The 276332-nt window shown below is 28.8% G+C and overlaps 4 protein-coding genes across 9 annotated transcripts in view; 3 read left to right on the top strand and 1 right to left on the bottom strand.

Annotated features, from left to right (window-relative positions):
- The window catches only part of LOC129906777 (uncharacterized), a 124751-nt gene extending 64146 nt beyond the window's left edge, over nt 1-60605 (top strand). For both annotated transcript variants that reach the window (XM_055982691.1, XM_055982692.1), the window contains exons 2-5: nt 32194-32329; nt 59128-59675; nt 59742-60107; nt 60174-60605. In XM_055982691.1, coding sequence (XP_055838666.1) covers nt 32194-32329; nt 59128-59675; nt 59742-60107; nt 60174-60549 — 1426 coding nt within the window. In that variant the 3' untranslated portion in view covers nt 60550-60605. The remainder of the gene's footprint in view (nt 1-32193; nt 32330-59127; nt 59676-59741; nt 60108-60173) is intronic.
- Nucleotides 60606-79203: 18598 nt separating this feature from the next.
- Nucleotides 79204-276013, bottom strand: LOC129906785 (G protein alpha o subunit). Of its 5 annotated transcripts, XM_055982706.1 has the most exons (10): nt 275677-276013; nt 275391-275604; nt 264910-265191; nt 169765-169807; nt 169461-169602; nt 165705-165865; nt 83423-83551; nt 83223-83352; nt 79670-79823; nt 79205-79580 (listed from the first exon to the last, which is right to left on the bottom strand). In XM_055982706.1, exons 3-10 carry the CDS (start codon nt 265025-265027, stop codon nt 79393-79395), a joined length of 1065 nt encoding a protein of 354 aa, XP_055838681.1. In that variant the 5' UTR covers nt 265028-265191; nt 275391-275604; nt 275677-276013; the 3' UTR covers nt 79205-79392. The 5 variants fall into 5 exon arrangements, with proteins under 5 accessions (XP_055838680.1, XP_055838683.1, XP_055838682.1 ...); XM_055982705.1 differs by lacking the exons at nt 264910-265191; nt 275391-275604; nt 275677-276013 and adding exons at nt 207499-208180; nt 209456-209850 and having other exon boundaries at nt 79204-79580; XM_055982708.1 differs by lacking the exons at nt 264910-265191; nt 275391-275604; nt 275677-276013 and adding exons at nt 207499-208180; nt 209505-209850 and having other exon boundaries at nt 79204-79580.
- LOC129906775 (probable cytochrome P450 49a1) lies at nt 112192-161334 on the top strand. Its single transcript, XM_055982688.1, has 13 exons — nt 112192-112334; nt 112470-112561; nt 128080-128245; nt 150535-150615; nt 150725-150841; nt 150974-151050; nt 151221-151422; nt 151528-151699; nt 151783-151952; nt 152085-152163; nt 160455-160557; nt 160715-160839; nt 160977-161334. Exons 1-13 carry the CDS (start codon nt 112198-112200, stop codon nt 161088-161090), a joined length of 1635 nt encoding a protein of 544 aa, XP_055838663.1. The 5' UTR covers nt 112192-112197; the 3' UTR covers nt 161091-161334.
- Nucleotides 200934-202761, top strand: LOC129906772 (pickpocket protein 28). The gene has a single exon (XM_055982684.1). The coding sequence runs from the start codon at nt 200942-200944 to the stop codon at nt 202685-202687; it is 1746 nt and encodes a 581-aa protein (XP_055838659.1). The 5' UTR covers nt 200934-200941; the 3' UTR covers nt 202688-202761.
- Nucleotides 276014-276332: the final 319 nt, after the last annotated feature.

Genomic DNA, 276332 nt, shown 5'->3' with positions numbered 1-276332 from the left:
AGCCATACCTACAATGACCTAGAAAGTGAAAAAGTGGGAAATTTACAAAATTAAATTTTTTTTATTTCTTTCTAGCGCTATTTGTTATTGAAAAAATTTTGTTTGAAACCAAAAAAAAAAGCTTTTTGCATCATTATTTTTAATTTTGTGGTCGTAAAAACTGTCACAAAATGAGTTTGAAATCTATCACTTTTTTACTTTTTGCAAAAAATGGCCGTTGTAGTTATACCTTTAAGGCTTTCAACTACATACACCACTTTTCTAAAAAGTACAAAAGTGAACATATTTTTTTTCTGGCTAGCGCAATTGTTTTGTGAAAAAGAGCATACAAATTGTTTATTAGACCAAAAAATAAGCTTTTTGCATCATTTGTTGCAAAACAAAAATGCGTTTGAAAAATTTCACTTTTGTACTTTTTCACTTTTTGAGCCAATGTAGTTAAGGCCTTAAAGTTTCGGGCTAGAAAATTAAAACAAAAAATGCGGAAAGCATATTTTTTGTGAAAATTTTCAAACTCATTTTTTGACAGTTTTCCTTACCTTAAAATCAAAAATAATGATGCAGAAAACTTATTTTTTGCTTTAATAAACAAAAACAAATAGGGCTAGAAAGAAATAAAAAAAAAAAATTAATTTTTATGTTATTGTAGATAATTAACAAAAAACACGTTTTTGTTAGTTTTCCCTGAACCTCATCAGAAAAACGCTTTGCCATGCGGCGATAAAATATTAGTGCCCTTTATGCAAAAATGTAAACGTCTAAAAGTGAAAACTTGTTAAAATGGTAAAGGAACTGTCAAATTCTAATGTTCTTTCAAGAGAGAAAAGGACGAAGATAGATTTCATTGGTATCAAAAGAGTGTTTACAAAAGATTGGACCTTAGTAATAGACTCGATTTTAATAGAATTCGATTTTAACAAAAAAAATTCATGGTTAGTTATTACTTTTTTTTTACCCGAAATACAAAAACAAAACAAAACAAAAACAACTGGAATATCTGTTGGAAAATTTCCAATCGACTGGAATAAAATGTCATTCATGACTGAATGAATGAATGAAAGCATTCAGCGAAAATCAAAAAAAACATTAAGGTGGTTTCACATTGGTGCGTTGTTTTAAGATCGCATGTTTACTATGGTTAACTTTCATTGTTTTAAATATCTAAGTTTAGAAGTAAGATTCTGAATTGGTTTATTCTCAATCGAACGATATATCTAATAAGTTCTGCCTCATCCTTAAGTTTTATTTTATTGTTCATTTTTGCTAACTTGGTACTTAAGTTTCTTGTTTGGGATGATTTCTGGAAGTATTTTAATAAAAAAAAAAAAAATAGTGATTCCTACAAAAGTTTAAGCAACCTATTTCTTATCGGGGTCCTTAACAACACTTAAAAATATTTCTATTTTCATTCGCATTATACATCTAAATTTTTCGTAAAATAAAGGTCTAAAGTTTGTTGTCAAAAAATCCTCATAGGCTACAATCACTCACTATAAATACATATTTACTTTACTTACTTTTTATTTTTCGTTAATTTTTATGACCCTGAACTTTGCAGACAATTTAACTGCTGGTCTTTGGACTTCTGCCACTGCCGTAAAACTCAACTGATTTTCAAAAACTCAACGGCAATCGCTTTGTCTGAATAAATACTCGATACGCCATTTTTTAGTTTTTTTTATTTACCGTTTTTTATGAAGTTTCGGCCAAAAGAGTCAGAAATGCTCAAAAAAAAAATGTCGTCTAAAACTTCAGACCTCTTAAACTGCCGTAAAACTCAACTGTTTTTCAAGAACTTAACGGCAATCGCTTCGTTTTTCGAGTTTTACGGCATTGGAAGAGGCCTGAAGTTTTAGACGACATTTTTTTTTGAGCATTTCTGACTCTTTTGGCCGAAACTTCATAAAAACGGTAAATACAAAAAAACTAAAAAATGGCGTAGGTATCGAGTATTTATTCAGACAAAACGATTGCCGTTAAGTTTTTGAAAATCAGTTGAGTTTTACGGCAGTGGCAGAAGTCCAAAGACCAGCAGTTAAATTGTCTGCAAAGTTCAGGGTCATTAATTTTTCAGTATTTATCTAATGTAACCATAAGCTAACCAATATTTTCTTTTCTTTTTTTTTTCCAGGTAAGTCTTCATATACATATGCTAAATACGTGAGTAAATTGTGTTGCTAGGTGGTCCTATACAAACCAACCTTATCTCTATCAAATGTTTGCTAATTTTTTTAGGTATTTCTTATTTACACAAAAAAATACAAACTTTTATAACCTTCAAACCTAGAAAATCAACAAATTATCTAGAAATAATCATCAGTTACAAAGTTACTGCTGCTGATCCGATATTTGTCTTTTTTAAATATTTGTCTTAATACTTATCATCTTATTGTCAAATTATTCAACTATTCACTGCTTGAATTCGCATCGCAATTGTTATGCTCGATTTGACTTAATAAACGTTTTTTACACAAAGTTCCGCTTATGGATGATTATACGAGTAAATATTTACTATTTTGTATTTTTAAAAGGTTTTGGTTCGTTTGAAAAATAAGTTTAAAATAAGTTCAACAAACCTCTAATGATAACGTCCTCATGCAACTCAAATCAAATTGCAATAGAAAAAAGTCTCACAATGCAACTTATCAATGTCAACTTATTTTTCTCAAAATCAGCTTCACGAGAATATCTATGAATTCATAGCTAGCTAACTAGATCATGACCTCACCAACGCTTTGCGAACTATTCAAGCTTTTTTTCTCACTTAAACTGTTTTGTGAGATGTGTGACTTACGTCATTTTCATGTGCGACAGCGAGACTCTATAATGCCCCACAGTAATCAATTTTGACCTGTTTCATTGTCATTATATTTTGATTTGTCAGAGTCAGAATGTTGCATGAATTTTCTGTTTACAACAATGTTTTGTATTTTAATTGGCTATTTAAATTTATCAATACAAAAATTATTGTTATTTTGTCAGTTTTATTTTTTTTATGATAAATGAAAAATGGAAAAAATGTATCCAATTCTATTTTCTCGTTAGTTGATTTTTTATGTTCAAACGAACCCAACTAAACAAACCAACCTTCACTCTGAGTCTATGTGCCACTTTTTTTTTAGTTGCCATTTATTGCCTTTCTTAACAATAATACCAAGAATCATGCTCCTTAATTGCATCTCCATGCTGCATCAATCCAATTATCGTCTACATACAAATCCTGAAAGCTATTGCCATTGCCATCGTATAGTCGTTGGCGGCGTCATCATCGTCATCACAAAACCGTTCCTCTTTTTCTTTGTGCATTGAAGTTCAGGAGTGTATTTGATTTGATTTGGCGATGAAGGCTCTTTGAACTTTTGACGCTTGAAGTAGGTTTGAAGTTCTTTTTGACGCATTGACACCGTTGATGTTTTTGACGCCTTCTGAATACCTTACATCTATTTAAGACTGTCGACACATTTGACGCATTGGATAACTTGATGCCCGAATGCGTTTGTCTTATTTAATGCGGTTGAAGTTTTAGAAGCGTTAGTCACAAGTTTGTTCTCCATTATGTTTTTAATATTTTTTGTACGCGTCTTTAACCTTGACAAGTTTTGAAAGCATTGATGAACTCTACCCAATTTTTGCTATCGACGCATTAAACTCATTTGTGGACCAAACCACGTTTGGGAACCACCCCTGACGCATTTGTTGTGCATAGTTTATTAGGACCGTATGAACGTTTGGTGTCTAAGTCGAAGCATTTGACGCAATTGAAAAAGTGCTAACGCATTTGACTTAACGTGCACTCTCGAAGGATTTGACAATTTGATGCAATTACGTGTTTGACTTCGCGGTACGCTTATCTCCCTCGAAGCGTTTGGAATTCTGAAGCACTTGAAGAAGTCCTTAAGCGTTTGATTTGCGGTGCGCTTATCTCACTCGAAACATTTGATATTTTGACGCATTTGGAGAAGCTTGACGTACTTGACGCATTTGTCGCTCTTGAAGAATTTGATGGTTTCTGACGCATTTGACGAAGTAAAAGGATAAGACGTTTTCGATGAGTTTGAAAACAGCGACGCGTTTAAATTCCTTTGTCCATTTGACACTTTTCATGCGTTTGATGAACTGACGCATTTGGCTTTCTTTGTGTGTTTTATGCGTATGACCAATTCTGACACAAACGATTCATTTTAAGACGAAGACGAACGCTGTAGACAAGTAAGACGTTCTACATGGATTTGACAACCTACGTCAATTTGACGCTCTTGACGCACTTAAAGCTATTAACACGTTTGTCGTCTTGAGAGTGATCTAGATACCTTTAAAGACTTGATGCTGCTTAATTCATTTATCTTTAAAACATTTTTGTTTCCACTTTTGAACTTAAATCCACCCCTTAACACTCTGAATGAGTATATTCTTTAGGAATCAGTCAAACAGCATAACTTCTTCATGACTCGTACTTGATTCCCCATGGAGTGTTCCATAATTGATTTATAATCCCTGAACCTCTTTTTTTTTTGGTGTGTGGTGCACTTCCTCTTTGTTGTCGTTTTTTTTCATTTCCTTCAATTTTGTGGGAGGTGAATCGACAGCGGCGGCGCGTCAAGTCCAAAAGGAAGTAAGCACTAGCACACAATATCCAAAAATGAAAAATCGCAGACTGCCAAATGGTTTTGTTAAATAAAATCTTCATGCATGCATACATGTTCCCTGATTGTCTGTCTGACAATAATTTTTTTTTTAAGCCAGCAAAACACACGTTGATAGCATGTTCGATAAAAATTAGTCATCCTCTTATATAGCTTGTGTCTGGGGAAACAAACTCTGGAATCGTTTGTTTGTTTCCTGGGTCCAATGAACTCTCTCTCTCGAAATTTAAAATTCAGGGAATGTCATTCCCTATCATTTCGGGACATCAAATCTTTAGACTGTTTTTTTCGTTTACCTATTGGTTTTTTGGTACCGAAAAATCTCAAGCAACATGTTGCCAAACGTTTTATTATACCTACCCTGCACCCAAATTGTTGCCGAATTGGTCATTCATTACGTTTTCCTTTAGTTTGGCTATTTTGTAAAAGAGTTATGGGAACTAAGCTTGTTAGGCAGTAAAATTCGCGCAATAAGACCAAATGATGACGAGCAAACAAACCAAATAGACAGACAATCAGGCAGACAGACCAGACATGCAAGAGTTGATGTGGGAAATCAAATTTCATTTCGATTGCAATGTTTTTTTATATTTTTATTTTTTTTTTTTTTTGTAATTTAAGTTAAAAACTCATTCATTTATTACGAGGGCAAACGTTTCAATTGAATTGTTATAAGCTCTATCACAGTACAATGCTCTTTTGGACTAGACTGTGAGTAAGATTGGCAAATGTTTTATTGTGAATTGTTATGAAATTAACGATCTGGCTACCAACTTCACCTGGTATTATTTTCAACCGGCTTTTGGCACAATTTTGTGTACAGAAACAGAGATAGCTTAATGGCCAAGGGCAGTAGTTATTGAGAAGAAGGAAATTGGATCGGTTTGCATTATTGCTTTAAAGTGAAAGACACAGTACAAAACAACTTAAAAGTGCGAATTGACAATAATATAATGTTTTGCAAGTTGGGTGGGAAATGTTATTACTTCAACAATTTTTATTGAATTTTATATAGTGTTTGCACAATGAGAGATTAAATTTTTAATTTGAATTACGGTGAAAAAGAAAATCAAGAAGTTACATAATTAATGAATTTTGTTATCGTTTTAGCTAGAAGAAAAATATTTCGAAATTGGGAGCGGGTCATAATTCTGCTTGTCAAAATTCTGTACGACAAAATTCTGTGGGGTCAAAATACTGTAATACCATAATTCTGTACGTCATTATACTGTAAATACAAAATTCTGTACGTCAAAATACTGTATCAACAAAATACTGACATGCAAAATTCTGTTTTGTAAAATTCTGTACGGCAAAATACTGTATATCAATATTCTGTAAAAATGCTGTAAAAAAATATCGTTTTGATAATGTAAAAAAGTGCGCGCGCACTTTTTTACATTATCAAAACGATATTTTTTTTACAGCATTCTTACAGAATTTTGATTTACAGAATTTTGATGTACAGAATTTTGAAATACAGTATTTTGACCAACCAGAATATTGCTATACAGAATTTTGACTTTCAGAATTTTGTTGCTACAGCATTTTGCACATACAGAATTTTGACATACAGTATTTTGGCATACAGTATTTTGAATACAGAATTTTGCAACATACAGAATTTCGACCCCAACCCTTCGACATTTTTATTCCAGGAACCAGGAAATGGAATGGACCAGTCTTTATTAATTAAATGAAACATCCTTAATTGTTAAGTTTTAAGTTTGGTTTTAATCACTGGTTTTAATCCTAATAACACTAATTCAATATTTAAGTACATAATGGATGGTGTGGTGCAGATATATATATAAAGAGAACTACCCACTTCTGGCCCAAATTTTACAGTATGAATTTTAAAAAAATGGTTGTGTTTCAAAAAAGGTTTCATATGCAAGTCAAAATTATATTTTTTAATCGATAAAAAAAACTGGAAATTCATAATAATACATATTTTAAAGAAGCTTCAAAAAGAATCAGGTTTAGCTTAGTTTATTTCATCAATTTGAGAAATTTCTCTTTTAGATTCGATTTGATGATTAGCATTATAAGATCAAGTTTTGAGAAAACTGCATTTAGAAATTAAATTACTGATTGCTGACTCCTCTTCAGCCTACTGTAATTTAAAAAACTATTTTGGATTCGCACTTGAAATCCGAGTATTTTATCCTTAAAAGCATATCGTGGGTGCAAAGCCAAAACCACTAATCTGCAAAATTGTAGTTTTGAGAAAAACGACTTTAAAGTTTTGAAAACTCATGCAATGTTATGGAAACTCGTGCAACGAAAATAATTAATAGCTTAGGCTTCAAGACAACAGATGAAGGATTGGGAATTTTTTGCAAATAAAAAATTGTTTGCATTAAAAAAATAAAATGCACGACTGGGTCGCACGTACTTGCTCTTGTAGTTCAAAGTATCGTTATCTTAAATATTTATTGGAAATTTAAGATTTCGTTTAGTGTCGAGAAAAAATCCAAAAAAAAAAATTATGAAATTAAAAAAAATTACATTTAAATTTATTTTTTTTCAAAAACCTTTTAAAAATTTTTTTTCAAAAACTTCTTTTTAATTTTTTTTTACATTCGCCAGTTCAAAATTATGTCTATAAATTTTGAATAAAACTGTCTTATGCTTTGATGAAATTTATGAACTTTAAAAATATGTCAATTTTTGAAAAACGGCAACGCCATATTTCAGTTTTCCGCATTTTCTGAAAAAAAAAGTAAAAACGCAGTTTTGTTAGAATCAGTAAGAGTATTACGTACACTAAATTTAATCTTTAGAGCCGTTTTCGAGAAATTTGCAATACCTCGAAAACGTTATATGGGAGGTATACGTTAAAATGGAGATATTAAAAAAATAAAAAAAATGAGTCTAGGGAATTACGTAAAAGTCATATGTACCAAGTTTCAAGCAAATCCATCCATCCGTTTAGGCCCTAGCTCGATGTACAGATGGACGTACAGACGCACAGACGCACAGACGCACAGACCGACGGACGGCATGACGAAAACCACTTTTTTGATCTTCTCCATTATCGTAATGTTGGTTTTGATTAAAACCTCAACTTTTTTTTCTACACGAAACCAATACTTGCCCTATAGAGCAAGTAATAAATGCAAAATGTGTTCCATTTAATATTTTTGTTTCAATATTGGTCGAATTTCTTACAATACTATTCAACCATACATTAAGGTTCAATGTTATAGTTGACATAGCTGATGTATGGTCAAATTGTAAGAAATTCGAAGAATATTAAAACAAAAATATTAAATGGACACAATGTGTCCATTTCCAATGGAAATGTCATTTCCATTGAATTTCAATGCAAAAAAAAAAAATTTATTTGCAAAACAATTTTTTTTTTCGTTGCAAAATACATATTTTTATTTGCAATATAAATCTTTTTTTCAATGCAAATATTTTTCAGTTACAATAACATTTTTTTTGAATGCAAAATATTTTTAGTTGCAGTAAATTTTTTTTGTTAATGCAAATATTTTGAGTTCATAAACATTTTTTTTAATAATAAATATTGTTTTATTTTTTTAATTTGTAATCATTAAAAAAAAAAAACAATTTTTTGTTTTTTTTTTTATCAGTTTTTGAAAACGTGTCGATGAATTTTTGGAATCGAATAAAAATATTTTTTTAAGAATGGCATACCCTTTTTCTAGGAAAAGGTTTGAAAATTTTAATTTGTACAACTACAAATTTAAAAAGAGAGACTTCAATAATTTTCAAAAAAAAAAATTGTTTTGTGTTTGTGTTTGTAAAGTACAAGAAATTAAATAACATAATTTGTTTTGAGATTAAATTTTGAAAATATTTTTTTCTTAACTTTAAATATATTTTTACATTTCTTATGAAAATAATAATAAATTTAAACTTAAATTATTATTAAAATGTTCAGAGAAACAACTTCTACCATAAGAGCAAGTTCATGTGACCCAGTCGTGCATTTGATTCTTTAAAAACTGACTTATTTTAAAAAATCTTGGGTCAAGGATGTGATAAATAAATTACTACCAAAAATGCCAAGCGAAATCTTTTTTTCTTTCAAAAATTTACATAGTAGTGGAGTAACTAAAGCTCAAAAATTGGCAATATTAGGGAACCCGGCCGAACAGCTTAGATTTTGATGATCTTTTTTTTTCAAACGTCGGTAATTAAAAATACTTTAAAGTCTATAGATTAAAAACTGCCGGTGTTGCCGTTTTGATTTTTTAAATTTAATTGAAGATTTTTGTGAACAAAAACAAATTTTTTTCAAAAATTTTTCTTAAATTTCATAAATTAATTGATGCCAAAAGATTGTCTAGGAAATTCAAGGAAAAAAAAATATATGGGAGTGAGGGACAGTCTTCCATAGTTCAAGCGATAGATGCAATTTTCTTATTAATTGACTTCAAACACAAAAAAAAATATTTGAACACAACGGCAACACCTACAATATTCAAATATACATTTTTTAAAAGCTAGAAGCTTAGTCATATATGTAAAATTAAAATTAAGTTAATTGAATGAACGGCTTTTGAAAGAATGGTAATTGAACTCAGATTTTTGAAAAAAAATTGTTGAAAAAATTTTAACATGTCGTTTTTTAAACTTGGTCGTAATATAAAATGCATTTATTTTCAAATTTTTTTGGCCGCATATATTATGATTTCAAATTATAAAAGGAAATGTCAATATGTATTACGGTTTATGAAAAAAATTAAAAAGTATTTCATTTTCGAAGAACTTTTTTTAATAAAAGTTTTGAAAAAAAATGTAACTTATTTTTTTTTTAAAGTTCAACATCTAAACATAAAATAATTTTTTATTCATTTAATAACACTTACTGTTGAAAATTAAATAGCAAACATTTAAAGTTCCTATTTACCACAGTCTTTGAGAAAATTAATTATTTCAATGCAAAAATTCAGTTTTAATAAAAAAAAACCATTGAAATTGAAGTAATTTTTCATTTTTTTTTCAAAAGTGTGATATATTTGACCTTTTTTGCTTCGAAATTCAACTGATAATATTTATGGCCAAAAATTTTTTTAAAAATAAATTCATATTTTATTAGAAAAAGTTTGGAAAAAAGTCATTTTAAATTTTTCTAATAACATTTTTTTTTTTAATTCTGAGTTTGAGGACCATTTTTTCAAAAAGTCTTGATTAAATTTAGTGGATTTAAATTTAAGAGATAAGAATGAGCTTCTGGCTTTTTAAAAATGTATTTTAAAATATTGTAGGTGTTGCCGTTGTTTTCAAAATATTTTTTTTGTGTTTGAGGTCAGAATGTTAGCAAATTGCATTTATCGCTTAAACGATGGAAGATTGTCCCTTATTGCCTTTTATATATTTTCCTTAAATTACCTAGAGAATCTTTTGCTATCATTTGTTTTATGAAATTTAAGCAAAAAAAAAATGGTTTTGTTAAAAAAAATTTAATTTTAATTTTAAAAAACAATACGGCAACACCGGCAATTTTTAATCTATAGACTTTAAAGTATTTTTAATTACCTACGTTTGAAAAAAAAAAATCGTCAAAATCAGAGCTGTTCGGCCGGGTTCCCTAATAATTTGCTTTAGTTACTCTACTATAGGTGTTTGTTAAAATTCATAATTTATGATTTAAGAAATTATGATTTTGTGAGAAATTTCTTTTGCTTCATTACACCACGATGTACAACTTTATAATAACGAAACCTCACACAGAATTTTTTTCATTTTTATACTATTTTCATCTCCATGTATATTTTCAATTCGACACCTATCAACTTAGATAAATCCCATTTAAGTACCCATAAAATGGGATTTTCCATATAATCAGATGAAAACATCAAAACCACACCTTTTAATTTGTAGTCATACAATGTCACTTTAATGCGCCAGTCAATTCTCTAAAATGCAAGCTTTTATTTTATCAATCTGAATAAATCAATCTTCTTTGACTCTTGACGACTCGAAATAATGATGTGTTGTATGCAAAAGTTCATGCAACTTTGAACGTGACTTAACATTGAATTCATTCAGCAAACAACAATTTCAAAACATGCCAACAAGAATAAAAATATATCTACCTACAACTGACAGATTCACAATTGAGATAATACCGTTGCTTTGGGTTGTTATTATAGTTTTGAAAGAAGAAAAAAAAAATTAAATAAAACTTATGGCGGCAAAATTCAAATAAGTTACAAGAACGTTTGTAAATTAGAAGTGTTTACATAATAAAGTGTCGTTGCTTTATTCGACAGTGGGGTAGGTTATATGAAAAAGTTGGAAAATTTTGTTTTGTAGAAAAATTGTCATAAAGCTGTGAACCGAGTCTCATAAAATATTATAAAGTGTTATAAAAAAATAATTAAAATCCCTACTTCGCCCCTTGCCAGGACCAATTCCTGGAAAAATTCCACTAATTGCACAACTTGATTCAAATCGTTGGAGTGAAGGTAAAGCTTTGAAGAATATTAGTTGAAAATTAAAAGTTTCCTGTTCTTATAGAAGACTTATAGAAGTTATTTTTAGCTATTTGGCCCCACTGTGCATCATCGTCGGTCGTGAGTTGGGATTTTTTGTGGATTAAATTTTTTTTAATGCGTCATTTTTATGACAAAAGACTTATCCAACAATCCTAGCCTAGCCAATGATCTACCTTACGACGAAGTGAATTGATTTCAAACCAAGCAAAAAAAAATGATCCAAGATTCAGATCGGAATCGCTTCATTAGCTCTAAAGTCTGAAGGTGTGTGTAGGTTGGTTGTAATTTACATGTAATTTGTATACAATACAAAGTTAATTTGAAGCGCCATTTAGTTTTTTTTTTTTCAAAGTCGGCAAAAAAGATTTCAAAAGAGATAGCACAAAGCGCAATTATTGTGGTGCAAATATCCCAAAATAGAAATGTCCCAACAATCACAAAAGTACAGTGACCACGAAAATCGTGCTTTGAAATTTAACATTAATTTAACATTTTTTTTTGGCAAAATGACGTAAATTGTCTACCGGTACTGTGTAATCGTTTGTAATTTCAGACAACAATTCTGTGAATGAAATAATAATTTTCGGTGGAATTTCGGTGTTTCCTTTTTTTGGCCATTTTTATGTTATGAATGGACATTGTATGTAGATATAAAGCAGTTTTGTTTTTTTTATTCTGATGTGTTTGCTGTTGAAGTGAGAAATGACTGACAGTTAACCTAATTTGCTAAATGTTTCGCGAGCTACCTGTTTTTTTTTTTTCTTTATAGTTTTATCTCTTACACATCTTATGAATGTCTAAATATGCTTTTGTATTTTTTTAACGACTTGTATAGCCAGCACCTTTAAATAAATTGAGTGTTGTGATAAAACTCCTTGGGGCATATTAAACTATACTCAATATAAAGAGGTGCTCTTTTGTTGTCAAAATTGGTAATAGAAGATTAATCAAAGATTGTTGATGTTGAAGCCACTTTGAATTGTATTACTAATTTGATTGGATTACTTACATATTTGGAAATAGTCTTTAATAAGATTAATATGATATATTGATTGTCATTAAGATGTTTTATTTGAAGATATATATAGATAAAAGCTTTTAAACAATATACGGCTTGAATAATTTATCCGAACTTGTGAAAAAATATCAACATTTCATTAAAATTTGTATGTAGGAAGTTAGTTGAAGAGTTTATTATTAAATTATATTATTGACGCACGGGGCCATTGAAACTTGCTTTATCGTGTTATAGTCACTGATGAGCGATTCCGTGTAAAAAACTGATGTTTACATTTTTTGTGTAAAAAACCGTAAAAAATGGTAAATAATGTGTAAAAAATGTAAAAAACCTAAAAAATAGTATGAAACGGTAAAAAACGGTAAATAACTTAAACAAAAAACGCACTCATTTTGACAGGTTGTCATTAGAAGTATAAAGATTTTGAATAGAACTCTTCATTTTGCGGTATTGAATTCTAATAAATTATAATTAATTAAAAAAAGTCACTAAGTGTCAGGAAAGTGGACAAATTTTAAAAGGTTTTTTAGACCACGGTGAAAAGAAACGCGGAAACCTTTCCAAATTAGCTTTAAGGTTATTAAATTTGCCCGCTTCGTCAACCCAAATTGCCCAATATTTTAATTTGGCACTAGTCCATTAATTTACATTTATTTTACGTTGAACAGCAAACGAAATCAAGCATTTCCTTTGAATTTAGTTGATGACCAAATTTTATGAAATTAACTAAGTAACTATCGTTAAAAAATTATAGTGTTTTTCTTCAAATAGTTTACAAAAAAATACAAGAATTCAATCATTTAATTTTTTGTTTTTGACTTTCTCAAGAAATTTCATTTTTTACCATTTTTTACATCAGTTAGTTTTTTTGCATTTAATTTTCAAATTTTTTACATCGAGTTTTGTACATGTAAAAAACTCGATGCAAAAAACCGGCACAACACTGGTTATTGTTCACACAAAAGTGTACAAAATAAACAATAATTTTTGAAACAAAATAATGTAAATCTTATAATGATACAGATTGAGTTTAAGGAAATGTAATGTTAACTCAACAAAATTTTTACCAAAATATGCTTTTTGACTTTTAAAATAAAATTATTAATTTAAAACTTAAAATTTTAATTAATGAAATACTAAAAAAAAAAACAAAACAATCTTGCTCGTGAAAAAGTGATAAGAAATACGTAGTTCAAGATTGCAACAAATTGGTTTTTAATTTCATCTCAAAAGTTAAAAACAATCTGTACAGAAAAACTGTTCCCTGAAAAAATATGAAAATTTCCAAATTTATTTAGAAAATTTAATTTTTTTTTTTTAATTTTGATTTAAGATGTTGATTAATATTTACTAAACAATGGCATAGAAAGTTCTATATTTGAATGATTAATTAATTGATTTCTTGTATAAAAAGGAATTGAAAAAAATTGTATTGCATACAATTAAATTAAATAAAAAAAATGAAATGGTTGGTACACCACTTAAGAAAATATTAATCAACACTTTAAAATGAAATTTATTCTGAAAATTGATTGATCCATTCAAGAAATGGATTGTTAAAAAAAAATTATATACATATATCTTATAAAAATTCAAAACTATGGAACATTTAAAAAAAATATTTTATGGTTACTTTAACGCTTCTGTTGAAAAATTTCCTAGAAATCGATTTTTTTGTTTACGTAAAAATTTCGGAAATAAAAAAAAAAAAAAAACGGTGCTACTACATGCAGGGCCCCTGTTCTGTAACATTATCACTGGCGATAAAGGTGTTTCTACGTCTATAAAATCCATTTTCTTCCACAAATAAAGCAAAATTTCTTTCAAATTCAGAATTTGTGAACTAAGAAATTAAGATTTTGAACGAAATTTCTTTTATTTTGATGAGATAAAATGGGTTTTAAAGTCATTGAAATATTTTATCGCCAGTGATAAAAGTTATAGAACAGGGGCCCAGGTACCGTACCTTATCCTACTCACACCCAAAAGTTTTAATCAAAACCGTTGGAGATATTTTTTAAAGTAATTTTATTAATAACCGTCTACCTAAGATCAAAATTTGGAAAAAAATCAGAAATAGTTTTAAAAATTTTTGAACACTTTTTTTACACAAAGAATGTATTGATTTTGATTGAGCCGATAAAGAGAAAATTCAAAATTGACATTTCTATTGGAGGTAATTACCGTTAGTAAAACAATTTTCTTCAAGAAATCTATTTTAAGATTAAAAGCATTTTTGAAAATCGATAGACTGATACAAAAGTTACTTAAGAACGCCCGAAAGATTGAAGAGGATTATTTTTGAAATTTAAAAGTCAGGTTACCCGATTTCTAAACCGTCTGATTGTAGCTTAAAAATTCGGTTTAAAACTAAAACATTAATTTTGCATTCAGTAGTTTGAAGTTATAAATTTGAATTTTAAAAATTTCAAAATTTCAAAACTCTTCTGGGTAACATTTGGTAAGTAAGAAAAATTGAAGCTATTATTCTATTCGTCAACGGTTAGAAAAAAATATTTAAAAAATAGCAGTTCAAAAGATAGTAATGTTAAAGTTAAACAAATCTTGCTATCTGATTCTGCATTTGTTGGAAAATCATTGACTTTAAAACACTAATGTTAACATTAATATAAACCTTTTTTGAAAAAAATAAAGTATTTTAATAATAGTAATATTGCAAGGTTCATTAAGCTTTGCTCCTTATAGAAACAATCAAATCTTTAAGTTAGAAAAAAAATCGTTTGAGGACCTAAGACTTTGCGTCCAGTGAGAGAGAAGGAAGATATTACAGGAACTACTTTTTTCACATTATCTATTATTAAATATTGGCCGATAATGGATTTTAAATTACTTTTTTTTCTAAGTTGAATCAATTTGGGAAAAACGAATGTGAAGAGTTCGGAACAACAAAATGGAAAAGAACGTGCAAAATGTTGAACCCTGTTTGAGGTAAAATAACAAATTGAAAATATATACACAATCAATTTGAATATAAAAGCGGCGCAAAAGTCTAGTTGTTATGCAATAATTCGTTGTTTTGGTACGCTTCTTACGTATGAATTTGAAATAAAATACTTCTAAATAACTTTTTTTGTGATTTAAGCTTAAATAACCCCAGAACTAGTCTGGTTGAAAGTTACCCCAGTGTGTGATGGCCCATTGTGTGGCTTAGTCGTGGATTAAAACTATTCAAATTTCTTCATTATTATAGTTCTTGATTTTAATAATATTATTTCAAATAACTTATTAAAACTTTAAATCAAAAACACTCTGTAGTTATAGGCATTTAGACCTATGTATGAGTTAAACATTCCATTAAAGATAAATAAGCCTCTCAAACGTTCATGAAACCCAAAAATATAATTGCCCTTGTCGAAACTTAAAACAAAAAACAATACAATACTTGCGCTCCAAAATCTTATCAGCTAGCACCTCTTAAGATAACATCACATATATATTTTTTGGCCCAAAACAAATATTTTATCAAAAATATTTCGCCATTTCATTTATATACAAACGAGTCTAAAGTGTTTTTCGTGTTAAATTTTGTTCTGCCAGCTATAGTCTATAGTTTTCAAACAATTTCTTTGTGTAAAGTGTTATTCAAAGTCTTACAAAAAACTGTTTCAATTTTGTTTCAAAAAAATGTTTTACCATAAATTTTAAATTATTTTCACAGTGAAATCAAAAACAACTACCGGTGTTGTTCGACTCTAGATTTTGGCCACATCAAAAGCCACAAAACCCAATAAAAAAAAAAAAAAAAAATAAACTCGCTTAAGTTAACAAAAGAAAAAAAAAAGATACAAATCAATGTTTACACCAACAAAATCCAATCAAAGCAACAATCACAAATGGCGTCCAGCAACGTCCGAGATGCTCTACGAAGAAATATTTGGGTAAATAGAAAAAATTCTTCTTCACCTTTCAGAATTCTTATAGAAGCTATAAAGATCGAAACTCTGGAAGCCAAGAAAATAAAGACCTCTGCTTTTATACATCTGCAATATTTCATATTTTTGTGTTTATTCGAGACCAGATACAAAAAGTAACAAAAATCTACTCCATTTCCTCAAAATGAAATCTTCATAATTAGACCATAAATAATTGAAGACTTTGTCCAAATTAGATGCACATTATTCATTCAGTACTGTCTTGGTCGGTGCGTGCCTCATTTTTTCGTCTGTCGAGACCCGACAGAGATGCTTTAAAGAAAGCCAACTGGGGAACAGTCGGGTCTCGGGTGTATCTGTCACCCTTAATTTGTATCTGAAGCGTTACGCCCAAATGAGATCTTTTTGAGATTTTCCTTCAATAAAAGGGGGAAGAGGGTTGGGAAGATATGCGTGAAGAATTTGTTCACAAGTGCACAAGTCTGATCTAGCTCATAAAAATGGGGGAAAAAAGAGGTTGGTAAATAAGCAAACGATGATCATCTTCATTTTTTCCAGAGAAGATGAGTTTTTGAGTTTTTTTTTTTTGAGAAAATTAAAAAAAAACCAAATTACAGTGAAGAGATTTTAATTAAAAACTGAACTCATACTGATTTTGAGTGTGTGCCTGCCTGCCTGCAGGCGTGTGATGATCGTGCAGAAAAACGATGCTACTGATCACGATGATGATGATAATGATTAATCATTTGATTTATGAATATTGCAAGTTAAATTGTATATTTATTGCAGTTACATTCAAGTCATTGTAAATCTTCATTTAAAATAAATAAAATAGAGTCTATCTCATAGAATTGCAGTCATACATTTGGGAATAGAAAATGCATCCAATTTAATCAAAATTAAGTGCGTAAAGTGACTGGCTGAATGTGGATAAATATAATATAAACGACTTTAAGGGGATTTCTTCTGTGTGTTTCGATAAATCTTTCATTCAAATTGGGGATAGATAAACAGCGGGTAAACTATGGAGAAATGAAAAAGAATTATTATAATTGCATTTTAGTGGCGTGAAATTCTTAACGGGGTTTTTGAATTATTATGGAATTTTAAATTTATGAACTTAGCGTACTGTTAGTTTTCTATGAAAATTTTGATAAATTAATTACGATGAATTATTATGCTAGCCAATTTCATCTAAAACGTCTTGGTTTAGGTAATTTTTCTTGCAGTTTTTCATATATACATCCCATTCCTCTTTGTGCATCCCAGCAATAATATATGAAAAAATTTCTTAAAACACCTTTAGTGGCTTCACATCTTCCTCGATCTCTAGCATTAAAACTTCAGTAGTATAAACTTGAGGATCACTCATTTGGTGTGGTAGAGTCCACGTGTATCAGCTTTTTAGACTAAACCTTCAACTTTCCATAAATTCATAGATTTGCGCCCAGGGGCGTACACTCCCTTGGGGCAAGCAGGGCGACGCCCCGGGGCCCCCGACCGACCTCAGGGCCCCCACTGAAGACAATGCAGAGAAGAAAACTGTTAGCATAAATTGAGTTACGAAGTAAATTAAAATGAGTTTGAATCACTTCGGATACAAGGGAGACAAATTATGTCATTCAGTGTAATGTATAATGTAGCCACATAATATATATTGATTTGATAAAAAGGCGCTCCAAAAGGAAATAAACTGCTTTTTTAAAAGAAAAATTATAATTTTATCTTAGGGCCCCAAAAAATATTACTTGAAAAATCTTTGCAACCACAAATAATACATTAGGGGCCCCAAAAAAGCAAAAAACAACTTCAAGCCAGGGCCCTGCAGGGACCCCAAATGCCTTTACTTCAGTACTTAAAAAAAAATTAAGTTAAAAAAAATTGTTTTTTTTTGCCCCAACATAAATTCATCAGGGCACAAAACTAAATGCACAAACGGAATGCCACCGAATATTACATCAGATTAGAGGCTTCAATACCTATTAATTCTTGGCTCCAAAAAAATTATATTATATTTTAGGGGCCTCTAAGCACTTAATTTTGATAATTTTGAGGCCCCAAAAATTATTTTTCAGGGGCCCCAAAAGAAATAAACTATGTTTGATGATGGAAAATCAAATGTGTACACATTACTTTAGAACAGAGACCCCAAGAACTATCAATTCCAAGCTAATAAAATTTTATTTTAGGGGTCTCTTAATATTTAATTTTAGTTTTTCAGGGGCCCAAAATAAAAAAAAATATGTCTGATGATGGAAACTCAAATATGTATTTATTACTTCAGAACAGAGACCCCAAGAACTATCAATTCTAAGCTAAAAAAATTTTATTTTAGGGGTCTCTTAATATTTAATTTTAGTTTTTCAGGGGCCCCAAAATAAAATAAAATAAGTCTGATGATGGAAACTCAAATATGTTTTTATTACTTCAGAACAGAGGCCTCAAGAAATATCAATTCTAAGCTTCAAAAATTTTTATTTTAGGGGCCGCTAAATATTTAATTTTGAGGGCCCCAAAATGAATTTTTCAGGGGCCCAACAATAAAAAAAAATTATGTTTGATGATGGAAAATCAAATATGTACATGTACATGTACATATTACTTCAGAACAGGGGCCCCAAGAACTATCAATTCTAAGCTAAAAAAAAATTTTTATAGGGGTCTCTAAATATATCATTTAAGGCAAAGTGCATTACGAACATATTAAAACATTAAAATAAACCTAAAAATGTATAAGCCATACAAAAAAATGTATGGCGTATACGTACTTTTTTTGTATCAAACGGGCCCCCAAATATGAAAGGGGCCCCAAAATTTAGTCTTGCCCCGGGGCCCCGACGACTCAAAGTACGCCACTGTTTGCGCCTATAACTTCTTCTCCGAACCAAATGTACCAATTATTATTTTTAAAGAATTCATTATTAATAAATTTTCCATTTATTTATGCTCCTTATCAATAATTCACGTCTTGAAAAATTAATGTAGAAGAGTTTTGAATCAAATACTTTTTGATTCACTTTTGAAGTGACGATTTCCAAAATCGCTAGATTCAGTGGTAATGCCTGTTGGAGTTTAAATCTACATTGATTTCATTGAAAAAAAAAAAATTGATAATACCAGCTATCAAATTAACATTTTTCAGTGACAAAAGTCGTCCAACAATTAAAATATCAATTTTGACTAGATTTTACATTTTAGTTTATTATAATAAAACCTATTTCTTTCCTTTTCTTTTTTATTATTTTAAGAATTTTCTTTCTTTTTTCACAACATTACTGAAAGGGAATATTCTTTACAAAATAGTGGTGATATTATTTTTTCAATTATAGGTGATATAATTGTTTTGTTATTTCCTCCCAAACTATGTGAAGTAAAATCTAAGTGCCGATCAAATTTTCTCAGTAAATCATAGATTTTACTTCGAAAAAACACAAAGCGCCTTTAAATTAGTACACATTAAGAATTTTTTATTTAATATTTTTCAATAATTTGGAATGAGAAATTGATATGAAAAAATGATAATATAATATAAAAAAAAATTTTCAAAATGTGAAATTTAAATATCATAATGATAATAAAAATGTTGTTTTAACATTTAAAATATCATAAAACACATTTTATAGAGCATTTTTGGCTGATATTTAAAAAATGTTAAATTGATATTAGTTTTTTTTTTTCGGTGTACCAGGATTAATTAACTTTGAACTAACACAGCACTGAAAAACTGCACATTAGATGTTGAAGTAATAAGTTAGAAAGCAAGGCTCTTAAGATGATGTTTATTGGAAATCAATAACCCTGCGAGTTGTCGAAAAAAATGAACTCTCTGAAAACTTGACTGCTTCTGGCATTTTTACTCTTTGACACTTTCATTTTAACGCGTAAAATTTCTTAAATTGCATAAACTCGCTCAGAATTTTTGAGCATAGCGGGCGTTAATGGTCCAGTCAGAATACTGAAATCCTCAGACCTTTTTATAAGTCTTTTAACCTCATAATTACTGGGCGGAAAAGATCATTTTAAATTTTATCTCTGGATAGATTAGGTAAAACTCTGTGAATTCTTTGAGCTTCCAGGACCAGCTACGTTACTTAAAATCACATACATTACATATTAAAAGGCCTGAAAGAACAGAAAGTAGTTCTTGACTATTACTTTGTAAATGTCATCCAGCTTTTGAAGCTCAATCAGTTTTTGTAAGTTTTCTTACATGATTGCCATAGGTTGCTATACCAAGTCCTGTGAGTCCGATGCTACCGAAAGAATTCTCTTTTCTTTTTGTTTGTTGATGTCATCGTGGCTGATGTCTGGTTTGGACTACTTGTTTTGGCTAAGTGAGCAAAGGAAGTTTCGTATTTCACTTCTAGCTTGGTTGTGTGTTTTTTCTGTCGAGTTGGCCAGTCCTTACGTCACTAACGAGAAAATCAGACATCATGAAAACGGTTCTATGGCAATTACCGTTAATATCTGTTCAAAAATACTTTTTTTTTTATGAAAACAGCAGGGTGCAGGTACTTATTTTCAATAGTACATTTAAAAAAAAAATCTTTAGATCCAATTTTGAGAAAAAGTATCGTATGGTAAGTACCGTTAAAATTGGTGTTGGAAATATTTCCTTCTGGAAAATCAACAAAGACTCTTAACTACGAAATTTGAATTAAATCGATTCAGTAGCTAAGGCTGCGCTTGAAAAAGATACAGACGGATAGACAGAATGCCACATCTAATTGTTATCACAAGTTAAAATTGTTTTAGCAATCTTAAACTTGCCATTTTTTTTTTGGTATCTAGTATTAAAATGATACGCATACGCCCGAGTGACCCCATGGTTAATACAATTGAGATAGGCAAGAAAATAAACAAAATTAATAACATTTAAGATTTTCGTAACTGTATAACAGCAAAGGTGGCATGTGATAACAAAGTAATTAAATTTGTAAATGTTAGTTAAATCGTTTAATAAAAGATCAAATTATTTGTTTAATCTAATGTTGGGAAACAGTTTAAAATGAAATAATATAATTCGCAACCTAGCAGTTTCTTTCAATCAAGGGTATTGCTAACAACTAATCGAATTCAGAAATTTATTTTTTTTTTTAAAGTAGACGTAAAAAGGAATTTACAAATATCGTCAAATCAGAAATTTCCCGACTTTTGTTTGTATTTGTTGATTTTAGTTTATAAAGATTAGTTTTTGGCTAAATTTATCGTGACCATAAAGCATAAAATGTCAAATAACTGGAAGACATTGGCTTTAAAATATCTTTTTTTCCATCCATATCGATTAATCTATTCAAATCTTTTTTAAGCACAAGTTGTCCAGTGAATGGGTAATTTTGTTCGTCAAAAAGTTAATTCGTTCCAATTGTTGTACTTTCGTATGTAGGTACATAAGACGAGAGACGACTGCCACTTTTGCAATATGTTAAGACGGTAGTCCGCTTTTCATTGAATTTAAGAAATTTTACCTTGAAAAGCACGTGTGTTGTGTTAGTTTACTCCAACACTAAGTTGTTCAACTCTGAGCTTTGAGATTTTATATTATTTGAGAAGTCAAGTTAGCAACGCAATAAAATTCACCGGTATCGTCAATATCAACTGTCATAACCCTAACTCTGTCTTTCTACCGAAATTGTCAAAGAAGTTGAACCTCACTTTCAAAAATCAAAATTTCTTCAACATTTTCTTCGTTAAAAAAAATTCTTCCAATTCTCATTCCTCTATTACATTTTACCAGTGTCACTGATATTTCTTCACGAGTTGCCAAATTTTGTTAATAGTATCTACTTTCGTTATTCTATCAAGCTACCTCATCGTTGCTATTTGTGACACTTTCTTGTGATTCTCAATTAACTCTCCCAAAACGTCAAAACGTCTGTAATTTGTAATTTGCATTTAAATTAAAAATAGAAAATCACCTCCCTTTTCTTGCAAAAAAACACAAATCAAAATTCCCAACACGATTTTTACATTACAACCTCATAACTTGCCTAAGTAACTTTCACATGTCAGTTGTTGTTCGCCAAAGACTGATGTCAGAGTCAATAAATTGGCATTGTTCGATAAAACGTGACTTAACTATACAATAACGCAAACAGAACTAAATTGAGACTAATTTTTACATCATGATGGTTCTCTCCTTCATACAATTTAAAAATAATAAAACAAAACAATAAACACCTGCCCGGTGTTCAACGAACGAGACGATCACCTTATCAAATTGAACAACCAAAGCTGTCAGAGACTCAACAACCTCAGCTGAAAAAATATAAAAAAATAATAATCAAACATGCACCTTGTCATAAATCAATTCATAATTTTTTATTTTGCGTTTTTGCTGATTTGAAATGCACATGACGACGTGTCCCGCAATGTTACCAATAATAATCTTTGATTGGCACTCGCATTGAATTTCAATTTTTGCTGCGAGGGGAATTATTTTGTTTTCCTTTCATTTTTTAGAGGAATCAGACATTTCAACGCTCAATTTAACTCTCCTTCTCTCTCGAAAGTATCAAATGTCAATTTCTTCCATGTATCACAATCATACACGTGTCTGGTGATAAATCGAAGTCGTGTTAAATTATCCAGCATCTTCAATCATCTCAGACCCCGACGAAAAAAAACGTGACAAATTTCTTCGAAATTCTTCGAAGAAGTCGCGACACTAAAATTCCTTCGTAAACACATTTTCGGAGTGCTCTCTCTCTCTGAACTCTCTGTCATTCTGCTGATGTACAATATTCTTAACAGCAAAGTGACATGTCATCATCATGGTCTGCTGTCATTTTGGGCGCTGTCATCTTGCGACATTTCTGTTAATGAAGAAATGTTTGAGCAAATTCCAAAATGTCAAATCAGGAAACCAACCGAACATAACTAAATACCATTTCTGCATCATCAAACGGCCGACTATCCGAGTCGAAAAATACACCCCGAAGCGAAGATCGGTGTATTCCTCGAGTACTTTCGTTCTTCTTGTTCTTCTTTCTTCGAACGAGAAACTATAAATATTCAGTAAGTAATGAGATGAGAGAGCGTGGAAACAATGACATGGTGCTATGCACGTGCCATAAGTCACAACATTTCGAATGTGAAATTATTCTGTCTACGAGGGGTTTTTTTCTGTTTTTTTTTTTGTTTCTTTTGGCTGTCGCTATGCCAATACTGATATTCTCTCTCTATCTATTGGATGATGTTTGTCCCGAAGTTGATGATGCGGTATTGCGATGCTGGTTATAGTGCTTAGTGCCAGCCCAGAGGCTGGATGTCAACGCTCCACATGCATCCGTCATCATTTTCATTTGAGCACCGACCGCACCATCAACAACGGTGGTTTGTGTCATTTCTGGATGATTATCTCGTGATTTTTTTTATTGTATTATTTCGTTTAATCTTTTGGCTTCTTGCTGGCTTGCATTCGTAAATGGGGAGAATGATGGGAAGAGTAGTGTGCTGCACAGTGGGATCAATTAGGCCATAAAAATGCCCAATTTTGATAGTAAGTTGAATGATTTATGTATGTAGAAATTGCAGGAACCGTGCTGGGTTTGAAATATTGAACTGAATGTTTTTAGATATTTTAAGGGTATCAGGAAGAACAGAATTGGGGAAGAAGCAGAAATAATTAAGCTAGAAATTTTATAAAAAATATAGGACTAAAGGGGCAACCTTGTATTAATTTGTTGATACTATCGACGATTATGTTGGTCTTAAGATACTATAAAATGACTAAAAAGTATGTCGATAACCCTAATGAAAAATGATTTAACAGATTTATTGTTTACACAATTTCAAAAGCCTTTTGTAATATTTGAACTTTGTAACATGCGTTTGTTTACACTTTTTGTATTGTAAGATTAGTTTGAAAGTGATTCATTGAACACCCCCTCCACTATGATAGTTACTTACGATACTATTGCAATAAAAGTCAAATCAACTCAGCGACAAAAAATGCTGACATGGACAAAATGTGCATTAAGCTGGAAATCGGCATAGACTTAATCTTTGGTAGTTGAATAACTTAAGCAAGTTTTTAAATTTTTATCGGACTTAAGCTGTATTTGCAGTTTATCTCACTTATTTTCAACAATAATGGTTAAGCACTCACCTAGTGACACAAGAGTTTTAAGATCGATGGCCAGTGGCTGGCAAGTTTTTCTTTTTTTTTACCGACTTCCAAAAAGGAGGAGGTATTCAATTCGCCTGTTTTTTTTTTTTTTTTATTATTTTTTATGTTTGTTACCTCATAACTTTGGACTGAGTGAACCAATTTTGATAATTCTTTTTGTATTGGAAAGCTGGTGGCTGCAATGTTATCTCATTTCAATTTCGTTCAGTTATAGCCATAGGAACTATTAGAAAAACCATAACCCATGGAAGTCGGTTTTGTTTTTTGATAAAAAAGATTATTAAATTAACATATCTTCATCTTATTATTTAATTAATACAAATAAATTCAAACGAGAATGGTTATTAATTAAAATTTAATTGAAAAATTATATTAAAAACATTTAAGTTTTCCCATCCATGAAAATTATTCCTATTTCCGTGACCCACTTAGAGGATCATAATGTTGAGTTTTTACTAATTTTTATAAAATTAAATTAAATGTGTTTAAAGTTTTCAAACATTACACGGAGAAAAAAGGCGAATGGAATAAAATATTTAATGTATTTATATTAAATGGATTTCAACATGGGTTTTTTATAAGAAAACTTCCATCTTCAAAAAAAGTGACGAATCTTCTGAATTTCTTGAATGTATTAATTTAATAGAATTCGTTTAGTTTAATAAAAAAATCATTTTATTTTTATACGGCAAAACAGGATAATTATGTAAATCGCATTAATTAGATGTGGGATCCTATAAAAATAAAATGTTCAAAACTTAAAAATTACTCGTCTAGGAACAAATACCTGAAAATCGTTTCCTTAACAGATTTCTGAAGGAAAAAATGTATAGGAGATAATTCTATAAAAATTAACCTGATCATTAAGGATCGGAATTGTTGATTTTATGAGAACATCTTGTTAATTTGTTTGTTTTGAGAAATTTATAAAAATGAGACTCACATAAGCACATCCACATAGAATGATTAAGAAATCTTTTTATGTTAATTCGAGTTTTTTTAAGAATAATGAATTAATGATAATGCACATAAAAACCTTCATGCTAAATTTGGTTCTTCTACCATAACTTTCAAGGGTTTTTCGGTAGTAAGATAGCAACTGTTATAATAATATGGGTTGGCAGATGAAAAACAGATATAACTTTTTTCAGAGACGTCAGTTTGCCTTGATTTTGGAATCAGCATTAAAAAATACGTTGAAATCATGTATCATATGTGTATATATTACCATCGTCTATTTTTGCTAATTTTGACCTTTGACCTTCAAAATCGCGACTTGCGGACATGAGATTGTTCTAGACTTTTGAGATATGTTATGGAATGCCAAAACGAAGGTATTGAACAAAAAAAATTTCTATTAGCATTCATTCCGAGGTTTATCCCTTTTTTCACCTTATTTGACTGTATTATAGTGTAAATGTTCAAAAAAAAATATGGGTCTAGAACGACCAATGTAAAAACGATAATTTAGCTGATGTTATTGATGTAGAAAGCTTTGAAATAGGTCCCTGAAGTTTTAACTGAACTTCTTGTGATGCAAATTATGATGCAAATAGATGGTAAACAAGCTTCAGTAAAAACAGTGGTTATATTTAGCTTTATTAAATTTGTAAATAACCCCACTGTAAATTGTTTTTTGCACAAATTGGTAATTATTTGTCTTCAAAGGGCCTCAGACCCAATAGATAGAAGATGTTTCGGTTGGAATTTGCATTAAGTTTTCACCTTTTGAAATTTGTTCCCTGTTTGTTCAGTTCTGTTCACAAAACTGACAAACGCAAACAAACACACACACAGACAGACACTTAATTGAGAATGCCATTCGGGAAGAGTTTTTCCATCAGGCGGCGAGTAGGTATACCTTTAGCATAAAATAAGTTCTCTGACTTTGAATTGGCAGCAGGGCACACTACCACCCGTTCCTTGACGTCTTCGTCTTCATCACCTCATCCATATGGATGCGTTTTGCAAATCTTAATTGCCTAATGCGTGCGATGGACTTGGGGAATTTCGCATTTTTCAGCTTCTGCATAGAAATTGTGGGGGTTACAGTATAACTCTTTGGCAATTTGGCAAATGGTCCAGTAAAAAAGGCAAAATTTATGTGAAGATGAGTGAGGAAAGATCCAGAAAATGATAAATGAGCTGCCAATTTGGTCGAACGACGACTGACAGCGAAGAAGAGCCGCCACATCCACCAGCATATTGCTGCTAATACTGCCTATAGGTATAGTTGGAAGCTGACAGGAAGAAGATGTTTGGTTAGTTTGTTGGTCGATGGTTGTTTTCGTTGTCGGTCTTTGTGTGGACTTTAGTTGATGTTGATGAAGAGCATTTTGTCATGGGTGGGATATGTTGGAGATATGCAAGGGTACACTCACTTATGTCAACAAAACTATCGCATAAACTCATCAACATGATGATAATTGTGATCATCAGCGATGATTGAGGATCTCTGTGTGTTTTTTGTTTGGTTTTTTCCTTGAACGATGTGCTGAAGGAGGAAGTTTTTGATTATTTTTTTTTTTATTATTTTTTTGATGGGTTGATAATTTCAGTGGGATTCAAATGAACCAAAACAGCGAATAGAAGGATCAACATCAAAGAAACCAATAATGTTGTTCGTTAAAGGTAAATTGCATGGTGAATAAGGAAGTTGCGGGTTTTATAGCACGGTTTTGTAGCCAAATTGGAAAATGAAATTTTAATATAATTGGCATATTAAAGTGTAGAAAATTTTGTTAGGGGAAATTGTTTTTCCAAGTCTTTGATGTTGATCGTGTGGAAGGTAAAATAGAGTTTTTGAAAAAGTTAACGATCGAAAATAATCTTAGGCAGGTGTTTTCTGTATTCGAGACTAGTTCTTATTGATCTCAAATATTGTTTTTTTTTTTTTTTGTATTTTAAAAACTTTTTATAGTGTTTTTTTTCTAGTCCTATTAAACAAAGTAAATGCAAGAAAAAAAGGAGTCTTGTGTAAAAATAAAAATTTTTTAAAAATATTTGTATTTTTCAAACTTTGAATATTACTGTTTTTGCATTTCCTGTAGGTACAGGAAAAAATTTGTAGTGAAATTTCTGTTATGAGAAAATATGCTAAGAATATTAAAGCTTATTACGTACCTATGCAAAAATTAATTAATCGATATTTTTAACTTAATCTTATGAGAAATTTAAAAAAAAACCTTGTGTTTAAAATAACGGTTTTCAAAAAATTTGATTTAAATTTTTAAAATGAAATTCTATTGAAAATCCAAAAATAGGTACATACTTCTTCGAAAAACGTTAACGTTTTTATTTAATTTCAAAAAATTGATGTATCTTATACGATGCGTTTCAAAAAAAAAAAAAACATCAAAATCGCTATAACCGTTTAAAAAAATATACTTTAGTAAATAATTGTTAAAAAAATTAAAATAAAGTTGTTATGTCATTTTGTAACAGTTCGTCGGCGTATAAAGCAAAATTGTTCTAAATCCACTTTTCACCGAAAATGAGTTAATGATGCAGTTTTACTAATTTTAAGGTGCTCTTTCCGAATTTGAAAACCGTTTTTGTCAAAAAAAATTTCATTCCACAGATAATATAGTTTAATGGGCCATAGAACAATAAAAACAGCAAAGAACCCTTTAGAAAATGAGCCCGAGTATACTTGATTGTTCTAAGTCCACTTTTTATTTAAGGAAAAAACGTACTTGTATAATAGGAATTGTTCTATGTCCAATTTTAGGTTTTTATTTTAAAAAATATTTAAAAATAGGTAAGGTAAGCACCTACTAATGAGGTAAACTTGTATATTTTAATCAAGAGAAAAGAACAAACTTTATAAAAAAAAAACAAAACTTGAATGGCAAACGAGCAGAAAAATGTCGCTTTAAACCAATTTGAAACCTAAAAATCGTCCCCTGTAAAATTTGCTTTTTGTGACTTAGAAAAATTTTGCTTTACGGCGACGAATTAATAAATGAATATCTTAAACCAAATTTTTAACAAATTTAATGCTTTGTTTTTTTATTTTTGTTTTATAAATAACTATACAAAAGCATTTTGCATAATCAAAATCGTTGCGATGAAATAAGTCGTTAAGGAGAAATTAAACAAAAAAAAAAAAAAAAAACAATTCAATGGAAGGAACCTCATAATGATAATTCTCAAAAAAAAACTGTTTTCATAAAAAAATAAAATATAAACCTTATTTAAAAGAGGGTAAATACATCATTCTATTTTTTTACAAAATCGTATGAGCCGTTTTTGAGCAATTTAAACTTTTCCAAAATTGATACATACATACATATATGTACAAGTACATGATCATATTTGGCAGATCAGATACCTTTATTTTTGGTCCTAAGAAATCAATTCCAGAGGCCATATATGTACAAAATCCAAAAACTCATTATGTAAATTTGAACTATCAACAATGGACTTGATTGACGTAAAAAAAACTTACGTCTTATGTTTTTGACAATTTTTGAAGTCAAGTACTGTGAGTACATGATTGATAAATAGTATAAGAATAATAAGGACCTAAGGGTAGCTACCTTCCCTTAGGTACATCATGGGATCGCGTCAAAATTCTGGCTTCAAAATTCTGCTTTTCAAAATTCTGCTTTTTTAACGAAAATTCTGTTTTTCAAAATTCTGCTTTTTAAAATTCTGCTTTTCGAAATTTTATATGCGCTGACTAAAGAAAAATTCACCTCATCAATAAAATTCAACATTAGTACTTTCCTAAATTTTTTTGTTTAAGTGTCGCAAATATTTTTTAAAATGCATACACTGACTTTCTTTCAAATAAAATCTATAACTTATTGGAACCGATGTTGTTTGATACAAAATATTCCTTTTCTTATTAAAATTTTTGAATATTCATCTTTGACAAATTAACAAAAATTTTAAATTATTTTTCGGAAATGTTTAGTATTAAAAACCTTTTCTTAATATTTTCTAATTTATTCATTTATAAAACAAAAATTAATATGCATTCAAAGAATGACAAATTATTTAAGTAAGTAATCAAATAAGCAGATAATTTTTCAAGAAGATGATTTTACTGAATTTTGCAAAAAATTAAAAAAGGGTTTGGAAAATGTTAAAAAGATCGCGCTTTTTAATATTTTCCAAACCCTTTTTTAATTTTTTGCAGAATTTTGAAAAACAGAATAATGAAAAGCAGAATTTTGAAAAACAGAATTTTGTAAAACAGAATTTTGAAAAGCAGAATTTTAAAAGCAGAATATTGTAAAGCAGAATTTTGAAAGCAGAATTTTGACAAAAGAATTTTGACCCCGGCAGAATTTTGACCCCAACCCCTTACAATATTGAATGCTTTTGACTATTTGGCCTTACATTCTTCAATATTATTTTTTAATGTTATAGTTCTAGACCAGTGCCGATGCCTTCAAAAACATTAAAAAGTACAAAAAAAATCATAGTAGGATGAAACTCATTGGAAAAGGAGGGGAACATGATAAGAATGAAAGGAAAAGTGGGTGGGTTGAGTTTTTAATGGTAAAAAATGGTATATCTCGATTTCCGGCAAAACTACAAATCCTATAAAAAAAAGTTGTATGGCAGAGCTGTAGGTAATAAAAAGATCTACAACTTTTGTATCAACAATTTTTTCACATAACCTCAAAATTTATGTGAAAAATTCAAAAAACCGAGTTTTTGGTTTTTTATTTTTATCTTTTTCAAAAACAAAAATTTTTCTACGAAATTTGTTGAAAACTTACCTTATTATGTCCCAAATACACTCTAATTTATTTGATTTAAAATATTAATTTGTTCACCTTATTTTGACTTAATACCAAAAAAACACCCTAATTTTCAATCGAAAATTCACGTGTCAAAATATCTGCTTTTTTCAAAAAGTCGGTGGGCATTTCGTTCGTTAAAATGTCTATTTTCTGATGGTGTAAAAAAAAATTACATTAGTATTCTATAGAACATGTTTTAGTAAAATTCAAAAAATGAAAAAAGCTTGAATTCGAAAAAAAAATGTGTATCATTGTTTACAATTTTGGTCTATTTATTTAAATTTACACTTTAATTACTCAAAAAACGTAAGATTTCATGTAACATTGATTAATCTTACGTTTTTTGAGTAATTAAAGTGTAAATTTAAATAAATACGTCAAAATTGTAAACAATGATACACATTTTTTTTTCGAATTCAAGCTTTTTGAAAAAAGCAGATATTTTGACACGTGAATTTTCGATTGAAAATTAGGGTGTTTTTTTGGTATTAAGTCAAAATAAGGTGAACAAATTAATATTTTAAATCAAATAAATTAGAGTGTATTTGGGACATAATAAGGTAAGTTTTCAACAAATTTCGTAGAAAAATTTTTGTTTTTGAAAAAAATAAAAATAAAAAACCAAAAACTCGGTTTTTTGAATTTTTCATATATTTTGAGGTTATGTGAAAAAATTGTTGATACAAAAGTTGTAGATCTTTTTATTACCTACAGGCTACAGCTCTGCCATACAACTTTTTTTTATAGGATTTGTAGTTTTGCCGGAAATCGAGATATACCATTTTTTACCATTAAAAACTCAACCCACCCACTTCCCGAACTCTGCTCGCCCGTAATTTATTTTTCCTTTAATTTTCATCATATTCACCTCCTTTTCCAATGGGTTTCATTCTACTATGATTTTTTTTGGTTTCAAAAATTATCGACCCTGGTCTATTCCTCCCAAACTAATTTTTTGCAATTTTTGCAGTTGGACAATTGCTTTATTCATCCTAATCCATTACACAGTTAAAGAATTTGAAGAATTTATTGTAATTTCTGTGCAAAAATTTAACGGAAACCAAATCAATACGTTCCGTATTTATAACCAAAACCAACCGTTTTTGATGTCTAATAAATGTCATTGTAAACTAATTCACATTTGACCTCTCCAATCATCCCTGATTTTTTTTTGTGAAGAGTCCTCACGGAACCGAACTTAAAAAAAAAAGTCAAATAGAGCAATAAGTCCCTCGTCGAGATATTTTCAAAAAAGGCTTTTTGTATGTCTTTTTCATAGTTGCTGTTATGCTGACTGTGTAATAAATTTATGTATAGAATACACTTGTGTATTTTACTACCAAGTTTAGCAAAATATACGGAAACAAACCCGATCATCCATTTAAGTGGTGTTATAGCTTCAATTAACTTGGTGATATTTTTCTTAAAAATACGATTTTTTTAAAATTTTTTTTGAAGTTAAAGTTAATTTCGATTACAAACATTCTCATTAAGTAGGTACTTTTATTTTATCTATAAAATTTGTTTTCCCTGTAATTAATTCTCATTATTGTTTGGATTTTTTACATGTCTAACGGTTAAAATTCTCGGAATTATATTCAATATGATAAACAAACAAAATAATCTAACCAAACAATTTTCTAACTATAGGCAACTCAATTACAACACACTTACTTACCTAATATCCCGCAATTAAAGAACTCAATTAAAAAAATCTCCTTCTAAGACACTTCACTAGGTTTTATCATACTTCTGAAACTATTGTTCTCAAAACGAAGACAGAAAAAAAAATAACTATAATTTTTCCCAAACAAAAGAATAGTAATTTTCATATTTTCATTTCATGTTTATCCACTTAGCAAGTCTTTTATCCATTTGAACCTTAACATCTCTCATACACAGGCTGAGACTCTGTTGTAAGACAGTAAAAAATAAAGCCACAGATAGTTAAGATAGACAGAAGACAGGTAAACTTGAGCCACCTCAATGGAAGCGTTAATTACATAAAAGTATTTTCTTACCGCTTTGAATTACCAGTACAAATAGCAGAGCACCAAACTCTCTTCGAGACTTGATGAAAAAAATGCCTTAAGATATTTTTTCTTCGCCGTCGTCGTCAGTGTAATAATTTTTAATAAGAGTCTCTAGCTATAGCGGAGTTGATAATTCGTTTTTAATTAAAATAATTTTATTTTTAATAAGAAAAATATCTTAAATTAAAATGTTTATTTAATTTTACTGTTTTTTTTTTTTATTATTATTATTTACAGGCCATCTCGACCGGTACTGATGGATGTATCGAGAATACCTGCGGTCAGTTCATCACATGACTGCGGTTCACTGTCAAGAGTCGTGATGGTCCGGAAAACTGATCAACGCCTGATTAACCATAAAAAACCTCATAGTGTGAGTATGAATTACAATTTTATTGTTATTATTATTTTTTTTCTATTATTTATTTGTTAGATATAAATTTAAACACAAATTTATTGTTCGTGACTAAGATATGTGATATTTTGCTGGAGAGCTTCAGTGTTACACATTTGAATTATTAATAAATCATCAATAGATGTATAATTGATATGGGTTTTATGGGTAATTGTCAGGGGAATTGAATTTATTTAATGGCCAATTACGATATGGAATTAAATTGAATATTAGTTTGCTTTTGTTTTTCTTATAGAGACAGTTTTATATGACAGTTAGCACAGGTAATAATAAATGAATGTTTTAATTGGAAAAATTCAATGGAAATAAATTTTATTAAGTTTCTTTGCGTATTTAGTGCAAATTATATTCAAATATTCAAGTTTAAAGGCAACTCCTTTATTGGTAACGCCCAAGTTTAAATAATAAAATCAAGGTTTGAATATGAAAAAAAAATATTTGTATGTTTTTCTGTGATATTTTTAGAGGGTTCTTCTGCACTAAGACAAAATAAACAAATTGAACATAATACAACTTAGCACCATTAAAAAAGAGTGATGATTGGGTTGGTCCCCGTGATATAGCTGTCTCAAATGCTAGCGACAAACTTGTTAGTTACACACAAATTTGTTGTTGTTCTTTCGAAATCTTTGATTGATTACACAGCAGAGGTAGCATAACTGCAAGTATGAAAAAATCATACAAAAACAATTTAAAAGATAACAAAATTAACTCAAAAGATCAATGTCTGAGATAATTTTTTTTTGCATACACAAAAATGTTACTCATACACCACAGTGACTCGTACATCTATTAACTTGTTACTATATAAAAACTATTGAAAAAAAATGCGATTGAAATTAAAAAAAAAATTAATATTTATTGCAAATTTAAAATTTATTCTGTATAAAAAATTATCATTTTAAAATAAACAAAATTAATTAAAATTCAAATAAAAACAAAAAAAAAAATTCTATAATAGAAAATGCATTTAAAAAATGGTATTGCAAATATAAATAAAAAAAATTGAAAATTATAAAAATAAAAATATTATTATGCGATTTCCCATTCCTCTTGAAAAACAACTTTACATTTCATTTTTTGTATGAACTCTTTTTACCGCATTTCACTGATGTTGGATTTCATCAAAGAATCTTCCGGTACCAGTACCAAATCCTCCCAAATCTCTCAAAAAAAAAAAAAACTTTCTTGATTCATTACTTGTATGTTAAATGGAACTACAGTGCTGACATTTTTTAAATGGTTTTTTACTACTTATATTTACATGTTGTATATTGTAAAAATGTTCATCTTTTTGATATTTTTATGATATTTTCTTTTTGATGGTAGTATCGAGAAACAAATAAGTTAAAGAGTCCAATCTTTTAATGGATTTGAAATAATTTTTTTTAAAATGCAATTTTGTTCACCTCGGTTTTATATTTTTTTTTTCGAAAATTTTAAAAAATAACTAAGAAATTTAAATAGTACCTGAAAAAAGAGATCTTCATTGCAAACTCATTTTCTTAAACCAAAAACTTGTTTCGAGACTTCTTTCCAAAAAAAAAAAAAACCATCAAAAAGCATCTTCGTACAAAAAAAAACCTGCAACCAAACCTAAAAGCAACTTTGAGTTTTAAATTGTTTTCGTTTAGATGATGGCAGCTAAGAAAAAAAAAACACATCTTTAACTTTTATATTGATAACTTCATGGGCTATAAAATAACTACTATTTTGAGCGCACTACCTTTCAATTGATAAGTGTTACTAAAGCATATCTTAAGCTTTTTTGTGGAAAACGTTATAGTTTTTGAAGCGAGTTAAAAAATACTTAAAAAACTCATATCTTAGAATCACATTTAGAAGTACAAAAATTCGCAATTTTTGAGTTTTGACCAAATACAATTTTTTTTTTTTGGACGACTGCTTTAACACAAAAACATAACACGTTTTTATATAGAGGAGCATCTTACCTTTAAGATAAAACTCATCGTTTAAGTGTAATATGCAAAAAACCGTTATTTTCGAAACTTGACACATTTTAAGATATTTTCTAAATATTTTCTAAGCCATCGCTCGTAGAATAAAAATTGTCATAACATTTTTTTTAGGAAATTACAAATCCTACAAGTCGTAGATATACTTTTTATAATAGCTTCTCCCGTTTCAAGGTTATGTGTGGAAAACCTAAATTTTCCACATTTAACTCTGAACAAATTTGTATGCACACATGGGACTTTTGGAGACTTTTGGAGACTTTTGACATTTTACTTTAATCCACATTTCTATACCAATTTTCAAAACCATACTTTTTTTGTGTTCATATTCAGCTTTTAAATACTAGCTACACGATGAGGCTTGTCGCTAGCATTTGAGTCATGCAGCTTAAAAAATAGAGTACGATTCGAACAGAATACTTTGTATACCTACACTATTATGTTGTTTGAAATAAGGGTCAACCTTGCATTTTTTCAACAGAAGTTTGATATTCAGTAATGATTTAAAAATTAATTACCTAACGCTGATTGAACAACACTTGAGATAATTTAGATTTAACATATTTGCTTACTTTCGAAATTTGGATGGATTTCACCATAAAATTTTATTCAGAAGTGAAATTATTTTTGGTAAAGTGTTGCCAGTACATAAAAATACCGCTTCTTATGTTTAAAAAATACAATGAAAGAATAGCTTTACAAAATGTCATTTCTTTCTAACTCTTCTTTGACTGTTTGATCTAAATAAACATTACCAATGTCAAAGCATCGTTTGCTTTGACATTCCCTTCTCCTCTTTTGGTAAACTAATGACAGTAAAGCCTTTAAAAAAGCATTCGTTTTGAAAAGTCAGAAAAAAAACATCCCTTTAATCTAAATTACAATAACTTTTTAATCTAAAATCCCATTTACGAGTTAATTCTTTCCAGAACTTCAATCCTCCCCAGGGTTTTAATAAAATCGAATAGCAAAATTCATTATCATCATCATTGTATAGTAAAAAAAAAAGTTATAACTACGAACAAAAAACCCATCAAAACAATAGTTGCAATTTAATTGCCTTTCGTTGGCCTTCACCTTGCATCGAAGTCAGTCATCGTACCGTTCGTCGTCGTCCGTCGGTCGCTTAACGATTTACTCACACATCATCACCATCATCATCATCAGCGTATGGTAAACAAAAACTAAAAAAAACTATAGAATATCTTTTTTTTAAACCATAGTCAAAGTCATTTAGTTAGGGCTAAAAACCAACTAACCCACAGACATTGGCCATTAACATTGAAAAAGGCAAAATGTTTATATTTCCATCTCTTTTACTCGTCGTCACAAGTGCATGATGGTGCCGAGTGCCGATACACACCGGCTGAATGAAATTAATTAGTCTCTGTCAAGGCCACAATCGAATGTAAACAATATACAATAACAAACACACATACAACACCCTATCGACCGCTAATTTATCAAAAACAAAAAAAAAAGTTATTCTATCTCAATAAGAGTCTGACAAAGTATCTAGATATATAGATAGATGTCTCTTGAGATGGTTTTTTGTTTGGCGGCAAGAACTTGAATTTGAGATGAACAACGAGCAAGGTGAATAAAGGTCAATTTAATATTTGTAACCCGGCTAAATGGTGGCGGTGGTGACACCACACCGAAACGACACGGCACTTGCACTTGAATCGATGAATGGCGGAGCGCGGTAGTTATACCATAATCAAAGATTATCACAGCTTTTTTGTGGTTGAACAAAAAAATATGAGACAATTTTTTATTTCAATGACTTGGCGCCAGCTGAGAGTGTTTATAGGGATATCAAATTCGGATAGAATAGAATATCTTTTCTCAACGTGTTATGATTTTGAGAACTTATTTAAGATGACTTAACACAGTGTGGTTTACAAGAAAACTTATAGAAATGATGTTACATCATTTCATCATCTTACGAAGTGACCAATCGATGACATGAGGATGACTGATTACTGAGAAAAAAACACGACTTAGGCACATGCATCTAGACCGCAAGACACTTATTATTTGTGACACGTTCAATGGTTGGAAAGTTTGTTGCAAAAAGTGACAATATCTCTTCCATCATCAGAGATGAGGTGTTATGACATCCTTATGCGTAATACTGACGCAAATAGAAGGTTCCGTGAAAAAAGAAACAAATTGAATAAAAAAATTTCTAGTTTTTTCACACAGCTTCCAATTGACTTCTTCGACCTGTTGATCAGTTGCAGACTCCCTTCTACCGACATGTTGACTGACTTCGTTGCAAGGCGAATGAAAACGTAGTTATAATTACTTTCTATACAAAATTTGTAAACACATTTGCCTCCCCAAAGAGGAAAAGGTAATATTTTAACCTGTTCCAAACCGGGTTATATTTTAGCCACTTATTTTAAAAGCTTTCTTTAAAGCTTTGAAAAATAATTGAAAACAATGTTTCGAGTATTCACACAGCTTCCAAAATCTTAGAGACCTTTGCCTTTTTAAAAAGCAAAAAGGTAAAATTTTAACCCTTTCCAACTCGAGTTATATTTTAGCCGCTTATTTCTAAAGTTTACTTAGATCTAAACCGTTGCAGAAAACAGTCATATAATAATTTTGCATGTGCAATAAGATTAGTACAATTAAAACCAGTTAAATATGCTATTAAAAAACCGATTTCCCATCCAAAATTAGATTAACTACAATATTACAAATAAAATAAGTTATTTTATAACCAGTTTTACATTTTTAATAAAAATTATTTATGTATTAGTCAACTAAATAAGATTTTTAACAACCAAAAAGTGATTTCTTTATAACCTTTATAAATAAATATGAAGTTTTTTTTTAAAACATGAAAATTGAAAAAATAGGTAAATGTAAAAATAAACTGGGTTTAATCCCAGGTAAAACAAAAGATTTTTTGTAGCCAAATTTTTGCAGGTTCTTTCAATAAACCACTTAAGTATGCCATTTGAAAACCGATTTCCCAACAAAAATTAAATGAGCTACATTATAACCAATTAAATAAGTTATTTTATAACCAGTTTTACATTTGTAATAAATATTATTAACTTTTTTTTTAGTCAACAAAATAACATTTTTAAAATCCAATTCCTAAGTGTTTTTTCATAACCTTAATCAGTATTTTTTATTTTATATTAGAAAAATTAGTCTTGAAGAAAATTGTTAATGGTAAGAATAAACTGTTATAAGACCCATGAAAAACAGAAGATTTTTTAAAGCCAAATTTTTGCAGGTTCTTAAAAAACCAAGAAGAAAAATTAGCAGCAATGAACTCTAGGCCTTAGTTATTATTACATATTAGGTTTGTTTTTACCGAAAAATTACCAGCAGTTACAAAGCAACTACTTTTTAACCATTTTATGACCGCGGTTAGTCCGAGTTATATTATTACCGTGGAAATCTAGTAAGTGCGGTAAAGAATTGTTGTCTGTCTTCTGTCTGTCTTCTGTCTGTCTTCTGTCTGTCTTCTGTCTGTCTTCTGTCTGTCTTCTGTCTGTCTTCTGTCTGTCTTCTGTCTGTCCTCTGTCTGTCTTCTGTCTGTCTTCTGTCTGTCTTCTGTCTGTCTTCTGTCTGTCTTCTGTCTGTCCTCTGTCTGTCTTCTGTCTGTCTTCTGTCTGTCTTCTATCTGTCTTCTGTCTGTCTTTTCGTTTGAAGGTATTTGGTTTGAAGGTTCCCGATGAAATTGAGTTTAAGATGGGGTCCCACAAGGCTGCCAGTGGTTACCTATTTTATTTAAACAAGCATCTTTAGGAAGAAAAGTCTCTTAATAGTATTGCGTATTACATTTGAATGAACTCACCCTCTTGACCTGAAACGACTGAAAATCAATTGATGACGCCATATATCTAATTCAGTATTCAGAAGCTTGTAGCTCTGATTTAATTTCTTGTGTAAGCGCCCAAGATAAAAAAAAAACTATCTTAAATCATGGTATCTGTAATATAATTTATGATGATTGATGGCTTTAAACGTTTTTTACATGATGAACGTCATCTTTGAGTAAGCATCGTTTATCTCGTGCTCCACTGATTCGTATATCACCTTCCATTTTTTTTTTTTCATTTTTACAGATGTTCGCTAAAATTATTGTTCGTGTAAGCTGTTTGTGCAATCAGTTTGCCGCAAAAAAAAAAAAACGAATACAAAAAACTAAATACAACAAGAAACTTAAAAAACAACAACAAGACAAAAAAAACACATGTTTAATGTTCCCGACAGCACAAACTTGTCTGGGAAAGAAGCAGCAATTTACCCCCGTCCTTTTTCGCTGTGCCGTGATGCATACAATTGCGAAGGAACGACAGAATCATAGTTGTTGTCGTCGTCATCGGGCGGGAGAGTCTTTGTGATCTTGATAAATTGATACTTTATGGCTAAATTGTTGATTGATGGATAAATGCGGTTGTTGTTGTTTTTATTTCTTTAATTGCTTTTGTAGACACTTTTGAGACGAATCTTTTGTTTGTTTCATCAAAATACAAGACCGGAAGATGGCCTAACGTTGGACTATTCATTATAGAAGTTTTGTTTTTATTTTGTTTTCCTAACGAGCAATGATGTTTGTTTATTAATGATGAACGGATGTATCTTGTATTTATTTGGTTAAAAGGGTCAAATATTGTGGTCATGTTTTGACTTTTTTGATAGTAAGAAAATTGTTCTGAAGTTTGGCTAGATATAACTTTGATCTTCACATTAGAATTTTTTTAGAACAGTCAAAAAGTGTGCTCTTTTTTTTCCTAAATGAAAAAGTCCTTAAAAGCTTTTTAATCAGGTTAGAGCAAATTCATGGGGTAATATACTTGCAAATCTTAATACCACCCACCGTTTTGACATACTATTTCCTCCACATCCAACGTATCACCCTGCAAATAATCGTGCAACCCCCTCTACATTAGACATCTTTTTGACTAACATGCCTGGTCTTTTTAATCAACCTATGGTTTTGAACGAATTAAGTTCCGATCACCTTCCTGTGTGTATAAGTACTTTTTCCCGCCCTAATGAAAACAGAAATGAAGTGTTGGATTTCAAAAAAGCAAATTGGGCTACATTTAGGAATCAAATCCGAGCAAGATTAAGAAATATTCCTCCATTAAACAAAAATACAATAAACAAGTCAGACATCGATTCTAATGTTTCTTCTTTTACTGAAGCTATTACCGAAAGTGTAGAACAATCCGTTCCTTTGAAAGAAATCAAAATTAACAGTACGAATGCTCTACCATCAAACTTAGTTCAGCTTATTAAAATAAGAAATAGTTATAGAACAAGGTGGATTAGAACAAGAAACAATTTCTATTTAGCTGAAATGAAAATTTTGACAAACGTAATTAAAGATAGAATCGCGAGTTTTAGGAACAATGAATGGAACAATAAATTAAAAGGGCTTGAAAAAGGTAGCAAGCCTTTTTGGAACATTGTCAAGGTCATAAAAAAACCTAAGTTTCATTTGCCTTCGCTAAAACTTGAAAATGGTTTAGTAACAATTTCAACTGTGGAAAAGGCAAATATCTTGGCAAAAACTTTCACCGATAATCATATTAATTGTAGAAGTTTAAGGCCCAATAGTAGCGTGGAAACTCAAGTATCTTGTTCTATAAATACAATTAATTCAAGTTTAGACTATGAAAATGACGATCGAGTTTATGTTACCATCGAAGATGTGGAAAATGCATTCTTTTGTTTAAAGACTCGAAAGTCAGCTGGATTTGACAACATCAAAAATCTTTATTTGAAAAACCTTCCGAGTTCCTACAAAACTTATTCAATTCTTGTTTTAAGTTAGGTTACTTTCCCGATGAATGGAAAAAGGCAAAAGTTATTCCGATTCTAAAACCAGGAAAATCTGCTATTCTACCTACTAGTTATAGGCCAATTAGTTTGCTAAGTTCCATAAGTAAATGCTTCGAAAAAATAATCAAATATAAACTCACGGAGCATATAAGCTCAAATAATATTTTGCCCTTGGAACAATTTGGCTTTCGTTCACATCACAGTACTGTGCAACAAATTCATCGCATTACTCAACACATTAAAAACAATTTTGTAGAAGGAAAAAGTACAGGTATGGTGTTGCTAGACGTTGAAAAGGCATTCGATACTGTCTGGCATGAAGGGCTTTTACACAAACTTCTAATGTTTAATTTTCCTATGTACTTGATTAAAATGGTGAAGTCTTTTTTGTCTGTGAGAAGTTTTGTCGTGTTTGTCAATGGTTGTTGTTCCGATGATTTTGTAAGTTCTGCGGGTGTTCCCCAGGGATCTGTTCTTGGCCCAATATTGTATTCAGTTTTTACGTCAGATTTTCCCCAATTGCAAAATTGCGAAAAAGCTATATTTGCTGATGATACGTGTATCTTTTCTTCGGATTCAATTGGTTCTACTATTGGAACCAATTTGCAATCTGCTTTAAATATCCTGGAAGTATATTTCAACAGTTGGAAAGTTAAAATAAATGCTTCTAAGACTCAGGCAATCTTTTTTACTCGAAAAAGAAAACCCTGTTTCTTACCTAGTAATTCGCTCATTATCAACAGCGTACCGACTGATTGGAAATCAAATGTAAAGTATCTTGGGGTTCATTTAGATAAAAAACTAACGTTTGGTCTTCATGTTCAAGAAATTATAAGAAAACTTAATATAACAATCAAAATACTCTATCCATTTATTAACAGGAAATCCAAGTTAAGTGAAGAAAACAAACTTATAATTTTCAAAGTTATATTTCAAGCGATCATGTTTTACGGATCACCTGCTTGGGGAAGTTGTGCTACAAGCCATATTAAAAGGCTCCAAATCATGCAAAATAAACTTTTAAAAATGATGCTAAACCTTCCTTGGTGTTTTTCAACTTCTGAACTGCACGCGTTAGTAAATGTTGAATATGTCTCCAACAGAATCTTAAATCTTAAAGAACGCTATAATTTGTCATGCGTTATGTCTGACAATGTTCTGATTTCAAATTTAACTTACTAAAATGATACTTTTTGTTTTTTGTTTACAATATGCATTTTCTTTTTTAAATTGCAAATTAATTCTTTAAATATTTATTTATTTACTTATCATATTCTTATTAATTACCATTTATCTACTGACTGATTTCTTTATTTATTTTTTAATCTAATTATTTAATCATTCATTTAATTATTTATTTATTTATTTATTATTTATTTATTTATTTATTTATTTATTCATTTATTTATTTATTTATTTATTTATTTATTTATTTATTTATTTATTTATTTATTTATTTATTTATTTATTTATTTATTTATTTATTTATTTATTCATTTATTTATTTATTTATTTATATATTTATTTACATATTCATATTTTTGTTTTTGTTTGTTCTTTAATTTATTTATTGATTTATTCATTGTTTTTTGTTTTGTTTTTCTATTTATTCGTTTGTTATCTATTATTTATTTATTTATTTATTCATGCGTTTGTTTATTTATTCATCTACGTTTAGTTATAACTCCTTTAAGACTGATAATCTTAGTTTATATACATGTAAAAGTTAATTTTGAAAACTCATTGTTGGTCTTGAAATTTAAGCCACCCCTTCTCCATCTTTAACAAATTTTCCTATCTTTAGTATCCATTTTTTTTGTATTACTATTTTAATTATAACTTCTTTTGTAATTATTATTATTTTTTTTTTTTTTTCTCTTTAATGAAGGTTTTTACAAGTAGCTTTTCCTTCAAACATAATTAAATAAATCACTAACTTGTTCAAATAAATTAAACTTGGCAGCAGTTAGGTAGCTTATATACCAATCTCTGTAAATTGTGCAATATAGTTTTAAGAAAAAAATAATGTAAATTTTGCTACAATAAAACAATATATAATAATAATAATAATAAAGGAAGTAGTTTAATTTATTTTAATTATAATTGTGCTTAAAAATAATAATAAAATAAAAATTGGTAACAAAAACACTACTCGAAGATGGGGAATTTTTTTCAACTCATTTATATTTTCAGTTTCCAAGAAAAAATTACGATATTAAGTAGAGCAAAATTTTATATTTTTCAAAATTGGGAAGACGACCAATGTAATATGAATTATACCAGTTTATAAAAACAATTATTTTGCAAAAAAATTATAAGAAAAACTTAAAGTGTTAATTTTTAATCAAAATTTCTAGCTGGATCTCTTACCATTTTTTTAGTTGTTATAAAGTGATTTTAATTAATTTTCCATGTTAAAAAACTAAAACATGAAATTAAATACTATACCTACAAAAAAATGCAAATTCATGGAACTTCAAAAGTACCCTTAAAACTTTGTCTGTTTATTTTATTTGAAAACCAATTTTAGCGAAACAATAATTATTACAACACAATTTTGTTGATTTGTTTGTTTTGTTTTGCTGTTTTGCTACTACAAGTTGTTTTGGAAAAAAAAATATATTGTGACACATTATTGTGAAGACGAAGTAACAGATTGAAAAAGAATAATCATTTATTTAGAATTTACTGGGAGCTGCCAAAGTGTTTGTTGTGCAAATGCACTTGACTTTATTTGTTGATAATAAAACTAAAGTGTTTAATGATTTTTAAATATTAAAGGTGATAAAAGCATTAAAGACGAATGTCATTTATGTATACAATTAACAAAATTGCTTATAGTTTTCTTAGTTGGAGTCTATAACGCTTCTATAACACTTCCGCTTGAAATTACAGATGTTTTACGAATAATAACTTAACTGATTTTAATGAAATTTCAGAGCCAATTTAAAAAAATATGGGTTTAACTTTGATTTCATAAAATTTCCGCCTATTGACACGCCCACTTTTTTTTTTTAAACAACTCACCTGATCATCAAAGTCAAACAATTATTTTAAAATACAATAGTTTCAGTAAAATTTCTTGTCGCACTTACAAAAATGTTTGTACAGTTGTAAAAAAATAATAATTTATGAACTTATGCAACATTGTTGTGGAAGACATTACCTGAAGCCATACATAATCCAATAATTAATTCGTCAATCACTTGTTCACAGGTGGTAATTTAACAATTCAGTGCTAATAATTCAAGTCAATAATCTTCCGCCTACAATTTAGAAACGACAGACACTTACCCACTATTAATTTATTTCTCATATATATTAACTATCTAAGCTAAGCTATTGTTTAAGTAGCTACATAACCTAAAACAACAAATCATCAACCCTCCATTTAAGTCTAACTACTATCTTTTATAATCTGCCACCCCTGCATGAGAGCAAAAAAAAATAATTCATTTCCCATGTTGTTGTCTGTTTTTTCATTATATTCTCTTAAAAGCTATTTGTTTTTTTTTTTCTTATTTTTGTTTTAACTACGTTTTAGACAAAATAATAGAAATTACTACTAAAAACCACCCATGTTAGATCTGTCTCTATACAACCATCATTTATCTACATCCTATCATACAAAATATGGGGTTCTTATGCAACCCTCTGAGCCCCCAACATCTCTATACTATAAACAGCAAAACACACACCCATCTTTTCATCCATCTCAATTCTCAACATCAAACCCTCGCACTAAATGAGTAGAAGTAGTAGTTTTTTTTTTTTTCTAAAAATTGTTTTGTGTATGAGTAGAATACTAAAGTTGAAGAATAATAAACGTTAATTAAAAAGTGTTTTAGCTGCAATTAAGAACAGTAATTAGCCCTGTCATAGTGACGAGTCACTATGTACCTACTCTGTTAGATGAAAGTAAAAAAATAACCAACCAGGTCATCAAATTGCATCATTCATTGAAATTGAATACAATTCAACATAATTGAAATGGGGACGAGTTTGTTACCAGCGATGAAAGTAGTTCGATTATCTATACCACCTTCACGGAACTTTCAATTTTCTTCATTTTTCAAGAGAATCGATTGATCTAGAGCCGCCCGCTTTTTGAACTATACTATTAACATTTCTGTTAGATGAGTACTGTGCATTGAAGATCGATATTGATGAAAAGTATTGCCAACATTGAAGAATGGAAAATTTAAATTCTCTGACTTTTATGTCAAAAATTGAAAAAAAAGAGGTTGTCTGTAAAGCCGGTTTACGGACGATGATTTTACGTGATAACGTCGTAAGAAAACAGGTTGTGTGCTTTTAAAATGAGTCAATTGAAGCATTTATTTATTTCAAACAATCATAATTTACAAGAAAAAGCTAAAAAAAAATTACCTTTTTTCTTTTATCATTATATTAACTTTTTATTTTTTAAATTAAAAAGCCAAATATTTCTTCTAAATAATAAAACCATTTTTAAATTTTTAAAATGAGCAAAAAGTATTAAAATAAATTATTAAAAACAATCATTTCTTTTGAAAAAAGTGAAAAAATCATTTCCATCACCCAAAAATTCATTTTTTTGATATAACAACCTATAATAAATTTTATACCACCTAAAAGCTTATTATTGCTTCAGCTCAAAATATATACATATATCGATCATGTCTATTAGGCATCTCCAAAAAGAGGTAGAAGTTTTTGAACTCGATGAAATTTCATCAAAAAAAGCAAACAAAAAAAAACATTTATTTTTATGTCCTCACGCTATGGAATCAATTTTTTTGTTTGATAACCTGTACAAAATTGTATACCATGTGAAAGCTTATTATTTTACCTTTCATATGACATATCAATCACATTTTAAAGATGCCTACAAGAGAAGTTAGAATTTTTTAAAGTCAACAATGTCGAATTTCCAGACTGAGATTACGGTACTTCCCACACTGGTGGCTGTTCGGGGGGCAACTCAGATCTCCACAGGTGTTTTAAGGTTTTTCGCAAGTTTCTTGAGTTAACATTGTGTAGCTTGTAGTTAGTCTATTGTTATGTGTGATATACCAAATGAAAGGTAATTGTATCAGGATGCTCATAAAAGTTTAATAAAATTTCTATCTGCTCTTGGTCAAAAGTTATAACCTGTTGAATTCTAAAATTTTATTTTACCGTTATCTCAAAATTGTGTTTATGAAAATGATTGAAACTTCGCACACATAAAGTCGTAGTCATGGTCTATCATTACTCTATATTTTTTATTTCTGTATCTATTAAAGAAAAAAAGATAAAAACAAAAAACGATACAAATCGGTTAAAAACGGTCAAAAAACGTGTTTTTTAAAAACTTGTTTCTTCCGTTATTCAGTCAAAACTCACTAAATGATTCCAAGTTTTTGCACATGTTTGTATAAGGGAAAAACATACATGTCCTATAAGTTTTTTAAACGCTCCAAAAAAAAGCTAAAAATCGAAAATTACACAAAAATACCCCTAAAAAACAAACTGTTTTTCAAAAATTCATATTTCGAAACGCTTAGTGTTGGAAAAAAATTCGTATTAGACGCCTAATTTTTGTTTCCCTCATTTTTCACCTGGCTTCTTTAGAATTGTCAAAAAAAATTTCCCCTACCCAAAATCATCATTTTGTCATAGCCCCAACACGTGTACAACGCTCAAACAAAACGTTATAGCTTAATTTCAAATTTTTTTAGAATTTTTTCTTAAATGCAGTTATTCTTAAATTAGTCTCATCTATCTATAGCAAAAAAAAAATCAACTCTCTGCGACTTCGCGTTTAGATTTTAGTCCAAATTTCATCTTTCCGTTTTACCCCTGTTTACCCTATTAAATGACGGAATTTTTAAAAATACTTCATTTAGATTAAGCTTTAGGTTATTATCTTTCAAATAAGCTAAAGAAGATTTTTGTATCTCTAATAGTTTATTTTTAATTTTTAATTGAAATGTTTTGCCGCACTGCGAAAGTGCGCGAGTGTAACGTTAGAAAATGGCGTGGTTCATCGATTTATATGACGTTATCGCGTCAAAAAAAAGGATGAGGTTGCAAAGTTAAAATAACATGTCCATTAGATAAAAGATAACATTCTAGCTAAAATTTGATTTGATAAAAAAATGATCATGTAGATCCTAAACATCGAAAGAGAGAATTATTTATTTTTCTAACAACACCTAATAAGCACATTCGAATAGTTTGAAAGGTTAAAGAGCAATCAGCAAAGATTATTTTAACCGATCAACTTGTTTATATTGATCGAGAAAACTCAGTTAAGCTTTGAGATTTTAGTACAATTTAACTGAGAAAGTCGGTACGATTAATTAAACAATTTTGAATAACCGAGTCGACTCGTTTAATTTTAACCGGGTTTAATCTACAGGTGCTATAATAGCAAACTCCCTCTATTAATTTAACATGAGTTTTACGTTGTTTTTAACCGATAATTTTTCTCCGTGTCTTATAAAACTCATACTGATGGATTCGGCCCTATATTTTTACCGACTTTAAAAAAAAGTCTGTATTTTTTTTGAAGTGAAAACTTCTTTAGTATCGTAGTGATTTGAAACACCATGAAATGAAAAAGCGACAGGAAAAATCAATTGATGATAACTTTTTTTGTTTTAATAGATAGATGAATGAAATTTATACTGTAGATAGGTAATTAAATAAATTATGATTGTACAAAATTTCAATTAATTTCATATTCAAAATTCCGAGATAACGGTGAAAAGATGTTCTTTTTCTAAACACAATACATCTTTTGATCTAGAGCACATATAAACATTTGATTTAACTCATGCTGATAATATTACCTTTCATTTGATATATCACACATAACGGTACGTGCTCTACAAGTTACATACCTTAAAAATACCAGCCACCAGTGTGTAGGAAGTACTGTAATCTCAGTTTGAAATTTCGACATGGTAGGCTTTAAAAATTCTTATTTTTTGTTATAGGCATCGTAGAAATATGATTGAAGCTTCATATAAAAGGTAAAATTACAATCTTTCAGGTGATATAAAATTTATTATAGGTTGTCATATCAAAAAATGGGTTTAAACGTAATATAAGATATAAAAGATAGATTCATTAAATTTTTTTTTCAAGAAAAATGAGTTTGTAAGGTTTCACTTCTACCAAGGGTGATTTTTTATTTTTTGTTTTTTTACGTTTGTTACCTCATAACTTTCGACTATCAAACCAATTTTGATAATAATTTTTTATTGGAAAATGGAAAGCTGGTGTCTGGCTATAGAATCTATAAGAAAACTATAAAACCATCCATGGAACTCGGTTTTTTTTTTTTTTTTTTTTTTTTTGATAAAAATGATTATTCCATTTTTTTGTATAATGCTAGAAATTTATGAAACGAAAATTGGTTAGGAAATTATTTTAAAAAGCCAAATCGAAATAGTTAATAAGGACTCGTTCTTTTGTCCGAATAAATCCTAAAATTTATTTTTTCTCAATGAGTGAAAATACCCATCAAAAAAACTTCTAGCAGAAACTTTTGATAGCCTAAGCTACAAAGTAACATAAAATAAAATTTTAACCTGGCAATACTTTTAATAACTCCAATTCAGTAGACTGGAAACAAATAAATCTCTCATAATAAGAAAGGAAGACATCGACAAGTCGACAAACACAATCCGATCGATTCGATATAAAATCAACGACGATAACGACAACTACGACGAATCGACCAAAAAGAAGGTGAAATTAATTTTCTTTCTCTCATTGATGGCACTCCCTTTTATTGTATGTCCGTTCGACTTAATTTTAACTGACTAGAGCTACGTTCCACGCTTCGTCTGCAACACCAACACCGCACACAGCAAACATTCACTCAAAATGAAATTAACGCGCAACGATCAAATTGCAACTTGCAAGCCAGCAGATAGATCGATTGAGTAATTGATTTGTGGGAAAAGATACAAAGATAAATATCGGTTTGGTTTTGTGCTGCGATGTCAGTTGGCGGTGGTTGATTGCTTTTGCTTCTGGAATAAAACATACAATTTTTTTTATTTCGTTTGACTTTGTCGAAGAATATAATTCGCAATCAATCGAAACATAAATTTATTCATTCATTTTGATATCTTCCCACTCGAACAAAAAAAAAAAACTATAAAAACGTAAAAAAAAGATAGAAATTTACTGCAAAGGAAAAATTGATTTTTGCGCAGTTGTTGTTATAGAGGCTCTAGCCATAGATCACTGATTGACGTAAACAAGAGAATTGTCAAGGCTAAAGGAATTTACAATTATTTATGCAGAATTTTAAGACTTACATAGGTTTTATACTCCTTCTATAATAATGCAAAATCGATAGAAAAAAATGTGTCTGTTTTTTTTTTTAAGTTCCTAGAAGTGCAGTTTTCTGTTGTTATTTTTAATGAGAACAAATCTTTGATTTTTTCCAGCGATATCGCTGATGGATATTCTTTTTGATTATTTGAAGGTGCCGCTATACATCAATGCCTTCATTGCAAAGCTGTGTCTCTGTTGTAGATGCGAGAAGCGAGATTTTTAGGTCAAGCCGTTAATTTTATCCGAATGATGGATGAATTTACAATTGGAGATAACCAGCCATAGCAAATATTGCATCACACTCTCGTTGTGGCTCACACTGAAACTCATTGGGAATCGTGTGTCATAACATAATTGATTAAATGACCTGGTTATAGAATGACTTGAGCTTTGGATATAATTTCGCTGTTGTCCACGACAATTGTTGGTTGGTCTTCCCAGATGCCATGCATTCGATGGTGATGATAATGATGATGACATACGAAATAATTTTGAATGTGGTCTTTTAAATTAATAGCTTTGACTTGACTTTGGGAGAAAGAAATTCAAGAAAAGATATTTTAGTATCAATTTGGAAAACTTTTGTCCAGTACGTTTTTGGGTTGATGGTAATTGTTGTTATACAGCTTTAATGGCTATTCATTTAGCCACAACCCTTGTGTTATTAAAGAACATTAAATTTCTACATCTACTCAGTTTTATACTTTAATCTTTTATTCAAAGAAAAAAAGATACATTTTTGATACATGTGGAAAACCTACACCAGTTTTATTTTGATAAGGTTTCAAAATTCTAAAAATAAAAAAACAAATTTTCATTTGTAATGCAGTTACAACAAATATTTAAAGTACCCTGAGTGATTTTAATTGAATGCAAGAGTCTGTTTTTTAATGCGAATTTAAATTGATGAGGAAAACAAACTTTCAAGGATAGAAGGAAGACATTTTTAACATGTTTCCAACCGGAGGATCCTCTTACTTTTTCTTTAAGGCATGTAAGAAATTAAAAAAAAACCTGAAAGAATGATACTCTCCAGAAATGATGAGGTTATTACACATTTATCTGGATGTAGATGATAGTTTTCTAGAAAGCTACAGCCTTATTTATTAGATTTTAGTAAACAGCTTTAAACGGCTGCATAGTTATTAGGGTGGGTCAAAAAAATCGAAATTCGTTTTTTTTTATTTGGTACTATGAAAAATCGATTGCTAGACACCTCTAGAATATACTCACCAAATATGAGCTCTTTATCTTAATGGGAAGGTCCTCCGCTTTTCAATTTTCCATTTTTACATCAAGCTTCTACCAAAAAAAAAATGATTTTTTTATTAATTGACTTTTTAGCCAATTTTTTTTTACATATTCTTGTAAACCTCTACAAAAAAAGGTTAAATACACTTTTTTGAATTATCTAACTGTTTAGTAGATATTTGAGGTCCAAAAATCGAGAAAATCTTAAAAAATTCGTTTTTTGTTCTTAATTTTGTAACAAATTGAAAAATTATTATAATCAAACGTGCATGACATATTCTTGTAGGAAACAGATTGCTCCACAAAAATGGTCTTATTAACTTTTTTTATTAATATTTATTAATAAGAAAACTATTGAAATCAGTAGGTATTGGTTTGAATGCTAATATCTTCTAAACGTTTAAAGCAACCAATTTGATGCTAAGGACTCGATTTTTGGACCTCAAATATCTACTAAACGGTTAGATAATTCAAAAAAGTGTATTTAACCTTTTTTGTAGAGCGCGCTCTACATGGGAGTATTTCAATCAAAAACCTGGACAAAATTATTTTTTGAAGTAAAACTAATTATTTTTGCTAAAAATTACAATTATTTATGCAAGGAAATAATTTTTTTCAGCTTGTAATAAGAAAAACTAAAAAAAAATAGTATGAAATTTAATACACCCAAAATGTGAAAAAATTAATTATCTAAAATATTAGACCTTCTAGAATGGAACCATTGTGATTTTTAGGCTTAGTGAATCCAAATGCATTAATATCAGTAAAAAAATTTCTGGAAAATGTTAACAACCAGTTAAAATTAAACGTAGGGCGTATGAGTGATTTTACTAAAAGTAAAAATTTCACTCGCAAATTATTTTGTTAATCGCAAAAAATCGCACCCAATTTTTTGATATTAAATTTAAAGAATAGTCAAAGTTATCATAAATCTATGTATCGAAGCAGAATAGGAGGGAATACTATAACAAAACACTTAGACTTTAAAAAAAGCAATAAAAATATCTATATGTGGCAGACTCTTTTCCCACTGTCATTTACTCAAACAAAAAAAAATTTAATATTTAAATAACTACTCTTTAATTTGTTATTCAATAACTGCAATTGTATTTCTCATATGAAAATTTAATGTTTAAAAGCACACTTGCTCACAATCAATCTCTAACTATAACTTCCAAATCAGCAAAAATTACAAAAAAAATTCCAGAAAATAAACAGCTGACTTTGAACTTGTTTTGACACACCAAAAACTTTACCAAAAAAAAAAAAGAAGTGCATCATATGATCCCATGTATATTTAGCATCCGCTTTGTAAAAACTTTAATTCAAAATTTTGATTTTTAGAAAATCGACTTTTGTCCAGCTTTTCGACCAGAATACTCCTATGTGGAGCGTTCAATTTTCTACAAGAATATGTAAAAAAAAAATTGGATAAAAAGTCAATTAATAAAGGCTCTAAAGGCTCTAAACAACCTTATAACGCGTTTACCTTATACAACCTCTATTAAACGTTGCATAAAGTTTATAAATAACAATTTTCTGTTTACAGACATTGTAAAGAGTACATAATGCTATGTACTGTCTATGATGAGTTTATAAATAGGGCTGTTAGTGTTTATTTATCTTGATTTGTATTACCTTTAGCTTTTCCACTGGTTGACTTGACAATGAAAAACATTATAAATGTTTTGTATATAGAAACAATTTTTACACAGAGAAAAATATGACCCGCTAAAAACTAACAGATTGCCATATTGTTTTACCGTCCATACATTTCATAAGGAAATCTTATTAAAATCAACGATTAATAAGGTTTTTTTAAGGAGATTTCTTATTATTTTTATAGAGAAAATCTTATTAAAATTTGACTGAAAAGTTGATTTTTTTTGCAACTTAGCGCTAGAACAAAAATCGCGATCAATATTTTCATGGCAGGTTGGTTCAGGTGGTAAGGTGGGCGACTAATGATTTGAAGTCTCCAGTTCGATTCCCAGCCTGGTCATCGTTTTTTTTATTTTTTTTGCAGATTTTAAAACAATAAGGAAAACCCGATTGTTTTAATAAGGTTTCCTTCTTGGATGAAAACCATAGAGAAATCTTATTGTTTTTGTTCTATTTTATGTGGTCTATTTTTCTCTGTGTAGAAATCGCCTCAAAAGTTATTTTTCAAAGCCTTGGAAATTTCCTACGAAATAGCATTGGGCTATATTCGTTTTAGTACAGGTAAAATAGTACATAAAATCAACAAATAAAAAAAAATTTTAACACTCATGAAACTTATGGCAAAAAGTTTGTTTTTGGGATAAGAACCAAGGATAAAAAAAGTTGGGTGGAAGGGTGTTTTTTTCGAAGAGACAGTAAAATCTGATTGGTCCCAAAAAGATAACGATTCATTTTATTTTTGATCTTGATGACAAATTAAACGTTTATACTTAAGTTCTTAGACGTTTTACACGAATCATTGGTTTTTTGTGACCAATTACAGATTTTACTGTCTCTTCGAAAAAAACACCCTTTCACCTAAATTTTTTTTACTTGCGATATAGGTACTATATATCAAGTAATGCATTCGTACAAAAAATAAAATGCACGACTGGGGTCGCACGTACTTGCTCTTGTAGTTCAAAGCACTTTTATCTTAGTCTACTTGTAGATTTTAAAAGCTGCCTCTAAATTAAAAAAAAAAAAATGATATTGGGGAAGAGCCGACATTTAGGGCAAAATTTTGTGAAATGAAAAAATTTTTTTTTTGTTATTTGACTTTTTTGAGAAAAAATAAAAATGCAGTTTTATTGCCACTGCTTTAAATATAACGTATACAAAGTTTAATCAAAATCGTTAGAGCCGTTTTCGAGAAATTTGCAATATCGTATTTTTTTGTATGGGAGGTATACGTTCTAAACGAGATAGAAAAAAACAAAAAAAAACCAACTTTCAGAATTCCATAAAAATCATCTGTACCAAATTTGAAGAAAATCCGTCCACCCGTTTAGGCTGTGGAAATGTGTACAGATGGACGCACAGACGCACAGACGCACAGACGCACAGACGCACAGACGCACGGACGGAATTGCGAGACCCACTTTTTCGGAATTCTCCATCATCGTAATGTTGGTTTTGATTAAAACCTCAATTTTTTTTTTCGACACGAAACCAATACTTGCCCTATAGAGCAAGTAAAAAAGTTGAGATAACATTTTTCCATGACATAACGATGGTAGACAATGATAAAAAAGTGGGTCCCGGAAGTCCGTCTGTCTGTCAGTCTGTCTGTCTGTCTGTCTGTATAAGGAGCTACAGCCTAAACGGATGGACCGATTAATGTCAAACTTGGTATGTAGCGTTATTTGGCGACTCTCCAGAGGGGTTTTTGGAATTAATTTTTTTTGACCAAAAATAACGGTACTTGTCATATACCGATTTTAGTAAAATTGAAATGTCTCAAAAACTGCTCCAACGATTTTGTTTAAAAAATTCAAATGTTAGTTTTAAGCTAAGGCCTATCTTTCAATGAAAAAATTTTTTTTTGAAAATCATTATTAACGGTACCTGCCATAGAACGGTTTTTTTCAAATCCGATTATCTCCGAAACTACTTTTTCGATTTCAACAAAACTTTTTGTGAAGAATCATTTATATCATTTAAATATAAACCAAAAATAAAATTTCCAAAAAAATAATTTTTGGATTTTTAAAAAAATTTTGAAAATTTGTTTTTGAAAAATCAAATTTTCGAAAACGGGACATTGAATTTTTTTGAAATTTTGTTTTTAGATGTTGATTAGTGATTTCTACAAAATGGCATACCAATTTTATTTTAAAACTTTTTTTCCAAAAAATTATTTATAAAAAATTAGTTTTTTTAAAAACGGCTCTAACGATTTTGAAAATTTTTTTCTAAAAATGTATGTTAATATATCAAACAAAACTGCATACTTGTTTTGGAGGGCAATTCAATTTTAGATTTTATTTTATTTTTTTAAAAAACGAATTTTATTTTTTTTTCCAAATTTCTATATAAAAAGTCTTAAAAAATTAAGCAACTTTAACTCTAAGAGCAAGTTCGTGCGACCCAGTCGTGCATTTTATTTTATCTTCGGTTCAAAGCAAACTTTTTGCCAAGTTTCATGAGTGTAACAATTTTTTTTTTTAAATGCCTATTTTACCCGTACTGTTTAGAATTTTATGATTTTTGCAAAGAAAAACAGTCAAAACGGGCCACAGACACATTATGCATTGATTTTTTTTTTATCGAAGACATTTTTTATTTACAACAAATTTTTTTTAATGCAAAATATTTTTATTTGGAATACTTAAAAAGTATTTTTTTCTTATTTCTAATGTATTTTTTTTTTCAAATTAATATTTTTAAAAGCCTGATACTAAAGCAAGTAATTTATATATAAATTAATGTAACTTCCTTAATTTTAAATAAAACTAATGGGTACAAAAAAAAAAAAAAAAACATTTTAATCTTTATTCAAAGCTTAGTTCGAACATGATTATGAATATCTTAACATATTTTGTACAATAAAATCTCGAAATTTAATAAGCATTTAAATATTTGAAAATTTATAACTATTGAGTCATATGTTATTAACAAAAAAAAAAAACCATAGGAAAAATACATAATATTTCACGTTCTGTCTACTAGAATATCTAGCTTTAATTTTACATTAAGGTTTGTCCATTTCTAATTTAATTTATTTATGAATTTAAACATCGCGCTTAGTGCTATTAACCTATTGTTAAAATTTTATTACCAATAAAAACAACTTGATATACGAGACAGGTATTTAATTTACTTTTATTTTTAGAAAATTTAATTCTAGATTTTTTGTTTTTGCAAAATTTTGCTATTAAATTAGTTTAACATTATTATTTTAGTTAAGAATAAAAATCACTTCATTAAAATACAAGAATCTATAAAAAAAAATAACTCGAATTAATAAATAAATTAAGCAATCAAAAACCAACCCAAAAATACCTATCAACTAACTTTTCTATAAAACCTGCTAAAATAACCTACCTCTACAACAGAGTCTACACTTAACAACAAAACTACCAATTTCCGTCAGCCATATCTCCACTCAAAGCCAAAAACTGAAAATGCACCGCTAATTCACTTTCGCTAAAAAAAAAAAAAAATGGTGATATGCCGGCCGAGTCCGTTATTGCTTTTGAATTATTTTACATGGCAAATGTTATTCTAATGCGGTTTCTATGCAAATTCGTTAATTTGTTGTTTCTTCTTTCTTTCTTTTTTTTTTTTGTTATTTTTGCATGAATTCGACTTTCAACAGGTTCTATTACAATTTGCATGTACCTAACCTACCTATCCTAGAGAGCTTCGGCTATGAGTTGAGGTAAGAAATTTACATAATTTTGTTAAATTGTTGTCGGTGGTTGTTTGAGAGAAAAGGGTGACAACAACGTCACTGACGGTGATATAGGCAAAATAAAAGGTCAGCTGTCATTGACAACCGGTGTTGCCACTTTGTAGTTAAAAAAGATAAACAATTGAAAGTAATTTTGTAATCGATTCTATTAGAATTTCGAAATAGATTTCGAACTTAGAAAACAGCTTATAAATAAGTGAAAAATTAACTAATCTGAAAGGAATCGGTTTATGACTGATGTGCAACTGATTTAAAACTAATTTTCAAATGGCTTCAAATTTTCTTGTAATTGTTTTGAAACTAGTTCTTAAATCATTTTAAATGAAGAGCTTTAAAACTTTTAACTTAGCTTAGAACTGAAGAATAATTCAATATGAACTTGTTTTCAAGTGATTTGCAACCGATTTGTTAAGTAAATGCATCCAAATCAGTCAGTTTGTTTTAAAACTGTGCATTAGATAAATTTTTAAATGTGGAACCTTCTGACAGTCTTAAACGGTTAAAGGTTCCCAAATTAAACTACGGCAACACTTTTGCAAACCTGCGATATAAAAATTCACATTCCTGGAATTTCATTTTCCAATCGGATTATAATGTGTCACTTGTTGTCACTGTTTCTTTTGTCTTCATAAAATGTGAATGTTTTTGACATTCTTTTGACAATTATCGAGATTACAAATTTTTGTCCTTGTCAAAGTGTTAGCCTTGTCCTTTGCCCTAAGAAAAAAAAAAATAATAATTTGTATTGTCGTCAGCGAAAAGAAAATGAATGAGTATTTTTAGTTTTGAGCTTTGACCGCTTTATGATGTTATCGATTTTTAATGGTAACATAAAGGGTGTATTACTAGCCGTTTGGAAGGGTGGACAAAAATGTATAAAAAAATGAAGTGACGTAAGAATTGTCAATCAAAAAGCAACAGGGCGCCATTTCATTTTTAAGCGGATGAATTTGAATTGTTATGAATCCTTTGAAATGCTTTGGAGAAAGTATACTAATAAAGTTTTAAGGTTGGTGTTGGCGCCTCAAGTGGTCAATAAAAAGGGCTTAAAATGTATTAAAACCGAAGGGGTTTAGGACAGTAACCCTATGAAATGTATATTATAAATATGGAAAAAAAAACGACATTTGTTAAGAGTGACACTGAGGAGAACACCTTTGACATAAAAATGACAATAGAACTAACTTTTAAGTTGAAAAACTTTGTAGTAATAGTTCGTGATGGTGATTTTTTCTTCATAGTATAATGAATATGTGCTAGTATAATAGGTAGAAACGTTACTTTTTAGAAGATTTAAAAAGTCTTTAAACTCCATTTAGAAAATGTTTGTTATTTTTAGGGTCCTTAACGAAGAATTTTCTGTTTCATAAAATCGCATTTTCAATGAGGTCTTTTCACTTCATAGAGTAAAGATATTTTCTTCATGGGGTATTAAAACAGTTATTAAAAATTTTCTGTTTCATAAAGTCGAATCCTCGAAGAGGTCTTTAAACTTCATAAAGTCATGATATTTTCTTCATAGGGCCCTTAAATATTATAAAGAATTATAATAATTTCATAAAATCATATCGTCAATGGGGTATTTTCACTTCATAAAGTCAAGATTTTCTCTTCTTGGGGTCCTCTTACATTATGAAGAATTTTTTGTTGCATAAAGTCGCATCCTCAATGAGATCTTCTCACTCCAGAAATTCAAGACTTTTTTTTGTGGTCCTAAGTATTATGAATATTTTTCTGTTTCATAAAGTCGCATCTTGAATAAGGTCTTTTCACCTCATTAAGTCAAGATTTTTTCTTCATGGGGTCCTAAAACATAATGAACAAATTTTTTGTTTCATAAAGTCACATCCTCAATGAGGTCTTCTCATTCCAGAAATTCAAGACATTTTTTTTGTGGTCCTAAATATTATGAATGTTTTTCTGATTTATAAAGTCGCATCTTGAATAAGTCAAGATTTTTTCTTCATGGGGTCCTAAAACATAATGAACAATTTTTTTGTTTCATGAAGTCGCATCCTCGACGAGGTCTTTTAACTTCATAAAGTCAAGAATTTTCTTCATGGGGTCCTCTTATATTATGAAGAATTTTCTGTTGCATAAAGTCGCATCCTCAATGAGGTTTTTTACTTCATAGAGTCAAGATATTTTCTTCATGTGGTCCTTAAACAGTTATGAAAATTTTTCTGTTTCATAAAGTCGCATCCTCGATGAGGTCTTTTCACTTCATAATGTCAAGACTTTTTCTTCATAGGGTCCTAAAACATAATGAACAAATTTTTTGTTTCATAAAGTCGCATCCTCAATGAGATCTTCTCACTCCAGAAATTCAAGACTTTTTTTTTGTGGTCCTAAGTATTATGAAGGTTTTTCTGTTTTATAAAGTCGCATCTTGAATAAGGTCTTTTCACTTCATAAAGTCAAGATTTTTTCTTCATGGGGTCCTAAAACATAATGAACAAATTTTTTGTTTCATGAAGTCGCGTCCTCAATGAGGTCTTTTAACTTCATAAAGTCAAAAATTTTCGTCATGGGGTCCTCTTATATTATGAAGAATTTTCTGTTGCATGAAGTCGCATCCTCAATGAGGTCTTTTCACTTCATAAAGTCAAGACTTTTTCTTCCTAATATATAATGAATAAATTTTCTTTTCATAAATTCGCATTCTCAATGAGGTCGTTATACTTCATAAAGTCAAAAATTTTTCTTCGTGGGGTCCTAAAATATTATGAAGAATTTTCTGTTTCATAAAGTCACATCCTCAATGAGGTCTTTGAAAATCAAAAAGTGAAGATTTTTCTTCGTGAGGTCCTTAAACGTTATGAAGAATTTTTTTGTTTCATAAATTCAACATTCGTGGGGTCCTTAAACATATTTTTAATAATGTACTTTGATTTAATTTTATTTTGATCTACAAAAATGAGAAATATTGATTCACCAATTTATAATGTGTCAATTTTTTAAAGAAGGCTTACTCACTTTCATCTCATGTCAATACAAAATAATAATAAGCTTCATGCAAAAACAAAAAAATTATAATGACTTTAATTTGAGCATCTTTCATGCTGAACGTCATAACCATTTAAATTCCAATCTTCATTATAACCACAAAAGGGCACTCACTCGTTGTTCATTCAACCAAAAATTTGGTCCAATATATAAAGTTAATGACAATGAATATTATTTTTTCCTCTTCAACCATAATAACCAATACAAGTTTATGTTTTGGCCTTAAGTTTCGGTTATATTAACGGTTAAATTGGAGTTGTTTATAAACAATAATGAGCTGGAACTGACCGCAATATTTTAAAATGCAGCAAAATGCGGAACACTGTATAAAAATTGATGTGCATTAAAAAGTCTATTAGCTGCTATGGAAGCTTTTGTGATGAAAAAATAAAACATTTGCATAAATTAAAAAAGAAGGCCAAAAATGTACTTAAACAAAAAAGAGGCAGTTCTGTGTATGGAAATAGATATTGTCTTTTGCAGCAAAATTTGGATGCAGTTTTGTAATTAATCCTTCTGCACTTGGCAATGATCCAAATGAGATAAAGATTAAAGAGGAAAGGTAAATTAAAAACAATAAATTGTCACCAGAAAAGCAGGTAGAAATAAAACGGATTTACTTCTTAGACTGAATTTAGCTTCCTGAGGAATGTATTTATAGGAAAAGACTTCTTATAACTTGCATTAAGGTAAAAAAAAAAAAGATTTCCTTCATTTAAGGGCGGTGTAGTTTGTAGCAATGAGGTAAATAGCTTTTATGTGAATTTTAAAATTAGTGTTTTTAAAGGCCAAGGGGTTATTGCCCATTTCTTGGAGAATTACGATGCTAAAACTCTGAAAGCACTTTTATAACATTCTCCTAATGGCATTCTTTTCATTATTGAAAACCCAATACAAATCCGTTAAGCCATTCCTTAGATAATCCAGAACAAACATATATAAAATAAAATTTTTTTTTAACTTATTTTTAATTTATATATTTTCAGGAACCACAATGTGAAATTGTTACATTCGAAACAATCCAAACCTACAAAGGCCATAAGCCCGATCGCACAGTAATAACCAAAGAGCGTCGTGACTTTAATTCCACCACAGATATCCGCAAATCGCCCAGTGTTGTGCGATTAATGCGGCGAAGTGTAACACCCCATAGCGAAGGTCAATCTTTAACAGTGTCAACGAATGATGTATGCTTTAATGAACGCCGATCAGTGTCCTTTAGCAATGGCACAAGTAAATCGCAACTTAGTTTGCGACAAAAATCCCCATCACCATTGCATATGAAACGTGGTTACGGCGAATTCGAATTGGACTGTCTGCGAGCACACAACGAATATCGGATAAAACATGGAGTGCCAGCTTTAAAGCTCAATACAAGGCTGTGTAAATTTGCCGAAGAATGGGCAATGAATTTGGCCAATAGGGCGAATCCAACACATCGAAGCAATTCGCCGTATGGTGAAAATATATTTTGCAGTTGGAGTTCGGCTCCGAATGGTGCAATTGTTGATGGGCGGGAACCAGTTGAACATTGGTAAGAAAAAAAAAATTAAAAAAAAAAAAAAAATGCAGCGAATTCAAAACTTTATTTCATTCATAGGTACCAAGAAGGCGAAAATCACATTTTTGGAAAGGAGCCGGCAACTCTTCGAACTGGTCACTTTACGCAGGTCGTTTGGAAGGACAGTCGGGAGTTGGGTGTTGGACAGGCCCGAAGCAAGTCTGGTCAGGTGGTAGTCGTATGTAACTATGATCCACCAGGAAACTTTATAGGAAGTTTCGCCGAGAATGTTTCTCCAATTGGAGGCTTTCCATTAACGCCGAAGATAATTGTTGAGAAAATCTCAGAATCTACAGATACCTCATTGTCCTCGAGTGGTTATAGTGATGAGATGAGTGACTTTGTAGTCAAAGTGCTAAGGTTTCACAATATCTATAGGAAGAGACATGGTGTTCCGATGTTAAAGTGAGTATCACACAGCGCCCTCTATCATCAAAAAAATATATTAAATTTTCTTTTTTTGTGTAATAGAATAAATCATGATCTGTGCCAACTTTCACAAGACTGGGCAGAGACCTTAGCACGTGAAGACCGCTTCGCCTATCGTCCCCACTGTACGCACGGCGAAAATATCTATTGCCTCTGGTCATCGGATCGCAATGCAAAAGCAAGTCCCAAGGATGTCTGTAGGTCGTGGTATGAAGAGCACAAGGATCATAATTACCTGGTCGAGCCCAAAGGGGTATTTCGTGCTGGACACTTTACCCAAATGGTCTGGAAGTCAACAACTGAATTGGGTGTTGGTGTGGCCAAGACTCGCAAAGGCAAAGTTGTTGTCGTTTGTAATTATAGTCCTCGCGGCAATATTGTTGGCGATTTTCTGGCAAATGTTTTGCGACCTCATTAGTTGATGAAGAAAATGAGTTTTTTTTTTTTTTTATTTTATATTTTTATTATTTTTGTGTAATCTAGGTTTAAGTGAACTGGCGTGCCTGGATAAAGAAAAAAAATTTAACCATTATTTTTTTTTAACGGGTATGCAAATGAAGGCTGAAAGTGTATATTGTTTTTTTTTTTTTAAGCTCGATTGTAATGAGCTTTAAGAAAAAAAGGAGGAGCTTTTTTTAAAAATTGGCTGATGGTAGAGAGAAATCAAAATTGTGGGATTGAAAAAAAAAAATATGAAGTTGTAAATCTGTTTGATTTTATTTTGAAAGGATATTTCATTAATTTTAAGAATAATTGAAATTGTTATAATTTAACTAAAATTAAAAAAAACAGCGAAATTTTAACTTTTTTTTTGTTTTAATTTTGTCCTTAAATTTGTTTAAAAATTTTTACTTTTTGACAAAAAAATATTCTGTCGTTTAATCTACCGTCCATCAAGTTTCATGCCTTATCTAATGTAGTTAGATTTTTATGAATAAAATTTTAATTTGCCAAATTTATTTGTGTTTTTAGTTTTTTTTTATAATTTTGCAAATCAAAGTTTGTTTGCAAATAACTCAGCTACCAGACATCAAAGAAACTTTTGATTTTCACTCATGAAAAGAGTTTAAAAGGACCTTTTATTTGATATATCATTCAATGGGTTTGGCACAAATTTTTGAAAATGGATTTTTTTTGGCAAGGGGTTAACCTTGATTTTTTCTAAAAAGTCTGAAAAAAAAAAAATTGTAATTTTTTTACCGGAATGCATAGGTATAATCACTATAAATTCATATCTTTAAACCAAAACTTTTTTCAAGGCTTTGGTCCGAAAATATCTGCTTTCAAATTTTTGAAAAAAAAACTAACTTTGTTTCCAAATAACTCAGCAACCAGACTTGACAGAAACTTTTGGTTTTCTTTCATGAATAGAGCTTAGAGAGACCTTTCATTTGATATATCATTCAATGGGTTTGGAACAAATTTTTGAAAATGGAAATTTTTTTGGCAAGGGGTTAACCTTGATTTTTTCTCAAAAATCTGAAAAAAATATATTTGTAATTTTTGAACCTACATCCATAGAACTTGTCACTGTGAACTTATATCTGTAAACCAAAACTTATTTCGAGACTTTGGTCCGAAGATATCTACATTCAAATTTTTGGAAAAAAAAACTAACTTTGTTTCAAAATAAATCAGCAACCAGACATCAAAGAAACTTTTGGTTTTCTCTCATGAAAAGAGTATAAAAAGACCTTTCATTTGATATATAATTCAATGGGTTAGAAACAAATTTTTGAAAATGGAAATTTTTTTGGCAAGGGGTTAACCTTGATTTTTTCTCAAAAATCTGAAAAAAAATATATTTGTAATTTTTGAACCTACATCCATAGAACTTGTCACTGTGAACTTATATCTGTAAGCCAAAACTTATTTCGAGACTTTGGTCCGAAGATATGTATCTGCTTTCGAATTTTTGGAAAAGCACCTAACTAACTTTGTTTCAAAATAACTCAGCAACCAGACATCAAAGAAACTTTTGGTTTTCTCTCATGAAAATAACTTAAAAAGACCTTTCATTTGATATATAATTTAATGGGTTAGAAACAAATTTTTGAAAATGGAAATTTTTTTTATCAAGGGGTTAACCTTGATTTTTTCTCAAAAATCTGAAAAAAATATATTTGTAATTTTTGAACCTACATCCATAGAACTTGTCACTGTGAACTTATATCTGTAAACCAAAACTTATTTCGAGACTTTGGTCCGAAGATATCTACATTCAAATTTTTGGAAAAAAAAACTAACTAACTTTGTTTCAAAATAACTCAGCAACGAGACATCAAAGAAACTTTTGGTTTTCTCTCATGAAAATAACTTAAAAAGACCTTTCATTTGATATATAATTCAATGGGTTAGAAACAAATTTTTGAAAATGGAAATTTTTTTTATCAAAGGGTTAACCTTGATTTTTTCTCAAAAATCTGAAAAAAATATATTTGTAATTTTTGAACCTACATCCATAGAACTGGTCACTGTGAACTCGTATTTGTAAACCAAAACTTATTTCGAGACTTTGGTCCGAAGATATCTACATTCAAATTTTTGGAAAAAAAACTAACTTTGTTTCAAAATAACTCAGCCACCAGACATCAAAGAAACTTTTGGTTTTCTCTCATGAAAATAACTTAAAAAGACCTTTTATTTGATATATGTATCATTGAATCGGTTTGGAACACATTTTTGAAAATGGATTTTTTCTCAAAAATCTGAAAAAAAAAATTAATTTGAAATTTTTTTTACCGGAATGCATAGGTCTAATCACTATAAATTCATATCTTTAAGCAAAACTTTTTTCAAGGCTTTGGGCCGAAAATATCTGTTTTCAAATTTTTGAAAAAAAAAAAACTAACTTTGTTTCTAAATAACTCAGCAACCAGACTTGACAGAAACTTTTGGTTTTCTTTCATGAATAGAGCTTAGAGAGACCTTTTATTTGATATATCATTCAATGGGTTTGGAACAAATTTTTGAAAATGGATTTTTTTTGGCAAGGGGTTACTTGATTTTTTCTCAAAAATCTGAAAAAAATTAAATTGTAATTTTTTTAACGGAATGCATAGGTCTTATCACTGTGAACTCATATCTGTAAACCAAAACTTATTTCGACACTTTGGTCCGAAGATATCTGCTTTCAAATTTTTGAAAAAAAACAACTAACTTTGTTTGTTAATACAGCTTTAATATTCCTTTTTTAAGCTTGTTTTTGAGCTTATTTTTAAGCTCTCTTTTACCATACGGGGTTGCTTGAGGTATCATTGCACTTGAGAACTTTTTATCATTATTTTATTGTTTACTTTGTATGGTCTTACAAAATTTATGAAAATAAATTATTTGCTCCACAGCTACACGACAGTTTGATAATTTTGCTAAATTTTACTAAATGTACTAAAAGAATGAAGTATTTGAAAAAAAAAATAAAATAAAATAAAAACGTTCAGAAAGAGAAAGAGAGATAAAAAAAGAGAAAAAGAAATTTTAAACTCGAGCCTGATTTTAAATTGCTGAAGAATATGATACCAAATCCAAAATAAGTATAATCATAACACAAAGTTTTAAATAAAAGTAATAAACTATTAAAAAATGAAATTGTACAATCAACTTCAAAAACTTTTAAATAAAACAAAAATTAATAAATTACATCAACTTAAAAAAAAACTAATTTTTGTAAACAATAAAAAATATAAAAAATGCAATTCTATACCTCCATTTAAAAGCTTAAATAAAACAAAAAAAAATATTTATTTACATATTTTTAATAATTAAAAAAAAAATAACTACAATTTATACTTTAAAGCAAGTTAAATGCAATGCGCACAAAAAACAATAAAACTAAAACAAACCTCAACCTAAAAAAATATATTGATTCAACAATAATGAAATGTTTGTTAAAATAATATTTCTATTTAAAAAAAAATTAAAGCATTTTATTCTCGATTTATTAAATAGAAACAAACAAATATAAATAAAAATTAAAAGAGAAAAACAAAATATTTAACCCAAGCGCCTTTGTATTTGTTAAAATGAAAAAGACGAACAAGAAAACTTTAAATTAATGATAAATCCTTTTGAACTATAATTAGAACTTAAAAAAAACAGGAAATATTGAATAAATTAAACTTCTAAAAAAATGTTGATAAAAAAGAACACATGGATAACTTATTCAAGTGACGGGCACTGTTAATAACTATTATACACTGTTTATAAAAATAAATAAAATAAAACTTAAAGATAATTCTTATAACTCCTTTTTTTTATTCATTCACTTGAAAGTATACTAAATATTTGCATAATTTTGTAAAATAATTTGTGTGTCAATTATTTAAAAAAAAACATATATATAAAATAAAATCAATGGTTTCATGTGGAATCCCTATAAGTTGCCATTGTCACTTGTTAATGAAAAAAACTGCAAAAATTTAATTCATCACAATTTTAATAAATTCGTATAGGTTTATAAAATTACCCCATAAGTTTATATAAAATCATTTTCAAGTTGTAAGAAACAAACATTTTAACTTTAATTCAATTATCTATTTCCTTAAAAAATTATAAGTTTAAAATCAAAACGTATAACAGTTTGAAAATTCTTTTTTCCATAAAAGAAATGGGAGATATTACGCTGTGCAATTTTGGTTTTGCAAGTAATCCCATATTAAGTGCAATCATAATAATTATAAATTCATAACTATTGTAATTAAAACAAAAAAAAAATTCAATAAAACAAAAGAAATATTTCTTATTTAAAACAAATACACGATTTTTAATTGGAACTTCAATTTGGATATGGAAACTTAAATATATAACAAAAAAAAAAAATAGTTGAAAAATATCAAAAACATCTGAAACGGTTTTAAGCTAAATAAAGGATTTGTAGTAGGAATGCCTTATTTAGAAAAAAAAAAATGCATTATCTGCGAATTAGGAGGAATTATACTAAACAATCACAATACACAATATAATATGGTTACTATTTTAAAAAATAAAATCAGTAATTTTCAAACGCAAATTTAAAAATGAAAACAAATTATTTGTGAAAAAGTACGTATACGCCCTAGTGAACATACACATGCTTTAAGCATATACAGGTTAGGGCCATTTAATACCTACTTAAACCACAAAAATTATTTCTCTAAGTTCGATCTAACTACACAACTTGTTTTTGAGATCGATGATATAGCTGATGTAGTCGCTCTGAAAAAATCACAGTAGCACCTTTGCTACAATTCGACCATTACTTCTTCAAAAAATTGCGATTATGGCACTTATTACGGGAAACCGACGAAGTTACGAATACCAGAGTTACGGGCGACAGAGTTACGAGTGTCAAAGTTACGCGAAACCGAAGTTACGAAAAACTAGAGTTACGAATTCTAAAGTTATGTTAAGCTATGACATGTGATTTTTGGGTTGGCAACAATTGCGAGGAACGATATGGAATTATGGAAATACAAACAAGAGATTAACATTTTTCTCATTGGTCAGAACTAAATGAGTAAAGCGAAAATGGGTGTTATTTAATCTTGTAAAATTTTGATCTGATAGGTATATGTAGATATACATAATATATGGTTTTGTTTTTGTGAGAAGATCGCAAAAACGTTGAAATAGAAAAAAAACATAAGTATACTTATGTAAGTTTGGGGGACATAATTGAATTTAACTTCTTATTTGTCCAACTAATATTGCAAATACGTATTTTTTTTCTATTAATTAATATAATTATTCATAGTATTTTGTAATACCCCTTTTTTTTCAGACGTTATTTTGGTGAGGTGAACTGTTGTTGCAATTGTTGCCAACCCAAAAATCATATGTCATAGCTTAACATAACTTTAGAATTCGTAACTCTAGTTTTTCGTAACTTCGGTTTCGCGTAGCTTTGACGGCCGTAACTCTGTCGCGCGTAACTCTGTTATTCGTAACTCCGTTACCATTTCACTTATTACGAGTGTCGTTCAACTTTCGATGCGTTAAAAGTCAATCGAATCGATAAATGTGCCCATGATTATGAAAGTGGACTAAGTCACTTTTTGCATTGTTTGAAGAAAAACTTACACAATAATTTTCTTATAACGATTTAATGATATTTCTTTTATGAAATCACTAGAGGAGCAATAAAGAAGTTTATTTACTGCAATTTCGCTTTCAAATAAACTTTACTCCTTAAATAATAATTATTTTTAGGCTAGATTTGATGCCATTTTTAGTAGTGACTTAGTCCACTTTCATAATCAAGGGCACAAATATCTGTTTTGGTATTGTTTATCTATTTAGAAAAAATATCTGCTATTGTGAATTATGAACTTAATTTGAGTCGATAGCAAAATTGTAAACGAAAAAGGTCGAACGATAGAACAAAGCATTTCGTTTCATAACAGAGATTCACAATACCAAAATTCATTTCGACGAACGACTATGAAAAATAATTTAATTTGTAATAACACTGGTCCAAAAATTTTAATTGATTAAATATGTTCCACGAGTGGACATTGGACACCTCATTTTCTTGTAAAGGAATTTTCAAGGGAACTAAGACTTTGCTTTAAAGAGTTTTATGCATACAAAATAGTAAAATATTTTTACTAGAAAAACTAAAATACACTTTTCTAGACTTTTTAAGGTGCTGAACTCGAATCTAAAGTCAGAAAATTTTGATTTGTTTGCATTTTTGAAATATTGACGTCATAAAATTCCAAAAAAAACGTAAGTTTTGCTCTTTCAGAGGTTATGTTATTGTGTGAGGTAATTCATTATAAATCAATTTGTAATGGTCCCTTTCCGATATCTCTTTTACTGCTCGTGATATTTTAATTTTAAGTAGGTAAGTCTTTGAGCTCAACACCAAAACATACTTTTTTAGGGTTACTGAATTCGAATCCGAAGTCAGAAAAACTCTAGCTTCCGTTCTTGAAATATTACCGTTATAAAATGCAAAAAAAAACAAAAATTTCTTTATAACGGACTTCGGATTCAAGTTTACGAACCTTCAGAAAAGTATAAATTTTGATTCATGTGACAAAAATGTTTTGGCTAGTGACTTAAACTTTAGATTAAGTTAAGTTTAAAGATATCTGGGGCAATAAAATAGATATCTTAAAGATTTAAACAGTTTTTGGAAGAAGAAAATCCACCGTTACAAATTTGTTTATAATGAATTATCATACATAAAAACATAACTTCAAACACAAAATGAATTTTTTTGCATTTTATAACGGTAATATTTCAAAAACGGAGGCCAACCAAATTTTTCTGACTTCGGATTCGAGTTCAGCATCCAGAAAACTTCTAGAAAAGAAAAAGTATATCTTGGTTCTTGTGGCAAAGAAAAAAGTTCAATTATAGGAATGTAAGAACAATATATAACAACTATCCTTTAAAGATATCGGGCCACTTAATATTTTACCTTGAAGGATGTAAATAAGAGTTATCCACAAATTTCAAACAAATTCATTTAATTTTCTTTTTGTGAAGACCGTTCCAGGTATAGTTTTAAGTGGCCCAATATGTCTAAAACTATATATTTATATAAGTAATTATTCTTATAATGTTTTTCTATGTGGTACGGAAGTCTTATTGAAAGTTGATAAAGTTTGTTTTACCTCCATTTTTTGACACTGCAATGGCTGTATACAGCAGTACAAAACAAATTTCAAATCCAACGGCTTTCGGATATGTTGTTATGAGAAAACGAGTTCATAATATCAAGCATCGTTGCATACCCAGAGGCGCATTCGAATATTTTTTGAAAATTTAACCGTAGATATTTGAAACATATCGGTTGAGGCACAAACAAGAGAAAATGTGGTTGAGGTTGGCATTGATATCTATGAAGAATTCTAAACTACCGTAATTGAGTGATACAAAAAAAAACTTCAAATGACTATTTCAAGTTAAAAAAAATCAGCTATAAGTTTGTTGAACATAATTTTCTTTTTTTGTCTAAAACATAATAATGTTTTGAAATATGAGTTTTTGTGACTGGAGGGTTTTTCAGGCTTTTCAGAAATTCTAAGAGACCAAATTTGCTTTGAATTCCGAAAAAGAAATAGTCACAAAATAAGTTCGTAATAGAAAACTTCATACAAAGGAGAATGGGCATTTTGGACGTTGAGCGGCCATTCATGAAATTGGTATCAAATGAAAGAGCTATATCTTAGGAAAAACTTTTATATTAAAAGTTTCGCGGTATTACTTTAAAAAATGCAAGATATTGCAATATTAGTATGCTGAATGCATCGTTTAATGTGTGAGGGAAAAATTGAATTACATATATTTTTATTTTAAATATATAATATGAAGCTCTGTCATTTTCCCTGACCCTGAAGACATTGATCTTGAAAATCCGACCAATAGAACTCTTAATACAAAATTTTTAAGCCAACCACTTTTGTTTTTGTTCGACAGTTTTTCAAACGATTCAAACTAACAAAAAATTGAACATGAAAACTCTCAAAATAGGCTTGAAATTGTTGTTTAAAAAAGCTAATAGTTTGGGTTCTAGTGGTTGGATATTCAAAATTAAGATCTTCAGAGTTAGGGAAAATGACAGAGTATCATAATATGCACTTAAAATAAAGATTAAAGTTACAACATAGAGACAATCTACATAAAGTGTTAAACCACCTAGAATTTATAAGCTGTCAAAGTTCAAAAATTAAATTTTTTTCGTCATTTACCCAACTTCGACATCATATTAAAGTACCTATATAATTATTTTCCCATCAACATGCTGTTTTAAAAATATATTCTAAAATAATATTTATTTTTAATCAAACGAGGTATTTTATATGAAAATCAGTTTAAAATTGGCTTAGAAAAAAAATTTTACGATTTCAACCCAGATACAGAAATTCGAACTTTTAGGTATAGAACAAAAATGTTGTTTTGGCACATAGTAGGGGTCTATCTCCCTCCGTTAAGGTGGGAAGGGCAGTTTTCTAAAAAAAAATTATCAAAATAAAAAAAAATTATTAAAAAACAACGGCAACACTTACAGTAATAAATGATACCATTTCCGAAAGGCAAAATTATACATTTAATTTTAATTTTTAAATCAATATATTATAACCAATAGTTTTTGAAATAATCGATTTCAAAGTTAAAAACAGGCGAAAAAAATTGTATACTACTCACACAGAAAACTGCCTCAATTGATTCTTTATCGAACAGTGAAAACTATATGATTCTATGTCTTCTAGTTTTTGAGAAAATCGAAAAATAAAAAAAAAAAAAATTTTTGAAGAAAGAAAAATCTGATAAAATTGAATTTTTGAACTTTGACAGTTTATAAATTCTAGGTGGTTTAACCGAGTTACATTTTTTATACATTGTTGAAAAGGTATATTCATCTCCTATCAGAAACTGTAAAAAAATCGAGAATGGGTAAAAATTTGACGAAGCTACATTTTTTTCAATGGGTGAAGGTCAAAAAAACCGTTTTTTGCCCCTAACTCCAGATTTTGGGGGTGTTAGGGACTTTTTAAATACCGTTTCGTAATCAGTGCGAATAGCTCTACAAAACGTGATGGATCTCCGCCCGCTTATATTTTAAGTGTTACACCGTGTTATCTAAATTATTAATTTATAGTTACTCACAAAGCAAAGGTTGTCGCTATATCATACGAAAAATAAAAACTATTAAAAATTTTTAGAAAAATCCCTTGCGTTACTTTGCAAATTTTTCCGATCCATAGAAATGAAAAACAAATTCAAGAAAAGTAATTTTTATACCTTTATTAAGATGATCTAACACATGTGATTTCCTTTTACATACAAACATGGTTTAAAATGTTATATAATTTTTTTTTGTTTATTACATATTATTTTTTTTTTGTTTTTGTTAAATTTATGCGAATTTTTTTTTTCTTTGGTTTTTTGTAATTTATTTTTTTTTTTTCTTGAAAAGTTTAGTTTTATTTTTTAAGTTTTTATTTTCTTTTTAATTTATTATTTTTTTTTTGTTTTTGTTTTATAAATAACATATAATTTCATTTATATTTCTTAAAAATTTGATATTTGGTATGTCCTTATTTTTATTTTTTTTGTTTTTAAATTAATTTTAAATATTTCATGTTTTTAATTTAATTTATTTTTTTTTCTTGCATAGATGGAATTCTTATTTTATTTTTTTTTGTAATGTTTAGTTTATTATTTTTTGTTGTTCTTTTTTTGAAATGATTTTTGTTTAATATTATGTCCGCGATTACGATTTTTGCTTGTTTTTTTTTTATGAAAAGGGAAAACAGATTTGTTTTGTTTTTTTTTTTTTTAAGAGAGAATGATGGTTTTAAATGTTTTTATTTGTTTACTTTTTTTATATTTCTTCGTGTTTTTTTGTGTACAAAAGTTTTTTTTTGTTTTCCTATTAAATTATTTAATTTTTTGTTTTTTGTTTTCGTACAATTTATAATAATTTTTATGTTGTTTTTATATAAGAAACTAAATTTGAAAAAAGAAATTAAAATAAAATATACATGTATAATTTTTTTTTTTTTTTTGGTAGACTAGACGATTGTATGCAATAATAATTTCAATAATATAATAATAATAATTATAGCAGTTTAAGCAATTACATACATAAATTACTTAATTTATTTTTTTTTTCATTTTTGTTTGCATCGTTTTCGAAGTTAAAGAAGAATTTTGCTTGGTGGATGTTTTTTTTTTCTCTTTGTTGTTGTTAAAAGTAAAATTCTATTTCATTGGAAAACTTATCCATCTCAATGAACACATGATTCTATATTTTTTTTTTATTTATATTTTTTTGTATTAAACAACTAAATGAAAGAAACTACACCCAATTTTTTTGTTGTATATTTTTAAAATTTATAAATGTGTACATATAATACAGTTAGCATTTATGTATAGCATTTTTTTTTTTTTTTGAAGAATTATATTTTGTCAGTTTTCTAATTAAGTTTTTTCTGTATATTTTTTTTTTTGTATTTTGTAAAAAGGTAAACGCCAAGCTATGCATACCTTACAACATCTCATTTTTATTAATTTTTTTTTTTCTTACATTCAAGTCCTTTTTTTCAATAATTTTTTCTTTTATATTTTTTTTTGTATTCGCAACGAAATTAAGAAACAAAATAAATTAATATACTTTTTCGTCTACCTAGTGTGTAATAATAATACCTATATAATATTTATAAATTTAAATAGTTTATGGTATTATTATTTTTATTTTTTTAATTAATTTATTTTTTGTTTTAGTTTGCTGTAATAATAATAATTTTTTTAATAAGTATTTATAATCAATTACAATTTTTACGCACTATTATAATATTTTTTTTTTTTTTGTTTTTGTTGAAATTTTAGTTTTACAGTTTACATTAGAATGGTTCTGGTTTTTTTGTTATTTATTTACTTATTTTTTTGTTTTTAAATTTAGTTATAAATTTTAAATTAATAATTATTAAAAATTGTTCACAAAGTGTGTGGTTTTTTGTTTTTTTTTTTTTTGTCAGGGGGAAAATTATTCTTAGAAAAATATTACGTTGGCATTTTAAAAATATTTTTTTTTGTTTTAATTTTTTTTATTTCTTACATTTTTTGTGTGTTTTGTGATTTTTTAAATTTAGGTATTTTTTTTTATTTGTTTTAAATTTAAAATTTAGTGAGATAGAATGAGAATGATTTTTTTTTATATGTTATTTTTATGAGATTAAGAGAGTTAGAGAGAGAGATAGAAAGTGTTGTTGGCGTTTTATTTTTGTGTTTTTTTTTATTTTTTGTTATGGTTTTTTGTTGGTTTTTTTTTTCAAGGTGTCAGTTTTGCAAAGTACAATTTAAAAAGACAAATCATTAAATTGAGCAAGGATAAAATCCAATGAAAAAGTCGAGCTAGCATTGAGTTGATTTTGAGATAAGTTCTAGATTTTAGGGCGATAGGTTGTCTTACATTAGCAAGGTTGGCCACGCTCCTCAATTTAAGTTTATTTGAGCTAGAAACATAAGTTGTGAAATTATTCTAAAAAAAATCCCTTAATTTCTCAAATGCTCATGCTCAATTTTTCATGAAATCTTCAAGAATTTCCTTCGTCAAAAATAATAAAAAAAGAAAATCATTTTTGAATGCACCTGTTTTGGCCCCAAAATTTTCCAATTTAGCTCCTTGCCTTTTGTTTTTTGGAAGTAGGAATGACTTATTTCCAATGAAATAAGATGCTGTCCATAAAATAAGAACTTCCTATGGGACATTCTTTGTAACCAGGTTTAAAAGATCTTTCTAATGCAACTTTGCTTATCGTTTTGTCTTAAAAGTTGGTTTAATACACTGCTTTCAAAGTTTAATAAAATCTATCTTTCCATTTTAGTGTACAACTAAAATCAAAAGAAATCAGAAACCAGAAAACTTTGGTTAGCACGTTTTTTGATACATGACATAGTGGAAGCCCGACCAAAATTGAGGATTGGTTCATTAGGATATACCTCCTTTTACCTTCCAAGGCAAAATGAACCAATATTTCAATAATAAGAAATCAAATACATTTACTTCGAGTTGAATCCAACAGAGTCCTTCAAAGATGGAGATACTTCACATACCCAATTATTTCGTTAGTCAATTCAACGACAAATTTGTGCCATCATTTTTTCTAGCATATTAGCTTTACTAAAACGGAAATTATAGCAAGTAGCAAGCCGTTTTTTATACCAATAAGAATAATTTAACACTATAAACTTTAAAATCTTTAGAGTATTAGATAATTATCTTAGTCCATTCTGAACTAGGGCTTCCAATGCCCGCAACCGATATTAGATCCCGGTACTTGCAGGACTTGGAATTTTTAGTCCCGCTGAATCCCAGTAGTTAAGGGAAGCATTTAGTGTGAAAATAAATTATCTTTTGGTGTAATTATCGTACATCCAAATAAGGGACTTACATGAATGTAAATGGAACCCCTAATCTGAACATACTTCGAAACATATGAATTAAACCACATTTTAAGGACACTGGCAGAATATGAAAAATAGTCTTTTTGGCCTTGTATAAGGATGCCATCAATAATATAGTATTTTGAGTCTTTTTTTTAAACTCACAAGAAAGATCTTAAAAGCCAAGCGAATGTGTCATATTTATTAATTTCCATTTCCATATTTTTAAAGGACAACACAAAATCAAGCTATTAAAAAAGGAAACTTAATTCGATGATATAATGTTCCTTCAATTGTGTCCATATTGAGTTTTAAACATTATAAAATAAAATTAAAAAGTATTTGTTGCTATACATATGTTCTTTTTTTTCTATTGATCATCTTCATACAAGTGTCATTTATTTTGTACTCTCTAACTCAGCTGCCTTGAAGTTATGTTTATTGTTTTTGTGTTGTTTGTATTGAATGCATTTTTGTTTGATAAAGAGTAGAAGAAACCATTAAAATAGTTTAGAAAGTTACAAAATAAATGCTTTAGTTTGTTTGTTCATATTATTTTTTCAAAAATCAAACAATAAAGTTCAAATGTTAAGTTTTGTTAAAGTTTATTAATTATAAATAATACCCTTTCAACACCAAATTAAATTCTAGGTTTCGAGCAAAAAACTCCAAATTTAATCGAAATCAAATAGAATTCTCATACACTTTCAGTTTTAATAATCTAGATTTGTAGATTATGAAGAAATCTCCTCAAAAACCAATTGGTTTTTAACAGAGACACATTTATAACACTTGTATAACAGTTTAACACTTCACCTGGTTGTTGTGTTTAACTGCAGTGTAATTTCAAAGCAAAAGCGTGGGATTTTACACTTTATGGAATTGGTTCTTTTATCGAATAGTTCGATGAGAATCGAGATTTGTAATCTTGTTCCGGAAATCCGAGATTTTTGTCTGGTGTAGAAAGGATATTTTTCTACTTTCCAATGCGTGTTATTCATCTGAGTTACGGAAGTTGTCTACCTCTGTAAAACCAACCAACACTATTGACATAAAAACGACTCGAATTACACATGAATGTTGAAATGATTCCAGAATTGAATAAACGAAAAGTAAGCATTTACTCAATGAAAGATCAACCCGTAGTTGTCGTCTTAAATTTTTGATGCTTCTCACTCACGCATTGATTAGACAAGAACCATTTGAACTTAATCGCAATCAAGGTTTCCATTTAGAAGAAAGTTTTCATACAAGTCAAAGACTATGTTTAGATTGAGACTCCTAAGGCTGGATTCTTTTCGAGTCCAACCTCAGAAATACCAATGTAAGATCGAAGTATTTAAACGACTTGGGTGTCATACAATATTATTCTTCGAAAGCTATAATTCTCATACGAAATCTAAATTTCGAAATTATTTTAATATCCTTCTTAAAATTCTTCTAAATGAATAGCACGATTGAGATATAAATTTTTATGATGTCAAAATTATAAAAGAATTATTTTTTTTTATCTTCAAATTCAAACACCATGTTTTCTCGAGATACCCAGGAAAAAACATTTCTTTTACCTGATTCGTAAGAAGAAAACGTAAAAAATGCTTTCATGTACACTTTTTACGTAACTTTGTACGTAATTTAAAAAAAAGTCTATAGATTTTGATCTGTGACTGCTTTTCGAGATCATTATAAAAATATATAACTTAAAAAAATATAAATTTTTGGGACAAACTTATTCCATTATTCGAATTTGAACAAAATGAATATGAGAAGAATTTTGTGAACTGACTTTGCAATCTATACCTAATTTAACAAAATTTAAAAATAAAGTTAAATCAAAACCAACAAGAAACTCTTATATAAAATTAGTGAATACATGAAAACAAAATTTTTGTTGTTTTTTTTTATATACATTTTTCTTAAGTTTAATATTATGAAAAATGGTGTGTGATAAATTTATTTGTTTTCGACCTTTCACAAATAAAAATTAGTTTTTTGGCAAAATTATTATTTTTTTTTTATGCAGCAGGTAATACATATGTATATAAAATAAATAACTTAATTCCAGAGACATTTTGAACGCGCATGTAATTAAATAAATTGATATATTGAAATATTAGAGCAAAATGAATTAAGAAAACAAATGAAAAGACAAAAATTAATCTATTTCATACCTAGGAATGTTTTAAATGCAAGGTTCATTCTTTTATGTTAATTATGTAAAAAAAAAAAACAAAATTTGACTTTCTCTTTTAAAGCGAAATAAAATTAAATATAAACTAAAATTTCAAACATATATGTTATTGAGATTTTTTAAATTATCATTATTTTTTTTTTAACTATTTAGTAAATTCGTCACAACAATATTCTTAAAAAAATATTTAACTATTGCAAATTAAAATAAATTAGGCAAAAATTGTGTACATTAAAGTCATACATATTAGTTATAAAAAAAAAAACAGTGCTTAGCAGGTGTTTTACCTTACGAAACTCGTTTTCCAGATTTATCTACCTTATAAAACCAACGTTTTCGTGGATGTAGCAAAACTTGTAATCTCAGAGGTACTTGAAACGTGAGAAACCTCAAAAGTCAAAACATATTTTGCCAAACAATACCAACACCTGCCTCACAGGAGTGTACTCAACACACATTTTTTTTATGTATTAACAAATTGCTATTATTAAGGAATCACAATTCATTCTTAACAGGGTCAATCAGAGCAAAAAATTGAAGAACATTTATTCTCTGCCAATAGCAGGAGAAATGTTTCTGGAATCATAACCGTCTTGTTTCGGAATTAGATTCAAATAAATCAGCCTTGAATTTAGTATTGAGTCTTTTACCTTTCTACTCGAAGCCCTTACTCTTATTCAATTATGCGATTCAAATAGAAAACTAACAACAAGCCAAAGTCTTTGAAAACCTTTCGCTACTCTAAAGATTTTAACGAAATATATGAAGCTACAGAAGACAACGCTAGGGTGGTAATGGCATCTCTGTTTCTGTTTAACTAGCTATTGTTTTTCAGAAAGTAATGTGTTTAAACCTGACCAAAACAACGAGCACTTTGTTTTAATAGATTAATAAGCTTTGTTTAAGATATTCTGAAGGTATCGACATAGTATTGCTTTTTCGACCTTGGAGTCAGAAATGAACCAAGTCGGTCTTGCCATAATCATATGAAAGTGAAGTACATGCTTCAATCAACTATAATTGAAAGCCATTTCTATGATTATAGGTCCAAACTTTTATTCGGTAAGAAGTTTATGAATTAGGCGAATATTATCACCATAATGAAGAACATATTTATAAAATACGTTCCTTTGAACTAAAAAAGCGTTTTTGGAATTAAACAGCATTGCACAAAAACAAAAGACTAAAAGTGAATAAATGTTGCTGTCTTACAAAGCATATTCATGAAACATACGAGGTGCATTTATATATCTTGCAGTCAGACAAGGCCTCGACGATTTTAAGCTAAATTGACCTTTCAACCACAGACAGACCTATCAAGAGAACGACACAAAAAAATAAAAAAGTTTTAATTTTAATCGCCCCGGTGTGCATATGAGCTGTGTCTATGGGCCGCTTTAAAACGCAGGTAGTGTGCGTTTAACACGGCCATTAACATATTTAAGCAGTTTTTTTTTTTTTAGTAAGTGATGGTTTTAAATATCATTCAATAAAAGATACGTGTGAAACTTAACTTATTTCATCGAAGGACCCGCTCTAGACATGGAAACACAATTTAACTCTACCTACTGCTTTAAATGTTATAATTTTTGAAGTGAAAACTTCTTTAGTATCGTAGTGATTTGAAACAAGACGAAACGAAAACGCGACACGACTTTAACTTGTTATAACTTTTTTGTTTTAATAGATAGATGAATGAAATTTGTACTGTAGATAGGTAATTAAATAAATTATAATTGTGCAAAATTTCAATTAATTTCATATTCAAAATTCGGAGATAACGGTAAAAAGATGTTCTTTTCCAACACACGTTATATCTAGTGCACATACAAATTTGATTTAACTTTAATACGCATGCTGATAACATAACCTTTTATTTGATATATCACACATAACGTTACTTGCTCTACAAGTTACACAATCTTAAATTGAAAAAAATTTAAAAATACCTCAAAACACCTGTGGAGATCTATTGGCGATGACCAGCTACTAGTGTAGGAATTACCGTAATCTCAGTCTGGAAATTCCACATGGTTGACTTTAAAAAATTCTAATTTCTCTTGCAGACATCTTTGAAATAAGATTTATACATCATTATACAAGGTGAAACAATAAGCTTTCACATGGTATAAAATTTTGTATAGGTTGTCAAACAAAAAAATTGATTTAATAGCATGAGAACATAAAAATAAATGTTTTTTTGCTTTTTGGATGAAATTTCATCGAGTTCAAAAAATTCTAGCTCTTTTTGTAGATGCCTCATAAGACCTGATCGATATATATGTTTTGAGCTAAGACAATAAGCTTTCAGATGATATAAAAGTTATCAAGTTTGTCATATAAAAAACATGGATTTGAAGGTGATATAATAAAAATAGGATTTTTTCTATTTTTTTTTTTTTGCAAGAAAAATGATTTTTTAAGGTTTCACTTCTACCACGTGTGAATTGCACACATGATTTTTTATTTTTTTTTTTTAATCTATTTCAATATCATTGAGAAACTCGAGCTTTCGAATATTAAATCCTATTTATTACCACTTTGAAGGTTTTTTTAGCCCTGTTATGATCATTTTGATGTTTTAAATGCCTTGTTTGAAGTTTGGCCCATAGGCTAACTTTGATTTCGTCTAGTCTGGTTCTGTGAATTATTAACTTTTCACAATTTTAATGAAGGTATACATTTATTATTGCAGTTTAGTTTTCGAAGTGTTTTAATACAAATGCATTAAAGACTTTTTTTTTGTTATATGTATAGATTTTAAGCTATTAGAATCCAAGAAAAGAATACAGATCCCGACTAATTACTTGGACAAAGTACAAATTGCTTTAGGAAGAGTTGGTAAAATGACTGTAAATGAAATTTTCGAAAACTATGATTCGTAAAACTGAGTTGTAAGAGGTATAAAAACCTGGAAAAGTTTTGACTAAGTTAGTGAAGACACCTGAAAGCACAGTTTTGTTTGTCATAGGCTTGGCATATATTCCGAAAGTATTCAAATCAATTTCAAACTACCTTCAGATTACAATTAATATTATTTTAAATTATGTTTACATTAATTTATTAAATATTACAAAAAAAATAACTTAAACACTAAATAAAAATGCAGTTTTTAAATTACATAAAGTTGTTGTAGAGATTGTAAAGAAGAAAAAAATAAAAATAAAACTATTTATATAAATGTATGTATTTTCTTATATAATTATTCGAAAAATTTAAATAAATACGTATTTATGCGTGATGTGTGTGCGTTTGTTGTAGTATATTTTTGTTTTTGTTAAGTTTTTTTTTTTGTTTATTATTTAAAAAATAAATAATTGAAAAATAAGAATAGTTGTGCTTTAATTGTTGTCATGTTTGAAAAATATTTTTAATTGGTTTTTGTATTTTTATTTTGTTTTATTTAACAAAATTTGTGCGCGATTTTGTTATGTTAGAAAATTGTTTAAGAAACTTAAATTTAAACAAAATAATAAATAGAATTCGTCGAGTTTTGTTTATTTGTTTACATATGGCAAGTTGTATGTTATATAGTGTGTGTGTGTGTGTTTTTATTTTTATTTTTTTTTGTATTGTTTTTTTGATTTTAAATAGCAACATGAAAATATATATATTTTTTTATATTCTTGTGTATTATATACGTATTTTTTTGTTTTGTTTCTAAATAAGTTAGTAAAATATTTGTTTGTCAATAAAATTATAATACAAAGAGAATACAAGTCGATAGTATAATAATTAAGATTATTTTGTTTCTTTTTTTGTTTATGTTTTGGGTGGTGTTTGGAAATTTAGTTTTTTGTTTTACTTTTGTTCATCTGTATGGCTTAGTTATTAATTTTTTTTTTATTTTAACAAATATTTGTTTTTATTTTTATCGTTCTTTCTGTTTTTTTTTTTAATTAAATAATAATAACTAGTTAAATATTATATTAAATCTTATAGTAATTTTTTTTTTGTTTTTTTGTTTAAATTAAATTAGAAATTTGTTTTCTGTAAAATGTTTTTCATTATCATATAATAATTATAATAATAATAATAATAATTAATAAACAATAACAACAATAATTTATTATTGTTATTAAATGAATTATTATAAATTTTTAATATTAATTTTTCTTGTTGTTGTTGTTCTTGTTTTTGGATTTTTTTAAATTTTGTTTTATTTTTTGTTTTTTGTGCCATTATTATCATCTAATAGAGACCACATCCTCGCAGGTTATTTGCAATAATTACATCGGTGACTGCATCGAATACAAATTGAATATTATTTGTATCTGTGGCGCACGTCATGTGGCAGTAAATTTCTTTTGAGGTTGATTTGTTTTTCGCTTCGAATTGAGCTTGAATGTAGGCGGCTGCTTCACCATATTCTTGTCCGCCTAGAAAATTTTTAAAAATATAATTAATATTTATATTTTTTTTTTTTTTTAATTAAAGATTTTTGAAGTTATAATTGATATTTAAATACCGGTGTATTCTGGGAAACAGATTGTCAATGGGCTCTTTCGGATCTTTTCTTCGAATAAATCCTTTTTGTTTAAGAATAAAATTATCGAGGTGTCTGTAAACCATTTATTGTTACAGATGGAATCGAAAAGTTTTAATGACTCTTGCATTCGGTTCTGGAATAGAATAAGAAAAAAATATTTTTAATATTAGGTAAGTTGTATAGAATAGATGTAATTTAGTATAAAAATATTCTCCAAACAGATTTTTTTTTACAAACTTTAAATTGTTGAGATAGAATAACATTTTGGAGTTTCTGAGCAAAGATAGAATTATGTACTTTTATGAATGTCTGTTTAAATACTATAAAATTTGGGAATGAAACAAAGAACAAGTCCGAAACTAAAAAGTTCAGCAACAAGCAGTGTGAAAAATGGGCGGAAAAGTCCAACTTGTTAAGAATGACAGAAGAGAAGAATGTTAAGAGTAAAAAGCAGTTTCATGCCCTAAATAACAAAAAAAATCAGCTTAATTTTTAAAATCTTAACTTTCAATTAAGAATATTTGACTTAGGAGGTCGTGTAGAGAGACTGATCAGTTTACCTAGAAGAGTTCATTCCAGTTAATTTAGAAAATAGAGATGGAGATATAATTTGTTTACACTACAAAATAATGGATTGGCATTGGTAAAGTTTACTGCATTACAGTTTTAAGATGGCTTACAGAATTTGTTTAAATACATTCAGCGTAAAGCGAAACCTATATAAAATTTTTGAAGGTCATTTCAATTTCGTTGAAAGTGAGAACGAAATGAAGATGACTTATGTGTCCAAATTGTAGAATAGCAGAAAACCAATACAAATTAAATTTTTAACCAACGATTTTAAGAAAAGTACCTACTAATTTTAAGAAGGCTCTGCTTCAGAACTTATAGAATACAGAATGATACATGTACGGAATTTTGTCAATGCTAAAGTTGTTTAAATAACAAAACTGATAGATAATCCAGTCTATCCCAGTCTATCCAGTTAACCTCGGAATGAATGCTAATAGACATTTCTTTTGTTCAATACCTTCGATTTGGCATTCTATAACATACATACCTGAAAAGTCTAGAAAAATCTCATGTCCGCAAGTCGCGATTTTTAAGGTCAAAGCGCGAAATCGAGATTTTCAAAATTAGCAAAAATAGACGATGATACATGATTGCAAGGTATTTTGTAATGCTGATTCCAAAAAATCTAAAATCAAGGCAATCTGACGTCTCTGAAAAAAGTTATACCTGTTTTATCGTCAACCCATATTATTATAACACTTGCTAACTTACTATCAAAAAACACTTAAAAGTTATGGTAGCGAAACCAAATTTTGCTTGAAGGTTTTTATGTCCAATATCATTAAGAATCAAAACAATGCAATGCGAAAACATTCATATCTATGACAAAATGGTAATTTTGGAAAAAAGGGGAAATTTTGGGATATGAACTAAAAAACATCTTGGTACAATCTTGGAATTAGTGCTAATAGGCTAATTTTTTGGTCAACTTAAGTCATGATATGATTCGTAATGATATATGATTCGTAATGATATACATATAATTTGCTAAATTATTAAGTTATTGGTCAATAGGTTATAGTCATTATTGCCTACTTAAAAAAAATTACAGAAAACTGAAATAGTACCGAAATCTATGCGAACAACTCATGATAAACCGATGAAGTTGGAGATGGGGGTTTAAGATGAACAAAAAATTCATAAGGTTGTGATGCCTCTTTTTCAGAGGCTGAATTAAGCTCACCGGATTCCAGAGTCTTCTCTAGAAAGCAAGGAAAACTCAAGTTTAGAAAAAAAAAAACGAAACGCAAATGAAAGATACATTTTTTTCTATTCAATTTCTTAAATAACTAAAATTAATAGGTAACAAAAGTGTAACGCTTTGTTACAAAGTTGCAAAAAATATTTTTGGTAAAAGGTTTATTTATTAAACTTATTGAAAAAAAGTTTGGTTTGTTATTCGAATTAAGAATTTAAAGAGTGAACATATTTATTTTGAAAAAAGGTGGTTTTCTTAAAGAAAAGAGGAATTTCACAATTATTAGTATAAAAAAAAATATGACGGTGGTACCGTAATGAAAACTGTTAAAAATGTTTCATTTTTCACAGATACGAAGGATCTAAGCTGTCTATAAAAATATTAATTTTATATTAAATGTTTTTTCTTTGGAAAACGGAAAATCCGCATTTTATAATGGTACATGTACGCAATTTATGAAAAATGTTGTTTTGTTTTCAAGAGAAGAGAAAATGTGAGATTTTTGCGCGAAATTTAGAAAGAAAAAATATACTCTATTGAAATCTGGCAATACCGATACCTTTGAGATTCAAAGAATTAAAGAAAAACAAAAACCAAAAATATTATGGATTTTTACCAAAAAACCTATGAGATTTTTGTTCGGGATGTCAAAAGCGAGAAGCAAAAATTGCAGCATTTGACTTAAACCACTTTTTCATACAAATAGTGCGGGGTCCTTTGGTAAAAATGTTACATTAGGAATAGGAACTAAGAATGAAGGGACTTTATACAATTATTTTGGAATAAAGGGTGTTGTTTTTTTTCGCGAAGCAACTATTTTCTGTACTAAGTTCCAAAAATCCAATGCTTCGTTGTCATATACATTTTATTTGCCAAGGGAAATGAAATAAGTTTTTGGGTGAAAGGGTGTTTTTTTACGTATTTATAATAGTGAATAGTTATTGTCAGAAAATAGATTCATTTTCAAAAAATGGTACCCGATAGAAATCTAATATTGAAGTTGGATTATTATAAGAACAAAGAATCTAAGGAGACCATACAATTATTTTGGGTGAAAGGGTGTTTTTTTTTTTTTTTGTAAACGGGAAATGAGGAGATTTTCAACGAAAATACAATTTCGAGTTATTTTTAGTGCATAATGTATGAGTTAAAAAAAAAATGTAGAGTTAAATATGTCAGATGAAAATCAGCACATATCATTTCTTCGAAAAAAAACACCCTATCACTAATTTAGCCTTTAAAAGGCTAAGGCTATATTTTGTTCAAAGTAAAAATAAACGTTTCTGTTTTTAACGAGTAAAATTATGACAATCTTTCAGGCAGGTTTTAAGGCGTTCCACAGTTGGGGGTAAAAATCATTTCCATGGGCATTTCTAAAAGAAAAGTGATACAATATCAGAAGAGTATTTGTAGGGAGAAAACGAAAAAGCTGGAAATTTTTTGTAATGGCGGCTAATATAAGCATCTAAACAGAATTTTCTTTCTAAAAACAGTTTAAGTTGGATTTTAGTTTAAGAATCTGCCAAAAAATGTGCCAAAATGGTAGAAGTCAAAATTCTATGTTTGAAGATAAACCATGTTTTGAAGTTGTTATATTATCACAATAACCTGACGTCATATATTAATTTTTACTCCGAATTCGAATTATTGGTTCAAATAAATTAAGTGAAATCTGCCTGGTTTGATTAATTGGAAAAGCTTAAATAAGTGTTTTTGAAAAATCAAGTTAAAAAAAGATTTGAGAAAAAAAATATTACTTACCGTAGTTTCGTCTTCGTGTAATACTTGATCGTATTCAGACATTGCTACACAGAAAATGATCGCGGTTACATCTTCGAAGCAATGGATCCATTTCTTTCGCTCAGAACGTTGCCCACCGACATCAAATAATCTTTTTTTTTTTTAATTTAAAATAAAAAACAAAATTATTAACGAACTTATTAGATATATCAATAACTTACTTAAAATTAAGGTTTTTGAAGGAGAAGTGCACTTCAACAATACCAGTTGTTTTGACACGAGTGCGCAATATATCCTGTTCGGTAGGTTGGTAATCTTTTGCACCTAACCGATCCAAATCGTCAAGGAAACTATAAAGATAGAAAAAAAAACACAAAATTAATAAACTATAGGAAATTGAAAATTTAAAACAAAGACCATGAGAGAGAGATTGTACATTATAATGTCCCTTTCTTAAAAAAAAAAAAACTGTGTCGACTTTATAACCTATTTCAGTAACGGTTTACCTCGACAACCCTAAAGCAATTAAAATCCTTCAACATACACATACATCGACCACTCCTGTCTATTTAAATTAGAATTTGTAATTTCCCCCGTAAATACTGAAAAAAAAAACAAACTCAACCAAGTAAAAACAAATCTCTTCCAACAACGACGATGAGAGGGTTAGTAGATAGGATACACTCCAAGGCATCATTATGAATCACAGAGGTTGAGTGAGAGACTGAAGATGCGACAACTTCCCTTGTAAGAAGCCTTCTCTTGTAAAATGTCACAAATCAATTTTGCTATATACTACCCCTTTTTTTCGATGAGATAAAAGCGACGACACTTTGTTTAATGTCAATGTTAAAGAAAATAATAATAAAAAAAAAAATACTCTCCATTTTAAGCAGAGAAGGCTATTACATATTAATGGGTCCTTCGGTTTTTTGCAGCACAATATCGCACAACAAACCGGAACCAACAACAACTTTCAATTTTAAATCTTTTATACGATTTTTTTTTATTGATAAAAAATACAACACAACAAAAATTCGGATTTTTTTTTGGAAGATATTTATTTTCATTTTTTTGAAATACTTTGTAATTTCCGGCCTCACAATAATGGAGGATTAAAGGATTTATGCTTTTACAGTGATGTGTTCACTTTTCTGATGTTTAATTTTCAGCTTTTTGAGGTTAACCTTAGTTTAACTTTAGTTTAACCTTAGTTTTTTAATGGAGGATTAAAGGTGTTATGCTTTTAAAGCGATGTGTTAAATTTTCTGATGTTTAATTCCATCTTTTTGAGGTTAACTTTGGTTTAACCTTAGTTTAACTGTAGTTTATAATTCCACAGGATTGTTTTCAAAAAAACAGTTTTAATTTTGGTTTCCTAATTTTTTTTTTCACACCACTGTCTTCGAAAATAAAATTGTTTACCATCCAGAATTCCTTTTTACATTAAACCTTAAAAATCTGTATCTTTTTTACATATACAAATTTTGCTCTCAATTTGGGAGCAAAAGGAGGTTTCCCCATCATTCGTTTCCTTGAAAATATAAGCAGCTGGTGCCAGGATATTACTCAATTTAAACTCCATGAATTATTATTTATTATTATTATAAGAAGCCCGAGACAGAGAATAGCAAATTTAAAGAATTTTATCGGTCACTTGAAGGTGTCCTTTAATGAGAAATTGTTCTTTTTGCATTTTTTAGAGAGAGTTTCTTTTCAAACAAAAAAGAAATAAGAATTATTGCTTTTTTTTTTCATTCAAGGACTTTCTTTGTTTTTCTACATTTTTATTGTTTTTAAGTAGAAAATTCCTTGTTGAATTTTCTTTATACCCAAGATGATCCTGTTTTTTTTTTTTTTTTTTTTTTTTTTTCATTTTTGGATCCCAAGTGGCATCGAATTCGAAGAAGAGATTTTAGGTTTGAGTTTTATGAAAATTGCGTTTTAAATTACAACGTTCTAACATTTCAATGACAGCCCAGCAGAAAAAACAAAGGAGGTTTATCTGATATATACTCGTGAGAATGCTTCTAAATTAAATAAAACGATACCTTTTTAATTAATTTTCAAGTAGCTACTCGTATATATTTTGGCGTGTATTTTAATATCAAAAAGTTGTAGGTGGCGGAAATATAGCAGACACAGTAGAAGCGAAGGTTTATCTTACAACAAAAAAAAAAATAAATAAAAAAAATTACATAAAATAAAAAGTTACTAATTGAAAAAATTTAATTACGTGTATAAAGACATTGTAATGGATTAGGCTCTTTATTAGTCTGGAAATTCTGGAGGAGGATTTGAAACTCTGGATGTCTTTATAAATACTTGTAGGTTTTTCTTTTTAATTTCTATATTTTTTTTATCCCAGAATATTTAAAAATAAAGGAAATAACAAAGAGCAAAGGTCAAAAAATGAAAAAATCGAATGGATAAATAAAGTTGGAAAAGGCATAAAGTTTTACTCTTAAATGACAATTTGTTTCATCTTTTTTTGTCATAAGAACTTTGTGTGGAAAAAAAAAAGTTTCTTTAAAAGAAAAAGGAAGGAAACTTTTCGATAATGATAACATTTTTAACTTGCATTTTTTTTTCTTTTTTTCCATTTTCACGCTTAGATCTCTTTCAATTATAATTGAACCAATAAGTTTCCAGATTATGAGTTTTAAATAAAGTTGGTTCATTCACTTGGAATGAATTCAGTGGAATGGAAGAATAATTGAAAGTTTATTGATGGGTGTTTTAAAGGGCATTTTGAATCCAAAAAGAAAATCATGTTTTTTGAAATATGTTAACTCAGGATAAAGCGCTATCCTGCGAACTAATATGACTCATATCGAATAGTTAAAAGTAAGCGATTGCTTATTTCCGAATAATTATTTTTTTTTTCAATTACTGCGACCAAAGTTTTAATTATTAAATTTTCATTTTTATTAAAGAAATATCATAGTTTGGAAATGGTCATATCGAGTTAAAAACAAAAACGTAATTTGACAAAGACGACAACAAAAACCAGTGTCCACTATGGCGTATACGTACTTTTTTTTTTTTAAATAATTTGCACGTATCAGGAGAAAAGTGAAAGATTTTAAAGCATATTTAACATTGACATACCTGGTTTTGATGCACCTACATGATTAAGCTCTTTTCGTTTTTTATATGGAAAAAAAAATCATATAATATTGTTCAAACATTTTTTTTTTAACTTAAAAATCGTATGATCTTCAAAATTATACAAAAAATTAACACTAGAACTATAAGCTTAAACTTGTATGATGGCAAAAAACTATATAACTTTTCAAGAAACTGAAAGAAATACCAAAAACTAAAAAAAAGAAATAAAATGAATAACCTCAAAAATAATGTTCTGCATCAACAACGTCAGCGACATCAAAAATCTGTTCTTGAGTCATATTGAACCCCGGAAAACACTTTTAATGGTGAAAATAGTGCAAATGGTCTAAAAAAAAAGACTTCTGGAAGTCAAATAGACCCCTTAACTGACAGTTATTCTGATGGTTATGATGGTTATCTAATCCAAAATCCAATTTAAACTTTTAAAACAAATTCTTATAATGAATTTGGGCTTCTGCGGGCCAATTGGCTTGAAATAACGGACTTTAAAAGTTTTATGATAGTTTATATTAACACTTATGATATGACTAAAAATTCCAAGCGCCAGCTAATACAACAGGACCAAGTTTTAATTTTTTGTAACATATCTTTTGGCTTAAATTAACAAGTTTTTGCTAACGGAGCAAAAAACCCATGCTTTTTCCATAAAAAAAAAACTTCAGTTCCCTAGAGCCACGGATTAGAAGCTTTTGGGAAGTTTCATTTCGAACCATTTTAGAATCTGGTGGAATACAAACTCCAAAATTAAAGACTTGAATTATCATTTTATATAATTTGGAATTAAAATTATAGCCCAGTCGGGATGTACAAAAAATTAAGCTGAACTGGAAATAATTAGATCGTGCAATTTTTTTTCATAGGATGATAGAGGGGATCACTGGGAGCTTAAAACCAGTTTTTCGGGAAAATCGACCTTGTGCTTAAGCCGCCATCTTGGATTAAAGGTAAAACACGTTTTAGTGAATAACTCGGCCATTTTTGATTTTTGACAAAAATTATATATGTAAAACTTGTAGAAAATTTTATTTTCTATAACTTTTGTCTTAATAAATTTTTCTATATGACCTATATTTATCGAGTTAATTTGAAAAAACTATACCCCTACTCAGCTTAAACTTTATACCCGCTTTGATTATAGATTTTAAGATCAACGCAATATGGGAGTGTTTTTATATGTTTTTGGGGATGATAAATCTAGCTGCAATGTTAGTTTTTGCAAATTCATGAAATTTTATAAACAAAAGGAACTATTTCAAAATCGGAAAGTGTCGTTTTAAACAAGATTAGTAAATATTATAATTGATGTCTAGCAAGACAAGCAAGTTAATTCTACTGGGCTATTATGACACATTAAAAAAAAAAACTTACTAAAGCTGCTACTTTGATTTTATTGTCAGATTTTCCTACAAAAATCTAATACGCTTTTTGTGGGCTAGAACGCTATTTTAGCTGGAATTAATTATAGAAATTCTCAAAATAGTCTTAAATTGCAATTAAAGGCATTAAAATGATGTCGAATGATATAATAATGATAATTTTATGGCACAACAGACACTAATGATAAGAAAAACAACAAAAATAGGCGAATTATTATATAAAATGAGGTTTTCAAATTTAAAACACATATTATTGGTCTAAAAAACAAAAATATGGGGTCTTTAAAGTTTGAACGCATCAAATTCGAAAATGGTATCATTGAAGCGAACAAAAGTTGTTTTTACTTAATATGGAATGTAAAATGTTAATGCAAATAAAAAAACCGTTATATGAAAACATTCTACTCGTTTTGTTTTAATCGTAAGTGGTTTTTCTGAATATTTTGCTCCCTATACTTTCGGAGTTACAGCGAAATAAGTTTGCTCTTGTAGGACATAGTTTTATATAAAACATAAAGCCATATAGGCTAGCTACTTTTTAAAATTATTTCTAGAGTGTGCCTACGCGTGGCTTTTTTTTTAAAGCTTAGGAACATTCGTTTTATATAAAATCGGTGCTAGTGACATACTTTACTTTAAAATTTATACACAAAAGTTCAATATAACAACAATTTACTAGCAAATACTATATTTGGACACATCACTCGTTGATAAACTAGCAAAATTTTCACAATCAATCCGTTAAAACAAACTCAGTAAACGAATATCTGGATAGAGGAAAAAGAGGCCTTTTTTGTTTTTTTCGAAAAATTGCTTTCGATTGTGTTTTTTTAAGTAGTCCATGAATGTTTTGACCTCAACTTTGAATGAGAAATTATAGCTAGTTCATTTATCTATCGAATGAGACCAAAATTATCAATTTTGGAAGAAGTTGACATTTTTAATTAATTCCAGCTAAAATAGCTTTCTAGCCCACAGTGCGGCCCTTAGGCTTAAAAAATAAAGATACGTATACGCCTACCTAGTGTTCACGAGTGTTCTGTTTTTCTTAATTTTGTTGTAACCATTTTTCAATCAAGTAGTAATAGTGTGGACATATGTATAGTGAGAACGTAAGAGTTTTACTTTAAAGTTTATTTGCAGGAAAATTTTCGAAAATTAAATTATTTCTTTTAATAAATGATGGTACAAAATTTATTTTGAATAAAAACATGATTTTTGGTTACAATAATAGAATTGGCATTATTCTAAAAAATAAAAATTGATCGTTTGACAGTTTAACATTATCTAACAACAAATCGTTCCTAAATGATTTTTAAAAAGAACACAACAAATTCTAACAATGCCACTTCAACTTGTTTTCACATACTAACCATATAGTTAAACATTCAAAAAAGTTAATTAATCCTAATTTCAAAATTTATTCTTAATGTTACATCACTCACGTAACTTTTATATTATACTCTTCATCTTCAAAAAGTCCTTCAAAGTGATTCATTTTAAATTATAATTTAATATACCCGAACTCTGCACAAGAAGTGGCCATCCGCAAATGAAATTTTGTCTTTGCATATTATTGCAAAACTTTGCAGAATTTGAAATGGAGAGTGCAAAGATTTTTTTGTTTGGTGCAACGAAATCAAAGAATTCTTTGTGAATTGGCAAAACTTTGCACTTTTCGGAAAAGTACTTTGTGCTTTGCAAATTTGTGGTTGGTGCAACAAAATTTGCAAAGAAGGAATTTTTGTTTTACTTTCCAAAAAAATAATTTCCTCTTTGCAAATTGGAGTTTGGTGCAATAGAATTTAGTTAAAGTGCAAAATTGCAAAATGCAAAGTGCAAAGTGGATCAAGTTCTAGGTAATTGACTTTAAAATCTGGTGTATCCAATTTGAAGCAAAGCATTAATTAGTATTTTCGACAAATAATTTGATAAATAGTTCTACGACGACGTCCTTTATGACTTGAAATTGAATTTAAAGATTGAGTTTTCTGCCTTCAATATATTTATTTTGTATTTTAAAATTTTAACACCATTTTCATTTAGGAATTAAAATGGAAATAGTACCGAAATTTCTTCACAGTCTAAATGTTGACATTGGTAGGAACAAATTATTATATCATTTCGCTTTCTTCAAGTTACTTCATAATTAACTTTAATAGCGTGACTAACTTAAATTACTCAACTAGCTAGTGTACTTAAAGTGTCATTTATGTAAAAGAAAGAAGAAAAAAAAAATATCAAAGCTAAAACTCTTTTAAAAAATTGAAGATATCCAACAAATATGACTGCGTAATATTTCTCATAATTAGTTATAAAAACCCATTAAAATGAAACCCAGAATTATATACAAACACCAAAAAAAAAAAAAAAGATTACATTACAAATTTGGTTTTTACCCACAAACCGAAAGTAAATATGAATTTGTGATGTAATTAGGACAAATTTTTTCTAGACAAGAAATGTCAACATGCGCCAAATTAATGTCATCATTATTAACATTATCAAAAAATATTGTAATAATGATTTACAAATGAAATGTGTGAAGGATCATCACATAGTAATGGTAATTTATTATATACTCTCTCACACATATTTAATACAAAAATATGGTTTCATCTGGGAATCATATATCTGATTAAATATGCTCCATCAGACACAAATTCATCGTTATAGTACTCAATAATTTGTGGCACACGCATAATTTCGTCAAACACTCTCTAAAATAAGGTGTTAATTTGGTGATTTCCTTAGATATTTGACTGTCAATAATACAAAAAAAAAAGTAGGTACTCATAATTTTTGTCAATTTCAATTTGAATGATGACTTTGATACTTTATTTATTTCATAATAATATGTGAAGGTTAATTTAAAGAGAATATAATTATATCGTTAATGTTATTAAATATTTAAAGGAACACTCAGGATTTTACACTTTTTTGAGTACCTATTAAATTAATTTATTAATTTTAACACCGTTGGTTTATTATAGGTTTTAGTATAGGCCTTGTTATACAATTTGAATTTATTCGCTATTGGTGACACTTAAAAAGTATATAAAGAAAAATATTCTTAAAAAATTAAAACAAAAGAAAAGTTCACAAAAATTGTAAAATAATTAACAATTCCTCAACAAATTGAAAAAGTAACAAATTGTATTTGGTGAAATAGGCCAAAGATTGTAAATTGTTAAATTTTGATCAAAAAATTTGGCATTTGAATAGGAATTGTACAAATATATTCTTTTGAAAATTTATGAGAAGAATGAGTGAAGTTAATTTAGCGTTCCATTGAAAAATAAATACAAAAAAAATTTCGAATTACACTAGGTTTAACTTCTTGTAGGGCTTGTTGCACTGATTACAAAATCGTATGTAAAAATTCAAGTACCTACAGGTAAAATAGGCATTTAAAAAAAATTGTTTCGTTCATGAAACTTGGCAAAAAGTTTTTTCTTGGGATAAGAAAGATCAAAAAAGTCTATAAAAAAAATTGGATGGAAGGGTGTTTTGTTCGCGGACAAGAGGGAGGGAGTGAAGGTTATAATATTGTGATAAAAATTGTGTGTGGAATATCATCATATGACACATGTTTTTAAGGTATTTTTTTGATGGTGAATCGAATGACATAAAAATCAAATCTAACAGATTGCTATAAGAAAAGTTATTGCAGATTAAAAACAAGGGTGCTTGTTTTTCGACTTGAACAGGTAAAATATAATCAAAACTCATGTGAAAGCATGATACACATATGAAATTTGAAATGAAAGTTTAGATTAACCAAGGAAAAAGGTTTCATAAAGAGCTTAAAAATATTTTTGGTGAAAAGGTGTTTTTTTTTTTTTTTTATGGGTTGAGTTATGTCTGAGTAAGGAATCATAACAACAAACATACATTTTGTTAATTTTTTAAACTTGGTGAAAAAGTTTTATTTGTTATAAGAACTAAGAATCTAAAGAGCCTACAAAATTATCTTGGGTGAAAGAGTGTTTTTTTTATGAAATGATGAAATTCGGAATTAGTACTGGGAAAAAAATTTTACACCAAAATTGGTAAATTGGTAAAAATGCTTTATTTATAACAGAAACCAAGAATCAAAGGGTGTTTTTTTTTGGGAAATAAGGAAAATCCGCGATAAGTCCGATAAAATCAATGGTATAAAAGGTACCCTTATGAAATTTATTAAAAATGTTGTCTTTCCCATGAAATTACGAATAAAATAAGTCTATACATTTTTTCATGTGAAAGGGTGTTTTTTTTAAAGCAAATAATAAAATCTTTTTTTCTTCAAATCTTATATTTTTTCAAACTACCTAATATTTTACTATATTCTATTCAACCGTGTTCAGTTTATAAAATATTTCACATCACATGGTGTGTCCTTTCATGCATATAACTGTGTCTATAGCTCATATTTTATGCCTTCAGCAACAGCAGTTGTTGCCGATGTGGAACAAGAGAGGGAGTATTTATATAGTAAAAGTAAAGTTTTGGTATGTCCTTTGGGAGGATATACAACAAGAGGAGACATATACAGAAACAAGACTAGAGAAACAAAAACTGTTGACATGTTCCTGTGGTCTCGCCATCATTTTTATTCATCCTCTCGTCCTTAGTCGGTCGTCCAGATTTATGATGATGAATAGGTTTTTTTTTTTTTTTGTATATCAATATATTATAAAAGAGGGTTGCCATACAGTTGTTTCGTCTAATGGACAAAAGCTTTACTTTCTACTCGGTTTTTTTTTTATGTTCAATTTATATCAATGTGATGAAAACTTCATTCGTCTGGAATGAAAACTACACATTGTCTTTTTCAAAAGCATACAAAAAAAAGACTAACATAGGGAAAAGGTAAAAAGAGAGTGAATCTCTCTAGTTTATAAATATAACATTTTCAAAATTATGTTATGCAATAAAAAAAAAAAACCTCAACGAAAGTCTAGTGCATATGAGGAAGTATGCACATTCATGTAGGTAATTGAAGGAATTTTTGTTGCAAAAATTATGACATCGAGTAAACACAAAGAGAAAGAGAGAAATATTTGTTATGTCATTTTATGGATAATTTAATATGTGTATCACAATCAATAATTTTTCAAAGTAAAATTTTCCAACATAAAATCAAAAACAAAAAAAAAACAAAAATTTAAAATGCCTCTTTCCATTCGTGGTTTTTGTTATAAGAGTGTACGTCAGTCAGGCGGAAAGGACTCTTCATACTTTGATGAGTACAAATATTTGGATAGGTAGGTTGTTACGATGCGTGTTTCGGTAAAACATTTTTCTATTATACACTGAAAAAAAAAATCATGAATAAGAATAAAGCCATATTTAAATTTTTATAAAAATAATTTATTCAAAACAATATTTTTTCATGAAAAAAGCAAAAAAAAAATCTTTTTTTTTCTTCTAACACCATTAAATCCATTTTTTGTATGACAACTTATAATAAATTTTATATCATCTGAAAGCTTATTGTTTCAGCTCAAAATAATTATATCGACCATGCCTAAAAAACATCTACAAAAATAGCTAGAATTTTTTGAACCCAATCAGTTTTCTTCTAAAAAAAAGCAAAAAAAAAACATTGTTTTTTTCTATTCTAACAACTTTAAATCCATTTTTTAAAATGACAACCTATAATAAATTGTAAATCATCTGAAAGCTGATTATTTCACCTTTTATATGACACTTCAATCATATTTCTACCATGCTTATAAAAAAAGTAAGAATTTTTCAAAGCCAACCATTTCGAAATTTCAAACTGAGATTACGGTACTTCCTACACTGGTGGCTGGTCATCGCCAACAGATCTCCACATGTGTTTTGAGGTATTTTTCAAGTTTCTCAATTTAAGATTGTGTAATTTTTAGAGCACGTACCGTTATGTGTGATATATCAAATGAAAGGTAATATTATCAGCATGCGTACTAAAGTTTAATCAAATTTGTATGTGGTCTAGATCAAAATATATAACGTGGTTAGAAAAGGAACATCTTTTCACCGTTATCTCAGGATTTTGAATATGAAATTAATTTAAATTTTGTACAATTATAAATTTCATTCATCTATTTGTTAAAAAAAAAAAAGTTATAATCAATTGATTTTTCCTGTCGCTTTTTCGTTTCATCGTGTTTCAAAGCACTACGATAATAAAGAAGTTTTCGCTTCAAAAATATTTCTCCCATTTTATTGAATATTTTCAAAATATCCTTTTTTTTCATTTTTTTTTCCAATATGCCAATTTGGTTTTGTCTTAAAAAAAAAGATTGACAACACACATGCACTTACCGGGTATAAAACTCGAAATTTGCTTTGGCAATAAGCCACAATGAGTAAGAGCTATAGAAAATGAAAGTAACTGATGAAACTTTATTTAATCTTGAAATTAATTGATAATAATTTTAATATCTATCAATTAATTTTTTTATGATTTTTGATCAATTTTATCATTTTTTTAAATGTACGAGTACTTTCAATTCGAACAAATATTCAAATTATTTAGAAAAATTCTATCAGTGTATAATTTAATATGAAAATGAGTTGCATGTTTAATTTGATGCTTGCATGATGGACTATATTTTATTTATTATTATCGTTTCCCAATAAAATTGCATAACGATTTTGTGAATATCATTTTTATATATATATATATGTACATATATCAATCATAATAATATTGAAGCAAATAATTGTCACATAATTTCGGAGGAAAATATAATTATAACTTTTTTTTATCGATAAAGGATTTTGCAGGATTGATTTTATATTTAAATTTTATTCTTTTCCAGGAAATTTAATTTTTTCTCAAAATGTAGGATATTAAAAATTATTTTTATATCGAAATTATAATTATAGGTGTCAGTGAAATGGTGTTTTAATAATTATGTAGAAATTTTGATGATACAAGATAAAATAATTGCCAATTATAAAATTCGTTAAATAAATATAAATTCTTTAAAATGTTAAAAAATACATCCTACAATAACAAAAAAAGAATACAGAGTCCATTTCAGGTCTTAACTTGTATTAGTTAACACAAAGAACAAAGTTTCTAAAAATATAAGAATAATTTATATGTATGTGTATCGCCGGGTACAAGGAGTTTAGGCCACAAAAGATATTTTGCCAGAAAATGCGTTTGAAGTTTGAATCAGCGCTGATTCGGGGGTATCTACATCTTACTGTTCGAGTACATATTTTCAAAACAACCAAACCTAAAAATTCGGTTTTGGTCGTTTTTGAAATGTCACTACGCGATTTGTTTGAATTTCCTGATTTTAGTGTTTTTTTTTTTCGGCCAATGACCTTCGGGGTATGACATTGAAATTGAAATTGAAATTGACATTGACATTGACATTGACATTGACATTGACATTGACATTGACATTGACATTGACATTGACATTGACATTGACATTGACATTGACATTGACATTGACATTGACATTGACATTGACATTGACATTGACATTGACATTGACATTGACATTGACATTGACATTGACATTGACATTGACATTGACATTGACATTGACATTGACATTGACATTGACATTGACATTGACATTGACATTGACATTGACATTGACATTGACATTGACATTGACATTGACATTGAAATTTATGCAAATGCACAGGTAGGTATGTATGTATGTAATAATTTTGAAATTATGGAAATTTTTAAAAATCTTATTCGTGCTACCAGCAATTTTTCTCGAAATAGAAAATATTATAGAAATATTCCAAAAATTCAAAAATATATTTCTAACAAAAAGTTGTTTCAAATTCTAAAGCAAAGTTTACTCGCTTTGTTTTTTTAGAAGGTTTAACAAAAACATTTTCAATTTCTAGATTGGTATTGTACCTACCATACCTACGGGAAGAACCGACCATAATTATCTTTTTTTTTTAGAAAAAAATTTAAATGTTGTTTTATTAATTCTAATATTTGAAAAGTTTAAGAAAAATCGTTAGTCATTTTTGAAAAAAATTGAAGTTCCTCCACAATTTTGTATATAGGCAAGACATTAAAAAAAAACTTTCAGAATTTCGAAAAAAATATGCATAGGCGGATCCAAAACTTAAAGTTCATACTTAAAGGAAATCAAACTTTAAGAGTTTTTAAAATATATGAATACTAACAGAAATAACTTGAGTGAAACTCTTGTCTATTTCTGGCTGAAAATGCGAATTTTATTGTTTGTTGCATCCCTTTCCCATGAAAAGCTTCACCTCAGAAATAAATAAATGGCTATTTGTTGGGTACACACGAATTTTTTTTTTCGATTTAAAAAAAAGTGAATTTTCAAAGTGATTTTGGTTGGACATTTTGATATGGACATCGAATGATATTCTAAAAAAAATTGAATGATATTCTAAAAAAAAAATAATTGTATATGCAACTCTATTTTTTCATACGGAGAGGTTAAAAAATTTGCACTTTTCTCGTTGTTTTTTTTTTTAACATTAGTTTTGTTTTAAATAGCGGAACACGCCACAACATTGCATAAACTATATATTATAGAACTGCTAGATATGTAGAACAAACTTGCATTTTAGAAGTTTGCCCAAGTTTGCAACCCGAAGATAAACCCCTTGAAAAAAACTCCTCAAAAGCGACCCTTATTTATAGATTTTTATAAATATTATTTTATTGAGAAAATTTCGCCAGGGATACCTTTAAAAATATGTAAAAAAAATAGTGTTTCAAATTTCAAAAGAATCGGTGCAGTAGTTTTGAAGTTATGAGGATCACCGGCATTGAAAATATTAGTTGTGGGGATAACAATTTAAAGTTTTGAACTCTGGACTAAAAGACTAAAACGTTCCTAAGGGAAGTATTAAAATACTCATAACTTGGTCAATTTGGCTCCAAGAGACCTACAATTTGAACACAATATTCTTGAGATATAAAACAATTTAACCCCTTATAGCCCCATGTGAAATTTCTGTAACAAACCGAAAAAGATTGCATAAAAGCTCTACGAACTATTTTTTTCTCTTTTGAAGCTTCTAATATAATCTTTAAGTATTGCTTTATCGAGATAGTACTTCAAATTTCTAATAAATAACACCAATAGTTTTTAATTGAGAGTTAATGTTGAAAGTTGGGCTTTTTTTGAAAATAAGCTAATTTGTGTAAAAACTACGAAATTCAGAAAAATGTTTTTATTAGTAAACCCACGGGGTTTTATTTTTTTTGCTTGAATTTTTGCATTTTTATATAAAAATAAATTATTTAAAATTTTTTTTACTCCATAAATATCGAAATAACTAAGTAAATAATGATTTTATTGAATTTAAAAAAAAAATCCGTGTTTTATTAAAGATAAAGGCCAATCGATTGACTTATTAATTTACGACCTTTGGTTACAAAAGTTTGATGCAAATAAAAAAAACAAAACTGGGTTTCCCAGCAAAAAAGTATGATTCAGTTTTTTTTGTTATTCTTAGGAACTTTAATATTTATTAGAATGAAGTCTTTAGTATTTGACTAAAAACTACTAGGTCATTAACTAATGGTATAATCATGTCCATAATATTGCAAAATTTTATACAAAATCAATAATTAGAAAACGTAAACATTTTTTTTTTCAAAATTTCATCTTTAAAACTTAATTTCTCAAAAACTATTTGATGAAACAACTTAAGTAAAAAAATTAAATAAAGAATAGATTACTTACTTAATATAGCACAGGAAAGTAAGTGCATGCTCTGATTTTTATATTTTCTTTCTCCCGGCTAATCCAGGGGTAAGTGGGTAAGCACTTAAGTGGCTTTTACTGTAACAAGAAAATGAAAATTTTTCCTTCCGAATAACTTTTTGGTCATTTGGTACCTATTTGATGTCGGAAATGTGCCTAAATATTTTTGGCCAGGTTTTAGACCACTGTGGGTCGTTAAAATTTTGTGCTTGTTAGTCAGTCGTATGGTACTTCACTTTATTTCTAACTGTTATTGCTGTTTTTTTGCCAATCCGTCCCTTGTGCCCCCCCCCAGAAAAAAATCCTGGATCCGCCCCTGAAAATATGTGTACCAAATTTAAAGAAAATCCGTCCATTCCTTTAGGGTTTAAGTAGTGGAAACGTGTACGTGTACAACAGCACAAATTTTGAACTTGGCTTAAATCGCCTTAACTTTTTTTAAATCAAAGCATTTTACAGCAAAAATCCACCAAAGAAGTGAATAAAAAACCAATTTGCCTACATTTTTCATTTGATTTTCATTTAAAATTTAATTTTACGCCTGTATAGTCTATTTAATAGACCCGAGCTCCAGAGCAAAAATAGAACAAATTCGTTCAAGACTTTTTATTGGCGATTATGGTTCCTTGGCATACAAGAATACTCCAGCCAAAAGTGCTACTAAATCCATTGGTGCATTTCTGAGAAAACGGCAACACTGGTCGGTTTTCAGTTTTTTTGATTTAACTCGAAAACCAAGCCTGACTTTGAAATTGTTCAAAGACACTTTTCATAGCAAATTAAATTTTCTGTCAAGTTAAGATGGTTAAAAAATTTTAAAAATTATTTTTGACTAAAATTCTAACCTAAAATCAAAGAAAAAAAAGTTAAAAAATTGACAATTTTATTTTTTTTTACTAAATCAAGGGGCATTTTGTGTCTGTAGCCGGGACGTCCAAACTTTGTACTAATGAAATAAAGTAGAGGTAAAATCCTTTGATAATACGTAATTTTTATTTTTTTTTGTCAAGAAACAACTTAAATGTACCTATTCAAAAACTAGCACTTTTTCTAAATTTTTGACTTTTTTAGTGAAAAGCAAGTTTTTAAAACTCGATAAAATCCTATTAATTGGTAACTTTTAGACTTTTAAAGTAAACATACTTCGAGGGATTGATTTAATATAAACTAAATATGACAAACAAAAAAATTTATTTGCATCCTTATGGCCTTTTGTGCAATTTTGTGTATGTGCATTTTTATAAATACGGGTCGAATGGATGGACGGAGAGCCATTAGCTTTGGTCTATTGCATAGAAGAACATTTAATACCAACTCATTTACTGTTTTCAATGGCCTGAAAAACAATTCTTGTAAAATCCGCGACCAACGAAAAGTTTCTCTTGAAAAACGAAAAAAATACTGTAATGAGTTTGAAACAAAATAGCTCAGGCAAATTAGTAAATCAAATTGCACTTTTCGCGGGACAAATTTTTTTCATGGAACGTGTTTAGGTGAATGTCCTTATCGTAAAAGTGAATTTTTTGGGATGATAAGATATCGGGAACAGCCGCCATCTTGGAAAAGAGGTTGGTGCCGTTTTTATTTTATAACTCCATTTTTACTCATTTAAACCAAAAATGTCCGAGGATAGACTTATTCACAATTAAATTATCTAAAAAATGATATACAAATGAATTCCGTGAGTTAGTTAAATTCAATTTTATAGTCGGTCAAAGTCCAAATTCTTCTCGCAAGGTTAAGACAATATGATATTTTTTCAAATATCTGAAGAACTTTTGATTTGTTTGGGATTTTCTTCAAGAATGAATTATAGCACTTTTGATTATCTATAAAATGAGCCCTTTATCTAAACTGTAACCAACATAATGTATAAGCCATCTAACGTCGAAGTTCACATTCTACTAGTCAAAAGTGAGAAAATAACAAGTTTTCTTCTATTAGACCGAGCAAATTTTTGAAGTGGAGGTATAACCAAAATATAAGTAAACAGTTTTTTAACTATATTCGTCTAAATATTGAATTCAAAGTTTGAAATCTTTAATGTTAACCTTTATATGGTTTTCGAGGTTTTAAATGAAGTGAATTTTCCAATTAACGTGAATAAGCTAAAGTGACACTATTTAAGATTCTAAATATAAGAACTGATGCCCTGTCATTTTTCCAAAACATGAACACCTCAATCTCAGCATTACGATAAGTATAACTCAAGATATGAGGTGTGTAAGCCGTTACCTTTTCGAGACTATTGTGTTTAATTTTTGATTGTTTATTTGAACTATTGAAATCCCAAATAAGTTCAGTTAAAAAATCGTATATCATGACCTCGACGTTTGGTTGCTTCTACAATGTGATGGTTACAAAAACAATAAAGGGTTCATTTCATAGATAATTAAAAGTGCTATAATTCATTCTTGAAGAAAATCCCAAACAAATCAAAAGTTCTTCAGATATTTGAAAAAATGTCATATTGTCTTAACCGAGCGAGAAGAACCCGGACTTTGACCGACTATAAAATTGAATTTAACTAACTCACGGAATTCATTTGTATATCATTTTTTAGATAATTTAATTGATAATAAGTTTATCCTCGGACATTTTTGGTTTAAATGAGTAAAAATGGAGTTATAAAATAAAAACGGCACCGACCTCTTTTCCAAGATGGCGGCTGTTCCCGATATCTTATCATCCCAAAAAATTCATTCAGGACATTCACCTAAACACGTTCCATGAAAAAAATTTGTCCCGCGAAAAGTGCAATTTGATTTACTAATTTGCCTGAGCTATTTTGTTTCAAACTCATTACAGTATTTTTTTCGTTTTTCAAGAGAAACTTTTCGTTGGTCGCGGATTTTACAAGAATTGTTTTTCAGGCCATTGAAAACAGTAAAAGAGTTGGTATTAAATGTTCTTCTATGCAATAGACCAAAGCTAATGGCTCTCCGTCCATCCATTCGACCCGAATTTATAAAAATGCACATACACAAAATTGCACAAAAGGCCATAAGGATGCAAATAAATTTTTTTGTTTGTCATATTTAGTTTATATTAAATCAATCCCTCGAAGTATGTTTACTTTAAAAGTCTAAAAGTTACCAATTAATAGGATTTTATCGAGTTTTAAAAACTTGCTTTTCACTAAAAAAGTCAAAAATTTAGAAAAAGTGCTAGTTTTTGAATAGGTACATTTAAGTTGTTTCTTGACAAAAAAAATTAAAAATTGCATATTATCAAAGGATTTTACCTCTACTTTATTTCATTAGTACAAAGTTTGGACGTCTCGGCTACATACACAAAATGCCCCTTGATTTAGTAAAAAAAAATAAAATTGTCAATTTTTTAACTTTTTTTTCTTTGATTTTAGGTTAGAATTTTAGTCAAAAATAATTTTTAAAATTTTTTAACCATCTTAACTTGACAGAAAATTTAATTTGCTATGAAAAGTGTCTTTGAACAATTTCAAAGTCAGGCTTGGTTTTCGAGTTAAATCAAAAAAACTGAAAACCGACCAGTGTTGCCGTTTTCTCAGAAATGCACCAATGGATTTAGTAGCACTTTTGGCTGGAGTATTCTTGTATGCCAAGGAATCATAATCAGCAATAAAAACTCTTGAACGAATTTGTTCCATCCAAAAGGGTCTATTCAATAGACTATGTAAATGAGCATGAAAACCCGAATATATAAGAAAAAAAAAATACTTGAAGTCTGATAAGCAAAAATTATTTGAAAATTGTTTGCGTTTTTTTTTTGGACGATTTTTGAAAGCGGCTGTTTTTTGCTCCAAGATTTTTCAAAATCGGCTCCTTGCCTCGAAAATATTCTGACAACACTGGGTTGACGAGAGAAAAACATTTTTGACGATACTATTAAGGTTACTTTAGTTTAGTAACCAACAATTTTGTAATATTTTTGCATACCTACTTGTAGTTTATTTGCAAAATAGAGGGTATACGATAGGATTATCTTTTAAACGGTTAAAGCAATCAATTTGATTCCAAGGAATTTTTTATAGAACGTTAAAGCCCCTACAAGAATATAGCTTGCTAATTTGAAAATAATGAATTTTCAGTGAATTAGAAAATTTTGAAAAGAAAAAATGTTTTTTTAATTTTTTTAATTTTGACCTCGAATATCTTTAGAATGGTTAGATTAATGAAAAAAGTTAATAAGGCATTTTATTTGGAGCAATCTATTTCCTACAAGAATATGTCTTGTCTTGCGCGTTTGATTATTATAATTTCTCAATTTGTTACAAAATTAAGAACAAAAAACGAATTTTTAAAGATTTTCTCGATTTTTGGACCTCAAATATCTATTAAACGGTTAGATAAACGAAAAAAGTGGACAAGGCCTTTTTTGTAGAACGTTCAATATCCCACAAGAATATGTAAAGACATTTGCTAAAAAGTTGATTAAAAAAAATGGTTTTTTTTTAGTAGAAGCTTGATGTAAAAATGGAAAATTGCGAAGCGGAGGACCTTCCCATTAATATAAAGAGTTCATATTTGACGTGTATATTCTAGAGGTGTCTAGCAACCGATTTTTCAAAAAAAAAAGAATTTCGATTTTTTTGACGCTATTGAGCATACATTAAACTTGTTTCGATAATCAATATAAAACATTAATTTCTACCAACTTGAGTTACGTAATAAATACAAACTTCTTTCGTCATCACAGAACAAATACGAGTAAGATGACCAAACTTTAAATTCAAATTAATACAATTTTCAATCTTTTTCTGTCAAATTTACGTTAATTTATAAATAATAGATCTGAATGCCTAAAGACATTAGGATGTGATTGTTACTTCCACTTTGCAAAATTTTCATTTCATTTCATTTCAGTTTTTTTTTTTTTTTTTTAATTTTTAACCGGAACATGTGTTTAAATATTTTTTTTTTTTTGTTGTGGATTCACCACCTGACGAAGATTAATTCAGCTCAACCAGTATACAACCATTACAATGAAAGACAGATAAAACAGACAAAATCCAAAAACCACATTTTGTGCAAAAGAGTAAAGTGCCCGTATTTTCCACCAGGTTTAAAGATATAACAATGGAAAACCTGAAAACCCGCCGCACTCAAGCTCCATTCATCAGGTAAAAAAAAAAAAAATCAAAGCAAAAGACAAAAAACAAACAAATAAATAAAACAGCGCAAAACCTAAAGCATACCATCGACTGAAATGAATCGGTTGGTTGGACGAACGAACGCACCCATCAGCCAGCAGAGCCCCCAACCAGTAAACCATCGAAGCTCCACAAAAAACAACAATAAAAAAAGACAAAAATCCAATTTGAATCTACTGAATTCATAAAAATTTAATATAAGTTGCCGGAAAATTCAAAGCCCAAGTTTAGTTTCAATTCGCATGCGGATGAGACTGATGTATCTTTCAGATTCGAGAGCTCATATAAATAAAAAAAAATCACAACTTTGTACGACTTTTGGAGGCTCGTCGAGCGTGTAAATTCGATCGCAGTTTTTTGGGAGCGCAGCTTGAAATTTAAATATTTGAATTGCATCGTAAAATTTTGCGTAAAATAATAAATCTCTTGTCGCTGTGACGTTGACGAAAAACGCGTGTAATCGCAGGTGTCGATACGGTTTTACATCAAATAAAATCGTCGCAATATCAAGGTGAGAGGACTTCGAATTGCTGTGTGATGTTTCGTTGAGTTTTTGCAGAGATGAATTGGAATTAATTGGATGAAAAATGAAAAATGCAAAAAGAAAAAAAACGCTTTTGGATCAATAATTTGGGTTTGCGAAAAAAGTGAATGTGTGTGGAAGTGGTCGTGAGTTCTGTGGATGATGATGATAGTGGGATTGGCGGCAGAGTAGGATACTGGCGGGTGTCATTTTTGTATCTGCGGGATCTCTCTGGGAAATTTTGCTGCAGTTTTTCGGTCCATTGACAAAACAAAGTGCACTTTGCAGAGTATTCCTTTTTTCTCTCCATTTTTTCGTTTGCTTGTTTTTTTTTTTTGCTGGTTGAAATATTTCAATGGCAGAGTTCGAAAATGTATTCAAGGTAAAGTGTGTGGGGGAGTGAATACCATTTTTGATGAGATGCATTTTTTTTTTTTTTTTTTTGTTAAATGCCATCAATTGAGTTGAGTTAAAAGAGCAAAAGAAAGTTTTTTTTTGCTCCTCAGTTTTGTTTGAACGATAAAATTTGAAAGGATTCTCAAACCATTTTTTTTTTTTTGGTTTCAATTAATGGTTGTTAGAGGAAAGTTGTTAAGAAAAAAAAATCAGAAGATTGACTTAAAATTGTCTTTAAAAGGATAAAGTGCAAGTTCAAAAGACTTTATTCAATTTTGTCTATTTTTTAAATTTATTAAAAATTTAAGTGAAAACAAAACATTGGATTATTTAGTGCTATTAAACAAAGGAAGTCTTTGAAGATACGCTTGGCTAAGCTGACGCTACCTACTTTTTAATGTTTTTTTTTTTTTTTTTTCATTTTTAATGCTTTAGTGACATAAAGTTTGAACAAACTTAGAAAACAAAAATTATGTGTTGATTGTTGCAGTTTATACTCGTTGTAGTTTACTCTCGGTCACGGTGGATTTAATACAATTAGTTCTGTTTGAATGGTTTTAACTCATAAATTTACTCGCATGTTATAACTCAAATGCATAAATGAAAGAAGACATTTGAATTCGAGATTTTGAGTTATTTTCTTTGAGTAAAAAAAACTCTTGATACATGCTTCGGATAGCGAGCACTCTTGGATAAAATATGGTAGTCCTTAAAGCGCCGGAAATAGGATACTTTTGCTTAACAGTTTTTAATTGTACTATGAACAACTTTTTTTTTAACTCATTATTCCTAAGTTAATGCTGTTAAAAAGGTACCTATATTGAATATTCAAAACTTTTAAAATACGAATGAGTGCCGAGTTAATTTTGGAATCCTCATGAAACAAAACTCATTATCATGAGAATTAAAAAAATATTTAAAAATATTTTTTGTTTAATATTCCGTGGACAAATAACGGTTTTACAAGTTTCAAGGTTCTATGTATTTGTACGTAAAAATTTAGAAAAATTATAAAATTTGAAAACAAAAATTTGAGCTAAAAAATTGTTTTGATCAAGATAATAACAAAGATTTAGAAGATTGATTCAAACAGTTTTAATTTGATTTTACGACATTAAATTTACATTTGTTTAAATAAATATTTACGATTTTGGTAGATAATAATTTGTCTTTTTTATTTTTCATCGAATAGAATAATTATTTATTAAATGAAATCAATTTTCTCAGTATCTTAACGACAAAATTCAATGTGAAACTGAACATTTTTTGCAATTAAAATCTACTACAGTTATATTAAATACATAAAATATATGAAATTTAATTTTTAAGATTTTTAAGATTTATGATAATTAAATTTCGTTAAATTAAATACATTTTTGTAATATACTCTAAAAACAAAACAGAACAAGACTGCATTAAGAGTTTGAATTTAATTTGATTGGTTAGTACATATAATCCTTATTTGATATGTTAAACCTTTCATGAATTGAATAACTTTTTTACACACAAAAAGAGGTTGTCTGTAAAGCCGGTTTACGGACGATGATTTTACGTGACAACGTCGTAAGAAAACAGGTTGTGTGCTTTTAAAATGAGTCAATTGAAGCGTTTATTTATTTCAAACAATCATAATTTACAAGAAAAAGCTAAAAAAAATTACCTCTTTTCTTTTCTCATTATATTATTTTTTTTTTATTTTAAAAGCTTACAAAAAAAATTACACCATTAAAAAGCCAAATATTTCTTCTTAATAATAAAACCATTTTTAATTTTTTACTATGCGCAAAAAGTATTAAAATAATTTATTAAAAACAATCGTTTCTTATGAAAAAAGTGAAAAAATCATTTCCAAAAATTAATTTTTTTGATATAACAACCTATAATAAACTTTATACCACCTGAAAGCTTATTGCTTCAGCTCAAAATATATAATATCGATCATGTCTATTAGGCATCTACAAAAAGAGGTAGAATTTTTTGAACTCAATCAATTTTCATCAAAAATAGCAAAAAAAAAAAAACATATAATTTTATGTTCTCACTCAATTGAATCAATTTTTTTAGACAACCTATAAAACATTTTATATCATGTAAAAGCTTATAATTTCACCTTTCATATGACGTTTCAATCCTATTTCTGCAATGCCTAGAAAAAAAGTTAGAATTTTTTAAAGCCAACCATGTCGAAATTCCAAACTGAGATTACGGTACTTCCCACATTGGTGGCTGTTAATGATCAACAGATCTTCACAGGTGTTTTGAGGTATTTCGCAAGTTTTTCAATTTAACATTGTGTAGCTTGTAGTGATTGTACAGTTATGTGTAATATATCAAATGAAAAGTAACAAAGTTTAATCAAATTTGTAGTTGCTTTAGATCAAAAGATAGAACCTGTTGAACAATAAAACTTTATTTTACCGTTATCTCAAAACTGTGACTACAAAATTGATTGAAATTTTGCACAGATATAGTCCTGTCTATTATCTATCTACAATATAAATTTCATTTTCATATTTATCTGTTGAAGAAAAAAAAGATAAAAATAAAAAACGGTTAAAAAAGGTCAAAAAAAACTTGGGACAAAAAAACTTGTTTTTCCCGTTATTCGGTCAAAAACCATTTTAAGATAAAAATTTTTTGCACATGTATGCGCACAGTCATAGACTACATGTTCTATAAGCTTGAGATTTTTTGAATGAACAAATAAAAACTCAAATAAATTTAAAATAAAAAAAAATTCTAAAATTCATATTTCGAAACGCAGAGACTTAAAAAAAAATCCGTATCAGACTCCTAACTTTTCTTTTATTACCTTTTTTTCCTTGTAGTAGGCGATTTTCGAAAAATCAAAGATACCTTAGAATTTCATAATCTGTGTTTGGCTAAGTATTAATAAGATCATTGAACTAAATATTTAGTACATATTAACTAAAAAATTTCAATATCACTTTACAAAAATTGTTCATCAAAACAATAACTTTACTTGATTTAAGAAAAAGTTATTGATGGTTTTTGCTTGAATTGGACTAATTTCTTTTACGCGCGTATTTTTAAAATTTTCAATTCAAAAAAAATTTGTTCAAAATTTGTAGTCAGATATTAATTGTCATCTTGAAGGATATTTTTTAACCAAAAACTAAAATTTGGAAATTAAAGAATACAAAGTAGGTGTTTTGCCTGTCAAGAGCAAGTTCATCCAATCCAATTGATAAATTAATAACTAATGAATAAATGTCAATCGACAGTGCAATAATTCTAATCTGAGAGTAAAGGTTCTATTTTAACCAAACCCATATGTTTAAATCATTTGAAGATGAGTACATATTCATTTTTTTCTATTGAGAAATGTCGATCACAAAAAAGTCACATTCTATATTCGAGTTTTTCAATTTTTTTGCAATTTCAGCTATTTTTTTGGACCAAAATGTACTTTCAAACAATAAAATTGTGATGAAATTTGACATGTATAGGTATTTAATTTGTACCGAAAATTAAGAATAAAAAGAGTTAGGATATTCATAAATAAAAAATCAAAATCAAAATCAACCGTATTAGACGGAAAGTTTTTCTCGACAATCAAAAACGTGAATAACCTTAACACAGCACATCAGTTTTGAATAGAATTACAAATTGTCCCTTCTTCTACAAATCGATACCTATACGTTAATATACACTAACTAATTTATTTATTTAATCGAAGAAAACAAAAAAATATCAAACAAAATATTGTAAATATGTACCAACGATAAAATATTATGAAAGTGATTTAATCAGTATTTACTGAACTGAAATGTAATCGACTAATGAGCCTTATCAAATTCATATACACAAAAATACAAATTGACATACTAACAACACAAAAAAAAAAAAAAAAAAATACAAACAAAATATTTCGAAGGAATACAATTTTTTGCTTAAAATGTCAAATGTGACATAAAAAATTGATGATTCGTAAAATCATGTGAAATCAATAAATAAACTCGTATTCATGTTCTCAGAAATTTGAGAGAACTACACACACTCACACTTTTCTGTTTTGGTGAAGTCCTGGAAAAAAGTCACGAAAAAAATTTGATTTAATCTTTTCTTTCAAAAAAAAAAAAAAAATCGAAGAAGACAGCAAAAATATACATATATTTACATTTAATTTATTTTTACAACCTTCCATTTCGGGAAGCTATAAATTATTATCCTTGGAAAATGATAAATGTATGACGAGTATATGTGAATTGGCAAAATGGTAAAACGAAAAAAAAAAAATATACCAAGAAAACGAACATTAAAAACCTTATGGTTAAGATAGAAAAAAAGGTCCTTTTAGGCTCTTCAAGGTTGCATTAAAATCATATGTGTTCTCTTGTTGTTGTTGTTGTGCTTTTATTCTTAAGAAAAGTGCTTATTATATTTTAGGTCATAAAAATGCGGTTATGATTCTCGTTAAAACCCAAAAATAAGCATTCTTTGACCTTGTTTGATTGTTAAACATCTCAAAATGAGAGAGAAAATAAAAAGCTTTCTCTACTATAATTCCAATAACACAACAATGTCCTTGTGGGGAAATTAAAAAAAAACAATAAAATGCAAGTAAACAACATAAAGTTAATACGTTTTTTTTTTTTCTTCCTAAAAGCATTTATAAGCCCACAGAAATAGTTTTTAAGCCAATCAAAGTCAATTTAAAAGCATGAATGAATGGATGAATAGATGAACAAATGAATGAATTCATGAATTGGTAAATGAATTATTGAGTGAATGAATCAATAAATCATTTTATGAATGAACATGTCAATGAAAATAAAATACACAAATAAGAAAATTAATGAATGGATAAATGAACGTTTCAATGGATGAATCAGTTTTTTTAAATGGATGAATATCAATGGATGAATGAAAGAATTAATGAATTAATTAATGAACCACTGAATAAACGAGCAAATGAAATGTATAAAACGAAAGTAACTAAGAATGAACTCATTGCTGAGTAAATGAATGAATGAATGAGTTAAACAAATCTATAATTGAACTAATGAATGAATGAATGAAGACATAAATGAATACAAAAATATGTGAACAAATAAAATAAATGATGAATTAATGTATGAATTCATGAGTAAATGAAGAATTAAACTATTTTTATGAACTAATGAATGAGAGAATCTGTGTATGGATAAATAAATGATTGAATGGATGAATTCGTTAATGGATGAAAGAATGAATAGGTATATGGATGGACGAATGTATGAATGAATGAATATACAAATGAATGAATGAATTTATTATTAAAATAATTTGTGAATGAACAGACGAATAAACTTTCAAGAATGAATGAATACTTAAATAGATAAAAAAAATGGATGAATCGGCGAAGACGAACCCATGTATTAAACGATGAATGACTAAATGAACAAGTGAATCAAATATGAAAAAAAATGAAAATAATGAAGAATGGAGTCATTACTGAATAAATGAATGAACTAAAGAAAATATTAGTTGAAGAAATGAATTCATGAAAGAATGGAGGAAATCTTAGAATTGGGCAAATGAATGATGAATTAAAAAGTGAATCAATGAACATGTAAACTTGGAATATGTGAATAAATGTATGAGTGGACGAAAAATGAATGAATTGAATATAAACAATCTAAAGTATGCAGGAGCATTTTCTTAGATAGACATGGACCGTACGTATAAACATAGAAAATTACCACCCTAATAGTTAATAGCAGTTTTGACAAATAACTTGATTTATTTTTAACGAAAAACTTTTGCAATAAACAAAACAAAACAGAACAGAATCTGCGTCTTTGTTTACGAATTTACACACAAAAAAAAAAAACGACTTAACAATCATTCTTGCTTAAACCTTAAACACAATCAGTGTAACTTGGTCCTTACAAGCGTCATCGTAGTCTTCGTCGTCGTCGGTCGTCCATAACAACAACTGTCAGCTTTATTCTATTTTGGTTTAAGATTTATTTTTCACTAAATTCATGTCCTTGTGCACGAAACAAACAACAAACTCGACCTTGACTGTGTGTGTGTTTGTGTGTGTCTATAAGCAAAGTTGTCTCGTTGTAACTTTGTATTTTGTTTTTGTTTAAAGTTTTATTTTTTTTTTTTATTATTATTTTTGTCAAGCTCACTCAAAAGGGTGAATTCTATAAAAGACGACGACAAAGGACCCATGGCTAAGAGATTACAGAACTTTGCTTCTATACTAAATTTTTTTTTCTTCTCTACAAAAAAAAAAAAACTTTGTTCTGTAATTCTAATTAAGAAAAAAGTAGACAAAATACTGTGAATTTGACTGAAAAGGATAACATAGTGAGAATAAGAGAAAGTTTCGTTGCAGAAAAAGTTTACTTTTTATGCAAGTTAGTATAATTCATGCAAGTTTAAAAAAGGACAGGGTCAGTAGCATCAACATCATCATCGTCATTTAAATAAAACGTTTCAACAAAGACGACGAATATAAACTTGCCAAACAAAGTTAAACTTTAATTTGATTTAAAAAAAAAAAAAAATCAAATAAATTTTCATTACTTTTCTGTTCTACTTTATACTCGCTAGGTAGAAAAAAATATAATTAAATATTTTTCTTGTTTTTGTATTTATTTATGTATTTTTTTTTTTTTTTTTTTTTTGTTCCTTGGGTTGATACTGATAATGTTTTTATTTTGCAAATTGGCAATACCTTATGAATAATTTATTGCTGTTTGGAAACTTTTCCAATTATGGTAGCAATTTTGAAGTTTAATTCAGTTTCTTTCTTTTTTTTTCATATTTTTTTTTCTGGTAAAAGTTCCCAATTACGGTTTTGTTTTTTTAACATATTTGTGACTTTTTTCTATTTGATAAACATACAATTACCTTTAATTTGTAGGCAATTTGAGAGTTTGGGTTCAAAGGAATTATATTCCCTCGACCAAGTTTGGGTAGAAAACGTGCGACAGAAGTGTTATTTAGAAGAAAAAAAAAGATAATTTAATTGGGAGAAAGAGAGTCTGAAAAATCAGAAAATGTGTAGGATAGAAAAGTTAGTTTAGATGTAAAAAAAGAGAGAATTTTAAAGCAGATGGTGTTGAAAAAAAAAATGTAAAATTAAATACATTTTTTTAATGAAAATCTTGAATTCGCAGATTTATTTTACATGATAATCAACTTAAATTGTTTAAATATTTTTACACATTACATTTTTTTTTTGTCAAAGCTGAAGCGAAAGCTTCGAATTTTGTAGGAAAACAAATATTAAATGGTTTTTACAGAAAAGTGAGTGAATGTTTGAAAAAAAGGTGAACTTTTTTTAGAGCCTAAAAAATTTGCATTAATAAATATTACTCATACGCCATAGTGACTATATTTTTAGATTCTATTTTTTTTTACAACATGTCTAATTATTGAAATCAGGGGTTGAATCACGGCATACGATTACGATCATAGGTTAACGTTTTGACTATTTCTGTCTCTATTTAATCAGTAGAAAAAGATAGGGACACATAGCGACCATACGTTAACGTACGTATGCCGTAATTCGACTACAGTTTATATATTTTGTGATCAGTTTTAGTACTTGAAATTTCAGTATTTTGGTATTGGGTTGAAATTGTTAAAAACTTTTTTATCAAAACACAAAAAGGCGCAATTTTATTAAATGAATTCTATTAATTTTAAGTCTTAAATATTATAGTCTGTAATTTTTAGCCTAAAAAAATATTTAAACAAAAAAATAAGCAGGTCAAAAACGCGTTTTTTTTTATATTTTTGACATGGAATTACAACGTTGCGTCACTCAAAAATATTGTTTTTTTTTTTTTTTTTCAAAACTGCCTACAAAATCTGAAGAGTCTTATTTTAGAAATATTTGTATTCAAAATTAATTTTGTTCTTAATGAATTTTGGATGTATGATATTTCAAAATATTGGCCAATGGTTTTTTTTGACGTGATAGGAATGCAAGAACCCAAAATGTTACGGAAAAGCGTATATTTACACAAAAAGGCGCAATTTTATTAAATGAATTCTATTAATTTCAAGTCTAAAATATTATAGTCTGTAATTTTTAGTTGTGGGAACTCTAAAAAAAAATATTTAAAAAAAAATAAACAGGTCAAAAACGGTTTTTTTTTTTTAATATTTTTAACATGGAATTACAAAATCACTCTAAAATATTGTTTTTTTTTTTTTACAAAACTGCCTACAAAATCTGAAGAGTCTTATTTTAGAAATATTTGTATTCAAAATAAATTCTGTTCTTAAAGAATTTTGGATGTATGATATTTCAAAATATTGGCCAATGGTTTTTGACTTTGGATAGGAATTCAAGAATCCAAAATGTTACGGAAAAGCGTATATTTTGGTTTTAATTTTATCGCAATCGACAAATTATTATCAGTATAAAATGAAAAGTGAATTTTGATTTTTCGGCTTTAAAATGTTAAAAAAAATTAATTCAAATTGAGCAGTGAGTCTACCAGTTTTGTTTTGTACCACGATAACCGATCCTCAAAAAGATCTGTTCTACAAATTATTCATTTATTTCACAAAAAAAAAATTTTTTTAAAATACACTGTTAGAATTTTTCTGATAAAATTATTTGAAGGAAAAATTATAATTTGATTTTTTTATGAGTTTTGTCTAGGCTTATTATTTTTGTTCAGAAAGAATCCATTTTTAAATGTATTTCTTTTGTTTTTTTTTAATTTATATTTACAGTTGAATCTTAAAAAAAATGTCTCGCTTAAAAAAAGCCACCTCCCTGCTCAAACGTACGTCATTTTCTGCTGCATCCGCAACCATTCAAATACCAACACAAATTGATACACATATTCCATCAACATTATCAAATGTCACAACAAAATCATCACGGTAAGTACTTATACAAATTTGCATCATAATCTTTAAACTCTTTGTTAACGAATGATAACAACAAATTAGTTAACATCTTGTTACAAAAAAAAAAATAAATAAATAATAATAAAAGGTGTGACTTTGACTTTGCAGAGATAACAGTCATGCAAAACCATATTGTGATATACCTGGTCCTTGGGAAATGCCAATCCTCGGTAATTCATGGAGATTTGCACCTTTGATTGGTGAGTATACACAAAACTCTTATATATATGTATTATTTTATAACCAAAAGAGTACACACACAGAATAGATAGTCTGCCTAAGTACTTGCAATATATATGTTAGATATGTTGACATGTTTGTTAAATTAAAACATTAAACATACTTACACGCCTCTTTTTTTGAGGGAGAAAAGATGAATTATGTGACATTATAGTTGTGTGTGATATGTAAACGCACCTTAAACAGTACAGTTTCGAAAAATAGATACACTCAGGAAATTAATACAAAAATAACTTTTTTGTTTGAAATGTTGGGACACTTTTTCAAACTTTGAAAAGCGAATATTTGTTTATTTGACAGTTTTGATGGAAAACGTCGAAATAAAAAAAAAGTTAAAGTGGGTTTAATTAAGGGTTGCAGAAATATTTATTGAAAATAAATTTTTATTGCAAATAAAAAATTTTTGCGTTAAAAAAATGTTATTGCAACTGAAAAATGAAACATGAAAAAAACATTTTAAAAAAAATCGATTTTTTAAAGGAAATTTTTACAAAAAAAAATTCATACTGAAAAGAAAAAATCAAAATCTTTCGAATCCTCATACTATAAAATGTTTTATGAGAAGTACACTCTCTGGCAAAAATAACAAGATAATTTTCTTCAAAATCTATGGATAAGTTATAAAGATGTGACCATTTTTGTAACGATCAAAATTTTCGACTGTTTTTGTTACTTTTTGATTTTTGCCTATAACTTGAAAAGCAAGCCGAATTCGAAAATTTTTATCAAGTAATTTTTTGAAGATAATTAAATTTCCTATCGATATGAATTTTTTTCAAAATTTTTAAAATTAAAATATTGTAAGAAACTTAATAAAAACTATTCAAAAAAGAGAAAAAACGAGATTTTTGATGTTTTTACTAAATAGTCTATTTTTACATATACTTTGAGCATTTATAGATATTGAACATGTAATGAAGAAAAGAAGATACTTTATCTTTTATCATAATGGTCTAAAAAAACTTAATACGGATAAAATTGAATAAAAAATGGACCTTCAAAATCTACTGTTTTCGGTCCTTTTAAACTATTTTTCTTTGAAAAATCATATCTCGAAAACGTATCCATCGTAATTTTTTTTTTTAAATTGATTTTCAAGTTTAAGTCAAAGTATGTAAGAAAAAAAAAAAGTGGGATTGAGTGTCCATTTTGGCTGTAAACCAGTGTAATTGTCGAATTTCTTAGAATTTTGGCTATTTGACCATACATAAGCTATTTGACGAATATTTTAAAAAAATATTGAATGCATTGATTTTTTTCCTTTTTTTTAATGCAGAAAATTTTATGACCCTGAACTTTGCAGACAATTTAACTGCTGGTCTTGGGACTTGTGCCACTGCACAGTGGTACCGGTTTCTAAGAAGGGCGGCCATAAGGGATTATGGTTAGGATAGCAACAAAATATACTTGAATATGTGTGAGAATATATTTTTTCAGCAATAAAAAATGAATTAATTTAATAACAATTGTTTTATAAAGAAATCTTGTATATATTTAATAACAAAATGTAAAAAGAAGCCTTGAATCTACATACAAACAAATGATAAGTTATTTTTTTAAATTATTTATTAGGTTTTTTTTTCAATTTCAGTCATAATTTTTATGTTACATTTCAGATTTAAAGCTTGCTTAATATCATATATTTTTATAAAAATATGTGCAAAAACTTAAGGAAAACATAAAAACTTAAAAAAAAAATTTTTTTTGAAAAAGTTTTAAATATGAGAAATATGGGTAAAATTGAAACAATGAGTGTGAAAGAGTCAGTCGTAGCCCGTCGCACTTATTCGCAGACAGATTCAATTGTTTAAGAAACTACACGTGCTAGAGAAAATTTATGTATATGAATCATGTATTAATATTGATGAAAACATAGTTAAAAGTTTCGGTAAAGTGAGAAGAAAAACAATAGTATGGAATTTGAACCTGTCCTTTTCTAGTCTGTTTTTTATTGAAAATTTTAAATAAAATAGAATTGTAAACTCTTTAAATAATGTACATACCTTCAACTTTAAGTTCCATAACAAAAAAAAAAAACTTTAAAAATAATTTTAACCGAAAAATACACTTAAAAGTTTAAGTTGATTTGGGACCAAAAATAAAGCATTGAAATCAGACTTTTTTCGACAACTTTTCATGGTCGATATGAAAAGTTCCGTTATTTTCTCAAAATGTCTGTTATGCTATCTTAAAGAATAGGCTTTTTATAGCAAATATAACGAAAAATGACGTCATTATATTGACATCGATATTTCGGCCTATGGCCTACTACGGAACCACTGTACACTGCTGTAAAACTCTTCGTCTGAATAAATACTCGATACGATATTCGATACTCGATATTTTTGTAGTAAATTGTTTTTTATGCGAAATATTTTTATTGGAATTAAATTTTTTTTATGCATATACAGGGTGTCCCAAAAGTAATGGATCAAACGAAGTATGCTGATAGGGGACCTTAAGGGGTCTCAGAATTTGGTAACTTGTTCATCCCAAATCCTTACGGTTTTCGATTTAATGCAATTCTTGTGAAATTTTGAAAAATCCCTACTTTGCAACAGTATTTTGCTTCCTGCTGCCATTATTGATTTTTGTTTTTTACAATTCTTTTACTAAAACATTGACAAATAATTAGGAACAATTAATTAATCAAAATATTTTTTATTCCATACACCATTTCGCTGCAAATTAACTAACAGTTTCAAGTTTTATAAAAAATCAATTTTTAACTTTTATTTGAGAGCAACACCGCAAACAAAATTTCTACGGTGTGAGAATGGTTTATTATTTTAAAAAATTGCCCTGTTATTGTAGTTTTCAAAAATGTATAAAAGTTTGCAAAGTTGAACTTAGATCGCATAATATTACAATTTGAATTCAACAAAACAGGGTTTTTCAGAACAAAAAACAAGCAAAAATAAACACATTTTCTCGAGCTGTTATTTGTTTATTTTTCTTTGAACAAAAGCCTCTATTTTTGTTTGTATTTTTGCTTTGAAAAACCCTGTTTTGTTGAATTCAAATTGTAATATTTTGCGATCTAACAGCACCTTTGGAAACTTTTATACATTTTTGAAAACTACAATAACTGGGCAACTTTTTGAAATAATAAACCATTCTCACACCGTAGAAATTTTGTTTGCGGTGTTGCTCTCAAATAAAAGTTAAAAATTGATTTTTTATAAAACTTGAAACTGTTAGTTAATTTGCAGCGAAATGGTGTATGGAATAAAAAATATTTTGATTAATTAATTGTTCCTAATTATTTGTCAATGTTTTAGTAAAAGAATTGTAAAAAACAAAAATCAATAATGGCAGCAGGAAGAAAAATACTGTTGCGAAGTAGGGATTTTTCAAAATTTCACAAGAATTGCATTAAATCGAAAACCGTAAGGATTTGGGATGAACAAGATACCAAATTCTGAGAGCCCTTAAGATCCCCTATCAGCATACTTCGTTTGATCCATTACTTTTGGGACACCCTGTATTTTCCAGTTGCATTTTTTTTTTTTGCATAAATATTTTTTTAATGCAATTTTTTTTATTTGTAATAAATAATTTTTTTATAACAGAAAACAACAGCCTTGGTTTGTTTCACTGTTTCGAGGTGGAAAACCCTAATATGATAAAAATAAACTGTGTTTAATTTAATGATCCCAACTGTATACTACGATTTTTTTGAATTTCTTTAATTTTTTTGCGTTATTTCTACTGAAAGTACTCTTTTTTTGCGTTTTTCCGCAAAGAAAAAACTTAAAAAACCACGAGACATAAATTAATTACCTCCATGTTTCTTCTATTTGTATCTTTCTGAGTTTCGTTTTGATGAAGGATTGAAATCTTTAAGTTTTATAATCATTCTCAAAGATTGCTTATTATATAGCCTGAGAAAAAAAGATGATGATTTGAATGGGTTTGGCATTGAATGTACATACGAGTGGTACGTGCGTGTCGGAACGGAGTGAAATAGATGCACAGAAAAATTAGGTTCGAGTGTAAACACTCGGTTTTCTTTTTCTTCTCATCATCAGTTTTGACTTTTCCATTAAAATAGAAAAAAAAAGTTAAAAAAAAGGGAAAAAAAATGTGTTTTTCTTTTTGATTAACATTTAACATTAGCACTTGCATGTGAATAACAAAAAGAAGAAAAAAAAAAAAGAAACTCATATTATCTTGCTACAAATTTAACACTTTTTGTATAAAGAAAACAAAAAAAAAAATCTAAGGTTTTTTGAAATTATCTAACTTTAAGTCTTAGAGGCCTCTTCTTCCGGCGGACACGCAACCATGATAGCAATAATTACCTACATTATTTGTTTGGATGTGTTGTTTTTTTCTTGCATAATACTGAGTATTTTTTTTTTATTCTTGTATTTATTTTTCACGCATGAAACTTCTTTATTTTTTTTTTTATTTTTTTTTTTTTTGCTAGAAACCAGAATAAAACTTAGTAAGTTTGGTATGTTTATAACGGAAATTCGTGTATAAAATAAACACATACAAATTTTTGGCATACAAAATTACAAGAAGAACATGAATATTGTTTTTTTTTTTTTTCTTGTTTCAAAGTAATTAGTGAATTGGATAGTAGAAACGTGAGTTGGGTTACGGGAATATTTTATTAAAATATGTATAAGCCTTCAGGAGATGTAGAATATTTAAGAAAAAAATAAGAGATAACCGGATACCTAATGTAATATTACATGGATGTAAACCTACTAGTTTACAACTTTTCGATGTTTTCTTTAGTGAGCCCTAAGGCTTGGTTATAAATAAGTTGTTTTTTTATTTTTTGCCAAAAATTTAAAATTTACAGACCAGTTTTATTTAAAACAAGTTAAGAGTTTAATGACTTTCTAAATATTGGCATTTAAGAACATTTATCACAGAAAATGCCAAATAAAAAAAAAACTTCACGTTTTTTAAACACTTAAATACAAACATTACAAAACAAAAAAAAAAAAATGTTGGAAATCCTAATTTCTTTTGAAATTAAAGTAAACTTTTAATTTCTTTCAAAAAAAAAATAATTTTAAAGAACGCTCTAACGATTTCGATTTTTTTAAAGCATCTTAGAAATGAAAGGGTAGGTTCAACACAATGATCTGTGAGCCCGTCAAAAATATAAAAAAAAAACTTTATTAAAAAAAAAAAAAATACATACGAGGAAAATTAAGACAAAGGTGAAGTTGAAACTGAAATTTTTTTTATTAGTAACATGACAAATTTTCTGTTTATTTTCGAAAAAAAAGTTGACTGTTTTGACTTCATATTGTTGACAGCTATGTTTTAAAGTAAAGATTTAAAAACAAAAAAAAAATTTACAATAACAACTCAGAATATTTAATTTTTTGTTGAACACAAATATCCGAAAACGCAAAACATTTGTGTTATCACGTTTAAAAGGCTACTCATCATTAAGTTCTAATAGCTTAAAAAAAATTTTTTTAGTAGGTACCTCCGCGAAATAATTATAAGGACAAATTTATTTGATTCGTCTTAAGATATGTAAAGGATATTATTTTTTATTTCTTTTATGAATAAGGAGATATGTATATGGGGGATTGTTTCCCACCATTTGTTTTAATTTAATTCATTAGAATACAATAATGCAGTTATTTTTTCCGGGTCTGGAGCGAAATAATTATAGGGACACATCTGATTTTTGCACTAAAAGTGAGGTTTAGCGAGATCAAATGTAAACAAAAGTATGCAAAACAGTTAGAAAATGAATTTAAACCCATTATGACCATTTCATAAGTAAAATTTTTCGGTTATTTTAAAATAAGGCGTGAAAAATCCTTGATCCAGGCAGAAATGGGCAAAATCGAGGCCTACCATGAATAGGGCTTGTGTAAATGGGAAAAACTGGAGGATTAGAAACGTCCGATTGTGTAATTGATAATTTAATTTACAAAGGTGACATGTATGTTTAACTAAAACGATCAGGGAGGAAGCCTTTGGTAGAAGAGAGAGCCAAAAGTGACAAAAAATTAAGTATTTTTCGTAAGAATTTGACAGTAAGAGAAATTTTCGAGAAAATGAAATTGGAAGTGAGAGTATGTTGAGTGCACTAAATAATGGAGGTGGACTAAGCCCATTCCTGTGAAGGTAAATGGTGAAAAACGGCGCTCTTGCCGAGACATAAACTTGCCCGCCTTCGCCTCGGCAAAAAGCATAGGTTCTGGGATGAAAAATGGAAAAACCGTTAGGTACACCATCTAGGCTATCCAAATTAAACTTTCTCTCATTGATGAACTTAAAAGTTTTTCCATTTTTCATCCCAGAACCTATGCTTTTTGCCGAGGCGAAGGCGGGCAAGTTTATGTCTCGGCAAGAGCGCCGTTTTTCACCATTTACCTTCACAGGAATGGGCTTAGTCCACCTCCATTATTTAGTGCACTCAACATACTCTCACTTCCAATTTCATTTTCTCGAAAATTTCTCTTACTGTCAAATTCTTACGAAAAATACTTAATTTTTTGTCACTTTTGGCTCTCTCTTCTACCAAAGGCTTCCTCCCTGATCGTTTTAGTTAAACATACATGTCACCTTTGTAAATTAAATTATCAATTACACAATCGGACGTTTCTAATCCTCCAGTTTTTCCCATTTACACAAGCCCTATTCATGGTAGGCCTCGATTTTGCCCATTTCTGCCTGGATCAAGGATTTTTCACGCCTTATTTTAAAATAACCGAAAAATTTTACTTATGAAATGGTCATAATGGGTTTAAATTCATTTTCTAACTGTTTTGCATACTTTTGTTTACATTTGATCTCGCTAAACCTCACTTTTAGTGCAAAAATCAGATGTGTCCCTATAATTATTTCGCTCCAGACCCGGAAAAAATAACTGCATTATTGTATTCTAATGAATTAAATTAAAACAAATGGTGGGAAACAATCCCCCATATACATATCTCCTTATTCATAAAAGAAATAAAAAATAATATCCTTTACATATCTTAAGACGAATCAAATAAATTTGTCCTTATAATTATTTCGCGGAGTGTATTTCATTTTTTTTTTATTATTATTTTATATGTAGTTGCAACAGTCAACTTTTTTAAGAAAATAAAAAATAAAAATTGCCAAAATTGTAACTTACAAAAAAATCCAAGAAAAAGCTTGATAAAAGGTCTAAAAATATGATTTTTTGGACTTTTTTTTACAATTTTTTTTTTTAATTTTTTTGCATTGACCATGAACAGCTTTATTCAAATTTAAGATCTTATAGTTTTTTAAGGTAAATTTCTAACTTATATGATATTTTTATAACGAATTCCTTAAAAACCGACCTCAAGACTTCGAAAAGAGAATATATGGCGTTGCCGTTTTTATCTAAAAAAGCCATATTATATTTCGTGAAAAACTGAACCAATTTTATTAATTTTCTTAAATCTTGAAAAATATTAAGAATTTAAGTTTTCAACAAAATAAAACAGTTTTTTTCCTTGATTTTTTTTTTTTCTTCTGATAACTAAACCAAAAAATTTAATTTTAAATGGATATAATGTTTTGAACTACGCTTGCAAGTATATCATTTTTTTACGGCAAGTAAGAGGATTCTAGATACTCAAGAAAATGGTTGTTTTTTTTTCAGTCTAGGTACATTTTTTTAAACTGAGGCAATTTTCGTTTTAGTTACTTATATTTGGTGCTCTAAAATATTGTCAATATTAAAGATGAACCTGATAAACACTTATAAATTTCTTTTTTTCTAAAGAATATCTTTGCAAATGAGGTCCTAAAAAATTTATATTTTATCAACAATTTCTCCCATATTGAATCGATTTCTTTTTATTTTTATTTATGATTTTCTTTTAGATGTTTAAATTTAAACTTGTATTAAAAATTTAGAAATCAATTCAAAATTTTAAATTTGTTTTAAAAAATGGTCGTATCAAAGAGGTTAACATAAAAAAAAAAAAGATTTTAAATAGAATGTTTTAATATTTTAACCATTTTTAATTATAACTTATAAAAGTTTGTAAAGTTTGACAAAAATATTACTTTCAATTTTTTACTTGTGATATAGGTACTATACAGGGTGTCCCACAAACGTAGTTTGGCAAAGATAAGGCCAGTTAAAGGACAAGAGAGCAAAAATCATAAAAACCGTCATAACTCGAAAACGGGACGAAAACGAAAAAAATACCCCTGAAGTTTTTCGACTTAAAATAACGTCAGGAATTCATGGTTTTCATTTGTGGCGGTAACTGTGGGACACCCTGTATATCAAGTTATGCATTCGTACAAAAAAAAAGTGGAGATAACATTTTTCCATGACATTACGATGGTAGACAATGCCAAAAAAGTGGGTCTCGGAAGTCCGTCTGTCTGTCTGTCTGTAAACGAAGCTACAGCCTAAACGGATAGACCGATTGATGTCAAACTTGGTATGTAGCGTTATTTGGTGACTCTCCAGAGGGGTTTTTGGAATTAATTTTTTTGGACCAAAAATAACGGTACTTGTTATATATCGATTTTAGTAAAATTGAAATTGCTCAAAAAGGGCTCCAACGATTTTGTTTAAAAAATTCAAATGTTAGTTTTAAGCTAAGTTCTATGTTTTTTTTTCAAATCCGATTATATCCGAAACCGCTTATTTGATTTCAACTTTTTGTGAAGAAGCATTTATATAATTTAAATATAAACCAAAAATAAATTTTTTTTGAAAAATAAAATTTTCGAAAACAGGACATTGATTTTTTTTGAAATTTTGTTTTTAGATGCTGTTTAGTGATTTCTACAAAATGGCATACCAATTTTATTTTAAAACTTTTTTTCCAAAAAATTATTTATAAAAAAATAGTTTTTTTAAAAAACGGCTCTAACGATTTTGAACATTTTTTTTCTAAAAATGCATCTTAATATATCAATCAAAACTGCATACTTGTTTTGGAGGGCAATTAGATTTCAGATTTTATTTTATTTTTTTAAAAAACGAATTTTATTTTTTTTTTTTTTCAAATTTCTATATAAAAAGTCTTAAAAATTTAAGCAACTTTAACTCTAAGAGCAAGTTCGTGCGACCCAGTCGTGCATTTTATTTTTCACGAATTCAGGGCTCGTCTATAAATTTTCTCCTAAAAGACTATAAAACTTTATACAAATTGTGTAAGTATGATATACGATGCACTTTTATGCATGTACAAGTCCAAATATTTGTATCCTTGAAACTTAAATCAGACTTTACGCTTCAACACTTTAGTTTTAAAATTTATTTCGAGGATATTTCATTCCGAGATAGATAGAAAAAAATAGTTTTATCGAAGTCAAAAACAGTTGAACAAATTCACACGCCTCCAACTACTTTTTTTTTTTTTTTTTTTTTATATAAAATATTTCTACGATGAAGTTTGATTTGATTTTATTTTTAAAAGTTTGTTAAAGCTTCAATCTGCAATGAAATTGAAGTGTGTGGAGCTGAACGAATGAAAAATGATAAAAGATTTATTCAGCCATTTTAATGTTATGCACTTCACAATAAAATCACATTCAGTACGGACAAATAATTCCTTTTTTATTTCTTTTTTAGTTTTCAAAATTGCTAAATTTATTCATATACCTACACACAAACGTACAATCGTATCGTTGGTATATTTTTTTATTGTTTGATAGTTTTTGAGCTACATATTTTCACAGTGTCTATTTTTTTTTGTATTTTGTAAAAACTATAAGCTTTATCCTACTTAAAAACATGTGAATGTCCATTTAGGAGATGAAATTCCGTTTTGAATTTTATTTTTATTGGACATTTTGTGTGCGGTAGTAAAGAAGTTGCTCTGTGGTTTATTTCTTTTATTTTTTATTTTATTGAAACAGGATACAACACAAAGTATTTGCGTCAGTCCACAATAGTTTTGTATATTTGAATTGCAAAACTAGGACAAGAGGAGTCATTTGAAGAACAATATAATTGAATCATGATTTTCTTTTTTGTTCTTTCTATTGAAAGTCATAAAATGAACAAGGACATCTTAACAACAAAAAAAAAAAAAACTAAACTAAACAATGTATGACGTAGACAAAACACAAAAAGACCCACACACACACACACAAAAGTAGTATGAAAGAATTATTATTGTCAAAGTGGGATTTGAATTTTAGAATTGTTGACAAGGACTTTTCCAGTTTAAATCAAAAATTTTGTGTGTGCAATATAAACACACAAAAAAATCAACATTTCTTGTGTAAAGTGGTTTATGTTGTCAAATGTTTTCTAGTGCATTATGACAAGTGGAAAATGTTTTGAAAATTGTAAAAGGGTTTAATATGAAACGTTTTTCAAAGTGACTTCTTATAAATTTCATAGAATTTGGAGATAATTGTACATGCAAATTTTACTAAAAGAACTGTAACTCAATAGCTTGAATACTTTCAGCTTAAATCCTTAGAAAATAAAAAACGGATTGCACAAAATTTATGCAACAAATACATATAAACTTATCTGTTGACTTAAATTTTAAAAAAATCTTACGTTTGAGTTATTTTTTGTTTATACATTGTTAATTTATGGTCATCTAGACCTACAAGTCAATCGAAGATCATATTAAAGATAACAGTTTTAGATGAAACAGGAACAAAGAATTCATTACGTCTTTAAAAATATTTTTCATGAAAGGGTGTTTTTTGAGGGGTTGAGTTATAGGACTTTAGGTATGTTAAAAGATATCAAAACAATTTAGGTACATACAAAATATGAAAATGTAGTTTTTTTAAACTAAGAATTTAAATTAATTTAAGATGAAGGGAAATGAAGACTTATTGCCAATATTAAATATACAGGGTGTCCCACAGTCACCGATCCAAATGAAAATCATGGAATGCTGAGGTCATTTTAAGTCGAAAAACTTAAGAAATAATTTTCTCTTCGTCCCGTTTTCGAGTTATGACGATTTTTATGATTTTTATTCTCTTTTCCTTTAACTGGCTTTATCGGCTCCTCAAAATTAGGCCCCAGGAAATAAGGCCCCAATAAAAAAATGAAATAAGCCCCCAAAAAAATACACACAAAACAACAACAACGAAATTTCTCAAATTTTGGGGTGTTATTTCATTTTTTGGGGCCTTTTTTCATTTTTTTTTTCATTACGAAAAAAGGCCCCCATGAAATTAGACCCCAACACTTATTTTCGGGCTTACTTCCATTTTATTTTAAAAACAATTTGGGGCTTTATTTCATATTTCATAATTTACATAAAAATGCTATACTAAATTATCTTTCGCTTATCAAGGACCCAGAATTGGCAAAGTACCGCATATTGTGGACTCCCTGTTGGTTTGCAGCACGATCTTAATATTGAAAAGCATTATTAAATAACAGAATAGCTGAAAAAATCGCGCGATTTTTTCAGCTATTCTGTTATTTAATAATGCTTTTCAATGTTAAGACCGTGCTGCAAACTAATGCCTTTCCATGTTAAGACCGTGTAGTAAACCATCAGGGAGTAACAGAATAGCTACAAGAAATCGCGCGATTTCTTGCAGCTATTCTGTTACTCCCTGATGGTTTGCAGTACGATGTTTACATTGGAAAGCATTAGTAACAGAATAGGTGAAAAATCGCGCGATTTTTTCAGCTATTTTGTTACTTTCTAATGCTTTTCAATGTAAACATCGTGCGTCACTGCAAACAAATGCCTTTCAATGTAAAAAACCATCAGGGATCATTGAAAAAAGCATTAATAAGTAACAGAATAACCGAAAAAAAACACAACAACAGTTTGAAACATCCTTGAGGAACAATTTTAAAAGTTCCGTCCATAAAGATGGTTCTGTTGGTTTGGTGTGATATTTCATTACCAAAAATAAATTAATTATGAAAAAGAAAAATTGGGGTCTTATTTAAATTTTCCAATTTGGGGCCTTATTTCATTTTTTCTTTTGGGGCCTTATTTCCTGGGGCCTAATTTCGCGGAGCCGCTTTATCTGATTTTTTTTACAACTAATCAAGAATTTATTACAATTTTAGTTTGTCCCAAAACCTTTTTTTTCTGCTAACAACCGTTTCTCCGCAATTTCGCATCAAACCCAATTTTCTTGGTTTTTTATGTTGTTTTTTGCACTTTCATATCATTTTATTCCAAAAAAAAACATGTAAAAATGAGTATTAATTATTTTCGCTTATTAAAGCCCAGTTGATATTCTTAAAGGCTTAACTACATTCACCACTTTCTGAAAAAGTACAAAAGTGAAAATATTTTTTTTCTCGCAAGCGCATTTTTTTTGTAAAATAGAGTAAACAAAATGTTTTTTGGACTAAAAAATAAGTTTTCTGCATCATTTGTTTTTATTTCCCAGCCCGAAAAACAATACAAAAATGCGTTTGAAAATTTTCACTTTTGTACTTTTTCACTTTTTGAGCCAATGTAGTTAAGGCTTAAGAAACTAAGTTTTTTTTCATAAAAAAGACTACTGAAAATAATTTAAAAAAAAAATAATTAAACTGAGTGAATTTAAAAAAAAAAAATAATTTTAAAAATTAAAAATTAATTTAAATGTAAAGTCACAAAAAGCCAATGATTCGTGTATTTCGTTCAAGAATTTTAGTAAAAACTTTTTATTTGTCATGAAACCCAAAAAATAAATTGAGCATTTGTGCGCTCAAAGGGTGTTTTTTTTTTGTGAATGACATTTAGGAAATTGTAACCAAAACTCGGACTCTTTTAAAAATATTCAAATTTTTGGTTAAAAATGTTAGTTCAAATGGAGCTTCTACCTAATATTAAAATTCCGAATTTTCTTTTTCAATTTTTTTAAACCGTTTTCCGTGGATTTCAAAAATATAATAATAATTTTATTATTTAATGCCGCTGATTTCAGTCTTATTAAGTGCAATACTGTTCTATGGCTATAAAAAAAAAGTTTTTGCAGTTTAAAAACATTTGAAAATCTTAAAATTCGGATGCCCGCCAAAACTAAATTTTTTTGATATTTTGAGAATTTGTCTTCCTATTTCAAAAATAAATTAAAATTAACAGTTCAAACTTACAATACAAGCTTATGCAGTACAAGCTCAGTAGGCCACTTTCAATGCGATTATTATAGAACGTTGCTTTAACCAAAAGTAAACTCCAATTTGGGTAATCAACTCAGATGATTCACAAAATGATGTTTGGAAAGTTGTAAAAATTGTTGTTTAACAATTTAAAATTTGGACATTTCGAAAACACTTCTTGCATCGAAAATGATAAAAAAAATTTGAACTTATTTTTTTTTATAAATCACATACCTACGAATTTTATAAGCAATCCCTTTTTTGAGTTACAGGCATTATACATATATATACATTTGACTTTGAATGGCGGAAAAAAAAATTAAAAAAAAAACAATAGCACATTATAATGTCCTATACCTTTTTGAAGTTGATTAAGTAAATAGTTTTTGAGAAATTTAATTTTAAAGTTATTATTTAAAAAAAAAAATATTTTTTTTTCATTTAGTTTATTTTATTCATTTGTTTTTAATAAAGGGTAAATTTTTTTACACAAATCAATGCTCTCATTGATTTTAAGTCAAAAACAAAAAACCGCATGTTTAAAAGTATCTTAGTTTTTAAGATTTAAGGAAAAATGTATCTCCAAATTTTTTTTAGCTATTTTAAAATTTTTTTTCAAATAAAAAAAAGAATTAGACTAAATCAATTGGAAAAAAGGTCACTGTAACACGCTGCTGATCAGGACGTCTTCTTTTTTTAAATTAACGCGAAAGGTCATTATGGATTCATGGAAAATGGCTCTTACGATGAAAATCGAGAAACGGTTTTGTGGTCCTGAGGACCTTAGCTGTCCTGAAATCTATGTTATGTGGGATATTTTTCTGATATACGTAATATATAACTCTTACATTTAAAAAATAGTCCTGAAATATTCAGAACGTTATTAAAATAATTTAAAAAAATATAAAAAAAAAATATAAAAATGGCAAAAAAAAATTAAAAAAAAACACCAAAAATGAACAAAAAACCTCAAAAAAGGAGCCAAAATATCACTACGTTCTTGGGGTTGATTCTGAGTCACACTAAGTGTGTTTAAAACTTACAAATCTGTTGATTTAATAACCATTATAAAATTTTTTCCTTAGGAACAAATAAAACAAATATAAAAGTGCCTATCTATTTTTTTCCATTTTTGAAAAACTAGAATAGTTTTTTGCATTTATTTTTAAGGATTTGACTAAAAACTAAATAGAACAGTCAATTTTGAAAAAAAAAACTTGCTACAAGGTTCAAATTAAAAAAAAAAAATTAACTTAAATACAAAAAATTATTTTCTTTTTTTAAATTTTGACTTTGAAATTAAATTTCTCAAAAACTATTTACTCAATTAACTTCAAATAAACATCAAATTCAAGGAGTATATTTTAGCTTTCCAAAAAGGTATGAGACACTATAATGTGCTTTTGTTTTTTGTTTAATTTTTTTTTACCCATTCTGAGTGAAATGTATCAAAAAAAAAAAAACTTCGAACAAATTATACCTACAACTAAAAAATCTATTCCGAAAACTAGAAGTCATCGAATTTTAAGGATTATTTTCAAAGAGTGTATTATGGTAGGTATCTGTAATTTGGTTCTTAGTTTCCAAAACGCTCTATAAGACAATTTTTTAAAATTCTTATTTCAATCTATTTTCGGAATTTGATTTTTTTTTTCGATTCATTAAGCTCTACAATTGGAAAGTTTGAAAAACATTAACCCTACAATATCATTGGACTTTAAAGATTAAGCACCACATCCTTTTCACCATTTATCTTTAACTAAAGAATTTGAACATACCCAAATCCTTTTTTATGTCTTTTAAAACAATGCATAACCATTATGCTATATAAAACTATTTTAAAGACAAACCTTTTTTCTGAGGGGAGTGTCGGATGAAGAAAAATAAGCTCCAACTTAATACCCAACAATAGGAAATTATATTCTTCCTCCTTTACTTTCTGGTTGGTCCGGGTTCCCCTCTGAAAATCTCTTGCTAATAAATAGTTTTCAAAATGAGATTTTGTTTCTCCCCATTTTTTTTTTTTTTTTTTGGAATCCTGCATAATTTTCTCATAACCCAAAGAACTAGAACAGCAGAGCGAGAGTTAGTTAACTAGAAAACACCGCCTCTTTTCTAACTAAATTTATTTGGCACATTTTCATAGACCAACATAAATATAGGAGTTTTTGTGTGGATTTCTTTTTTTTTAAAGTGGATTTAGTTTGCTTTGTTTTTACTACTTTAAGTTTGAAAACTTATATATTTCGCCCAAAAAAGTAGGTTTTTCATTTCTAAACTGAAAATGCAAAAAAAAAAATATAAAAAAGAAGAAATTTAATCGCGTGTTTCCTGGCAATGAAAAAAGGGGTACTACAAAGTAGTTTCCTTACAAAATCAACAAACACCATCGCCAGCCACCACGATTTGTTTTACATTTCCTTTGTTTTAATTTCAACAAAAAAAAACTAAAGACTCTTTTTTGTTCTCTAGGCCATTACAAGATCAACGAACTGGATAAAGTCATGAAAGAATTGCACCTAAACTATGGAAAAATGGCCAAAGTCGGAGGTCTAATCGGTCATCCGGACTTGCTTTTTGTATTTGATGGTGACGAGATCCGGAATGTGTTCAAAAAGGAGGAAATCTTACCACACAGGTAAGGTAAAATATAAAAAAAAAAAAAAAAATACCTATCCATCCATCTATCTATAACATGAGACACAAGAGTGATAAAAATAATTTATAAAAAAAAAAAACAAAAAAAAAAAACCTTGAAGTGGTCTTTTTTTTTTGTTTTTTTACTTTGAAAGAAAAAAAAAAACGCTTTAGATGGAAGGTTTATGGTGATATTTCGAAAGCTATAGTGTAGCCATTATGTCCCTTCTTCAGGCCTTCATGTAGGTACTTAAATCCTTCCTATCTCAAGGGTCCTTTACAAGGACTTTAGAGATGAGACAAAGGAGAAGGATTTATATTATACAAAGTAGAATAGTTTTTGTTGTTGTTGTTGTTGTTGTAAAGCATATAACACTTGAAAATAATACTTGAAAAAAGTATCTCAAGTGAGATAAATACCTATCTATTGCCCTAAACTTGTAGTTGTTGTATAAACGAGTACCTTACCTCCTACATATATGCTTTTGTATAATGTTTGTAAAAAAAAAACCTATCCAACGTTAAAGAGGCAATATAGAAGCCGAGAATCTAGATACAGATATTGTATATTCTTTGCAATTGATTTTGTTTTTTTTTTTAATTATTAATTTTTTTTTTCTTGTGTTATTGTTCAAAAGTGTATCTATATCGTTTGTATAATGCCTTAGGAGGAGGCGATGAAGCTGAAAACAGTCTAAACATTAGACAAAAAAAAATAATTACAAACAAAATATTGAACGAGGGTGGAAAATATTATTGTTTTGTATAGGTACTTCAAATACACTCGAGTCTAAAAATAAACCAACGCCCTTTGTAATTTTTTTTTAATATCAACAACTTTGAGTTTTTAAACTTGTTTATTGCAACTGCAATTCTATTTTTATACAAAATTTTAAAGAAAAATTTAATTGCAATGGAGGTGGATTTTTAAAGGAAATTTGTGGGTGTATTTCAGGCAACAAAGCGAACAAAATAAATATATTTTATGAAACAAACACCACCATCCACCAATCCTCTATTTATTATATATGTAGTTCCTTTAAAATTTTCTATTACGTCAAGTGATTAACATTAAAAAAGTTTTTTTTTTTATTTTTTTTATTTTACCTTTTTTTTATTTAAATTCTGATTCCACAGCATAATAGAGTTGCAGATTAAACGATTAATTGAATTTGGTTTCAACATATTTTCTTTTAAGTTGATAATTTACACTTTTCCATAACTCTTTGTAGGGCATATAACAACAACACTATTTTATTCATTAATAGGACCGAAACATATTTGAGGCATAAGCTCCTCCACGTTTTTACCCTTGACAATGAAAGTAGTATTTATCGAATAATAGCGAAGTTGCAAAATATAGCGAAATTACATCGAGAATATTTTTAACTGGCAAATGTTTTGGGGTGACCCTGTATAGGTATTATGTAACAATAAATAAATTAAAAAAAAAATATCATAACGTAAGAAACATACTGTTAAAGGAATGCATAAAAGACCACCTTAATATATGGGAAATATTTTCATCCTTTTGTGTTTTCAAAAAATATCATCATTTTTAATACGAAAAAAAATGCTATAGCATAAAACATAATAAAGTTTTAAGTAGAAAAAATACTTTCAGTTTCTTTTTTTATTGTCTTCGGAATATAATTCAAATCTAGAAAATATCAATGCTCAAAATTACCACTATGGTAAAAGCTCGAAATTAAAACTACCAATATAGTTTTTAGCTATTTACTATCTATCAACTTCGATGCTGTTAAAATAAAAAATTGACTAAGGGCCATTTGGTGAACCGAAACTTAAATAAATTTAAGTAGAACATAAACCATTCACAATTTTTTCCTCTGCGTAAACTGTCACATAAAGATTTATGTAGATTATAAATGCTTAAGTTTTGATTCAGCAAACGGCTCTAAATGTCAAAATTATTAAGCAAGTAACATTCAACTTATTAGGTTACCAAGTATGTATAACACGGTGGTCTTGAAAACGCGGCAGGTTTTATAAAAATGGATCTCAAAAGTAATGATGCAGATTTGTTCGAAATGATCTCAGGATTCCAAATTTGTAAGTTTCAAAATCGTACCAGATCCCTTTTTTTGAGTTACAGGCATTATACTATATATACATTTGACTTGCAATGGAAAAAAAAAAATTAAACAAAAAAACAAAAGCACATTATAATGTCCTATACCTTTTTGGAAAGCTAAAATATACTCCTTCAATTTGATGTTTATTTGAAGTTGATTGAGTAAATAGTTTTTGAGAAATTTAATTTCAAAGTCAAAACTAAAAAAAAAATAATAATTTTTGTATTTATGTTAATTTTTTTTACCTTTGAATTACAAGGTACAAGTTTTTTTCAAAATTGAATGTTCTATTTAGTTCTTAGTCAAATCCTTAAAAATAGATGCAAAAAACTATTCTAGTTTTTCAAAAATTGAAAGATTTTAAGACCACCGTGATAAGTTTTGTAAGCATTTCAGTTTTTTTTTTTACTCAATTTCAATGTTAATTTTTGAAAATAAATTTTGTTAATAATATAAATATTAAATAAAAATATAAAATAAAATGTTGAAAACAAAATAATATAGGTAAGAAGAATTTTAATTAAAAAAAAATAACCACTTGCAAAACAATTATTTCTTCAGAAAACAAAAATGTTGCGCATACGCCACAGTGACCCCCCGAAACTTGTTCGATAAGTCTCATTGAATTGTTCAGTCGAACCAATTAGATTTTTTGTTTTAAAACCGGTGACCAAAAAAAAAAATAAGTAAAGTTTCTCGGGATCTAGGACGTTTTGTCTTAGATGATTAAATGAATATTTTTGAAGTGAAAACTTCTTTAGTATCGTAGTGATTTGAAACAAGATGAAACGAAAAAGCGACACGAAAAATCAATTGATCATAACTTTTTTATTTTAATAGATAGATGAATGAAATTTATACAGTAGATAGGTAACACGGTGCGACACTGAAAATACACCCCACGAATTACATAGTGTAGGCTGTTCGTATGGTCGAATAATGCATAAAAATATTTTTGTTATATTTTTGGAACCCTCCATTTTGTTTATATTTACAAAAAACCATTTTTACAGACCTTACGATGTAATCTATCAATATCTCAGTCATTTTTCTAACAACTCTCAATATGTTATATGTTTTTGAAAAGGGGATTTCCAGACCTTTTGAATGATGTATATAAGTCTATTGTTTAAACAAATTAAGTGTAGGTTTTTATCCCATAAATCTTGAAAAAGTGATTTTTTCTCAATTTTTTCAACTTTACCTAATTTTTTTTCCAAAAACATATAACATATTGAGAGTTGTTAGAAAAATGACTGAGATATTGATAGATTACATCGTAAGGTCTGTAAAAATGATTTTTTGTAAATAAAAACAAAATGGAGGGTTCCAAAAATATAACAACAATATTTTTCTGCATTATTCGACCATACGAACAGCCTCCACTATGTAATTTCTCGGGTGTATTTTTTTTTTGTTTTGTAGCACAGTGTAATTAAATAAATTATAATTTTCAATTAATTTCATATTCAAAATTCTGAGTTAACGGTGAAAAGATGTTCTTTTTTTAAACACGTTATATCTTTTGATCTAGAGCACATAACAAATTTATTTAACTTTAATACGCATGCTGATAATATTACCTTTCTTTTGATATATCACAAATAATGGTACGTGCTCTACAAGTTATATAATCTTTAATTGAAAAACTTGAAAAAAAAACCTCAAAACACCTGTGAAGATTTGTTGCCGATGACCAGCCAGCAGTAGAGGAAGTACCGTAATCTCAGTTTGAAATTTCGACATGGTTGGCTTTAAAAATTTTTTATTTTTTTTTGTAGGCATGGTAGAAATATGATTGAAGCGTCATATAAAAGGTGAAATAATAATGATATAAAATTTATTAAAGGTTGTCTTTTAAAAAATTGATTTAATGGCGTTAGAAGAGAAAAGAGATTGATTGTTTTGCTTTTTTTATGAAATCTAATTGGGTAAAAAAAAATTCTAGCTCTTTTTGTAGATGTTGTATAGACATGGTCGATATAAATATTTTGAGCTGAAAAAATAAGCTTTCAGATGGTATAAAATGTATTGTAGGTTGTCATATAAAAAAGTGATGGAATAAAAAAAAGTTATATTTTTCGATTTTTTTTTTTGCAAGAAAACTGATTTTTAAGGTTTCACTTCAGTTTCACTTCAACCACGTGTGAATTGCAAACATGATTTTTTTTTTTACTTCTGACTATCTCTTAAACGTTTTTACTTTGGTGAAAAAAAAAATATTTAAAATATTTTGAAAATTTATTTTTTTGATGTATGTATGTAAATTTAACTTCATAAAAACTATTTAAAAAGATGATTTTCTGTAATTTTAATAACAAATTTTGTATTTTTTTTTTTTTAATTTGCACTAAATTTCTTATAGGATTAAAAAAGAAATATTCTAAATAGTTGAATAAATTCATAATTTGTTTATGTTTATTGAACTATATGAATTAATATCAATTTTAAAGTACTTGTGACGTTTTTGTTTAAATACGTTTTGCCCAGGTACAACGGTTGGACTCATCAGTTAGATGCTGTTTTACCCTTTCTAAGATGCAAAAAAGCTTTGAATATTCTCAGCTACATAAGAGTATGCTACTCAGTCGTGCATTTTTCTTTATTATAAAATCAAAACAAATTTGAAGAAAACAAATTGCAAAAAACCTACTGAAGTTAAAAATTAACAAAAAAAAATTTAATAAAACTAGTTTTTACCAAAAATTTCAATTTTAATGTTTAAATGGATCATTCAAAAAATATACAAGCAGTTTACGTACAAGTACAGAGAAATGATCAAGCAGACAAACAGGCAGACAATTTTTGTAAGCTTTCACTATCATCGTTATATCATCATGATGGATTTTATTACTTCATTTCATGAATTGCCTACAGTCTCACATCGTTTAGGGCATCAAGTAAAACTACACACCGAAAATAAATATAGGCTCACAATTTCTTAACCTTGATTACCACGAAAGTAACATAATTGTCGTATAACTTGTTCTTGTGAATATAAAAAAAAATCTGAGTTTTACCAAAACCAGGTTTTGACTTTCAACAAATCCAAAATTTTATTAATGAGGTAGTATTTCTTCATTGTGTGGGTTCCGAAAAGTGTCACGAAACAATGTCACAACTTTCATCATTTTTTTGTTTGTTCTTTTAAATTCTATGAACTATCTTTCAACTTTTTTTTTTTTTGTTAAAAAATTTCATGCACTAAAAAAAACTACTGCCACTATGTCACTCTTAATGGATTTATGTTTCCTCCCAAAAAAAAAAAAAAAAAAATTGAAGCTCAACATAATTACGAAGAATGTGTAAATTCGCCCTTAGAACTTGAAGCTCAAAAAGAAGAAGAAAAAAAAATTTTAACAAAAGCTTGAAGTATAAAAGTAAACTAATTTTTCAGCTTACACCAAATCCAACAATGGGATTCTTCTATTATTTCGAAATGAACAAAAAAAAAAAAAACGAAAGAAGCTACCGTGGTTATCTTTTGTTGCAAAAGAGGTTTTTTTTTTTGGAAAATTCTTTTTCTTCTCCTTCTTTGGTTCATTTTTTTTTTGTATCCTTGGTATTTATCCTTAGACTGAAAAGTTATTAAGGTACTATTTTTTCTTTCTTTTTTCTTCATTCTGACACATAATACAGAAGAAGCTAAGCTAAGTAAGCTGGTTAGTTTTTTTGTGCCGTATTTCGTTTTGGTTTGAAAACTTTTCTATCCAAAAGCCAACTATACTCTGGCTTCAAGGGTTAATGCAATTTTTTGTTTGTTATTGTTGTTTGCATTGTTTTTCCCAAAACAAAACAAAAAAGCAAACCAAGTTTTAACATCTTATTATAGGATGTAAAGTCAAGATAAGGTCCTTGAAAAATTGAATAAAAAAGAGCTTTTATTTCATTCAAAAAAAGAGAGGGATAAAAAAACTAAGTTTGACAGAAAATTACATTTTTCATTGTCTCTTGGAGAGATATTTTTGAAAAATGTGAATATTATGGATTATGTTTTTCAAACTTATCCTCACAGCATGTTACAAAAAAAAATTTTAATTGACGTCAGGATAAGTGAAAAGCTCTTGCGTTAAAAGTGTGTTAAATATATTTTTCAAAATTAAGCACACTCAAAAATAATAAAATAATAACAAAAAAACACTTTCTATCTTTTTGCTGACGCAATTAAAAATGTGGAGAACCTTAAGTAAATTACGTTAACACTGCGTGTAACTAAAAACTAAAAAATAAAAAAAAAGGATCTGTGGTTTGTAGAATCCTCTTAATTAAAACGAATAAGTACATTTTTTTTGGGGTTTGTTTGTTGGTTGCTTTTTATTTGTGTGCATTTGAAAAGTCAAGGGATTTATTTTATTTATTTTTTTTTTTTATTAATTAGACTTTGAGCCTAGGTAGATAAAGTGTTTTATTAATTGGAATCAGATTTTGAGACGAATTTAAGGGTTTTTATTTTGTTTTTTATCCTTGATTTCATCACTTGAAACATTCAATGGCTAATAAAAAAAAAAATCATCAACAACATCAGGTCAGCAACCGACCCATTTGCTTAATTAGTGGTTCTTTTTTTGGTAGGTACCTACATTTTCAATGATTCAATTTAAGGGCTCAAACTAGATTAAATGGAATCTCTGCAAAAGTGTATAGAATGTTGTTATATAGGGGTTTGCTATGGCGACTGATTTTGTATGCTACAAGAGAACTTGTAATTGGCCAATTTAATTTGGATTTGTAAACAAAATACCTACTCAACAGAAATTGTATTGAGACGAGCACATAGAAAAGAGAACTTTTCACTTCTGTTTTGGTTTTCCTACCTTAAGAATACAAATACGGTCAGATTGTATTTTTTTTTTTGGGAATTTGAACAAGTTTTTAACTAACAATGAACTTTCAAGTTATATGATTTCATGGGTAAGTCTATTTTAATTAGTCGATTTTTTGGGGAAATTTTGGGATTTGATTCAAAGTGAAAATTGAGTATTAGATTTTGGAAAAAAAATACTAAGAAATGATATTATAATTTTCTCTACTCTACTTATTTAAAAACTGAATATTTTTCAAAGAACTTTTTTAACAAACTTACAAAAAGTTGTCCGCCGTCGAATAGTGGTGTGATCCGTTTAGGTGTAATTAGGTTTGTATCCTTTAAAGAACCGCCCACTTTTAGCGGAATTTTAAAGGAGGGATTTTTTTCAGTTTAAACCTAAAGAAATCATTTTATTTGCCACGCTTATTTTAAATTGCGTTTCTGACTTCTTATTCCCCATGATTTATTTTTTACTTGCAATACAAGATTGTCATTCTTAATTTAAATTCATCCCGAGCAAACAATTAAACGCAACACTACTATGAAAGAGAATTCGGCCAACAAGTTGGTCCCGCAATTTTGTCTGCCTTTATCACTGGAGCAATTTTGGTACAAACGAGGTAATATTAGGATTTTGGAGATTCCTGTCATATGACCAATATAGAAACGCTTTATTATTTCAAAAACGGCTTTTGCGATTTAGATTTTAAAAAATCTGTGGATTTGAAAAATAATAATTACACAGCCACACAAAAAAATATAAAAGTTCTGACCTGGGGTTGCGACTAAGTTTTTCATATAGTTTTTGGGTCGCTGAAACCGAATCCGAAGTCTATTTTGGCGTATCACGTCAAGTTTTTGAAATATCCTCAAAAAATGTCTAAACTCAAAAAAAAATTCTTTTCTGACATTTTTTGAGGATACCTATCTCAAAAACCTGACGTGATACGGCAAAATAGACTTCAGATTCGGTTTTAGCAACCCAAAAACTATAAGAAATTTTGTTTTTTTGGTTTTGACATTTTTTTGAGGATATCTCGGAAATCTGACGTGATAGGGCAAATCCAAAAACTATACTATGATTAACATATTCGCACATCCAGATCAGAGAAAATTTTTTTTTGTTTTCGTGACATTTTTTGAGGTTATCTCAAAAACCTGACATGATGGGGCAAAACGGACTTCGGATTCGGTTTCAGCGACCCAAAAACTATATGATAAACTTAGTCGCAACCCCAGGTCAGAACGTTTATTTTTTTTTTGTGTGGCTGTGTAATTATTAAATATTTTTTAGTGGTTTTAAAGTGTCACTTAATTTTTTGAGCTTTTTAAAAATATGGACAGCTGGATGCATGGTAGTGTTTCATATATTTTCGTTCATAAACTTTACATTTTTTGAGTATTATTTATATGTTGAGCAATTTTAAGAGAAAAAAAAAATGAGTTTTTTTTTAATTGGAAATAAAAAAAAATGCCTATAACGTATTTTAATTTAAAATCATGTAGGAAGAAATATTCAAAAATGATGTTCATTAATTCAAAGTTAAGGGATGATTAATTCTGGTTCGAATTTTTTTTAATCGGTTGTTGTTTAACAAAAATATAAACGAGAAATTTACATCTAATTTTTCGACCTGGTATTAACTCAGGTATCTATGGTTTTTATCTTTGGCAGTGTACCAATTCCGAATTTTGATTCGAATAGAAAACATTAAAATTATTCGTAAAAGATAACTTCTTTCGTTTATTTGAAAAGCTTTTGAGAAAAAAAAAACGAAAATTTGTATGTGAAAAAAAAAAATAATTTCAATAAAAAAACAAAACAAAAATAGGTACCTATTAAAAAATATTTTTTATATTTAAATCGTCAAACGTGTTTGTGGAATTATTTATTTTTTTAGCAGTATATAAATATTTCAACCAAAAGAATTTGATACTTTGCAGTAAAAAAAAGGGCTTGTTCCCAGTTGTTCTTTAAACCTAGATTTACTGAACGGTATTTTTTTTATTTAATAACTTAATTGCCTAACAAACTTTGATTCCCTATCAACAGTTAATTTATGAATACACCTTTATTTCAGTTCTGAGCTTAGTTCGTTTCCCAGTTTTTTTTTTTTGTTTTGCTTTTTAGAACCTTTAATAAAATTAATGTAATCATAAAAAAAAACTAATAAAAACAAATTATGCTAATGCAAAGAAGTTATTTTGCAAAAGATTGAAAAATAAAAAGTTTTTTTTTTATTATAATAACATAATATTCTTGTTTTATTGAATTAATTTTCAAGAAATAATTTGACATTTGATAACTATGCCGATTAAATGTCAAAGAATTTTAATTTTTTAATGATAGATTTTAAATTCAACTTCAAATAAAATCAAATTTAGCTTTAAAATTATTTATCAACAAAAAAAAATCACTCAAATATATTTTTATAATAAAACGCACTTGTTTTAAACTAAAACATAAAGACCGATGTTGAAAGCACTTTAAAATATTAAAATTATATTGATAGACTCGTTCCTACGTCTAACACTTAATTTTTTTTTTTACAAGTGAGGAATATTTGGTAAAATAAATAAATGTATTCCATACAAAATGTGTGTGTAGGCTTCTGCCACTTATGGATAAATTTGTTGACAAATATATACCAAAACAACATTACTTAAAAGTACTTGAGTGTTTGTTTAAAGTCTTTTGCGAAAAGACATTAATATGGTTTTCTCAAGGGTTTGGCTACTGGAAAAAGAAAATTTAATAAAATAAAAATATGCTTTGAAGTGCGTTTAAAAATTTCCATATGTATTTTTTTATTTTAATAAATTAACATCGACATTTTTGATTTATTTGTCTTTTTATGTGCAATCTTATTTAAAAAGATGCAAACAAATCGCTTTATAAATTGTATGTAAAAAAAAAAAACATTGACAAAGAAAAAGAATTTTCATAATCAGTATGTACCAAAAAAAAAGTTACTCATACGCCACAGTGAACTCAGAGAATACAATTGTTTGAAAGGAAGTATATTGATATATTAATTTAAACATTTCTAATAACATCTTTAAACAAATAAACATGGATAACATGGTTATCTTATAACATTTCAACATTACTTCACACATTGTCATAATTGTCATTAGCAAACAACGCGGCCAAATTTTAAAGAACTGAAATTGCCATTTATGAAGAGAATTGATGATGAAATAGATAAATACAAAAAAAAAAAACACTTAACAATCCATTTCCTTAAACATCTTATTTATTATATTTCGGGTTTTTTTTTCTATTCCTTGTTTAGTTTTTAAAATCTCAAAAACAACAAAAAAAAAAATAACACCATCATTTGCATAAAATAAGATGTGTAAATAAAAAATCTAAACCTAAATTGTATTTGCTTAAAAATCAGACAAACTATGCAAATAGCAAATGGAATTAATTAATTTTTCACTCTCATATCAAAAGAAATCCACAAAGTAAAAGCATTTGTTCAAATTGTCGAAAAAAAAGTAAAAAAACTGAGGAAAAATTAACGAAAAGAAGAAATATTGAAGCAATCAACATTTTTTTTCTTGCAAATTTATTTTTCCGACTCAACATGACCTTGACTCAATTAACAGTTCTTAAGTAATCGAACAGATCTTCTCTCACATAAAAATACAAAAAAAAAAAAATCCAAAGAAAAAAAATTGTATTTATCTTATAAATCACCATCATCGAGAAAGATGTGAAATATTATTCAAACTCATAAACAGATGCTAATTCGCTTCATTCGTTCCGGCATCTATGAGGTTCGATGAATGAAACTTTGCGTCTTTGCCGGCAAAAAAAAAAAAAACAATTTGCAGATGGAGATTTTGTTGTATTACGTATTATACAATCTAATAGATTAAATTCGACCCACCTAAGACAGCTTTGTGACGAAGTTTTCATATCTCACACAAAAGTCGTTGACGACTGGCGGCGTTTGTGATAGTTCAGTGATGGAAAAGAAAAGAGTCAACGAGCATGAGTCAACAGCAGTCAACAGAAAGATACAATTTTAGATTTTTGGTGTATTTTTATACATTTTTGTGTGATTGTCAATAAAAAAAAAACACAGTAATGGCCATAATTATTCAGACAATGTTAATGGATTTTTTTTTATAGATTTGTTATTTTTGTCAAGATATTAAGATCCGAGAGACATTTTTATTTTCTATTTATTTTTTTAATAAAAATAACATAGGTAAAGTTGTAAAATTTATAGACTTGCTGATTTTTAATTTCGTATACTAATGCCTGAATTCACCAGGAATGGGTAATAAGTTATTTGTATTTTTTAGATAAAATTAAAAGTTAAACGAAGGTTTTTTTTTATGAATTTTACATTTACTAATATTGGATTCACAAGTAACTTTATTTACAGGAGCCAACTCTGACCAAATTCGATACATTTTAACATTTTTTTTGGGGTTTGTTTGTTGGTTGCTTTTTATTTGTGTGCATTTGAAAAGTCAAGGGATTTATTTTATTTATTTTTTTTTTTTATTAATTAGACTTTGAGCCTAGGTAGATAAAGTGTTTTATTAATTGGAATCAGATTTTGAGACGAATTTAAGGGTTTTTATTTTGTTTTTTATCCTTGATTTCATCACTTGAAACATTCAATGGCTAATAAAAAAAAAAATCATCAACAACATCAGGTCAGCAACCGACCCATTTGCTTAATTAGTGGTTCTTTTTTTGGTAGGTACCTACATTTTCAATGATTCAATTTAAGGGCTCAAACTAGATTAAATGGAATCTCTGCAAAAGTGTATAGAATGTTGTTATATAGGGGTTTGCTATGGCGACTGATTTTGTATGCTACAAGAGAACTTGTAATTGGCCAATTTAATTTGGATTTGTAAACAAAATACCTACTCAACAGAAATTGTATTGAGACGAGCACATAGAAAAGAGAACTTTTCACTTCTGTTTTGGTTTTCCTACCTTAAGAATACAAATACGGTCAGATTGTATTTTTTTTTTTGGGAATTTGAACAAGTTTTTAACTAACAATGAACTTTCAAGTTATATGATTTCATGGGTAAGTCTATTTTAATTAGTCGATTTTTTGGGGAAATTTTGGGATTTGATTCAAAGTGAAAATTGAGTATTAGATTTTGGAAAAAAAATACTAAGAAATGATATTATAATTTTCTCTACTCTACTTATTTAAAAACTGAATATTTTTCAAAGAACTTTTTTAACAAACTTACAAAAAGTTGTCCGCCGTCGAATAGTGGTGTGATCCGTTTAGGTGTAATTAGGTTTGTATCCTTTAAAGAACCGCCCACTTTTAGCGGAATTTTAAAGGAGGGATTTTTTTCAGTTTAAACCTAAAGAAATCATTTTATTTGCCACGCTTATTTTAAATTGCGTTTCTGACTTCTTATTCCCCATGATTTATTTTTTACTTGCAATACAAGATTGTCATTCTTAATTTAAATTCATCCCGAGCAAACAATTAAACGCAACACTACTATGAAAGAGAATTCGGCCAACAAGTTGGTCCCGCAATTTTGTCTGCCTTTATCACTGGAGCAATTTTGGTACAAACGAGGTAATATTAGGATTTTGGAGATTCCTGTCATATGACCAATATAGAAACGCTTTATTATTTCAAAAACGGCTTTTGCGATTTAGATTTTAAAAAATCTGTGGATTTGAAAAATAATAATTACACAGCCACACAAAAAAATATAAAAGTTCTGACCTGGGGTTGCGACTAAGTTTTTCATATAGTTTTTGGGTCGCTGAAACCGAATCCGAAGTCTATTTTGGCGTATCACGTCAAGTTTTTGAAATATCCTCAAAAAATGTCTAAACTCAAAAAAAAATTCTTTTCTGACATTTTTTGAGGATACCTATCTCAAAAACCTGACGTGATACGGCAAAATAGACTTCAGATTCGGTTTTAGCAACCCAAAAACTATAAGAAATTTTGTTTTTTTGGTTTTGACATTTTTTTGAGGATATCTCGGAAATCTGACGTGATAGGGCAAATCCAAAAACTATACTATGATTAACATATTCGCACATCCAGATCAGAGAAAATTTTTTTTTGTTTTCGTGACATTTTTTGAGGTTATCTCAAAAACCTGACATGATGGGGCAAAACGGACTTCGGATTCGGTTTCAGCGACCCAAAAACTATATGATAAACTTAGTCGCAACCCCAGGTCAGAACGTTTATTTTTTTTTTGTGTGGCTGTGTAATTATTAAATATTTTTTAGTGGTTTTAAAGTGTCACTTAATTTTTTGAGCTTTTTAAAAATATGGACAGCTGGATGCATGGTAGTGTTTCATATATTTTCGTTCATAAACTTTACATTTTTTGAGTATTATTTATATGTTGAGCAATTTTAAGAGAAAAAAAAAATGAGTTTTTTTTTAATTGGAAATAAAAAAAAATGCCTATAACGTATTTTAATTTAAAATCATGTAGGAAGAAATATTCAAAAATGATGTTCATTAATTCAAAGTTAAGGGATGATTAATTCTGGTTCGAATTTTTTTTAATCGGTTGTTGTTTAACAAAAATATAAACGAGAAATTTACATCTAATTTTTCGACCTGGTATTAACTCAGGTATCTATGGTTTTTATCTTTGGCAGTGTACCAATTCCGAATTTTGATTCGAATAGAAAACATTAAAATTATTCGTAAAAGATAACTTCTTTCGTTTATTTGAAAAGCTTTTGAGAAAAAAAAAACGAAAATTTGTATGTGAAAAAAAAAAATAATTTCAATAAAAAAACAAAACAAAAATAGGTACCTATTAAAAAATATTTTTTATATTTAAATCGTCAAACGTGTTTGTGGAATTATTTATTTTTTTAGCAGTATATAAATATTTCAACCAAAAGAATTTGATACTTTGCAGTAAAAAAAAGGGCTTGTTCCCAGTTGTTCTTTAAACCTAGATTTACTGAACGGTATTTTTTTTATTTAATAACTTAATTGCCTAACAAACTTTGATTCCCTATCAACAGTTAATTTATGAATACACCTTTATTTCAGTTCTGAGCTTAGTTCGTTTCCCAGTTTTTTTTTTTTGTTTTGCTTTTTAGAACCTTTAATAAAATTAATGTAATCATAAAAAAAAACTAATAAAAACAAATTATGCTAATGCAAAGAAGTTATTTTGCAAAAGATTGAAAAATAAAAAGTTTTTTTTTTATTATAATAACATAATATTCTTGTTTTATTGAATTAATTTTCAAGAAATAATTTGACATTTGATAACTATGCCGATTAAATGTCAAAGAATTTTAATTTTTTAATGATAGATTTTAAATTCAACTTCAAATAAAATCAAATTTAGCTTTAAAATTATTTATCAACAAAAAAAAATCACTCAAATATATTTTTATAATAAAACGCACTTGTTTTAAACTAAAACATAAAGACCGATGTTGAAAGCACTTTAAAATATTAAAATTATATTGATAGACTCGTTCCTACGTCTAACACTTAATTTTTTTTTTTACAAGTGAGGAATATTTGGTAAAATAAATAAATGTATTCCATACAAAATGTGTGTGTAGGCTTCTGCCACTTATGGATAAATTTGTTGACAAATATATACCAAAACAACATTACTTAAAAGTACTTGAGTGTTTGTTTAAAGTCTTTTGCGAAAAGACATTAATATGGTTTTCTCAAGGGTTTGGCTACTGGAAAAAGAAAATTTAATAAAATAAAAATATGCTTTGAAGTGCGTTTAAAAATTTCCATATGTATTTTTTTATTTTAATAAATTAACATCGACATTTTTGATTTATTTGTCTTTTTATGTGCAATCTTATTTAAAAAGATGCAAACAAATCGCTTTATAAATTGTATGTAAAAAAAAAAAACATTGACAAAGAAAAAGAATTTTCATAATCAGTATGTACCAAAAAAAAAGTTACTCATACGCCACAGTGAACTCAGAGAATACAATTGTTTGAAAGGAAGTATATTGATATATTAATTTAAACATTTCTAATAACATCTTTAAACAAATAAACATGGATAACATGGTTATCTTATAACATTTCAACATTACTTCACACATTGTCATAATTGTCATTAGCAAACAACGCGGCCAAATTTTAAAGAACTGAAATTGCCATTTATGAAGAGAATTGATGATGAAATAGATAAATACAAAAAAAAAAAACACTTAACAATCCATTTCCTTAAACATCTTATTTATTATATTTCGGGTTTTTTTTTCTATTCCTTGTTTAGTTTTTAAAATCTCAAAAACAACAAAAAAAAAAATAACACCATCATTTGCATAAAATAAGATGTGTAAATAAAAAATCTAAACCTAAATTGTATTTGCTTAAAAATCAGACAAACTATGCAAATAGCAAATGGAATTAATTAATTTTTCACTCTCATATCAAAAGAAATCCACAAAGTAAAAGCATTTGTTCAAATTGTCGAAAAAAAAGTAAAAAAACTGAGGAAAAATTAACGAAAAGAAGAAATATTGAAGCAATCAACATTTTTTTTCTTGCAAATTTATTTTTCCGACTCAACATGACCTTGACTCAATTAACAGTTCTTAAGTAATCGAACAGATCTTCTCTCACATAAAAATACAAAAAAAAAAAAATCCAAAGAAAAAAAATTGTATTTATCTTATAAATCACCATCATCGAGAAAGATGTGAAATATTATTCAAACTCATAAACAGATGCTAATTCGCTTCATTCGTTCCGGCATCTATGAGGTTCGATGAATGAAACTTTGCGTCTTTGCCGGCAAAAAAAAAAAAAACAATTTGCAGATGGAGATTTTGTTGTATTACGTATTATACAATCTAATAGATTAAATTCGACCCACCTAAGACAGCTTTGTGACGAAGTTTTCATATCTCACACAAAAGTCGTTGACGACTGGCGGCGTTTGTGATAGTTCAGTGATGGAAAAGAAAAGAGTCAACGAGCATGAGTCAACAGCAGTCAACAGAAAGATACAATTTTAGATTTTTGGTGTATTTTTATACATTTTTGTGTGATTGTCAATAAAAAAAAAACACAGTAATGGCCATAATTATTCAGACAATGTTAATGGATTTTTTTTTATAGATTTGTTATTTTTGTCAAGATATTAAGATCCGAGAGACATTTTTATTTTCTATTTATTTTTTTAATAAAAATAACATAGGTAAAGTTGTAAAATTTATAGACTTGCTGATTTTTAATTTCGTATACTAATGCCTGAATTCACCAGGAATGGGTAATAAGTTATTTGTATTTTTTAGATAAAATTAAAAGTTAAACGAAGGTTTTTTTTTATGAATTTTACATTTACTAATATTGGATTCACAAGTAACTTTATTTACAGGAGCCAACTCTGACCAAATTCGATACATTTTAACTTTTATACCAAAGTAGCTCAAATTCGTTTTAAAGAAGATCAAACTTTAACTTGATTTATTATGAAAACGATACTAAAAAGATTGGTTCAATTTTTACATAAAAAAAAATTAGTTAATTACTTTTGGCTCTAGAGGGCGCTATATTAAATTTAGTGTCACGTTTTTTAGCCTATAACTAGCAGAAGAGCAACAAGCTTAAAACGATACCACATTTGTGAAAGTACGATAAGTAGTTAAGAAGCTGTGAAGGAAAAGATGAACATTAGGGTGGGTCAAAAAAATCGAAATTCTTTTTTTTGATTTGGTACTCCGAAAAATCGATTGCTAGACACCTCTAGAATATACACACCAAATATGAGCTCACTGTTGCTCACTGATTTCAATAGTTTTCTTATGACCTGTATGCATTGCGATTTGGATACGAATATCTTCTAAACAGTTAAAGCAATCAATTTGATGCCAAGGAATTTTTTGTAGAACGTTTAAGCCCCTAAAAGAATATATCTTGCTAAATTGAAAATAATGAATTTTCAGAGAACTGGAAAATTTTTAAAAATATAAAATGTTTTTATAATTTTTTTTAACTTTGACCTCGAATATCTTTAGAATGGTTAGATTAATGAACAAAGTTAACAAGACCTTTTTTGTGGAACAATCTATTTCCTACAAGAATATGTCTTGCGCGTTTGATTATTATAATTTTTCAATTTGTTACAAAATTAAAAAAAAAACAATTTTAAAGATTTTCTCGATTTTTGGACCTCAAATATCTATTCAACGGTTAGATAAACGAAAAAAGTGTATAAGGCCTTTTTTGTAGAGCGTTCAATTTCCTAAAAGAATATGAAAAGAAATTTGGTAAAAAGTTAATTAATAAAAAAATTATTTTTTTTTAGTAGAAGCTTGATGTAAAAATGGAAAATTGCAAAGCGGAGAACCTTCCTATTAATATAAAGAGCTCATATTTGGTGTGTATATTCAAGAGGTGTCTAGCAATCGAGTATCAAATCTAAAAAAAAAATTTAATTTTTTTGACCCACCCTAATGAGCAACTTACTAGTAAAACACATAAAAGCTCTCATCTTATCTGTTTTATCTGTATCCTTTACAAAAACAAAAAAAACCATTAAACCTATTATTTCACTTTAACTGTGTTTCTGTGCGTCGTCGAATTCGAACGGATTATGATGACAATAGAAACATTCAAAGTTGTAAAAATAAATGGTGCCGACGCGCCGTTATATAGTTTATTTTTGTCATCGTGTTGTTCCCAGTGCCAGTCTGTCTACACGCAGCAAAAACCAAGACTCTTAACGTTTTCAAAGCAAAATATCAATTTTTTGTCTTCTCTTTTTTTTTTGTGAGTCAACCTGACAGGTAATAATTTATCAAATGTCAAAATAAAAATAAAAACGAAGATGTCGTGTGTCTCTCTCTTTAACTGTGTAGGGTCTTTTAATTAATTTGACATTGACATTGTCAGAAAATAGCAAGCTCAAAAAAACTTTGAATGAATTGTCAAAGTCAAACACATCGTTATGAAAAGACATTAACTACTTTGAAGTTGATATAGACAAACAGTTTTTAGGTCCATAGCATAATTTTATGTAACGGTTTCTTGTAACTGTGTAAAATTTTATAACAATAAACATTGATTATGTCAATAAAATGAATAATGGTTACAACTTTGCAAAACTAAGGTGGGACCTGTATATCTTTTGATGTAAATCTTGTTCGGTGTCTTTATTGTTTTAATAACTGTTATTACATTCATCAAAATGGGAATCATGTTATGATGTCGTTTATGCGTAACGCTTGTGGATATTATTTTGAGAGACTTATTTAGAAGGCATTAAAAGTATTTAAAAATCCATTACATGACAGAAAAAAAATTATAGCTAACAACAAAATAGGTATAATTGATGTAAAATTTTACATAATTTAACCATTCTTTGCAAGCTAAAAATGATTTATTGTCAACTGTTATTTTTTTTTTTTAAGTGAAAACTTCTTTAGTATCGCAGTGATTTGAAACAATTTCATATTCAAAATCCTGAGATAACAGTGTAAAGATGTAGGAAGTACCGCAATCTCAGTTTGAAATTTCGACATGGTTGGTTTTAAAAAATTCTTACTTTTTTTGTAGGCATGGTAGAAATATGATTGAAGCGTCATATAAAAGGTGAAATAATAAGCTTTCAGATAATATAAAATTTTGTATAGGTTGTCATATAAAAAATATGGATTTAAAGGTGATGGAATAAAAAAAAGGTAGATTTTTTCGATTTTTTTTTTTGTGCAAGAAAAATGTGTGAATTGCACACATGATTTTTTTTTTTTTTTTTTGAGACATCTACGTATATGAGCTAACATTTTTCTTTATCCAAAGAGCTATGTTTTCAAGACCTTGCATTAATGAGACTTACTCAATCTCCAATTAATCCGACATTATAACTTATTTGAAGTTGAGCTTCATCGGTGTAGATAAGGGTAACAGAACTAGTAGTCCGGTCAAATTAGACATTTGAGGTTACATAAATTCCCAGCAAGCTGAAAATTGGTAGGATTGTCATAAATAAAATTTAAAAAGTCCTCATCGATCCGAGTTGTGGAAAAAAATTTACGGGGGGTCAAAGGTCAAAAAAATGGGTTTTTCACGATTTTTAGCAAAACGAAAAGTCTTATCAAAAAATTTTCAATGCGAAAATTGTAGACCAGCTTATTATCTATAAAACGTGTCATGACACTTTTTTTCCTCAGACCCACCGTTTTTGAGATATAACGATTCAAAAAGTTGAAGTTGAGTTGTAATCGTCATAATCAGGCATATTTTGAAAAAAAAAACTCCCAACAGAAAAGTTCCTGAAATTTTACTATCTTTTAGCTTGAATTTCGTTCTTTAATGGTTAAGAATATGGAGAAAGCAAAAAAAAAAAGGAAATTTTCTCCATTTTTCCGATTGGGAGCCATTCTCCCGAAACAATTTCCCTGGGAATTTTTGTTTAGAATAGGTCTGAATATAAACAGGGTGTCCGATAGGGAATGGACAACCCTAAAATGGCTGATAGCTACAGTTATGACTGTTCCAAAAACAGATATAAAAAAGTGCTATCGCAACCAGTTCATAAAATATTGACTTTTTTTCGTTCAGTGTATTTTAAATTTTATCATCTTGTGTTTTCGTTCACTACAACCACAAATGAATGAATTTTATTTATTTCTTTTTTTTATAATTTTTTACAATAATTGGCTGAGTACATATTAAGTTTAAAAACTTCATAGCTATTGCACATTTTTCTTAAAAAAAATTTGAAGTCTGTTTTTCGAGCAAAATGAAAAAAAAGTATTTTATGAAAAATTTTAAACTACTGTGGTACAAAATAAATCAAAGGAACCTAGGTGGCCACCTTTTTTAAAAATACTCTCAACTAAGAGGAATTTCAAAATGGTAAAAGGTTTGTCATACCTAGAGTTATAAGGAAGTTATCGGTACCATGAGTCTGGTCAAATAAGACTCAAAAAAAGGGGTGAGGTTACACAAATTCCCAGCAAGCTGAAATTTGGTAGGATTGTTGGAAACACCATCATAAATAAAACCTTAAAAGTCCTCATCGATCCGAGACCTGGAAAAAAAATTACTCGGGGTCAAAGGTCAAAAAAACGATTTTTTTCTCGATTTTCACCAAAACGGTAAGTATTATCAAAAAATTTTCAATGCGAAAATTGTAGACCAGCTTATTATCTATAAAAAGTGTCATGACACTTTTTTTGCTCAGACCCACCGTTTTTGAGATATAACGATTCAAAAATTTTGAGTTGTAATCGTCATAATCAGGTCTATTCTAAACAAGAATCCGGGGGATATGTTTTCTGGAGAAGGGATCCTAACTGAAAACTTCCCGAGATCTCAGTCTCTTTAAGCTTGAATTTTGTTCCCCCATGGTTAAGATTGGGAGCACTTCTTCCGAAACTATTTCCCCGGGAATTTTTGTTTAGAATAGAAATGTATAAGTGCATCACGGTTTTACACCACTGAAGATGTAAGACAAGTAAAAATACACTAAGACCCCACATACGCGATTAGGCTCATACGCGATTAGGCTTATTCGCGATTAGGCTAATTCGCGATTAGGCTTATACGCCTATATTACCAAGTTCAGGTGTGGCTTGGTTATCAGCTAGACCCAAAAGACTGGGGTTGGAAGTTGGTCAACAATGCACTAGAACCTGTTCCAACATTATTCCCACCTGCACCGGAAAAAAGCTGAACACAATTTTTTGCAACTGTAAAAAGGGATGTAGTGCTAAATGTGGTTGCAAAAAAGTTGGAATGTTTTGTTCTGTAGCATGCACAAATTGTCAAGACCGGTCGTGCTCCAATGTTGAGGATTCATTTGACACCAACGAGGAGACAAGCGATGTGTCATTATTAACTTGCATCCAGGACCAAGAACAAGAAGAAGTTGAAGAGGAAGAGAACTATGACACAGATGGATAAATCTACCTATTTTTTTTTTTTTTTTTTGTATGAACCCCAATAAATCCGTGGAATAAGCCTACCGGGGAAACCACATTAAAAAAAACGCGCTAGGTACACTACCTCAAAGGTGGCGTGGAAACGTGTGCATAATTATGACGATTACAACTCAACTTCAACTTTTTGAATCGTTATATCTCAAAAACGGTGGGTCTGAGGAAAAAAAGTGTCATGACACTTTTTATAGATAATAAGCTGGTCTACAATTTTCGCATTGAAAATTTTTTGATAAGACTTTTCGTTTTGCTAAAAATCGTGAAAAACCCATTTTTTTGACCTTTGACCCCCCGTAAATTTTTTTCCACAACTCGGATCGATGAGGACTTTTTAAATTTTATTTATGATGGTATTTCCAACAATCCTACCAATTTTCAGCTTGCTGGGAATTTATGTAACCTCACCCCCTTATTTTAGTCTAATTTGACCGGACTATAGTACCTACAGATGGATTTTCTTTCATATTTTGGTAACGCAGTTGTTTTTCATACAAAATATGACCATCGCAGAGCTTCAGACTCATGATATAAAGAGAAATTTCGAAATAATATCTTTTATATAGTGTTGTACTTGAAAATGTAACGGGTTTTCAAGTATTTTCCAAACTCAGTAAATTTTTACTTTACATAATACAAAAATAAATACAAAATATTTATATCAAGGAAGAATATCTTAACTATCCTGCGTTACCATTTGGAAAAACTAACTGGTGTTTAATTTTAAGTACCTCATTGCGTTCGATTTGTTGTTGTTGTTGGTACTCTTAAAATAAATGATAGCCATTAGTCAGCGAGAACAAGTTAAACGAATAAGAAGCTTTAACGTCACGGGTCACTGAAAGAAGTGCGAGTGTTTATTGCGTTACCAATGAGTTACCGATTTGAGAGATATTGACGAAATTTCTATTATTTTGATACTTATAAAGAGTTTGTAAGGAAAACAGTTTTGACAAAGTGACAACTATGTTTATATTGACGTTAAAATTAGATATTTACAACTGCGTTACTATTCCACATCGTTATTTTTTGGGAATGTATTAATAGAATTTAAATACCTATACTTTTACTTTATTATGTTTAAATCAAGCCACTTAATTTTTTTTTTTTTTTCAATCTTATAACAACTTTTGAAAGTTAAGAATTAATTTTTAAGAATATTCAATTGAAATGAATAAATTTTTCATGAAACTTAATGGGAGATTAATGTTAGTACTAAAGTTTAAAATTTTCCAAATATGTATTATTTTTTCGTCTCAAATAACCTTCATATTGTTTTTGTCCTCTCCCAGGCAAGAAATATTTATTTTTACACAAAATAATAAATCAAATTATTACCTCAATTTTTATATGAAACAAAAAAAAAAAAAATAATAAATTGCAAGTTCAACAAGTAAAATCAAACATGATTTTCCCTTCATTTTTATTTTATTTATTTATTTTTTTTTTTTTTTGTAGACCCTCAATGCCATCCCTGAAGCACTACAAGGGTCAACTACGTCGTGAATTTTTTGGTGACGTTGCTGGTTTAATTGGAGTGTATGTTATTAAAAAAAACACACACAATTTAACAACAATAAAAAAAAAAGTTAATTAAACTCATTTTCATTTTCTTTTTTACAAAAAAAAAAAAAAAAAAAAAAAAAAGTCACGGAAAGACATGGGAAACATTCCGACAGGAAGTCCAACACATCCTGCTTCAACCCAATATAGCAAAGAAATACATTCCACCACTTAATGAAATTGCATCAGAATTTATGACAAGGTAAATTTTATTCACGAAAATGGGTACACACTACATTACTACACCCACAAAATCACAAAAAAAAAAAAAATGTTTATTTTTATAAAAAAAAAAAAACATAAAAATTTTAATATATTCCCCAAACATCTACAGAATCCATGAGATGCGCAATGAAAATGACGAACTACCCGGAAACTTCCTGCATGAACTCTACAAATGGGCACTTGAATGTAATCAAAAAAAAAAAAAAATTTTTTTTCTTATTATTTTTTTTTTTTTTTTTTCAAAAAAATCAAATAAAATTTGCAATCAAAACTGCAATTCATATTCTCAACCTCAAAAATCTCGCCTCTATTTGAAATATACAAAAATTTCTTTCAACTTTTTTTTTTTTTTTTAGCTGTCGGTCGAGTTTCATTGGACACCCGTCTCGGATGTTTATCTTCCGATGGAAATGAAAATTCAGATTCTCAAAAAATAATCAATGCAATCAATACGTTTTTCTGGGCAGTGCCCGAACTTGAATTGCGGATGCCAATTTGGCGTTTCTATCCGACCAAAGCGTATCGTGCCTTCGTTATGGCTCTTGACAGTTTTACAGAGTTGGTATTCATTTTTTTTTTTTTTTTTTTTTTTTGACAACAATATGAAATGTTTGGTCATATAATGACTCTCAATGATTTTGCTTCCTTCTCTCGCCCACCCAGAATCTGCATGAAGAACATTAGTTTGACAATGGACAAGGCCCAAAGTCAGTCGGATTTGGATTTTAGAGATGAGGCTGATATATCGATTGTTGAACGAATTGTTAATAAGACAGGAAATCGCAAATTGGCCGCCATTCTTGCACTCGATTTATTTTTAGTTGGAGTCGATACGGTGGGTTTTAGAGGTTTGCCTCTCTGCCGTTTGTTCAAAAATATGATTTTTTTTTCTCTTTATTTTTTTTTTTATAAAACCAGACGTCAGTAGCAGCTTCTTCAACAATCTATCAGCTGAGTAAAAATCCCGATAAACAAGAATTACTCTTTCAAGAGCTTAAGTCAATATTTCCACAGAGGGAGGCGGAAATAAATCAAAATGTCTTGGAACGGATGCCATATTTGCGGGCGTGCATTAAGGAGACTTTAAGGTTTGTATAGTGAAAGAGAGAGAGAGAGGAAAGAGAGGGAGTGTGATGAGAGCGAGGACAAAACAAATAATGATGAGATTTTTTTTCTTTTTTTTATTATTTTCTTGTGTGTCCTTTGTGGATTTTATATAGAATGTATCCTGTGGTTATTGCGAATGGTAGGAGTCTTCAATCGGATGCGGTCATTGGTGGATATCACGTTCCCAAGGGGGTGAGTTTAATCCTCGTATTTTTTTTTATTTTTTTTTTTTTGCTTCCATAAATAAATACACATACCATACACACACATATCAATCATTAAGGGGGGCTTAAAATCAGTCAAGGATTGCATTAAATCCCTTCGATTATGGCTTGCAATTCGTCGTCATGAGAGTTATTGTAAAAATCATATATTTTTTGATGGATTTATTGAAACAAACACAAAAAAAAAGGAAATCATATTTTATTTGGATTTTATTACTTTTTTTTTTTGGTTCCAATATTGGTTTGACATTTTAAGAATATCAGAGAGACAGAAATTAATTTCGTATTTTTTTTTTTTTCTGGGAAATGAAACAATTGGTGTGACATGACCTTTAAGAAAAAAAGTAATTTTATTTTTTTTAAGTAAGAATGTGAGATGTGATTGAAAAATGAGCATTGGAAATTTATTGCTTTTAGGTAGTTTAAGTATTGGCAAAGATTAAAAAAAAAAAAAATGTTGGTAACATAAAGAGAAAGAAAAGTTTCAAATTAATTTTCTCTCTCTGCTTGATATGGATTAAGTAGACGATCAAAATGAGAAATGATTTTGTGTGTTTCTTGAAGATTCATTTTAATTTAAAAGCAGATTAATTAGTTTAGTTTTTGGTTAGGTTTTAAATTTCTTGGAATTTTATTTAATTGAGGAACATAAAGAAAAAGGAAAAAAGAACTAAGTAAAAAACAAAATAATGAATGAATTGCATGTTAACTCAGATAAGCTTTGTGGACTTAAATACTGAAATACTAGATTTATCTTGTCTCATAAAGCATTGTTTTTTTTTTTAATGGGTGGTCAAAACACACTTTATTTCAAAAATATATAACTGACAATTTGGTTATTCGAAAAAGTTTTGACACGTCCAATTTTTTTATTCTTGAATAAATTTATAGGAAAACAAAACTGATTATCCACAATTAGATGCAAGGACATGAAAAATGTTTGGCACACGTCACAGTAGTGCCTGTCAAGCTATTTTGCATCAAAAATCATTTTCATGATCATTTATTGACGAAAAGTGATTAAATTTGATAAACTGAAGACGAATTTGAAGAATATGAAAAGGCTGGAAACTAATTTTTATGAAAAATGAGGGTTTCAAAATGGAAAACGGAAAAATTCTTAAAATGGAACATCCTTTCTTTAAAATACGTAGTTTGTAATTGAACTTAATTAGTATCATAATTTTAATTTGAGAGAAAATTAAAAACCTCTAATCTAGCGCGAAAGGTACCAAATTTTTAAAAATTAACTTTAAGAGCTATTAATAGGGCTTCACTTCATTGGCCACTTTTTACAAAATGACAAAAGTAATATTATTTGTTTTCTTGCAATTGCAATTGCGTATGCAGATTTTTTTAAATCAAATTTTAATTTTTCTACGCCATTTTTGTAAATCTAAAAAACTATTACAAAATATGTTTGAAAATTTTCACTTTTGTAAATTTTAATTTTTTAGACTAGTGTAATTAAGATCTTATGCTACTTTCTTACAATTTCTTGACAGGAAAACGTCGAGTTGACTTAATTGTTGGAGTCCATATTTAATACTTCTAGTTTAGCAATCGTGCACAGCGTTCACAAACTAGTACCTACCAAAGTAGTGGAATATTATTAACTTTAGATTATATCAAAAATGTTTTTTTGATGGTTTAAACAGCCTTTCTCTTACTCTTATTTGGCGACTTTTCGAATAAGCCGTAAAAAAATTGTTGGGCAGCTCATATTCTACTAAAATAATTTACACTAGAACTTTTTACTTGAAATCACAATTTGATTAGCAATAATAGTTCCTACATATGAAGATCAAACTCGTTATGTATTTTGTGAAATTTGACTGTGCAGGATATTCAAATGATAAATCAAAAGATTTAGAGGATACTGTGGTGTATACGTAATATTTATTTCTGTAAAAAAAACTTAAATCTCCTATCTAACCAATTGATAAATTTTAAATGAATCGGTGATTGTGAAAACAACATAAGTGACAAATTTTTTGAAACCACTTATGGGTAGACCTAGCGTTGAGAGCAAAACCAACATGATTTGATATTTGGATCATATAAAATTTCGAGGTTAAAATGCGCATTTAGTGCTAAAACAACATATCTCTTCTGCCAATTTTGAAATTGAGTGTTAAAACACCTTAAGTACTTCATATTAATTTGTTTTTTACGTTCAACGCTTGAGAAATGAAGTAAGTAAACTGTTGTTTCTTAAAGTTTTTCGATGATTTAGTGCCAGTAAGTTGTTCGCGGTCATTCGAATGGAATTGCATCTTTCAAAATGTTCTTGTTAATAAATTAAATTGGTATCAAATGAAAAAAAATATATCTTAGGAAAAAGTTTTACTATGAATTTTCACTGCATTTGGATTAAGAATGTAAGATATTGCAATATTAATATTGGTAATGCATCTTGCAATGTGTGAAGGACATATTGAATTTAATTTTTATTTTGAATATAAAATATGATGTTCTGTTATTTTCCCTAAACCATTAGTTTCGAAATTTTGTTCTACAGTTTTCAAGCTATTAATACCAGCAAAGAATTGAAAATGCAAACTAAAAAAAAAAATTCGTAAATCTTGTCTTAAAGACTTCTAGTTTGGGTTCTATTGGTTTGATATTCAAGATCAAGGTCTTTAAACTCAGGGAAAATTACAAACCATCATATTTTTCACTTCAAATAAACATTAAAATTACATCAATGAGACAATCAATAAAAAGTGTGAAATGCAAAAATGCATTATACTCTATTTTGAAGTACCTACGTCACAAGGATAAAACTTTTGCACAATATTAGTAAAACTTAACTACGTCAAAAAATAACAAATTCATTGCTGGCCGTGGAACGTCCACTTTCGCCTTTTTGTCTAATGTTCTTGTTTTTTAATGTATGTATTAATAAAATTGCTGAATTATAATGGTCTTTTATTCGTTTCCATTAAATTTGCTAATACTTTGGATGTAAAATGAGTGTCAAAACAACATTATTTCCAAGTAATTAAGCGGGTTTGACTCCCAACAAAACGTTGGGTGTTAAAACAACATATAAAAAATATTTATATTTTGTTAAATCTTCTTTGATAAAGATATTTTTTTAAAACTTTTAGTTAGTTTCAACTCTCAACAAGGCCTCTAAACCGAATTTAAAACTAAAATTGTCAATGCGGCCTCGTCGTCAAAAATACAAAGTTTTTTGTCTCTCCTGAAAAAAAAATAAAAATGTTCCTTATGTTGTTTTAACAATCACCGATTCAAATGGAAACCCAGCAAGAAGTTCAATGTTTTGCATGTATGGTGTACTAAGTTTGTTTGTGGTTATTAAACGTCACTAAGTGGTTCTCATTTATTGTGCAACATGGCAATAACCTTCAGAATTCAGATAAAAAATAACCTATATCGATGGCTTATGACTGTATTTAGCTCCTCATAAGATTTTTTTTTTAAAGTTTAAAAGTGGTTTTTATATTTTTCAAATTCTGTTTTTAGGAAAACTATGTGGTTTCTAAAATATCGCTTTTGTTTATCGCTAACTCACTTTAAGTTTAAAATAAAGATAGTATTTAATTTGAAAAAGGTTTTTGTTATAACTTTTGCAATAATAAATCACAGTATGAGATGAACGATTTTGAGAAAATGTCGTCTATATTCTATTAAATGTGCTTATAAATGAAAAATATAAAAGCTTTTAAGGCTTATGGACAAAAAAAAAATAGCTTAGCTTGGGCATTGAGCAAACGAACAATTTTAACTACATAGATACCGAAAATTCGAAAAATTGGTTGAAAAATCAATGTCGGTAATTTTGTACTTGTCATGCATTTTGTAAAAACGATACACAATTAAATACGAAGAAAAAACAATTGGTGAACTGGAAAAAAAATTAAGGAAGCTTGTGGTTAAAAAATGTTCCAAAGCCAGAAAGACTACCAACTTTAGTTTTCAAAATAAAAAATTACAACTGCTCATTTAAATGTATAAAGCAGTTTTTTTAAGTTGTTATCAACAAAGTAACATTACTTATAATTCCATACGAATTAATATAGGTAATTTACTTTTTACTTCCTTTTGACTTACTAAGCAACTAGAAGGGGTTTGTGTAAGGGCTTTTTTCATACTTTCAGTGATGCTGTGATATAACTTCTGTTGCTTATATTTATTCAATACCTGTTTTTTTATTCATAAATTTTTTTTTTCAATTTTTGAAAACAAAATGACCATGAAAAATCCTCTGTTTCCAATGGAACACAAATTGCATTAAATATATTTTGTTTTAATTAAAAAAAATATCAGATGCACATTGCATAACCATGAATCACAGGAAAAAGAAATTCTGTATCGATATCGGTGATATCTTGAAAAATTAAAATGAGTCCTTTTCTCTTGAGATGAATACATTTTTTTCTTTTCTTTCGATTTTCTTTTTTCTTTTTGTTTCACACAAAAAATACAAAAAAAAAAAACAAAGCAAAAATATTGCGAACTTTTTCTTCTTTATTTTCCTCATCAGGAGGTTTGAGTTGTGCAATTTCGAGGTTAAAATTTTATGATTGTTTCAACGACTTCCATCCACTTTTTTCTATAAATAAATAACAATCACCTGAAGAAGAATTTTTTCCAAAAACAAAAAAAAAAAAAAAAAAACGCAAAACAAAAAAAAGTTCAATGAAGGCCGCCGAAAAAAACACAACAACAACGAAAAAAAAAAGGTGAGGGTTGTTTTTCATTTTTGTTCGTGGGAAAAGCATTCCAACAGAATGAATAATAAATTTATTTATGTTCGTGGAGCGCTCTACGTTATCCAGCGCAAATTTGTCACACTCCTGCTGCTGGTTGGTAGCTGGTTGTGGAGCCATGAAAACTATGCATTTTCTAACATTTATCCCAAAACGCCATCACCATTTGGGCGTCGTTTTTGCCAGCAACACGACAAAAAAAAAGTCACTAAACTTTTTTATTGTTTGACTTTTTTTTGTTTTGTGTTGTATTTTTTTTTTTTTTTTTTTCAAATCATCATCAACGTCATAGCTATCGGCGTTTTTCTATGACCGACAACCCTGAGAACGGGGACATAGGGTGTTGGCATTTTAGTTAAGGCGCGAATTTATCGCATTTATAGGGGCTGGTGTTTATTATTTTTATTTTTTTTTTTTTGTGAGTAGATAATTCCATTAAAATAATTCTACGACGTTTTTTTTTTGTTTGTTATCTGATACGATTTTTTTGAAAATAGGCTTTGTTGGTAAATACGCATCAATCATTATGTGTTTCATGTAAATGTGACGCGACAGAAGGCATAAAACTACTACTGACCAATTCATCCTCTTCACTTTCTCGATTATATTTATTTATTTTTTTTTTTTTACAATTGACAGTTCTGATGATTTAATTAAGTATTGCAGAGTAAGAAAGATCTTCTGAAGAAGACAAAAGGACATTTTGTTACCTGTTTTTGTACGGAAATAATAATTTACGATGAAATTATGTAGATGCCTTTTAATGTAATGATAAAACGCAATTTCACAAAAATAATGAGTTTGTCGCTCTTATTATTGACATTATTGACAGACATCGTGGTGCGCGTTTAAGAGAATTTTTATTTGTCTTTTTCTTTTATTTAATAACGATTATTTTGTAAAAGCTGTTTTAAATCGTTCGATGAAAAAGATCAAAAAGATCATAATATATTTATTTTATTTTGAAGCTTATAACATTTTTTTGTTTTAATTTATCGAAATAGTGAGTCAAAGTATTCATAAATGATACTAAGTGCCGGTTTGTTCACAGTCGATTATCTTTTAATCAAGGATTATTCCATACAAAAATCCTTGATAAAAAGATAATCGAGTGTCAACAAATTGGCCCTAAATGTATTTAATTGGAAGTCAATGTTATTTTTTGAAAAAAAAAGGAAATTTGTGTGAAAACTAAAAAAAAAAAAATAGTTTTCCTCCCAAAACTAACAAAGTTTTATTTTTGGATTTAAAAAATTTATATCAACAAGTCACCGAACAACATTTAATATAAATCAAACTTTAATTTTATACATAAAATGCACAAAATGTTGAATGCTAATTTATGATAACCGTTTAAAAAATATGAAAATGATACTAAAAGTATCTATTTGTTAGATAGAATGTATAAGGTTTTTTTTACAAAAAAATGTTACGTATACACCACAGTGAACATTAAATCCTTTATATTTTTATTTGGGATTTGAATGGCATGCAGAGACAAATTTTTAAAAAATAAAACTTAATCCAATATGTTGTATGATATAAAAAATATCATGTGCGCTTTATATCATATTCACTTTTGTTGAATAGTGTTTCTTAAATTTTATCCAATATTTTATTTTTAGAATTTTTTAAAATGATCCATATTGATAGAAAATTGAACTTTCTATAAAAAGTTTCAAAAGTTAATTTTACATAGATTTAAAATTTAAAACAGAGGATTCAAAAGACTTTGAATTTTTCTTTAAAATGAAAAAAAAAAAACAGAAAACAGAAGCGTTTTCTATACATTTCTGAATAACTCGCAAACGATTCAATCGATTCCAATGCAAATATTTGTGCACCTTGTTTGAATAACCATAAATTCAAAATTAAAAAAATTTACGAAAACCATATTTTTGAATTAAAAAAAAAATCAACACTTATTCTGAAAAACCGAATTTTTTGAAAATGGTACGCTGAATTTTTTTTGGAACTTTGTTTCTTAGTGTTGATTTATGTTTTCTTTAAAGTGGCTAACCAAAATCTTGTGAATTACTCTTAAAAGGTTTAATATGCGCAACTCAGTCATGTATTTAAAACTTAAACTTATCACAACTAAAAATTTTAAGCAAATTAGTTGCATTAGAAACTAATTTCCCTGTCACTTAAATGCAGAACTTTGATGAACCTTTTTTTTAAAACAGAACTAATACTTCTATTAGACAAACTTTTTCCAAGCATCTTTCTTCATATTTCAAAATTTGACACTTGGCTATCATAGTTCTATGTTTCGAAAAAAGTTTAAGCAACTGTTCCAAGCAAACTTAAATTAGAAAAAAAGGAATCAATATATGAATAAAACATATATATGAATAAAACATTCAAAAATGCTTCCATAATTGCCGGTTTTGAAGACAAATTTAGAACTTTCCATCTTACTAAAGACTTTATCAAGTTAATCTTCATGTATTGAAACACCAACACGAGTTGTTTTGATTGAAAGTAAAATGTCAAGGCTCAATTAGACCTTACCTTTTCCATACCAAGAAAAGGAAACAAAAAAAGTTTTTGAAAATGAAGACTACGTATGTAGGTGTACTTCTAGCGAAGTTCATTTGATTTAAAAAAAAACTTTCACAAAAACGCAGTCTTTTGAAAAAGAAAGATTTTCAAACAAGATACGAGTATACTACACTCAAATTCACATCATTTGTGTGTTCATTTCTAAATCTAAAACCCTGATTCAAAATCATGCAACTTATGCAGAAGTCTGTCTCAAAGAATCTTGTAAAAGAACTGAAATTCAATACATTACACTGCAACTCGAGACAGTATTCATCAAATTACGGCCTTTTTTTTCTTTATATAAATTCGTTTAAGTAAGAGCTTTTTTTTCTAGACAATTTCATCATATTTTTGTCCCATTTGAGTTAGTACATATTCCTCTTCGAGGAGGACGAAAAAAGAAAAAAAAAATAGAAGTTAACCTCTTCAAACAAATTGCACTCTCAATTTTACCTTTGAAAAAAAAAAAAAAAAAAATTCCCTCATATGCTAAATTTTTTCCGTTTTCCAAATGCGCAAAAAAGTATACATCAAAAAAAAATATAAAAAGAGAAGAAACTTTATGTTGCCTTGGAGGCATTTTGTGTCTGTGGATGGCTTTTTTTTTCTATTATCAAGCCTCTTCGTTGGGTACTTGTTACTTTCACATGACTTGAAAAACAGTACCCATTTTTTTCTCTCTCTCTCTTTGGCCAATACCCTATAGAAAAAGGGCAAAAAAAAAAATAAAATTCAAGATTTCAATTTTATAAAAGGTAATTTACGATAAACTTCATGTCAAAAAGATGCCAACAAAAAAAATAACGAAAAAATGTATCAAGACTTTGTCTTAAAAAGCCATAACCCAGCAAAGTGAGGTTATTTTATTCTCTCTCTAATTTTTTTGTTAAATAAATATATTCTCATTTTCTCTTCATAAATACACTCTCATATTAAAGTTAATCCCTTAATTTAATTTTTTTTTGTCTTACAGACCCATGTGATATTTCCCCATTTGGTTGTGTCCAACGATACAGCATACTTTCCGGAGCCAAAACGTTTCATGCCCGAACGCTGGATGAAACAAATCGAGCCGAGTGAGTATATTTTTTATGAAGTTCTCTCTCCCATAGCAACCCTTCCATTTATGCCCAGCGCCATTGCTGTGAGTTAATTCCAATTTGCTTTTCAATTTCATAAGTTTTTTTTTTTTCTATGTGTGTGTCAATATTTTTGTATGTGTGTAACACTAAGGCGTCACTTGTCCACATGCTGGTCAAAAAATTCATCCCTTTGTGAGTTTGCCATTTGGATTTGGCCGGAGAATGTGCGTTGGCCGGAGATTTGCAGAAATTGAATTAAATACGATTCTGGCAAAGGTACGTGTTTTTTTTCTTTTGCCACCAGAGGGAGCTCTTTTTCACTCTCTCTCTCTCTCTGTCGTCTCTCCATTGGAGGGAGTAGGGTGGCCATGAGAAGAACTTAAATGAAAATGATGACTTTTTTGTTTTTGTAGATATTCCGGAAGTACAAAGTGGAATACAATTCCGGTGAATTGGTCTATAAAGTGAATTCAACGTACATCCCAGAGTCACCGTTGAATTTTAAATTGACACTAAGGGAGGAATAGTCGAGTCGAGGTACCTACAAAAGTGACACAAAAAATAACAAAAAAAAATTACCATGAAAAAAGGGTAACTTTCAACGACGTCGTTTTTAGCAAAACAACAACGACGACTTTATCGTCTCTAAATGGTTGAAATGAGTGACAGACATGTCGCCGCTTTATTTATTTGTATTACAATTAAGTATTGCTATGTACCTATGTATTTGTATTTTTTTGTATATATTTTATGTTTTGTGTAGATAAGATGCGATAAAAATATGGCGCTAAATGCGAGAGAAAAAACACTGTGCGTGGGTTGATATAAATTGAACAGTGTGTCCGCAAACTATTTTATACACATGAATTAGCTTAATTTGCTTGTTTTGTTAAGTTTTTTTTTTTATGTAGATGCAGGGTGGTTCTAATTACAATTGAAAATTTGCTAAAAATGGTATTTTTTAGTATGGAATCAACTCCTAGAGGCTTTTTTATGAAAATAATGAGGTTTGAGCGAGAGTCTATCAGTTAAATTTAATTATAATTAAATATAATTAATAATTATTAAGAAAAATCTTGTTTCAATAGAAGTGAAGTCTACTATTTTTTTAGGTATCTATTTTTTTTTTTATAAAAAGTCTTTAATAAATTAGTATAAGAACATAAAATTTTAAGTACGTTTGATTTAATAAAAATAAAAATATCAAAGAAATTCATCATTTTTTTAATTTACCGAAAGTTAGCTATACACTTAAGCAGCTTTATGGTATGGTAGAAGTAAGTAAGTAAGAAAATGATGGTATGTTATGGTATGGTATATAAAAAACAATTATACCTTTAATAAGCCTTATATTTCTTCTAAATAATTAAACCATAACTAAAGCCTATGTATGTATTTTGTAAAAAGTATAAAAATGATTCCTTGAAATCACACATTTTTCATGAAAAAAGCGAAAAAATTATCTTTAAAGATCGTATTATTACTAAGGATCATTGTTAGTATAATTGTGCAAAACTAGAACAAAATCGATCAAGTCGTAAGGGAGTTACATATATCCAAAAATCAGACGCAAAGTCCAAGTACAAGAATTTAACCTTGTTACAGGGCGAGTAAGGGGTATAGATAAAAATCTGAAAAAATAGAGGATTTTTTTTTATTTCTTTGGAGACGATAGAGCGGATGTGTTCATTAACTTTGCGTTAAGGACCACCCTAATACATATATACACTTTAAGCGAACCACCCCATTGAGTGGTGTTAGGTTTTTTCGTTACGAAATTTTTGATTCGGTCACCACGCTCAAAGCTATGCAATAGATTAGTTACAAAAAGATCTGAAAAATTGTCAAAAAAATTTCATTTTTTTATCCTTTCAAATGTTTCGTACTGTATTTAGAACAAAAAAAAATCTGTAAGTCGTTTACAGACGATAAATTTTCGTGTTAACGTCATACAAAAAACAGATTGTGTGTTTAAGATTAAAAAAAAATTAATTCAAATATTTGTGAGCAAACACAGATAAAAAAAAAATTGGGCTATCTTGGGATTCGAACCCCAGATTTCTGGTGCAAAAGACAAATTGTGCAACAATTTAACACTCTAGGATGTTGTCTCTTTAACGCATGGCTGTCTAAAGTTGGACTTGGTAAAGTTAATAGATAGTATAAAAAAAATGTTACACATACGCCACAGCGCCCTTAACCCTCTACTGCATGAATTAATATTAGCGGACGAAAAAATTAAAAAATGCTTTAGATGGGTTCTTTTGGTTGTTTCAAAACGGTTTACATTTAAAAAATTTGTTTAAATTAATTTGTTTAAAAAATTTGTTTATAAGCCAATTTGGCTTCGTATGCATTAGGTAAGGGGTAAGAAATTTTACTAATTTTATTTATTCAGATTATGTAAAGAATAAAATTAAAAAAATCAAAAGATAAATATTCATCATTTAAAAACAAAATAAAGTAAAATAAATACATTGCATTATAAAAGGTTAAGAATTAATTCAAATTTGGCTCATTTTAAGCCATGGAACCGAGAAAAGCAATTTGTTTTTTCCGTTATATATATTTTTTTCTGGTTCACATTTTTTCCACTGTCAACATTTTCACCCACTCCCAGATCTTAAAAAAACTAAAAAGTAATAAAATGATTGAAAAATATTATAGGTAAGCCTCCCTCCCCCTAAATTTTTTGTGGTTACGCCCCTGGAAATGGGGTTAACGTAAAAAAATGTCTCTAAAAGTGAAGGGGCTCCATTTCTGAAGCTTCCAAGCAAAAAAAAAATGAAAAGGAACAAAATTTTCCAACAAAAAAATTTAACAAATTGTGTAGATTTAAAACCCCTTAATGCATACGAAGCCAAATATGGCTTCCGTACTTTTTGCCCTCCCAAGACCAGGCCAATAATTTTTTTTCAATAAAAATTGGTTCATAGCGTACATAATAAGACAATCGACAATAATTCCACTTTTCTTTCCAAACAAACGCAGTAATTAACACTTAAAGTATGAATATATTCTACACTTTCGATTTCAATGCACACGACTGATCGACTCACCTGTGATCATAAAATACACCTTTATTTTGTGTAGGACACACGAAAAAACTATCCTTATGGGTTCTCAGAAACACAAAGAAGAGGATTGTATTGAATCTTTATAAATTTTTTGTGACAGAGAAGAGAAAAGTGCATACAAATAGACAAAACCATATTTGGCTTCGTATGCAGTAGAGGGTTAAAAATGTAAATGTAAATTCTTTAGAAAGGAAATGCAGTTGTATTTAGGAATCTTTGAAAATATCAGCGTTTATTAAAAGTTTGCTTAAACATAAGAAGTCATCTTATCGAAGCAAATTATTTCAAATATTACTCAAAAGGTTTTAAGTTAGTCTCAGCGCAGCGGATAGTTTGAACATTTTCCAAACCTTTTTCAATTTTTTGAAGAATTTTGTAAAACAGAACTATGGCAGACAATTTGAAGAGCAGAGTTTTGAAAAACAGAATTTTGAGAGAAGAATTTGGCAAATAGAATTTTAACCTCTACTGAATTAAGATCTCAACGCTTAACTCTAATACTTTTAGCGTGAATCGAAAATTCTATAATAAAATTATTGTATTATATGTATATTAAAATCCGGAAAAGTAGCTTGTAAAAGAAAAAAAAAATTTTAAAATATTTATTTTTCAAAAAACATGAAAGTTGTAATGTTTATGAAAATACTGTAAGGCAGCCTTTGAATGTATTTAACTTAATGAATTAAATTCACCTCTGAACGTTAGTAAATAATAGATATAGTAATAATATTAGAAAAAAATATCATACACACAGCCCTATTCTGCTATTCCCGTGAATCTCAGATCCTATTCACACATACGGTCACAGTTATCTAATACCAAATCAAACATAAGTAGATTAAAAATATTCATGTCAAATTTGTTTCGCAGTAAAAATATTTGCACTATTCTATTAATACATTACACTTCCAACTGCACAAATATTCATTTCCATCAATGTTCACATTACATTTGTATTTGTCTGCCTACAATAATTTGCATAAACCAATTTGTATGTGTTATTTTTGTTATATTATCAGAAATTCTCATCACAGTAGTATTAAATTTAAATGAAACTGAGAATTGAAACCTTTCGCATAAATCAATAGTTTATCTGAAAACAAATAAATACAAAATCCTTCAAAAAAAAATTCTAAACAATAAATCGATACTATAGAAATGAAAAAAAAAATGTCATTATTACGTTTCATTATTAAGATAAAATTTGGTTTAAAAAGATTGAGAATTTCTACAAAGTTTCTTCAAAATTCATTGCAAGGACACAACAATCTTTTCCTTTTTCATTGTCTTTTGTGTTGTCTTTTAATTTATTTCAAATTTCTAAATGAAACATTTATCCTCAAAGACACAAGAGATTTTCTTGATAAACTCGTTAAATTATAGAAACACAATAAATATCATCCCAAAATCATTATCATCATCATCATCTTCATCATCATTATGAACTTTTGTTAAGAGATTTGCCTTTGCAAAGAACCTTAAAGCACGTCTCAGATGTTTTGGCATATATTTGATGATTATTATCTTTCTCCATTCTCTGTCGTCTCATCTCATCTCATCTCGTCTCGTTTGAGACAAGGAACACAATAATTCACATCTCCTTCATGATAATTTCAAAGAATATATCCTGATACTTATTATATTCTCTTATACAAGTATATACTCTTACAACTTATATCAATAATAATCAAATTGACATTTCAATCATCTTTAGCTTATATAAGTACTTTGTACTTTGCCAAAGTACCTTATAATGTTGTTTTAATCTGTTTTTGCAAAATCTGTATACAGCACCGTACTTTTCTAATTTGATTATTTATCAATGTCAATCAATAAAATCTCTTTGATTTATAAAAAAAAAAAGTAAATTTGTTCAAATAATCTTAAAGGAAAAAAAATATTTTTATGTTATGTAAATTAATTAAAAAAAATGTCATCCATTTTGTTTTATTTTTGGATCCTTTGATTCCCATAAGTACATTATTGTACTCTTTCTCTCATACTTAAATTTAAAAAAAAAAAGAAAAAAAAAATAAATCCTTAAAAAAAAATACTAGCACTTACTATTTAGCGGAATCATTTAGTTGATATTCGTTGCTACGTGAGAAGCACTCCTGAACACCAGTGTCCTGCCATAATCGTTTCATAGCAGCCAATAATTCCTCTGAGAATGGTTCCGTGTCATGCATCCTTTGACACACATCGAAAACCATTTTTGCATCACTCTGCAAAATGGAAATGAAAAATAGAAATATAAAAAGTATCCTCACATGTATAGAGCAAAAAGGATATAAAAATAAATAGATTTGCAAAAACCAACAACAACAAAAAGAATGAGAAAAAAAAATAAAAAACTCAAAAACCCATTAGGAAATTGAGAATGTATGTCCTGTTAAGTGTTTTTGCTAGAGGGTGTTCTCAAAATTCTTTCTTTGTCGTGATGTGGTGGGGTGGAGCAATAATTTTTAATCTTGTTAGTTTTTCGAAAGTGTCTCGAATGTAAAAAAGGATATTTGGGAGACATTTAACACGACAAAAACAGTCGGTTAAAAGTGTTTACAGTTTTAGAAGACATAAAGTTTATTTTACGTTTGTGCAGCCAAACTAAGAACTTGACGATAATTCGAAGGAATTAAGCTTTTAAGGAGGAAATGAAACTATTTTGTTAGAGAAACTATTTATAGAAGCAAACCATGAAACATGAGGTTTATTTTGAGGTTGACTATTGTCTAACAATGATACCTACATACATTTTTGTTTCTTATTTTAGAACTTTTTTTTAATTTTTAAGATTAATTTTTAAAATATAAAGTCAACAATAAATAAGTTCCAAGGACTCGCTTCTTCTTATTACAAGTTTTTGAGAGATGAGATTAGATTTTTTTTTTTTGGTTATATTATTTTGTTCCTATTTTACATACAGAGATTTGATAAAGAATATCTTTCTATTGAAATATTTTAAATCCTAAACGGGATTTAGGTCAGTATTGAATGATCTTTAATCTTTGTCAACGTTTCAAACGTGTTTACATTCTTCGTCAGGAATTTAAAAATTGGAAAAATTTTTTAAAAAAATCTAATAAATACAAAAATCTAAGACTTATAACATACAATCTATTTAATTTTAAGAAGAACGTAAACACGTTTGAAACGTAGACGAAGATTAAAGATCATTCAATACTGACCTAAAGCCCGCTTAGAACTTAAAATACACTAGCCCAAAAAATTAAGGGAACAAAAAAAATCGTGATTTTTCTAGTGATTTTCGAAAGGCTGTACCTTAGTAAAAAATTATCGCATCATGACAAAATAAAAAGCATGTGAAAGCTTTATTCTTCTAGTTTTAGGAATAAATGTTTAAATATTTTCTTTCTAACGGTAAAATAGCTAAATTGTTTGAACTGTTCAAAAATCAAAATTTTCCAATTTTTTTTTTTTTTGTTTTTACTTTTCTCCTAAGAAAGTGGGAAAATTTTTTCTGATAAAATGATTATTATTTTTAGAAAGGTTATTTATCTGGCTTTAAGATTCATTTTGTTTCAAACTTCTACGATTTTTTTTAGACTGCAATATCAGTCATCAAACCAAAAACCATACTTTTAACTTTGACTATCAATATCTCAACAACGGATCATTGCACAAAATATTCCAGGACACATTTAAAAACTTCATTCAATTCTCTACAAAGAAATAAAGTTTGCATTGTTAAACAAAATGGTTTCTTATTTTTGAGTTTTATTTCGAAAAGCTATCAAAATAGGCATTTTTACGGTTTTTTAGAAAATTTACCGGTATTTTATTTCTATGGGTGATAAGATTAAACTGAGGCTTAATTATTGAAGCTCAATATACCTTGAATTAGTATGCAAAGTTTCAGATGTATTCATCAAGAAGTTTTTCTGTTGTGAGGGTTTGAACTTTTGAGATGAAATAAAACACCATATTTCTGCAGGTCTAAATGACTTACTTCTTGTAACTTTTTTATTAGTAAAATCAAATTCTTTTGAGTTTATTTGAACATTTTATTGATAAATATCGTTTAGATGTAAGATAAACCAAGGAAAAATTAAAAGTTAAAAAAAATTAAATTTTGAAAAAAAAGCTTTTTATATCATTTTTGGATACTTTTCCTAATTTTGAAAATTTTTTGTTTTTCCTTGGCTTTTCTTAAATTTAAACGATATTTTTCAATAAAATGTTCAAATAAACTCAAAAGAATTGGATTTTGCTCATAAAAAAGTTACAAGAAGTTAAACATTTAATCCTAAAACTAGAAGAATAGAGCTTTCACATACTTTTTATTTTGTCATGATGCGATCATTTTTTACTGAGATACAACCTATCGAAAATCACTAAAAAAATCACGATTTTTTTTGTTCCCTTAATTTTTTGGGCTAGTGTATTAAGAAATAAGGTAACGAAGATAGAAATAATTTCTATTGAGATATTATTTTTCATTTTTTAGTGCTTATTTTTTTACTTCCACAGGTAAACCAAAACAATGATGAAATTCGGGATGAAGATTTTAAATAAAGCAGGGGCAAATGATTTAAAAATTTCTTCAAAATATTTTTGGTGAAAGGGTGTTTTTTTTTTATGGGTTGAGTTATGTTTGAGAAAGGTATCATAACAGCTGAGATAAATTTTTTAAACTTGGTGAAAAAGTTATGTCTGTTATAAAAACTAAGAATAAACAGAGTCTACAAAAATATCTTGAGTGAAAGGGTGTTTTTTTTTTTAAGAAATGATAAAATTTTGGAACTAGTACCACAAAAACTGGGACAAAATTATATACCAATGAAAATTGGTAAAAATGTTTCATTTATAACAGAAACCAAGAATCTAGGTAGTCTTTAAAAATATTTAAGGTGAAAGGGTGTTTTTTTTTTTTTTTTACATAAGGAAAATCCGCGATAAGTCCGATAAAATCAAGGGTATAAAAGGTACCCTCTTACGATATTTATTAAATATGTTGTCTTTCTCATGGGAATTACGAATAAAACTAGTTTATACATTTTTTTCGTGTGAAAGGGTGTTTTTTTTTAGGTGTAGAGAAAATATGGGTATATTTGAAAGTGTTTAATACTAGAGTAATACTAGTGCCACCCTGTTGAAATTCAACAATTATGTTACTTTTGAGATTAGAAACAAGAATCTAAGGTGTCTATAAAAATATCATGGTTAAAAGGGTGTTTTTTTGAGTGAAAACAAAAATTTGGTAAAAACATTAAATTTGGGATAGAAAGCAAGAATAAAAAGTTTTCTTAAAAAAAAAAGTAAGTTAAAAGGGTGTTTTTTTTTTAAGAGACAGTAAAATCTGTAATTGGTCCCAAAAAGCCAATGATTCATTTTATTTTTGGTTTTGATGACAAATTGAAAGTTTATACTTAAGTTCTTAGACGTTTTACACGAATCATTTGCTTTTTGGGACCAATTACAGATTTTACTGTCTCTTCAAAAAAAAAAAAAAACACCCTTTTAACTTATTTTTTTTTTTTTAAGGTAAATCAAATCTTAGTTTAAACCTTAATCCCGTCATAATGAATTAGGTAAGAGAACACTGAAATAGAAATGTTATGAATACTTGTCTTGGGAATTTTCTCAAATTCAACGCTATTTGGGTCAAAAAGATAGGTTTCTGATATTTAACCGTTTTTGCGAAGTTTTACCTCTATTAAATCTTATAGAAGCTCTATTGTAATTTTTTTTTTTCATTTTGAAAACTATTGCAAAACATCCTGTTTATTTAGCAAAACACTTTAACACACTTATTTATGTCTTTTTTTTATAGTAATTTATTTATTTTTGCAAGAAACATACCTCTCTTTCATTATTGCTATATTGAATACTGAGATTTGGCATGGCTCTAAGTATTGCAACTAAGGATTGTATTGTATTGCTGTATACAACTGGTCGATATTGTTTGAAATCCTCCGAAGTGAACCCGCTTTCGTGAATGATTCTGTAAGGAAAACAAAACAAAAATATAAATTTAATTCAAACTCATTTTCTGATGCATACAAATAAACTAGAACAAAACTTTAAAGGAACAATAAGAATAAATGATGGATAACTTTCAAGGATGTTTATTTTATTTTAATTTGATATTTATATCGTTACGTACTTCATTTGTTTGACTATCGTACTCTTTCCTGATTCACCAGCACCTGAAAATATGCAATAAGAAAACAAAAAACAATTATTGTAAATATTTATTTTTATTAAAAAAACAAAAAGAGTTAAAAAGTCAGGGTATAAAAAAAAATCATAAACAATACTAAAGTCTTGTTAAATGATGGAGGAGAAAAGCCTATTAAAAACGTGAGAGAATTTAAACAAATAGAAAAAAGCCATCATTGAATTTGTGAACACGATGAATGGACGAACGATGATATGCCAAAGGCTGAGGAAAAATCTCTTCACAAAAGAATATATAATTAGAAAATATTTTCCATGAAGATAAATCGCTGTAGACAAACGCCAAACCTCCCCTCAACTTCCCAACTTGATGCGGTCAAATCTGCAAATAGAGCCCCCAGACAAACGACTACCAACAATTTTATTCTTTTATCGAGATTTTATTCCATTTTATACAGACTTTATTTCTACATAATAGAACTTGAACTATAAGCATTGTATAGAAACTTGTATTATTCAAAATTCCATACCTACTATTTTTCTATACAAAGAATTTTACGGAGGGGTTATAAGTTTATTGCATTTTAAAGTATATTAACAGGCTTTTCATACAAATATAGTTGGAATTTTGTCCTTTTTTAAATTGACTTTTGTGAATTGTAAATTGAAAGAAATTCCACAACTATATGAACTTTGTTGATTTGTTTTTTTCATAGAGAAATTGTTTTATGAACTAGTTCTTGCTGAAAAAAGTTCCTAAAACTATGCAAGGATTTAGTGAACTTATGTAATTTCTTAAAGAAAATAATAGTAAAATGAGTTAAGTTGCGGTGAGCCGATCGATGGTGGTTATCATCATCGGAAATAGAAGAATTTTAAAATATTGTTTAATGTAATTAAGTTCAAAAAATGTAATAAGCACAAATTTACTTGGTCTTTTTGACTTCTTTATAATAATTTATTTTCATGGCAATTATGAGAAATATGTGCAATGAGTTTTAATTCTTCTAATAAAGCTTTTATAAATTCCAAGGCTTCTATAAATCCAAGCATGATTTAGACATTTAGGATTTTCAAAATATTTGAACGTATTTTTCGACATAAATAAGCTTTTACAAATTGTAAAGAAAATGTTAACCTTATTAAAAATAGCATTTTAACACGATTTCGGTGGTAAGACGCAACAGGTAAGTCAACAACCGTTTGGCTTTTGTAGGTGCTAGAGAAGTACAATGTACAATCTACTGAACATTTGTTTTACTTGTTTGATTTGTGAAATGTGAATGAAAGTATAGTATTGGATTGGATGAATTTCAGTCTGACATTCACAAAACTAGTGTGCAACAGGGCTATTTAATATTTCCTTACGTTTTTCTTATTTTGATCAACACTACTATTAAAACTTTAAAACCCTTCTACTATTTTGCTGACAACAACGGACAAGGCAATAAAGAAACAATGCAGCACCAGAAAAGACCCAATTGAAAAAAAAAAAAAAAATTAGCTGACAAATTCGAAAAAAGCGGGACTAGGAATTCTGTATCTCAGTCTATATTTAGAGCTGCAGCCAAATTCACTTAAGCGATTTACTGCAAACCTCGTAAATATGATTGAGTATTTTAAGAGTTTTTTGTGATTCCGTTATTAACGGTAAAGTCAATTTTTCGAAAATGGATCAATCAACTTTTTGGAACTTTGATTTTTTGTCGATTAATATTTCTTTTTTATGGGGATACCATTTTTTTTTAAACTTTTTTATAGGTAGGTACTTATATAAGAAAATATTGTTATAAAAGCTGCTTTAGCGATTTTCAAAAATAAATTTTTAAAAATTCTTTGAGGGGAAATTGTTAGTGATTAATATTTTTTTAAGAAACAGCTTTAAAGATTTTAATTTTTTTTTAAATGCATCTTAAAACACGATAACAATTTGCATCTATTTTTGGACCTCAGATTCATGGAAAATATTTTTGTTTACTTTGAAGAAAAAATTGTAAAATTGTATATTTTTTTTTATTAATTTTTTTTTAAGTAACATATTTTATAAATTTTTTAACATAAGCAACTTGAACTGAACTGCAACTGAAGAGCAATTTTGAGAGACACATTTAATTTATCTTGACAACCATAAATCGCTTTTATTGAAAATCACTCATTTTTGTGTATGTTGTGACGAAAAATAAGCAGTGAAATTTTCCGTTGTTCATTTTTGACACTTTTGCTATACATATTTGTATGTTGAACTCAACTAATCATAGCACAGCTAATCATAGGACAATTTAACAAAAAAAAAAAAAAAAAAAAAACAATATCTAACAAAAAATGTCCTTTCCCAAAAAAAAAATAAATTGCACGACTGGGGTCGCACGTACTTGCTCTTATGGTAAAAGTTACTCTAATGTTAAAGCTTTTCATTGAACAAAATAAGGTATATGATATTTTCACTGAATTTCATAAGTGGAAAAAAAATAAAATCTTTTTTTATAAATAATTAAATACCGTTTTAAATGATCTTTTACAAAAAACTAAGTATGCCATTTTATTTCTTGTATAAAAAGGAATTTTTAGAAAAAAGTTTTCGAAAATCGTTAGAGCCGTTTTTTAAAAAAATATTTTTTTATATATAAAAACTCTAACATTTTTCAAAAAAAAAGTTGGTATGCAATTTGGAAGAAATAAATAATTTACACATAAAAACGGAATTTTAAATTTTTTCAACCAACCCGTTTCCAAAAAATTGATTTTTCAAAAAAAAATTTTGAAATATTTTTTAAAAATTCAAAAATGTGTTTTTTGAAAAATTTAATTTTTTTTTAAATAACGATAGTTTAAACGTTTCTGTACAAAAATTGTGGTTGAAATATGTTTTGTCGTTAACGACAAATTCATAAATCAAAAAAACCAATCTATGGCAGGTACCGTTAATAACGGTTCAAAAAATATTTTTTTTATTTCCAAAGGAAGCTTTTATGTGTTACACTACACACAAAAATTTTAGTCAAAATCGTTAGAGCCGTTTTTGAAAAAAAATAACTTTTCTATTTCCGTTATATGAAAGGTACCGTTAGTTTTGGTCCTAAAAAAAAAAAATTTCAATTTGTCCTCTAGGGAATCACCCAAAACTGTTAACTACCAAGTTTGAAGGAAATCGGTCCATTAGTTTAGGTGGTAGCTCGAGGTACACACAGACAGAGTCTCGAGTTCGATTTTTTTTACGAATCCTAAACTTGCCCTATAGTACCTATATCGCAAGTAAAAATTTAATGCAAGACTGGGTGGCACGAACTAGCTTAGTTGAATTTGCTAAAATTTTTATATACACATTTAAAAGCAAAAAATTCGATTTTTAATGAAAAAAACTACATCTTTGATAAAATTGAGCTCCAAAACAAGTATGCGATTTTGCTTTTGCTTTTATAAAGATTCATTTTTCAAAATCGTAAGAACCGTTTTAAAAAAAAAAAACTGATTTCTTATAAATATTTTCTTGTAAAAAAAACATCAAAATAAAATTGGTATGCCATTTAGAAGTAATTATCAACCAACATCTTATATCAAAAATTTCAGAAATATTCAATCCCCCCCGTTTTCGAAAATTTGCTTTTTCAAAAAAAAAAAATAATTTTTTTTTTAAATCCAAAACATTTTTTTTTTTTTAATTTTATATTGAATGTGTATGAAAATCAAATAAATGCTTTTCATAAACACAAATTTCCCTGGCACGTCATGTCAAGTTTTCGAAATATTTAAATATTAACAGATCAAAAACGCGTTTTTGTGGTACTTTTGGCTTTGAATTTCATCACCGTTAAATTTTTTTTCTCAAAAGTACATAGGTATGCAATATTCAAAAGCCATATTTTATTGTCTTAAATAGGTTTATTTTTATTTTCAAAATTATTTTTTTCTAAAAGATATTTGGTATAGAAAGGTATGATATCTCAACATCTTGGTGGTTAAGGTAACTTATAGTTTTTTAAGCAGATTTGAAGTAAATTTCAGTTTTCGACTACCTACTTTGCCCAAAGTTTAATCCTCTTCTTGTTTCTTTTTGGTCACATTTAACATGATAGCGAAAACAATGTTAGAAAACTATTTTCTATTGTAATGGTTTTTCAATTTTTAGCAGCAATAGGATATTGGTGTCATTTTAACTACAAAAAAACAATTTCAAAAACATGATAAAAATTGACAGTGACAGCTTCAAATTAAATAAAATTAGATTTTTAGATTCAAATTAACTGTATCACCTTCTGTTTAACTAATTTATATAAATGGATTTACTTTATAAAACAACATTATTTTATGTATCACCGATGCGTTAAAGGTAAATAAAAAAAAAACAAGCAAAACAGCTGTCATTCCAATTTTACGCTGCTGACAAATTCATGGTTATTGCGAGCAAGGAATTTGTGGCACAAATACTTCCAACCTGCAGAAGGTATATCTCATTACAATCAACGCATTTCATTTATTCTATTATAGAGGTTGTTATATAGGCTTTTGAATTGTTGTTTTTGCCAATTTTTTGATATTGATACACTTTTAGTGTTGAATGTATCACCATTTCCATCACCATGGTGCAGCATGAGGTGGTTTTTTTTTTTTGTTCATTACCAATTTTTTGCACTAAAAACACATAATTAGAGAACCGTGGTAATACAACAACAACAAAAAATTGGTTATATGTTGTATGTGCGGTAACCTATTGAAAGTTGTTATACTTCAATGGTTTTTTGCACTGAATATTGTTAGCTAATGACATATACGACGAAAACGAATCTATAATGATTGATATTTGAGATTGGATTAATTGATATTATGTGCACGGTGTACAATGTAGGCGGTTCTTACTTAGAAATGGAACAAATGAGGTAATAACACTCACTGTTTCATGGACGATGGCGTTGACGCCCTTAATAACACTCTTTGTTTGTAAAGATATTTGAGATGATTTTTATTTAGTATTGTTTTTTCCATTGGCATTGATGATAAATTGATAATAATTAATTAAGACCATGTTATGGTAACGGTTTATGGTCCAAGGGTTGACAAAATCGATTAATAGCAAAGAGTTGCCTGAAATTTGGAAGAACAAGCGGGTTTGCAACTTAAAATTGAAAATAAATATTTATTCAAATAAAGAAAATTACATTAAAAAAAAATATTTATTGCAAATGGAAAAAATTGCATTAAAAAAAAATGCAGAATTCTAAAAAAATAATTTTTTAATGAATTTGTTTTCCATTACAAATTAAAAAAAAATATATTTATTGCAAATAAAAAAATTGCATTACAAAAAAATATATTAATTGCCACTAAAAAAAAATTGGCTTTATAAAAAAATTGCATTAAAAAAGAAATATTTATTGCAAATAAAAATATTTAGCATTATAAAAAAATGTTATTGCAACTGAAAAATATTTGCACTGAAAATAAATTTTTTACTGCAAATGAAAATATTTTGCATTAACAAAAATTTATATTGCAAATAAAAAAATGTCTGTATTGAAAAAAAAAACAATGCAAAATGTGTGCATTAAATATTTATTTTTTTTTTTTTAATTCGTCGAATTTCTAACAATTTTGCCTACATTACTTTCCAATAATATAGTTGAAATAGCTTATGTATGGTGAAATAGACAAAATTGTAAGAAATATGACGAATATTAAAACAAAATACTTAATGCTAACATTTTGCATTGATTTTTTGATTTTTTTTTTTTATTTGCAATGCAGAAATTATTTTATTTGCAATACAAATTTTTGGTTTAATGCAAAATATTTTTATTTGCAGTTAAAATTTTATTTTCAATACAAATATTTTTCAGTTGCAATAACATTTTTTTATAATGCTAAATATTTGTATTTGCAATAAATATTTCTTTTTTAACCCTCTGTCGGCACACGGGTGCGAATTTCGCAGGACAAAAATAAAAAAATTACGATTTTTCAAAAAAGTGGTCACAAAAAAGTCTCTTTATAAGTGTGTAAATATTTTTTTTCGGAATTGTGAATACAATATTCGAATTCCTCGGAATATTCTACATCAATTTCACACTTGATTCTCTATAAAATATTGTGACCGAACAAAGTTCTAGCGACATGAAAAAGTATAAACCAAATTCGCACCCGTGCACAGTGGGTCCCGCCATAGGTCAAAAATAAAAAAAGTAAATGTCAATTTTTTAAAATCCAATGATTAAGCAACGTTCTACAATCTCCCATCGAACCAAAACCAAAAAAAAATTTGACGGTTACCCTTTTTTTCATTTCTTAATAGCCATTCAAAGTCGGTATATAAAAAAAGGTACAGTTTTTTAATCGCTGCAGTTATAAGGTGTGAACTTGCGATAGTGATAGCGGGTGTTAAAAATTGTGAACAGTATTAAATTGTTATGGATATTAAACGAGAAGGTTAATACTTTCTAAAAACATAAATTATATTGTTAAATAACATTAAGGCTAATTGTAATGGGGCTCGTTAGCGAAGCAATTTTAACCATTTTTATTTAGCTCAATTTTCATTAAATTAGAGATTTAGTTGGTTTGCCTTCGAGTGCCCTCTACAATTTAAGTTCTCAAATGAAGAATACCGTCCTACCTTTCGAAATAATAGCGCCGTTTTTTTCCCTTTTTTCCCCTTTTTGAGTAATACGAGTTTAAATGACGATACACGGAGAAAAAAAAATTACAACGTAAAACTAAAAAAATTCCTTTTTGGCACTACTATTTTTACAAAAGACTGAACTAGAGGGTAAGGGTAAAGTGCTCGACTGACAGGCAGGTCCATTTCCGGCATTAACCATTTTTTTTTATATTTTCAAAAAAAAATTTTTTTTTACCTTTTTTTATTTTTCTTGAAAATAACCAAAATTTTAAAAAACTGACTTGATGCATTTTTTTGCAATAATAAATCATATAAAATGATAATACAGGTGTTTCATTAAAAAAAAAATGGTCATTATATTTTTGACCGCACTTTGTATGGGAGGTGACCCACTGTGCCGTGTGCCTATCACGTCACAAAAAAGAGGTGTGCCTACAGAGGGCTAATGCAATTTTTTTTTCCAGTTGCAATAAAATTTTTTTTATTGCAAATTTTTTTCAGTGACAATAAATATATTTTTTTGTAATGCAATTTTTTTTTTTTTATTTACAATAAATATATTTTTTTAAATTTGTAATGGAAAACAAATGCATTAAAAAATGATTTTTTAGAATTCTGCTCATTTAATTGCTGAAAGTCATAATAAAATTGTAGTTCTTGTTTTAAAACTCGTTGAAAAATTCTCCAAAACCTTTTGCGTTTTGGCTGCGTTACTCATTTTTATGGGTTTTGTATAAAATAAGGCAAATTAACGCTTAGGTAATGCCAGCGAAAAAAAAAGGTCATTAAAAATTCCGACTTCTAAATCTGATGTTCGTTATTTATCTTATTTAACTTTTACAATTGTTGCAAATATTATTTTAGTTTTAAAGCAAGTGGGCGTTACTATTTGTTTATTTCCCAAATGCAGACTATTGTCTACGTTGTTTTCAAAAAAATATGTTAACAATAATTTAACAAATATTTTATAATATAACAAAAATAAGATGAAATTAAAATATGATACTACAAGCGTTTCTAAAGTAAGAAAATAGAACCCATAAGACAGGACATTTGGCAAAGATAAAAAAAATTTCTCAAGGGACACTAATTTCAACCTCTGTGATTGTCCATTACTGTACCCATTCAAAAAAGTTCTTCAAAAGACATTTCTTCAACAATTTAGAAGAAATGACCCAGCTGTCACTTCACTGAAAAGACTATTGAAATTTAATAACCATCATCTTAAATGTTTCCAACCTTGGGATCAGATTGTGTTACCTTTTTTTTTTCATCACTTTATAAAAATAAACATTGCAAGTGAAATGGAAGAAACTCAATTTTGTTTGATCTACTTTATAAAAGTTACATTTTTTTTTTTTTTTTCGTTACTACCCACATTTTCTGTGAAACGTAGGAGTTTCAAAAGACGCAGATACTTACGAACTGACCTTCTTATCTATTCAATACACACCCATGTCTGGGTCTGCATGCACTTAAAACACAAAAGAAGTTATAGTTTGAATCAACAATGCTTCTAAATTTCCCAAAGGAATCATTTTTCATCGTTTTATATTAGGATCATCAGACATCGATAAAATCGCACTATCTTGAATCTAAATTTACTTTTAACCTCAACCTAGAAAAATAAAAGTGAAAACATTCAATATCATTAATTGATATTTTTTTACATACAACTTTACTCGATAAAAAAGCTAACAGACATCCCACATCGAGCGAGTCGTAAACAACTTTAACATGACTCAATTAACTAATCAGCATTTTTCTATCTTTTCTATCTAATCCATCTATCATTTTTCTATTTGTCAGTAGAAAATGGTAGTGTAAACTAATTTTTGTTATATATACCTAAAAACAAAAAATCCTTGCTCTCCCGTGAAATATTAAAAATTTTCTCGTGTATGAAGTTGAAGTGTGTGTCATGAAAATATAGCATGACAGACTCTATTTGCTTTGCATATCCAACCAACCAACTTACTTGAAAAAAAAAATGGTTTAATGAACTTGCATGAGTCACTTGACTCTGACGCAGTTCTTTCATTAAAAAAAAAAAACCATACCAAAAACTCTATAATTTAGGGTTACCTACTCTAAGGAAATCTTTAACTTTCAGAATTAACTTTTTGGTAAAATTTAAGCTTCTCTTTTCTTCTTTACTCCTTTTACTTGCATTTTTCTTTTTTCATACCCTAAGTTTAATTTTTCTACTTTCTTTACTTCTTCTTATTTTGCTGCCTCGCTCCTACTTCCTTTTCTCGTTTTCCGTTCACTCAATCTTCTTCTTCTTCCCTTTACTTGCTTCTTCTTAAATTTTTTTTTATTTTTGTCTCCTTCTTTTTCATATTTTTTACCTCTTTTTCTTTATCCAATTCTTTTTTTTTCTGCTTTCTTCTGCTTTCTTCGTTTGCTTTTTTTCTTCTTTTTTAAACTTCTTCATAGTTTGCTCTTTCTACTTTTTATTTCTTATCTTCTTCTTTTTTTCTTCTTCTTCTCCTTTTTTTTTTGTTTAACTTTTTTTTCTTTCTCATTTTTCGTATTTTTTTACTTTTTTTTTTTCTTTTTTTTTTTCTTCTTTTTTTTGTATTTTCTACTTTTTTTCTTTTTCTCTTTTTTTTCTCTAGCTCCTATTATATTTAGTCGTCTAATCGCCTTTTTCGTCTACCTTTGGATCTTATTCTTCGTTTTGGTCGTCTAATGGTTTTTTTTTTTTTGGTCCTCTTTTTCTAACTTTAATTCCTCTTTTCGGTCTTTGTTCAACCGTCTTCCTTTTTGTTTTTCTACTTTCTTTATTTCTTTATTTATTTAACTGCTTTATTTTAATATTTGGGAAAAATGGAAAATTGTGAATAAATCCTTTGTAAAAAAAATTTCCATTTGAAATTCAAAAAGAAAAAAAAAAAAAAAACAGCGGCAACCCTGTTAAATGTCACTTTAACTTCTGTCGTAATTGTTACATTTCAGTGATTTTATTTGAAGAGTTGCTATTGCTAATATGTACACATACACTATTGCACTTATGTAGGACAGAAAAAATCTAATTCCCTCAAGTCCATATTACTATCTCTGTCACTCTCAAAAGGCTTCCTCTTCTTCTACTTGGTTTTACCTTCGTGACAACAATTCTGACATTAACTTTGAATTATTAATGTGGCAGCCTCTTTAAAAAAGTTTTCAACCATATTTGACATACCTACTCTACAACAAACACACAAACACCACCAACACGCTTACATATAAAGAGAAATTATTATATGAAAGAGAGGCGCGAATAAGTAATAGGGTTTTAGCGTGTTTTCCATTTTGCTGAATAGCTGAGTACAAGTTTTACACTGTTGATAGTGAGAGTTGGTTTTTTTTTTTTATTTTAATATTTTTTTGCAAAAGAAGAATAAGGAGCTAGTTAGGCGAAGGGCATCGCGACGCCATTTGCGATTAGTTAGTAATTTCTTATTCATGAATCATATATATCGCAGTGTACTCTACTACTTTGTATATAAGGATTCATGGTGAGGTATTTCTTTATAAATCATAGAACAGATTGAACCAAATCCGTGTCCAAGGATTTAGATTTTATTTGTGAATAAGAAGACAAAATGAAGATATTCAAATAAGGCCTATTAGTCATGATTCATGAAGGTAGAATTTTTACTTAAATTAAATGAACAATTTCAAACTCCAAAGCTCTAGTAATTTTTAGAGAAGGAAGGTTTTTTTTAGTCATACATGTTTTTCCTCAACAAAGTTAACAGGTTAGAAAAAAATATAGCAGAATTGTATCTACCTACTTTGGCTTGATAAAAGAGGACAAAACAATTTATGTCTATTCTGTTCACCAGAAAATTATTTCTGTGAATATATAATTCACATTTACTACAATTTTTTTACAGATCAAGTTTTGTCCGATAAATACTGTGGAGAATATTTTTTTTATTTTCGTGCATTTAAAATGAGGTCTTCTTTGAATTCTTAGGATTGAGTAACTAAGCGATTTTTAATAACCTATCGAATGCCAATTATATTAGTTTCAAAACAAAATTTCTAATAAAACGAAGTAGGAATTTACCAAGAGTTAGCTTGATGTCAAACTCTCTATTAAATGCGTTCAAATTTATCAAGCGCAATATTTCCAATATTCTCTAAGAGCTTTAATTAAATCACCATAGGTCCTATTGTTATTTTTCTTACATTCGATTCATAATTTGATAAGTTTTCATTATCTGAAAGAAAATTTTAGTACAATTCATAAGAAAAAAAGTTATAGATGTTTAAACTTTGAAAAATATAATTTTTTTTTTACAATGGTACGATTAAATTGTGTGAAACTAAAAATATACGAGGGCGAAAACCTATTACGTTTTGTAGAGCTATTAAACTGATTACAAAACGGTAGGTATTTAAAAATTCCGTAATACCTCAACTATTAGATCTTGGTAAGGGCCAAAAACGGTTTTTAGACCCTTCATCCATTGCAAAAAATCTAGCTTCGTTTAATTTTCACAAATTTAAGATTTCTTGACTGTTTTAAAAAGAATACTGCTAGACCTTTTCAATAATGTATTTAATCATTTGACCGAGTGATTCGTGATATTACCAAGCAGAGCAGAAAAAAGGAAGTAATAAAATTATTTTTTTTTAATTTTAGTTTTTTTTTTAATTATTGTCATTTGAATTGAATGAGTTTCAAAAGGTTTTTTTTTTAAATGATCAACAATATTTATTGCCTTAATGACACTTTATTAATTTTTGTGATGCTTTCTCGTATTGCCAAATGATAAATTACCCTGGCGCACAGTGGTGCAATTCTTCGTTTTTGCGTCAAAATTCATTTGCACGGCCATTTCTGAACGAAAAGTCATGAAATTTGGTACAATGAATGATAATAGTATGGAGAATACAAAAAGGTTGCCAACTTTTTTTTATTCAAAATAGCTGCTCCAAAATGGCGGAAAGAATGAGCTTTAAAATAGAATTTTCATTTTCAAAACAGTATATAAGCTAGAAATTGGGCTAAATTCATGTCAAAAAGGTAAATACAAATCCGAAGTCGAAAAAAATCTATGACGTCACGTCTCGTAGATAAAAATTAATTTTGATCTGCTTATATCTCAAAAACGTGACGTCATAGATTTTTTTCGACTTCGGATTTGAATTTAGAACGTTAAAATCTATTAGAAAAGTATATTTTGGTTTACGGAAAAAATAAATTCTCAGTTTTATTGAACATTGTAACTTTTCATTATATCATGTTTTCTTATATTTACTTAAAAACATAGTTGGCAACCATATAACCCCAATATTTTCAATTTTCTTATGAAACATAAATAGAAGAGATCTCAAAATTGTGATAAGTGAAAAAAAAAAATACATGAAATAGCATATTTAGAGGTCTTAAAGTGTGTTTTACTAAATTGGCATTTTTTGGACTTTGTTTTCAAATTTTTTGATTTTTTTGTAAAGAATATGAATCTATGAATCCTAAATCTAACACCTTTTTGACATGAATTTAGCCCAATTTCTAGCTTATATACTGTTTTGAAAATGAAAATTCTATTTTAAAGCTCATTCTTTCCGCCATTTTGGAGCCGCCATTTTGAATAAAAAAAAGTTGGCAGCCTTTTTGTATTCTCCATACTATTATCATTCAGTGTACTAAATTTCATGACTTTTCGTCCAGAAATGGCCGTGCAAATGAATTTTGACGCCAAAAACGAAGAATGGCACCACTGTGTGGCGCAATGATCAGTGCGATGGAAATTTTTTTAATTTTTGCACCAATTTATTAAAATCATGATTAAATGCGTGATGAAAATCCGAAAAAAAAATGATTTACTGTATTAGAATATTAGAAGCTTTAATATCCAAAAGCATAAAAAATGAAATAGATCGATGGAAGCATTTGTCTAAGACAGAGTTCCCCTTATTTTTAAAATAAAGGAAAAATTGACTTATTTTCTGAAATTTTTTAACTTAAAAAAAAAATTTAAAAATTACATTTTTTTTATTCTAGTTTGTTAAAAGAATTATATTTTTACAATTAGATCCAGTTTTTTATTTTTTTTAATATTTTCGAAATGACAGAAAAACTCTCATTTTTTTTTATTAACATTGAGTTGAGTTACAAACAAAAATCCTTTAAGGTCTTAGACACAACAGAATCATTTTTTAAACCTTTAATAAAAGTTTTCGCCTATTTAAGTTTTAGAGAGATGGCACCCGAAGTTTTTAGGATAAGAGAGTGTCTCGCACAGGGGCATATACAGGATTTCTTCTTGGGGGGGTCATGCCAAATTTTTTTTACAAAAGTTTTGATAGTAGGCATAAACTTGAAAATGTGCCATTTGAATTAAAAATGTTAAAGTTCGTTCGTTTCGCATTTCGCATCGAACAGTTCCAAAGAGTTCTAAGAATAACCAAACAAAAACGTTGTGTGATTCGTTTACTTTTGTTTAGGGTTTAGCCTTAACCCTTTCGAACCCAAGCTATGAAAATCAATAGGTATTAAAAAATGTTTTTTTTTTTTCGGTATTATCGGGTCAAAAACATCACAACTAAGAAATATGAATAGCAAAAAGTTATTTTCCAAAATAATAAATAGCAAAACTAATGTGTTTTTCTAATTTTACATGTAAGTAACATGCACTGCCTATGACCACCAAAAAAAGTCGGAAAACAGAGAAAATAACTTTTTATGAAACTATAATGTATGCTACTTCTTCTAAGCAAAAAAAAAAAAAACAAAACATTAACATTTTTTATAACTTTTTTCCAAAATTATGACCATATATAAAAAAAAATGTGATTTTCAGTGCCTTTCTCGATTAAAAAAAAATTAAAGGTATGATATTTGACTAACTTTTTGTAATAATCCAGTAAGTAGGCATTATTATCTTTCAATCAAGCCATCGTAACCTAAAAAATTGTTTAATTTAATATTTTTTACGAATTTAAAAAAAAAAATGTTACATTAGAGTAACGCAGGGTCCGAAAGGGTTAAGTTTGACCAAATAAGACCATCATGTCCTTAAAGTACAGTGTAATTTATAAAGATAGGATTTTCAAAAATATTCGCTTAAAATATGCTCTTAAAAATAATAAATATGCACTTTAAATATGCATTTAAGGCCACGTGAATCTGTAAAATATCAATATTTCTTTAAAATTATAAAAAAAGATTTTACGTAACTTTTATGAAATCTGTATACGAAACCATTTCCGAGTTCATAGATGTAACTTTTTGGAAATATTGGGTTTTTTTTTTTAATCAATAAAATTGCAGAAAATTTTCTCTTAAATAATCCAATTTATCATTTGATCGTGTTTTTTATTAGTTTGGACAACGTTGGTTTGTCAGTTTTGCACAGCATTTGCTTACGTTTTCTAAATGACTTTCAGTCACTTTTAGTAAAAAATTTCAAGCCTGTTATTTCGTTGTTTTTGCTAATTTTTGCGAAAATATGCACGAGAAACATGCATTTATTTCCAAAATATGCAAAAAAAAAAATGCAAATAAATGCAAAATATGCAAAAATATGCATTAACAATTGATTGCCATTTTAAATGAAATCTCGTGATTCGTATACATAATTCGTTGCCATGCTTGGTGCTCCTAAAAAAACATGCATTTGCATGGAAACCAGATCCCTAGTAATGTACAAGTCCTTCGATTGAATAATTTGCCTTTAAACAACTCATTCAATCAACGCATTGTTTTCCACTAGCCCAGAATTATTTTACAAGTTAAAATACAAATTACACTGTGCTACAAAATAAAAAAAAAAAATACACCCGAGAAATAACATAGTGTAGGCTGTTCGTATGGTCGAATAATGCATAAAAATATTTTTGTTATATTTTTGGAACCCTCCATTTTTTTTTTATTTACAAAAAACCATTTTTACAGACCTTACGATGTAATCTATCAATATTTCAGTCATTTTTCTAACAACTCTCAATATGTTATATGTTTTTGGAAAGAGGATTTCCAGACCTTTTGAATGATGTATATAAGTCTATTGTATAAACAAATTAAGTGTAGGTTTTTATCCCACAAATCTTGAAAAAGTGATTTTTTCCCCAATTTTTTCAACTTTACCCAATTTTTTTTGCAAAATAAAACAAACAAAAAAATAAAGTAAGGTTATATTCTGAAAGAATATATATTTAGGCACAAATTGGCGTATTTTTTTATTGAATTTGACCAAAACTGCGGAATCTATGCTATTTTTTCGTAAATAGAAAATGTGGCTTTTCATGATGTGAATTGCAAGGTGCACAATAGGGTGTTCATTATTTTAAAATAATAAGAATTTCTATGCTCCTAGGATCTTATATGGTTGGAAATAAACTAAAAAAAATATTTTCCAAGTTTCAAGTCTCTAACTTAATTTTAACCTGTGCCGGCAAGCGGTTGAAGTTTCTTATGGGAATAACATGGGGTTTCTTGGACCTTGTTCGATCAATTTTAAATTCCAGCCAAACCATTCGTTCAAAAAATTTAAAACTTTACAGACTCAAATTTAATAAGTGTAGCTATCATGTGAAAATTTTTCAGATTTTTAATTGTTATAATTTTAGAGATTTAGCTTGGTAAAAAAAGTCATTTTTTCAGACTTTTTCAAAAATCGCTTTTTACCCGTTTAATGTCAAAAAATTAAAAAACATACATTTTTAAACACAAATAAGCGTAGTAGTCTATTTAATAGACCCGAGCTCCAGAGCAAAAATAGAACAAATTCGTTCAAGACTTTTTATTGGCGATTATGGTTCCTTGGCATACAAGAATACTCCAGCCAAAAGTGCTACTAAATCCATTGGTGCATTTCTGAGAAAACGGCAACACTGGTCGGTTTTCAGTTTTTTTGATTTAACTCGAAAACCAAGCCTGACTTTGAAATTGTTCAAAGACACTTTTCATAGCAAATTAAATTTTCTGTCAAGTTAAGATGGTTAAAAAATTTTAAAAATTATTTTTGACTAAAATTCTAACCTAAAATCAAAGAAAAAAAAGTTAAAAAATTGACAATTTTATTTTTTTTTACTAAATCAAGGGGCATTTTGTGTCTGTAGCCGGGACGTCCAAACTTTGTACTAATGAAATAAAGTAGAGGTAAAATCCTTTGATAATACGTAATTTTTAATTTTTTTTGTCAAGAAACAACTTAAATGTACCTATTCAAAAACTAGCACTTTTTCTAAATTTTTGACTTTTTTAGTGAAAAGCAAGTTTTTAAAACTCGATAAAATCCTATTAATTGGTAACTTTTAGACTTTTAAAGTAAACATACTTCGAGGGATTGATTTAATATAAACTAAATATGACAAACAAAAAAATTTATTTGCATCCTTATGGCCTTTTGTGCAATTTTGTGTATGTGCATTTTTATAAATACGGGTCGAATGGATGGACGGAGAGCCATTAGCTTTGGTCTATTGCATAGAAGAACATTTAATACCAACTCATTTACTGTTTTCAATGGCCTGAAAAACAATTCTTGTAAAATCCGCGACCAACGAAAAGTTTCTCTTGAAAAACGAAAAAAATACTGTAATGAGTTTGAAACAAAATAGCTCAGGCAAATTAGTAAATCAAATTGCACTTTTCGCGGGACAAATTTTTTTCATGGAACGTGTTTAGGTGAATGTCCTTATCGTAAAAGTGAATTTTTTGGGATGATAAGATATCGGGAACAGCCGCCATCTTGGAAAAGAGGTTGGTGCCGTTTTTATTTTATAACTCCATTTTTACTCATTTAAACCAAAAATGTCCGAGGATAGACTTATTCACAATTAAATTATCTAAAAAATGATATACAAATGAATTCCGTGAGTTAGTTAAATTCAATTTTATAGTCGGTCAAAGTCCAAATTCTTCTCGCAAGGTTAAGACAATCTGATATTTTTTCAAATATCTGAAGAACTTTTGATTTGTTTGGGATTTTCTTCAAGAATGAATTATAGCACTTTTGATTATCTATAAAATGAGCCCTTTATCTAAACTGTAACCAACATAATGTATAAGCCATCTAACGTCGAAGTTCACATTCTACTAGTCAAAAGTGAGAAAATAACAAGTTTTCTTCTATTAGACCGAGCAAATTTTTGAAGTGGAGGTATAACCAAAATATAAGTAAACAGTTTTTTAACTATATTCGTCTAAATATTGAATTCAAAGTTTGAAATCTTTAATGTTAACCTTTATATGGTTTTCGAGGTTTTAAATGAAGTGAATTTTCCAATTAACGTGAATAAGCTAAAGTGACACTATTTAAGATTCTAAATATAAGAACTGATGCCCTGTCATTTTTCCAAAACATGAACACCTCAATCTCAGCATTACGATAAGTATAACTCAAGATATGAGGTGTGTAAGCCGTTACCTTTTCGAGACTATTGTGTTTAATTTTTGATTGTTTATTTGAACTATTGAAATCCCAAATAAGTTCAGTTAAAAAATCGTATATCATGACCTCGACGTTTGGTTGCTTCTACAATGTGATGGTTACAAAAACAATAAAGGGTTCATTTCATAGATAATTAAAAGTGCTATAATTCATTCTTGAAGAAAATCCCAAACAAATCAAAAGTTCTTCAGATATTTGAAAAAATGTCATATTGTCTTAACCGAGCGAGAAGAACCCGGACTTTGACCGACTATAAAATTGAATTTAACTAACTCACGGAATTCATTTGTATATCATTTTTTAGATAATTTAATTGATAATAAGTTTATCCTCGGACATTTTTGGTTTAAATGAGTAAAAATGGAGTTATAAAATAAAAACGGCACCGACCTCTTTTCCAAGATGGCGGCTGTTCCCGATATCTTATCATCCCAAAAAATTCATTCAGGACATTCACCTAAACACGTTCCATGAAAAAAATTTGTCCCGCGAAAAGTGCAATTTGATTTACTAATTTGCCTGAGCTATTTTGTTTCAAACTCATTACAGTATTTTTTTCGTTTTTCAAGAGAAACTTTTCGTTGGTCGCGGATTTTACAAGAATTGTTTTTCAGGCCATTGAAAACAGTAAAAGAGTTGGTATTAAATGTTCTTCTATGCAATAGACCAAAGCTAATGGCTCTCCGTCCATCCATTCGACCCGAATTTATAAAAATGCACATACACAAAATTGCACAAAAGGCCATAAGGATGCAAATAAATTTTTTTGTTTGTCATATTTAGTTTATATTAAATCAATCCCTCGAAGTATGTTTACTTTAAAAGTCTAAAAGTTACCAATTAATAGGATTTTATCGAGTTTTAAAAACTTGCTTTTCACTAAAAAAGTCAAAAATTTAGAAAAAGTGCTAGTTTTTGAATAGGTACATTTAAGTTGTTTCTTGACAAAAAAAATTAAAAATTGCATATTATCAAAGGATTTTACCTCTACTTTATTTCATTAGTACAAAGTTTGGACGTCTCGGCTACATACACAAAATGCCCCTTGATTTAGTAAAAAAAAATAAAATTGTCAATTTTTTAACTTTTTTTTCTTTGATTTTAGGTTAGAATTTTAGTCAAAAATAATTTTTAAAATTTTTTAACCATCTTAACTTGACAGAAAATTTAATTTGCTATGAAAAGTGTCTTTGAACAATTTCAAAGTCAGGCTTGGTTTTCGAGTTAAATCAAAAAAACTGAAAACCGACCAGTGTTGCCGTTTTCTCAGAAATGCACCAATGGATTTAGTAGCACTTTTGGCTGGAGTATTCTTGTATGCCAAGGAATCATAATCAGCAATAAAAACTCTTGAACGAATTTGTTCCATCCAAAAGGGTCTATTCAATAGACTATAGTATTTATATTTAAAATTTATATTCAATTCAAAGTTATATAATTAATTAGTTTTTTGTTTATTTACTACAGTACTTTTTCTTAAATCGGGAACACGTTTTTTGAATATCGATGTGACTTGAAGAATGAATACAAAACTAATTTTTTATATAGCTATGAATTGAATTTGCATTTTAAATATACATGCTATGCTTATTTGTGAATGAAAATGTATGTTTTTTAAATTTTTGGCATTAAACGGGTAAAAAGCGATTTTTGAAAAAGTCTGAAAAAATGACTTTTTTTACCAAGCTAAATCTCTAAAATTATAACAATTAAAAATCTGAAAAATTTTCACATGATAGCTACACTTATTAAATTTGAGTCTGTAAAGTTTTAAATTTTTTGAACGAATGGTTTGGCTGGAATTTAAAATTGATCGAACAAGGTCCAAGAAACCCCATGTTATTCCCATAAGAAACTTCAACCGCTTGCCGGCACAGGTTAAAATTAAGTTAGAGACTTGAAACTTGGAAAATATTTTTTTTAGTTTATTTCCAACCATATAAGATCCTAGGAGCATAGAAATTCTTATTATTTTAAAATAATGAACACCCTATTGTGCACCTTGCAATTCACATCATGAAAAGCCACATTTTCTATTTACGAAAAAATAGCATAGATTCCGCAGTTTTGGTCAAATTCAATAAAAAAATACGCCAATTTGTGCCTAAATATATATTCTTTCAGAATATAACCTTACTTTATTTTTTTGTTTGTTTTATTTTGCAAAAAAAATTGGGTAAAGTTGAAAAAATTGGGGAAAAAAATCACTTTTTCAAGATTTGTGGGATAAAAACCTACACTTAATTTGTTTATACAATAGACTTATATACATCATTCAAAAGGTCTGGAAATCCTCTTTCCAAAAACATATAACATATTGAGAGTTGTTAGAAAAATGACTGAAATATTGATAGATTACATCGTAAGGTCTGTAAAAATGGTTTTTTGTAAATAAAAAAAAAATGGAGGGTTCCAAAAATATAACAAAAATATTTTTATGCATTATTCAACCATACGAACAGCCTACACTATGTTATTTCTCGGGTGTATTTTCAGTGTCGCACCGTGTTATTTTTATTTAATAACACTGGTAATTTTCAAATTAATTGTCTTCCTAACCTCAGGCAAACGAATCGTAAAGTTTTGCAAAAGAAATTGCATTTGAAAATGCAATTTTTTTAAATTTTGTTTTAAAATTGTACGCGAATTTGTATTTCCTTTAAGACGAGGGGGTTACAGGTTTCAAATACCTCTCTCAAAATAGACAAAAAAATATTTTTGGCGTAACAGAAGATATTAAACAAAATTATGCTAGTTTTAGGGTAGATATTCTTTCGAAATTTCAAACAGCAATACTAATTAAAGAAATCCTTTAGATCACTTACTAAGGATCTTACAAAATTCGGCTCTGATTTCGTCAGCTTTCAGGTATTTATCAGCGCACAGTGGGTCACCTCCCATACAAAGTGCGGTCAAAAATATAATGACCATTTTTTTTTTAATGAAACACCTGTATTATCATTTTATATGATTTATTATTGCAAAAAAATGCATCAAGTCAGTTTTTTAAAATTTTGGTTATTTTCAAGAAAAATAAAAAAGGTAAAATTTTTTGTTTTTTTTTTTGAAAATATAAAAAAAAATGGTTAATGCCGGAAATGGACCTGCTTGTCAGTCGAGCACTTTACCCTTACCCTCTAGTTCAGTCTTTTATAAAATAATAGTGCCAAAAAGGAATTTTTTTAGTTTTACGTTGTAATTTTTTTTTCTCCGTGTATCGTCATTTAATCTCGTATTACTCGAAAAGGGGAAAAAACGGCGCTTTTATTTCGAAAGGTAGGACGGTATTCTTCATTTGAGAACTTAAATTGTAGAGGGCACTCGAAGGCAAACCAACTAAATCTCTAATTTAATGAAAATTGAGCTAAATAAAAATGGTTAAAATTGCTTCGCTAACGAGCCCCATTACATTAGCCTTAAAGTTATTTAACAATATAATTTATGTTTTTAGAAAGTATTAACCTTCTCGTTTAATATCCATAAAAATTTAATACTGTTCACAATTTTTAACACCCGCTATCACTATCGCAAGTTCACACCTTATAACTGCAGCGATTAAAAAACTGTACCTTTTTTATATACCGACTTTGAATGGCTATTAAGAAATGAAAAAAAGGGTAACCGTCAAATTTTTTTTTTGGTTTTGGTTCGATGGGAGATTGTAGAACGTTGTTTAATCATTGGATTTTAAAAAATTGACATTTACTTTTTTTATTTTTGACCTATGGCGGGACCCACTGTGCAGCGGTTTAAATATAAAACATATTCAGTTAAATTTATTAGATATTCTTAAATTGATTTTCGAAGGTTATTTTAAGTGACCTAAGTGCTTGCTCAAATATTTTTCTTACCTATTATCGGTTTAGTCAAAAATTATTTGGATTTTAAATCCATACAAAACTCTCAAACACAGCTTAATTTGTAGCCTATCAATGCCTTATATTTATTATCGAGCGAATCAAAATAATCCTAATCCAGCATAGCGGTCGCTAAAAATATGACCACATCCCCAAATATGGGAAAATAGTTGGTTTGAATACCAAAAAATTTTTTCACTTTTCATTTTCGTGCATAGTAAATATAAATTTAAACTTTTTAAATAATTTTTTTTTTTAATTGAATATTTAATTTTTAAATTATAAATTAAATAGTCAATTAAATAGTTATTTTAGTCGTTGGGTCAAAAATGTTTCTTTTTAATTTGAAAGGGTTCTAGATAAAAGAGCTTCTATTGCCTTTTTATGAAAATTATGCATATCAGGAAAATTTTAAAACAAGAAAATCTTGTTAGGATCTTATTCGTGCAAGCTTCTAGAAATTAGCATCACGGATACATATTTCCAATGATAATAAGACGAACCAATTACTTTTGAGTATTAACCGTTGAAAGAGTTAAAATGATTTCCGAAAAGAAGGTTTTTTCCCCTGATGGAGACTGAGTCATTGAAAATTGCAATCATCCGCCTACCAGTAACTCATCAAATAAATTAGATTCTCCAGACATAACAGAGATATAAAGTAATTCAAATTCTTAAGCAAATGTTTTACACCAGAACATCTTAATTAAGCAACGATTTGAAATTATTGATAAACCCAACAATATTTTTTTGTGTCGAAAAAAGTTTATTAAAATTTAAAAGTTTTAAACAAAATCTTTTGGAAATAAATTCTCTTCCATGACTAGTACCTACGTACTTAATTTTATTTGTAGACACAAATACTAAATCAAAATAAAAAAAAACACACATACATTCACATATTTATAAATTTCCAAAAAAAAAATTGTTACAAATGGATATTTGAATTAAAAATGTAAACAATTTGATGAGTTTTAACTAAACATGACGTGCATTTTATAGTGTAAACGTTTTTTTTGTATTTAGTTCTGTTCGCCCACCTATTTTTAGGATATATACAACATCTATCCAGCATACTTGTTTCTAATCTATATTCATGTTTTTTTTTTGTTTTTGTGAATTTTATTTCTTTTTAATAAACAAAGACTGGAATAATATTGAAATGTTTTTAATAAAAATCCAAAGAGCTTGAACGTGGTCTGTCTGTTCTATATTTTTATACACAATTTCAAATATGTGCTGTTTTATTGATTTTCAAATTTGCTTGTGGCTATCGCACTCTTTTAACTTTTTTTAAGGTTATATTTTTCAATTTTCATTTTTTATTGTTATACAAATTTATTTATTTTGAAAAATTATTTTCTTTGAATTTTTTTTTACGTTTTTTTGTTTTTTGAAAAATTGTTTTGAATGAAAAGTTAGGTAAATCAACAGAAAAAACATAGAAAATTGTATTCTATGTTTTTCGTTATTTTGAAAAATATATGTAAATATTTAACACGATTTATCTTAAAGATCAGAAATCAAAATAAAATCAAAGGCAAATCACAGGTGGAAGTAATAAATCACAGCTGAAATTGATTATTTAGCGCGGATACTGATAAATAAGAGCTGAAACTTGAACATCGCAGGTGAAACTTATAAAGCGTAGCTGAATTACGGACATCGTAGATTAAAATGGTAAATCACAGCTGAAACAAAGACCTCGCAGCTGAATCTGGGACATCACAGCTGAAACTGAGACATCACAGTTGAAAATGGTAAATTACAGCTGAATTTGGGACATTACAGTTGAAACTCGTAAATCACAGCTGAATCTGGGAGATAACAGCTGATAATGGTAAATCACAGTTGAATTTGGAACATCACAGCTGAAAATGGTAAATAACAGCTGAAACTAGTAAATCACAGCTGAATTTGGGACATCAAAGCTGAAATTGGTAAATCACAGCTGAAACTGGTAAATCACAGCTGAATTCGGGACATCACAGCTGAAAATGATAAATCACAGCTGAAACTGGTAAATCACAGCTGAATTCGGGACATCACAGCTGAAAATGGTAAATCACAGCTGAAACTGGTAAATCACAGCTGAATTCGGGACATCACAGCTGAAAATGATAAATCACAGCTGAAACTAGTAAATCACAGCTGAAATTGGGACATCAAAGCTGAAATTGGTAAATAACAGCTGAAACTAGTAAATCACAGCTGAAATTGGGACATCAAAGCTGAAATTGGTAAATCACAGCTGAAACTGGTAAATCACAGCTGAATTCGGGACATCACAGCTGAAAATGATAAATCACAGCTGAAACTGGTAAATCACAGCTGAATTCGGGACATCACAGCTGAAAATGATAAATCATAGCTGAAACTGGTAAATCACAGCTGAATTCGGGACATCACAGATGAAAATGATAAATCACAGCTGAAACTGGTAAATCAAAGCTGAAACCGAGACATCACAGATGAAAATTTAAAATCCCAGCTGAATTTGGGACAACACAGCTGAAACGAAGGCATCGCAGCTAAAAATGTTTAATAACAGCTGAATTTGGATTATCACAGCTGAATAACTGCTATTTTTGTTTGATTGGATATTATTTTATTTTTTTGGAAATTTCGACTTTAGAACACATGCACAAAAGTTCAAAAATGCAAACATCATACATTAAACACACTCTTCTATATAAATTGACTTCATGTTGTATGTCAAATTAATAGATTGCATTTGGCAATGTTGAACAATTTTCTAAAGGAAATTGGTACTTTTGCGCTCGCAAATAGAATATTAAATTGTCTCCACTTTCATCCAAAATGGGTTGTCATTTGTCTTGTCCTCAAATAGATAGCAACTGTCACTACACAACTGTTTCTAACGTACCTCATCCTCTTTTGTATAAATGTTGTTGAAGAAAAAAAAAGTTAAACAGAATACTACGAGTATCGAAGTAAAAACATTTTTCTTCTTCTTTCTTTCAGCAGAAATGAATTCTTTTATAAACTTTTTACTGAAATAACAAAGTCACTTTTCTCTTATCATCATGGTTAAGTTTCATGAACTTGTAGTCGGTGTCTACCAGCAGTTGAAGTAGTAGATGGCTCTCTGCAAAAAAAACTTTTCTGCACCATACCACTTTTTCGTTTGACATGTGACACTAGCAATAAAAAATGTTATCAATGACATATTTCCCAGTTTACTAGCAAAATTGTTTGTGTGATGCTGTGAAACCTTTTTAACCCAACCAACTTCTTGTTAAAAACAGACAAAGCTTGTGTGTGAACATGATATCAGTCTTCTCTAGTCTTCTAAACAATGTTAAATAGAGAAAAACAAAACAAAAAAATGGTTAGCGTTGCAGTAAAGTTAAAGGTTAACCCAGGAATAATGGAAAAAAGGGTATAGCCTCATACTTGTAGGTATGTTTCATTTCATTGCCATACAATTTCTCCGGTGAGACGATCGATAAAAAAATTTTATTTTCTTCTACGAAATAGCCACTAAGGAAAAAAGGATGAAAGGATGTGAATATAATAATAAAGAAAGCCTCTTTATGACTTGGTTGCTTGTTAACGATACTATGAACCATAAATTCTGCTGACAAAATGAAATGCTAAAAGCAAAAAACTGTCAAATTTAATTTAATCATACATACAAAGTTCTTTCTATGGAAGGACCTGGTTACGATTAGGTTAGTTTGTTGGAGATCTCTTTATTTAATTAGTTTCTCTTTTAAATGGTTGTCAGTTTTAATGAGCATTTTTCTTTATTTAATTTGATTAAGTTGACGTTTTAACATTTTTATACTTGAAGGTTTTTAATGAATATTTTCTTTTTTGGAAGATTTTCTGTGTTTTTTTTTAGTAAAATTCACATGAGTAAGAATTTTGACCTAAAAGCATTTTAACACAATAATCTGTCAAGTCGAACGGTTATTATATTCCAGTTTATATTTCTACGAAATAAAATAATATCGGTTGGCAAATTAATTGAAAATCAAACAAAACCACTCTCTATTGTGAATGGGCTTTAAAAGTATCACATGTGTAGTTAGGTGTGTTCCATTGGACGAAGCAATTTACATCAGAGTAGAATGATAGACATGGCTTTGGAAATAATTAAATTTGACAGAAGAATACCATATAAAAAGCATCAATTAATAGGTTTGTTCGATTGGACTTTATTCAATGTGCACTGGGGAATGTTAGGAGTCCTTTTTTGACTAGAAATTTAGTGGGAACGAGTCGTTATTCTGTATTCCTAAATTCTGTATGACCAAAATTCGGTATTTCAATAAAAAATTCTGTATGAACATAATTCTGTATTCCATTATTCTGCTTTTCTATTATTCTGTATTTCAAAATTCTGTAAATCCAAAATTCTGTTTTCAAAATTCTGGAAATCCATTAGGTATTCTGTATAATTCACACCTATACCTTTTGGTCTTTCCTGTTAAACAATTTGTACCTATTCAATAAACAAATTAAGTATAACAGTGTATAAGAGCCGTTTGGTAAAACGGCTGTAGCTTTAAGTCATATGCTAATTAATTGGGGAGGTACTTTATTACTTCGACATTTTCTTCAAAGAAAATACCAAAAATCTGTACTCCAAAATTCTGTAAATGATAAAAGAAAAATTGTTTTGGTATCAAAATAATTTTTCTTTTATCATTTACAGAATTTAGGAATACAGATTTTTGAAATCCAGAATTTTGTATTTATAGAATTTCAGAATACAGAATTTTGAATTTACAGAATTTTAAAATACAGAATTTTGAATTTACAGCATTTTAAAATACAGAATTTTGGAATCCGAATTTTGGCACATACAGAATTTCGATCCCAACCCAAATTTAGTACTACCAACTACATATGTTATCTACTGGAGCAGAGCTCATTTCATGAGTTGATTGTAGTACCTACTAGATTTAGTAACCATGTACTTATAAGTTGTCTACCACATCTAAAGGAATGTGGCTATAATAGCCGTGTTCCATTGGAGTTCATAAACTACTTATGAGTAGATGATAAGTAGATCTAGTACTACAATTAGCTCATGATCTTCTGTTGAAGGTTATAGAATGTGTGGTTGGTAGTACTAGATTTCTACTCCTGAGTAGACTAACACTTCCAAAGGAAGTTTTTCTTTTTTTTTTTTTTGTTCAAAGGAAAGCTCTGAACTGGACGTGTTCTGAGCGCTTTGAATTATTATTGAAACAGATTTCAGAACAAACTGTCACCAAATGACATTTGTCAATTTATAGGAATTTTTTTTTTTAGTCATTAGGTCTGTTTAATGAATCAGATCCGCACAAAAAAGATCCGAAAAGTACTAGTTTGTGTGCTTCATGAAAAAAAAAAACTCGTCCCAACTTGTTCTACAATCTGTCATTTTGAGTGTATTTCTTTATTTTTTCCAGAATATCCAGAACGCAAAAATAGAGAAACAGAAATAGCCTAAAAAGAATGTCAGTCAGATGTTCAACCACATTTTTTAGTATTAAAGCACAAACACATACAAAATCACCTTTTATTATTTCTTTAATTTCAAACAAATAGAATAAAAACTTTCGTATTAATTAATTATTTTTTCCCACAATTTGTATTTATGTGCCAGAATTGCTTTTTTTCGAAAAACGGACAGCTTTTCACTACAACCTACACACAACAGCGTATGTGTGGGAAAATATTCCATAAATTCCAGGTCTGATTTGGAATAAAAAGAATGCATTCCAAATATTCCAGAATGGATAAAGAAACAACAAAATAGTTTATCCGGGATATTTCGAGGAATAAAGGAACACAATAGGCGTGTTCCACGTTTTTGAAATACATATTCGGAAAAAATAAAGAAAAGTTCAAGTTTTTCTGCTCCTACTTTTGGGCTTGAGCAAGGAGTGAAAAGTGTCAATTGTCAGCTGTTTGTTTGATTGTAAAAAAAACGAGAAAATAGGATTTAAAAAGGTGAATTTCTTAAGCGGTTATGATTATATAAAAAAAAAAAAACGGGATTATTAAAAATGCTAATAAATCATTAATTTAAGTAAAAAGTGATTTCAAGAAATGATTTTGAATTACAAATATTGCAAAGAAAACTACTGTTAATTTTTTGCAAGCTCGTAGTCCGGTCTCTGAAAAAGCATTGAACGATTTCTGAACAAAAAAGATACACAAATTTTGAGGCTCTGAACGCACTGAACATAAAAGAAACACGGCTTTTTTTTGACAGTTCAGACTCTGTTCAGAACTAAATAAGAAAAACGCCTATTATTGACAGTTAGTGTTTAAGTTTTTTATCAAAATTCTATTACGTTAAATTCTTTAACGACAAACTTCAGAAAAATGTAATAAAATGTCACAAGAGTCTGTCAAGTTCTGTTTGTGTTCAATTTTGTTTTTCTTTTTTAAAATGACTACTTTTTAATTTTAACTTTCCAATAAATCTTCTACGCCTTTGTAAGTAAAAAGCTCACATACTTTTTTGTTCTGACAGATAACACGTCCTGGTCCATATTCATACACACTTGTTTGTGGTTAATTTGTGTAAAACATAAAAACGTATGAATAAATTAATATGTCAGAGTTGGAATGTGTGAAATGTCAAAGGACAACCATAAATTCCAGATCGAAAAGGTTGTACATTTTTTTTTTTGATTATTATTATTACGAGTATATCCAACATTCAAGGTATAATCACTCATACTCTCATTCTCATATCATGCTTAACTGAAATCAAGAGAGAGAATGTTAAGCTCTTTTTTGGACAGGTTGGTTAAGTATGTCGTCGTGTGCATATGCTCGTATGTGCGTGAATTTTCGGTAGAAGTATTTTTATTGCATAATAACTGAAAATATGTACATGTGGGATATATACACAAACAAACAAACCTATTTTATTCTTTTCTCTCATGTGTAATTGGCCAAAATTGGTTCTCGTAAATTTTATAATTTGCACAGAAGAAAAGAGCACATACATACACATAATATCATTAAGTTAATTTGATAAAAATGAGGGAAAAATTAGCAAAAATTTCAATTAGATTATGTGGTTCAAGTTGATGTACATATGTGAGTATGTGGTTAAATGTTGTTTTTTTTTATTTTTTCTGTTTGACGTCATAAAATATTCAAGGCAAATTAAAATGATGGAATCCCAGCACTTGAAGTTTTAGTGTCATTTTAAAAAATGATGCTTTAATTTATAAATTACGAGAAAATTGTGATTTCAATTAAATTTTCATTTCAAGTTTTTGACGTTTACGCATTTCAATTATGCAAATGCACGAGTACTTGACTTTTCCGACTTTTTGACACGTGTCGTTTGTTTAAAAAAAACAACTCAAACAATAAGCAAAAAAGACAAAACGACTCGTATTAATTTTATGTATACCTTTAAGCCGAAGCCACAGATGCAAATTCTAGCAAGCAAGTAGTTTTCACTTAGACATTCAAATTTTCACTTAGACATTCAAACTTTTGATGGTTAAAATGCCAACTGACATTTAAATTTTTAAAAATTCAGTAGAGCATGTACACTTACAAGCTCAAAAGCAATTTATTGAAAAATCCAGCAAAATCGTTTCAAAATTTCTTTTTTGAATTAACGGCGAAAAGAAACGATTTTTTGTATAGGTAGAAGTTATATTTTCTTTAAAAACCCAGTGAATTCCCATACCACTTCAGGAAGTGAGCTTATAGAATTATATAAGTATAGCTATGAAGCATGAATTTCAGAAAGTCCCACTCAACATCTTCCTAGCAATGACATCTTCGGCAAAAATGATTTTTTGGAACATCATTTATTGCAAAAATTCTAGCTTCGTCAAATTAAATTTTTTTTTATTGCAAAGAAGACAATAAGACCTTTTCAACAACGTATAACAGCGGATTGTTAAACTACCTAGACTGTATAAAATGAACAATTTTAAAAATTCCTTTTCTTCGACATTTACATCAATTTAAACATGATTTTTAAAAAAATATTTAATTTTATGAAAATCGGTTGAGAATAATTGACAGAGAAAAAAAAAATAAACCGATTTTTGTATTCTTTGTTTACCCTTTTTTGTCACACAGTATAATAGCTATGTTTCCGTCATGGTAGTTAAAAATCGTTTAATTTTTAATGAATTTGATTTTCATAACAGATTTAAAAAATAATATTTATCTCAACTAAAAATATTTTGCATTACAAAAAAAAATATTGCAAATTATTTGCATTGAAAATAAAATTTGTATTGCAAATAAAAAATTTTCTATATTGAAAAAAAAAATCAATGCAAAATGTGTGCACAAAAAAATTTTTACTTGCGATATACATAGGTACTATATATCAAGTTATGCATTCGTACAAAAAAAAAAGTTGAGATAACATTTTTCCATAACATTACGATGATAGACAATGCCAAAAAAGTGGGTCCCGGAAGTCCGTCTGTCTGTCTGTCTGTATAAGGAGCTAGAGCCTAAACGGATGGACCGATGGACTTCAAACTTGCTATGTAGCAGTTTTTGGAGACTCTCCAGAGGGATTTTTTGAATTAATTTTTTTGGACCAAAAATAACGGTACCTGCCATATAAAAATTTCGGGAGAAGTTTAATTTATCGAAAACGGCTCCAACGATTTTGTTAAAAAAATTCAAATGTTAGTTTTTAGATAAGGTCTATCTTTTGGTGAAAACTTTTTTTTTTGGAAAATCATTATTAACGGTACCTGCCATAGACCGTTTTTTTCAAATCTGATTTTCTTCCAAACTGCTTATTGTATTTCAACCAAATTTTTTATAAAAAAGCATTTACATAATTTTAATATAAGCCAAAAATAAAATTTTGAAAAAAATAATTTTTGGATTTTTAAAAAAATTTTGAAAATTTTTTTTTGAAAAATCAAATTTTCGAAAACGGGACATTCAATTTTTTTGAAATATTGTTTTAAGATGTTGATTAGTAATTTCGACAAAATGACATACCAATTTTATTTTAAAACTTGTTTTTCAAAAAATTACACTGCACAGCAAAATTAAGCTTTTTGTTTATTTCAAAAACTAGAGCTGATAGAATTTTTCTGACTCCAGATTCGAGTTCAGCACACCAAAAACCATTGGAAAAGTATTGTATAGTTTATTCATCCAAAACCTTGTTGTGCAGTGTTATTTATAAAAAAATTAGTTTTTTTAAAAAACGGCTCTAAAGATTTTGAAATTTTTTTTTCTAAAAATGCGTCTTCATATTTCAATCAAAACTGCATACTTGTTTTGTGGGGCAATTTGATTTCAGATTTTATTTAATTTTATTTTAAAACGAATTTTATGTTTTTTTTATTTTTTTTGTTTTTATATGTATATGTACCTACATTTCCCAAATGTCTATACATACATATAAAAAGTCTTCAAAATTTAAGCAACTTGAACTCTAAGAGCAAGTTCGTGCGACCCAGTCGTGCATTTTATTTAGTAGGTATTCGTCGAATTTCTTACAATTTTGACTATTTGGCCTTATATTGGCTTCGATATTACAGTTGAAATAGGCAGCTAATGTATGGTCAGTAATGTGCACTAGATTAGGAAGACTGCCAAATTAATGAGAATTGGAATTCTCTCAAAAGGTAGGTAATAAAACTACGAAAGACTGCAAAAGAGTCTGGAACAAGTTGAACACCATTATATATCAAAATTTTCCATATTTTATGCTTAATTCGATAAACATAAACACTTTTTTAATGCAAAAAACACGTATAAGCGATTCAATTTTAAAATGGACACAATTTGATTTACTTTCTTCTTTTATTTATTTGTTTGGCATAATATATGTATGGCAAATTTTCATAAGATAAGACGCAAAGAAATAGAATATTGCAGAATATTCATGATCCTTATCTAGTGTAACATTCCATACCTTCATCAAAACAGAATTCCTTTAATTTCACTCTATATTTTATTTACTTCCATCAAAAATGGCTAAACAAATACCATAATTACTTTGTCATCTTCGCTTAAACATTTTGCAATAAAAAAAATACTTTTAAAATCATCATTGTGAATGCACCACGTTTGCAAAAATGTTATCCGAAGTTTCAAATAGAGACAAAATATCCTTACAAGTTAAATCTGAATGAAAGAGCGAAAAAGCTGTACATTTATTTTTATGGCAAAGAGAGCTTTTATCCACTTGCTCATGCGCACGATGCACCTGTCACTTTTATATTTCAATTCAAATAGCCTAACTTTCTGTTTTAAGTTTTTGATTTTAGTTTTTCTTACTTTCCTTTTTTCCTATTATTTTGTTTTTTTATTATGAAAGAAAAAAACCCACCCGGTCCCGATCGCATAAAAATGTTCACCGTTGGTGATTCATTCGACTCCATGGAACACGATTTCAATATGCTTCCACCTGCACCACTAACTGCAACTCAACAACAAAGACCACCAACACCTTCAACCATCAAAGCTCCAAAATCCAAATTGGTCAATCACATGTACCACGAATATTGCATGTACACTACAATCCATGGAGTACAATACCTCGGCCAGAAACGACCTTTCCGTGAGAAAATCGTTTGGATTGTAGCTTTACTAATTTCCATTTGCTTTTGTACCCACTTAATCTACAACACTTATATAAAATGGGTTGAAACTCCGGTGATTGTGAGTTTTTCTGAAAAATCTACACCCGTCTGGAATATACCATTTCCAGCTGTCACAATTTGTTCCGAGACAAAAAGTATCCGCAATGAAACTTTCGACTTTACTCAATTTTATAGGCATTTAATGAGTTTTGGGGGTCGAGTTTATGAGAAACCCTCAAATATGTCACAAATTGATTTGAATCGAATGAGAAGTTTATTACAAATCTGTGGAAATCATTTGGTTAGTGATATGAACTTTCCAAATTTCGAACAGACCAACTTTGAGGAACGGTTGGATGAAATTGTTCCCCAGTTTGAAAGAAATTTCCCTTTTTGCAAGTGGGTAACTCATTTGGGGAACTGTGAGGATGTCTTTTTCAAGACTTATACCGAAGAAGGTGTTTGTTACACTTTTAATGGGTTGAATGCATCGGAAATCTATCGAGAAAACACATACCAGCATATTCATTATCTCTCCACTCAATCGTCGAAGAGTCAAAAAAGAAAACACCCAACCAAATGGTCACTTCAGGAAGGTTATGACTCCGATGCTGGGATTGAAACCTTCCCGGCACGTGTTCTCGGTGCTGGATCGAGAGCTAGCTTGGTGGTATCTCTCCAAAGTTACGAAAATGATTTCGATTACATTTGTCGTGGAGCACTCGAGGGTTTCAAGGTGACTCTCCACTCGCCTGATGATGTTCCCCAAGTTTCACGAAACTTTATTCGGGTTCCCTATGACAAAGAAGTTGTGGTACTCGTAAAGCCAAATATGATTGAAACTATGAATGCAATTAGCGATTATGAACCAAGTCGTCGACAATGTTTTTTCAACAACGAACGTTACTTGAAATTCTTTAAGATTTACACTCAGAGTAACTGTGAATTAGAATGTCTGAGCAACTACACACTAAGCAAATGTGGTTGTGTCAAATTCTCCATGCCAAGGTCTCCACACACTCCAGTTTGTGATGAAAAGAAAATCCACTGTTACGATTTGGCTGAAGATGATTTACTCATTCATGAATTTGGTGAAGGCTTGAACGATCCGAATCTAATTGATAGCGAAAAGAAGTCCAAGTGCAACTGTCTCCCTTCATGCACTTCGCTAGTTTACAATACTGAATTGTCACAGGGTAATTATAATATGCAAAAGATGCTGGCATCGCATGGTGATACTCAGTATATGGCCGAGAATGTTGGTGTAAGGATGTCCAGATTGTCGATGCATTTTAAAGAGAATCAATTTATTACATCGAAGCGATCGGAATTGTATGGAATAACAGATTTTGTTGCCAATTGTGGTGGATTGTTGGGTTTGTTTATGGGATTTTCGGCGCTGAGTATTGTGGAGTTTTTCTATTATGCTACTGTTCGGCTGATGACAAATATTCAAGATGCTAGGAGGGTTTGAGGGGTAAAAAATTAATTTAATTGTATTTTTGTGTTGATTTTTTTTATAAAAATAATTTAATTGTAAATAATATGTAAATAAAATGTAAATTTTGTAAAAAAAAATATGGTTTAAGTCTTAGTTTCTTTTATTTGTGAATTGGATTCTTTTTTGTTTCTTCGGCCAGTAAGTTGGTGGATATTTTCACGATAATTTGTGTTGCAGATTACTTTTTCCAAGACCATATTAAATTTGTTGAATGTTTTTTTAAGCGCCATGCCGAGGACTCGAGAATTCATAAGAAATAGAGGACGAGAATGAGAATACAGACAAAATGGGTTTCGTAATTCTCCTTCTCAAACACTCTAAAATGTCATTTTTTAATTTGTATTTTTTTATAATAAATAAATAAAATAAATAAATAAATTTGTTATACATATAATTTCATTTAAAATTAACGGTACTTTCATTAATTGTCACAAATATCAAATGGAAATTTTAAAATAGCAAGTTGAAAACAGGCAGTTAAAAAGAAAATAAGTGAATGAAACAAATTTTCTACTCGTTTTTCAATTCACTCAAAAGTTAACCAACTTTAGAGTTTGCTCCAAGTTGAGCAAATTTTTGCTTCATAATTTGTAGTTTATTGACTATCAACTATTGTGTTAGCCGATTCCACTCCAGGTCATTTTAGAGCATTTGTTAAGTCAAACAATATTGTGAGATCTTTCAGTATAAAAAATTGTGTTGAAACCGTGTGAACATACAATTTTTTTCTTACAATTTTTTAAGAAATATTATTGTAAGACCAAAATTACACCAGTAAATTGTATGTTTTCCTAAAATAATCTGAACAAGAAATTTAAATTATTGTCAGCTAATAAGGACACTATGAGGAAAAAATAAATACCTATTCATAAGTCGTAGTTTAAGACTACTTATAATAACTGACAAAAGGCTTATTCCTTGAAAAGAAATTCTGAAGATTTTGGAATTTTTTTATTGGAAACATTTTTTTTCCAGAGGTTTCTGAAGCGCAAAAATGATAGATCTGATTCAACAGTCAACTTTTTTTTGCAATTGTTGTCCATTAATATATTCAAAAACGATGATTAGAAAAACTGAATGATTGCACAATTTTTAAGAAACATAATTGAGAAAAAAAAAATATAAAATATCTCTACAAAATTAATTTGTAGTAGCTGACGAAAGTAAAAATTAAGTGTTAGAAATTTCTGTCAACCAATCGACCATTTTGTTTTTTTTTTTTTTTTTTTTTTTTTTTTTTTAAACTATTTATAACCCTTTGAGCAGACAGTTTTCGAAATTTCTTTGAAAGATATTATTCCTTAGTTCCTCAATGAAGTTGGCATTTCAAATTCGTGGTTAAATATTAAAGCCCCTTGCACATGAGAGCGACCAACGAATGAACGAACAAATGAAATTGGATGTATTTCTAAAGTAATTTTTTTAACAAAAACTTTATTAAACAATAGCAAGCTAACAAATGTTTAATTTTTCAAAAAAAAATACATTTTTATTTCTAAAATAAGTAAAATAGGAGAAAACCATTTGTTTGTACGAACAAATTTTATTCGTAACGCCCAATCTGTTTTATCATATCTTTCTTATTTAAGAATATAAAATATAATTTTTTTTTTTTTGAAAAAATTTAACATTTGTTAGCTTGCTATTGTTTAATAAAGTTTTTGTTAAAAAAATTACTTTAGAAATTATTTATTTAGGTAACTGATGGTAGGCTAAAATTATGTATATATATTTTTTTTTTTCATAAAAATTGAAAAAATTTCACCATAGTTCGAGTTTAGCAGTTTTTAAATATTAGGTACTGGAGTACCAAAGAGTTTTTACAGTTTATAGATTTTAAGAGACTTAACTGGTATTCATCTGACATATCTCTTAATAGTGATTTAAAACAGAAATGGGACGTATTCATAAATTATTTAAATTTGACCTGGAGTTTATTCAAAGCAATTTAAATAACATAAAATCCAGTATTTCTTAAAAAACACATTAAAAAAACAACGACACTGCCTGCAAAAACATTTGATACCTTTTTCGAAAACATAGTTTTTGAAATAAAAATTTCGAAATATTCGATTTCGGAATAATACTCCAGAGAAAAATAGTAGGTACTATCTGAAAACAATAACATTGAGTCATTTTTCGAAGATATTTTATCTTAATAAATGAAAATTAAAGATTTTTCTATAGAGATACCTTATTATTTTTATAGAGAAAATGTTTTTAAAACATGAGTAAAATTTCATTCATTTATATTTGAAATTGGCACTAGAACAAAAATGGAGACCAATAAATTGTATAATGTAAGTTTGCTGCTGCAGCGTGTTACTGAATCTTCTGATCTATGCACTGCATGATTGTTTTTTATTTTGTCTTCGAAAAATCCTTTAAATGCAGATTTAAAAAAATGAGGAAAATGAAATTGTAAGATATGTTCTTGGATGAACCTTATCACGTTTTGCTTATTTCGACCATACTTTTTCAGTGTCCCACTTTAATTTTAATAGCTTTAAGACAGGTCAAAGTTAGAGCTAGACAGATTTTATTTTTGGTACGTTTATATTCAAAAATTATTTTCCTAAATGGCCGCCTATTCAATTTATAAAATTGTTTTATAATTTCGTAATAAAATGTTTTTATTCGATTTTATTTTATAACTATGGCTATTGCTTACAAATATTGAAACGAATCACATTTTGTAGGGAAGGTGCCATCCATTGACTGCATTAAAAATTCAATTCGATGAATTTCTTGAAAAAAATATAATGATCAAGTTCAAAGATGGAATCAATCAATATGAAGATTTTCATTTTGCTTTGAGTGTGGTCTATTTCTTTGAGCCAAAATAATACAAATTTTTTTTAAATTGCTTATTTAGATTTCTTGTTAATCATTAATTCAGTTCTGCTAAGATTTTCATTTTTGTTCAGCATAATACCAAGAAATCTTAATACCTACACTTTTCTTGTGAAAATTTATCAGTTCATTCATATTCTAAAATTACTATTTGTTACGAAAATCTAATTTTAAGAAAAAAAAATTAGATTTTTCATTCGATTTATTTCTAAGAATTCAATTCTGATGAGATGAGGTAGGTATATTGAAATAAAAATTCATATTTCTTGTAGAAATCAAAAATCGTCATTATTCAAAAATTCACTTGAAAAATTTATAACAATTTTGTTGTGCTTGAAAAATGTAAAAAGCTTTTCGTACTCATTTTGACGTTAAATATTTTTAATATAACGCACGAATGCATCCCACGCACTTGCTCTAAATGGTGAAAATTTTTCGAACGTTAAAACATTTTATGTAAAAGATCGTTAAAGTATATTTTTAATTATAATTTTTAAGAAATTAAGTAAGGTTTTAATAGCAAGACCTATTATGCCATTCAGCTTCCTGTAAAGAAAGAATTTGTATACATTAAAAATTTTTAAAACACTAAAAAAAAAAAATTGGTACATATACCACCTAAAAGAAATTATTAATCGGCTCTTGAAAACAAACATGCAAACAAACTTTGAAGTTTTTTGTTTTTGTATAAAAATAAAAAATGTGGTCAAAAATTGGTTGAAATCTATTGAGAAAGTCAGAAATGAAGAAACGGTTCTGACACGTACCCTAAATAATGGTTCAAAAAATATTTTTTTGTATTTTTAAAGTAGAAACGACCTTATTCACGATAGTACACACAATAATTTTCATAAAAATCGCTAGAGCCATTTTTAAACAAAAGTAATTGTTTCATTTTCGTTATATGGCAGGTGAGCCAAAATACTATTTGCTGTCAAAAAATTTGTCTTTTTGATTGAATTTTACTTTTTGGGAGGAAAAAGTTCAAAACAGTGCAAAAACTGTAGTAAGTCATAAATAACACACTATTTACGTATATAAATAGATAGAGCCTAACCCAGATTTTGGTTGAGGGATTTTGGTCTATCATTGTAACGCATTTGTTACACGGTAGTTATAAGTTGACAACTTTATTCAAATCACAGCAGATACTTATTTCACATTATATTTAAATAAATTGAAAAAAAGTATTTTACATTTTTACGAGCGAGGAATAAAATCGTAACTACCCTGCGTTACTATGAGTAAAAAAAACTAAACGTTATTGTAATTTAATTTAATGTACCACATTTATAATTCAATTTGTTGTTACTTTTTATGTAATTGATAGCTTTTGGTCAAGACAAATAAGCTAGACAAAGAAATGGTTTCAAAGTCACTGAAAAAGGTGCGAGTATTTAATGCATTCCCACTGAGTTACCACATTTGTGAGGTATGTATGAGCAAAATTTGTATTATTACAACTCTTATACAGAGTTTTTTTAAGGTAACAGTTTGGAAACTGACAACATTGTTGCTGTTACGATACAATTTTTTTTTTTGACAAATGCGTTACTACCCTACTGCGTTACCGTAAAGTATAAATTATTAACGCAGTTGTTTTAATTCGTTCTTGCTCAATTAATTCGTTCTTGAATGGCTATTTTTTTCTACCAAAATCTTTAAGTTTTAAGAAATTGCTTCAATTTAAATTTAAGTCGATATTGGGTTTAAATAAGAAAACTAAAAAAAAAAAAAGACTTTTTAGAAACCTCATCTACTAAAACGAAATTTCGCAGAGTCAGAAATTCCGCTACCTCATAGATATCCTAAAACGGCAACATTGTTTCAAATACTATTCCTCCAAAGTCCCAAAAACCAACAAATTTCTCCTATATTACAAATCATATAGGAAGAAATCAACGACACACGACAAAACTATAAGAACTCACCAAGCAATAATAGTTTAATATCCTTAGCAGCCTGTATGCCATCTTCTTTCAAATTCCTTTCAATAAGGCGGCTCCTGGCGGCTGCGGCTCGTTCCTCAGCAGACTGTGCGCAGCCCATTGTGCGTATTGCTTCGACACAAAACGTTTTGAAGGTCGTTGGAATCGGCCGTGAATGGCCGACTTTAGCTTTGAGAATACGAAAAAATCAAAAAAAAGTAAAAAAAATAAAAAATTATCCTCCCAAAAAAGGATTAAAGGATTTTTTTTGTTTGTTCTCAGCAGCAACGACTACAAAACGGTGTTAGTAGTGGTCGGTAAACAGGCGAACGAAATTTGTTGCACGATTTTGAAATAATCCACTTGGTTTTTCTTTTTTAGTTTTAATGATGATAATAGTGTCGTGATGATAATAATAATGATGATATCGTGTTATCAGGTTTTTTTTGGAGAAGGAATTCTCTTCTTCTTTTTTGTTGGGTTTAAATTCTGATGCACTTGTTGGAATGTGTATCTATTTTTTGATTTCTTTTTTTTTTATTTCTTTCTTTCTTTTACTTTTTCATTCTAACATTTTTAGAGTAAGGTGTACATTTTTTCTTCTCAAATTCTCTCTCTCACAATTTAGCACAAAAACACTCTTTTTTTTATTTTATTTTGGGGGTAATAATACCTCTATTATACACTGGAAGAAGAAAAAGGGAGAAAAATCGAATCGAATTCGAAAATTGCGTTTTTGAGAGACAACAACAAAATTATGTACACACACAATTTTTGTGTTGTTTCTATTTTTTTTTTTTTTTTTGTAATTATTTGTATTACCACCCCTTTTTTAGAAACCACTTTTTTGAAAGGGTGTTTTTTTTTATTCACTAAAAATAAATTACTAAAAGGACTAAAAAAAAAGGATATAAGTTTTCAAAAAAATAAATGAAAACCGTTTAAGACCGTAAATTTTTAAACTGCCACTTCTAAATAGCTATAGATTTAGAGATACACACATCCTAGATGAGGTGAGTATCTTATTCTGGGTGAATGTTGAAAACAGCTTAAAAAACACTCACACACAAACACTATCACAAACACACACTTTATATTGTGGGGGTTGGTGAATTGCGACGGGGTGGTATACGTTTTCACTAAAAAGACAAAAAAAAAAAAAAAAGCTTGCAAGGGTTGGTAACGTTTTGGGTTGAAGTATGTTTATATATTTCAATTTCAAATACGCGAGAAGACCAAAACCAACAAAATATAAAAAAAAAAAAATCAATAAAATTCCGCTTCTTCAGTTGAAGGCTGCACACGGGTTTGTGATTTCAATGAGGAGTAGTGAATGAATTAGCCACGGGTGTTTGTTTCACTTAATTTCGGTGAGAACACTTTTTTTTTGTCCTATTTTTTTTTTCTGGGTGAGTCCTTTTTGGGAACTTTTAAACACAGAATTTTTTAAACATGCTCGAAGCCTTTAACTGAAGAAGTTTTAATATATTTTCACTTCGTACACGAATTTCGTCAGTTTTTTTTTCAATTTTTCAAAATTTTGGAAAATTAAAAAATCTCCAACAGCGCGAAACTTTGTCTAAACAAAAATTTCAACACTCTCCAGGCGATGATGAGTGAGAACGAACAAACCCAAATGAACTTTCCGACAAACAAACGGAACAGAACGAGCTATTATGTGTATGGAAAAAAAGAAGAAGAAGCGGAGCCGCCCTAAATGTTTAGCGAGTATTTATCCTCGAAAAAAAAAAACAAATTCTTTTTTTTTTCCAGCTTCTAGTTTTTCACCACACGAGAAAATATACGAGACAAAATAAAATGTGTGTGTTGAAAAAAAAAAAACAGGTCATACTTTTATAATATTCGCGCTGGAATTTAGCTATATTAGAAGCTCAGTTAAAGGGGGAGCAATAAATAAATATTTTTTAAAAAAATCTAAATTTTTGTTATTTTTTATTACACTGTGTTGTAGGTTTTAGCTCCTATAATACACAAGTAACACACATTACCATTTAGGTAGTTGAATTTTTTCTTTTTATGATTTTTTTTAAATAGTAGATAACTGGGGGAGCAAAATCTAACGACACGACTCGGATGACGACGACGACGACGCGAAGTGGAATTCTTGTGCATGCGATTGCCTCAGAAGACCAAAGAGTACAAATGGACGAGTGGTGAAATGGAGAGCGTGTAGGTTGGTTATAGAGCTGTTTTGTATGCTTGTGGTTGGATCTATGTGTGCTTTTGGCTTTGGGGTATAGCATTTGTGTACATCTTGAATGGGATTTTTTTTTTTTTGGGGGATGGGGGTGCGCAAACGCTTTATTGATTGAAAAAGTGTTGCCATCGGGGGGAAAAGTTTCTACAACTGATTAAAAGATACAACGAGTTAACTGATATTAATGTTATCAATGTTTCCATCAGAGTTGCACGTATATTTACATGAATACGCACAAAATTTTACTAGTTTTTTTTTTCCACACCTGCATTTCCAGAATTAGATTTTAATATGTAAGCGATTTTTATTTCGGCGATCTGGTCAAAACCGTCATAAAGTCCAAATTTTAGCATTATATTTTACAAACCAAATAATTTCTTATGCTTGACAAAAGTGGTTAATATTTTTGACCGAACCTATAGCAGCTATCTTTATTTATTTTGACGCGTTGAATCCGATTATGAAGTCAGTTTTGCTCTAACAGCCTCAAAATTTTATGGTGATTTACAATAACGGTTTTTGTAATTTACTTAAAATTTTATGGTGAAAGGCAAAATTGACTTCAGATTTGGATTCAGAGTGGTGAAATACATACCGATAGGTGCGTGTTCGGTCAAAAGTAGGTAGTGGCCATTTTTTTTTTTTGTGGGCCGGAGTTACCAATTATTCTTTTTATTAATTTCAGTGTGACAAAAAAAATAAACAATTTTTTGCGGAAGAAAAATTAATTGGTTCGTCAGAGAGGTAAAACAGTTGTTTTAAGTAGGTACACTGAAAATAATAAATTTCGTAAAATTACGAAAATCATTTCATACACTACATTTTCGTTGGCCCAACGAAACTTTCGTTGGCTCAACGAAAATATGTAATTTTTCATAATATGAAAACCTTCATCAATTAATGAAAACGTTTCATACACTTTTTCTCCCTTTTTAGTGCCAAAAAAAAACATTTCAATGAAAAGATTCATCAATTAACGAAAAATTTCATACTCATTTTAAAGAATAAAAATAAGAATGTTTTCCTTACTTTATCAAAGTTTTAATTAAGTAACGAAAAAATTCATTAACTTATGAAATTCAACATTAACTTACGAAAATCTTCATAAGCTTATGAAAATTCTTCATATATACTAATGAAATATTACATTGGCTTATGAAAAAATACATCAGTTAACGAAAAAAATCGTGGCCTTAAAAAAAAAAAACGTAGACTTGGGTGCATTTCTGTTTTAATGATTAAAAATTTAATCTTGCTTTATATAGTTCACATTAGGTTTTTGTTTAAAAATCTATGTTAGTTGAGCTGAATATAAAAAATATTTGCGTATTGACAAGGTGTCTCACGGTCACGATAAGTCGGACTCATCAGTTGACTTAAGTGAGCTCCACCGGGTCGAAACGCCAATTTTTGGTTTGGACTGTAAATTAATAATTTAACAAGTAAAATAAATAAATACTTTAATCTACTAAAAAAAAAATAATTAATACAACGAAAAGTTTCGTAAGCTAACGAATATTTTTTCGTAATTTAATTAAAATATTCATAAAATTTACGAAAAAATTCGTTAGCTAACGAAAGTTCTTTCATAAATTAATCAAAAAATACATTGACTAACGAAAAATATCACCGTGGTTAATTAAATTTTACGTTAATCGATGAAAAATTTCGTAAAGTGATGTAAAAATTCATTAACTTTCGAACAAAAATTTTTATGAAAAATTTTATTAAAATACTACAGTTTTCGTTGATTGATGAAGTTCTTCATTAACGTATGAAAGCCATTTCGTTGAGCCAATTAAATTTTTCGTCGGCTGAAAATTAATTAAATTTTCGTTGGCTCAACGAATTTTTTCGTTGTATTTACGTAAGGATTTGGTTCAGTGTAGGTACTCCTCGTACCGAAAAAAAAATTACATCATAAAGAAAAGAAATACAACTTTAATTTCGATCATTTTTATACATAACCTCAAAAATATAGAAAAGAAGTGTCTAAATCTAACTTTTTCGTTTTTATGTTTGCATCTTTTTATAAAGTTCTGTAAAAATGTTCATTTATGTATGTTTCAAGTACCTACCTACCTAAGCTTGATCACATCATTTAATTTTTTTTTTCTCAGCACATTTAAAACGGTTTTCATAAGAAATATATTCTTGGATTTGGAAATATGTAAAAAATTGTTTATATATAAATTGTATAATGTATTTTTCTTGTTCAAATATACTTACGTACCTAAGCCTTAAATGGATGACAAGGTAGTAAATTTGGTGAAAAGCAGTATTTTTTTGAAATTCTTGAGTTTTTTTTAAAAAATGTTTAAATTATTTAGTTTATTGAAAAAAATATATATTTTCACAAAATTTTATCAACTAACTAAGAGATATTAAAAAAATCAGAAAATTAATTTTTGACTTTTTTTTCTTCATATTTCTTAGGTGATGTACAAAAAGTGATCCGAAGATTTTTATTTTTAATTTGAAGTCAATATTATCAATATAAAAAACAAGAAGGATTCTTGGTTACAATTTCATTTTTGAAAATATTTTTTTTTTTGTGTTTGGTTTACATATCGCTGGCTGAGAATTATAAGGGTGTATTTCATACAAAATACAAAAAATAAGTTTTATACACCAAAATATTCGTAATTTCAACGGCTTTTAGATAAAATTAAAAAAAAAAAAATTAGAAAAAAATTAATGGCGACGGTACAGGTAAAAAAGACATACAACTTTCATGATTTCACATACATGTATTAATATAATAAGGTTCTATGTTATTCAAATTGCAACATAGAACCTTTTTACTGATTTTTTCAAACAAAAAAATACATTGATTTAAGTTACATAGAACTTTTTTGCGCAAATTTTTAAAAATGAAATCTTATGGAAATGATCTTTTTTCTAACTAAAATAAAAATAAAAGATCTTTTGATGTTTTTGCTGGTATTGAACAACAGGGATGGAGTCGGCTAACTTGATATTCAATAAATGACAGTCAAAAACGACGATTTTGCTCCATAATTCGTCGTTTTTGACTATCAACTATCGACTATCAAGTTAGCGGACGGGCTTTTGCTTAACAGCTAAGAATTTTTGTATCTCGTTCTGTACTCTTTAAACCAAAATATGTACTATCCAACCTTAAATTTTGCAATAATTCATAACCTAGATATTCTTACATCATAATTAAATTAGAATAATGTTTTTTGTGTGCCATGAATTGGAAATGACTTTTTGAAAACTTTTTTTTCATAATCGAGGTTGGGAATTTCATAGTTCGTATTAATAAACCAAAAGTGAAAGAAACACTTAGATTCTTTAACTTTAAATAAAAGAAGTCACCTTAGTACCTACCCAAAAAAACAAAAAGTTAACTAATTTTTAGTAATATTTGAAAAATTGAGTATTTTTTTTTCAAAGGTCAAGATTTTACTCTACTAACCGTAGTGAACTCTTCGTTATTCATCTTTACAATTATATTAGTTTATTTCTATTAATAGTTTCATCGAATAAAACTTTTTTTGTTAACTTGAAGCAAATTTACTTACGTTATACATGGAGACAAATAAGCAACTTAGAATCAAGATGATACTCTTCTAAAATCCAATCCTCTTAAATTAATAAGATTTCTAATAAAAATAAGTAAAATTTGTTTAAACATTTTTAAAATTAAAGTGAACTTCATTTTAATAAGAATTTTCTTCTTCAGAAAATTTAAGTGTAGATACCTGCTAAGATTGAAATGATTTTTCATTAATTTTATGTATACTTATTAAAAGATTAAACAAACTTGTAAATTTTTTTTGGCATAAATTTTGCACCGTAGATGATTGTTTTAAGACAACTGTCTTTCTGGCAAAAAAGCATGCAAAAATCCGATTGGTTTAATACAAATTCTAAATGTTTTTAGCATGTCTTTTTTTTGTGTACCTAATTCAACAAAAGTAGGAATTGTTGTTTTCTATAAATGCAACAACGTGATTTGTGGTATTTTTTTGTTCTGTTATTTAAAATAGATTTTGACTGTTTTGTGCAAAACTTGAATAAAATTAAATTAAATCAAAGCCTATTTCACGATGAAGTCACTTTTTTTCATATAAAATGCATTTATTACATGTAAGCTCTTTATAACTATAAGGTTCTATGTTGAACACAGAACCTTTTTCAAATTTTGTTTACAAATTTTTTCATAAAAATGTTCTATGTCGTTTTTTAAAAAATGCTCATAGAATCCTTTTTTGTGGTGAAATTAATGTTTTTTTTCATGGTTTTATGATTTTTTTAAGGTCCTTTAAAAGATTGCATCAATACTTTACTGCTATGTAACTATTTTATCCAAAAACCAGCCTTAAAAAACTTTGAGATCGATTTTCTCAAAACTAAGATGAGTTGACATACAACCCCATAATTCTCAGCCAGCGATATATCATTATTTTCAATCAGAACAAAAAACGCTGATACGTATAGAAAGTGTGATGATTTGGAATCAATTTTCATATTGTCTCTCCACAGGAGTATTTTTTTTTTTTTTGCACATTTTTGACATGTAATTGCACTTTGTGAGATAAAGTGGAGGCACTTTAAGGGAAGTTTTCACAAAAACTTGATTAAAAACAAAATAAAATATTAAAACACAATGAAAGAACAACTTTAAAGACGGACCCAAATCTTTTAGTAAGTAACACAAGTTTGAAACCTAAGCTCGTGCAGTGGATATTTCAAGATAGCTTTAATTTTTAAAATAGCGAGCGTAGAACTTTTCTACTTAATAATATGTCAGAATAACTTAATTGAGAAATGAAAAATTTTTTATTTGAATTTGAGTTTCAGGGCATCAAAATATATTTCGATTTTTACTAAATTTAGTCCACCTGTTGTCAATTCAAAAGCTAACTTATTGCTCGTTTATTTATTACAAATTAGATTAATAGCAAAGTTTCTCGATTATAACAGATTATTCTAATTAAGTAGCTAACATTAATAGTACTTAATGTATGTCTATTACACGGCAACACTTTTTCACTTTAGTGTATATTTTCCTTCATTAACTTAATCTCTTAGGCAACTGAGGAAGAAAGGTATAGTGCGGGATGAATGTATGGATAGATATGGTATAATATTGTATGGCGCTTGCTTCGATTTTCCACTTGTTTATGGAAAATGGAATTCACAGAAAAGTAGGTTTTCCAGCAGTAAAATCTTTATATTTCATTCTTTTTTTTCTCTCTCTCTTTACCTCTCTCATTCGTTCCCCTTTATTTTGCGTTTTGAATAGTGGGTATATAGCGTGTGAAAGATTAACCTAAAAGTACTTCAAGTACCTATATTGACAGCTTTATGCCATCCAGCCAGCCAGCCACCCATTGAGAGAGCGCGAGAGTGTTGTATACCTATTTTCGAATTTATCTCTCAGCTTGTGGGTTAGATTTGGAAAGAAGGCAAAAACAGCAGGGTAGCACAAGTACCCATTACCCAGTTTTACTTGTATATTGAAATGGATGGTTCTGGGGGGGAATAGGTATTTTTTTTGGATTTTGACAAATGGAATACAAATTTTCAAAGAATCACACAAGTGTAGTGAGATTTTGGAAAATTTAAAAAAATGGCAATGCCATTGCGCATTGCATTATAACAACAACCACCTATACAAGGGTGTGTGTTGTGAGGTACAAGAAATCTCTTCTATTTTATATGGTGGAGTAGTTTGAATGGATGAATAGATGGAATGGATATAAAGTGCTGCATACTGACGACGACGACGCACGTCTACGATGACGCGATGAGGAAATAATTGCATTCCCGGTAGCAAAGTACCTACATATGTTTCATCCGTCCCTTCCGTCATCATCATAGTCATGGTCTACCCCCATAACATCAATGTATTGTGCAGTGGGGTGTTAACTTAATGCTGCTTCATTCGAATTGCCTGGTAATTACTCCCAATATACACGGTATACTACTAAAACTCATGGATAGAGCGTGGAAATTACCAGGAATCATTGTCGCGGGGCAATGCTCGACTCACTGCATTGGATTTTTTTTTGGTGTGTTTTGTCTGCAGACACTAGGGGATCTGATAAGGTGTGTAATAAATGCAGTTTTTTTGTTCGAGAGTGCGGACAGCTGTTTTTGTTTTTGTTTTTGTATTTTTTTTTTTTTTTTTTTTTGGAGGAGTACATACATGCATTAGATGCGCCACTTTGCACTTGAAGAATTCAACTTCGACATTAGAGTAGATAGAGTTGAGCTGTCAATGTTAGATTTAATGGGATTAGAAGTGTTTCTTTCGTTTCTATGCTATAAGAGATTGTTGGGTAAATAGATTTAAATGTGAAAGGATAGTTTATCAGATTGTCTTATAGTCATTTTTTAAGTACATTTTTAGAGGACGTAAATAATTAGAGTTGTCAAAGCGGATAGTTTTGACTAGGAAATTTTACCCATCTTCATGAAAAGATAAACGTGCAACAAACTGACTTAAGTGTTATTAATATGGTTTTCTTTAATTTTTTGAGGTTTTAAATGAAATGACAGAACGTTGTCAACATTTTACCGTAACAAATCTACAATGAATTTTTGAGAATTCTTTGATTTTCAATAAACTTATTCTGTCAAAAAAAATTAAGAGCAAACATATTTTTAGGAACCTTAATACACGGTTTTTTTTTTGTGTCCTTATTTTGAAAAAAAAAAAAAAAACTAGCAGAAGTTCAGACGGTAAAAAAAATCAAGTCAAAAACACCAGCGTTTTGATAATATGTTTTTAGCAGCAATCCGGAAGTTTTGTTGAGCTTGACACTGCTTTCGAAATTAGTGGTTTTCAGTCTCCATGGTTAAATACAGTGTTATCATTAAATTAGACGGCATTACTTGCACTTGATTTCGAACACTCTTAGAAAATCTAACAATCAATTCACATGAAATTGTACCGTTATTTTTTTTTTTTTTTTTTTTTTTTTTTTCAAAAAGGAAAAAACATGATGAACAAACCCATTGAACATTTGGTAAAACAACATTATTATAAGAAGAATATTTTATACTAACAACTCTGGCAGTTTTATGCCTCTAACTACTTTTCTTTCAGCTTATATTTCATATCAGTTTTATCAAAGCTATTTTATGAAATTGGAATCCAAAAAGTTGAATACTTTATAATCTATTAGATTTGTATAAAATTTTCTTCAGAATACTTTTTTTTAAGTGATACGATATTATAAAGATTAAAAGATTGTTGTTTTTTTTTATGTTTAATTATATCGTTGATTGAGAATTAAAGACTTGTAAAACTGCATTGAACATACAATACAACTAATTTTTTTATATGTTTCAACAACTTCGGTAAACGATTTCTGTTTTTCATACATAGAAAACTTATGGAAACTTTATAGAAGTTAACACTATATTTAAAGAGGTATTTTTCCTCACTGACGCAATTTTTGAAAGATGTTAAAAATTCAAACATATCCTAGAAAATTACTCACCAAAATAATTTTGTACATATTCTTTAGGAAACACGATACATTTCTGCCGTTTCGAAATGATATTTTTTATTGTTTTGCAAAACTATAAACTACTTGCAACTAAATGAGACTTAGGAGCATTCACACTAAAAAAAAAAAAAAAAACAGATCAGAATTTCTTAATTAATGTTAATTTTGGAACAAAAATCTTCTAATTGTTTTCTTATTTTACCTTGAATAATAAAGCTATAATAAACTGCTTTTAAAATTGCTATAGTTCCGAGAAAAGTCGGGCTGAAAATTGTATGTGTTTCTTTACTATACCTACTAGTTCATTCTCATCAACCAAACTAAGCCCAATATTATACCTTTTATTTAACTTTTATGATGCTTATGTGTTGTTTTTTAAATTTGTTTTTACAAAAATATGTTTTTTTTTATGTAAAGACATGTTTTTTTTAATAGTTTCTAACGAAAAAGTCTTAAATAATTTGTTCCGGGTATTACGTCAAATTCTTGGCTCTCAAGAATAATTATAAACTTGTTTAATAAAATGATCTTTTCATGGAATTGAAAACTGTCTCTTTTTTATTATTACATTGCAGTTTCTTTTTTTTTTAACAAAAAAAAAATTTTAACATTTTATAGATATTGTTTTGTTTAATTAATGACTTTGATAATCTTTATTTATTTTTGGTTCCTCCAAAATAATCGATTGTATTTTGAAAAAAAAAAAAAAAAATAAATAAATCTTGAGTTGTCATAATTGAATCGTTTATTTCAGAAACCATGAGCATAAACTTTTCAGGAGCAACAAAAAACTGTTTTTTACTTAAAATTCCACAACACTTCAAATTTAGAGTATGCCGAGTTATAATCTAGCCTAAGATGCATTTAGAAACCTTTAAAATATAAACTTTTTTTTAGGTCTTTGCGGGTTTTTAAGCCTTTAAAGTCGGTGGATTTATGTCGTTTCTGAAATAAACGAAATTTTTTGTGGTAAAACTTTTGTTTTTATTTAGCTATAGTTGAACCCTACTTTCGATTTTAATAAATTAAATAGCAGTAGATAGTGTAAATCTTAACCTTTTTATAGATGTATAACTTAAAGGCTTGCGTGTCATGATGTTTGCCAAAAAAATTTAAAACTGGTAAAATGTCATATTATTCAAGAGTTAAAAATGCTGCCTCCACCAGAAATCTGGCTATAACTTTTGAATCCTGAGTACAATTTTAATGAATTTAATAGATATAGATAGAGTAATTCTTTACCTTTTTATAGATATATAACAAAAGGGGGTGCGTGTCAAGATTGATGCCAAAATAATCTAAAACTGGTAAAAAGTCATGTATTTAACAGTCAGAAATGTTGTCACCGGGTGAAAATTTTCCATATATTTTGAACCTTTTTCTTTCAGTTTTCGTATTTTGGGGGGTCTGACATACTTAATTTTTTTTTCAGAAGATGAATACATAAATGAGAAATTTCCAAAAAAAATTTTTTTGGAAAAAGTAGACTTATGCTGTTTCTGAAATAAACGATTCAATTATTAAATCTGGCTGAAAATCTGGGTGATTAGAAGAAATGCGTAAAAAAAAATAAAAATCAATATACTGCGTACTGACATTTTATAACAATATTTCGGTACTATAAAGAAAACTATGATGAAGTTCACGGTGAATCCAAGTACTTACATATAGAGTGGTTTAAATCAAAAACAGTTTGCTTTGAGTTCAATTCGTCTTAAAAGAGAACGGTAGTTTTCTAAATGTTTATTTAAATATTTGTTTGTATTATGTTTACAATTCTGTGCTAGGCGTTTAATAAAAAAATTTTCCACTGAAAACAATACGATCTTATAAAAAAAAAATCGAAACTACCGCTCTTGGTATTTGATATACAATGATTAAGGTTTAAACTGCGTAGGACTTATCAGAAGTTAAATATATATAAGTTCTATTAGTTTTTTTTTTTTTTGTTTTGTTTGTTTTTATAAGTTGTTTATCAAAGTTTTCATTCATGAAAACAAAGGCTTCTTTAGAAATGTCATGTTTTAAAAACAAAAAAAGAGACAATTAATCAGAATAAGTTTAAACCCACTCCTATTATATTACACCTACTTTCAATATACCTCTAGCAATTCTCTAGGACACACATTCATATTAATCATCCTTCTTAAGATAACACAGAAACTAAACGATATTATGCCCCAAAGGACATTGACCTTTTTGGCCAACAGTCACACAAAAACTGTGTGTGAAAAATGTTTATATTACTCATGTGTATAATCTGATTGGAGGCATTTGGCTATTAAAATTCTAAGAAAACAGAACATTTTTAACATTGTATCGTTTTGTTGTGAATTATAAATAGAATAAAAGTATTAGTGTAAATGTAAAAAGAAACCAAACAAAAATGAAACAAATAAACAAAAAAAATCACAATTTCCAGTTATAAAGGAAACATTTATTTAGGTAAAATGTATAAAAAAAAAAAAAACGAGAAATCAAAACAAAGAAGAAAATAAACTTCTAGGATTTCTCAAATATACCTACATTATTTGGTTTATATTTATGTATTTTCATTTGATTTATATAATGGTTTTGTAAAAGTATACTTGAAACTTTTCAACTTGATTATTGACTCTGAAAATTTCGACGAAATGCATTTAAGTAAATAATGGTGCTTTTTTAGCTTGAAGTAGGACATTTTTCATACAGTTGAATCAGAAAATATTTGCATATTCAAAACTAAACATACAAATTAAAATTGTTCGTTCTTTCTAACTCTCTGGAAATGATGAGACTTACGTTATAATATGTGTATGTGTTTGTGTAAGCTTTTTAGAAAAATGTTTCTATAAGAATCTTTTTATGTCAAAATTTCGAGCTCAAAGGATTCAATTTAAGGCTTCAGTTTTACAAAAATATTGCTTTTAAAAGTATTCAGAAAGTTAAAAATAAAAAAAAATGTTCTTTAGGAATAAAATTGACAAACATTGAAAAAAGGTATACAAAATAGTTTTTATTAGGTAAGTTTTTATGAATATACTATAGGTATTAAAATTTTTGTCAGAGTAAAATCACATTAATTATTTTGGTTTTACTAGTTTTTTTTTTATTCTTTGACGTTAACATTAAATGAAATTATTTTAAAATTAAGTTTAAATGTTGAAAAATCTTTAGAAAAGGCACAAAATTCTTTAAAATTGACTGATTCAACTTAAATTCAAAATTTGTCACGTGAAGATGAAATTTATCAAATTTATTTTGTAAGGCTTTTGTTTTTTACATATTTAGCACCGATGAAGCTAAAAATAATGGTGTTTAATAAAAAAAATTCTAACAAAATAATAGTTAATAATTTGTGTCTGCAAGTCTCGTTTCGTTTTTGACAAAAGGTGACGTTACAACCGCTTGGAATTACACTCTTTTTTGTGAGTCGTATTATTTAATAATTCCGCGATACTGGTGGAAAATACTACCGTCAAAGGTCCGGCGCACAGTGGGGGACCTTGTATGGGAGAGTGGAAAAAATTCCGTAAAATCTAAACTACTGGACCGTTTTTGATGAGATTTTCAGGAATAATAGGAAATAAGAAGATAAATCAACACCAATAATATCCGCCCACTACCCCGCCCACTAAAGTGAAAAATGGCTATTTAAGTTGAAAAAACTCGAAAACTAGTACTTTTCTAAAGGTTTTTGATGTGTTGAACTCGAATCCGAATTCAGAAAAAATTAATCAGCTCCTGTTTTTGAAATATTTTTTTTTTTTTTTTTACTATTTCGGACCTTATTTTTTTATATAAAGAAAATTTCACTGAACATATTTAGTAATGGTTTATATAAGAACTGATTTCCTTCTTTCAAGACCTGTTTAAATCTTTTCGATATCTTTTTTATTGCCTGAGATATCTTGAGTTGTTTGGCATGTTAGATCTTCCATAGAAATTATTACCGTCATTATCTCCTTTTTGATATATGAAACCAAACCTACTTAATACATTTTAAGATATTTCGGGAAATAAAAAAGATATCGAAAAGATTTAAACAGGTCTTTAAAGAAGGAAAACACTTCTAATAGAAACCGTTACTAAATATGATAAAAGAATAGGGTCCGAAATAGTAAAAAAAAAGTTTTTTAGCATTTTCTAACGGTTACATTTCAAAAACGGGAGCTGATTTTAAACCAGCGTTATATAAATTAGGTATTAGGTAAAATATTTGATATATTACATATATAAATTCGTTTTTGAAAATATCTGTACGATTTCATTTGCTGTCAGTTTTTCCTTGTATAATTTATTTATGACTACAATAATTATAGGTATGTACATAATTGACTCTTTTCTAGTTTAGCTGAAAAGGACCAAAACAATCATTGTTGCTTGTTAGTAGGCGATATAATACCTTAGTTACAGACGCTGAATTGATTAAACCTATAGGAATTATTGTTGCCCAATTCCGTGGAATTAGAATCCGATTCTTAATTACAAACACTAAATGTTTTATACTTGATCAAGCTTATAATTCGTATTCGGTGTCCTAGTCGAACCCCCTAACCCCCTTAACTATTATCAGTTTTTAAAACTATCAGCGTAACATTTTCAGGGTTTGGTCTGGGCATTTAAAAGTCAGCCATGTGTCGAAAGTCAAAAACAATAAAATGCTATCAAGCAGATTCTCAAAAAATTAAACTTCTGTGATTGGTATTATATACCCGATTATAGAAGGATCTGACTAATTCTAAAAAGGCAAAAAAAAATGTATTTCAGCAAGGAGTTTGCTGCAACTTAAATTCCTGTAATTCTAAGTTTTGTGATCAAGGAGTTCAAAAACATGAAACAGCTAAAATAGCTTTTGGTTTGGCTCTTTCTAAGGAATATTTAACTTCATATCCTTAGTATTTTCAACTTATCAAGAATCAATAGGTTTTTCTGTTATAATAACTTTTGCCCCGATTTGCAAGATTTAATTGATAATTTAAAACAACAATCTTGAAGATGATCAAATTTTCAACTTTTGCAAATTGATAATACCTAGTTTTTTTTCTGATTAAGTTTTTGCTCGAATCGCATTTTACAACAAAAATGGCATTTCACTAAAATTCTTATCAATTTTAACCTTCAAATAATGGTAACCATTAACAATATTCTAAATTCATTTAAGAAGCAAAATTTTGGGTATTAAATTTCCGAAAGAAAGACCACAAATTGTTGTCATTAAACCCAAAACGGCTTCATTAATGATTCATCTTAAACCAAGTATTTTATTTCTACTTTACCGTTTATGATACAATATTAACGAGTAATGATATGATACAAAAAATTGAGTAACGATGGGCTAACATCGTTCAACACCTGTAATAATAACCCATGAATTTCTCTTAAAAACCACAAGTTTTGATACTTATCACTTTCATTAAACTACCCAGGAAATCCTTCTTTCCTTTCGATATGGATAAGGAATGTAGCATATCCTTGACTTGAACAAATTTTCAATTTCCTTTACTCCAAAAAAAAAAAAAAAAAAACAAGTAAAAAGAAAAGAGAAAAAAAAAATTATATAGGTAAAAACCACGAAAAGACGCCTACTCAAAAAAAAAAAACACCTAAATGGTGTTTAGCGGTGTTAACAACCAAATGGCGAAAACAACTTCATTTCTCTCTACACCATTTTTATGTTTTCTAACATTATCCTTCTCGACGTAAAAAAAAAGGAAAAGAAAAAAAAAAGATGAGTCAGTCAGAGTGGTGGTATAGAAACGTCAAATGTCAATCTTAAGGCGCTGCTGCTGTTGCTGATTAAATTTTTTCGTATCCTTGATTTTTCTACCTGTTCGCTGCCATTTCGCATGGCGTCATGCGAATGAAAAAAAAAGTCTTTCTGCAAAATCGCACATTAAACATTCCAAAACAACACGAAAACAATAAATTTTCATTAATTTCACCTTTAAGGGGGGTTAATTGTCTTGTGTATCTTACCACAGTTTACTCTCTCACTCTCTTTTTGCCTCTGCCTGGTTACTCACATTTTCACATTTTTCTTTTATTAAAATTCAGTTAGATGGGACATGAACGGCGCATGACTTGAATTTTCCATCTAATTTAGCAAAAAAAAAAAATACATTCCCATTCCGGTTGAGTCTCAGGAAACACCATCACGAAGGAAAAAAAAAAGGTTCTCTCACAGAAGAAAAAAAAAATACTCACCACACTAAAAGTGATGCCATTGTACAAGTTTCGAATTTAAACAATAAAAAAAAAACCGTCAAGAAACTCTTATCACTAACTGAGTTAATTGAGTTCGATTACAGAAAATGCCAATCAATTTTTATACTCTTGAGAACAAGACATGTTTTGACCTTTTCTTTCGTAAAAAAAAACAAGAGGAAAGAATAATTTTCCTCAATGTACATTAGATACATTTTATTTTTTTTTGTTTGATTTTTACACTCAACTATGATGATGAAAGGAATCTTAATTTTTTTTATCTGAAATTGTGTTGATAACATTTTGAACTCTGGCCAAGATTATTTCAGTTCGGAGTGGGGCTCAAGCATGAAATTCTTCAGAGGTCGAAGATGTAATATAGGGATTCCAATGGAATTCCAAATAGACATCAAAATACAAGTGCATGCAAATACTCCGCATCACTTGATTGGGGATACTTTTTGTGTCAAGCCAAAATGACGATAATGAAAAAGTTCAAAACAGTGGGAGTTGATGACTTGTTAAGAATTATTTTGAAAAAGAATCTTAGATAATATTGCATTTTTTTACGAACAAAAACGTATACAAGCTAGGCGGTCGTGTATTTTCATATGTATAATATTATATAAATAACTTGAAATTCTAAAAAAAAATCTCAAATCAATAGAAGTTAAGTAATTTTTATCAACATGTCAGAAAATTCGGAAAACTCGTATAATATAATGATATCCACGAAGTTTAGTCATTTCTTAGTTTTATTTGGAAAATTTTCCAAGATTTTTGAAAATTGGTGACTTTGTTGCATTATTATGGTGTGTTCTTGCCGAATTTAAACCTTGCTACCTCGTTTTTTTGCTCGTATCTTTGCATATGTTCGAAAATATCTCTTTTCAGAATGATTTAACGATAAAAATTTAAATAAAAATGACAACGGTAGTTTAAAATGGATATAGCATATTAAAAAAAAAAAAACTACCTATTTTAGAAGAAAAGAAATTATATTTTTTGCTGTAGAACATTAAAAACTTTGTATGCTCAGAATACGGATTTTCCAATAATTAACGTTATTTAAAATGACAGTATCTTCTTAACAATCATTCGGATAAAATGTTAAACTTTTGCAAAGATTTAACCCTTTAAGAGTTATATGGAAATAAAATCGTTATTTGATCTTGAATAAAGATAATTATCTTTATTCAAGATCAAATAACGATTTTATTTCCATATAATTATAATTGATAAGTGTATAAGTGATAACCTTCACTTGCATTTTTGCCAAGACTTCTTATTGCGATAGATTATACAAAAAATAACACCAAGGATAGATTTTAACCAGAAAACTCGAAAATTATATTTAAGATATGCATAAAGAGTAAGTTTTCCTGATATCATTTTCAAAGATTTTGTAATTTTTTTTCAAGCATACTTAGTATTCGGACTATATGTTGAGTTATAACGTTTTAGCCAAATAAATCAAAACATTTTTAAAAATCTATTTTTTTTTTTCTTTATAAAAATGCTTGATAAAAAAATTTCTTACTCGATTTTTTTTCAAAATTTGTATGTATTGCAAGCAGGGAAAACAAAATACTTTTAATACAGTCAAATAAGGTGAAAAAAGGGGTAAACCTCGGAATGAAAGCTAATAGAATTTTTTTTGCTTAATACCTTCGTTTTGGCATTCTATAACATACCTCAAAAGTCTAGAAAAATCTCATGTCCGCAAGTCGCGATTTTCAAGGTCAAAGCGCGAAATGCAGATTTTCAAAATTATCAATAATAGACAATGGTATTATAAACACATATGATGCATGACTTCGAGGTATTTTTTAATGTTGATGACAAAAAAATTAAAAACAAGACAATCTGACGTCTCTGAAAAAAGTTATACCTGTTTTTCAGCTAAAATTTAGCTAGATATGCGTCCTAGGCTTACAACTTGGCGGATACAATTGGATGAAATATGAACCCTTAAAATTTGTCTCAAACACATCTTTAAACAATCGTATCAAATGATTAAATATATTGATATTTTTAGACTAAACTTATCTTCAAAACTCTGCTTCGCACAAAAATCTGGTTATTCTGAAAAAACATACTTGCAGTTCTTTCAATTTATCAACTGAAGAAAAGTTATTAGGTATTTCTTAATATTAAGTCAGTTTCACTTGTTGTATGATTAAATAAAAAAAAAAAAGAATTATACAAATATAATCATAACACGATACTTTGTTGAAAATGAAAAATGTAACTAAGATGCTTGCTTATTAGACCAATGCCATAAGGGTGATGTGAAAACCCCAAATTTGATTTTAACAAAACTTGGTTAAAAACTATTTTGTTATGTTTTCTGAGTATATTTAAAATTTTTTTTTAGCAAAAAGTTAATTTTTGGATCTTTGACGAATTTATTTTGAAAAAATTGCCTGTTTTTCAATAAAAAAAAAAGTTACCAAAAAAAATTGTTTGATTTTTTAAAAGTTTGGAATAAATTAATTTAGATTAAGATTTTTTATTGTTTTAAAAAATGTTGAACAAAATTAAAAAAAAAAAAACAAAATAACCATTTTTAAGATCGATTTTTCTGTAACTGACAGTAACTATTGGCAATGGTCTATATATGGGATTGCTTACACACATTTCGCAGCCAGTACTAGAAGTTGTCATTACAATGGGTTTCTAGCGTTCATTATAATGATAACTTAATTACGGTAATGACTTCATCTCGTGAAATAAGTTTAATGTGGTAAGTTTAATATGACGTATATTTTGTATTGATATTGTCTGGAAACTTTTTGTCAAAGATTACTCAAAGTCAACACAAAACATGCAAATTTTATAAACAAAGAAACGAATTATTTTTCTCACTTATCTTTATGCAATTAAAATCTTGTGATACTCATTCCTAACTAAGTTAAAATATCAGTAGTGTTTACTATAAGCAACGGTCTTGAAAATTCTACATATGTCTCTGTTCTATTTTATGAATACGATCTTACACTGTCTTGTATGTACGGTGACAAACCGTCCCTTTTTACTCGGGACTGTCCCGTGTTTTTATAGCTTGTCCCGGGTTTTTATTTTAGAAACCCGGGACGTATAGGTGTCCCGTATTTTGAAATTTGTCCCGTATTTCCACATTCTCTGATTTTTGTATTCAAAATTTTAAATGCTTTGTACGGAAAACAAGAAAACAGTGCTTGGAAAATAAGTTTTTCTCTTAAGGACATAAGTTGAACTGAGTATTAAAAAATTTCAAAATCTTGTTCAAATGTTAAAAAAAAAACAGCTCTCACAATTTTGATTAGCAGTAGATACATATTATAAAACAGTTTTCTTGATTTCTGACTTCCTTGGCAAACGATTTAAATAATTTCAACGAAAATGCTCCCATAGAATCGTTTAAAAAATCTTGAAAAATTTATGAAAACTCATCTTATTTTTTTTGTTTGAAAAACCAATGTTTTCCACGAATTTTGTATTTGTCCCGGGTTTCGCTCCTAGAAATATGGTCACCGTACTTATATGAGAAATTCATAATTTTTTAAAAAAGTTGAAGATGTTACTTTTAACTCGGGAATGGTAATATAGAAAATTCAAGATAAACTCGATTTGTATATGATTAATCAGTTTGTTATTAAAACTTTACTGCAAAAAACTTCACAATTAACGAAATAATCATTTCAATCAACCGATTCAGAGTGTATGCTTTAATTATGGCTTTTCTGTATAAAATCTCATGAAACTAATGGGAATGGCAGTGATTATGTAAAGATTATAAAATTATGGTGCATCTATGAATGTTTGGCATTGTTGTGTGTGTTCGTTCATATAAAAAGGAATTAATTTATTCTTGAGAAAATGCTTATTTGAGTTATAAGGAGAAGAAAAGATAGATAGTTACGGTTGTCATGGAATTTTCATAGAAATTGCAATTATTCGTTGGGGAGGATGGAGAGTCAATGCACGACTACAACACGTTTGCGTTATTCAGTTAAATTCCTACTAATTAACATCAACAATTGTAATTAATTCAATTTAAAGTAAAAGGTTAAATTTTAAGTTTGTATATGATAAAGAGGTTTTCTTTGAAATATAATGAAGTATACAAAACTTCAATAACTAGGTGCTTAAGAGACATTTCTTGATAAGAACTTAGTAATAAACTTCTCCCTCCAAAGAAAAGAAAATCCACTAAACCGGAAACAAATTGACAAAATTATTAACCTAATGAAAAAAAAAAAAATATCTATGACAAGTGCGTGGATGGAACATCACGCATATAAAAAAAAAAAAAAAAAAAAAAAACTAAATGAAGATGTGTACAGAATTTTGACAACCAAATAAGAGTTAATCGATGAACAAGAAAAAAAAGAATATAAAATATGTCAGAAACACAATACGCCATAGACCAAAATGGTAAGCGTGTTCAATTTGAATTTCTAAGCACGTAATTTTGCTTAACATTTTTTTCCGACAAGATTATTATTATGATGTAGCTAACGAAAATAAATACAAAAAAAAATAGAAAAGAATTTTTGATTTCAATTAAAGTAGGTACAGTATGTATATAAATAAGTTTCTTTTCTAACAAAGTAAACAGACAAGATTGGTTAGAAGATAGACTTTTTTTGGACACTAATTTTGCATGAGTGGACTGGAGTTCACTTCAGAGCAAAGATTTTATTTTTCTATTTAATGTCGATAGCCATGTTTAAAAATTATTAATGATGTAATATTAATATAAAAAGATCTATCAAAATTTGTTAACGATATTTTTAAACTAAGATTAAACAAGAATATTGAAGCTCTCGTTTAACGAAAATGGGATATAATCCAGTCAAATAAGGATTTAACCTCGGAGTGAATGTTAGTAGAAATTTTTTTTTGCTCAATATCTTCCTTTTGCCATTCTATAACATAACTCAAAAGTCTAGAAAAATCTCATGTCCGCTTGTCGCGATTTCAAGGTCAAATCGCGAAATGGAGATTTTCAAAATTAGCAAAAATAGGCTATGGTATTATATACACATATGATACATGATTTCAAGGTATTTTTTAATGCTGATCTAAAATCAAGGCAATCTGACGTCTCTGAAAAAAGTTATACCTGTTTTTCATTTTTCAACCCATATTATTATAACAGTTGCTAACTTACTACCGAAAAACCCTTAAAAGTAATTGTAGCGGAATAATATTTTGCATGAGGGTTTTCATATCCATTATCATTAAGAATCAAAACAATGCAATGCAAAAAAACATTTATATCTATGACAAAATGGTATTTTTTGAGAAAAGGGGAAATTTTGGGATGTGCACTAAAAAACATCCTGGTACAATCTTGGAATTAGTGCTAATAGGCTAATTTTTTTGTTTCTATCTTTGTTTGGATATTCTATAACTTATGTCAAATATCTAAAGAAATCTCATGACCGCAAGTTCTTATTTTCCAGGTTAAACTAAGTTAGGTGCAGATTGAAAAAAAAATAATAAGAACACTTTAGATTCTTATATATATACCAACATAACCCATATCATTTCAAGGTATTTTTTAACGCTAATTCCAACAAAACCCACAAACAAGTCAACCTGGCCATCCCTGAAAAGTAATGCACCTTATTCATGTTGATCTGACACAAATATCTGAAGTGTAGTTTTTCAATTTTTTCAAATCTGCACCTTATCTTCAAACCAAGAAAATTAGGACTTGCGGACATGAGATTTTTTTAGATTTTTGAGGGTAGTTAAAGAATATCCAAACAAAGATTAAAATGAAAAAATTAGCCTATTAGCACTTATTCCTAAGATGAACAAGAATCTTCTTTAGTGCATATCCTAAAATTTGCCCCTCCATCAAAAAATACCATTATTTCGTAGGTATATATATTTTTTGTAATGGATTGTTTTGATTTTTAATAATGATGGATTCTAAAATCTTCATGCAAAATTTGGTTCATCTACCATAACTTTTAAGGGTTTTTCGGCAGTAAGTTTGCAACTGTTATAATAATATGAGTTGACAGATGAGTTGACAGAGACGTCAGATTGTCTTGATTTTAGATTTTTTGGAATCAGCATTAAAAAATACCTTGAAATCATGTATCATATGTGTATATAATACCATAGCCTATTTTTGCTAATTTTGAAAATCTCCATTTCGCGATTTGACCTTGAAATCGCGACAAGCGGACATGAGATTTTTCTAGACTTTTGAGTTATGTTATAGAATGGTAAAAGGAAGATATTGAGCAAAAAAAATTTCTACTAACATTCATTCCGAGATTTACCCCTTTTTTCTCCTTATTTTACTGCATTAATAGTTTTTAAACAAAAAAATCAGATTTTTGAAAAGCCGGTATCGTTTTGATTATTTTTTTTACAACTGGTAAAACATTTTATCAGGAATTGTAGAAAAATCTGCCCACTTTAAGATAAAATGCTCAGGGTTGTTTTTCTACCCGAGATATAAGAAGTTGTTTTAGAAAAATCAGTCGACTGCCACGCCCACTTTTCTAATACATATATGTACATTAGGGGGTTCGTTATTTTTGAATCAAGTTCCTAAGTAGAAAAACTGTTTCTAAATAATAAAAAAAAAATCCTCTAATTTTTTCCGATTTTTATTTTGACACTAGAAGGCGTCCCAAGAGGGTTAAAGTTTTTTATCATTTGAAATAGGTGTGTGTTGACTTATGAGGCCATTTTTTTAAGATATAGACCTCAATCAAAATGTTTTGATGAGGTTTTTGTCTACATTAAACAACGTTTTCAAAAAGGTATAAAGCACTTTTCTTGGACTAGGGGTTTATTCAGGGCATGCATGGTTTTTTAGGTTTATTAAAGCAAGCATGTTTTATTAAAACAAGCATATAAAATAGCGTGAAAAATAAAATACAACCCAAAAAAAAAAATATTTATGTCCTAACTAAACCCCTAGTCCTAAAAAAATGGTTAATACCTTTTTTAAAACGTTGTTTAATGTACCTAGACAAAAACCTCATCAAAACATTTTGATTGAGGTTTATATCTAAAAAAAAATGGCCTCATAAGTCAACACATACCTGTTTCAAATGATAAAAAACTTCAACCTTCTTGGGGCGCCATCTAGTGTCAAAATAAAAATCTGAAAAAATTAGAGGATTTTTTTTTTTTTTGTTATTATTTAGAAACAGTTTTTCCACTTAGGAACTTGATTCTCGAAAAAAAACCTAAATAACGAACGCCCTAATGTACATATCAGTTTCTCGGAAAGGACTGTATCTTGATTGATGCTGTTTTAATGTTTTTTCCCTTAGTAAAACACTTTAAAAGCAGTTTTAGAAAAAAAAAATGTGTTGTAATAGGTATTTTTGTTTCTTTGATAACACCTCATCGATTTTTATGAATTTTTCAAACTTTGTTTTTATAATCGAATACAACAATTTTATGCTCTTTAAAATTTTGCAGCACAATCTTTACAATTTTGCCTAAAAATCTAATAAACTAGGACTTCTAGTTATTGAGATTATGTGCTTCACATTTTTGTGGTACAATCATACAAATTAGTTTATAAACAAACAATTAAACAATTATTTTTGCACGAAATATTAATTACTAACACAAAAAATATTCCAAAAATAAAAAAAATAATTTTATGAGGAAAAACCCTTCACTCGAACAAATTTAGCAAAAATTCTACATCGGATATATAAACTAAAGGCGAACATTAAAAACTCATTTCTAGGTCCTACACGTGACAATACGTCTTATGAACAATATGTTTTACGAGAAATAAAATGTTAAAGTTATTAGATTTGATTAGTTTATGCTCTTACAGCTTTGATAAATTTTTTTTTTTCTTAAAATAAACTATTATGGAGTTATTTGATGAAATGCACTTTTGTACATCTTCTTTTAAAAATAGTGGTCCGACCCTTCCCTCGAATTGGAAAGATTTCGATTTTCATTAGAGTCAATATCCAAGCAACAGTACAAAATTTGGAACGGTTTCGAATATTGGAGGGCAAAATTAACTAAGTAGTGCTAAAAAAGTATTGAAAAAAATAATCAATTTCGGCAAAAATGACGAAATTCGAAAAGAAATTTGTTTACCCTTTTAGATTCGGTTGACCTTGTACAAAAATAAAACTATTATTCGTTTTCAGTTCAAATTTTAAGGATTTATTTCTCATAACATGATCTATTATATGACATCAAATTTGTATTTATTAATTAAGATACTGATGGACAAAAATATGTACAACAAAATTTGAGATCCTGCAGCTTTAAGTAAATTCCACATGAACAAAAAGACCTTAATTAAGGAAAACGTAACATCTCAACGCCCGTTATATTGAAAAAGTCAAATATGTAAAGAAAAGTATAATAAAATACATTAAAACAATTTTATACGTGTTTTGAAATTGTATATACTATTTTTCTATTTCAGTAAAATGTAGATAGTAAAAGTGTCTACAATTTTTTCTTTAACCATTTTGTTATATAACCTCGAAAATATTGAGAAAAATGCAAAAATCCAAATTTTTATTTTTTTATTTTGATCTTTTACAAAAGTTGTTTTAAAATTACTTTGTTATGTTTTCTATTTATTTTAAATATTTTCTGAACAAAAAGTTAATTTTTCAATTTTTTTTTTCAAAAAAATTGACGAAAAAATTTTTGATTTTTGAGAAGTTTAATGCAGTTATTTAGAAAAAAACCTTTTATTTAAGATTGTGTGGAAAAACTATGGAGAAAAGTTGAAAAAAAAAAAATATTTTTAAGATCGATTTTTCTCTAAATGACTGTAGTACTTAATTTGAATCTAGCATAAAAATAGCTCTAACGTGCAAAGTTTTTGAGATATTGAATTTTTAACGCCCAAACACTATATTTGTGATGTTTTGGCATGGCAATATTTCAAAAACGTGATGTGATAAAAACAAGTTCATAACTAATTTAGTTGAAAGAGATTACCTTATGCCAAATATTGGTTTGAAAACAGCAAAAATAAAATGCACGACTGGGGTCGCACGTACTTGCTCTTATGCTTTAAGTTACTCTAATGTTAAAGCTTTTTATTCGAGAAAATTAAGAAAATTTAAAATTTGATATTTTCAAGAAATCAAAAAAAAAATAAAATCTGTTTTTTATAATTAATTTAATATCGTTTTAAATGATCTTTCACAAAAAAACCAAGTATGCCAGTTTACTTCTTGTATAAAAGGGAATTTTTAGAAAAAAAATTTCGAAAATCGTTAGAGCCGTTTTTTAAAGAAATAATTTTTTATATATAAAAATTTTCTAACATTTTTCAAAAAAAAAAGTTGGTATGCCATTTTGAAGTTATAATTTATTTACGCATAAAAACGAAATTTCAAAATTTTTCATAAACACGTTTTCAAAAAATTGATTTTTCAAAAAAAAAATTTGAAATATTTTTTAAAAATCCAAAAATGAGTTTTTTTGAAAATTTTCTAAATTTTTAACATTACCTTTACCTAAACGATTTTGTATAAAATTTTTTGTTGAAATCGGGGTATTCTTGAACGAGATATTCATAAATAAAAACCGTTATATGACAGGTACCGTTAATAACGGTAAAAAAAAAATATTTTTTTATTTAGAAAGTTGGCTCTTATGTGTACTAATACACTCAAGAATTTTAATGAAAATCGTTAGAGCCGTTTTTGAAAAAAAATAACTTTTCTATTTCCGTTATATGACAGGTACCGTTAGTTTTGGTCCTAAAAAAAGATTTCAATTTGTCCTATAGGGAATCACCCAAAACTCTTAACTAACAAGTTTGAACAAAATCACTCGAATAGTTTAGGCTGTAGCTCGAGGTACATACAGACAGACAGAATTGCCGGACGAAGTAAAAATGGATTTTTGAGATTTTCTAATGGGAATATCTAAAAAACGTGACGTGCTAGGCTTATTTTGACGGATTCGGAATCAGCATAAATCTTTTAGAAAACTATAGTTTTTTTAAAAGGAGGATTTCCTTGCAGACCAGTGTAATCAGAACTTTTAGTTTAAACACGCGGTCTGGTGTGTAAGGTTACTATATCTTTGTTAGTGTTTCGATTTCTTTTAATTTCACTGCACTTTTGCAAATTAGTAGTTTTTGATATATTAATAGGGGCTATTGTTGTCTCTTATCAACTTTTTTTTCACGTTTCATTTGGTTTTGAAAAATAATCTTATTTCAAGCAACCAAACAAAAAATAAACAAGCATTATTTTGTTTATGAAACACAAAACTTTGAATATTCAAATATTTATGTGGGAAAAATAATCTATCTGCTTTAAACTCGACGAAATTATCTTGTGCAAATTATTATAATTGACTAAAATCGTTCCATTACAAAAAAAATTATAAAGTAGCAACTTCGACACAAATTGCCATCCACAAGAGTTTAACCATCACAATTTACCTTGACTTTCAATTGACATGTTACGGTTAGCTTCTATTTTATGACACAAGCAAACTCGTACATACTATCGTAGTGCATAAAAGCATCACACATGGATTTTTGGGTTTTCTGCTAAAAGTTTTTTAATTAAAATCACAAGACGTAGAAGAATGATAACACAAAATTAATTGCACAAATTTCTATACCTAACCCACACCTACACAAATTGAAGCATTAAATCATACGAGTGTATGAGTTTGTTTTAGTCGTTATGATAAACTACATCTAAGCAAGGTAGATTTGCATCAAATATTTCGGTAAATTATTTCAACTAAAATACATTGTGACACCACATTTCTCTCACCATCATTATACGAGATGACATTTTCAATTATTTGTTTCAAAACGAAAATGAAAGCCCAAAACCATCGGCATCTATGCGTATTAAAAGGAATTTCTAAATAATTATTTTTCGGTTAGCATAGGAGAGAAGGATATAATTTTTAGAAAATGGAATAATTAAATATTTTTCAAGCTTGAAAACTTGCTAAAAACGAAAATTCGTAGAAAACATGCAATTCGCAACTTAAATTTTTGTGCATCTGGCAGAGAAATCTGTGTGGGACAAAAGTGATACTGTTATTTCATTCTGAGAATTCAATTTTCATTTAAAAATAAAGAGGAAGTAGGTAATTTGACAGAAGTGTAAAACCAACAGATATCGTATTTGAAATTTGAAACATATTTTCAAAAGTTAGAATTGAGGCTTTTTTATTGAAAATTCAACTGTAAATGAGTGGGCAGTAACCTTCTAATTTTTCTAAAATTTCTCCAAGTATTCTATGTTTCCACATAGTAAGCAAATAGAAAAAGAAACACCCTTTACCTTAATAACGTATTAAAACTATAAAAAAAAAATTATAAGGAAATTATTATTCAATATCGAATCCATAATAAACAACATAATGAAGCATTTTTCTCGTTATACGAGCATGTACATATGCCCATGCCCATAGTCGCCATTCAAGTGATTGTTATCGTTTGTTGGAGAGCATTTAGCACAGATAACAAAAAAGACATAAATATACGAGAAAAGAGAAGAGCAGAACCCCAATCAAGAGAGGTCAAGCGTGTCAATTTGAGAACTAACTCATTCATCAATGAAAAATGATTTCATTTTCATCTTCGACCTCAGAATTTTTTTTTTACAATGCGGGTCGTTTGATTGAGGTCGATTGAAATGTTGAGTTTTTTTTTACTGAAAATGAAAATTTGCTTGAAAAAAAATTTGCTTGAAAAAAAATTTTTTTTGCACGATGTTTTTCGTTTTTTTTTTTTTAAGATTTTGCAGAATTTTCAAAATCATTGATTGATCATTGAAAGTGAGATGAACTTTAGGCTTCTTATTTTGGGCAAACAATATTTTTAATGTGTTTTGTTTTTTACAGTATCTAAGTTTTTGACGTGATAACGTCTTATAAATCGATGAACCATGGCAGCCACCACAAAAAAGTGACGCCATTTTCTAACGTTACACTCTCGCACTTTCGCAGTGCGGCAAAAAAATTTCAATTAAAAATTAAAAATAAACTATTTAAGATACAAAAATCTTCTATAGCTTATTTGAAAGATAATAACCTAAAGCTTAATCCAAATGAAGGATTTTTAAAAATTCTGTCATTTAATAGGGTAAACAGGGGTAAAACGGAAAGATGAAATATGGGCTGAAATCTAAACGCGAAGTCGTAGAGAATTGATTTGTTTTGCTATAGATAGATGAGATTAATTTTAGAATAACTGCATTTAAGAAAAAATTCTAAAAAAAATTGAAAATAAGCTATAACGTTTTGTTTGAACGTTGTACACGTGTTGGTGCTATGACAAAATGATGATTTTGGGTAAAGGAAATTTGTTTTGACAATTCTAAAGATGCCAGGTGAAAGATGAGGGAAATAAAAATTAAACGTCTGATACGGATTTTTTTCCAACACTCTGCGTTTTGAAATATGAATTTTTGAAAAACACCTTGTTTTTTAGGGGTATTTTTGGGTAGTTTTTGATTTTTGGAGCTTTTAAAAAAACTCGTTCTCAAACTTATAGGACATGTAGGTTTTGGCCTTATGCATACATGTGCAAAAACTGGAATCGTTTAGTGAGTTTTGACTGAATAAGTTTTTAAAAAACACGTTTTTTTTTACCGTTTTTAACCGATTTTCATCGTTTTTTATTTTTATCTTTTTTTCTTTAATGGATACAGGATTAAAGTATATGGAGTAATGATAGACCATGACTACGACTATATGTGTTCGTAAACACAATTTTGAGATAACGGTAAAATAAAATTTTATAATTCAACAGGTTATAACTTTTGACCAAGTGCTGATAGAAATTATTAAACTTTTATGAGCATCCTGATACAATTAGCTTTCATTCGGTATATCACACATAACGGTAGACTAACACACCAGTGGAGATCTGTTGCCCCCCGAACAGCCACCAGTGTGGGAAGTACCGTAATCTCAGTCTGGAAATTCGACATTGTTGACTTTAAAAAGTTCTAACTTCTCTTGTAAGGCATCTTTGAAATGAGATTGATCATATGAAAGGTGCAATAATAAGCTTTCACATGGTATACAATTTTGTATAGGTTGTTAGGGAAAAAATTCAATTAATAGCATGAGAACATAAAAATAAATGTTTTTTTTTTGCTTTTTTTAATGAAATTTGATCGAGTTCAAAAAATTCTAGCTCTTTTTGTAGATGTCTCATAGACCTGATCGATATATATATTTTGAGCTAAAACAATAAGCTTTCAGACGGTATAAAACTTTTTATAGGTTGTTAGGGAAAAAACGGAATTAATGACGTGAGAAGATAAAATTTTTTTTTGCTTTTTTTGATGAAAATTATTGTTTTCAATAAATTATTTTTATACTTTTTGAGCATTGTAAAAATTTAAAAATGGTTTTATTCTTAAGAAGAAATACTTGGCTTTTAAATTGCATAATTTTTTTTGTAAGCTTTTAAAATAAAAAAAATAATATAATGAGAAAATAAAAAAGGTATTTTTTTAGCTTTTTCTTGTAAATTATGATTGTTTGAAATAAGTAAACGCTTCAATTGCCTCATTTTAAACAAAAGCACACAACCTGTTTTCTGACGACGTTATCACGTAAAATCATCGTCCGTAAACCGGCTTTACACACAACCTCTTTTTTTACTGTCTCACTATTCCAGCACTCTTTTTAATATGGGATTGGATTTTTCAGCTATAGCTACCTTGATAAGTCTTATCTCTCTTACTTGATTTTTTTAATTTTTAAACTGTTCTTCTGTGCACCCACTTGAAAATTAATCAATTTTACAAAAACCGTTTGTGTTAAATAATAAAAAAAAAAAAAAAAAAACAGAAAAATGACTAACATTTTATGGTTTACACGTTTTAAGCGTTTTTCTGTTCTGTAAGATCAAACTTTAAAGGTATAAAACATCATTTTTTTTTTGCAGTTTTAAACGACCTCTTTTTATCACAGTTATACGAGCAAAAACGAATTTCTTTGAGACTTTTTGGAAGTATTATTCAAAGATATCGTTTAAGTTTCAGATAAACCAATACACAAATTAAAATATTCAAAAAATGGAAAAATCAAAATCGAAAATGACTTCGAATGTTTTTATTCCTAAGTTATTTAATTTCTTTTAATTTATAAAAATAAAAATTATTTTAATAAAAGCTGAAAGAACCAAAAAGTAAAATTTGATTCAATTTTTGTTTGCTTTCAATTGTTTTTTGTTTTCACTTCCGTTTTTCTCAATATTAGGAATAGATAATAATCTGTTGTCTTAAAGTTATCAAAAAAAAATGCAGAAAAAATGTTCAAATTAAAAGAGTTCCTTATAACGGATTTGTATTCTGGAAGGTTCTGAAAGGGTACAAAACTTAAAAATTACCTAATAAAAAAGTCGGATTTCTTAAGAAAAAAAATTTTATCTCGGTTATTTATGGAATATTCTCAACAATGTTATACCATTTTGAAAAGAGAATTGAACACACCAACTTTTAAGGTAACTTGCCGAAACATCGTAGTGCATTTTTTTTTACACTACGGTGTATTGAATTAGAGTCATGTAAAAAATTTTAGTACTTAGTTGGGCAAAAAAGTAATTTTTGCTTTAAAACTGATGCAGCTGAGTTAAAATTTTTGAATGCATTTGGTAGCAGGGTTATTCAAGGTTCCGTAACAAAAAAGTTTTTATCAAATCTATAGTTACTAGGAAGTTATTGGTATCAAAGTGCAAAAAAAGCCTATTAATTTAATAAATTATTTTAACTGTAAAATCTAAAGTTTTTTCACATTGCTGCCACAAATGCATGGATTCCATCAGTTTTTTTAATCAGTAATATTTTACAATAATTCTTCTTACACATAACTATTAAAAAAGAGTTATAACCGTTGAACAATGGCTATACAAAAAATAATTTAACTTTTTTTTTAATGCAAAGTAGAAAAAAATATTTGTTTTGTGTAAGAAGAAACGTTCCTATGGATTTTTTTTATTCTACAGGTGTTTGAAAATTTTCATAAAAATTTTTTGTTTTCACATTTTGCATCGAAAAACAAATTTCAAAATTTTTTTAAAGAAAAGATGCAACAATTATAAAAACTTTTAACTTCTTATGTAGTGAGCCAATCATTGTAGAAAATTATAAAAATAAGAAATTTATAAAATTCATTCATTTGTGGTTGTGGTTAAAGAAAAAGTAAGATGATGAAATTTAAAGTACACTGAACGAAAAAAAGCTTATATTTTCTCAACTGGTTGCGATAGAAACTTTTTCTATTCGGTTTAAGAACAGTCAAAAGTGCATGCACCTATCAGCCATTTCAGGATTGTCCATTTTCTACAGGACACCCTGTATAAAATTCGCCTAGCAGCTTGGAGTTAGAAACGGTTAAACTGTTCCGAAATAGATGGATGGTACATATCTAAATTTTTGGTTATTAAAAAATTAATTCCAAAAATTTCTCTATAGACGGTTTTCAATTTATATAAATGTACAAAAAAATATCGAAATCAATGAAATGAACCGGAGTGTGAATCATAAAGACTGAGCTATATGAGAATAGGCGCAGAGTAAAATGAAGAATTTTTTTTTTTTAAACATACAAATTGCACTGCAGAACATCATCCCAAACATTATCATCATAAAAGGGAATAAGATAACGTATAGACATAGTTCATTTTTGTTATGAGTCGTGGGAGTATAGTAGATAGACACATGACAATATAAATAATGTATAGGGTATATGTATACAGTGGATTGCAAGTCCCTAGTCAATAGTGTTTTGCAATAAATTGTATAAATTACACGGAACTTAAGTGCAGAATATGGATGAAGAATTTCCTGATGTACATTTCGGATGTTGGACACACTACGAGCGAGATAATTAATTTGTCTATCGGAAACAAACTATAAATGAGTGATTGGCCTTGCTGGAAGGTTGTTTTGAAATGGAGATTTAAAATTGATTTTTTTTAAAGACTTGAAGGTGGGGCTTAAAGCTCTTAAATGCAAAGTAAATGGAAACAACTAAAAGTTAAGACCTTTTTATAAAATATGCAAATACAATTTTCATCAATTCATGGGGAAATTTTATAACATTATTTCAAGAAAATTTAATAGACTTCACTAAAAGATAAGAACCTCAAACTTATCTCTATTAGGTGTTAAAAATGTTACTTTCCCAAAAATGTTTCTAATGGATATTTTATTTTAATGACACATCTTAACAAAACAATGGCTATTTCATAAGTTTTAACTTAATGCAAGGACTCCATAAAAACAAACCCGAAATGACCACTTAAAAGAAAAAAAAAACACTTCCTTTTTTTATAAATATTAGATATCGTAAATTGATACCCTTAAGACTTCAAAAGCAGACACAAGTTTGTCTTAAATTGTCAAAACTGAATAAATAAGACACACCTAATGAAATATGTATGTGTGATGATCCTTTTTGCCTTTTTTTTTTAAACGAAACGAAAGAAGAAAAACTTCAAATGTTTCATCGTCTCGCCATCAGATTCAATTTCAAGGCTAAAACAAAATGTATATAAACATTTCAAGGATTTTATATGGAGGAATAAATTTAATAAAAATAAATAGAAAACAAAAAAATGAAAGATTTCTAAATGTGAGAAAAGTAGGTAAGCACTTATAGCTCAAAGCAAATAAGCCAATTATAATTTTATTTTCCCATTCACGTGATCTACTTTTATGTTTTTTGGTTAAAAAGAAAACATTTAGGTAGTTAAACCATTCCAGGAATTAATATTAAAATTTCGAAGAATTTTTATTTTTATTACAAACGAAAAAAAATGACTTGTAGTATTTTATTTCTCCATAACCGACCACGGATTTAGGACTTTTACATTTTTATTTAAAATTCAAGCGTAAACTTTTCTAAAAAAAAAAAACATTTTAATTGAAAACTATTGCTGGTGGGTTATAACTGAGAGTTTTCTGTAAACTCATTTTATTCATATAAGAATTTAACTGGGCTACACCTAAAAAGCAGGAAATTCCAAGCGCGTATGCAATCAGGGTGAAAATGGGTACAACTACCATTACTTTGAAGATTTTCCTACAGATTTATTTAAAGGAAGAAAACAGACTGTTGGCGTTTTGACATAATGTTTACTTTTTTTGGAACTATACTTATCCGAATTAAGAACATTTGACGGTTTTTTTTCGCTTTTACTTGTTTAAGACAACCTTCATAGGAAAATGAGTGAAATTGAAAACGGATGCTGTTGTATAGACTTTGCTATAGGAAAGCATATAACCTATATTTCAATAACCCCTAGGATCACCATTTTGTTAGACAACAACATAATTTTAACCCTCTGTAGGCACACCCCTTTTTTGCGACGTGATAGGCACACGGGTGCGAATTTGGTTTACACTTTTTCATGCCGCTAGAACTTTTTTCGGTCACAATATTTTATAGAGAATCAAGTATGAAATTGATGTAGAATATTCCGAGGAATTCGAATATTGTATTCACAATTCCGAAAAAAAATATTTTCACCCTTATAAAGAGACTTTTTTGTGACCATTTTTTTGAAAAATCGTAATTTTTTTAATTTTGTCCTGCCAAATTCGCACCCGTGTGCCGACAGAGGGTTAATGGTCAAATCGATAGAAACATTCAGCTGATATCAATTTTTACTTGCTCTATAGTTCAAGAAGTATTGGTTTTGTGTATGAAAAAAAAATTGAGGTTTTAATCAAAACCAACATTACGATGATGGAGAAGATCAAAAAAGTGGTCTGTGCGTCCATCTTTACATCGAGCTAGGGCCTAAACGGATGGATGGATTTGCTTGAAACTTGGTACAGATGCTTTTTACGTTATTCCCTAGACTCTTTTTTTTTATTTTTTAATATCTCCTTTTTAACGCATATCTCCCATATAACGTTTTCGAGGTATTGCAATTTTCTCGAAAATTAAATTTGATTAAATTTGGTATTTGTAATAGTTTTTCTGAAAAAAAAATGCGGAGAACGGAAATATGGCGTTGCCGTTTTTCAAAAATTGACATATTTTTTAAGTTCATACATTTCATCAAAGCATACCTAAGTCAATTTTATTAAAAATTTACAGACATCATTTTGAAGTATAAAACGTAAAAAAAAAATATTTTTAAAAACATTTTTGAAAAAAAAAATGTTTTAATTTAATTTTTATACTTTCGATTTTTCTTTTGTTTTTTTTTTTTTTTTTCTCGACACTAAACAAAAACTTAAATTTCCAATAGATATTTAAGATAAAGATACTGTGAACTTAAAGAGCAAGTACATGCGACCCAGTCGTGCATTTGATTTTTTAACAACTGAAACATTTTTTTAGCTTTAAATTATTTCTAAAAAAATATTACACATACGCCACAGGGACCATTTATTTTGAATATTGATACAAAATTTGCTACCGCTCTTGTATACAGTACATTCATGATTGAGTTTATGTAGCAAAATGTCAAACCAACAATTGGGTAATTTTTTTATTAGAAAAAAAAATTTAACAGTGGAGTAACTAAACATTTTTTGTGTCCAAAAATTTATTTTTTTCAAAAATTAATTTTTGATTTATATAACTAATGTTTAATAAATGCTCTTGAATATCCTTCCAATTGAATAAGTCATTTGGGAGAAAATCAAAAATTCAAAAAACCGGTCTATGATATACAGTCAGTCACGAAATTATTGGGTCAAATCTATATCTTGAGTTAAATGTCGGAATAAATGAAGAAGGAATACATAAAATGTTTTGAAAAATGCATAGATAGCTGTATATTTTTCAAACCGTTAGTTTGACAAGCTAAAAGAAATATGTAATTGGAAAACGCAATCTAAAACCCACAAAATTATTGGGCCAAAAATTAAAAGTCAAGTTTGGACACTGTAGTTTCAGTTTAACTTCTGGTTTCAGTATTTTATTGATTAACTCTTCTATTTTATACAGTTTTTAGTCTACTTCATATAGTTTAAACCAAGTTTTGCGAGATTATCCGATTTTCCTTATTGTACAATATTCAGTGTATGTATATGTAAAAATAACGGTAAATTTCTGAATTTTGAGTCTAAATGTAATCCACAATATAACCACAAAACTAAATTCATCGAAAAAAAATAGTTTTATAGGTTACATCTATTTGCTATCAGTAAATATTTGTTTTCTATTTGCAATTGGCCCATTATTTTTGTGAGTGACTGTAGATAAAGTTTAATGATTTTTTGTAAAAAAAAAAAATTGATAAAAAGATAGACCATATTTAAAAAGTAACATTTTGTTTTATTTTACAAAATCGTAGAAGCTGTTTTGGAGAAAATTATATTTTTCTAAAACTTCTAACTAGCAAAATTGAAGTAGTAGCTCCTCATACAGCCATTTGCAACACAAAGTTTGCCTAAAAAATGTGAAAAAAGCGGACAAAGATTATAAGGTTTTTTTGAAAATTCAATGGAATAAAACAATTTAATTGAAAGTCTACAGAATTTTAGTCAGTGTGTTAAAGTACAAAAGACTAACTTAAAAAAATTGGTTTTCTATACGTTTCGTATAATTAAGAATTTGATTTTCCAGAGATATCGATGAACAAAAACAAAACAATAATTTTCCTTTCAAAACTTGCTTTCTCATTAGGAAGTGGTCAAAATAAAGTTCTTCAAAGTAAAAAATTGAGGCTAAAAAAATGTTGCCCAATTACACCCCAAATTATTTCATTCCCAAATCAAGTGTTCCACAGGGTAGTCCCCAAGCACCTCGTTTTTTTTTTTTATATAAAGTATCAATGGCATACCGTTGCATTACCGTTACAATGCGATTCTTATTTTTTCTGATGATATACAAAATTTACAAAAGCATAAAATCTGTGTAAGAGATCATACATCCATTTTCTTATGAGTAACGGGTTAATCTTCTTCAAATACAAACTTTATATTGATTCACCTACTAAATTCTGTTAATTTTTTTTTTGAAAATTTTCCACAATTTTTGACATCAGCTAAAACAAAATTTTGACTCCGGTCCTGATTATCGTTTGTTTTATGCTTTGTATTTGTATTCACTCACCGCATGTATCTAATATTCATAGAAGGTAAAGTGTTTTTTTTTTTTTTTATTTTCTTACTCACAAAGGTTTATTTGTATGTTCTAAGAGAGAAATAATGGATTTGGCCCACAGCAAATAGATAAAAGAAATGCACACAAGCACCTAAAACTAGGCAATGCCCAAGTCCATTCCATCTTATTTGTTTCTTGTTGACCTTAAATATCAACTCTCTCTATAATCCTTATGCATTAAGAGTCTTCTACAAGACATAATATATGCATATAGATAGAAAGAATAGATAGATACAAAAGGTAGATAAAAGATAAATGTTAAGATATTCGACATCGAACATTCCAACTCACTGTCATTTTGAGGTATACAATACTCGTATAATACAAAATATACACCAATACATCTAAAAGAAGTAAAGTATAAATTTATTGCTACTTTTTTCCTTTTACGGCCGCACGCTTCGACTTCAACTTCAAATAAAAAAAAAAAAAAAAACAAATAATATGCGTGCGAATTTGTGTTGCTTCTTGCAAAGTGCCCATAGTATAAAATATAAAAGAGTTAGTATAGCTTGGCAACTTGGGCACATGTATTACTCGTAGCTCTTACTATGTGCGGTGGTATAAAGTGTTTCAATTTCCACATCTCAGGACTTGTACTTTTATTCTGAATGAAACGACGACGACGCTTTTATGTACTCTTTTCACCTCGTTTTCTTTTTTTTTTTTTATATTTTGTCGCAATAATTCTTTAGGGAATATAATATAATACCAAACAAACGTATAAAGCGTAAACCACCTAGTTGATGACTTAAATAATTTTTTTTTTCTTTTGTATTTGTGTTACTTTTTTGTGTTGTGCTATAAATTGCATACTTTTAAATGGCATTGTAACGTGGCGGCGATTGTTGTGTATTATGAATACAAAAAAAAATGCCTGAGTGCTTTTAGCACACAGAAGAAAAGTAACGCAAAAGAATTATTAAATGGTATAATGTTGCTTAAGAAACCCTTAAGTACCGCCTACGCAACAACAACAAAAAAGAAAAAAGATTGAAGAAAAACTTCAACTAACGATGCCTACATTAAGAGTTATACAAAGGACTTTGAGATTCAATAGATTTTTAATATGGTACAGAATATTTTGTTTTTCTTAATTCTTTTTGATTAATGGGCTAGTTATAGTAATTAGAGCGTTTGACTTATCGGCAAATGATATAGGCAGGGAATAGGTTTACTCATATCTGCCGTAAGCAGATATGATAGGAATTAAAAACCATAACCATTCAGGACATTTGGCTTTTGCTCAGAAAACCGTTAAAGAATTGGCTTTTAAAGCTCCTTTTTTTGTGGTATCTCGTTTCTCAAAAGTTATTTCCTTGAAACTGTAAAAAAAAAAATGTATAACATGTTGAGATATTATATGTTCTATTATCAATTTCAACAAGGGTTGTAAAAAATATTTTTTTTACATGCATTTGTTTTGCATTACAAAGTAAAAAAAAAAATATTGCAAATAAAAAAAATTGCATTAAAAAAATATTTATTGCAAAATAAAATGCACGACTGGGTCGCAGATACTCGCTATTATCGTAAAATTAGCTTTTATCTTAAGCCTTTCTATAAAAATTAATAAGGAAAAATTATAATTTAATTCAATAAAGGAATTTCATCATTAATGTAAAAAAATGTATATAAAATAAGTTTTTTAAATTAATGAAACACCGTTTTAAATGCTTTTGATCGCAAAACGAAGTATGCCATTATGATTTCTTGTGTGACAAGAAATTTTTAGAAACAAAAATTAAAAATCGTTAGAGCCGTTTTTTAAAAACAGTAATTTTTTATTATACATACAAAAATTTTCTAACAATTAAAAAAAAAAAAGTTGGTATGGCGTATTGAAGAAATAATTATTTAACACATCAAAACGAAATTTCGAATAAACTCACTAACATGTTTTCAAAAAATTGATTTTTCAAAAAAGGAATTTGAAATATTTTTTTTTTTAAATCCAAAAATATGTTTTTTTGAAAATTTTTCCAAACTTTAATATATCAGTTTCGCTTATTATAAAAATTGTCGGTGAGATCAGATATTCAGAAACCGAAGAAAAAGGTTCTATGACAGGTACCGTTAGTTTTGATCCTAAAAAAAAAATTACAATTTCTCCTCTAAGGAATCACCCAAAACTCTTAACTACAAAGTTTAAAGAACATCGCTTTACAAGTTTAGGCTGTAGTTTGAGGTATAAACAGACAGAATTGCCGGACCCACTTTTTTGGCATTCTCCATCATCGTAATGTCTGATTGTTATCTCGAGTTTGATTTTTTTTTACAAATCCTAAACTTGTCCTATAGTACCTACAACTGTATGGAAGGAGGTGTTGTATGGCCTGTAATTTTTTTAGATGATTGTCAAATGCATGACTTCAAATTGTGGTTGTATCCTTATTGAGTTTTAATAACTTAACACTTTCGTTTGAACTAAATAACGGTTGTTGTCCTATAAAAATGCGACTTGTCCGTTGGTATAACATGTTTTTTGACATACAGAGTTCTATATGTTTTGCACAGAAAAATTTAATGATTTTCTGTTATTTTATTTTTAAAACCCATTGAAGAATTCTTTTTTGTATATAAAAAGTTGAGAGATACAAAGTATACCTCTAAGGCGTTCTCTCTCATAAATTGCATATTTCTTTTATGAGTAGAAGCATGCAGAATAAATACGAAATAGCAAGTTGAAAAAGTTGCATATGTTTTGCACAGCACTGTATGTACATATATCGCAAGTAAAAATTTTTTTATTAAAAAAATGTTATTGCAACTGAAAAATATTTGCATTGAAAATAAAATTTTTATTGCAATTACAAATATTTTGCAAAAAAAAAAATTTTATTGCAAATAAAAATTTTCTGCATTGAAAAAAATTCTAAATGTGTGCATTAAATATTTTTTTTTAATATTCGTCAAATTTCTTAAAATTTTAGCTATTTGACCATAAATTAGGTTCAATATTATAGTTAAAAAAGCATATTATTCTTATAAACACTAGATTTTTGTTTCCAATCTCAAAAGTATCATAATTGCTGAATTTCAATGTGGAACCACTTTTATTACTTAGTTTTTCTAATATAATCACATTTTATCAACACCTAAAAAAATACCCTTTCACATGGAAAAAAATTTATAGACTCATTTAATTCGTTATTCCCTTGGCAAAGACAACATTTTTAATTTTTGTATTGATTTTATCGGGACTTATCGCGGATTTTCTTCATTTCTCAAAAAAACCCTTTCACCTTAAATTTATAAACTCCTTAGATTCCTGGTTTCTGTTAAAAACTAAATATTTGTACCCATTTTCATCGGGGTACAATTTTATCCTAGTATTTGTGGTACTTATTCTGAATTTAATCATTTCTTTAAAAAAAAAAAAAAAAAAACACCCTTTTGTTCAAAATAATTTTATAAACTCTTTAGACTATTAGTTTTTATAAGAAAAGAAACGTTTTCACCAAGTTTAAAAAAAATTAAAAAACACACCGTTTCACCAAAAAACATTTTTAAGAACTTTATGGATTCTTTATCCCTGCTTTATACCGAATTTCATCAGTGTATCATGGTTTTTACATGGGTTTCGGTTATATTTTACCTGTTAAAGTAAAAAAACAAACACCCTTGTTTTTAATCGGCAATAATTTTCTTAGAGCAATCGCATTGACTTTATTTTTATGTCATCAAAAAATAACATGTGCCATATGATTATATTCCACAATTTTATTTTTTTCATTGTTTTGTTGACCTTCAGCCTCTCCCTCTTTCGCGCGAAAAAACACCTTTCCATTTAATTTTTCTATAGACTCTTTTTTTTTTACTATTTTACCTGTACTAATAACAGTTTGCAGACAAATTTAGTATTTTAATTTTTTTATTCTTTGCAATTGAAATCTTCTTTATGATTTTGAATTATATTTTTTAAACGAACCTCACCTTTAACATAATGTACAGGTATGTCTCTACTAGCTACTACAAGGACATAAAATCTTTATTTATTACATTAATCCATCCCTGAATTAACGTGTGTATATTTCGTTTCTTTTTAACCACAAAAATCCATTAATACACAGGAAAAAAAAAAGTCATTAATTTTTTTTCCTTCACTCTGTTTCATTTACAAAATCCTTTAAAAAAAGTACCTACAAGTCACCAAAAAATGAAAAAGCCCTTCAGGTTGGTGTATGAACTGTTTTATTTGCATATTCTCAACAGAAACAGAAAGATATTCCTTATATTACTCTATTCCGAGTTCAATGTCCTTTTATTTTTTTTGTATTTTTATAAGGGTGCCTAGAGGGTAGAAAGAAAAAAATAACCATTTTAATTTTATACCAGAGTTTTTGTTTTTTTTTTCGGTCAGTTATACAATGCGTGAACATTTAACAACTGTCATTACGAGGCATTTCGTTTAAAATTTTGTGTTTTTCTTTTTAGTTTAATTAAATTGAAAATATGGGAGAATTTTATGGTGCAAGAGAAAAAGATAGACGAAAGAAAAACTTTAGGAAATTCTAATTAAACTAAAATTGGGTAACGAACCAAACATAAAAACGATGACTTAGCAAGAATTTTTGTTAACAATTTTATTTTGTTGCGGTAAATTTTACCACAACAAGTTTTACCTCCCCATTCCATTCCCTTTTAATCATTTTCTTGAATCCCATTCTTTTGCTGCTCCAAAATGCTCGAAGAGATTATTAGAGACCTGGTCCATCAGCCAGAAGCTTGTTCTTTGAGTATCTTGGAAAAGCAAACAAAACAGGTTTACATTACAACATATAGTGTGACGTGTGATTGATGGTTCACACAGACTATAAAGTCAGTATTGGACGGGCGGTCCATACTTTTTGAGAATTATATTATATCTATTTGGACGGGCGGTCCATAAAATTACTTGAAGAAAGATACATGTGATATGTTTGTGAGAGATGACTCACCCAGGATATAAAGGCATGAAGTATTTACCCATGCCCAACGTAAATGTGAATTATAATTCACCAACATAAATTTAGCATGGCCGAGTGCCCAACATAAGTGCCTTGCACAAAAAGTAAAACCACTTTGCGATGTGTTTCCCTTCCCCTAATTGTCTGCGCGAAGGTCTACGGTTTTAGTTTATTTAATTTTCGCGTTTGAATCCTTTCTCGCGGTTTAATTTGAAAATGTAAATGGTCGTGACTCCGTCTAGAAGAAATATTTTCCTCCAATTTATTAGTTCTGGGCCGGTTTGGGCTGGGGACTTTGCGTGATTTTTAAATAGTTTCTCGTTTAATTCTTTTTAAATGGAATTGGCGGAAGCGGGCTGAATGCGTCCACTGAGCCACTGTTGGTGAGAATATCACCAACGCATGAGATCGCATGCGATGGTTTTTCGACATCGGAGCAGGCCGCTAGCCAATAGGCAGGGTGCTGTTGTTAGACCGAGACAGAAAACCTCCATGCACTAAGATCAGAAGAGGATGACCATATGGTCGTGTCGGCATGTTCGTTTTGGCCCGCCATTATTACTTCTCTTCTTGGAAGACCTTTAAGTGATAAAGTTGTGAAAAAGTTAAGCCTAAAACTATTTTCGATTTTTTTTTTTTTGCGATTTAATTTGGAGAGAGATAATTTTTGAGATTGTGAAAATATAAGTCCAGTTGGGGACAATATTTTTGTGGTAAAATTTTGGAGGAAAATTTTAATTCGGAGGAGGTCCGATAGAGCCATTTTAAGGGAGGAAATTTGTCGGGGATATTGACCAGGAAAAAGGATTCAATTGTTGAGATAAGTATTTGGTTTTTATTTGTGAAAAATTAGTATTTGAAATTTCGTTTTTGAGTGGCCCTAAAGTGGGAATAATTTGTTGACCGATTAGGCCTTCGTTCCGTATTGTTTTATCCCGATATTTTGCGGGACTTGCGACCGTTGTATCTTACAGTTGTCTTTCGGGATCTTTCCCAAAGTGGTTTTCCTTTGTGTCTTTTGGCACAAAGAAATTGTAATTTTACTTTTGTTTTTTTGGTTTTCTTTTATTTTTTTGCATATCTACATTTTGAATTTCATTCGTCGTTTCAAATAAATTATTATTGTACCATTTCTTGTTTTCGAAAAGATACTGGGTTTTTGTCCAGGACTACCAAGGTTTCCCAGTCTTTAAAAAAATAAAATTTCTTAAATTCCAATTAGGAAATAAATTCATTTCTTTTATTTTCAATTTTTGAAGATTACTTTTCAGTTTAGGTCTGGTTTTGGTAAACTTCCATTTAAAAAGTTTCCTGGCGCCCACCCTAGTAAGTAGAAGTAACACCCTGTGTTTACTTTTATTTAATTTCCATTTAGATAATTTTTTTTATTGTTGTGTATTTTTTTATTGTTGTTTGATACATTTTATTAATCGGACGGATTAATAAAGTGTATCAAAAAGTCTGAACCCACCCCATCACACTGAGCTACGGGATACAGCATAATTTTGTTGTATGTTTGCAAGTTTATTTCATCGAACGCGCTCATTGTTTGACAGTTGTCATTTGCATCCTTAAATTAACTTCGTTTAAGTCGCGCTTTAGTTTGTTTCTTTTGTAAAATAATAATTAATCAAATTCGCGTTTCATTTTGTTTTTATTAAAGTTCGATAATTAATTTATAGTATTAACGTAAAAGATCGGTGAAATAAAATTGCAACAATTGGCGCCCAACGTGGGGCCCATTTGAGAAATTGTTGAGAAGAAAAAAATACATAATTATCTACCTACCTAACCTAACTTGTGCAGAGTGCAGTGTGCATATTTTTGGAGTTCTCTAATTGAGATTGAAAGTGTTTGTTTTAGTGTCATTTTATTTTCATTTAATTATTTTTATTGTTTAAATTGGAAACTAAAAAAGTTTTATTCCCTAGGTGCAATTTGGTTCTTTTTAATTGATTGATCGCAGCAGGGCGAAATTACAAGTTAAAAACAACAACAACATCAACCCCATTTTGTATACCTACGAAGTTGTTCGAGTTTTTTTTGTTGGATTTAATAAGTGTGGGAGTACCTACTTATCTACGTAAGGTTTCGTTTTTTTTTCATACATATTTTTTTTACTGTATTCATTTGCTTTTAAATTATATTATTCTTCTGCTTTTTTGTTGTTGTTCAATGGTAAACGAATTCATTTCATTGCACCAACGAACCAACAAACATACATACATACACATATATACATTACATATTATTTTTTTTATATTGAATTCTAAGTAGTAAACAACTTGAATAGTGTTATTAGACCGTGGGGATTTTTTGCGGGAAATTTTTTTTGTGGAATTTTTTTTTACTGATTTTTTTTAGTGAACATTTTTTTTAGCTTTTCTGGGTAAATTTCATACGGGGTTATTAAAAATTTTTGGATAGTTTTAGTAAAACATTTGTCGATAAAAAAAAAAACATTTTCAAAGCACAGTCGGTGTTTTTGATAAATAATTTTTGGAAAATTTTTTTTAATTGGAAAAGTTTCAGCTTGGAAACTGATAGTTGGGTAGAAAATATTTTGTTTTAAAATTTTTGAATTTATTTTAGGGTTGCCAACGTGCAATAATTTAATTTAGTAATTTTTGGAAAAATTTAAATTGAAAAAGTTTCAGCTTGGAAACTAATAGTTGGGTGGAAAATATTTTGTTTTAAAATTTTTGAATTTATTTTAGGGTTGCCAACGTGCAATAATTTAGTATAGTAAATTTGGGAAAAATTTTAAATTGGAAAGTTTCAGCTTGGGAACTTATAGTTGGGTGAAAAAACATTTTGCTTGAAAAATTTTTAGTTTATTTTTGGGTTGCCAACGTGCAATTATTTAGTAATTAAAACTTTGTTTGCATATTAAAAAAAAAAAAAAAAATAAATAGTTTTTTTTTCTTTTTGATATTTTTTTACATTGTTAGAGTTTAGTTTATAATTTTAGATAAAATTTGGTGGTAAAGGGTTGCCAACGTGCAAATTTAATTCTTTTAAATAAAAATAAAAATAATTTAAAATTTTTTTTTTTTAACATTTACAAGAATTTAATTAGTCTCATCGAAGATAAATATTTTGAATTTTTTTTTAGAGTTGCCAACGTGCAAGTTAATATATATTTTTATTGTTTTATTTTTTTTTATAATTTGATTTCAAAATAAATTTATTTCTCCACTACAGGAGTTTATAAATTTTATTTGAGATCAAATTTGTCTGTTGCGTACAGAGTTGCCAAAGTGCAAATATTTTTCTGATTCATTTTAATATTTTTCTTTTATATTTTTTATTTTATTTATAATTTAAACAATTCAAATTAAAGTTCTATTTTATTTAACTCGTTTCGGTACTTAAAGTTTTGAGATAAAGTTAAATTTTTGTTCAATTTATTTATTTTCATTTTTTTTTTCTCTTTCGTTTAAAGTAAATTTATTTTGTTGGTTAATAATGGATGTTAGTCAGATAAATAGATTATCGCAGGAAGAAATTTCCTACGAAATTGAATGTCGAGGGTTAACTTTAGGGAACGTTGAGGAGATGCGCAAATCGTTAAGAGCTGCCATCAAATTGGAACGTAGGAATTCGTATATGCCTCCCGCTTACCCGTTCACATTTGAACAGGATCAAATGGCGGTCGAGAAGAAATTATTAGAAATAGGAAAATTATTATTAAATCCACCAAAGTCAGAAACTTCGGCGGAATATTTGAAAATTATTACCAAAGTTGAGTGGGGATTACGAAGGATGGATCGATCAATACCGGAAAAGGAAGAACAGGATACAATCAAACAAGAATTGAAGAATAGGTTGGTCATGGCTATGGCAGCTTTAGAAGATGATGGGGATGATAGGGAAAATATTGATAGGGAAAATTTTGATAGGGAAAATAAGGATAATAAGGGAACAAGGGAACAGAATCAAGCAACGAAAGAGGTTGAAAACCAGCGTTCAGCTGAATCCTCGGAAACCGGTTCGATTAGTACTTCTGGCGGTACATCGACAACAGTAGGAGTGCCAGATGTTAGGATAGATACAAATCGAGATAGGAACAGCGGGGTCAACCCAGTTATAGAACGGGTTGTACTCCAATCTGAAAAATTTTTAAATATAGCGAAGTGGGACGTGAAGTTCACTGGAGAGCGTTGTGGTGCTTCCGTGAACGCGTTCCTTGAGAGGGTCGATGAAATTCGAAAAGCTAGGGGAGTTTCAGAAACTCAACTTTTTAGGGCAGCAGTAGAACTTTTTGTAGGGAAAGCTTTAATCTGGTTTAGGGCAATTAGGATATCGATTAATTCGTGGCAGGAACTCGTGAAAGAGTTGAAACTCGAGTTCCTACCACCGAATTATGACGATCAACTTTTAGAAGAAATTAGGCGTCGTACACAAGGCAACGATGAATCCATCGGGGTCTATGTTGCTACAATGCAAAATTTGTTTGGTAGGTTAACTGAACCCATTTCGGAAAGTAGGAAGTTGTTGATGATCCAACGAAATTTGACACCCTTTTATCAAACACAACTTGGTTTGGCTAAGCCAACTTGTGTATCTGATTTAGTAGCATTAGGTAGGAATTTAGAGGCTGTTAGGGCAAATGTGGAAGCTTATGTTCCACCACCCAATGTTCGGAATAGTAAGAATTTGCTTGAGCCAGATCTGGCATATATTGGATTAGGTGTTGAAAATCCCAGAGTTTCGGTTGTTGCGGAGAACAACGGAAATGTTCGTCAGACCCCATCTTCAAACCAATCAAGGTCGTCGTCGATTAGGTGTTTTAATTGCAATGGATCAGGCCATTTTGCAAATAGGTGTTCCGCTCCTAGGCGTTGTTTCGGTTGTGGGGAATTGGGGGTGAATAGACAAAATTGTAGACGCTGTTCGGGAAATGGGCAACGGGCTCTTGCGCCAGCAGGGCGGGAAGCTCGGAGACGTTGAAGGTTTTACCTGCTGGAAACCAGCTGGGGGAGAAAGTTTATTTAAGTTTTACACTGGAGGCAAACGGTAGGGACAATAGACCACACTTAGGAATTAGTATTTATGGTTCTAAATTTTTAGGTTTATTAGATTCAGGAGCTTCTAGGACCATAATAGGTAGGGATGCTTGGAAAATAATAGAAAATTTAGGGCTTTCATTGAAAAAAGACACTGTTCACTCTGTGAGTTTGGCAGATGGGACAGGTGTCGAAGTTTTGGGAACTCTCTCTCTTCCAATTATAGTAGAGGATAGGGCAATTCTGATTGACTGTTTGGTCATTCCATCTATACCACATACGGTGATTTTGGGCGCAGATTTTTGGGCGCTATCGGGTATTGTTCCGGATTTAAGATCACGCGTATGGAACTTTTCGGAACCGGAAAGCTCGGTTTCGATTTGTTCTATTACAGATAGATCAGATTTGGGTGATAGGGAATTAAAAACTTTAGAAACATGGATCGAGGATTCTTTTAAGAAAATGCCTGAGGGTTTAGGGTGCACAACTTTGGTTGAACACAAAATTAGGACGTCGGCGGAGCCGATAAAACAAAGATATTATCCGGTTTCTCCGGCGATGCAGGGACATATTGATAGGGAACTTAACGAAATGTTAGAGCTGGGGGTAATTGAAAAATCGACCAGTGCGTGGTCATCTCCAATACTTTTAGTTAAAAAGAAGGATGGTTCCTATAGGTTCTGTGTGGACTATAGGAAGTTAAATAAAAACACTGATAGGGATGCTTATCCACTTCCATACATAAATTCAATTTTAGATAGGCTTCGGGGTGCTAGGTTTTTGTCTTCGCTAGATATAAAGTCAGCATATTGGCAGATTCCTATGGAGGAGAAATCTAAGCCTTTTACTGCCTTTACGGTTCCTGGGAGGGGTTTATTTCAATTCAAAAGAATGCCTTTTGGTCTTCACAATTCGCCAGCGACTTGGCAGAGATTTATCGACACAGTTTTGGGTGCCGATCTTGAGCCGTACGTTTTCGTCTATTTAGACGATATCATTATCATTTCCGAAAGTTTCGAAAAACATCTAGAAATTTTAGAAGAGGTGATGAAAAGGTTAATTGAAGCGGGATTAAAAGTTAGTAGGGAAAAGTGCAACTTTTGCATGCCATCATTAAAATTTTTAGGGTATATAGTGGATCGAAATGGTTTACACGTAGATCCAGAGAAAGTGGAAAGTATGGTTAGGATTCCAGCACCGAGAAATGTTAAAGAAATTAGAAGTTTTATAGGGACAGTTTCGTGGTACCGACGATTTGTACCAAATTTTGCGGAACTGCTTAGGCCACTATCTGATCTTACTAAAAAGAATAGGAAATTTACTTGGACACAAGAATGTGAGGATAGTTTTAGGAAGGCAAAAGAGTGTTTGGTGACAGCACCAATACTTACGTGCCCAGATTTTACACGACCTTTCGTCGTACAAACAGACGCGTCAGATTATGGTATCGGTGCAGTTCTTTCACAGAATTTTGAGGAAGGGGAAAAGGTTGTCTGTTACCTTAGTAGGTCTTTAAATAGGAACGAGAGAAATTATAGTACCACAGAGAAAGAATGCTTGGCTGTACTTTGGGCTATTGAGAAGTTGCGACCGTATCTCGAAGGTGTTCGATTTACAGTCGTAACGGATCACTATTCCTTGGTATGGTTAAGTAATCTTAAAGATCCACAGGGGAGGTTAGCCCGTTGGGCAATTAGGCTTCAACAGTTCGACTTCGAAATCATTCATCGCAAGGGCAAAGAGCATGTAGTACCGGATATGCTTTCTCGAGGAGTGCCGCAGTTGGGTGGTATCTCAGAAGGGGATGTAGATCCTTGGGTGAACAAAATGATTGCTGCAGTCAATTCAAATCCACTTAGGTATCCAGCTTGGAGGGTTGAACAGGGACAGTTGTTCAAATTGGTAAAGGCTAATCATGTAGTTGTACATGAAAACAATCAAGAATGGAAGAGAGTGATAGGTAGAAACCAAAGGTTAGGGATTTTACAAGAGTTTCATGATGGTCCATTAGCAGGACACATGGGTGTTAGGAAAACTTTTGCCAGGGTTGCGGCGAAGTTTTACTGGCCAAAAATGAGGGCTGATATTACCAAGTATGTTAGAAGTTGTAAAGTTTGCCAACAGGTAAAGCCGGTGAATGAAAAACCAGCTGGGTTGATGAGTGAGAGGGTTGGGATAAAGTCACCGTGGGAAATGATTTGTATAGATTTGGTAGGTCCACTTCCAAAGTCGAGTAGAGGTTTCACTTACATTCTGACGGTAGTGGATTACTTCACAAAGTTTCCACTATTGTTCGCGTTGAGGTCGGCGACTGCTAAGGCAATTTGTAGGGAGTTAGAAGATAATGTGTTCCTGTTATTTGGCATACCCAAGGTGATCGTGAGTGACAACGGTCCCCAGTTCCGATCAAAGGAACTGGCAGCGCTTTGCCAGGCGTACGCGTCACAAATCAACTTTACTGCTCATTATCATCCGCAGGCGAATCCTGCGGAACGGATAAACCAAATTTTGAAGACGACGCTGAGGGCGTACGTCGCAGAAAACCACAGAGTGTGGGATCTACAACTTGCTAAAGTGGCGTGTGCTATTCGCACGTCACAGCATGAGGTTTTGGGTGTTTCACCCTATTATGCGAATTTTGGGAGGGATATGGTAACCTCGGGGAGAGAAGTGCCATTTGTTGGAGACAGTTCTGGCAACGCTCAGGATCCGGAGGGGATCAGAGAACGTTTCCAAGAACTAAGAATTGATATTGGGAAAAAATTACAGGCAGCCTCGAAAAGAGCTGCAGAATCCTATAATCTTCGACGGCGTGATGTTCAATATCACCCCGGCGAAATTGTTTGGCGTCGAAACTTTACTTTGTCGGATGCCGCGAATTATTATGCAGCCAAATTAGCACCGAAGTTTGTCGGTCCGTTTGAAATTAAGAAGCGTGTGTCACCTTGGACATATGTCTTACAAGATAGTAATGGTAAAGAGCGCGGAACTTGGCACGTTAAGGATTTAAAACCGTTTACAGATGCATCCGTTAATAATTAATTTTTTTTTAGTAACGTAGTTTTTGTAGTTTAAGTTTTTTTTTTTGTTTTTTTTTTATTATCATTTTCATATATTTTATTTATTTTTATAATTCACATTATCTTTTGATTTTAAGCTTATTTATTTTTGATTTTATATTTTTAATTTTTGATTTTATATTTTTAAATTTTTGATTTTATAGTTTTAAACTTTTGATTTTTGATTTTTTTTTCTGATGGAAAATCCTTTTTCATCCTGGGTACATCTTTGAAAATGTGTTACAGTTCTTCGAAATGTAATCACATTTTCGAGGAGGTAAGGGTGGGATTTGTTGCGGTAAATTTTACCACAACAAGTTTTACCTCCCCATTCCATTCCCTTTTAATCATTTTCTTGAATCCCATTCTTTTGCTGCTCCAAAATGCTCGAAGAGATTATTAGAGACCTGGTCCATCAGCCAGAAGCTTGTTCTTTGAGTATCTTGGAAAAGCAAACAAAACAGGTTTACATTACAACATATAGTGTGACGTGTGATTGATGGTTCACACAGACTATAAAGTCAGTATTGGACGGGCGGTCCATACTTTTTGAGAATTATATTATATCTATTTGGACGGGCGGTCCATAAAATTACTTGAAGAAAGATACATGTGATATGTTTGTGAGAGATGACTCACCCAGGATATAAAGGCATGAAGTATTTACCCATGCCCAACGTAAATGTGAATTATAATTCACCAACATAAATTTAGCATGGCCGAGTGCCCAACATAAGTGCCTTGCACAAAAAGTAAAACCACTTTGCGATGTGTTTCCCTTCCCCTAATTGTCTGCGCGAAGGTCTACGGTTTTAGTTTATTTAATTTTCGCGTTTGAATCCTTTCTCGCGGTTTAATTTGAAAATGTAAATGGTCGTGACTCCGTCTAGAAGAAATATTTTCCTCCAATTTATTAGTTCTGGGCCGGTTTGGGCTGGGGACTTTGCGTGATTTTTAAATAGTTTCTCGTTTAATTCTTTTTAAATGGAATTGGCGGAAGCGGGCTGAATGCGTCCACTGAGCCACTGTTGGTGAGAATATCACCAACGCATGAGATCGCATGCGATGGTTTTTCGACATCGGAGCAGGCCGCTAGCCAATAGGCAGGGTGCTGTTGTTAGACCGAGACAGAAAACCTCCATGCACTAAGATCAGAAGAGGATGACCATATGGTCGTGTCGGCATGTTCGTTTTGGCCCGCCATTATTACTTCTCTTCTTGGAAGACCTTTAAGTGATAAAGTTGTGAAAAAGTTAAGCCTAAAACTATTTTCGATTTTTTTTTTTTTGCGATTTAATTTGGAGAGAGATAATTTTTGAGATTGTGAAAATATAAGTCCAGTTGGGGACAATATTTTTGTGGTAAAATTTTGGAGGAAAATTTTAATTCGGAGGAGGTCCGATAGAGCCATTTTAAGGGAGGAAATTTGTCGGGGATATTGACCAGGAAAAAGGATTCAATTGTTGAGATAAGTATTTGGTTTTTATTTGTGAAAAATTAGTATTTGAAATTTCGTTTTTGAGTGGCCCTAAAGTGGGAATAATTTGTTGACCGATTAGGCCTTCGTTCCGTATTGTTTTATCCCGATATTTTGCGGGACTTGCGACCGTTGTATCTTACAGTTGTCTTTCGGGATCTTTCCCAAAGTGGTTTTCCTTTGTGTCTTTTGGCACAAAGAAATTGTAATTTTACTTTTGTTTTTTTGGTTTTCTTTTATTTTTTTGCATATCTACATTTTGAATTTCATTCGTCGTTTCAAATAAATTATTATTGTACCATTTCTTGTTTTCGAAAAGATACTGGGTTTTTGTCCAGGACTACCAAGGTTTCCCAGTCTTTAAAAAAATAAAATTTCTTAAATTCCAATTAGGAAATAAATTCATTTCTTTTATTTTCAATTTTTGAAGATTACTTTTCAGTTTAGGTCTGGTTTTGGTAAACTTCCATTTAAAAAGTTTCCTGGCGCCCACCCTAGTAAGTAGAAGTAACACCCTGTGTTTACTTTTATTTAATTTCCATTTAGATAATTTTTTTTATTGTTGTGTATTTTTTTATTGTTGTTTGATACATTTTATTAATCGGACGGATTAATAAAGTGTATCAAAAAGTCTGAACCCACCCCATCACACTGAGCTACGGGATACAGCATAATTTTGTTGTATGTTTGCAAGTTTATTTCATCGAACGCGCTCATTGTTTGACAGTTGTCATTTGCATCCTTAAATTAACTTCGTTTAAGTCGCGCTTTAGTTTGTTTCTTTTGTAAAATAATAATTAATCAAATTCGCGTTTCATTTTGTTTTTATTAAAGTTCGATAATTAATTTATAGTATTAACGTAAAAGATCGGTGAAATAAAATTGCAACAATTTTATTCATCTGTTTTCAAAAATTGAAAGTTTTACTTTGCAGAAACTGTTTTTGACGTAAAAAGGTCTTATAAATCGATGAAGCATGGCAGCATCTACGAAAAAGTGACCCCATTTTCTCCCGTTCCGCTTGAAATTTTTAGCAGTGTGGTATAAATTGCAATTCAAAATTAAAAATAAACTATATTAGAGATACACAAACCTACTATAGCTTATTTGAAAGGTTATGATATAACCTAAAGGTGAATACTAATTAAAGATTTTTAAAAATTCAATCATTAAATAGGGTAAATCTAGGTAAAAGGAGATGTTTTAAAATAAAATATTTTCTAAACGTTAGATTGACTGAGAGTTGATTTATGAACGATTTTCAAAAACCAAAAAGATCTTCGATAAAATGGTTGTTATGGGTAGGGATATTTTTTTTCAACAATTTCAAAGATACCTTACGGATTTTTTTCCAAGACCTTAAATTTCGAAATAGGGTAACTTCGGGCATTATGGCGCACCGGGCATTATGGCTCACCTCTCAACTACCATACTTCCAATACTCGCATTTAAATAAAACCAATGCAGAAACTTTGGCCTTCGTCGAACACTAGCCTTGTAACGATCGCAGGTCAGTGCTATTATTTTTGTGCCAAATAAAAAAGAAAACAAAAAAAATATACCGGTTCTGGGTTCCAATATAATATCGCTTTGTTTTTGTTTGTGTGTATCTCGGTAAGTATACAGTGCACGTGTTTGTTGTAAAGAGTGAAACGCAGAGTACAGTTTTGGTTTGGTTATATCACTTGTTATATTTTAACTGAAGTAAGAATTGTGTTTAGTTTTTGGAGTTTTGTGAATATGTGTATATTTTGCAATATGGCGCAGATGTAATAAGGGCATTATGGCGCTATATTATACCCGACTGCGCCATAATGCCCTTATGTAAAACTAATTTCAAAAGTAACTCTGCATTTTTTTAAATTTGAAAATAAACTCAATTTAACGTTAATTTTATAAAACTTATTTACAATTATATTTCAGAAATGCTGAATATACGTAAAAAAAGTAAAGGGTTCCGAAGTAAATAGGGTTCGCCATATTGCCCGTACATAGGGCAATATGGTTTTTTTTGGACTATTTTTAATTTAATTTATTTTTTGTTAAAAAGCTTGAGTTTTTATTCTTAAATTATTTATTTATGTTACGTTTTTATGAAATTTAATTAAAAAAAATGATTGAAGTAAAAATTGTAGTCCGTAGTAAAGTTATTTGAGTTTGTGCTTAGGTATGCCATAATGCCCTAATTTACCCTATGATTTTTTGAAAAACTGATTGCATTCAAAAAATTCCATTTTTTTTCCAGATGTCGTACAAACATGATTGAGGTCAAAATTCAAAGCTAAAATAATAAGCTTTCAGATGATATAAAATTTATTATAGGTTGTCATGTAAAAATATTTACAATATGATGTGTAAAGAAAAAAGTCAATTTTCGATTTTTTTATGAGAAATGTGTGATTAAAAGAAATCCTTTTTATATTTTTTTACAAAATAAATAGACAAAATATGGTTTAACTCTTTTGATGATATCTATATAAGGTTTATTTAAAGTATAAGTTTTTTTGTATATTTATTGCATTTGAAAAAATTTAAATAATGAGAAATGCTTATAATTTAATTAATTTTAATTAATTTTTTTCGCTTTTTTTTATAATATTTAGCTTCAAAAATTATAAATTATCACGTTATCACGTAAAATTTCGTTCGTAAACCGATTTTACAGAAAACCATTTTTTTTTTATAAAATTTCACTTCCATATAAAACAATCTAGAACTTATTTAAATTAATATATCGATCGTCTCAATTCCACTCTATTAATCAAAAAAAAAAAATAATAAAAAACAATCCCAAAGGTCGTCGCACGATAACAGTCATCAACAATGGCTACCTTCTAAAAATAAACGTTTTTGGTCGCTTAAAATTAACCTAACCCAACCAATACAACCGACGACAACAACAACAACGACATATCCGTCCGTATAATATGGTCGTTATTATAAATTGGCCAAAATTGACCTCGAAATCAATAAAATTAAATCAAACAACGCTAACTATCAATTGACACGGTTAGTGGTGTGGTGTGTGGTTATGCTACAGACTATAAAGACAATCAGGCAAGGGACTATCAGGGGAACTCTTTACACTTAAAGTTTGATGTATGCCATACAAAGATCACTGTCATTAATTCCATCGAAGACTTCATTAATTTAATTGTCCCTAGAAATTTATTAATGAGGTTTTGATTCTAAACAAAAATGCCCACAATAATAAATGTATAACATTTCCGTAGAATATTAGTTTGGATGCGCACATATGCATCCGCCCCCACCTATAACCACCTTCTATTTAACCATCCATAAATCTTTTTTGTGAAAAGACCCTCTCGGCCTCGCGCCAAAAACACCTGTGATTTTTCGCAATCCTTGGATGTGTTTCCTGCACGCACAATAATTAATTACCCATGCCCGCCACCTGTCAGACAATATGAGAATATGACGGACAGACAGTTGACAGTGCCAATCTACATGCAGCAAGCACGGTCTGACACGACGGACGCGGCACCAGCTGACGCCTCATTCAAACATATATCGTGTATTTGCAAAAGGGAAGGTGTGGTCAGTTGTTGTGGTCAATTGGAAATTCCATTACCGTTTAATCGATCCATCACTCACTTGTGCCTATGTACTCTAACTCGTACTTGTATATGTAAAGCAGTTTCTATTTAGCGCGTTGTTCTAATAGATGGGACGTTTTTATGATGTGGTTTTGATGTGACCGCTTTTGGCAGCATTTGATGAATGCAATTCAACTATGTACTCGTTCTACTATAGGCTCACAGGGTGTTATAAAATCTGAAGGGTTGGTTGAGGTTGGAGGTGGACTGGACTGGACTGCTGTTGATGATGCAAACATCGTCCTTGTGTTGGAGCTCAAATCGAAATTCATTGTAATTGACCCGGAAATTTGTGATGCAATATCGAAGTTAATTTCAGTAAGATGAGGTTTCTGGCAAAGCTTTTGATGTTTAACTTTTCTAAAATGCATTCTCGAATAATAGGAGGAAGGGCAATCACTGTTATAATGAGTGTATACTTTGGGAATACACAACCAGGGACTAATTAAAAGCTTTGAAGTGTTGATACAAGTTAATTTGTGTATGATTAGAATATTAAAATAAACAAAATACCTATATAGTTTAATTAAACATTGTTTGCATTGCAATTTTTTCAATTTTAGTTTTTTTTTTTTTTTAATGAAAATCAATTATTTTGTATTTAAGTTTTGTTTTTTAGGAACCTGCTTATTTTGCAATATTTGGAAACCAAGCACGAACTTGCTTTATGGTAATATTACCCCTAAATTTTAAATAATTAAAAAGAAATAAAATAGAAAAATTATTTTAAAAAAATTATCGAACCGTATTTTTTTCGAAAACTACGAAAATGTTCGAAAAAAATCGAGAAAATGTTATCCATTAAAAAGGAAATATTAATCCAACGCTTTAAAACAAACTCTCAATAAAATTCATTGGTCCGTTTTCAGAATTTGATTTGTCCAAAAAAAAAATGTTTTAATTTTTTTTTTTAATCCGAAAATGATTTTTCTTTTTTAAAATTTTTCTAAAACAAAAATTTTTTTATTGAAATTGGTGGTGTCGTAACAAAAGTCAGACAGCAAAAAAACCGTTTTATGGAAAATATCTACCGTTAATAGAAGTCCATAAAATATTTTTTTTATTTCAAAAGTACTACATTACTTGTCACATATGTTACAAGTATTTTTTTTAATCAAAATCGTTTGAGCCATTTTTGAGAAAACCAAACTTTTCCATTTTGGTCATATAAAAACAAAGAAATTTAATTTTCTCTCTTAGGAATCACCAAAAATCCATAACTACGAAGTTTGAAGTAATTGCCTTCATAGGATTAGGTTGCAGCTCGGGAGTCGGGATAAAGGCAGATAGTCATACAGATACGACCTAGAGAAGTGAAAAGTTCAAGAATCTTCACTGAATGTAAATCACCTTTTTACCAACCTGTATACCAAAAATCAATCTACTAAAAATTTATTCGTTGAAAAAGAAAATACTTTTAAAGGACTACTTTGGCAGGAAAGAGAAAGCATTTTTAAGTGCTTATGTCGTCTTTATAAAACATATAATTAGCCAAACACTCTTAAGATATTTCGAACAAAAAAAAAGAGATATTGTAAGAGATAACCTAACTAACAGCAAAAATCTTTTTTTTTTTGCATTTTCTAACGGTAGATAACCTTTGTAAATTTAACTAGATAGAATATTTCCGACTTCAGATTCATGCACTCCAAAACCCTTTACAAAAGTGTATTTTGGTATCTGCAACAAAAAAAGTTTCAATTTGACCAATTAATCAACTGAAAATTTAGGTATATTATCTTTAAAATTTTTGTCCAGCTTAGTGTTGCATAGAAGACGATCGAACCGACCGATCAAGTTAACAAGCAGAAAGTTTTATCAACGCTCGTTCAATGAGATTGCATTGAGTAAAGTAAATTAAAAGCTGAAATTTGCGAATTTTCTATCATCATCTTGTTTTCGGTGGATATTTTGCAAAAAAAAGTTGGACGTACATTGGGCATACAAAAAAATCAATGACTAATGTTATTATTTTGTGTTTTTTGTCAAAATTTGGTATCTCTATGATAGAATATTATTTTTGTGAAGTGCCAATTAAAAAAGCCAAAAATTCTAGATGCAAATTTTTAAATGGACTTTGGTAAATTATGGCCTTTTAACTTGAAATGTTGCATTGTTTTCCTAAATAATAGTTAACATTGCGACATTGCTTGACATTTCGTATATTCATAATAAAGCAGATTGGCAAAAATGCAAATCAAATCCTGATGACAGTTGAAATCGTCGGCACTAAGCCAAAAACGTGAATTTGCAGCCTAAACTATTAATGTCCATTCCCCGTGTTTCCAAGAGTTTGCATGAGTTTCCAAAATCGTTTTTCTCAATAATAAAATTTTTCTGATTCGAAGTTTTGGGTTTGTGCCCACAAAGTATTTGCTTGTATTTACCGAAAAATTGTTTAACTCGAAACAGATTCAAACAGCGAATAAACATAAAATATATTAACTTTCATTGCCGTTCTTAAAGCAATTCGATATTATAGTGATCCTAACTAATTGAAATAGAGTATTGAAGCATGGTTCCTTTAACCACCTTGGTTGTATGTTTTCAAGTCTGACTAAAATTAATTCATAATTAAAAAACTGATTGAAGTGTTAACTTACACTTTTTTCAAATTTAACTTTCTTCTCAAAGATGAAGGTCAACTTTAAACACTGAGTATTGTTTCTTTTGAAAATATCTCTCAATCTCTTCATGTCCTACGCGTTAATTCAATTATTGTCCTTTAAAAATGTCTTCAACACAATAACATTCTTATGCCATTTCAAATTCCATAAAGATTTTAAACACGCTATAAAAAAATATCTTTAAAAATATCCAAAATGTGTCATTTTCAAACAACATGTCGGAAGGATCAACACAGAACATGCAAACACAAACTGTTGCACTATTAATATTATCGTCCTCATAATCTCCCCTATCAACTCTGTACAGAGAATATGTAGTTGTAGAGACACCTTCCAAAAAAAGAAAAACACAAGAATATAAAAAAAAAATAGAAACAATATTCCATTTTTGGATCCTGGCCAAGAGTTAGTCAAAATATTATAAAATAAAGGATAACAACAAAAGTATATATATACACAATCACTTTTTCTCTAGCTTCCTCCTATATTCTTCTTCATCTCTTTTAGTCAAACAAAACTTGAAAACAAATAACCAAAAAAACTGTAAAGGAAAATTCCAGTTAAAATGCAATATTCAAGATTTTTATTAATATGAACATACAACTTTTGTAAATTATCGCCCGCTGGTGTTAATTTTTTTTAATATAAATAAGAAAAATAGAAAGAAAAAAAACACCTAAAAGTATACAACACTTACCGAGGAGCAGCAATTTAATATCCTTTGCCGCTTGAATGCCATCTTCTTTGAGATTCTTTTCAATGAGCTTGGAGCGTTGAATGGCGGCACGTTCCTCAGCTGATGTGGTACATCCCATTGTTGGTTGAATGTGGTGGTTTTCTTTTCCGTCTGTCTGTTTTTTTCTTTCTTTTTTTTTTTTAGTTTTTTTGCTTAACTATATTGCACTTTGTTTTACTTTTTCTTTTGTTTCTTTTTTTTTTGTGTCTGATTTCAGTTCGACTTCGATTTGGTTAAAAGTTCCTGAAACAAGATTTGATTAATTAATGATAAATTGAGTTAAATGAACGAAAAGTGCAAGCTACGAAAAATCAAGCGCAATTCTGGAAAACAACAAAGTTTGGCAGACATAATTGCATTTTGCACGGAAATAAAAACAAGAAACAAAACAAAAAAAACCAGAAGAAAATGGTTCTTAATTAAAAACCCGCTCCCACTTTATTACAGTTCTAGAATATGAAATTAAAAAAAAATATACTAATTGATATCGCAGCAAGTTGGAACTTGGAGCGTCCGCCTTCACCTTCACCATCATCATCATCATCGTACATATATTTAGTTCGACTTCATGAATGATTCCGAGATCGAGCCAAAAGCAATTGATATTCATCGAGTTATACTACTACTCGCTCATGTAGTTATGGGCGATGAGGTGCCTGCCATTAGTCACAGAGTAGTGCACAAAACACTTGGAATTGGAATTACAATTCAAATTAAAAAAAAAAAAAAAAAAAACGGAGAATGGAACTCGAAAGGAGAGTGCAGTTTTTTTTTCATCTTCAAAATGTACTACCTTACGTTGTGGCACATTGGCATATTGTGGGTGTATGTACATTACGAGTATATGAAATGAAGTGTGGTTCCATATTTTTTTTTTTTATTGAGATGCTGGATGCTAGAACTCTGTGTGGTGAACCTGAGAGCTATGTGTGTTTTTTTTTTTGAAAACTTTTAACGCACGTAGAGCTCGTTCATTATATTAATCATCGGTAAAGCGCTTAACCAATATAAATTAAAAGGTTTTATAGAGGTAATAATTTTAGTTCTGCTGAAAACATCTTTGAGGTAAAAAAAAAAAAAAAATGTGAGCAAAATAATAAAAATCATCTTGGAATCATGGTACCAAGGAAAGTTTAGATATTGAGGAATTTATGTGAGTTGATGATAGAGTGGATTTGGTCATAATTCTATCTCAGACTTTGTTAAGATAATTTTAACACAAGAATTTTATCTCATTTTTACTTCATGTGTTGGGTAACTCATCAATCTCGTATCCTTCACTTTTGTTGTGTTTTTTTTTTCAACAATTCGACACCCACAGCAAGAAATACTGCTAGTACAACATGGATATCACAAAAAAATATGTATTTGTGCCAAATATCAAGAAAATCCGTCTAATACCTAGTTTTAAATAGGAGCTTGATTTACAAATACAGTCGACTCCCTAAAAAAACTAAGCCGAACTTCCTCTAAGTCGAATTTCTCTCCAAGTCGAACCGATTTTCGAGTCCCGTGAAAGTTCGACTTAGAGGGAGTCGACTGTAAATACACTTACAAGGATTCCCAAAAGCATTGATCCAAAATGAAAATGGTCTGAGATATCCCATATCACTTTTTAATTTTTTTTTAAATGGTTGACGAATTCAGATTTAATTGGTTTGACACCAACTTAAAAAATTTGCTGCACATAAATGTGTTTTTCGACAGACCATGACCAGACACATTTGACTTTTCAGAAACTTAATTTCATACAAAAATATTTACTTAAAATTTATATTCGTCCGGTAGTTGAGTACCTACATACAAATCTACCGAACTACCAAGTTTAAAGCAAATTTTGAGCTTGTGCTCATCAAAATTGTCTAATTGTTCAAGCCCGATTTTTTTTTACGAATCCTTAACTTCAGAGGTGCAAAAACTGCATAGTATTAAGAAGTTCACCCTTTATTTACTTTAGAGGCTATCGATACCTCATTATACTTTGAGTGAGCCGGAATTTTTTTTTTTTGCTCTTAAGTATTATGGTTTAAAGTTTTATTATGAAATTATTTCTTTTGTTACCTATCACAAAGTTTTTTTTGTATAAGTTGATATGTATATCTAAATCTTCCAAGAATTAATCTACTTAAGGTCAAGGAGTAATAACTGCTCACACACAACAGTCAGCTTAGTAGATTCACACTGCCTAGCTAAATCGTTAAATTCTGGGAACTGAATTCCGTTGTTATTACATAATTCCATTTAATCGGTATACATTTCATAGACCACACTAATCGCATTAAAGTTTCATTTGAAAAACAGCTTACGACTAATGCTAAATGCTCTAATCAGCCATAAATGCATCATTCAATTCCACGACTTCTAACTCTACATCAAAAAGGGAAGTAGAAGACCCAGATTGAATATGGAGCTTAATAGTTATTGTGGACAAGGCCTAAGAGAATCGTTTGTCAATTCAAAAATTTCATTGGAATTTCTGATTTATTCCTACTTTGTTGACCTCAACACAAGAGTGGTAAAAGTTTCATATCAGATAGGCGAAGAATTGTCTAAACGTTAATTGTGCCAGAGTGTAGGTAAAATCGATCATACCAAATTAGAAGCAAGGAAATCACTGTCATTCTAAAATCCAATTGAAATCATGTTAAAAAAATATAATAATGATTTTAATTATGTATGATTTTAAGTCTTTTTTAAGGCAGTGGGTTTTTCGAAGTATATTCAAAATATACTCCTTGCATGCACCAAGCTTATTCATACAATTAATAATATGACAAAGAACTCATGAGTAGAAACACTCAAACTGGTGGCTGAAGAAGTTGAAGTAGAACTGCAAACACCAAGAATAGTCAAACGTCAAGCATATCGCTCAAACAATCCTTCATCGAACGCAGTTGAGTTTTGGAAGAAATCGCCCTTACTTCATATTTAGATTCATTGATATTTTCCAGTTTATTCTCTATATGTTTTGCATTCAGTGAATATGTTGAAGTAAAGCTTAAATGATTTTAAGTAAAAATTCAAAATTTTTGTCGATTACACGGTATTAAAAAAAATTTGCTTGGGAGGAAGATCTCCAAAACCTTGGTTTATATAATGTCGTACACAAAAAGCATACGACTTTTTGCCGACAATGAAACTTACTCTCAATATTGCCCTTTCCTTACCGTGCACCACAAGCTCGGTTGAACGAACTTTTAGCCATTGAGGAAAGTCAAAAAGAGGCTAAGATCAACCATGGTTGAAGATCGTTTTAATGGTATACCTAGTTGATAATAATCTCATATCAATGTTTATAGATATCTGTTGAATGTTTTAATTTACAGGATTATGTATACTTATGAGTGTACACCTAAATGATTGATATGATTATGAGTGTACACCTAAAATTGATTTCGGAAAGAGAGGAGAAAATAATAGAAGGTGTACTCAATAGATTTGCTGACGACTCACGCCAGCCGCCCGCCGCCCGCCACCAGCCTCTTGGCCTTAATATGATTCGTGATATAAATTGTTAATCTTTATTTACATTAAAGTGGGCCTTATATTGGTTTTTGCCGAAATTCCAAGGTGGATGGACATAAATTAGTTCTAAATAGCGAAACAAAAATTCTCTAATTTTTGCGAATTTTATGTTATGACTAGTCTCCCGGTACTAGTCTTCCAAAAAAAAAATTGTCTATAAAAATCACAGCATATGTTTGACACGAAAATTTCACGTTAAAACCGGGAGAGGAAGGGAGTCAAATAAAAATCTAAAAAAATTAGGGAACATTTTTCTCAGTATTTTCAACCGAATGATGACTGTATGTTACAAATAAGGACAACCCTAATATCTATAATATATGTATGTACATATGTAAATAAAATTCTCGTGTCGCAATGTTTGTTACCAAACTCCTACGAAACGGTATCGGATAGATCTGAGAATCAGCCAACATCTATACCTCTAAATTGTTAGGGTGGTCCAGCAATTTTTTTTTTATCTTTTTGGAGCGCACTTTACGAAATTTTTTGTTTACATACATATATTAGGTAGGTCTGACAATCGGCCAACATTTATTTTCATACCACTAAATGGTTAGGGTGGTCCAGCAATTTTTTTTGTATATCTTTTTGGAACGGACCTTTACGAAATTTTTTTTGTACATTCATTAGGTAGGTCTGAGAATCGGCCAACATTCATTTTCATACCACTAAATGGTTAGGGTGGTTCACTCAAAATTTAGTTTTAAAATTTTTTTTGGAACGATTTTTATGAAATTTCGAGTGCATATATGTTTTTTTTTTTCATAAAACTAAATTGTGCGCTGCAGTATTTAACATTCTGTAGGCACACCTCTTTTTTTGTGACGTGATAGGCACACGGGTGCGAATTTGGTTTATACTTTTTCATGTCGCTAGAACTTTTTTCGGTCACAATATTTTACAGAGAATCAAGTATGAAATTGATGTAGAATATTCCGAGGAATTCGAATATTGTATTTACAATTCCGAAAAAAAAATATTTTCATCCTTATAAAGAGACTTTTTTGTGACCACTTTTTTTCAAAAATCGTAATTTTTTTATTATTTTCCTGCCAAATTCGCACCCGTGTGTCGACAGAGGGTTAAATTACAAATTTTCGTCTTAGTAATTTAAATTTCTACACGATTTTGCTACTTGGTGCAAACGAAGCCAAAATCTGTAAAAAAGCAAATTTTAAGAGTGGAGGTATAACCAAAATGAGAGTATGCAGGTTTATAGTCTTATGCGTTATAATAACAAAACAGGCAGCTTTAAGTCACGGCTTTATATTGTTTTCACGGGGTTCAAAAAAGTTAGTTTTTCAACTTATATGAATAGGCTAAATTTGTACTATTTCATATTCTTAATACTGGAACTAATGCTCTGTCATTTTATTTGCCAACAATCTTAATAATGCCATCAGTGGAACTAAAAAAAAAACACATTCTTTTATTTATGAGGCCGGTTTGAAAAGTTCTCTGCGTGACCAATAAAACGCAATAAATTTTAAAACTTTTTTTTAATCCCTTTCTGCAAATTCTCTTCTTATGCCAATACACTCATTTCATGTGTTTTCTGGTGCTTGTATTTCCTTTTTATAGGCCGATTCCTCCAACTCTTCAAAAAACAGCTCCGACTCAGCAATCACCTCCTCTTTGGTGAAGAATTAGCGTCCAGAAATTTTTTTTTTTTAGTTTGGAAAGAGGTAGTTGTCTGCTGGTGCCAAATCAGCTGAATAAGGGGGTAGTTCGGTACTCCAAATCGAAGTAAATGGAGTTTAAATTCTCTCTAGAGATTTCAGCTCGATTGAATATTTGTTCTTTTTTAAGCAAACGCGGCAGCCACCTTGCCAAACGTTTTTTCGACCCCAATTGTTCGGTCAAAATGTGATAAAATCGCTCAGAAGAGATCCCCATGGTCTTGCTTATTTTTCGCAATTTTAACCTTCGGTCGTCTAAAACCATTTTATGGACTTTGTCGACGTTTTCTGAAGAGGTGGATGTTGTTGGCTTCCGCTTCTGGGATCATCTTCGACGCTCTGTCTGCCATGTTTAAATAAGGCTGCCAACTTTTGACCGTGGAATATGAAGGTGCATATTCCCCCAATGTCTAATAGAAGTCTTATTTAATTTGATTTGGCGTCATATTCTTTTTGGCCAAATTTTAATAACAACTTTAATTTAATTTTTTTTTTTTTATTTTCGTTATTAGCAAAAGATAAGTCAATTTTCAATTTTTATTCAGCATTCATTTTCACTTAAATCCAATTAACAAAAATTTTATATCATACAATGATATAATTAAATTATGAAAAAAGAATACTATAACAAGAAACAATCTATAACTAGTAAAGTTAGTGTTGATTGATCCAACAAATAATTTTTAACTGAGAATAACTGACATGGGGTACTATCAGCTTTTCTTATATATAAGTTTTAAAATTTTAAATTCAGAAGTGAGAAATAATTTACAATATTAAATTAGTTGATTTTTTGTAATTAATGTCGTTTTCGATTGGACGTCCAAAAGCGTTCGGAAGCGTTTGGAAGTCTTCTGAAACCGTTTTATTGAATTAAAAATGACAGCAAGAACGCTTCTCAGAAGAGAAATTCTCTTCTCGATTTAAAATCAGAATCAAATCCAGAAGCACTAATACATGAATATTTAAAAGTCAAAATAATCACTCAATCACTAATTTTTTTGGTTTTTCATTCAAAATGTTATTTTTATCTGTAATTAAACAAATAAATGCATTATATACTTACTTAAAATATTCTGCAAACCAACTGTCCCATTTATTAGCTGAATATTACCGTTTTTGAAAATTAATTTGTAATATTTCATTTGAAGGAAAAAAAAATTAATTTATATTTGACATTAAAAATTTCACAGAATAACTAACACAAACACAAAAAACAGAATTGAGTGGAAGTGATTCAAACTGTTTTATTGGATTTCAGAATGAGTGAATCCTTGAGTGATTCCAATCGAAAACGACATAAGTATTATTTTTATAAGTACAGGAGAATCTTTGTTGTGTGTGTTTTTATTTATTTATTTGTTTTTTTTTTTTTTTTCTTTTTGCAATTATTTGATTCTATAGGTCGTTTCAAATCTAAAGTCCCATGGAAAATTGAGCAAAAATAAAAAAAACTCATTCGCTTACTGGAAGGAAGCATTTATGAGACAGCTGAACTTTTTCTAAAATTACGATAAAATAATGAACAGTTCTTGATATCCCTATTTTAATTAACTGATCCGTCTGTGAGATTCACTGGGTAAGCCTCAGAAAGCGGATGCAAGTCTCCCGGGCTTGCATCACTCCATATCCGCGTGCAATACAAAAAAACATACAATTATTTAATTATTTATCATCTGAAGGCAGTTGGGATAACTTTGCCGAAGACATTGTTATAGGACTAGGTGAAGATGGACCAGAAATGTCCAGTTTATATGAAAGCAATTCATAAATTAAAATTCTATTCCCATCTTTTCATTTGTATAATTGGGTAAATATTTTATTTTTATTTTTCAATTATTTTGGAGTCGTCACCATAGAAATCATTAATAAACAAATTCAGATTTTTCGTTTGTTTATTTTTTTCTCTAGCATTTCTTTCATTCAAACAAGCATGATTTGTTATTATTTTTGAGTTGATTTGTCGCAATGAGCCAATAAAATTGAGTTTTTAGTTTATTTGCTCTCAATTTTATTGGAAGGGAGAAAATAAACTCAGAGTCAGGACTTTTGATTTGAAACGACCTATAGGACGTAACTCTAAATAGTAACTCAATATCATTAAGGTCAATAGTAAAAAGCCATGATCTGACGTTTTTTATAAATGAGTTAAAAATACCATTAGTTCTGATTGATAAGGGAAGCTTATTAAAAAGTTTAGCGGAAGTAGTTAGATAGAAGTTTGTGAAATGTGATCTGAGTGCCAAAGGAACATTGAAGAGTGCTAAATTATTAACTCGCAAGTTAAATATAGAAGAATTTCTAGACGGAACATTGCCACTTTGTATAAAAAATTCTCTCAAGACTTTGAAAACATATAGATGTCTAAGTGGCAGGATGCGAAGATCACAAAAAAGAGGCCAGCTATGTGTGAGTCGATTTCTACCGCAAATTGTTCGTATTATATGTTTCTGAGCAATTAAGAGGGACCCAAAAGTGTTCATGTAAACGCCCCCCTAGCTAACTATACCGTATTGTAGTTTTGAATTAACAAGTTCGTAATAAATCATAGACAAAACACTACGTGAACAGTAAGGTTTTATAAGATACATCTTACGAGTTACGAGTGTGAGGTAGGTTTTTACAGTTTCAATATGACACTTCCAGTTAAGTTTTTTGTCGATGTGTACACCTAAATATTTAAAAGAATCAACAGAATCGATTTTGAAACAGTTTTTTGAACAAAGATTGGAACCTTCAAAATTGCCTTTTCCACATATATGTAGCGGTAAACTAAATTTTTTACAATCATATGAATGATAGGAAACGTCGTAATCTTTAAAGGTGCATCCTGATATTTCAAAATTAATCATTTTAGTTTTTTTCACTCATTATTAACTTGTGAACTGCAAACCAGACTCTGAGCGTTTGAAGGTCCTCATTTATCCTAACTATGCACTCGAAAGGTGTTTTTTCCGTGTACGTGAAAGCTATGTCGTCAGCAAAAGCGATTTGTTTACCGTTAAATTTTTGATGAAATAAGGAGTTCATATAAATAAGAAACAATAATGGACCCAATACAGATTCCTGTGGAACACCATTCTGTATAACAAGCGATCTACTAAAAACTCCATTAACAAGTACCTTTTGCTTTCCACCTACCAAATAAGTTTTAAACCACTCATAAATGGAACCTCTAAAACCTGCATTATAAAGTTTGACTAATAGCAAATTATGGTCTACCATGAAGAACGCTTTGGTCATATCAATGAAAAGTGCCATGTTTGATTGATTTTGTTCAATACCATTGTATTAATTACAGCACATTTTAAAAATATGATCTTCAGTAGATTTACCGGATCTAAAGTTCAAACAAAAAATTGCACTGATAAAAATGTTTGACCAATTTTAATGAAACTTAACATACAATCATAATATATATTAGGCTATTTGCGTAATTAAAATTATTTTGTTTAAACAACACCATCTATGTTAGGCCGAGAACTTTTCAAACCACCCTCGTATAAAGACCTATATTTGATGTTGTGACCCGATTTTTTTTTTTTTTTTTTTTTTTTTTTTGAAAAGATTGACACACTCTAAAATTGGAAGTAAATAGCAGAAGAGGCTTAACGAAGTCGCCCGGGTCAGCTAGTACATTGTTATAAAGATAATGTTTAATACTTAGTTACAATAAAAAAGAACTTGCTAAATAATTTAAGGGGATTTTTCAATATTCATTATTTAGATAAGAAAAGAAATTTTTTTTAAAGTGTCTATGTTCAAATGCTCGCCTGATAGAAAATGGAATATTATTCCACAGGGAAATAGAGTGGACGAAAAACTGTCTTGCAGATATTAAACATGAATACAAACTTGGTATAATTGAAAGATTTCGTGTAGACCGCGAGAAGGATAACTTTTCATATAAATACTCAGGACTCTTGGTAATAATAAGCTTGATTAGAAGTTTTAGTGTTCGGAATTTCAAAAATATTTCAAGTGTGCAACCTAGAATACGATTAACATAACTTGAGACGTGATCATACCTACGTAGGTTGAAAACATACCGCGTTGCCGAATTAAAAGCTACTTTAAGTTTTCTTTGAGACTCAGAGTCCAAATTAGCAAAAATTTCATATCCGTAAGATATAATAGTGCCTTGACGAGTTTAATTTTAACTGGTGTTGGCAAATACTCCCTACTGATGGAAAGACTCCGTAAAGATCCATATACGTTTGAGACAATGTGGTTATGTGATCGTTCCAGGACAAGTTGCTGTTAAAGATTACACCCAAATTTTTGACTTTTGTAACGATATCAAGTCGAGAGTTATTAAGTATGATAGGCGGCAAATCATCGTAGGAGTTTTGACGTTTGTGGATGGGTACATAAAAGAAATATAATTCAATTTTAAAGTTCAAGTGACCTCAACTTTAAAGTTGTCGGTTAACATCGGCCAAAATAAGGCGTACCTGGGCGAAATAAAAAAAATACATGTATACAAAAATTCAGCTTAATAAGTTCTCTGTGTACGCCCTTGGCCAAGACATTCGCAAAACAACTTAAACATAAAACCCTAAGCATATGGTAGACTTCCATATCCCAAAACCTTTTATCAACTTTTTTTTGGTGCAACTCTTTTATAAAAATTCAAAAACACAAAATTTTGTTTTTTGTTTATGAAAAATGCAATCAATATTTCAATTTCCCATTTTTCAAAAAAATTGCATGTATCTCAAACAATCTAAACAAGAAATTCCATTCCCAAATCCCTAGCAGCTGTTTGCTGTTATATAGTTTACGCTCCACCACGACAATATGACGATGACGTCGTGCACCTTTAAATAGAATTTCGCAAACTGATAACAAACAACAAAATAATATCCAACTGGAAAAAAAGAAAAGAAAGAAATTGAAATAAAATACATAAAAAACAAATTCTGCTTGAACGGAAGTTAAGTCTTGTTTTTGACTGTTCTAAGAAAATAAAAATGCACCCACTGGCAGCAGGTTATCTTATCTAAATCCACTCTCAAAACCTTGCCGTTTGCCGGTATTCAAAGCATCTTTAAGACAATTCTATCAAAATGAGTAATAATTTGTTTTTAAATTAAAGAAAAAATAGAAAAGAGACTTTGTCACCTCCTTCATCGCTTTTCATAGTAAAAAAAAAAAAGGGTGTATTCTAAAGTCGAGAAATAGGAAATAATATCAAAGCAACATTCGTTTTAAAGATAGTTGATGTACACTCACCAGGAGACTCTTTAGGCAAGCAGAGCAGGCAGCTGTCAACACGACGAGTTTGAAAAGCCTTTAACAAAATGAAATGTGTGTGTGTAAAAAGTGGGTGGGACACACTAAAGGGATTCCTGGGTTCTTCTGATTTCACTTGACAAAAAAATTGCTCACAGAAATGCTCACTCTTTTGGACACCGGGATCGCGCTTATCACAAACAAATCCAAAAACCTATTTTAACAATTTGTTTAAATTAGTTTTATTTTGTTTAAAATATTTGATTTTGCAAAAAAAAACTCACACACAACACAGAGAGAGGAGGAAGGAACGAAAAAAAGCCGATGATCGGGATGATTCTTGATGTATTCGACGTTTTTTTTTTTTTTCTTCTGATGAGAATTTATTGGTGAGAGAGGGAGGTTTTCTATTTCAATATTTCAAAGGTATTTTAGTTCACTTTTTAATATATTTATTTATCTTAATAATTGATAAATTAGATGTATATTTTATTGCCGCCCGTAAATTTTGATTTTGAAAATTGGATTTTTAACATAAAAAATATCGAGGATTTTATATTTTGCACTTGGTCAAGCAAAAAAAAGCAACTTTTTTTTAGGGTGGAAAAAAATCGAACGTTTGACAGTTTTGGAAAATGTACACAATGAAGCGTTCGGGAATCCGATGTGTGTGATGATGGAAAAATTGTAGTAGATGCGATGGTGGGTGATGAAAATGAATGCATTCAGCAGAGAATTTACATTATTTTTTTCTTTTTGATTTGAATCATTTGATTTAAGGTATAGTACATACTTGTGAAGCAAGTCGTGAATTTATAGAAATTTGTAAACTTTTTGTGTTCACTAGTGAATGTTGCTGTGAACGTTGGTGGAGAGTTTTGAATCGCTTTCACACAGATGTATTTATTAGAACTGTTCCATTGTAGGTGGTAGTTTACTACT

This window comes from Episyrphus balteatus, chromosome 1 (assembly GCF_945859705.1).
Source record: "Episyrphus balteatus chromosome 1, idEpiBalt1.1, whole genome shotgun sequence".
In the NCBI taxonomy this organism is placed as follows: Eukaryota; Metazoa; Arthropoda; class Insecta; order Diptera; family Syrphidae; genus Episyrphus; species Episyrphus balteatus.
This window is presented reverse-complemented; position numbering and strand designations above follow the sequence as displayed.

Excerpts from the sequence above, each read along its gene's own strand:
- LOC129906775 (XM_055982688.1), top strand. The coding sequence starts at position 112,198 with ATGTCTCGCTTAAAAAAAGCCACCTCCCTGCTCAAACGTACGTCATTT. Across the intron at positions 151,700-151,782 it reads TTTTAGTTGGAGTCGATACG|ACGTCAGTAGCAGCTTCTTC; the intron begins GTGGGTTTTAGA and ends TTATAAAACCAG. Across the intron at positions 160,840-160,976 it reads TAAATACGATTCTGGCAAAG|ATATTCCGGAAGTACAAAGT; the intron begins GTACGTGTTTTT and ends TTGTTTTTGTAG.
- LOC129906772 (XM_055982684.1), top strand. The coding sequence starts at position 200,942 with ATGAAAGAAAAAAACCCACCCGGTCCCGATCGCATAAAAATGTTCACC.
- LOC129906785 (XM_055982706.1), bottom strand. The coding sequence starts at position 265,027 with ATGGGATGTACCACATCAGCTGAGGAACGTGCCGCCATTCAACGCTCC. Across the intron at positions 83,353-83,422 it reads TTCAAAAACCTTAATTTTAA|ATTATTTGATGTCGGTGGGC; the intron begins GTAAGTTATTGA and ends AAAAAAAAAAAG. Across the intron at positions 79,581-79,669 it reads CTGTTTCCCAGAATACACCG|GCGGACAAGAATATGGTGAA; the intron begins GTATTTAAATAT and ends AAAATTTTCTAG.